At 41.6% G+C, this 288,358-nt stretch overlaps 3 protein-coding genes, 1 long non-coding RNA gene and 1 other non-coding gene across 9 annotated transcripts; 1 reads left to right on the forward strand and 4 right to left on the reverse strand.

Annotated features, from left to right (window-relative positions):
* Positions 1-60,968: 60,968 nt before the first annotated feature.
* Positions 60,969-115,737, reverse strand: LOC143002473 (uncharacterized). Its single transcript, XM_076152590.1, has 43 exons — positions 115,520-115,737; positions 83,813-83,976; positions 83,431-83,716; positions 83,049-83,212; positions 80,375-80,660; positions 79,989-80,156; positions 79,229-79,392; positions 78,847-79,132; positions 78,461-78,628; positions 77,701-77,864; positions 77,319-77,604; positions 76,933-77,100; positions 76,173-76,336; positions 75,791-76,076; positions 75,405-75,572; positions 74,645-74,808; positions 74,263-74,548; positions 73,877-74,044; positions 73,117-73,280; positions 72,735-73,020; positions 72,349-72,516; positions 71,589-71,752; positions 71,207-71,492; positions 70,821-70,988; positions 70,061-70,224; positions 69,679-69,964; positions 69,293-69,460; positions 68,533-68,696; positions 68,151-68,436; positions 67,769-67,932; positions 67,344-67,386; positions 67,005-67,168; positions 66,623-66,908; positions 66,237-66,404; positions 65,477-65,640; positions 65,095-65,380; positions 64,709-64,876; positions 63,949-64,112; positions 63,567-63,852; positions 63,181-63,348; positions 62,421-62,584; positions 62,039-62,324; positions 60,969-61,820 (listed from the first exon to the last, which is right to left on the reverse strand). The coding sequence occupies exons 1-43, from the start codon at positions 115,735-115,737 to the stop codon at positions 61,631-61,633; spliced, it is 8,763 nt and encodes a 2,920-aa protein (XP_076008705.1). The 3' UTR covers positions 60,969-61,630.
* Positions 80,692-82,444, reverse strand: LOC143002570 (fucolectin-like; the record flags this gene model as incomplete). The annotated part of the gene is made up of 4 exons (XM_076152733.1): positions 80,692-80,726; positions 81,521-81,684; positions 81,903-82,188; positions 82,285-82,444. Coding segments are annotated over 4 exons (645 nt in total), but the record flags the coding sequence as incomplete, so codon positions are not given.
* Positions 115,738-142,988: 27,251 nt separating the features above from the next.
* Positions 142,989-238,137, reverse strand: LOC143002456 (uncharacterized). Of its 5 annotated transcripts, XR_012963796.1 has the most exons (7): positions 238,032-238,137; positions 236,151-236,508; positions 192,475-192,613; positions 185,336-185,415; positions 166,298-166,361; positions 147,674-147,821; positions 142,989-144,923 (listed from the first exon to the last, which is right to left on the reverse strand). It is a non-coding gene; the product is annotated as an uncharacterized LOC143002456 (long non-coding RNA). The 5 variants fall into 5 exon arrangements; XR_012963795.1 differs by having other exon boundaries at positions 142,989-147,821; XR_012963798.1 differs by lacking the exon at positions 238,032-238,137 and adding an exon at positions 237,471-237,864 and having other exon boundaries at positions 142,989-147,821.
* Positions 238,138-242,682: 4,545 nt separating this feature from the next.
* On the reverse strand, positions 242,683-247,260 carry sox4b (SRY-box transcription factor 4b). Its single transcript, XM_076152705.1, has one exon. The coding sequence runs from the start codon at positions 246,578-246,580 to the stop codon at positions 245,327-245,329; it is 1,254 nt and encodes a 417-aa protein (XP_076008820.1). The 5' UTR covers positions 246,581-247,260; the 3' UTR covers positions 242,683-245,326.
* Positions 247,261-284,964: 37,704 nt separating this feature from the next.
* trnay-gua (transfer RNA tyrosine (anticodon GUA)) lies at positions 284,965-285,052 on the forward strand. Its single transcript is given in 2 exon segments — positions 284,965-285,001; positions 285,017-285,052. It is a non-coding gene; the product is annotated as a tRNA-Tyr (tRNA).
* Positions 285,053-288,358: the final 3,306 nt, after the last annotated feature.

The raw sequence follows: 288,358 nt of genomic DNA on the forward strand, positions 1-288,358 counted from the left end.
AATCAGTGTCTACATACACAACTGCACTGTACATTGAAGAAAAAGTGTTTTTGATAAATTCCAATATGGCTTCAGCAAGTAACACCCAACAAAAATCACCCTCCATTAATTCGCAAATGACATCCTTTGCTCTGTGCTGCCTCTGCTTATCATCAGTGCTGTGTTTGATACCGTCGTGCATGACATTTTCTCTGGATACCCTCAAAAAATATGGATGGGATTATCTGGAATTGCTCAAAGTGTCGTTTAATCATATTTGTCCACTGTAAAGTTCTGTTATCTGCATCAGCTTGTGTAACATTTGGTGTACCCCAGGGGTCAGTTGTTGGTCCTGGTGAACTTTTCTGCACATGTTCTGCCTTTGGGTCAAACTACTTATTGCTTTTATATCTCTTATCATTGTTAAGTGTAGAAAACAGTCAAACCCAATTCAAATGATATCCACCATGAAATTCATGTGCTCTTATTTGAACTGCCTGTTTTGTCTATGTAACAGAAAGTCCTGGCATTATGTTTGATCACTATTAAAAGTTTGAACTTCCCTTGAAAGTATTGGTCCAGCATCTTTGAACTGAACATTGCACACCGCCATACATAGTGGGACTGGTGGAGACCGGCTGTCAATCATTAATTCTATCTACATAAATATTGATCTGGCTTTACTCAATACTAAAGACCAAGAAGGAATATGAGCAGCTATTGCTTTGTCTCTGCATTCTTGCGATTTCATTTAGATGATAATTTCACAGGGATAAATTCTTTGGCTAATGGTGAGGCTGTCCTCTAGGGTTTAGTTTGATTCTGTTGGATTCCTATCATAGCCCGACGAAATGCTGTTATTTCAAAGTCCACATGAGTAAAGAGCTCACCTTTCCTGATTGTCTACTTTGAGCAGATTTTGTTCCGTGTTAAAAATGGACATTACCAATCACCAACGGTAACGAAATCAACCCACATTCCCCTCAATGATTTCATCTCCTGCACAATTTGTACAACCGTGCTCCAGGAACTTGAATGTTCTATTTGAATCAATTGCAGTTCAAAATGTCATAGCCATACATAATCATAAGATCGACCCAGAAGTCATGGTTAAGGAACCAACTGCATTGAAACCTATGAATCTCCATTTTGGAGTAAGTTACTGTTTGCATTTGTCAGACCTTAATGGTGATGTTATGCAGGTCATTGGCATTTGCTGCCCCACGGAATGAATTCATGAATATAACTGCTCATCCTGAAAGGGCCTCATGTGTACAGCCACGCACACACACACACGCGCACACACATTCAGTAGTACATTTGGCATTATTCTGTAAGCATAATGATAATCTATGCAGTTCTCTGTCACCTGTCAGTGTAATTGAGATTTGCTTGCGAATGGCCACCCATACTGTCTGTCTGACTTAGTCCCAAGGGTAAAATAGCGACTATGGATCCTGCAACATACACTCATTCAAACGGATGGCTACTTAGTAACAGAGGTATACAGGAATCTAATATACATGGGTACACAAATGTTTTTCCTGGCCTCATACGGACTGTGGCTGCACCAAAGGTACAATAAATCCCTTGGTTGGTTTAAGATTAAAACATGCATGCATGCATACAAACATACAGCAACTACAATGTATATTTTAATTTGATATACATATCATACAGTATCCATATACCTATGCATGTACAGAGAGACAATAATGACTACTACTCTAGTAACGCCACACAGTGACACAAATATTCATTGACATAGTGTATGCAAATGCACAAAAACACTCATTCTACTTTTCATACCCACAGATTCAGTACATATAAACAGCCAGCTTCCATGGCAACAAGCGGACCTCAGTGCTTGCAATCACAAATGATCAAATTCTAACAAATGATGTAATTCCCTATGGAGTACAGTGCCACCACACAGACAGCAGTTGATTATCTTTACGCTGATTTGTAATGTCTAATGTTTACCAACTGAGGTGTCATTAAATATGCTTAAAGTATTATTCATTCACCTCTTAGTATGTAACTGAAAGAAGTAGTCTCTTGTCCTGTACTGTGTTTTTTTAACTTTCTTCCTTTCTGTTTTCCCCATATTTCTCTTCTCTTCTCTCCAGTATCCAGATACCTATCTCTCTGCTTACTCCCTCTCTCATTTCTTCTCTCTCCCTTCTCTAATTTACCTCAATGACTGATCCCCCACCTGCCTAAGATAATAAGATACTTCCTTCTGGCCTGTGAGACTCATTCCTACTAGCATCCATCACTTCCTAAGTCACATTACTGCCCTTTACAAGCACCAGGATGTTTTTCTCCTTAATTGTAGCCCTATACATACCTCACCCCCTAGTAGTAATAAATGGGCTTGTCCTCCATTATGGCCATTAGAGAACCCACACTGAGAGTAGCATGCCGCCCACAGTGAGGAGGGCTTGTTTGGCGTCAGGTGTTGTAGCCAAGGAGGGGAAGAATGCCCCCCGTCCTGGAAATGCATGGTAGGGCATTCAATACTTGCCGTAGCAACTTCCTGTAGCTGTCTGTTTATCTCTGTCTCTCTCCTGATGTTAACACATCTATGTAGCTACACCAGGTTTGGGAGAAGCTCTGCAAGAGATAAGACAGAGGAGAGTCTGAATCCTCAGCCAGTGAGCAACATCAAGCAGACAAGGCAGGCAGGCTCAAAGAAACTGACTTTACCTACTATGGCCAGAAGATGGCAGTATGTTCCCACCATTTTGTTAAAAGAGATGTTTACTCGGTAGTCATAGAAATGGAGAATGCTTCACAAAAACACTCACAAATTGCACTCAAAGTAGTGCTGAATGAAAAGGTGGAAGCTGAATGACTGACTGTCAAACAGCCTGTGCTTTTTACTAATATGGCATTTATGTACTGTAGGCGCTTTGATAATGCTCACTGACACATTTAGAAATGCCAAAACAATTAGGTAATTACAGAAAAAAACAAATGCTTGATTTTACATGCTGATGTTACATTAAGGACTGTGGAAACACAGTATAGGTTGTCTATATAACATACATTATGTACTGAGTAAGCATTATGTCAACATGAAGTCACATGTTCTTAGTCACATGAACATGAATGAATCTCCTCCTGGATGACTGCAATGATCCATGAGTACTGTCATTTGATGTGGGCTACAATACTAGTAATGCCATTCTCCCCTTTGAAGAGCAGACGTGCAGAATAGGAGATAATATCTCAGGACATCATGTAGCACTTACTCTTTATTGTCATATGAACTCCTTGGATCCAGGTTTGAGGCTTTAATCAACTGTAATTTTCTCTAATAGATATATGTATCATGTCAATGGGCTTCAGGAGCCTCACATCTCTTGAGCAATTTTAAAACTTTGGTGGTGATCGTGACCCTCCTCTTCTGTGTTTTCTTTAATAACCCCAAAAACAGGTAAGAACTTTGAATTGCATCGAATTTAACACCAGAGTTCAACGGGTATCAGAACTAAAACTAGCCAATAGCAACCGTCCTGTTTACGAGCACAGATGTAATTTGATTCATTTTAACAAAACGCTAAATTCACTGACTAATACTAAGATGTGTCCTTGTCCCCTTTTCCTTGAACAACACCCCCACTTTCTTTATAGATTGATTTCATGTGTTACACTGAGACATTTCATCTCTTTTTCAGCAGTCTGCTGTCATGTCTGTCGCTATATGCGCCTGATACCAACAGGCCAATTTACAGATGGTGACACAAGAACCGTACAAGGAAATCATTACGGACAGATTCATAAATATCGGCAGCTCTGTTTCTTTTAATGGTCAGGAGTCAGAAGTTTAAGGTATGGAAGTCCTGAAGCTAAAAGACTCAAGGATAGATCAATGTCAGTCGTCAGGGGGAATGAAAGCCAGTCTGGTGGAAAAAGGGGAAAGAAGGAAGGAGCTTGAGGCACTGAAAAGTCATATCATAGAGTCGTCAGGGTGGGCTGTGGTGGTTTCAAATCATGAATTCTTTAATGTACTAAGTCCAAATGGTCCCCTGTGCCCCCGCAGTGCCTTGCCTGGCAGTCTGAAAATAATTGAGGACTTGAGCTAGTGAACGAGGGGGGTGAGGAAAAAGAGGGAGTAAGGATGCGGGACAGGGAGAGGAGGAGAGGGGAGAATGAGAGAATGAATAAATGACAGAAAGAGAGAGATGGAGACCGGTCCCTACAAAAATTACCTTACCCTTCCACTTCCACGGCTCTCCTGTGACTCACGGGGGCCGTCATTTGTTCAGTCCTCCCGCCTCCGTCTCGCTCACATTGATGATAAAGCTCTGGTGGAGGGTGGATGGTAATCTAGTGGCATTTCAGGAAATGGACCTCAGAGGAATACTTCTTTCATCTGGAGTCATTAATCGTAACGTCCAATCACCTTGCTCGTAGATCAATAGCACAGACCTGTGCAAAAAATGAAGACATGAAAAGTGATGCTGAAGTGAGGTATATGTTCCCCTTCAGCAAGTTTACAGCGGGCCGGGTCAGTGAGTTTTTGCTGGCCTAGTAATAAGCGTGGCCTCTCAGATGACCGTCAATGAACCGATGTAAGGTGTTGTTTACTCAGGCTGGGAATAAGGACCCAGAATTGCTTGTGGGTCTACTTCTTACTTATCGGACTAAATTGGAGGATTCCTTTTAATGTATACTGTATGTGGTTCACTCAGGCAAATCTGTCTGGGATGAGAGCACATGGGGCATTACCTGCAGTTCATTTGTTAAATAATTCACTGTTACATAGCGGCTGCAGTAGAGTAGAGTTGTAAATCATGGTAAAACAGCACTTTAGGCAACAATTCACGATCAGCATTCTAACCTTGATAATTCCCTTTCCTGGTTTCTCAGTTCAGTGCGTACTGGCCACTAACTCTCCTAGCTGGTTGGGTCTTCATTAGAAGTCCTCATTCAGTAGTAAGAAGGGGATATGAGTTTTCAGCCAGCCCATTAAAGGCCAAATGTCACCAATTTAACTGCGTGCAAGGCTCATAAAAGAAGTCATGCATACTATTGATGTTCAGTACCTCTCCATTCTTAATAAGGAGCTTCCTGCACAGAACTCTAGAATGTACAATGGATATCTCCAAGTTTAAATAGAAGGATAATGAGCATGCCCATTCCGTTACATTTGTGTGTCTGTGTGTGATTGATAAGATATGATTTTAGCGCTTGTTTTCCCAGATATTACTTCATATTTAAAATGTGTTACTCTCAACTCTCTTTACGAGACAGGACCCACGTAAATGTTTGTTTATCGCACCGCACATTAGTCTGTTGGTTTACATCCCCTCGTTTCTACCGATTCAATTCCTCTCAATATTGTTATGAGCTACAACTTTTACATACTTTACACACAAAGTCGTTCATTCCGCCTAGAGAGCTCCTGGTGTAATCATCTTCCGTAATGGTGTTGCGTATACTGCAACATTGTCAACCCAAATATACTTACCCGGTGTGGTCAGCATAGGGAGGGGGACAAATCACCCACATCAGCAGACCTCTAAACATGCCCACAAGGGGGGGGGGAGGGAGAAAGGGATTGGGTTATTCCAAAGATGAATGTGCCTCGCAGCTTTTGGGCACACAACACAAGCCCAGCGAAAGGGAACATCGGCATCATTTGATGAGGCATTCCAAATGTCTCCGGGGAACTGAATTGCCAAGGGCTAAATGACAAATATATGTTGTTGGTGGTGGAGAGTGATTCTGCTGGCTGCCCTAAGGTGCTCTGTGGCTGCCAGCACTATTCCATTTGTCCTTGAAGATGTTGGCTGAATATGTTGTCATCTTCTGGGCCTTTCTTTTGCGTCCAGTCCGTCTGTATGGAGTGCTCCCCGCGAAATCTCTCCTCTCTTGGTCTTTAATTTGTGACTCGCACTTCTTTAACTCTGTCCGAGGCCATCGCTCTGTCCCCGTATCCCCTCTCCGCTCTGTCCCTCGCTTTCTCTTCAGCTCCTCTTTCAAATTGGGTTTCTTTCTGCTCTTTCTCCTCGGTATTTGTCTCAGAAGGTAGAGGAAGCCTGGTTACTGCTCTTGCGCACCAGTGATTCATTGAGTTGACCTGCATTTGAATATGCAATGCTAGACTAAAGAATAACTTTTATACACGTAGTTCTGCTACAGGCCATTAGTTCTTTAATTTTGTCAAACCATTTCTCAGAAGGAATCAAGATCTGCTTGTGTTGTAATGCAGTTTTATAACAGAATCTCCTACATTGAGATATACTGTATGTGTCAAAAAGGCCACAATGTCAATTCAGCAGAAAATAAGTAATGAATTCTATAAAACTTGTCCTACATATCCAGTGAAATGACATCATTTTTATGGCTCCATTTGAGCATAAATTAATACACATAAAACACAATTTTCATAAACTGCACTTTCTGTATTATCCAAGACATTGTTCTCCTTTCAAAGTTTTCTTCGTTTCTTAAAAGGCTCATACTTACAAAACGCATGGAAATGAATCATTTCTATGTGAGGAGGCTTATCTTTGCCTTTCTTTTTTTTTTTCTTCTACCTATCCGACTGAATTATTGATATAAGTCTCTGAGAATTCCTCCCCGGCGCGCAAGGTGGATTATCTGCATATGCCTAAAGACAAAACAACATTGTAAAAACCTCCATCAGAGGCAGAGAGATGGAGTTTGAATATTTACAGTCAGTTAATGACATTTCCATTCTGCGGGCTTGTCAGAAATAACAAAGCCCTGCATTTACCCTCGGCATCTGCTTAAGTCTCTTTTCCTCCTCCCCGTGCCCCAAGTGGCTCAGAAATCCTACTTTATAGCAGAGAGGTGTCAGAATTTTAAACAGGCCGCGTCTTTATCCCCTGCTTCCCCGAGCTGTTTCCCTTTAATTCCTGGAAGACTAGGCCGCGGTCGCCTTTTAACCCTCACCTGCTCCTCTGCTAGAATAATGTTGGCTTCTCTCTTTCTATTCTGCGGAGGTAGGGGGGCGGCGGTTGCAGGGGGAGAAATAGGGAGGGTGGGTGTTGTGTGTGTGTGTGTGTGTGTGTGGGGGGGGGGTATTGGTGGAGAGAGGAAGAGGAGAGGTATGAGGGCGAAAGGAGAGTGTTCCAGACAGAACAGAGAGATAGGGTTAAGATGGGCAGGAAAGGCTGGGAGGTGTGTGCGCGTGCGTGTGTGTGTGTGTGTGTGTGTGTGTGTGTGTGTGTGAGTCTGTGGGAGACAGCACATACACACAAAAAAAGGAAAGAAAAACAGAAAATACTGTTGGAGGCAGAGACAGGAGGCATGGACAGACAGGGAAGGCGAGAGTTATATTATTCTCTGGTGGGACGCTGACTAGCCATTTATCAAGCCTCACTCTGAAAAGAAAAGAAGGCGGGAGACGGACGATGGAGGGTTTTTTTCCCATCTCTTGTCAGACAAACCTGATGACAAAGCACTATCCACATACCAGGTAATTTCACCATTGTGAAATTGGAACAACTTTAGACAAAGCAAAACACGGGGCGACGATTGGCCTACATTTAGGGGAAATAAATGTGTTCCTTTGTCCTGCACGCTCAGTTGTAGTGAGTGATATGAATGTGGATGAAGTCCCGTTTCATTCTCTTTTTCCGTCTCCTTTCAAAAGCTTCTTTTTTTTTTTTGCTCTTTTACATTTCTTACATAATCTGCGCTCTAATCTCAATGTGACGTGTTAGGCAAGACAAATCATCACAGTCACATTTTATAAAATAGACATTTTTAAAAATTAGCTTTGTCTAGAAATCTGCCCAGACAAGAAAAAAGGAATAAACTGGCTGCAGTTTCCAAATGAATTGTCTATAAATGATATTCTGCTGTATGAGTAATTGCCTGCAATTCACTCCCCTTTGAGTCAATCTCATGTGTGAAGTCAACGCTGTTAATTAGACCTGTTTTTATGCTCAGGGAACCAGCTGAGCCTGCCTCTTTCTTTTTCTCTCCCTCTCTCTCCAGCATTTGTACTTAATTACTGAGGGACTGCTGTCTGCACCAGCGAGGCATAACAAAGAGATGTAATGCCATTAGCAAGCACAGAAAAAAGGAAAGAAATTTAATCATTTCTCTTATTCTCAGAGTAGAGCGGTTAAGATAGACTATCAGAACGAGCTGTGATATCCGAGTGTTTTCCTGTGTCTCATATTCAGACTTGTCATCGTTATAAGAGTTAATCTGCCTGATATATGTATGAAATGTTTAAGTTATTACAGGCACTAAGACGGCTACAGAGCCCCGTGCATTTTCTGTTGTAATAATGTTGAAGCATTGTGGTGATGGAGATAAAATGTGAATAACCAATGTAGACATATGTAATAAGGTTGATTTTAAAGAAAGGAATAATTACTAATGCAGGCCTGCTATGGTTTTGCCTATAAGAAACCTGAAATGGCAGTTGATTTCATTTCTAGCGCTGCTGAGATATTGTACCGTCAGATCGTAAGTATGGTACTGTGCTACTCTAACCGAAAGGAATGTTTTAATCCTAATGATGTAAATTATATTTGCAAAGTGGAGAGATTGACATAAGGCGCACAATGACACCTACTGAGGGCTGAAAATTGGATTCACACCACAGTGGTTGGTTCCATTTGTTGTTCAAAGAGCAGCAAGCGACAGAGGGGGGATCTTGAGCGGCATGATAAAGCCCCCCCCCCCGTCCCCCCCGTCTACACACACACACGCGCTCGCTCGCTCGCTCGCACACACACATGCACATGCACACGCTCAGAGGAAGTTTTACAGGTTTTGACACCTCTGATTGTATCTGACACCACAGAAGTCCACAGGACGTGTAACGTGGAAATTATCCATTGATTACAGGCCCCTGTCTCAGGCTTTTATATGTAGTGAATTGAATCAGCCATGGCTTTGCTAAGCTCTGCAATACCTGAGGTTATGAAAGAGTTCATAATTTAATGCAGCCATAACAGCTAGAACAGCAAAAGCAAAGGCAATCATGTAGCGGGAGCTCATATATTTGGCTCACTCAGTTCCCAGAGGTCCATGGCAATAGCTTGATTTTGTTGATTACAGTAATTGCATTGATTTCCAAAAGATCATACTTTTCTTTATTACATCTAGATTGCTTTGATGTGATTTAATATACTGAAGAACAAAGATTGGACAGGGCATATGTCATTATTACACATTACACAACATCTTTGATCTACACTGCAGTCCACCTCTTATCATTTTGTCCTTTTTCGCGTTTGACTTAATTAAAAAGCTAAAAACCAAAAACACCCTCCAGGTGTCCCCTCTCCATGACTCTCCTTTAATTTGTGATAGTAATTATTTCCCAGTAAGACCACTCTGTGGTTGTATGTAATATCTGATGCTTGCAGTACATAGACATAACCAATCAATACTCAGAAGGTGTGTGTGTGTGTGTGTGTGTGTGTGTGTGTGTGTGTGTGTGTGTGTGTGTGTGTGTGTGTGTGTGTGTGTGTGTGTGTGTGTGTGTGTGTGTGTGTGTGTGTGTGTGTGTGTGTGTGTGTGTGTGTGTGTGTGTGTGTGTGTGTGTAAATGGTCACAGCTCAGCATGTTGTTTAACTAACCACACTGTTTTTTCAGAGTCGCTTTGTCTATGGGTCAGCAAAGCATAATACTGAATGAGCTGAGATTACTGCTTCTTTATCGGAGCGGTTCACCTTCTTTCTTATCATTTTTGGTATGTGGAAAAAAACTAATTCACTCATCTAAGCAGAGTATGCAAGTATGAATCCAATCTCCTTGGTAAGGACGGTACTTTTTTGTGACTGAGAGGCAGCAGGCAGGTGGTGAGGATATTCACAAGGCCCCAGCTGAGCACTTTGTGTTGGAGGTTGTCCAGTGTGAGAGGGTCACCTCTATGTAAATGAGTTTTTAGGAGGGGAAGGGTCTGACGGTCTGTTGTGTGCAGCTACAAAGTGAACACAGGGGTTAGCAGAATGGCGTCTTGGTTTTAGCCTACTAGAGAACTCTTCAGTGAGGGTCTTTACATTTGTAATGAGAGACTTCAGTGCTTACATGAGCAGTGAAAAAGAAGAAACCTGGATATAAGTGGGAGCTCGTCCTGTCTGATTTGAACCCAAGAGATGCTTTGTTATTGCACTTAAAGACTGGTCCTAAAGAACATACAACCATTAGTGAGGTCCTTATAATTTTTGTCATAACACATATAATCCCTAATAGAATTAACTGTTCAATGTGAAATTGCACAGAATTTGAGAGATTTTGGGTGAATTCCATCAAAAACCTTCTTGAATAAGTGAAGTGTTAAAGTCTGTCTTGTGATTTTGTTGTATGTTGGATATAGAAACCGTATGTGTGAGAGTGTCGGCGGGCTGTGCACACGCCTTGAAACACCTTCAAAACATGCGACAAGTTTATCATTCCAAGGTACTATACAAAGAACAAAAAAAATATTGGACGCTGTGTACGCAGAGTCTGATATACTTCTTCTGTGCAGTCAAGCATCGTGAACAGGAATGTCATTGCCAGAGAATGGAAGCAACTTTCACTTTCCTTGCTTTTTGATCAAACAATTCACTCCCAAAACAGTATTCTAAACGGCGTGATAGATGAGTGAGTCGTAGGAATCTTAACATCATAATGAGCGATGAACCCTAGTTTGGTTCATTTACTCATCACAGTATTTGTCTTGTCTGCCTTTACAATTATATGAAATGCATTTAAACCGACATTCTTTTCATTTATATGTATGTCAAGCTCTGTTGTGAATCACTTTATTTGATCTAAATAACAATATATTGTCCTGAAATTGTTACATTTTTTAATGCCGTTTTTCCAGTACGATTATTTGTCTGCACTGAGTTGGAAAGCATAATCATGAGGAAGATGTGTTGAGTGATCTGCATCACCTCATCCATTTGAAGAGTATCCAGTTTGGTGTCCTCATGGTAGCATCTCTGCTTTTTTTCTGATGAAGAAGTAGTTCTATTGCTTTTCTGCCTTCGCGTCCCTCCAGCATGCTCTCCACTAGTACTCAGGCCAGCATGAAGCCACTGAGCTGGAGGTGTGAGGCTGTTGTTCTTTAAAGGAAAAAGATGGATGGGGGCTTTGGGTGACTTGTTACTAAAGAGGACATTTAAGTATTTCTGGGACTTGTTTCCAAGTAACAGTAATATGGAGCAAAAGATTGACAGGACACCAACTGCAGTGATGTGGTCATTGTATAGGGCCATCAAGGTGAGGAGAGAGTCGAGCCTAAAGGCATTCTTCTTGATTTACTGGTCGACCTACGATATAGTCCAACCCCTAGCTCAGCTCAGACAGAGCTCAGGGAGGAGCTCGGGAAAGCCTCTTCCACTTCTCGTTTAAAGGAGCCAGCTGAACTGGCTGAGCATTTGATCAGTGTGACTCCTGAATGCCTCCCTGTGGAGGTATTCCAACCTGGAGGACACCTCCTGGCAGACCCAGAACATGCTTCACTAGGGAACCCCTCAGTATTCATTATGCAGTTTTGGAGGTTGTAACATGGAAACAACTTGATCTGCTTAGCCCTGCTTCCACCATGAGCTAGATCTAGCACAGCATCCAATTCAAATGGAAGGTCAATTTACAATGTGTCTTAAATATAAGTCAGATTTGGTGCAATTGATGAGTCAGAAAACATCAATAACCTTGATCTTTGTTCAAAAAAATGGTATGGAACTTTGCTGGTGGGCCTATGTTGTGTACATTTAGGAAGGAATAGATATAATATGAAAAGAAAGTCCTGTCACATTGGAATTTGTTTGTGTACAAACAAATTGTAGTGTAGATAGTGAAATGGGAGACAGTGGGATGCATTGCACGTTTACCTGCCTGAAAAATGGGCACATGGACACGCATTCTCATTCATGCATGCATGTAGAGAAACACATGCATTCCAATACTATATACTGCACTACATTTTAATTGTGTTTAAGTGTTAGCCTTTAATCTACTACCACTCCCTAGTTACACTCTGGTCTTAGATATTGTCCAATATTGGTGGGCCAGCTGCTGCATTGTTTTATCACAATGGCATAAATTAAAACGCCTCATTTTTCATGTAAAAGATATTAGTAAGGGTGACCTTTCACTCTAGACCTCTAAGAGGCATTCTGATTATCTAGATTGCACAATAATTACAGTATGAATAAATGACTCGGTGAGAGTATTAAATCATAGCAGTGTAATATCTCAGCGTTAATGCAACTATTATTACCATGTTCCCATTATCACTTGTGGTCCTTTGTAACTGATGCTGTATGGTCCTTGATCTTATGGTTGAGCAGCGACACTTTGTCTCAAAAATGCCAACAAGCATAGCAAGAGTAACTTAACCAAATGACAAAACGTTACAATCAAACACGACACCTTCACCATGAGATTCCATGTGTAGAATCACAAAAATGAAAATGATTGTTATAATTAAAAATACAGGTGAATACCCACCCATTTTTTAATAAACAAACATGATTGTTCTTTTATATCAATAACCTTCCACAGGATACCCGTGTTTAATTTGCCACCACATTTGAGCAGTATAGGCCAGTGGGAAGCATTGTTTTTTTTTATTGTATTGTTTAATCTTCTTGAACTACAGTATGGAGTTTGTTGTGAATTCTCACTTGGAAGGCTAAAATGTGTTTTTATTTAATTTTTATATAGAATTGATGCACAAAACCTGCATTTGTACCTTCCCTTTCAAGATAGAACTGTCACTTCCTCTGTTGAGTGGCTTCAGAAAGGCCTGACTGCTAGCCCTTTCAATGTGGGTGGTCAGTTTTTCTTTCTGTCAGCTGTGCCTAGGTCATAGCTTGGCTGGTATAATGCCTCTGGCTGTAACTTCACTTTCAAGCTTCAAAATGAGCGTGATTGTGCAAATTGATTCCTTTTTTTTGCGGTGTTATGGCTGAGAGAACTCCATGTCGAAGTTTAAATGCTCTGCTGCTGTTGGCTGTTGTTGTTGATGCCTGGGCAGCTTTTGTTGGATTGTTTGATTCTAAGCGCTGTTGTGACATATTACCTTCAACACTCAGTATGTGTAAAAAAAGGTGGTTCTTTACAACAGAACTATGGCAGGTATAAGTTTGAAACTTCTGCCGCGTGTACGTAGCATTGTTCTGCTCATGCTTCGTTTCCATGCAACACTGGGTTAATTGCATTATTGATTCGATTGTCTGGTTTAAGATGGTGCTGTCCCACCTGGTGGTGGTGCTGATTGAACAGAAAGAAGCCAGACTGGGACACAAAATCAAACAGTTTATCTTACTTATCTGTATTTTACGCGCTGCATGTATATGAGACAGTCCAGCCAAGTCTTATTCATTTTTTAGCATTATTATTGATTACAGTAGTTGGTTTATTACAGATACGGTGTAATATGTTGCTGTGTGCAGTATTTTGTAGCTGTATCAGTTCAAAAACCATGCATGTGTGCTCCAGGTGGAATTAACATGGATGGAATTTAAAAAAAAGTTTGTAGTGGAGCAATGTGCCAATCAAACAGAGTTAAGACCTTTGGACAGCAGTTCTTTTGTCCATACATACTGCTACCCTACGTCTGCAAAGTCCACATTACTCATACGGTACATAACAAGGTCGACTTTTAGCTGTAGACTTCTCTTTATCCTAAATGTACAGTAAATTACTCAGTCAATTGCACTTTGTTATGTAATAGCAAAAGCTAGAGTATATGCTGTATTTACAGGAAACAACTTACTTCCTTGAAACAGTGGTTCTGTTTTGTACAGCAATGCCGTAAGTACTGGCAAAACTGTATATTTATAGACTTTAGAAAACAACAATAACTAGCCAAGAAATTGCTTGACATGTGTAATTTTGTAGTATAGAGATAAGGAAAACACATTACACAACCACAGCTATGTATAGACAATTTCCTCATAGGTTTATTAAAATTGAAACTTCCAACATCCGCTGTTTTCACTGGAGTTGTCTATGGCCCTGTAAAGAGTGCGTGTGCCATAGAGTGACGGTAAAAGCCATCCTTAGGAGGGTATCTTAAGGTCATCACCATCCCTCGCAGCTCACTGGAGCCATAAGTTGATAAATTCAGAGGGGCATTTGCCCTTCAAGCCGCACAATTTGCTAGCGGCCCTGCCTCTGTTAGGCCTGCCCTAATCTAATGCCAACTGTCTGCCTGTGAAGAAAAATGGAAAAATTGTTTGTGAAAAATGAGCGTCAAACCCTTTCCTCCCCCTGGCCCCTAATCAGAAATACGGTCAGCAGCAGCATTTATTGGGCCTGGGAGAATTTCTTATGTTTGGCCCTCTAAGGACAAGTAAATGCAGGCAATTATAGATGAAGTGATTTAACATGCCAGCGTTCCTTTTCTACATAAGTGGCTCATTGTAAAGAGCAGGCTAAGGGTCCAGAGCACACTAAGCACCCTATACGACTGCCACTGTTTGCTGCTCTCGCTGTTTGACTGTCGCCATATAGCATCAATTTTCAAGAATGTCTTTGACCGTAATGCAACAAAGGACAATTTTATACTCTGCTGTGGTCCTTGGATGTAGACTACGGAAATGGCTGGGAGAGAAATTTGACATATAAAAAGCTTCGGCTTTAGTTAAAGGAAACACTTTGCAGCTGGTCACATTCACATGACATACTGTTTGTCCTCATCTGTGAGCATTACTGTATTGTGAATCTATAATTCAACAGAGGGGCTTTAGAGTGCATTCCTCTGCCAAGGCTGAACAATCCAAGACAGAATAGTGTGATTTAAATCATTCGTTTATGGTTAATTTGTAGTAGAGAGGAGGCCCACCCCTGAATGACAGAAATGATTAGAACAATATTAGGACTAAATGTCTTGTTTGTTTTTAAGAAACAGGAGTTAAAATGTATTTCATTTAAATTTCAAAACTACATTTTTTTGTAATCCTGCTAAAACAAACAAAACAACTGAGTACTTTTCCTTTGCACAGATGAGTGAATATTGACTGTGATGTTCTGTGTGATGTTGTTTGAGACGTCTCACAGCATGCCTGTAGCAGGTTGAAGCCTTGCCTCTTGTCAGCTTTGGACATGCTTCAAGCAAACACCCATGCATCGCACGCACGCACGCACGCACGCACGCGCACGCGCACACGCACACGCACACACACACACTCCCATAATCTAACACCCCCATAAGCGCCTCTTCTGCATGCCTCTGCCATAACTAACTGGATTAGTCAGCCACAATCGATTTGGCACATGCTATCAAAACCAAACAGCCAATCTCCTTTCTCCCCCGTCCATCTCAGCACCCTGCTCTTCCGTCTCTTCTCCCCACCCCTCATCTCCCCCTGTCTTTTGCTCCATGCCTGCTTTCCTTTACTTTCCTCACTCCATCTGTCCGTCCCTGGGCTCCCCCCCCCCCCCCTTCTCTTGCAAACACTCTTGCTCCACTCCCCCGTCTCTCCCCATCTCCCCTCCTCTCCTCTCCTCTCCTCTCCCTCTGCACTTTGCTCCATCCCTCCCTCTTTTGTCCCAACACAAACTATGAATCCAAACAGCTACGCTCCTGTTCTTTCTTGAACCCCCTCGCTTCTTTCCTTCCTGAAGCCTTGCGGTCAAACCTCCCTCCTCCGCTCTTCCCACATGCATATTTGCTGATTCTCCTTGTTTTTTTCTCTTTCTTTCTTTCTTCTCCTCCCACCCCGCCCCTCTCCCCCTCACTGCTCCATCACACCTGTCCTCTCACCTCCTTTTCTGTCCTGTCCTTCATCATGACTCCTCATCCCATCCTCCATCCCTCCCATGCCGATGCACTGTTCCTCTCCTCCTTGCCACATATTCATCCATCCTTTCTTTCACTTCACCAGCCAAATCGCTCTCTAACAGATGCCACACTCATTCAGTTGGTCTCCCAAGTGTATGTGTGTGTGTGTGTTTTTGAATCAGTGTCTGTTGTGTCTGTGTCTGCGTAATTATGCATGCGTGTGTGTGTGTGTGTGTGTAAGTATGTGTGTGTGTGTGAGAGAGAGAGGAAGCACGTGTGGGCATGTGTATGTGTGTGTCTCAGTGGACGAGGCCTGGCCAAGGCTAATTGCTACCTCCTACCTGGTGGTGACAGGCCTAATCAAGGATGATGAGCTCACTGTTGGGCTCTCTCTCCCTTACTCTCTTTCTCACTCTCTCTCTCTCTCTCTCTCCCTCCCTCTTCTCTCTCTTTCTCTTGCCCCTCTTTTGGCAGAAAAATAGATAGACAGCCTCCAGTCCCCCATTATGGGTTGTTTTTGGAGAGGAGAAGAGGATGGGAGGATGATGGCAAAAGGGAAGGAGAGCGGGAGGGAGAAAGGACACGGCTTTTCATTTCTGCTCTCTCCTCTTAAGGGGACGGCATGGGAGCAAAAATTGGCCAGAGTGCTTGAGGGGTTGAGGCACACAGGTTGCAGCACAATAGGCCTATTTACCTCCTCTCAAATCGTGAAGAGGCCAAAAATGATTGGTTGAATGAATAAATGAATGAATAAATTTAGTTTCAGCGGTTTCTTTTTTTTCGGGGGGGGGGGGGGGCAGTGTTAGGTAATGGGAAGAACGCAGGTGATTGGTGTGTGTGTGTGTGTGTGTGTGTGTGTGTGTGTGTGTGTGTGTGTGTGTGTGTGTGTGTGTGTGTGTGTGTGTGTGTGTGTGTGTGTGTGTGTGTGTGTGGAAAAACCCTCAAAATTAGATTTGTTTTACATTTGGGCTATTTATAAGAGTATCAACCGCAAATAAATAATGAATATTGGATCACAAAAAAACAAGAGCGAGAGAGAGAGAGGGGGCGGGGGGGAAGAGAGAGACTTAACAGATATTTCAGGATGAAGAGGACGAGAGAGAGTGTGTGTGATTGGCTTGAGTGCGGCTATCAAACAACTGCCTCTTGTGGTCTAGAACTGCTTGAGCCTTGAATTAAAATAATGGCATTTGGCTTCAGCAACACCATAGCAGGTGTGTGTGTGTGTATGTGTGCGTGTGTGTGCGTGCATGCATGCATGCGTGTGAAACTCATTTGCAAAGTGGCAAATAATGAACATGTGTGGATAATGTGACGGCCAAATATAACCCAACAAATAACACAAATCTCTCTCTCTCTGTCACGCACACAGGCAGTTCTTCTCACTCAGGCAGGTTTCCATGTACCACCGTGTATCCACAGAAGGCAGGTCAGAGGTCAAAAGCAGAACAGCAGCACTGGTTCTGATAGGGTTATACAGTCTGAAGGGTTGAATTTGGCTCCTCAATTTTAAAGGAGAAAGAAAACCCATTTATTTCATAATTTAATTCTGGCTGATGTAAACTTCTTGAACAGTCCATCACACATCAAATTCCATTTCCCTTCTTTACACACGTTTTGAGAGTAAGATATTTAGACCTTTAAAATGATAGCCATCAAAGTCTGTAGACCATAAAGTAGCAGAGGCCTCCTGGCGCAAAAGAGTTTCATCAAGATGGATTTGGCTGGAAGCTCTTCATCCTGGAATATCTGCTGTGTGTGTGATGCTTTCTCTCTCTCTCTGTCTGTCTCTCTCACTCTCTCTCTTTCGCTTTGCTGCCTGCTGCTTATCTGTTGATCTCCCCTCATATGGTGCTTTTTCGTCTTCCGTCTCCTGCTCTCTCTCTCTCTCTCTCTTTCTCTCTCTCTCTCTCTCTCTCTCTCTCTCTTTCTCTTTCTCTCTTTCTCTCTCTCACCCTCTCTCTTTCTCTCTCTCACCCTCTCCCTGTCTCAGACCACCTTCAATTTCTTACATATCTCTCTCTCATAAATGACTTGCTTCCTGGCGCTTGTCAAGTGTGGGCAGGATTCACATGGATGGCTATCTTTAAGCATAGGCCACCGCTGCCTATAGATGTATTATCTGGCCTCTTTGAATCAAATGTAATGGGAGATTGAATAGATCTCTGCAGGGTTATTTGGTGGAAATCTTTAATTTATATTCCCCGACTCTACCCAATAGAAGAGTATTACCGATTCTGGCTTTTTAGGTGGAGTGTGAGAAAGAATGAATGTCTGAACTCACAGAGGAATTTACATGCGTGTCCTATTGAGATTTGTGATAGCTATGACCCAGGTGGTACTGTAAAGCAGAGCTGCATCTGTTTGTCTGCTCACAAAAATTGGATTTTTAAGCCTTTATTGTTCATCCCAGCTATCACACTTCTGCTAGACGCATGCCAGATTTTGACTTTTCGTTTACGGTAAAGGTCAATGGACTTAATTCTGAGCTCATTTTTTTGTTTGTGGAATATTTATGTTTTTGGGCTATATTCTGCCAAATATTGTTAGACTAATGTTCAGCAGAAATGTAGAATAAAAAATGGATTGTGCATAACATTGTATGCCATTAATTATTGCCCCTTTGTTGTTCTTCTCTAATCTTCATTTCTGTATGTTAATAGTATGATTAATGTCCCTCCACTGGCACTTCATCATTTCTAACCCTAGGAACACAAAGAAGTAATGTTTATGACCTAATCAAATATATGACTGTGGTTGTAATAAAAATTCATAATTTCCCCAGTGCATGATATTAGAGACATACATTTTGAATTATAAGTTGTATATGGGTATGAATTAGGTGGCCATGTTTCTGAAGCTGGGGACTCAACTTACTATACAAAGATCAGTATGGAGGATATATTAGGCTATAATATGGAAATACATGTCAGTATATAGTCAAAATATATGAACTTTTAAAATCAGGGCTACACTTTTTATTTCATTTATTGATTTATATCATTTTATTTATCGGTATAATTACCATAATTAAAGCTGTGAATAACTTAAACTATATCATAGTTAAATGTTCTGCACACTAATCATTCATCTAAACGCACCTTGTTTTGATTGTTTAATTGTTTCACGCATTGAGACATTAAAGTGATGTTCCCTGTTCATATTTCATCTGTTTCTATGGCAGGTCAGGCAGGCATTGGTACTCCTTGGTACGAGCAGCCTAGAAAGACCTATATGTGAATAAGTTGTGACAATCACACTTTGTGAAAACGGTGTAGGAACACCAGCGAGTTTTGTTCCGGAGAAATAAAAGGTCAAGAGTTGGTTAGTTAGTTTTGTTAGTCCTCCCTAGGGACCAGGCTAGAGGCGAACAGCTGGGCAGAGGAAGTGATGGAGATACAATACTGCAGCTGTCCAACCTCTGGCACATCTGAAGGGCTTTCACCACCATCCATCTTACCTTGTCCCACTGCACCGATCTGTCAACAAACATCAATTACACAGAGTGTCTCTGCAGCTCTTTACCAAATAGTAAAGCACCCCTCCATTTGATGCATTCACACAACATCAATGTCATTGGAATCAGCACTGCTACAGGAGGCAGGGAGAGACAAGAGAGGGACAAGATCAATGACTGATTATGCAAAGACTGAGCACCATTGACAGGAGAGACGAGTGTGAGAGCAGAGGAGCAAAGAAAATCTGTGCTTTGTTGAGCAGCAATACTAAATGACTTTTAATGCAATACTCATTATGCTCGACCCAAAGCCTACGAGGCGAGAACAAAGTGTGTTTGATGTTCTCATGAGAATGGAACCGTGAAATAAATCTGCTTGCCACAGGTTACAGACATGATCCTGGCTGAAGTACAGCTCTTGTGACCCTCATCGTGGTTAGGTGGCCTGCATCCGTCTGCTGCAGCCTTTCTTATCCAACTCTTCTAGAAAATTCCACACCAATTCATGCAATAGTTATTTATTTGTTAGTTATTTATTACGGTATTTCAAGACCCAAAGGTGCAGGGGCTAGAGGAAAAGTCTGTGTCTAACTGTAGACATTTTGTATTCATGCTTCGAGAGTGATGAGTTTCTACCAAATGTGATGCCAACGCATCCAATAGGTTTTGTTGGATGGTCTGAATGTGCTGTGCAATAATAGAAATTCCACAATACTGAAACTGTTTATTGCTGTACCATTAAAGGACAAAAGACCATGTGCAGACATATTGCTTTTGCAAACGTCCAACACTCTTCCAACAGCACTGCAGTTTCACCAAACCTAAAACCTGCAGCTGTGCTCTGTCTCTGTGTGAACCAACCCCTAAATAGCAAACATCTCATTCAAGTCAGGCATGGTGTGTTTTCGTCTGCAAAACGGAGAGATTTTATGAATTTAGTCTCGGACGTCTAAAAATACCTTGAGTGTGTCTTGTTGTTTTTTACCTCATGAGTTTGCTGCCATTTCAGAATGACTTGTTCAAGGACCCAGCTGACCACCCTCTTGGGTTCCTGTCCTTGGGGGTTAAATGCGACAATTCTTCTTCCTTATCCAGAATTCCATCAGCTGTTCATCCAAAGGGTGTCGGATTCGCAGTAGATTTGTATGCCATGAAAAAGGTTGGCGAGAACGTCCAATTAAATCATAAAGATGGCCGTGTAACAGTATGTACACATCAGTTGTTGCATCAGTTGTTACACGTCTACAGAGGAGATTGCAAGGGCACATTTAGTATGTTTTGGCCTTTAGAGGTGCTTTTGATTGTCCATGATAGTTGATTTACCGGCGTAATCTCTACACCTTTCAACACAAATGCAAAGTCAATATTGGATGCGGGTATGTCCTTGTCTGTTTCCATGGTCAAGGGATCTTTCCATTACTGTAAATCAGCAGACATAAGGGAAACCTATACAGTGGCATTTCACAGCAATCCTCCCACTGGACACAAATCTACTTCTCCATGGATGAAGGTGCTTTTTCATGCACAGAAACACAGTCATGGGGGTATTAGAGGAATAGTAGCAGAAAAGGTAAATTGGTCCACCTAAGAATTTAAAGTGCACTCTATTCCCATGCATTTTGCTGAGCTATTCTTGACATGTGTAAAGTTGATAGGTGAAGACATTGACCGCAATGAAACAGGCCTTCATAGGAGTACCGGGCCTCCTCAAATATTGCATTATGGAACACTCCAGCGATAATAAAACTTTCCCTTTTGCTCTCACAGCAATAACAGAATCTAAACTGCGCCACACAAGAAACACCACAGCAATGTCAGGTCCATCAAACCTAATTGATTCTACTATGTCTTCATTTCCAAGGGAAAACATGTTTGGTCTGTGAGAATGATAGAGGGCTTGATTTATGAAGCACAGAGCGGGATGTGGGTGTTGCAGGTTTTAGAGAATTTCATCTTGGATAAGCCCCCGCTCAGTGGAGATAAAAGCAGAAAAAAAGGAGAGGTTTGTTCTTAAATGGATTATGACTGTGTGGCTTGTGTCTCACAAGTGTGTGTTCGTGTGTGTGTGTATGTGTGTCACTGAAGCTGTCTTTTATATGCAGCGCTCAAAAGAGTAGTGCAAGGTAAAATATGTTTGCAGGGCTATCTAAAAGAGACATCAATGATTTAGAGAGCTGAATGCCAAGCCGTCACCAACACACTGACTTCTCTGCATGGATAAGTGCACGTGTGTTATTGCTGTTTTTCAAGGAATTTATTTACCGCAGTGAAAGTCAACATTGAATGAATAAATATATTTTTATGAAAATATGCCAAAATACAAGTGCAAATCAACTCAAAAAGGGTTGACGTTAGAGAAATAGCAACTTGCTTCTTGTTTTGTAAAGGTGAAATATTGTAAACAACACTGTATGTACAAAACACATGTGGCAGTTCCAGATGTACCCACTTAGTATCCACAATAACTGAAGTGGTTTTTCAGATGTGTTTATTCATATATAGTTACGAGAAAGAGAGAAAGATTCTATGACTTATGCGAATAATTAGCAGATATTTAATTAATTATGATTAGTATAAAGAAAGCAGTAAGTTCTATGTATTCTCAAAGGGAAAAGCAAATAAAAGTGTTTTTATATAAAGTAAGTTCTGCTTAAGACATTTGCCAGGAAAGACATGGCAGGTACCAATGAAACCAAAGAAGTGGCTATAGTTCATGCAGGATCATGGAGTCTAACCAAGAACTTCTTACGCTATCACACAATAAGTACTGCAACCATCCCCCTACCACCTCCCACATGTGGTACACTGCCTCTGGCTGTGCTTTGTATGATGAAGACCAATAAAGCCTAAAGTACAAACATCAATATGCCATAGGAATCCCACACCTGCTTTCAAGTCTTCTTCTCCTGTCCTTTCCACTGGTCTCAGCCAGCGTGTGTAGTGTCCGGCTGGGGGATGTGATAACTTAGCCTAATCCAGGCCAAACCAGCTTAGTTCCCCTGTGTCACAGTAAAGCTTCACAATCTTCCGCTTTATGGTTTAAAAAAAAAAAATAGCAAAAGAAAATCTGAATGTTCATGTGGCTTCCACCAGCGTAGCGGAGCATTACCTAAGACTGAAGACTCTCTCTCATTCCCTCTCTAAGGCTTTCTCTCTTTCTCATTCTTTTTTTCTTTCTCTTTCTTTCCCTTACCATCATAAGATATATGCCATGCAACTGTTTAGTTAGTTTCTCGCTCTCCCTCTCTCTCCCTCTCTCTCTCTGGTAGCTGACATTAAACATGGCATAAAGCTTAACCAACTCTTTGCCAGCAGCCTTGTGAATCCTCTCTGGCCATCAAATAATAGTAAAATGATTTTCTCAGCATTGGATTCAGTCGTGTCAAAAAGCCAATGAAATGAACCTTGGTGACACCAAATCCCTCCCTGCCAGAAAATTGGAACTAAACTTATGTAATATTAACAGAAGCTTTTATATCACATCTCCACATCCCCGGCCCTCTTCTTTTTGTTCACTTTGCAGCCTTATGCTTTGTAGCAAGAGAAGATATGTTCCTTTATTGATGGGGTTTGAATCTTTATCCTCTTTTAAACTCTCTCTGTCGACCCTGCCACCATATACTGGTGCAGACGTGGGGCTCTGAAGTGAAGCCTTTTCATTCAGAGTACAAGATGTCTTGAGTAATCGCATCAAAATCAGCTGCATAATGGTAAATATTGATCGTGCCACTGCTTTACACCCTAGAACCGCTTAGCACATGCTTGCATACAAGGAAATCATCATCCAGTAATGTAAATATTATGCATATTATGGTTACTACAGTAAATTTCCATAAACACAGCAGAGCTCTCAAAACATACTACAGGTCATTGTGTCAGTATCCAAGTTAAGTTTCTCCCACACACTTTCCCATGGTATAAAAATCCTTATCCCACTTCTTCCAGCTATTCTACATTTAGGCTAGGAGATGAGTAGAAAGCTCAAATAGAGTGAATACCTCCACTAAGCATCCGCACAAATCGGTTGATTTTACGACCAAATTCACAACCAATGTGGCAACAGTTTGATACTGAGTTGTAGTTGTCCATGGGAAAAAGGTGTTAAGCCCTGGAGTAAATGTTTCTATCAATACGTCCCAAATGTCACTCTGATCATCAGCCTTGCCTGTGAGCCTTACATACAAAGAAGTATTTTAGAGGTGTTGCAGTTGTAGAGGCGTTAGGTTTGGTTTTGGCTGAAGGTGTTTTCACATTTTAGAAGTGGTGAAAGCCTGAGGGCGGCGATTATGGGAGTATAGTTGATGCTGATCTTGTCCGCCTTGTATGGCTCACAGAGTTGTATAATTGATTATCTCAAATAAATGCTGTTGGTATGCAAAAACCCAAACATGACAGCTTCAAAAATACTATAGCCCTTGCTCTCATCCTTATGCATCAGGCTGATAACTTATCAGTAGTGCATGTTCTTATCCTGACCATTCGCCACAAATGTCCTTTCTACAATTGAAATCTAAAGCGTTTGTTATTGGACACTATGTTCATTAGTTTCTACAGTGATTGAATTATCTGGGATGACATCGTTTTTCAATAATTATCCTATTAGCATGTAAACCACCGCCATCATTTAGCCATCACTGTAGAAACAAGGAGACTAGGGCCGTGCAGCAATGGTAGATTATGACGATCATGGTCAACTCATACCCATTACAATCAATTAGTGCTCAGCATAAAAAAATATCTCATTAACTGTTGGCGCCACCTCCACACCCCCAAATTATTTCCCTCCGGTGTGGAGAAGTACCAATGCAAAGAAGGCTGTTTCGTCTTTAATCATAACATATAGAATTTTTCAGATTTGTTGATAGTCATGATTTTTGTATCCCATCTCTCCCCTCTCTAGTGCAGAGAACACAGTGAAATGGCCGTCTGCTCTTTGGGGACTTGGTCTCCTAAAGCCTTGTCCATGAGTCGGATCAAACACATAGACATGGTGTTTTTTTTTCTCTCTGTCCTTGCACTTTTGTGATCCTGTGTAAATCAAGACCCCATTTCCCTGCTGTAACTCCCTCCCAGCCTGATCATAACCCAAATGCCAATTATTTTCTTATTACTATAAAGTCTCATCATGGAACCTTTACACATTGCCACACACCTAATGAGTATGAGTCATCTGGTATTGGTTTAGTGAAGATTGCACATAATTAGATATCTGAGAGGCTAATTTCTTTGAGGTTGCAGGTCGGCTCTTTGTTGGCCGGAATGGTTGTTTTTCTAAAGTGGCACCATGACAATTAACAGACTTCTAGCTACACATTGAAACTTCTGTTCCTCACCACATGATGACAAAGTTACAATGCTACATACATCAGTTTTTAGTAAGTCACTATCACATTGCTATAGTTTTCCCTGAGTAGCTCATCTTACAGTTTGCCATTTTAATAAACCCTCATGAGGGTTCATGCAAATGTGTTATGCTCCGAGGTACAACTAGTTCGTATCCTAATCTCCCGATGATTGTGAGGGATGTGTGGCGACGTGCATTACTAATTTCACAGCCAAGGCGTTTACTTTGCCCAGGGTGGAAGAAATCAATAGAGGAGCTGATATCTTTTTGGGCGCAAGCCAAGCAAGTCTCTACACCCTATCCGAGTCTTTGTAACTCTTCTTCACATCCACAAGTAGCAATACCAGCATGCCAGGGAAAGGGAATGGGGAAATGAGATGCAGCGCTTAAAGATGTGGCAAGAAGTAAACCGAACATCATTTTTGGAATACATAATACTATGAGAAAAAAAATACAAGTATATTTATAGATTATTGTGAAGTTTTCAGCAAGGTTAATGTTGGGGAGGTTACACATAGGAAGAAATGGCTTATGGTGCTCATATTTTAAGGAAAGAAAACATAATAAATCCATTTGAAATATCCTCCGATTGCAGCATCGGTCTTCAAACATCATGATTGGCAATTATTAGGCGTAGAAAAAACGATTGGGCAACGTGGGTGAGGGTTCCCAGTACGCCGGTCCACAAACTGAAATGAGAAACACCTTTAACTTCTTGTCCCAGTTGTTTGACTTTTGATCGTCCTTCATGTTTCACTGCGTTTAATAGTTTGTCCTCTTTCGTCTCCATGGCCTCAGTACCTTGTCTGGACTGTGAGTTCTACAAGAAGTCAATTTCCTTCCTGCTCCTATCAGTTTGTGAACAGGCAAACACGCAACAGATGTTCTTGCCAACAACGTCTACCAACAGCTTGTATTAGGAATTCAAAGGGGAAGGGATTATGAAAATACTGATGGCAGGACCACTTGGTTTGTGTAGAACAGAGATTACCAATACTCCAAACACCTTTAGACATTAATAAAACAGACTGTTAACTTAAATGGGTAATTTGTTGCTTATTAATGCCTGGTGTTTTCATTGCGCAAAGCATATTGTGCGGACAAACTGAAGGTGTGATGAAACCTAATTTCCTGGGTGAAATTTATTACATTTATTTGAACCCGGATTGCTTCTAGAGAGAGCGCACAGTCAGCTTGTTTACATGCACAGCAAAACTTTGATTCTATCTAAATACGTTAATTTTTTTCATACATCATTCAAGCGGCATAATCCGAGGAGAAATCATTTCAATTCCATCTATGATGAGGACTTACTCCATATTTTTGCCTTTGGTGTGCGTGTACACATACTGAATTACGCAATTCTGCTGGTAAGAGCTCAGGCGGATTTAAGTATTTTGGCAAACAAGCCAGAAATGACTCCTTCTTATCGATAGAAATGAGTTGAGATTATGTCATGACTACATCTTGAGGAAGTTCAAGGGCTGGTGGCCAACATTTGTACCAAACGACACAGACAAATATGTTAAATGTGAATTTTCACATAGGTGTATGTATTGGCTCCGATGGTGAAAACAGCACAAGCTCCCATGCACCAGAACTGCAAAACAAATTCTGAAAAGCCTGATCACACATACAAAATGTCTGTAAGCAGCCAACAGCAAAGACGAGAGGTGAGCGGGGGTATATGTGGAGTCATCCAGGGGCCAGCTGAGGAGATTGTCTGTGGGGTTGGAGGATTATGGATTCTAGTGTTCTGCCTCCCACAGTCCAACTGGGTTTGCTCTGCCATGGCTAGATTAAGACGCTAAGTCTGAATTCATTATATTTCCTTTATCGTTCTCCTTTAGAGCACCTTAAATGATACCTTGTTGCATGTGTGTGTGTCAGTAGCATGCAAGTGCCCACACGTATTGTATAAGCACACATTCTGACACCTTTAGCAGAGACATTAGTATGTACACACACACATATATGCACACATTCACATAACCGCTAAGCAGCTTAAGAAGAGGTATATTGATCGAAGAGGAATCCTTTAGCACACACAGCTACCTTTTCCACAACAGATGCGCACTGTCCAACACGTGCACAGGCTGCATTTCACGGATAAACAAACACACACATACACAAGCCAATATCCACATGTGGGATGTAAACCCACCTGTGATTTTGTTAACAAGGTGCATAGAAAAGTATACAACATGACACTTTGACTAAGGTTCTCAGATGTATCATCATTAAAAGTTTCAGACAACCGAGAGTTAACAAGTCATCCAAACAGGAAACTCTTTGAAACTTAACTGTGCCTCCAAATAACAACTATGCTAATCAGTGTGTACAAAATCACTGTGTGGAAATAACTGTTGAATCCTATTACAAAATAAGTTTACAATTTCAAACTGTTATACCTGCTGTCCAATGTTGGTGAGTGGAATAAACGATGAGTACAGCAGGAGTCAGGATCCAAATGATCACTTTAGGAGGAGCAAATTTGAAGACTGAAAGCCATTAGTGATTTAAGAATGCTCCATCAACTAATGTTAAATAGAATAAAAGGTTCTAGTCCAAAATGTGTATTCTGTGGGAGAAGCCGTAGCTCGGGAGGGCAACGTGCAGTCAGTTATGTCTTTTGAAATGTCAGTCTAAGACAACAGCTTCATCTGCGAGCAGATACGGAATATAATTATGGGTGAGCACATTTGCTCTGAAGTCTTTTCTCCTGTCATAATGTATTCAGAATCAATTTAAAATAAAGTGAAACAGAAAAAGAACACTGCTAGCAATTCTCATGCAATTCTCAAGAGCCTCACCATTCAAGATACTGCCCAGGATGTTTGAGCACCGCTTCAAATTAGCAAATCTCCACAGTGTAGGCCACACTTCAAGCAAGCGAGGACGCTCATAAAACATAGTCCTAATTGCTCTGTCACATCAGATACGGTGTCCCCAATGTACTTTATTGTCCCCTATTAAACGCTAATAACGCTGCAAGAAGTTTGCAATAATGTATCTCTCATTAGGGCCAAAACAGGCCACAGTGAGAAAAGAGAGACGAGCAATTAACTTAAATACACCTCCCCTATAGAATTTAGGCCCATGCCAAATGGCCTTAATAAGAGAAAAGTACAGGAGAAAGATGCCACTTTGAAAAAAAGTACTTTGTCTATTAATGGCTCAGACTGATTTGCATAATTTAGCATTCCCTCCCCATTAGCAAGCATTATTTTCCCAGTTTTTCTTTACACCCTTGGGTTTTGGTCAGGGCATGGACTATTAATCTAAGAAAACTTTGACATCAATTTACCGCACCGTCTCAACAATGGGGTGCTTAGTTTGGCAGAAGAAACTGTTCTTAGTTTGGTTTCACTAAGTAGTATTCCTGATGCCTGCTCTGTTCATTGTGCATGTGACCCTAAAATGGTACAGCACAGAAATACAGTATGGTTGAACCAAATCAATCTCCCAACCAAAAAGACCTCCAACTGTTCTAAAAACCATTTCACAACAAAATTTTGACTTTTTGCTTCATCTGTGATCAACTCTCTGAAACTACATGGGTAAATATTCACACTTTGTGTGTTTGTTGCATCACATTCAAAAGGTGCGGTTGGGAGGGAACTGGTCTTCATCACATAATCTTTGTAGAGTCTTTAAGGAATCTAAAATAATCTACAAATTAGCACCACACTAGAAACTTGTCAGTGAATGTCTTGTCAAACAAAGTGCATCTTGTGTTTAGTAAGATTGGCAGCTGAAACGTAATTATCTCAAATCAAGCCTCTCTAGTTTTTAAATAAAACTGCAACTTGTGTTAATCCAAATGACTGGTAAATAACAATGCAGGAAAAAAACCTGCAAATAAGAACATGTTTCCTGCTGATAGGTATTATACACCAATCTTTACCCCCACTGAGAAAAGATAATTTTCTTCTCTTCTCTTCTCTTTTCTTTTCTTTTCTTTTCTTTTCTTTTCTTTTCTTCTCTTCATATAATTGTCTCTGCAATCACTTACCTCAGTAACCACAGGAAGAATGATTGTAGGATCTTAATAGACAGATAATTAAATAATGTCTTCTGTATTACTCACTTGCCATGACATCATGGTGGCACAGACAATGGACTGACTTCATAAGTTTGGATGGATGTTATGACATTGGCAGTCTGAAGGGGGCAGGCAAGGCCTTTCAAACTAAAAGAACCATGTCAGCGCTCTCATGTTGGAGAGGAATGCTCTTATGCAGTCCAGTCTGTTCTCTTCTGACTTAACAAATAAATATGTAATTATAATTAACAAAGTAAACATTCCCCATCAACACCATTTTCCATCATCCAGTCCTGTCCAATCATTTATCTGAAGTTGTTAAACTCAATTTATGTTGGGCATGCAAACACAAACTGATTAAATGAAACAAGACTTACATTGACCCAGTATTTGCTATGTTCACTACGTTTTTCCTCAAACCATAGTAGTTGTTCACTTAATAACTCCATAAGTGAGTCAGAGTGTGAATCCATTTAGAGAGTTGCTATTCACTGAATAATTATTTTTTTCAACCCTTTTTTTAAGGAAAATAAATCAATCACCAATACTTCATTAGTCATGTAATCTTCGGCTCCCAATTTCTCGGTGTGGCATTGTCAGTCAACACATACATACATCGAAAGGTATTTTATTAGCCTTTCATTGTATCTCTATCTCATTCATTTTCATAGTGTGACTCAGTGTCTGTGTCTAGCCATTGGTGTGTCATTCAACACACATATGACCTCACTAATCCCATGTGTAATGCCCTATCTTTATTCTGCCTCTTAATTCGTCTCTTTCTCCACCTATTCATCCACAATGTTCCTTCCACTGCCATCAGAAACATGCATTTTTATTATTCTTCGTTGTAATTATTGATCTGTCAGATTCAATTCATATAATGGACCATATTAACCAATCAAATGTCAAAGACTGTGAAGAAATGTCATGTGATTGCCATCAGCGGCCAATGGGCACCTGTGGTGGAATAATTGTGATGATTACACTCTGGTTGATCTGCTGAGACCTATTAATCGTGGGTGGGTGGGTGGGTGGGGTGTGTGTGTGTGTGTGTGTGTGTGTGTGTGTGTGTGTGGGTGTGTGGGTGGGTGGGTGGGTAGTTATAATAAAAGCAGTATAACAATAAAACCACCATTATTTCTGTATCTTATAGGCAAAGAGCTTTTTTGCATGTCTGTGCATTGAGGGTGTTGACATGACTGTGTGTGTGTTGTACCTGTCTGTGTGTAGGCACGGCTTCCTTGTCCTTGTGTGAGTGTGTGTGCCTCACAGTGGTGTGTACAGAGCACCAACTGAGCTGAAGAGCCTTAGTCTTAATTAAAGTTATAGATAGAACAGAACACACAGGGAGCGACCCACATGACACTACAGTGTGTACTGGATGGTATAGGTAAGATCTTATTTTCTTACCTGCAAATGCCACACAACAAGTACAGGTTTTGTACAATAAAAAGAATCATAGAAAATCAGTCTTTGAAGGTTTCGATTACATTTACTGGGAAATGGGCGTATCCCAGCAATCTGCATAAAATACTACATAATGACAAAGTGCTTACAAACTTTATCAACTTTTAGCAGGAGCACCATTTGGCAGCAATTGCAGCTATTCATCTTTCTCGGTGTGCCTCTACCAGCCTTGCACACACACTTAGGCACATGCTGTCAGACTGTAGGTGTCCAGTTCCAGTGTTGTTTCCAGCAGATCGTCTCAAATTGCTGTGAGATTGTTGGGAAGCGTTGGTGAATAGTGATCTGCATGCTTCTTCGCAGTTCAACCCTTATTGAAAATGTGTTACCGGGTCATTGACTGCCATTCATGCTCGTTGTCAAGTGGCTGTAGTGGTGTCGAAGTCTTGCTTTCAATCACTGTTACTTGGAAGGTTGAATCTTCATCCCACACTGTTGTAAGCAGGTCTGTTTTTGCACCTTTTTCCGTGTTTTGCTCAAGGTAAGGAGCACTTCTCAGGAAATGTAACAGGTGCCATTTAGAATGAGGTCTTGGGTTTTGTCTATTCCCTCATGCTCAGAGAAATCTTGGAAAGTAGAAACTCCAGGCAGGCTCTCAAATGGCTTTCATTGGCATCGCTTGTCACTCCACAACAAAGACCCTGATTGATGGAGCCCTATAGATTTCTGCTGCTTGCCGTGGCAGGTTCTTCACGCACACCACACAAAAACGCCTACATGCTGTCAAAGTGGTCATAAAGCAATTCCTTGACCTCCCTGACCAAGGCATGGTTACTGAGTTTGACTGGCCCATCAGCCACACGAGCAATTTAATTGCTGGACAGGTGTGCACAAATCATTTCCACTTGTGGAGTGAGTCCAATTGAGCTGAATGTCTTAGGTTGAGGATATACTGATATTAGGATTGACACATAAATGAGGTGAAATGCAAAACACAAACATGTAAATAACATCAATTAATATCCAAAACTAAGTAATCTAGAACATGCTTTTTCTATATTGATGGAATGATCCAATTTCCCAGCAAAATATCTTTTAATGAAACGCAATGAATCAGTATCATTCATATTCATGCCTTTGGACTGCAAACCATTCTCATCAAAGTTACAGCTTAGGGCAGTTTGCTTTGAAATGCATTATGTAAGAATCAGCGAACACGGTCATATTGCTTGGGGTACATTATCTTTCCTACTGTACTTAAGATCCATATACTGTGCCAGGGTTGGCAAAACTGCATGGTAGGGTTGAGCAGAGGAGAGAGGATGAGAAGAGAAGAGGTCGAGAAGAGTGCAAAGAGAAGGCAGAGCAGGTGGTGAGCTCCTAGGGAGCAGTGGGCAAGTGAGAAGCTGGGCTGAGAAGAATGGAAGAAAGGCGAAAGTGTGTGTGAGTGTGTGCATGCATGTGTATGTGTGCGTAGATGAGAATATGTACGAGCATCAAAAGCAGTAAGTGCATGCATAAGTGCACCAGAACCAAAGCATTTTGAAATTCCTATGTCTGTGTCTTCCGGCACTAAATCGGTTGGGGGTTCAGACCAGATTCATGCTGGGTCTCGCAACCTCACACTACTGCTCAGCATTCATTCATTCCCTCACTCTCCACTCAAATCCTCTCTCCTCTCCTCTCCTCTCCTCTCCTCTCCTCTCCTCCCCATTTTTACCACCTGTCTCTCTTTCTCTCTCTCTCTCGTCTACTTTTCCTTCATTTCTTTTGGTCTCTCTCTCTCTCTCTCTCTCTCTTCTCTCTCTCTCTCTCTCTCTCTCTCTCTCTCTCTCTCTCTCTCTCTCTCTCTCTCTCTCTCTCTCACACACACACACTGTTTTCACCACATCCTTTCTTTTCATGTGTGGATGGTGAATACTCATGAATTTATGGATTTCTGCATGGGGGGCTCTCTTCCGAGGGAGACCAAGAATGATTTCACAGCCTGCTGTGTGGAATATGGGCTTGTGGAGGAGCAGGGTGGGAGCTGAGAGCACCAGACAACTGTTTTGTTCTGGTCCATTCTCTGCTACAGAGGGAGTGGTCCACATGAAATAGAGCATAAAGTGGCCTGTGAGGTGTGAGCAAAATACAAATCACTTTGTTTTTTTGTTGTGGCTTTTCTCTAAAGATATTAGTCGGTGTGTGATTTGGTCTCATGTGCATGGGTGGTGAAGAAATGTGTAACGTATGGTTTTCATAAAATCCAGTTTGTTATAAGATTCAGATTAGACAAATTCAGATTAGAGCTGAGAAATCAAATCGTATTGATCATAGAATTTCATAGAAAATCTGCAAAAATAAATTGGTTTCACTTGACATCACAAGTCAATGTGATGTCTTGGTCAGGTGCCATTGAGTCAGGATACCTGTACCGTCTAAATCATGAAAATGATTATGCAAGTACCTATCTAAAATTTTGACGTTGAAGAAGGTGCATGTGAGACTAAACTGAGCATTAGTAAGGCTCATTATTGTTTTTCAGTGAAGTAGATCCATAATCATTCCCCTTGGATTGCATGGTCACAGGTACAGTATACTGTGGACAAGCATATGCAAGCAAGTCTGTCATCTGCCATTGGTCAGATGCTATCTTCCCTAGATGGACAACAACCATACCTGCATTTAGCTTTTTTTGTACTAAGTAACATAAACAGGTTTCTCCATTGACCAAACATATCTTAAAGACAGATAACACAAAGTTACAAGAGAAGAAGCATTTAGTAACAAAGGAGTCTATCCTGGGATGCTAACCAGCTACTCTGGTACCTTTGGTTTTAATCCGCAACCTTTGCTGGAGACTTAGTCAATAGCAAGTTGATTGTGTGTTTGTCGGGAGTAGCTAACAAGCAGTTGAGGCATCTCTTGCGTTGCTTGAAGCACAGTGTGAATGCAAGAGAGGGACTCTGTTGTAGTTAGTTGTGATCTTTTGGTGCATAAGTGAATATCCATGTACATTTATGCATTCGCATATGGTGGATGATGTAAAAATTGAAGGGATGGAATTTGAGAGACATGTTCAAGAGTGATAGTAGTAAAGAAAGGATGAAAATGTGAAACAGCCTCAGAGTTGGCGCTTTTCTGGCCATTGGCTCAAATATGGCTTCACCCAGCTCCAACACACCGCAGAGAGGCTCAGATGTGTAATCCTGGGGGCCTGCCACATCACCGTCAAGCTTTTTTTCTGCCACTGCCCCAGGACTCCCACACCTGGACCTGCCAGAGTCCAGCACAATGACACAAGTCCCAGATAGTTCACAACTGGAGATAAATACATTTAACTAAACACCCAGAATCTGAATCAAAGCAATGTTTGAGGGGATATAATTTGCACTCTATATGCAATTATATGTATATTCTTAATTATTCTTTGTCTTATTACAGACGCTGGCCCCCGTTTTTCCAAGGAGGTGTTTTCCAGATAGACAGATTATTACACGGACGTTTTCACAAAATAATTGAAACAAATTGACTATGTGTTTTCTTCTGGCAATCTAATGAATAGAGAAACAGGGTAGAAAAGGCCTGCAGCAAAGTCCCTTATTATTTTATTCATGTAGTGGTGTAAAGATGGATACCAATGTAGCCACATACTTGCATTCTAGAAACAATTACAATAATGCCTATTATTTTTTTGGAGGTAAAGCTATAACTCTGATGTTTTATGTGATTGTCCCTCAAAATCTAATGACATTAACAGCATGGAAGAGCAAGTCATTTGATTTGTTCAATTCTCCAAGCAATAGGGAGTGAAAGTGTCTGTCGCAGACATACTGAGAGACACACAGAGACAATACAATATACGTAGAAGAAGGAGAGGAAGGAAGTGTAGACTACCAGATCAAAGAACAAAGTATAACACACTACTTTCACTGGACAAATCAATCAAGTTCACCTATTCTATGAAACAAAAAACAGAAACCTATGTGTCTCAACTAGGTAATGGTATTTTATACAATGAACTCGTCCTCTGAGCAGACATGCTGTGGTATGGTATTACTAATCCAACACATTTCGTTAAAGGTATACACAATGTTTTCAGCGTCACTTGTTAAAGACTTGGTGTACTTGCACTTCCTTATTCCTTTTGTGTTTAGGCATTGTGTGAAGGTAGCTGTGGGTGTGTTTACCCTCCACCCCTCAGGTTATTTGCAATTCTGTTTTTCTGTGTCACACGAACAAGTACACGCGCACACACACACATAGACAAATTGACTTGTGAATCTTGAACAGCTGATGCATAGTGGAGCCAGTTATAGAGACAGCCGTAGACAAATGCTTTCTTCTTCTTCTTTCCTCACTGTAACACAGGTGACATATTATTCCCAGGCCATATGTTCTTAGTGGGGGTCTGAGAGAGGGTGCTCGGGGTATTTATTTTTTATTTTTTTTACAATATAGCCTCCATCCATATCTTGTTGCACTGGGGTTGCCTAATAGAAATACAGTGAAAGTGAAAACATGCCAACAACATGAAACCACAAAATACATCATACAGCCAGGACTCCCATCTTCCCAGTATGCTCAGTTGTCTTGTCTGTTGGACTTGGGCAGCATTGTATAATAAAACCATTATTGTTGAGTTGACATATAGCCCTACACTGCGTCCATGAATCCTACGTGCCAACAGAACCACAAGGATGTCAATTTGAGTGTCAGATTAGGACGAAGTCAGGATAAAACACAGACTCAGCAATAATACAGAACTGGAGAGATGAGGTTAAGGGTTGAGGGTGTATTGGCTAACACAATACACACATGCACATGGCACTGGAGATATATTTCACTACCCACACACAGACACATACACCCACACACACACCCCCCCACACACACACACTGTCACAAGATTCCACACTCTCAGAATATATCAAATTATAGTTGCTTAACTTCATTATTTTGAAAAGGTAACTGTAGATTGGGGGTAATTTTAAAATGGCAGCGCAGAAAGCAACCGCAAATGGCTGAATCTTTACTTGCCATCTTATCCCAAGGAGAAAGGAAACAATTGCTGCTTCAAAATCTGATTTTCCACAACGCAATGTGTAAAATTGTTCATTAACTCAGTCCAACTTAAGTCTGTGAATGCTAAACAAGGAAGAAGTGGAATCAGTGGCATTTAATCATACTATATGATGTCATCGGTTATTCATTGTGACCAATTATCCAGGTGACTGGTGGACATTATGCTGTGAATTACTGCAGCATTAGAGCATCTTATGATTACAGGTTAAGCAGGAAAGAAGATACACAGAATGACTGATTTCTTTGCTAAGGGAGAGGAAGTGGAGAGGTGAGGGATGTTGAATAGGTTACAAGGAGTGGTAAGGACAAATAACTGATTCACAATCTTTTAAATATATGTTATTAGTATTTCTTTAGTGCCAGATAAATGAGTGAGGCAGATGGTGAGAATAAGGGCACGAAAACAAACCAAAAAAGCTGTGAAAAACGCTCAGTTATGCGGTGTGATATCCATGGTTGGAGAGATGAGAGGCATGAGTACTTTATGCACTTCACCTTACTGCATTACTGTTAAAATAGTAAAGTCTTTGCTTGAGTGCTTTGCGTTGGAACTGCGTCAAGCGTTGCCTTCTTTGCAGTCTTTATTCAGCCAAGCATAACCATGTATCTGTCTCACTACTGAATACTCTCCTTCTTGTCTTTCATTTGTTTGTCCTTTGCTCTTGTGTCCACCCTCTCTGATCATGTGGTCATCCAAGGTTTTCACAAGTATTATCTGAGGTTCCATTTTCCTACATCTGACTCTGACTCAAAGCTTGCAAATTGACCATAACCTTGATGCAGTCCAGGCCACAGTCGTATCACACAGTGACCATAACAACGATTCCAGTAACCCCCTTCCAGACCAGATGTCTGAGAGCAACTTGCTTAAAACACTTTACAAGATTAACGCATGTCGATTATGTTTGGAAGGTAAGGTTATTTCGTCAAAGCTTTGTAATTTGATAGTCAATTACAGTGAAAGGAGCCAGATGATGGTAAAAGTGTGTCACAGCCAATTGCATCATAACATGACACAGAACAGCAGAGTCAAATGCACAGTGACAGTTCCTGAGTCTCTGTGTTGGCAATTCCATTTATTGGCTATCAGGATAAAAAGTCAAGGAAATATTAAATTGATCTATACTTTATTTACCTTCAAATACAGAAACAAAAAAGTTAGAATACAATGTATATTCCCAGCACGAGGGACATTAACCAATTATTGAATAGCTTTTATAAGAGCACACGCCCACTAAAGGGCTAGCTTACATGCACATTGATTTGATAAACAAGGAACATTCTTCCAAAATACGAACAGATTTTCATCTCTAAATAGCCCATTATGTCTGTAGTGGATACAAACTGAACAAAGTCGGCATTTTTATACTGATACAGTAGCTGACGTACTGTGTGTAAACAGGAACTCTGCCCATGCTAGTCAGTTTGTCAGATCTTTTCTTAAAGAATGTCAAAAAGTGACTGAAACAGGGGATGGATCAGTTACAGCTGAATAAACTCCTCCCAGATAAACTTTTCTTATGTAACATTTCACTCTTGTTTGATAGACACAAATCCCTGTGAAGGATAAATTATACATATACTCCTTCTCGAAGTTTCCTTTCTTAACATAATCCCACATTTCTATCTGTCAGACACAGACGGAAGCTTTCCTTTAATATTGAATATGGAAAATGAAGTAGATCCCGACCTTTTGAAACAGCTATATTTCAAACATTTTACATGCCCTTTAATATACTTGTCAACCAGTGATTTTTCTTCTTCAAAGTATAGTTTATTGCTTATATTAGAATCTGAATGAATCTAATTTAATAATAACATTTTTTATTTGATAAAGCGCCTCTCTTCGACTCAATTTAACAACCCTAAAACAGAAAATGAACTACAATAATAACATGGTTGATATGACAACAGCAGTTCAAAACTCCGGTGTTAGTTTACAACCATTACATCATCCAGTACACAAAGCTTACAAATCCACCATGACCCACATTTTACACCCAGCAAGATATTTGATATTATGTTGAAATAAATCATCTCAACTTCATTATTTATGCTTATTTTAACAGCCAGTGTAAATACAGTGGGTGGCCAGTTTATTGGATTTACCTGTACAATCACAAAATCAAACCCTTGCTATGAATCCACCTTTGTGAAGTGGATAACGTTGCTTTTTTTCTTGTCCTTTTGTCAGAGCTGTTGATGCAAATCAGCAGTAATTGTTGTTTCTGATGTTTTGTCCAACCTCATCAGGGTTGACAGGATATTGGAAACAGCTTTCAATACAATGCAGTCATATGGCTGTAACGATTGCTATTGAGACGCAATGTCAACAAAAACTTCACATTATCTGCTTCCCAAAGGTAGGATTTATAGCGAGGATGTTAGATTGGATTGTACTGCATTGTACAGGTTTATCTAATAAAGTAATTTGAGCTCTTAAGGTGGGAGACACAATTTATCTTGAGGAATAAAGGGCTTTCTGCATGGAATTTACGTGGCGGATGATTTATGTGCTGAATTTGTAAATGAAAGCTTCAAGGATATTATCTTTTATGGAGCCACATCAATTTAACCATTTTATTTACAGATGCTTACTTCTCAATATGTCAGATGAGCCTGATTAGAGGAATGCTGCAGAAATCTAATAAACTGACTTAACATGGAAAAAAACATGTGAGAGACAGGCACACACACATACACCAGTGTGAGGGGGATTTGAGGATTTGCTCATAGACTCGATGCACCTCATCATGACCTTATTGGTAAATAGGCCTTTCCAGGACCCTGAGCAAACTCAATAAAACTAGCCTCCAACTCCAAACCCAGACCTCTCTGCGAGATCCCCCGAGGAGTGCTGAGACGGCAGAGAGGATGAGAGAGAGAGAGCGAGAGAGAGAGAGCGAGAGAGAGAGGGCAAGAGACGGAGACAGAGACAGAGACCGAGATAAATGGAGAGGCAGATGGGGGAGAAGAAGATATTGAAATAGAAAGAGACAGAGAGGGAGAGAATGGGACAGGAAAGGGAGAGATCAAAGACAAACCGTGAAACAGCTGAGACAGGGAGAGAAACATTGAGCGAGCGAGAGGGAACCCAGTGGTAGAAAAGTAATTCAGCGCTGCAGGGAGAAGTTGTGTTCCGTTTCTGCTCTTGGCTCCACCAGCTGTAATGAGCCTCAGATTACAGCTAGGCCCCGACCCTGACATGTGCAAAAGGCATTACTGCGCTGGCTGGCAAAGCTGGAGCCTGCACTCCCAGAATCAGCTCATCATTAAAACATATTGCCCACAGCCAGAATAATTGAAAATCGGAATATGTAGTGATTTTCAGAAAGGGAGAGAGAGGGAGAGACAGAGACATAGAGTTTGTCAGAGAGAGAGAGAGATGGTTTAGACTGTTAAAATGGTACGTTTTGACTATTGACACTTTTTGGCTATTTAAATTACTTTTCTATCACTTGAAAATGGAAGCATTGATACTGTGTAATAGCCGACAGGACCTGGGAAGGAGAGATGACTCGTCGATGTCTTATAGAGAGACAATGTAATTGCTGATGATTTATTTACAGACTTTGGGCAATGTGTAAGACTTTGTAAATTTCTTTCATCAAAACAAGTATGTGTCATCAGAGAAAATGAATCACATAAGAAGACTCCATATGAGGTCATATACATATATATACACTGTATGTTACCCTCTTAGTCTTTGCTAAGAGTGCTAGAGATGAAGATTAACGGCCTCATCTGGTTTGAACCTGTGTTACATAGTCCACTTACATATATAGTGCACTTACAGTACATTTGCAGTAAAGATTTTGTTGCAGAAAAACTCCAAATTCATCTGACAGACACAAAGCCCTGACATACCATTAAGTTTGAGTGTTAACTACCATGCAGCTCATTGTGTTTGTCTTCTGTTTTGGTCCTCACCAACATCTGACAGTGTTGTTAGACAAGTGCCGCGGTGCCGAGGGTTTACAGGTGCATCTCAATAAATCAGAATATCATAGTCTTCCCCATAATTGTGTAGCCGACTGAACCAGACTGAGAGACAATTCAAAGGCTCAGGAAACCTTTGCAGGTGTTTTGAGTTAATTAGCTGATTAGAGTGTGACACTGTGAGTCTACAATATTGAACTTTGTCACAATTTTCAAATTTTCTGAGATCCAGAATTTGGGGATTTCATGAGCTGTAAGTCATAATATCATCAAAATCACAACAAAAATAGGCTTGAAATGTTTCATTGTGTGTGTAATGAATCTATAATATATGAGTTTGACTTTTTGAATTGAATTACTGCAATAGAATAACTTTTCCATGATATTCTAATTTATTGAGATGCACCTGTATATCTGAGGCAATTGTGTATTTGTTTGTCATATAACCAAAGAGTTAATGAGAAACATTTGGTTCAACTACTACTGTGTTGCTTTGCAAATTGAGCTGATTAAGCTTTCTGCACTTGATCAGGCTCAACTGACATAGCTTTCGTTGCACACCATTTTTTCTCAACCCTATCATATATTTTCCTCCGTTCCTGACTGAAAGTTGACCCTCTATAGGGGGCCATCAAGTCCTCTATAGCCTCTTGCAAAAGTTACTCCCAGGGAAAGTGAGTTGCAGAGGCCCCCAGAGGCCCGACTGAATCAGGTGTAAGAATCCAGTGTACTAAAAAGCTTATCTAACCTGCAATGAATCAATTATTTTATCCGGTTCAATATACATAAATTAAATTTTTGCTCATATCCAAGAATCTAGCAAAACGTGTTTACACTGTTGTACCGACATGCATCACACAAAAGGACTAAAGTAAATCAGAAAGCTTTGGAGCCGCTCATTGACATCGAACCTGTGTACATCTGTAGTCGATTGTATGAGTGCGTCAGCAAGCACACATTCCCTACCCAACTGGAATTCAGGCTCAATCATTTGGCCCTCCTATTTCACTGTGCAATGAACCACCAATGTTATGCCATCACACCACACTTCACCACCAGCAAGGATTTTCTCTCGCATACACAGAGAGCAGAATTCTCAAAAATGTGAAATGGAGCTAATGCACTGGGGAAATATAACACAATTTCAACAAGCACTGTAGCAAGACATTTGTGGAGCAGATAGAATACCAAAAATACAGTCCTCTTTTTCCCCTGCATGTAGAAATCACTTCATGCAAGTCAAATGATATAGTATGTTCATACTTTCTTATAAGGTGGTGAGAGTTTGCCGGTTAAATGAAGGGTGAATACATCCTGGATATGGTCTCCCCCTCTCCTCTACAACTATTCCTCTTCTCCACCCAAATTCCTCCCGTCCTCCATTTATCATTCCATCCATTCCCACTGTCTTGTGCCACTTCAGTGAACATCAGGATACTTCCACTTGTTTTGGCTGTATTCCTCAAATATCCTGCAAATTCACTTTAGTAGACAAAATTGAATGTGGGATTACTATCCTGTTGTGCGGTTTCATTTTGAAACCGGAATTGTACCAGTCTAGTGTTCCCGAGTGATGGATAACACACTGCATCAAAAGACAGCTCAGAGGATACAGCTGTTTGTCTCATTTCTTGGAAAGAAAGTGCATCCTTGCCAATTATGTTTTGTTTCCAAACATCATCTGCATCCACTATGCTATCCTGTCCAGCATGCACTAATTACTATAATGATATTCTGTGTACAACCCATTGCATAGCCTTATGTTACACACAGAAATAGCTGCATACATAACTGCCCTTTGTTTTTAGTTGAAATAAAGTACAGGTGCAGCAACTGAACACTCCAAGCATTCCAGCGTAAACTCGTATCAGAATCCATGATGGTCTGTGCCACACAGTTTTCATTCTTTTACATTCTCCAGTCTTGGTCACTGGCTAGGAATGTATTTTACATGCAGTCAAATAATCAATATAATTACACTTCTTCATGTTTATTGAAGCTAGGCAGCACCTTGTTAACGTCTTTAACTGGGTGCCTCATTAGACAGGATGCATTTTCATTTTTGTATATTTTCCATAAATTTAAGAGTTATTACAACACAACAGACCCACAGACAGACTTTTATATTGTGTAACAACATTTTTTCAAGGCTAAATCCAAAACAAAATCTAAATGTATTGATTGTTTTGATATCATTTCATTGTGTAGTGGAACAGGCACACATAAGGACACAGATCAGGGAAAGGTGTTGGTAGGGAGGGTTATGCATCCACATTTTTTTAAGAAAGCATATTGTAGCCATGGGAACAGCAGCGGCATTTTTGTTTCTATGCTAATGTTGTGGGAATGTAGCTTTGATGTGTGTTGGAGTACAGAGGAGTGTATCCAAGTGAGAAACATTACCTGTCTTGTTGATCCCATCAACTGCATGCATCAGTACATATAATACATGTAATATACAAAATACATTGGTTGATCTTCTACTGTATTCGCTCAGTGTTTCACCGAACCTGTGATGTGTCCATGTAGCTGAAAATGATATGCAAAGACTAAAGAAACATTGGTGTGTAGATCACATTTGTGTAATGCAAGCCATATGTTAGACCTTTGTAGTGAGTGTATCAAATTTGAATCGTACAGATGCCAGATTAATAAATGAAACTATGTCATTAGTCAGGGATAATGAGAGCAGAAGTGCTTGGAGTTATATGAAATATTCAGATGTGCAGATTTGAACACTGATGTTAGCCGCTCTGTAATCCATTATGATTTCTTTCACTGAGCTAATTTCGTTGAATATCATTTGCGTATGGTTATGAGATTTGGTTGCTGGTTATTACTGCCTGTTGTAAATATGAAAAGCTTATTGATTCTCACTGGAATCGTTAAACTATCATTAAGAAATGGAGTATGACACAGTCTGTAAAAGGCGCAGTTAAAGTGATACTTATAAGCAAGTTGTTTACTCGCTGCATAAACATAAATAAGATTCTCTGTAATGTAAGACAGGAAATATTTGATAGAAGAGCTCACCAGCAGCCATGCCACAAGTCAGAAAACCAAGGGAATCGTCTTTGTGATTTGTTGTAATAGAAATGGGGAAAAAAAATCTTGCCAGAGGACACACACACTCTCCCTCGCACACACACACACACACACACACTCACACACACACACACACACACACACACACACAGAGAGATACATGCATTTCCCCTCTGCTCTCATGCCTGTTAAGATCCTATCTCTCTTGTGAGAGCGGGTGAGAGCCCTTTAGCCATACTCAGAGGGCTCATTTCCATTTTGTCTCCTGGCAAATGGGCGCACACACCAACACGCGCATAACATACGTACATAGTGTACATACCGCCGCACACACTCACACACACACACGCTGGCATTGGGATTCTACAGGCACCTGTAGATTGTAATGAGACAGAGTTCTTTTGACCTTGGAAGCACCAAAAGTGAAGCTCGTCAACTTCCAGGAAATGCCTGCCGGAGAGACAAGTGTGTGTTGTGTGTGGGTTGTTGTGTTTGTGTGTGTGTGTGTGTCCTGAAGTAATAGCCAAGGCTTCATCCCAGTGTTCTGTGTGTTTGTCTGAGACCCGAGCTGTATACTACATCGACCGAACACCTGCTGCTGCAGTAACTAGGATGTCAGTGTGGAGAGGAGAGCTTCATAAATATATATTAGAATCAGAGCAGATATTAAAGCAGGGAATAACCCAGGGAATGATCTCACTAGGTCAGTCTTATCTGGCTTCATCTCTCCTCCTTCCTCATCTGTCTCTCCATCATGCTTCCCTCTCCCCTCTCCCCTGTCTGTCTGTCTGTCTGTCTGTCTGTCTGTCTGTCTGTCTGTCTGTCTGTCTGTCTGTCTGTCTGTCTGTCTGTCTGTCTGTCTGTCTGTCTGTCTGTCTGTGTCTTCTCGCTTTTGAAAATTCACTTCTCTAAAGCATTGATGATAACAAGGATTGTGGCAGGGAATTAATTTGTGCACTTGTGCAACTTTGATAATGCAGTGATTCCACATAGCAAAGGTAGATAGAGGGTGTAAATGAAAAAGGATGACATGGGCAGTAGAACAAATACTATATGAATAAAAAGGAACAACGAGTGCACGGACAGTTGCCAGGATTTGATTCAAGGTCCAGATGGGCTTAAATCTATAATTTATATCTCATCCTATGTTATTGAGCACATAATGAACAGACTGGTTTGGGAGAGGTGGCTGGTGTTGCTCTGTCCTTGACGACAAAATAGATTGAATAACACAAAAATTGAAAAGCAAAAATGAATGATCAACCAATGACATTTTATTTCTGTAGCAGCTTTCACACAATGTGCAGATAGTTAGTTAACAGAATTATTTATCAGCAAAAATAAAGATGCAGTAAGTCTAAAAGATGAGAGTTTACAGTCTGGATAAAGATTAAAGCCATTGAGACCATTGGGACTGTTGCACAGGCAAAATGATAAAAGTAGGTAAACAAAAACAATTTTACGTTTAATATGCTAAAATGGTTCACATCAGTAATTAAATAAAATGAATGATGAAAGATAATGATGGTCATTGATGAATACAGTAATTCAACAGTAATATAAATACCAATAAAGGAAAATTACATAAAACAATGTAGTTAAATTCAAAGAAGTGATGTGAAAGAAGTGAAAATACAACTACATACAAACAACATAATATGAGATAGAAAGTACTAAAAGATTAAAGACTAAAAAGTTATTTTTTTCATTTTACAGTTAAAAGCTAATTTTACATTCTAAAGATTGCTCCTTAGCTTACATGGGGAAAGCCGTTCTGACATGTAGCTAGGTGCAAGGCCATGCAGTGCTTTGAAGTAAGCGGGCAAGAAATTCCAGGTCTCCGAGTGAAATTAACAACTTGTAAGTTATTGAAACTCGGCCTTCTAAATTTCCATGCTGGGGTGAAAAGTCTGTGTCTGATGGTTGTTATGGAATGTTCATTAGCCCTATCTATGTAGCCATGTCTCACTATAGAGCTACCAAAAATGAGGACATACAGGCTGCTCACAGGAGTGTTACAGTAATCCAACTCCTGCTTGATCTGGTTTAAAGTTAGCCCAGTGTAAAACAGAGAGCACCGACACAAACACACATATGCAGACATTCAGTACACACACACACACACACACACACACACACACACATTGAGAGCCCTTGTTGCAGTAAAAGGACAAAACAGTTGTCAAAATCGTAGCGACACTGACACTGTCATTGTAACAGCAAATGTAAGGTTTTTAAAAAGGCCATAAAATGCCATTCAGCCTGTTTTAGGAAAGAATTGTAAAGATTTTATTGTTTTGAAATTGAACAACTAAACTCTTCTCTCAGTGATGCTGCTTCATGGACTTTAATAGGCCCTCATCCCTGTGCTGACTTACGCTACCCTGAAATTACAGTGTATTGCCACAAAAGCCAGAAAATATGTATTCCAGTGAAAGACATCCTGTTTTAAATGTAGGTCTTCCAATCTCTGACATTTTATGGTGCGCTTCACACCTCTCAACATTAATCTCTCTAATTTGATTTGTGGCAGGTTTTATTCGAGAGCGCATCCCTTTTCCCTAACTTATTCATTCAAGTCTTAAAATCCCTCTTTGCTGAGCTGTGGCGGGATATTGTCAAATCAAGGTGGTGTGAAGAGAAGTATATAAGCGTGAAATACTCTGTGGTTGAACCTAACAGACCTCTATGCACCATGGCTTAGTTAACATTGCAGTGGTAAAAACACATTTTTTAGAAAATAAGCTCCTTCCTCCCTGTGGTTTCTGCTTTTGATTTTTTTTTTTTATGATTTTAAAGTTTTAGCAAAAAGCCAAACAACTGCCTTGTCTCTGAACTTTAAAAACATGATTGAGCTCATTACTGTCAAGTGGAAGTACTTTGTAGCTTTCCATCAAATCATACAGCCATTTCAGGTAAAATGTTCATGTTTCCTCTTATATTGAATATCTGGTTTACAGCATGGCACATATCCACAAATAACCCTAATCTATTATGAATTTTTCAAACCCTATTACGTAAACTCTAAATAACTAAGACATATGAAATATTACACAGAATGCACCTGAAGTATACACAGAAATACCACAGTGCACATTCTGAATGCCCCATAAATTAACATGCTGATATTAGAGAGTACCTGAATGGATCAGTAGTCCAATGTACCTCATCTATAGGACAATATATGGACTTGCAAAGCCCCTCATATGGCTCACCTAAAGGGGGAATTCATCTTGTCTGACAGAAAATGGAGCTCAACGACATAAAATCCTATCAGACTCCACCATTCGCCAGTAATTAGAAAAAAACAATGAAACAGGCAAATGTGACTATTGAGGGCAGAAAACTGGATGGGAGTGATTGTAGTCATTTTGGTATTAGCCAAGTCTTTTGCAAATAGAGTGGTTTGTGTGTTTGTGTGAGTGTGTGTGTGTGTGTGTGTGTGACTAAAGCTCTGCCTGTTCTCTTGATGCTAGCAGTTTTAGAATTCAACTTCATAAACACTAGGTCAGTAATCGTTCAATTAAATTATTCATTCATTAAGTTTTTTTTTTGGGGGGGGGGGGATTGTTTGAATATTGTTTTTTTATAAATGAAAAAAATGTCTTGGATTTTTATTAATTATAATTAATGACTATTAATAGAGTCCATATTAGTAGATTTTCTTCCCATTTCTTGGAAATCAGAAATTTTCCCTGTTTAATTGAAAACCAAATTCATTTGAAAGCGCTGTTACAAAAATGCGTTTTGACTCCAAAGGGATTAGCTGCAAATTAGATATTAACAGCGTGCACTACTGATAATTTTTCATTAAATTATATTCATCAAGAACAGAGAATATGACTTAGACTTTGAGTCACTAACACAAAGCACCGTCATAAAACATAGAACGCATTCCTGGAACCCATCACCCTGCAGCTGTGGAAGTCTCCATCTCCGCCATCACGCATTCTCAGCTTGAAGGGGGAAAGGTCAAATTCAGCAAAGCGAGCATGAGCTAAAGAGGATTTTTCAACCTTATGGCAAAATGTCTCAATTTTCCAAAGCCGGACCTTGAACTTGCAAGGTGACAAACAGTTTCTAGCCTCAGCCCATCACCTTAATTCAGCTGCTAGTGGTTAAAATCACCAATTTATCAGTTGTCTGTGTTATCAGAATGAACTTGCTTGTGGCAGTTGTGGAAAATTGAAGACCTGCACAGGATTGGGTGGTCAGTAGATTGCTTGAGGTGAATAATTCCTTCAGAAGGCTCTTCTGGGGGCCATCAGCAATATCGGATTTGAAGACGTGAGAACTACAGCCAACAGCGTCTTTCTACTGTCAATATGCATATGATTGGTGTCTTGCCCGATCAGATACTTAAGGATACAGAGCGATTTGACAACATAATCCACTGGATGCTTTTTTTTTCTTCTTAACAGCTTTTGCCAATCATCTGAAGTCCATCGGAGGAAATCACAGTGATGTACCAGGCGCGCTCGTTTTCCTAATCTATCACATCGCATCGTCTTTGTCAAGGAGAAAAGCAAGCTGGGTAGAGACAGAATGAGAAAAAAAAATCACAACATCATAATATTTCAGCCAAAACTCATTGTGACATCAACACCTACTGACCTCCAGCACAATCTCCTACGTTCCCCGTGACATATATGAAACTATTTTTTTCACTCTGCAGTTTGAGGACGAGTCAAAGTCAAACCTATAGCTCATTCCATGTGTGAGTGTCTCGATTCATTTTCTCTTGACTTCCAATTTAGAGAGGTAAAAAAAAAAAAAAAAGTAAACCCCATGGCAGTGACCTCTGCTGTAGGGCCGTGAATAATGGGCACTATTAGTTGCAAGGTAGTGTACCGAGCGAAAGCAGTCATTCTAGCCACAGGGCTGTGCAATTTAGACTGGGGAGAGAATGGGACGTTTTGCAAAATGTTTTGCATACGTAAAAAGCGTGTGTGTGTGTGTGTGTGTGGAAACTATTACATAGGTAAAACATGTGTCTCACTCGTTTCCCCTCCCTTTTCTTCATCCCACTCCAGTATGATTTATTCCATTAACACAACTTGTTATTCTAAGGGCGATAACGTCTATCTTTTATGCTAATTGCTGTGTAGTTCTGGTTTAATTATTATATGTGAGGGAAGTCCTACATGATGCATGAGTAACATACTGTAGCTATGAATGAAATATACATTGTTTGTTCATAGTTGAGATGTTTATGGTTACAAAAATGTAAATGCCAATTCATCATTTTGTTGGAGTATAAATGCCTATGGAATTGTAAGATCTCGGGCTTAAAGTCTAGAACAACAACAATCTATCTAATTGTAGATTAAAATAAAGAAAGCAAAGGCTGGAAAAGAATCAGTGGAGCTTCAAAGACTAAATAATTTCAGTTGAATGGGTCCTAGGATAATGATCTGTTTAGCTAGTCTGTGAGATTGTCTGCCAAAGGCATGAGGGGGAAATTACTCACCCATCTCCAACAGAGAAATGTTTGTTTCCCAGCCCTGCCCTCAAATTATTTCAATCAAAACACAAATTAACTGCAATTAACAGAGTGCTAAAGCGCTCCAAACCAACTGATATGGAATCATTAGGAGGCACCTCAACCACATCTCCTTTCACTCTTGCTCTCTTTCAGTGTCTGTTTCTCTCTTCATCAGTGGGCTCTCACTCAGGGTAAACTTCACACTTCATTAATTAATTCATCACCTAATAGCTGAGTATTGATTTTCAGTAATGGCTTTACAAATCTGTCGGACACCTAGCTTCAGGGATAATTAAAAAGAATGCGTATTTGCAATAAATCATCTTTAAAAGGGGTAAAAGTGGCCTCTTTCTTCAGGTCAGCAGGGACGTAGGCTACAGTATCAACAAACAGGCTGTAAAGTCCCCCGGTCATTAAGGACACCAAAGGACAGCTTTTACGATTGTTTTTTTTCTTTTTTTTCTTTTTGTAGTGGCATCAACCAAAGTGACCTTAATGAATGTCATGAGAAGGAACTGAATCATAGAAGAGAATCTTAAAAGTGATGTATCGTTAGAAGGTTATTGATTAAGTCAGAGCAAAATACAAGAGACTAAAGGCCATAGAAGCGCACATATTTCAAGGAGAAGATGATGGCCAATTTCCCCGATATTTATGAGCAGCATTTCTTCAGTGTTAGTTCCTCTCTGCTGGTTCTGATAAGTCCTTTGTTTTGAGGGGAAGATTCTCACCTTAAAATGCCTGCCGATGTTAAGGACGGTAGAAGACAGCTACTAGGAGAGAGAGATGGGAGAGAGGACATGACAGTATCCAAACCACAACCCCAGTAATCTGTACATCTCATTACTACAAAGCCACAATCTTCCAAGAACTTTTCATTCAAAACTTGATACCAAACCTATGTAGGATCTCCATACAGAAACCTATTGATTTTCTCGATATAGAAACAATGGTCAATACCTTTGTCAAACTGATGCATCATGTTTTTTTATAGAAAATCAATACTGCTAAACGCCATTTGCAAAGTGGTGTTACTGGTTCGCGATCCCCAGTGGTTTCTGAATGATCTGCTGATGGGTTCCAAAGCTGAGAAACCAACCGGTGATTAAAGCATCTTAAGTGGCTATTTATCCAGCCTTGGCGAAATAAAATAACTTAAATGAAGGATTTGTCGTGAATGATTTGTGATGAAGTGAATTTGGTATTCCTGCGATGAGCAACGATGTCAGCAAATGGCCAGGGTAAAAAACAAGACTTAGCCTCCTTTCAGAGGGCGAGAACAAATGGAACAACTGCAGGAAAGGAAAACTCGTCTATGGAATCCATTGTAACACTAAAATCTCAATGACTTGCGCTCTGGCAAGGTGAATTTGTCATTGAGATCATGTAAATGTATTCAGCCAACACCTTATATCACAGTAATTACAGGCTACCTCCACTGGGGCTAGGCCTGTGATTTAAGACAGGGGACTCTGTTTTATAACACTCTTTAAATTTCTTCTTCTCGCTTCCTCTGCCACCCCCACCCCCCCACCTCCCCTCCCTGTTGGATCTCCACTCCTCGCTCTCTATCTCCCTTTATCACGACTTTCTTGCTCTCTCTTTTCCTCTCGCACGCATGCAGCAAGGGAGAGCATAAATCTGACAAGTGTGCCAGCCTGGGCCCTGGACGCTATAATTACATCAAATGAAAGAATTAGTGTCCCTTCTCATCGTCATGCAAGGCTTGCAAGTCCTCCTCAGTTTCTCTGCTGTACCTCTGCTTTACACCTCAATACTATCTTTCGCTTTGCCGCTCTGTCACACACACACACCCATAAACATGCACACGTGTACATGCATATTCACAATGCTGCAGGTGACCTTAATCAAGATCAAGATACACTTCATACTGTACCTGTAACACAGACATTGTACACATTTTTAGCATACACCCAGAATTGTCCTTATTAATGTGTGAGGACATGCAGAGATAAATTAATTGTGTGTCCAGTCTTATTATTATATGTGCTGTTCCATGTAAAAGTAGAATAAGATCTAAATGCAATCATTGTAAGTTCTGTTCTAGCTTGTTAAGGTGACTTTTAATGTTGTTTGTACACCTCTTGTGCTTATTGGCGCTCCTTCACAGCAGTGAAACAGATGGCATATGCCCTATGCAGGGCCATAGGTACTGCTACAGCCGCCAAGGTCACGTCCTTTGTATTTATTCGTTGGAATTTAGAGGGTTTTAGTGACCTAGGATATAGTTTACAGTTGGAAGTTAGATTAAGCATTGCATATATAAAAAGTCTCAAGTAATAATCTGTTTTAATCACTGGCTTGTTAGTTGATACCCGATAAAAGCATATAAGGTAAAACCCATTAACAATACACATTCATAAAAGCTATATGTGCAGTTGCATGTTTGTCGTCCGTGGAACCTATTTCACTGGAAAGTTGCTTTTTGTTGTCATGTATTCACACACTTGATGCAGATGGTTCCAAGCTTGTTGTTAAAGTACAGTTGAAAGGCTGGTTGCGACTGAAGACGGAAGATAGGAATATGCAAATGTATACTATCGTCTTTATAGTTGACATCAGCACTTCAAAAACACTTGTTTTGAGTCTGCACTGAAATGAATCAGCTCAGGTCAGTTTCAGTGTCTGTGTTCCAAACAGCTCTTTCATAGACTGATTACTTTGTACTCCAGACAGCTCAATAACAGCCTTCAAAAATAAAGATTCAAAACAAACAGTAATATTCCACTAACTCACTGTTCTGTCTTCCAATTGCTTAATGTGACTGGTCTCTTTGTCTCTGGTTTGTTGTTGCAGCTTTTTGGGAGTTCTGTGTGAAGCTCAACAACAGCCTTTAATCCGGACGAGCTCAGGTAAGCACATTTAAAGTTGTTGTCCTTGAAACAGCTCCTGTGTCCTAATTACTCAGCTCAGGAAGATGCGGTCAATGTCCTCAGCCTTAAGTCACTGTTTGCGAGTGATTTGTATGTAGAAAAATATGAAAAGAAAGCGTATGTATATAGAACACGCAAAATTGAAGCTGCTCCTGTGATAAATTGTCCCTGTCAAAACAACTCTAAATCCTTTGTGTTATTTGAAATGCCCAACCAAAGCTGAACCCTATACAGTGCAGATTCCATGACAAGCGATTCGTCCACATGGCCTCGAATCCTCCAGTTCCTCGTGCTTGAATTGCGCCAATCACCGACCCACTATGCAGACTCAGCGGCAGATGTGCAATCCCGCACCTGTGACAGTAATGAAAGGCTCCCTCCCTTCTCTTTCCCTCTCACCTGCCTTTCCTGTCAATTACCGCTGCACGGATAGATGGAAAAATGCACGTCTCAGCAGTTTGACTGCTCCTCTTCTTGAGCATTTTCCAAGGTTTTGATTGCAAAATCACATGAAAAGCTTGTAGCACTGGCATTCATGGATGTTTCCCCGTGGGATGTGAGGGCATACAAATGGCTTCCTTTAAGTCCTAACTGAACATAACAAGACCCTGGGGTCAAAAAAATAAAGGAGTTTGACGAGACTTCAGGAAATGATGAAAATGCATTACTTTGAAAATACTATGAGTAAGAAATGGAATCTCACTGGTAAAATATTTTCAGATAAAATCCATTTATTTTATACATGTGTGTCTGATCCCTTCAAAAGAACAGAGAAGGAATAAACTAAAGCTGGATATGCTTTTCTTGTATCACTATCACTTGAATAATAATGGGAAAGTAGCTGAGACTGCAGACAATCAGCATTAGTTGTGTTTGTTTGATTAAAAAAAGTCACAAAAGGTTGGCAAAGTATGGATTGCAGACACTGGAGTAGCCATAGGTAGTGCATAGTATAAATACCATTTGCTGGCACTGTGGATAAATCAGGATTGTGTTTACTATCCAATAGAAAATATTATTGAAGGACTTGTACACCCCTGTTATAGTTTATTCCTGTATGACTTAATTGCTTGCGTACAATACATTTCCTGTTTTGCTTTCTGTGGACGAGTGTGCAGAAGGCTAACTTGAATTGATTGCTTTGTCAATTACTTAGCTATTGTTTTGTGTGCGTAGAACAAAGTCACCATTTGCATTAAATTGCAGGTCTACATATTTAAACCTTTGACATTGACATTGATTCCACAGAAAACAGGTTGGAGCTCTGCCCATAACACAGTTGTTTCTTCTGTACTTGACAGACAATTACAGCTTTATGAATAGACCTGTGTGGATAGTATCTATCAACATACCCCCCCCACCTGCTCTCCATCACTGCACCCCACCCCTCATCACCCCTGCCACCACCCATGGCTTTCGCTTATGGACTAGCTTGCCATGCACTTCCCTTTTTTGTCCAAATAACATTTTCAGTTAAGGACCTTATTTACACATGTAGCACTGTGGCTGTCAGGGGTCATAAATATAAAGAAGCCCAACCGATTTATTTTATCCTTGTGCTCTATCCCTCCTAACAAAGCAATCAGAACTTGCAGTGGTAAGTAAGACTCCTTGCCTGGAGTCCATATTTGTGTGTGTCGCTGTCACACTATGTGCTATTTTTTTTTTTGGCTTAGATTCTTGCTAAATTCAGTGTTTGCCTTCAGGTGAAACATGCATGCATATCGGGGGGCTGAGTGGACAAGCTACATGCATGAGTTCCCAGCATTTTCAATGAATACAGGTTAAATACAAACACACTGCATGTTTCCAATGCACACGTGTAATATTTTTGATTGTTGGATGCACATAACTACAACTTTCATCTTCTGGATCAGACACCTCATCTATCAGTCGCAGTGGGGCGTCCCATTAACTCTTTGATTATTCAAATACAGATTCCCACCTGGTACAGTCTTTGTCTTTCATGGTAGAAGGGGTCAGTGAACAGGTGCTGGGCAGAAATGAACTTGGATGTAAATGTGAGTATTGGCTCTGGTTTGTCTCACCGAGGGGATGACTGATGACTGTTTTTCTGCCTGACTGCCACAGTGGGTTAAGACAAGGGGCTTTATGATGCATGGACATCCTTCGTTACTAATTAACCTTCATACCACACTAATTAATTAGATTCTAGCAAGGTCAAGTTTTCTAAATGGGACAATTAAGCACCTTCTTTATACAGTATTACGCAGCGCCTAACAAAGCCTCAGGATTGGATGGAGGTGTCCACTTAATGGATCACTTTACATTGTGCTCAGAATAAGGATCTGAAATGTTCATTCATCTTTACGTGTGGTAAATTGTTTTGAACTTTTCACTTACCAACTTGAGTAATATAGTCACAATCCTGCAAAAGTTGTGTTCAGGAGCGCAAATGCCTCTTTCGCTGATAATGTGCTTTATCCATAAAATATAAATAAACCTGTCAGAGAAAAAAATCTGGATTGCAGAACAGTCAGCATGTTAGCATCTGTGGATTGTATGCAGTAATGCAGATGACAGAGAATTCATTCCAAATGAATGTATCAGATATCACAGGTGAAACCTTGATTTGAATATTTTTGTTTGTGGTTTCCTTCGGCATAGAAGCCACTTAAGAAATACCTCACAAAGTCTTTATTTTGAACAAGGTGAAATCCTTTTATTGTGAATGTGTTGAAGATGTCCAATGAACAAATAATGAAAAGAAAGATGTGTTTTGAGAAACACTTCTGTATAGCTGCGAAATATTCAAATGAAGGCAGGAAATAATGTCTGGAGTTGAGCATGTTGCAGGCCTGAGAATGTTTTAACAACACATTAGAGATTTCACTAATGGTAGTGGTAGCTGCAAAGAACTAGACATTAACACACATTTTATTTTCCTCAAAAAGCCCAACAGTTCTATTACAAAAAGACACTGAGAATGAAAACAACATGAAAATCAAGAAATTAAGCATGCATGAGTACACACACCCACAATCACTACCAGAGGTAATGGACCAGTTGGACAAGACAGCTTGCTTATGTTCAGAAAAACTCGTCAAGTAACTACCGAAATGACAGAAGCAGGCGCAAGTACACACGCTGCGCGCACACACCCACGTGCACATGTGTGGAAATACTAGTGTACAGTGTGTGTGTGTGTGTGTAGCTCCTAACCATATGCATACACGTACACAAACGTGCACGCACAGATACAGACAGTGGTGTAAGGTATCATTTAAAAGACTTTTCCCCCTGTAGACTTCAGCCCATATCTGACTAACAGCGTGGAACCAGCCAAATGTGGCTGCCAACTGTTCCCTATCCTCGGGCTATCCTTGGAGTTGGCCTGAGTACAACACACTGTGTCTGTGTTTGCATTTGTGTGTCTGTGTGTGCGTGTGTGTATTTTAAGGAGGCTGAAGAGAGAGCACTCTTTGCAAGATAGAAATAAATTGTACATCAAATTCTGTGTACTATGTTATACAGCTGACTTGAGCATAATGTGTGTGTGTGAGTGAGAGAGAAATGACATGACTGATCTCTCTCATAGAGGATTTCCTCTGTTTTTACATCTATTCCAGGTATTGCATGCGTACTGTGGGAATGTGTGTTTTTAAATGCAGGATACAGTGGTGATGCAACCGGTTTCTTAAGAATAATTGTATCTTTAGTACCATATACTCACCTGTAAATGTATTATTATCAATTTGGTTGCTTGAGTTAGAATTTTCAGCCATGGATGTTATTTGTAGGCTATTAACACAAGACTGTTATATTATATAAACTATAAAACCCATCATTTAAAATTCTGAACTCTAATGATTCATACACTTTTCACATGTACACACACTGTCATTGTTAAGAATAAGAGCCCAGTTATGTGATTTTCAGGGGTCTATAAATTGTACAGCCATGCATACATGGATTTAAGTGCATATGTGGACATGTCTTGTGTGTGCAGTTGAGTCCAACTGTGCATTTGACAGAGATTAATAAGAGGTAACCCCATGTTAGGAAACCGTGGGGCCCTAGACCCTATATTTTCCTAAACCCTACATAAATAAAGCCACAGGGTGCCATTTGGCTTTTAAAGACAAAAGGTTCTTTACATATTGTTGGCACAGCATACAGTTAGGATGGGTACAGAGACGGTGGGACGGAAGTAAAACCAGAATAAAAGAGAGAAGAGAAAAGAAAAGAAACAGAACCTACAGACGGAAGTAAAAAGTGATCTTCCCATTTCACTGGGGTCACTTTGACAAGCAAATTCAGCCAGATGGTGTAGTATTAATTTTTATTTATTTCTGGGGAGTGATGCAGTTAGACGGGATGTCTGGTGAGAATATGCCTGTGATGTGCCCTGGGACAAATGTAATGCTGTAAAAAGTACAAGGTTAAAGAGCCTATTACACCTTCTTCTTAGATCACACTTGGCATGAAATCAGCACTGCGGGTCATAACACGATGCCCTTCTCAGTGCATTTTAAACAGAACCACAATACAATATCATCCACCTTCAGCCATCATCCTTGCCTTTTACTTGATGCATACACACACAGTGACTGAATACATTCAATGATAAAACTGGAAAGAAGATGTGCGCCTAGTTGAGCCAATTTAGCTTTGATAGTTTGCTCTTTAATCAACCACAGTGCAGAATTTTGTATAACACTGAGGTTATTCGCAAAGCTCTGTATGAATGTACCCATAATGACACTGAAACTTGTGTCCATAAGTATATGTGGGTGTGGGTGTGTGTGTGTTGGAACAAGAGAAAAGAATAGATAATAAGGGAACAACTTTGTATTATATTCATTCACCCACAAGGGAGCCCAAGGAACACAATACTAAGGCGCACAGAGACAAAATGCCACATCTCCAGGTGTAATTTATTAAGGGAGTGATGGTAGATAATATGGATGCCCTGGCTCACATAGGAAACAATGTGTTATCCAATTACTATTACACACAGGTACCATAGCAAAGGGATGAGATTAATGATACACCTGTTTGGTCTATATGGAGTACACGTTAAAAGCCAATGGCTTGCATGTATTAGGTCTTATTAAGAAGGCAGAGATGGAGAGAGAACGGATCGTGCAGAGAGAAAGTAAGGGAGCGAATTAGTGGACATAAGAGAGAAAGGGAGACAATGAAAAAGATTGAAGGGAGAAAGATGAGCAAGAAAAAAGGATGAGTGGATAGGCAGCAGGAGGAAGACGGATTAAAGACATAAAAAGGGTAAGGGAGAGATACAATGATTAGACAATAGAATATACCCAAGTGCTTCCAGAAAGCACACTAAATTAATCAGATATATGTACATGGATGCCACAATGTGTATATTATTATCACTGAGACCATTGTCTTGGCTTTACTATAAATTAATGTCCATTACGGAGCAGGGTTCACACTGTAGACAATACAGGATAATGTCCAGGGGAGGCATTTATCTACTGTAATGACAAGAAAGCATTACCACTATTGTCATTAACATACACACAGACACAGAGGGGGAGAGAGGGAGGGGGGGGGGGTAGAGAAAGAAGAAAAGAAAGTTTCCTTTATTATCTTGCCGTATCTGTTGATGTAACACAAATGCCTCAAGGCCGAACAAGCCGAGACACAATTTTATCCTGATAACCATTTATTTGACAAACAAAACAAGGGTTTTTCAAGATTTAGGAAATTATCCCCGCATCTATCAAGATACACATAAACATTTGTATATTTTCACATTTTCACTGTTATACAAACCTAAATCTTTTCAAAAACACACCTGTTCAATGTTCCCAACTGTTAAGGAATGACTGATAGGAAGGAATGATGGCGATCCAGCCACTTTGACAACCTGCTATCATTATGGTATCAAATGACCCCTTGGGCTATATTACCACCACCCAGTGTCACCAATTACTAAACAAAGATAAGTTGTTATATCAGAAATGTGCATTTATACAGTCTGTTGTCAAATGTTAATGTTGCTCAGAGGTCATTTGGGCACACTTTGAGTCTGTACCAGGGCATTTGATGGACTGAAATAGAGCAAATTGCACACTGAATGAATGAGGTAGAGGTGTTGAAGCCAGACAAGTCAGTTATTGTTAGTCTTAAAACAGGAATAATAATTACAGTATACTTTGGGGCAGAGATTGCTGGTGTCATTTTTCAAGCTGAAGCCTGTGTTCTTGCGAGATACAAAATATAGAATATCAACTCAGTGCATTTGTAAAATACACAACTTACTGTAAACCTTCGTCTGTGCAAACACAAATACAGTATCTCAAAATGTACGCAGAGGCTGTGATCCATCCATCCATCCATCCATCCATCCATCCATCCATCCATCCATCCATCCCATTTAGAAGGAGCAATTTAGATATGCAATTTACCTGACCTGCATGTCTGAAGACTGTTGAGAAGACACAATGAGAATCTGGCTGAGAACTCCGGACCTTTTGGTTGTACTATAATACAAAATATAAGCATTAAACATTTAAAATAAACTACTTAGGTCAGTTAGTTGAGGCACTTAGGACTGAGTTATTAAAGTTATTAAATACCCTATATGGACAAAGGTATTGTGCCACCTACAAATTACTTTTACGACCCCATTCTGTGGACGTTAATTATGAAGTGGAAGTGTTTTGGAACCATATCAACTCAGCCACAAAGTTTGTTTTGAGGTTGGCCTAGACCCTTTAGTTCCAAATCTTAATGCTTCAGCTTACCAAGACATTTTGTACAATTCTATGCTTCCAACTTTGTGGGAACAGTTTGGGGAAGGCCCTTTTCTGTTCTAGCATGACTGTGTCCCAGTGCACAAAGCAAGGTTCAGGTCTCTGATCTCAACCCTATCAAACACCTTTGGGATGAACTAGAGCAGAGACTGGGAGCCAGGCCCTCTCATCCAACATCAGTGACTGCCCTCACAAAGGCTCTTCTGGATGAATGGGCAAATATTCCCACAGACACACTCCTTCCTAGAAGAGTGGAAGCTGTTATAGACCAACTCCACAGTAATGCCCATGGATTTAGAATGGGATGTCATAAAAGCTCCTGCAGGGTTAGGGTCAAGACTACAACAATGTACTTGTTTCAAATATATGCTATTTTCAATACATTTTATTGTTATTTGCATGCACAAAGACACAAATGTGAAGAAAATTTAGCTTGTCAGCTCTTTGTACATACAATGAGTAGAACATCTACATTAAAGCAACACCATTATAAAACTAGTTTGCATTTCTACAAATTAAGTGAACTGTATTTCACTTTGGATTTACTCCATGAAGTCCAGGGTTCTGCTGTCAAAGGATGAGCGAAATGGAGTGTCAGACTGCTCTCTGGCCTCCCTTGTGGACCTGAAATGACACATTTACAGTCAGTTTAATCGTCAGAGGAGTGCACTTGCTATTACACTCTGCACAGCCCCATAGGGACAGTCAGAGTGAAAAGAATGGATAATTTGCTGATATGGACATATTCTTTCTCCGCCTCGCTCTCTCTCGCCCTCTCTCGCCCTCCCTTGCCCTCTCTCGCTCTCTCTCTTTTTTCTCTCTCTGTCTCGTGTGCGTGTGCACAGGTATGTAAGAGTGCAGTCAGACAAGGAAGTGTGTATGTTGTGTGTGTCACATAAGCAGCTGAGAGAAGAGAGAGGAGGAGAATAAGTGACTGTTATAAATGAAGATGAACATTCCAGAGCCTCTGCTCTCCCCTGTTATTCTCAAAATTTCTCCCCCCTACTGCCAAATAGGTATTGATTTCCATGCATATTTATAATCTGCTCTGAACCAGTGGGTCTCCAGTGTTTTCAGAGGTGATAGGCCTGCTCTGTGGAGCAGAATCAACAATATTGAACACACACAGAATCTCTAATCCCTTGTCTGAGCCCTGATGATATAAAGAATTAATATCCAACTCTAGTTTGAACATTGTGTACCTTGGTAGCAGTATGGTATGGTTAAGGTTTGGTCAATAATACTTGATTTATTCTGTTTGATTGTGTGTGCTGTATAACCTTACCAAGTACGAAGACATGTTACCAGCCCTTTGACAATGGTGTGACCCCCACTTCCCTCCAAAGATGGCAGGATATTTTATTGAACAACATTAAATAATTCTGGAATTCATTTTAATTTCCACTACTTAAACACTCCTTCTGTTCATTAATTTCTCTTCTATCTGACATTGCTAGCAAATATGACTTCATTGTTTCTTCTCTATCAATACGCTCCTGTTACTGCAGCACCTGAGCTTTCACCCTGTGATTTGCGATTAGCAGCTATTCTTGGGGAAAACGTGTGTGTACGCATGGGTCAGAGTCTGCATTGGTGCACATGTAAAGCTCGTTTTTATAAATACCAAGGTTTGTGAGGAAAATGAATGCCACTTTCAAGCCCCATATTGTGCATATGCAACAGTTTTAAATGAAGCCCCTTGCGAATGATTGATATTGATTCATAACACTAAAAGTAGGCTGTGTTCAATAGAATGCATTGCAGACCAAATGGCAGAGTTCACAATCAAACAGGTTGGATTAACTTTTTTCATGGCAGAAGATGCGTGCGTGCGTGCGTGCGTGCGTGCGTGCGTGCGTGCGTGCGTGCGTGCGTGCGTGCGTGCGTGCGTGCGTGCGTGCGTGCGTGCGTGCGTGAAGCAACCATGCTGGAAGTACTGCTGCCTGAGAAACTGATGGATGATGTGTCATATCTGATGGTGGAAATGCCCAGAGAATAGCTTTGAAATGTGGATGTCCTGCAATGGTACATGGTAACCACAATGGTAAAATTGGTGACTGCAAGGGAAGGACAGAGAGAAGAAATTGGGGAGTTGAAGGTGAGTTAAAGACAGATAAAGCGAAAGAAAAATAAGAGGTTGGCTTAGAGAATTAGAAAGATGAGAAGTAGAAAAATGTGAACAACAAAGGGCTGGAAGTCATGTGACTGTAATGACTAATGCAAATACCCATAGACTCAGAGTAGCAGAGAATTGCGAGTGTGTCTGTGATTGTATGCCTGCATGCTGTTAAATTGTGTACTTATGTGCATCATGGTGCAAGCCAGGATTTGTGCATGTTTGCAAATGCATGTGAGCATGGAGACCAGGGTAGCAGATTTGTGTGTGGGTTTGTTTGTATGTGCGACTATGAGTAAAGGTGAATGACAAATCATGTTGTAATCTTTATCTCCTAAAAATAAGTCTATATAACATAAATCATCCTTGGTCAGAACCAAAACACTTTCCAATTTATGATGTCATTGTGTAAATGGAGATGATGACAATTGGGAAGAGAATTTTGCTAATGTCAAGAAGGCAAATGAAAGCGGTGACATTGGAGAGGTTACATAAAGCCATTGATTGAATCTAACAATGATCAATTGACTTTTCGACACACCCCTTTTTCTTGTTATGACTGTTTCTCTTGGTGATAGTTGATATTACTGCCCCCTATGATTGAAGGATGTTGATGAAGGTATTGCATCTTGTGACCATGCAGTGTAAATTCTGCAGGACAGGCAACAACAATGATCCGCATGAAAGTAGGATATTGCGTGGCAGCCAACATGTCTACATGTATGCATAGCTAATGTCAAATATAACCCAGGCCTAAGAGAAACCCTCTATCTCTCTCTAGCTCTTGCGCTCCGTGTCTGATAGGATATACCACCTCAAATTCTGACCCAATTACCTAAGGGGGTCACACTAACCTTAAGTAGTCAATGGTCACTGTCAATGATGGTATGCCACAGAAGCTGTCCATTCACAGATCAAAATGCAGGCATAAACATACCAAGATAGATGGGGAAAACATATGCACAAGCACGCAGACTTAGAGATGCATAATAACAATACACAGACATCCACATTAAATATTGAATCATGGTGTCAGTCATCCACGCAAAAACATGCGCACCCACAGACACATAGACGGAAGATCTATCTTCTTGGTAGGGTCCAGTCTTCCATACAGTGATTAAATGCTTGCTCGAGCACAAATTACTAATGGTTACAGGGGAGATTTCCCCTGGTGACTCATCCCCTCACTCAATGCATCAAAAGCGAGACAAATGATGGAAGAGTACATCAGCCAAATACTATGTGACCTGGACCAAATACTTAACAAATGAAGCCCTGAGATGGACACGCCACCTTTTCCTTTACAGGTGCGCGTAGGTCCATACTAGTAGATATCAATGTGGTATCCATTGTATTGCAATAGTCCATGTTATAACCTTTTCTTATGAAGGGAATGTAATATTTATTTTTATCTCAAGTAGAAAAAATGCTGTTCAACTGTAGCAATGATCGACAAAAATGTATTGCTGAAAATTCTTCAACATATCCCTCTAAATTCACAAATGCCCATAGACTCAAAGTAGCAGAGAATTGTATCCATTACCATGTCTCATTGCTAAAGGTTTTCAGAAATGGGAATGAAATTATGTTATTAGCCTGATGGATCTAAATAGGGTTTAAATCACACAGAGTTCAGTAAAGATATGTTAGGAATGGGAATATTCCCATTGATTTATTTTCAAACAGGAAAACAGAAACAATCATTTGTGGTACATACAGGATGACTTATAATGTAGGCTCTAAAAAACAATTATTACAAGAAATGCAATAATTGCACATGACAATTGTGGATAGAAATACGATGTCATTATCAGGAAATGTCAAAACGTGTTCATAAAATGTTGCATTTAACTGTAGTACAAGAGTAACAGTAAAATGAAAAAGCATGAAATCTCTGTATTTTATGAAACAATGTCGACTTTTAGTCATGCAAGAGGATGCTCACCTGTCCAGTAGGTACTGGCATGCACATTTTGACCTAGTGTGCAGACCACAAATGAGGAGATGTTTTGGTAAACAAACGTAAAAGGCAGAAAAATAAAGAATTTTCCTTGTTCAAAGGAAATCTTCAAGATAAGAAAATAAAGTGACCGTCAACCAAGAAGCAAGAAGAATAAACCTGAGCTACTCCTCCACCTGATGCAATCAACAAAAACAAGGAAAAAATCGGAAAATTATGCAGATTAGCTTTTGTTTAGTCAATATTAGATAAGTTTAAAACTTGGTTAAATCAAAACTCTGTAGCTATTAATTAATTTTGCAAGGATATATTGAAGGTATTGTTTGACAACCACTGTTATCAGGCCCTACTATTGCCTTTGTTAAATGTCAATTGGGAGATGAAACAACTGAAAGCTAAACACTATCAATTTAATCACATTCACAGTCACATTGACAGTTATCATCATCGTCATCTGTCAGTGTTCCATAGACTTCAACCTCACACAGAGTCAGGTATTGTTTCTTTCCAGGAATCACAATGTTAACATAACGGCCCACCATCCCGGTACATTTGAAGGTTCTGGTGCCACCAGCTGGGATAGACGAGATGACAGTGCATCTGAGGAAAAAGAGAGAATAATTGTGTTAACAGAACTTTCACAGACAGTAACTTAACAACGTCAATATACTAATCACTGTGAGATGTTTCTAATGGTAACTGAGGAGATAATTGTGTTTTTCAGTTTCAGAATCAATGTAATATCAAGAAGGGTACTGGCTTGTCATAAACATACCCAGGATCAAAATGTGAAAACAAATAAGATGAGGAGAAGCTACCTGGGATTAGCATTGCCATTATCACTGAGAGAATTTCCAATGTGGATCTCAGCTCCATTGAGCCGTTGAGAACAGCAGTCTCTTCTGTTGGTGATAGTGACATAATTGACTTTGTACGTCTTCCTGAGATCAACTCTCCACCATGGCTTGTAATCCTTATTTGTGTGGGTACAGGACTTCTGTCTCCAGTTGCTAGCACGGTTGCCGTCAATGGCTCTTGTAGGGAAGGCATATCCACCATACACTGAGGACTGAGCTACTTTTCCACCTCTTGCGATGTTGGGTCCTAAGCAAAGTTGTGAAATGGGTATTGACGATCATAGGAACATAACAGAACTATCAACTGTGTCAGCTGTAATACATTTTACACAAGTAAACTCACCTGTAGGTTTGATTTCACCAGAAAGTTCACCAAAGACTTCAACCTCACACAGAGTCAGGTATTGTTTCTTTCTAGGAATCACAATGTTAACATAACGGCCCACCATCCCGGTACATTTGAAGGTTCTGGTGCCACCAGCTGGGATAGACGAGATGACAGTGCATCTGAGGAAAAAGAGAGAATAATTGTGTTAACAGAACTTTCACAGACAGTTACTTAACAACGTCAATATACTAATCACTGTGAGATGTTTCTAATGGTAACTGAGGAGATAATTGTCTTTTTCAGTTTCAGAATCAATGTAATATCAAGAAGGGTACTGGCTTGTCATAAACATACCCAGGATCAAAATGTTAAAACAAATAAGATGAGGAGAAGCTACCTGGGATTAGCATTGCCATTATCACTGAGAGAATTTCCAATGTGGATCTCAGCTCCATTGAGCCGTTGAGAACAGCAGTCTCTTCTGTTGGTGATAGTGACATAATTGACTTTGTACGTCCCCCTGAGATCAACTCTCCACCATGGCTTGTAATCCTTATTTGTGTGGGTACAGGACTTCTGTCTCCAGTTGCTAGCACGGTTGCCGTCAATGGCTCTTGTAGGGAAGGCATATCCACCATACACTGAGGACTGAGCTACTTTTCCACCTCTTGCGATGTTGGGTCCTAAGCAAAGTTGTGAAATGGGTATTGACGATCATAGGAAAATAACAGAACTATCAACTGTGTCAGCTGTAATACATTTTACACAAGTAAACTCACCTGTAGGTTTGATTTCACCAGAAAGTTCACCAAAGACTTCAACCTCACACAGAGTCAGGTATTGTTTCTTTCTAGGAATCACAATGTTAACATAACGGCCCACCATCCCGGTACATTTGAAGGTTCTGGTGCCACCAGCTGGGATAGACGAGATGACAGTGCATCTGAGGAAAAAGAGAGAATAATTGTGTTAACAGAACTTTCACAGACAGTTACTTAACAACGTCAATATGCTAATCACTGTGAGATGTTTCTAATGATAACTGAGGAGATAATTGTGTTTTTCAGTTTCAGAATCAATGTAATATCAAGAAGGGTACTGGCTTGTCATAAACATACCCATGATCAAAATGTGAAAACGAATAAGATGAGGAGAAGCTACCTGGGATTAGCATTGCCATTATCACTGAGAGAATTTCCAATGTGAATCTCAGCTCCATTGAGCCGTTGAGAACAGCAGTCTCTTCTGTTGGTGATAGTGACATAATTGACTTTGTACGTCCCCCTGAGATCAACTCTCCACCATGGCTTGTAATCCTTATTTGTGTGGGTACAGGACTTCTGTCTCCAGTTGCTAGCACGGTTGCCGTCAATGGCTCTTGTAGGGAAGGCATATCCACCATACACTGAGGACTGAGCTACTTTTCCACCTCTTGCGATGTTGGGTCCTAAGCAAAGTTGTGAAATGGGTATTGACGATCATAGGAAAATAACAGAACTATCAACTGTGTCAGCTGTAATACATTTTACACAAGTAAACTCACCTGTAGGTTTGATTTCACCAGAAAGTTCACCAAAGACTTCAACCTCACACAGAGTCAGGTATTGTTTCTTTCTAGGAATCACAATGTTAACATAACGGCCCACCATCCCGGTACATTTGAAGGTTCTGGTGCCACCAGCTGGGATAGACGAGATGACAGTGCATCTGAGGAAAAAGAGAGAATAATTGTGTTAACAGAACTTTCACAGACAGTTACTTAACAACGTCAATATACTAATCACTGTGAGATGTTTCTAATGGTAACTGAGGAGATAAATGTGTTCTTCAGTTTCAGAATCACTGTAATATCAAGAAGGGTACTGGCTTGTCATAAACATACCCAGGATCAAAATGTGAAAACGAATAAGATGAGGAGAAGCTACCTGGGATTAGCATTGCCATTATCACTGAGAGAATTTCCAATGTGGATCTCAGCTCCATTGAGCCGTTGAGAACAGCAGTCTCTTCTGTTGGTGATAGTGACATAATTGACTTTGTACGTCCCCCTGAGATCAACTCTCCACCATGGCTTGTAATCCTTATTTGTGTGGGTACAGGACTTCTGTCTCCAGTTGCTAGCACGGTTGCCGTCAATGGCTCTTGTAGGGAAGGCATATCCACCATACACTGAGGACTGAGCTACTTTTCCACCTCTTGCGATGTTGGGTCCTAAGCAAAGTTGTGAAATGGGTATTGACGATCATAGGAAAATAACAGAACTATCAACTGTGTCAGCTGTAATACATTTTACACAAGTAAACTCACCTGTAGGTTTGATTTCACCAGAAAGTTCACCAAAGACTTCAACCTCACACAGAGTCAGGTATTGTTTCTTTCTAGGAATCACAATGTTAACATAACGGCCCACCATCCCGGTACATTTGAAGGTTCTGGTGCCACCAGCTGGGATAGACGAGATGACAGTGCATCTGAGGAAAAAGAGAGAATAATTGTGTTAACAGAACTTTCACAGACAGTTACTTAACAACGTCAATATGCTAATCACTGTGAGATGTTTCTAATGATAACTGAGGAGATAATTGTGTTTTTCAGTTTCAGAATCAATGTAATATCAAGAAGGGTACTGGCTTGTCATAAACATACCCATGATCAAAATGTGAAAACGAATAAGATGAGGAGAAGCTACCTGGGATTAGCATTGCCATTATCACTGAGAGAATTTCCAATGTGAATCTCAGCTCCATTGAGCCGTTGAGAACAGCAGTCTCTTCTGTTGGTGATAGTGACATAATTGACTTTGTACGTCCCCCTGAGATCAACTCTCCACCATGGCTTGTAATCCTTATTTGTGTGGGTACAGGACTTCTGTCTCCAGTTGCTAGCACGGTTGCCGTCAATGGCTCTTGTAGGGAAGGCATATCCACCATACACTGAGGACTGAGCTACTTTTCCACCTCTTGCGATGTTGGGTCCTAAGCAAAGTTGTGAAATGGGTATTGACGATCATAGGAAAATAACAGAACTATCAACTGTGTCAGCTGTAATACATTTTACACAAGTAAACTCACCTGTAGGTTTGATTTCACCAGAAAGTTCACCAAAGACTTCAACCTCACACAGAGTCAGGTATTGTTTCTTTCTAGGAATCACAATGTTAACATAACGGCCCACCATCCCGGTACATTTGAAGGTTCTGGTGCCACCAGCTGGGATAGACGAGATGACAGTGCATCTGAGGAAAAAGAGAGAATAATTGTGTTAACAGAACTTTCACAGACAGTTACTTAACAACGTCAATATACTAATCACTGTGAGATGTTTCTAATGGTAACTGAGGAGATAAATGTGTTCTTCAGTTTCAGAATCACTGTAATATCAAGAAGGGTACTGGCTTGTCATAAACATACCCAGGATCAAAATGTGAAAACGAATAAGATGAGGAGAAGCTACCTGGGATTAGCATTGCCATTATCACTGAGAGAATTTCCAATGTGGATCTCAGCTCCATTGAGCCGTTGAGAACAGCAGTCTCTTCTGTTGGTGATAGTGACATAATTGACTTTGTACGTCCCCCTGAGATCAACTCTCCACCATGGCTTGTAATCCTTATTTGTGTGGGTACAGGACTTCTGTCTCCAGTTGCTAGCACGGTTGCCGTCAATGGCTCTTGTAGGGAAGGCATATCCACCATACACTGAGGACTGAGCTACTTTTCCACCTCTTGCGATGTTGGGTCCTAAGCAAAGTTGTGAAATGGGTATTGACGATCATAGGAAAATAACAGAACTATCAACTGTGTCAGCTGTAATACATTTTACACAAGTAAACTCACCTGTAGGTTTGATTTCACCAGAAAGTTCACCAAAGACTTCAACCTCACACAGAGTCAGGTATTGTTTCTTTCTAGGAATCACAATGTTAACATAACGGCCCACCATCCCGGTACATTTGAAGGTTCTGGTGCCACCAGCTGGGATAGACGAGATGACAGTGCATCTGAGGAAAAAGAGAGAATAATTGTGTTAACAGAACTTTCACAGACAGTTACTTAACAACGTCAATATACTAATCACTGTGAGATGTTTCTAATGGTAACTGAGGAGATAATTGTCTTTTTCAGTTTCAGAATCAATGTAATATCAAGAAGGGTACTGGCTTGTCATAAACATACCCAGGATCAAAATGTGAAAACGAATAAGATGAGGAGAAGCTACCTGGGATTAGCATTGCCATTATCACTGAGAGAATTTCCAATGTGGATCTCAGCTCCATTGAGCCGTTGAGAACAGCAGTCTCTTCTGTTGGTGATAGTGACATAATTGACTTTGTACGTCCCCCTGAGATCAACTCTCCACCATGGCTTGTAATCCTTATTTGTGTGGGTACAGGACTTCTGTCTCCAGTTGCTAGCACGGTTGCCGTCAATGGCTCTTGTAGGGAAGGCATATCCACCGTACACTGAGGACTGAGCTACTTTTCCACCTCTTGCGATGTTGGGTCCTAAGCAAAGTTGTGAAATGGGTATTGAGGATCATAGGAAAATAACAGAACTATCAACTGTGTCAGCTGTAATACATTTTACACAAGTAAACTCACCTGTAGGTTTGATTTCACCAGAAAGTTCACCAAAGACTTCAACCTCACACAGAGTCAGGTATTGTTTCTTTCTAGGAATCACAATGTTAACATAACGGCCCACCATCCCGGTACATTTGAAGGTTCTGGTGCCACCAGCTGGGATAGACGAGATGACAGTGCATCTGAGGAAAAAGAGAGAATAATTGTGTTAACAGAACTTTCACAGACAGTAATTCAACAACATCAATATACTAATCAGTGTGAGATGTTTCTAATGGTAACTGAGGAGATAATTGTGTTCTTCAGTTTCAGAATCACTGTAATATCAAGAAGGGTACTGGCTTGTCATAAACATACCCAGGATCAAAACGTGAAAACGAATAAGATGAGGAGAAGCTACCTGGGATTAGCATTGCCATTATCACTGAGAGAATTTCCAATGTGGATCTCAGCTCCATTGAGCCGTTGAGAACAGCAGTCTCTTCTGTTGGTGATAGTGACATAATTGACTTTGTACGTCCCCCTGAGATCAACTCTCCACCATGGCTTGTAATCCTTATTTGTGTGGGTACAGGACTTCTGTCTCCAGTTGCTAGCACGGTTGCCGTCAATGGCTCTTGTAGGGAAGGCATATCCACCATACACTGAGGACTGAGCTACTTTTCCACCTCTTGCGATGTTGGGTCCTAAGCAAAGTTGTGAAATGGGTATTGACGATCATAGGAAAATAACAGAACTATCAACTGTGTCAGCTGTAATACATTTTACACAAGTAAACTCACCTGTAGGTTTGATTTCACCAGAAAGTTCACCAAAGACTTCAACCTCACACAGAGTCAGGTATTGTTTCTTTCTAGGAATCACAATGTTAACATAACGGCCCACCATCCCGGTACATTTGAAGGTTCTGGTGCCACCAGCTGGGATAGACGAGATGACAGTGCATCTGAGGAAAAAGAGAGAATAATTGTGTTAACAGAACTTTCACAGACAGTTACTTAACAACGTCAATATACTAATCACTGTGAGATGTTTCTAATGGTAACTGAGGAGATAAATGTGTTCTTCAGTTTCAGAATCACTGTAATATCAAGAAGGGTACTGGCTTGTCATAAACATACCCAGGATCAAAATGTGAAAACGAATAAGATGAGGAGAAGCTACCTGGGATTAGCATTGCCATTATCACTGAGAGAATTTCCAATGTGGATCTCAGCTCCATTGAGCCGTTGAGAACAGCAGTCTCTTCTGTTGGTGATAGTGACATAATTGACTTTGTACGTCCCCCTGAGATCAACTCTCCACCATGGCTTGTAATCCTTATTTGTGTGGGTACAGGACTTCTGTCTCCAGTTGCTAGCACGGTTGCCGTCAATGGCTCTTGTAGGGAAGGCATATCCACCATACACTGAGGACTGAGCTACTTTTCCACCTCTTGCGATGTTGGGTCCTAAGCAAAGTTGTGAAATGGGTATTGACGATCATAGGAAAATAACAGAACTATCAACTGTGTCAGCTGTAATACATTTTACACAAGTAAACTCACCTGTAGGTTTGATTTCACCAGAAAGTTCACCAAAGACTTCAACCTCACACAGAGTCAGGTATTGTTTCTTTCTAGGAATCACAATGTTAACATAACGGCCCACCATCCCGGTACATTTGAAGGTTCTGGTGCCACCAGCTGGGATAGACGAGATGACAGTGCATCTGAGGAAAAAGAGAGAATAATTGTGTTAACAGAACTTTCACAGACAGTTACTTAACAACGTCAATATACTAATCACTGTGAGATGTTTCTAATGGTAACTGAGGAGATAATTGTGTTTTTCAGTTTCAGAATCGATGTAATATCAAGAAGGGTACTGGCTTGTCATAAACATACCCAGGATCAAAATGTTAAAACAAATAAGATGAGGAGAAGCTACCTGGGATTAGCATTGCCATTATCACTGAGAGAATTTCCAATGTGGATCTCAGCTCCATTGAGCCGTTGAGAACAGCAGTCTCTTCTGTTGGTGATAGTGACATAATTGACTTTGTACGTCCCCCTGAGATCAACTCTCCACCATGGCTTGTAATCCTTATTTGTGTGGGTACAGGACTTCTGTCTCCAGTTGCTAGCACGGTTGCCGTCAATGGCTCTTGTAGGGAAGGCATATCCACCATACACTGAGGACTGAGCTACTTTTCCACCTCTTGCGATGTTGGGTCCTAAGCAAAGTTGTGAAATGGGTATTGACGATCATAGGAAAATAACAGAACTATCAACTGTGTCAGCTGTAATACATTTTACACAAGTAAACTCACCTGTAGGTTTGATTTCACCAGAAAGTTCACCAAAGACTTCAACCTCACACAGAGTCAGGTATTGTTTCTTTCTAGGAATCACAATGTTAACATAACGGCCCACCATCCCGGTACATTTGAAGGTTCTGGTGCCACCAGCTGGGATAGACGAGATGACAGTGCATCTGAGGAAAAAGAGAGAATAATTGTGTTAACAGAACTTTCACAGACAGTTACTTAACAACGTCAATATACTAATCACTGTGAGATGTTTCTAATGGTAACTGAGGAGATAATTGTGTTTTTCAGTTTCAGAATCAATGTAATATCAAGAAGGGTACTGGCTTGTCATAAACATACCCAGGATCAAAATGTGAAAACGAATAAGATGAGGAGAAGCTACCTGGGATTAGCATTGCCATTATCACTGAGAGAATTTCCAATGTGGATCTCAGCTCCATTGAGCCGTTGAGAACAGCAGTCTCTTCTGTTGGTGATAGTGACATAATTGACTTTGTACGTCCCCCTGAGATCAACTCTCCACCATGGCTTGTAATCCTTATTTGTGTGGGTACAGGACTTCTGTCTCCAGTTGCTAGCACGGTTGCCGTCAATGGCTCTTGTAGGGAAGGCATATCCACCATACACTGAGGACTGAGCTACTTTTCCACCTCTTGCGATGTTGGGTCCTAAGCAAAGTTGTGAAATGGGTATTGAGGATCATAGGAAAATAACAGAACTATCAACTGTGTCAGCTGTAATACATTTTACACAAGTAAACTCACCTGTAGGTTTGATTTCACCAGAAAGTTCACCAAAGACTTCAACCTCACACAGAGTCAGGTATTGTTTCTTTCTAGGAATCACAATGTTAACATAACGGCCCACCATCCCGGTACATTTGAAGGTTCTGGTGCCACCAGCTGGGATAGACGAGATGACAGTGCATCTGAGGAAAAAGAGAGAATAATTGTGTTAACAGAACTTTCACAGACAGTTACTTAACAATGTCAATATGCTAATCACTGTGAGATGTTTCTAATGGTAACTGAGGAGATAATTGTGTTTTTCAGTTTCAGAATCAATGTAATATCAAGAAGGGTACTGGCTTGTCATAAACATACCCAGGATCAAAATGTGAAAACAAATAAGATGAGGAGAAGCTACCTGGGATTAGCATTGCCATTATCACTGAGAGAATTTCCAATGTGGATCTCAGCTCCATTGAGCCGTTGAGAACAGCAGTCTCTTCTGTTGGTGATAGTGACATAATTGACTTTGTACGTCCCCCTGAGATCAACTCTCCACCATGGCTTGTAATCCTTATTTGTGTGGGTACAGGACTTCTGTCTCCAGTTGCTAGCACGGTTGCCGTCAATGGCTCTTGTAGGGAAGGCATATCCACCATACACTGAGGACTGAGCTACTTTTCCACCTCTTGCGATGTTGGGTCCTAAGCAAAGTTGTGAAATGGGTATTGACGATCATAGGAAAATAACAGAACTATCAACTGTGTCAGCTGTAATACATTTTACACAAGTAAACTCACCTGTAGGTTTGATTTCACCAGAAAGTTCACCAAAGACTTCAACCTCACACAGAGTCAGGTATTGTTTCTTTCTAGGAATCACAATGTTAACATAACGGCCCACCATCCCGGTACATTTGAAGGTTCTGGTGCCACCAGCTGGGATAGACGAGATGACAGTGCATCTGAGGAAAAAGAGAGAATAATTGTGTTAACAGAACTTTCACAGACAGTTACTTAACAACGTCAATATGCTAATCACTGTGAGATGTTTCTAATGGTAACTGAGGAGATAATTGTGTTTTTCAGTTTCAGAATCAATGTAATATCAAGAAGGGTACTGGCTTGTCATAAACATACCCAGGATCAAAATGTGAAAACGAATAAGATGAGGAGAAGCTACCTGGGATTAGCATTGCCATTATCACTGAGAGAATTTCCAATGTGGATCTCAGCTCCATTGAGCCGTTGAGAACAGCAGTCTCTTCTGTTGGTGATAGTGACATAATTGACTTTGTACGTCCCCCTGAGATCAACTCTCCACCATGGCTTGTAATCCTTATTTGTGTGGGTACAGGACTTCTGTCTCCAGTTGCTAGCACGGTTGCCGTCAATGGCTCTTGTAGGGAAGGCATATCCACCATACACTGAGGACTGAGCTACTTTTCCACCTCTTGCGATGTTGGGTCCTAAGCAAAGTTGTGAAATGGGTATTGACGATCATAGGAAAATAACAGAACTATCAACTGTGTCAGCTGTAATACATTTTACACAAGTAAACTCACCTGTAGGTTTGATTTCACCAGAAAGTTCACCAAAGACTTCAACCTCACACAGAGTCAGGTATTGTTTCTTTCTAGGAATCACAATGTTAACATAACGGCCCACCATCCCGGTACATTTGAAGGTTCTGGTGCCACCAGCTGGGATAGACGAGATGACAGTGCATCTGAGGAAAAAGAGAGAATAATTGTGTTAACAGAACTTTCACAGACAGTTACTTAACAATGTCAATATGCTAATCACTGTGAGATGTTTCTAATGGTAACTGAGGAGATAATTGTGTTTTTCAGTTTCAGAATCAATGTAATATCAAGAAGGGTACTGGCTTGTCATAAACATACCCAGGATCAAAATGTGAAAACAAATAAGATGAGGAGAAGCTACCTGGGATTAGCATTGCCATTATCACTGAGAGAATTTCCAATGTGGATCTCAGCTCCATTGAGCCGTTGAGAACAGCAGTCTCTTCTGTTGGTGATAGTGACATAATTGACTTTGTACGTCCCCCTGAGATCAACTCTCCACCATGGCTTGTAATCCTTATTTGTGTGGGTACAGGACTTCTGTCTCCAGTTGCTAGCACGGTTGCCGTCAATGGCTCTTGTAGGGAAGGCATATCCACCATACACTGAGGACTGAGCTACTTTTCCACCTCTTGCGATGTTGGGTCCTAAGCAAAGTTGTGAAATGGGTATTGACGATCATAGGAAAATAACAGAACTATCAACTGTGTCAGCTGTAATACATTTTACACAAGTAAACTCACCTGTAGGTTTGATTTCACCAGAAAGTTCACCAAAGACTTCAACCTCACACAGAGTCAGGTATTGTTTCTTTCTAGGAATCACAATGTTAACATAACGGCCCACCATCCCGGTACATTTGAAGGTTCTGGTGCCACCAGCTGGGATAGACGAGATGACAGTGCATCTGAGGAAAAAGAGAGAATAATTGTGTTAACAGAACTTTCACAGACAGTTACTTAACAACGTCAATATACTAATCACTGTGAGATGTTTCTAATGGTAACTGAGGAGATAATTGTGTTTTTCAGTTTCAGAATCAATGTAATATCAAGAAGGGTACTGGCTTGTCATAAACATACCCAGGATCAAAATGTGAAAACGAATAAGATGAGGAGAAGCTACCTGGGATTAGCATTGCCATTATCACTGAGAGAATTTCCAATGTGGATCTCAGCTCCATTGAGCCGTTGAGAACAGCAGTCTCTTCTGTTGGTGATAGTGACATAATTGACTTTGTACGTCCCCCTGAGATCAACTCTCCACCATGGCTTGTAATCCTTATTTGTGTGGGTACAGGACTTCTGTCTCCAGTTGCTAGCACGGTTGCCGTCAATGGCTCTTGTAGGGAAGGCATATCCACCATACACTGAGGACTGAGCTACTTTTCCACCTCTTGCGATGTTGGGTCCTAAGCAAAGTTGTGAAATGGGTATTGACGATCATAGGAAAATAACAGAACTATCAACTGTGTCAGCTGTAATACATTTTACACAAGTAAACTCACCTGTAGGTTTGATTTCACCAGAAAGTTCACCAAAGACTTCAACCTCACACAGAGTCAGGTATTGTTTCTTTCTAGGAATCACAATGTTAACATAACGGCCCACCATCCCGGTACATTTGAAGGTTCTGGTGCCACCAGCTGGGATAGACGAGATGACAGTGCATCTGAGGAAAAAGAGAGAATAATTGTGTTAACAGAACTTTCACAGACAGTTACTTAACAATGTCAATATGCTAATCACTGTGAGATGTTTCTAATGGTAACTGAGGAGATAATTGTGTTTTTCAGTTTCAGAATCAATGTAATATCAAGAAGGGTACTGGCTTGTCATAAACATACCCAGGATCAAAATGTGAAAACAAATAAGATGAGGAGAAGCTACCTGGGATTAGCATTGCCATTATCACTGAGAGAATTTCCAATGTGGATCTCAGCTCCATTGAGCCGTTGAGAACAGCAGTCTCTTCTGTTGGTGATAGTGACATAATTGACTTTGTACGTCCCCCTGAGATCAACTCTCCACCATGGCTTGTAATCCTTATTTGTGTGGGTACAGGACTTCTGTCTCCAGTTGCTAGCACGGTTGCCGTCAATGGCTCTTGTAGGGAAGGCATATCCACCATACACTGAGGACTGAGCTACTTTTCCACCTCTTGCGATGTTGGGTCCTAAGCAAAGTTGTGAAATGGGTATTGACGATCATAGGAAAATAACAGAACTATCAACTGTGTCAGCTGTAATACATTTTACACAAGTAAACTCACCTGTAGGTTTGATTTCACCAGAAAGTTCACCAAAGACTTCAACCTCACACAGAGTCAGGTATTGTTTCTTTCTAGGAATCACAATGTTAACATAACGGCCCACCATCCCGGTACATTTGAAGGTTCTGGTGCCACCAGCTGGGATAGACGAGATGACAGTGCATCTGAGGAAAAAGAGAGAATAATTGTGTTAACAGAACTTTCACAGACAGTTACTTAACAACGTCAATATACTAATCACTGTGAGATGTTTCTAATGGTAACTGAGGAGATAATTGTGTTTTTCAGTTTCAGAATCAATGTAATATCAAGAAGGGTACTGGCTTGTCATAAACATACCCAGGATCAAAATGTGAAAACGAATAAGATGAGGAGAAGCTACCTGGGATTAGCATTGCCATTATCACTGAGAGAATTTCCAATGTGGATCTCAGCTCCATTGAGCCGTTGAGAACAGCAGTCTCTTCTGTTGGTGATAGTGACATAATTGACTTTGTACGTCCCCCTGAGATCAACTCTCCACCATGGCTTGTAATCCTTATTTGTGTGGGTACAGGACTTCTGTCTCCAGTTGCTAGCACGGTTGCCGTCAATGGCTCTTGTAGGGAAGGCATATCCACCATACACTGAGGACTGAGCTACTTTTCCACCTCTTGCGATGTTGGGTCCTAAGCAAAGTTGTGAAATGGGTATTGACGATCATAGGAAAATAACAGAACTATCAACTGTGTCAGCTGTAATACATTTTACACAAGTAAACTCACCTGTAGGTTTGATTTCACCAGAAAGTTCACCAAAGACTTCAACCTCACACAGAGTCAGGTATTGTTTCTTTCTAGGAATCACAATGTTAACATAACGGCCCACCATCCCGGTACATTTGAAGGTTCTGGTGCCACCAGCTGGGATAGACGAGATGACAGTGCATCTGAGGAAAAAGAGAGAATAATTGTGTTAACAGAACTTTCACAGACAGTTACTTAACAACGTCAATATACTAATCACTGTGAGATGTTTCTAATGGTAACTGAGGAGATAATTGTGTTTTTCAGTTTCAGAATCAATGTAATATCAAGAAGGGTACTGGCTTGTCATAAACATACCCAGGATCAAAATGTGAAAACAAATAAGATGAGGAGAAGCTACCTGGGATTAGCATTGCCATTATCACTGAGAGAATTTCCAATGTGGATCTCAGCTCCATTGAGCCGTTGAGAACAGCAGTCTCTTCTGTTGGTGATAGTGACATAATTGACTTTGTACGTCCCCCTGAGATCAACTCTCCACCATGGCTTGTAATCCTTATTTGTGTGGGTACAGGACTTCTGTCTCCAGTTGCTAGCACGGTTGCCGTCAATGGCTCTTGTAGGGAAGGCATATCCACCATACACTGAGGACTGAGCTACTTTTCCACCTCTTGCGATGTTGGGTCCTAAGCAAAGTTGTGAAATGGGTATTGACGATCATAGGAAAATAACAGAACTATCAACTGTGTCAGCTGTAATACATTTTACACAAGTAAACTCACCTGTAGGTTTGATTTCACCAGAAAGTTCACCAAAGACTTCAACCTCACACAGAGTCAGGTATTGTTTCTTTCTAGGAATCACAATGTTAACATAACGGCCCACCATCCCGGTACATTTGAAGGTTCTGGTGCCACCAGCTGGGATAGACGAGATGACAGTGCATCTGAGGAAAAAGAGAGAATAATTGTGTTAACAGAACTTTCACAGACAGTTACTTAACAACGTCAATATACTAATCACTGTGAGATGTTTCTAATGGTAACTGAGGAGATAATTGTCTTTTTCAGTTTCAGAATCAATGTAATATCAAGAAGGGTACTGGCTTGTCATAAACATACCCAGGATCAAAATGTTAAAACAAATAAGATGAGGAGAAGCTACCTGGGATTAGCATTGCCATTATCACTGAGAGAATTTCCAATGTGGATCTCAGCTCCATTGAGCCGTTGAGAACAGCAGTCTCTTCTGTTGGTGATAGTGACATAATTGACTTTGTACGTCCCCCTGAGATCAACTCTCCACCATGGCTTGTAATCCTTATTTGTGTGGGTACAGGACTTCTGTCTCCAGTTGCTAGCACGGTTGCCGTCAATGGCTCTTGTAGGGAAGGCATATCCACCATACACTGAGGACTGAGCTACTTTTCCACCTCTTGCGATGTTGGGTCCTAAGCAAAGTTGTGAAATGGGTATTGACGATCATAGGAAAATAACAGAACTATCAACTGTGTCAGCTGTAATACATTTTACACAAGTAAACTCACCTGTAGGTTTGATTTCACCAGAAAGTTCACCAAAGACTTCAACCTCACACAGAGTCAGGTATTGTTTCTTTCTAGGAATCACAATGTTAACATAACGGCCCACCATCCCGGTACATTTGAAGGTTCTGGTGCCACCAGCTGGGATAGACGAGATGACAGTGCATCTGAGGAAAAAGAGAGAATAATTGTGTTAACAGAACTTTCACAGACAGTTACTTAACAACGTCAATATACTAATCACTGTGAGATGTTTCTAATGGTAACTGAGGAGATAATTGTGTTTTTCAGTTTCAGAATCAATGTAATATCAAGAAGGGTACTGGCTTGTCATAAACATACCCAGGATCAAAATGTGAAAACGAATAAGATGAGGAGAAGCTACCTGGGATTAGCATTGCCATTATCACTGAGAGAATTTCCAATGTGGATCTCAGCTCCATTGAGCCGTTGAGAACAGCAGTCTCTTCTGTTGGTGATAGTGACATAATTGACTTTGTACGTCCCCCTGAGATCAACTCTCCACCATGGCTTGTAATCCTTATTTGTGTGGGTACAGGACTTCTGTCTCCAGTTGCTAGCACGGTTGCCGTCAATGGCTCTTGTAGGGAAGGCATATCCACCATACACTGAGGACTGAGCTACTTTTCCACCTCTTGCGATGTTGGGTCCTAAGCAAAGTTGTGAAATGGGTATTGACGATCATAGGAAAATAACAGAACTATCAACTGTGTCAGCTGTAATACATTTTACACAAGTAAACTCACCTGTAGGTTTGATTTCACCAGAAAGTTCACCAAAGACTTCAACCTCACACAGAGTCAGGTATTGTTTCTTTCTAGGAATCACAATGTTAACATAACGGCCCACCATCCCGGTACATTTGAAGGTTCTGGTGCCACCAGCTGGGATAGACGAGATGACAGTGCATCTGAGGAAAAAGAGAGAATAATTGTGTTAACAGAACTTTCACAGACAGTAACTTAACAACGTCAATATACTAATCACTGTGAAATGTTTCTAATGGTAACTGAGGAGATAATTGTGTTTTTCAGTTTCAGAATCAATGTAATATCAAGAAGGGTACTGGCTTGTCATAAACATACCCAGGATCAAAATGTGAAAACGAATAAGATGAGGAGAAGCTACCTGGGATTAGCATTGCCATTATCACTGAGAGAATTTCCAATGTGGATCTCAGCTCCATTGAGCCGTTGAGAACAGCAGTCTCTTCTGTTGGTGATAGTGACATAATTGACTTTGTACGTCCCCCTGAGATCAACTCTCCACCATGGCTTGTAATCCTTATTTGTGTGGGTACAGGACTTCTGTCTCCAGTTGCTAGCACGGTTGCCGTCAATGGCTCTTGTAGGGAAGGCATATCCACCATACACTGAGGACTGAGCTACTTTTCCACCTCTTGCGATGTTGGGTCCTAAGCAAAGTTGTGAAATGGGTATTGACGATCATAGGAAAATAACAGAACTATCAACTGTGTCAGCTGTAATACATTTTACACAAGTAAACTCACCTGTAGGTTTGATTTCACCAGAAAGTTCACCAAAGACTTCAACCTCACACAGAGTCAGGTATTGTTTCTTTCTAGGAATCACAATGTTAACATAACGGCCCACCATCCCGGTACATTTGAAGGTTCTGGTGCCACCAGCTGGGATAGACGAGATGACAGTGCATCTGAGGAAAAAGAGAGAATAATTGTGTTAACAGAACTTTCACAGACAGTTACTTAACAACGTCAATATGCTAATCACTGTGAGATGTTTCTAATGGTAACTGAGGAGATAATTGTGTTTTTCAGTTTCAGAATCAATGTAATATCAAGAAGGGTACTGGCTTGTCATAAACATACCCAGGATCAAAATGTGAAAACGAATAAAATGAGGAGAAGCTACCTGGGATTAGCATTGCCATTATCACTGAGAGAATTTCCAATGTGGATCTCAGCTCCATTGAGCCGTTGAGAACAGCAGTCTCTTCTGTTGGTGATAGTGACATAATTGACTTTGTACGTCCCCCTGAGATCAACTCTCCACCATGGCTTGTAATCCTTATTTGTGTGGGTACAGGACTTCTGTCTCCAGTTGCTAGCACGGTTGCCGTCAATGGCTCTTGTAGGGAAGGCATATCCACCATACACTGAGGACTGAGCTACTTTTCCACCTCTTGCGATGTTGGGTCCTAAGCAAAGTTGTGAAATGGGTATTGACGATCATAGGAAAATAACAGAACTATCAACTGTGTCAGCTGTAATACATTTTACACAAGTAAACTCACCTGTAGGTTTGATTTCACCAGAAAGTTCACCAAAGACTTCAACCTCACACAGAGTCAGGTATTGTTTCTTTCTAGGAATCACAATGTTAACATAACGGCCCACCATCCCGGTACATTTGAAGGTTCTGGTGCCACCAGCTGGGATAGACGAGATGACAGTGCATCTGAGGAAAAAGAGAGAATAATTGTGTTAACAGAACTTTCACAGACAGTAACTTAACAACGTCAATATACTAATCACTGTGAGATGTTTCTAATGGTAACTGAGGAGATAATTGTGTTTTTCAGTTTCAGAATCAATGTAATATCAAGAAGGGTACTGGCTTGTCATAAACATACCCAGGATCAAAATGTTAAAACAAATAAGATGAGGAGAAGCTACCTGGGATTAGCATTGCCATTATCACTGAGAGAATTTCCAATGTGGATCTCAGCTCCATTGAGCCGTTGAGAACAGCAGTCTCTTCTGTTGGTGATAGTGACATAATTGACTTTGTACGTCCCCCTGAGATCAACTCTCCACCATGGCTTGTAATCCTTATTTGTGTGGGTACAGGACTTCTGTCTCCAGTTGCTAGCACGGTTGCCGTCAATGGCTCTTGTAGGGAAGGCATATCCACCATACACTGAGGACTGAGCTACTTTTCCACCTCTTGCGATGTTGGGTCCTAAGCAAAGTTGTGAAATGGGTATTGACGATCATAGGAAAATAACAGAACTATCAACTGTGTCAGCTGTAATACATTTTACACAAGTAAACTCACCTGTAGGTTTGATTTCACCAGAAAGTTCACCAAAGACTTCAACCTCACACAGAGTCAGGTATTGTTTCTTTCTAGGAATCACAATGTTAACATAACGGCCCACCATCCCGGTACATTTGAAGGTTCTGGTGCCACCAGCTGGGATAGACGAGATGACAGTGCATCTGAGGAAAAAGAGAGAATAATTGTGTTAACAGAACTTTCACAGACAGTAACTTAACAACGTCAATATACTAATCACTGTGAGATGTTTCTAATGGTAACTGAGGAGATAATTGTGTTTTTCAGTTTCAGAATCAATGTAATATCAAGAAGGGTACTGGCTTGTCATAAACATACCCAGGATCAAAATGTGAAAACGAATAAGATGAGGAGAAGCTACCTGGGATTAGCATTGCCATTATCACTGAGAGAATTTCCAATGTGGATCTCAGCTCCATTGAGCCGTTGAGAACAGCAGTCTCTTCTGTTGGTGATAGTGACATAATTGACTTTGTACGTCCCCCTGAGATCAACTCTCCACCATGGCTTGTAATCCTTATTTGTGTGGGTACAGGACTTCTGTCTCCAGTTGCTAGCACGGTTGCCGTCAATGGCTCTTGTAGGGAAGGCATATCCACCATACACTGAGGACTGAGCTACTTTTCCACCTCTTGCGATGTTGGGTCCTAAGCAAAGTTGTGAAATGGGTATTGACGATCATAGGAAAATAACAGAACTATCAACTGTGTCAGCTGTAATACATTTTACACAAGTAAACTCACCTGTAGGTTTGATTTCACCAGAAAGTTCACCAAAGACTTCAACCTCACACAGAGTCAGGTATTGTTTCTTTCTAGGAATCACAATGTTAACATAACGGCCCACCATCCCGGTACATTTGAAGGTTCTGGTGCCACCAGCTGGGATAGACGAGATGACAGTGCATCTGAGGAAAAAGAGAGAATAATTGTGTTAACAGAACTTTCACAGACAGTTACTTAACAACGTCAATATACTAATCACTGTGAGATGTTTCTAATGGTAACTGAGGAGATGATTGTGTTTTTCAGTTTCAGAATCAATGTAATATCAAGAAGGGTACTGGCTTGTCATAAACATACCCAGGATCAAAATGTGAAAACGAATAAGATGAGGAGAAGCTACCTGGGATTAGCATTGCCATTATCACTGAGAGAATTTCCAATGTGGATCTCAGCTCCATTGAGCCGTTGAGAACAGCAGTCTCTTCTGTTGGTGATAGTGACATAATTGACTTTGTACGTCTTCCTGAGATCAACTCTCCACCATGGCTTGTAATCCTTATTTGTGTGGGTACAGGACTTCTGTCTCCAGTTGCTAGCACGGTTGCCGTCAATGGCTCTTGTAGGGAAGGCATATCCACCATACACTGAGGACTGAGCTACTTTTCCACCTCTTGCGATGTTGGGTCCTAAGCAAAGTTGTGAAATGGGTATTGACGATCATAGGAACATAACAGAACTATCAACTGTGTCAGCTGTAATACATTTTACACAAGTAAACTCACCTGTAGGTTTGATTTCACCAGAAAGTTCACCAAAGACTTCAACCTCACACAGAGTCAGGTATTGTTTCTTTCTAGGAATCACAATGTTAACATAACGGCCCACCATCCCGGTACATTTGAAGGTTCTGGTGCCACCAGCTGGGATAGACGAGATGACAGTGCATCTGAGGAAAAAGAGAGAATAATTGTGTTAACAGAACTTTCACAGACAGTTACTTAACAACGTCAATATACTAATCACTGTGAGATGTTTCTAATGGTAACTGAGGAGATAATTGTCTTTTTCAGTTTCAGAATCAATGTAATATCAAGAAGGGTACTGGCTTGTCATAAACATACCCAGGATCAAAATGTTAAAACAAATAAGATGAGGAGAAGCTACCTGGGATTAGCATTGCCATTATCACTGAGAGAATTTCCAATGTGGATCTCAGCTCCATTGAGCCGTTGAGAACAGCAGTCTCTTCTGTTGGTGATAGTGACATAATTGACTTTGTACGTCCCCCTGAGATCAACTCTCCACCATGGCTTGTAATCCTTATTTGTGTGGGTACAGGACTTCTGTCTCCAGTTGCTAGCACGGTTGCCGTCAATGGCTCTTGTAGGGAAGGCATATCCACCATACACTGAGGACTGAGCTACTTTTCCACCTCTTGCGATGTTGGGTCCTAAGCAAAGTTGTGAAATGGGTATTGACGATCATAGGAAAATAACAGAACTATCAACTGTGTCAGCTGTAATACATTTTACACAAGTAAACTCACCTGTAGGTTTGATTTCACCAGAAAGTTCACCAAAGACTTCAACCTCACACAGAGTCAGGTATTGTTTCTTTCTAGGAATCACAATGTTAACATAACGGCCCACCATCCCGGTACATTTGAAGGTTCTGGTGCCACCAGCTGGGATAGACGAGATGACAGTGCATCTGAGGAAAAAGAGAGAATAATTGTGTTAACAGAACTTTCACAGACAGTAACTTAACAACGTCAATATACTAATCACTGTGAGATGTTTCTAATGGTAACTGAGGAGATAATTGTGTTTTTCAGTTTCAGAATCAATGTAATATCAAGAAGGGTACTGGCTTGTCATAAACATACCCAGGATCAAAATGTGAAAACGAATAAGATGAGGAGAAGCTACCTGGGATTAGCATTGCCATTATCACTGAGAGAATTTCCAATGTGGATCTCAGCTCCATTGAGCCGTTGAGAACAGCAGTCTCTTCTGTTGGTGATAGTGACATAATTGACTTTGTACGTCCCCCTGAGATCAACTCTCCACCATGGCTTGTAATCCTTATTTGTGTGGGTACAGGACTTCTGTCTCCAGTTGCTAGCACGGTTGCCGTCAATGGCTCTTGTAGGGAAGGCATATCCACCATACACTGAGGACTGAGCTACTTTTCCACCTCTTGCGATGTTGGGTCCTAAGCAAAGTTGTGAAATGGGTATTGACGATCATAGGAAAATAACAGAACTATCAACTGTGTCAGCTGTAATACATTTTACACAAGTAAACTCACCTGTAGGTTTGATTTCACCAGAAAGTTCACCAAAGACTTCAACCTCACACAGAGTCAGGTATTGTTTCTTTCTAGGAATCACAATGTTAACATAACGGCCCACCATCCCGGTACATTTGAAGGTTCTGGTGCCACCAGCTGGGATAGACGAGATGACAGTGCATCTGAGGAAAAAGAGAGAATAATTGTGTTAACAGAACTTTCACAGACAGTAACTTAACAACGTCAATATACTAATCACTGTGAGATGTTTCTAATGGTAACTGAGGAGATTATTGTGTTTTTCAGTTTCAGAATCAATGTAATATCAAGAAGGGTACTGGCTTGTCATAAACATACCCAGGATCAAAATGTGAAAACGAATAAGATGAGGAGAAGCTACCTGGGATTAGCATTGCCATTATCACTGAGAGAATTTCCAATGTGGATCTCAGCTCCATTGAGCCGTTGAGAACAGCAGTCTCTTCTGTTGGTGATAGTGACATAATTGACTTTGTACGTCCCCCTGAGATCAACTCTCCACCATGGCTTGTAATCCTTATTTGTGTGGGTACAGGACTTCTGTCTCCAGTTGCTAGCACGGTTGCCGTCAATGGCTCTTGTAGGGAAGGCATATCCACCATACACTGAGGACTGAGCTACTTTTCCACCTCTTGCGATGTTGGGTCCTAAGCAAAGTTGTGAAATGGGTATTGACGATCATAGGAAAATAACAGAACTATCAACTGTGTCAGCTGTAATACATTTTACACAAGTAAACTCACCTGTAGGTTTGATTTCACCAGAAAGTTCACCAAAGACTTCAACCTCACACAGAGTCAGGTATTGTTTCTTTCTAGGAATCACAATGTTAACATAACGGCCCACCATCCCGGTACATTTGAAGGTTCTGGTGCCACCAGCTGGGATAGACGAGATGACAGTGCATCTGAGGAAAAAGAGAGAATAATTGTGTTAACAGAACTTTCACAGACAGTAACTTAACAACGTCAATATACTAATCACTGTGAAATGTTTCTAATGGTAACTGAGGAGATAATTGTGTTTTTCAGTTTCAGAATCAATGTAATATCAAGAAGGGTACTGGCTTGTCATAAACATACCCAGGATCAAAATGTGAAAACAAATAAGATGAGGAGAAGCTACCTGGGATTAGCATTGCCATTATCACTGAGAGAATTTCCAATGTGGATCTCAGCTCCATTGAGCCGTTGAGAACAGCAGTCTCTTCTGTTGGTGATAGTGACATAATTGACTTTGTACGTCTTCCTGAGATCAACTCTCCACCATGGCTTGTAATCCTTATTTGTGTGGGTACAGGACTTCTGTCTCCAGTTGCTAGCACGGTTGCCGTCAATGGCTCTTGTAGGGAAGGCATATCCACCATACACTGAGGACTGAGCTACTTTTCCACCTCTTGCGATGTTGGGTCCTAAGCAAAGTTGTGAAATGGGTATTGACGATCATAGGAAAATAACAGAACTATCAACTGTGTCAGCTGTAATACATTTTACACAAGTAAACTCACCTGTAGGTTTGATTTCACCAGAAAGTTCACCAAAGACTTCAACCTCACACAGAGTCAGGTATTGTTTCTTTCTAGGAATCACAATGTTAACATAACGGCCCACCATCCCGGTACATTTGAAGGTTCTGGTGCCACCAGCTGGGATAGACGAGATGACAGTGCATCTGAGGAAAAAGAGAGAATAATTGTGTTAACAGAACTTTCACAGACAGTTACTTAACAATGTCAATATACTAATCACTGTGAGATGTTTCTAATGGTAACTGAGGAGATAATTGTGTTTTTCAGTTTCAGAATCAATGTAATATCAAGAAGGGTACTGGCTTGTCATAAACATACCTAGGATCAAAAATGCGAAAACAAATAAGATGAGGAGAAGCTACCTGGGATTAGCATTGCCATTATCACAGAGAGAATTTCCAATGTGGATCTCAGCTCCATTGAGCCGTTGAGAACAGCAGTCTCTTCTGTTGGTGATAGTGACATAATTGACTTTGTACGTCCCCCTGAGATCAACTCTCCACCATGGCTTGTAATCCTTATTTGTGTGGGTACAGGACTTCTGTCTCCAGTTGCTAGCACGGTTGCCGTCAATGGCTCTTGTAGGGAAGGCATATCCACCATACACTGAGGACTGAGCTACTTTTCCACCTCTTGCGATGTTGGGTCCTAAGCAAAGTTGTGAAATTTAAAATGATGCAATATTCACATTTTTATAATCCATCTTATAATCACTTTCCTATTCTGTTGAGGGATATTGATTCATTTTTTAAAAACAATTCAAAATCTTACCTCTGCAACTTATCTGCCCTGTAACCGCCAGTAAAGCCAAGATTGCATATGCAGTCATCATCTTGTCGAAAATTCTATTCAGTTAAATGGGACATTCGTTTTAAGAGCTGCTATCACTAAAGCAAATGGTACACCACAGAAGTAACCAAAGCCCTCAATGTTAGAATGATGGCAGGATGACTTACCTGTAGGCTTGTCAGTAGCTTGTCTGCTGGTGGCAGGACGACTTACCTGTAGGCTTGTCAGTAGCTTGTGTGCTTCCCAGTAGCTTTTCTGCTTTATTTTCTCTGCTTTAACCGTCTGACACAGCCCATCTGTAAGTGGATCACAAATATTGTTTCAAAGTTCTGTTTAACCGGTTATCTCATAACCAAAGGCAGCACCTGATGAAAGTATTCATCGCTTTTTTTTAACAGAGAGGACAAATATGGAGAGAAAAGAAGTGAACTAAAACCTTAAAGAGAACCAGGCTGTGTAATCTTCATGTTAATTAAGACAAATGATATTGTACAGATTAGTAGTAACAGCATTCAAGCGATTTTCACTTAAATTGCGGGTATGTGGTGTTGGTTGTTTGTATGGCTTGCTCGTTCCAGCTCTATTATGGAGCTCTGTGTTTGGTACAATTTGAACTAGTCAAGCACTGCATTCTCTAGTCAATTATTTTCCTAATGATGGCCGTTGAACTTGATAAGGAACTGGTCATCCAGGCAACAAAATAACAATAGTAACTTTTCACGTATCCTTGCTACTTTGTATCACTATGCCAGGAGTACCAGTATTCCTAACTTGCTGTTGACGAGCTCAGCTCCATTTAGCCGTTGAGCACAGCACTCTCCTCGGTTCAGACATTATGGAGAGCATAAGATGGTTGGAAAAGCAGAACATCCTTCTCTTACTTCCCTGTCTTATCTTTTCCTTCTCTCATTAATATGCCCACTGTGTGCGTTACTGCATGTCTGTGTGCACAGGTCATAAGCTATGTGCCCACTATGAAGGGGACATGAAGTAGGTCATGCCTGCATTTCTAATGATGCCACAGTCAGCTAACCTGACTGTCAAATACTGTATGTACTGTATGTGTGAATATCTGACACTAATAAAATGGTGTGTAATGTGGTGATTGTACACACGATCTAGTCAAAAGCTTACCTGATGTTTGGGAACATTTATATTATACAGAAATTATCTTATAGTACTGGCAGTGATGGTAATGTAATTACATTTTTTGGATCTACATAAATGTAACACTCATGGATGGGAAAAGCTTCAGGGAAGCATAATTGTGGTTTAGAAACCTTAAATCTATGTAAGATGTAAATAACACAAGGGGCACGTTGAGAGAGAACATTAAAAGAATGGCTGTTAGTGATGACATGTTAACTTTTTTCTTATGTTAGAAGTGTCCAGTGTGAGGTACAGAAACGAGTATTCCCTCTTCAACTGGACAGTCTCAGTTAAGAAATAGCTACAATCTTAAGGAGTCCTGCAGAAACATCAAATCTATAAAGGCATCACAGATGTGACATTCACAATTTTCTCGGATTTCTGGTCCTTGTTCTCTCTTTTGTGGTAGTCTTTCTCTGATGACTTTCTTTATGCCCTGGAGGAGACAAAATTGGGATAAGAGACATTCAACTCGGACAAGCGGCGGTAGCAGGAAAGGAAGGATGGACAAAAAGGAGCAAGGAAGCAAAGTAGGAATGAAGGAGATAAGGATAAAATCAAAAGAGAAACTATGTGAAAGAACGGACGCTCCACTGTGGCTCTCCAGGGAAGCAATCTCTGCTTAATCATTTGCTCTTTGAGGTCCTTTTTAAGGACTTCTTAGCGTTAGATTGTCCATTCTCTTAGAGTAATTGTTCCAGACTACTTTCCCCGAGAGATGCTCCTAACATGGGGCGTTGAGCATGTTGAGGTGGAAGGAGGTAGTCGATCAAGCAATCAAATAATATCAAATATCTTCTCAGTTTTCTCTTTCCTCTAGCATTTTGTCTGACAAGGACAATTCAAAGCAGATAGAACTAAATAACTTATCTGTCCTTACTTTCTTTGCTATTACTTACATTATTACATTATTAATTCATGAATAAGTCATCTTTATGTTCCTTGTACTCAGACCTAAGACAAGAGAAGATAAGATAAAAGTTTATTGTCCCGAGGGAAATTATCTGTGCAACAGTTACAGTACAGCGGAGAATGAAAAGAAGAATCACCTCTAGTGCAAAAAAATGTGCAAGAATGCATGCAAGATAACAAAGTACACACAATAGGGGAACAAAATACATAACAAAGGACAACAAAGCACATAAGGAGTACAAAGGGTACAAAGTACAAAATGTGCATCTGGCCTTGGAGGTAAGAGTATTTACAATATACACAACTTGTACAGCATACTAGGGGGGAAGGGCTGGTCGCAGATGGGCCAAAGACTTAGTCCCTATGTCCCCGCTGTCCATCCCTTGACCCACAGGAAGGAAGGATTTCCTGTGGGTCATTGCTATTCATCAACGCTACCTCATCCTCTCTAACATTATTGGTTAAGGAGTAGCCACTGCATAATTTAAGACCCAGTTATGCAAGTGTGGAAGCAAATGGAGAGCATAAATGAGCATAAATGATTCTTAACAATGCTGCATCCTTCAAAAAAGTGAGTCTGATCAACAAACATTCAGTAACTTATGACTTTAAGGAATTTAGATCAATCAATACAGCTGATTTTAGGATATTCTGAGAAATATTCAACTCATATAAAGACAAGATTTCTACAGAGATTAAAAGGTGAATATGTAATAAGTATATCATTTGACTGATTCTCAGTGAGACTTCCTATAGGCGACACTACAATAGCAGGACAAGGTAAAGAATCGGCAGACTTCAAGTTACTTGACAATCTGGCAGGGAACAGATGACTGACATGGTGTAAATACTGTGTAGTATACTAGGCCTAATGACCAGATAGGGAACTGATGTACGAAAGGAAATGTGGGAAAACAGGCAGGAAGTGGGTGGCACAGGACTGCGACAGATGCTGGTGTGGAGAGGAATGACAGGTAATCTAAAATACACAAAGTGGTGAGAACAGAACTAATAGACTGGAGATGAAGGTAATACTGGGTGTGAGGATGATGAGTGTGATATGCTGCATGAATGCATGACACTTCCCATATTTTGCATATTGATATCCGCCATTTACTCTGTAAGACTTGAAACCTGACTGAACTGAAGTGATGGAACTCTGTAAATAGGGACAAATGCTATTTGACTCATTTGCACTTAAAAAACAGCTGTAAATTCTTTGTTAATTTGCCCTTTGACGTATGCTGATGATTCTGCCAAAAATATTCTGCCAGCTCATACTTTCAAGCAGTTGCAAAATGAATCTTTCTCCACAGACACAAAATATTACAAATATAACCTTAGTTTGGGTTTTTTTCAGGACACTATCGTGCTGTTGTATTTGGACAATTAATTAACACAGTCAAGCAACAGCATTTGTGAGCAAAACCAGAATATATAATTGTATCATACCATCTGTATATCAGTCCGCACTCATTTACCCAACACCCACCAACCCCCACCAAAGCCTTATTTCACTCTTCGTCCTCTCGCTCCTTGTTTCTGTGGTTGCTATTCCACAGATCCAAGTCTAGTGGCTGTAAAGCAACTAGTCACCCAAACTATCAGCAGAAATCATTCTCAAATCTTCCTTTGTTGTTATTTAGTTTTTTACAGTCTCCCTGAGCAGCCACATGGTGTGTGTGTGTGTGTGTGTGTGTGTGCGCGTGCGGGCGCAGTTATCTTGTGGTGCTGTTCTGTGGTAATGTTAACTAGATTAGTGCATTTTCAAAAAATATTCAAAAAGTGTTGTTTTTCATGAAATGAACTAATCAAGTCCGACTATACGTGATAAGCATGTGCACCCACTACTTGTGCCAGAAAAAGAGAAGAGAAACATCAATTGCACATGATGGCGGTGTTATAACAGTAAGTTAAATTGAGTTAATACATTTGGAACCGGACTTTGTAGAGCCAAAAGTTTGCTGGTTGGTTGGTGGGGGTTGTACTTGGAACTAATAGTAGAAGGTTTTACATGGCATTGGCAGATATATGAGCTTCTAATTTGTAATTTGTCAAAATAAATGTGCGCATCATGATCTCTTGGAGCAATGCTGTCAGCAACAGCTGGAAGTACAAGTTCACTGCTAAATGTAATAGACTGGGCTGGGGGGCTGGAAGCTTGTTTGATTTACTTCAAGGGTTAGTTCAGTTAAGTCAACAATATGCAAAGCTTCAGGTGATGTACTTTTACTGCCGTATAGATACAGCAGAATCCCATAATTCAATGTTTTCTGAAGTATGTAGCAGTGCAACCACATGACAAGGAAAAGTTGTCAGAGATAGCACATCTCTGGTAAAGTGTTCAATTATCAATGTACCCTTCCATACCTGTAAGTCCCATGTGGTCCAACTCCTCCATACTGGTGCATGGTTTAAATTCCAAAACTCACTTTTAATGTATTTTTTATTTGACATTCATGTAGTTCACAATCGCATAGCCATCCAATTAGCTGCACAATCAAACTGGAGACGGCTTAAAGGTGCTGCAATTACAGTATGCACTTTCCCAAAAAGGACACCTTGATGTTATGAGCTAGTACTGCAAAACTGTACGTCAACACCTTGATCGACATACACCTTTATATCGAATGAAGAAATAGACTTTCACTTACACACGTGTAAAATACGGGAAATGGTGCTTCATACTTGTCAACTATCCTGTTTCTTGGCGACAACAAGGAGACTTTGAAGTCATTGTATTACATATCTAAGCTAGTCCAGCACTGTGTACTCCAGATGTACAACCAAGTGCCTTGGTTAAGTAATTAAGCCAACACATGTTTTGCACTGGAAACCTGAGCAGATGAGGAAGTCCAAGAAGACACAAGGAGAACATGCAAACTCCATGCAGAAAGGACCAGAGAGGACCTTGTTAGAACGTGGCAGCAGCCCACTGGGGCCTACTCATTTAAAGCCTATAAATGTATATGACTCCCAATGTCTCTCCTCTTCTCCACCCCTCCTCCTCCTCCTCCTCCTCCCTCTTCATCATCTCCATTTGTCTGTCACTCCAGTTCATTTGCCTCTGGTCTCTTCATTCTCTGCACCTGCCCCTGTGTCTGCACTCCTTCCTTCATCCACCCTTTGTCAGTCCCTTCATGCAGCCTTCCTTCTTTTGCTTACACCCATTCCTCTCTTCCTCCATCTCTCAGCTCACAGGAGGGTCAAGTGCCTGGGCTTTTGTCTCAAAACATGTGGTGGGAATTAATTGGCTCCAGCGTTTGGCTCTTTCCACCCGACTGCCTCTGTGTGGCTGTCACCTGGCGCGCCCCTCTTCGTTCTGTCCGTTCCCTCCCTCTCCCGTTTTCGCTCAGGCTTACTCCAGGAAATGTTCCTTGTGTCTTTTTCTACCATTCGTTCCCTTTTCCCCCCTCTCTGCCTTCTCTGCCTTGGCCCCCTTGTAAGATCAAGCCCTCTGCTGCAGCTGAAGGACTCTTGTGTTGTGTCTAATGAGAGAGGATAATGTGTGCTGTTGGACTTGATGGATATATAAGAGGAGAAAGAGATGGAGAGACTCGAGGATGAGCAGAAAGAGGATGAGAAAAGAAGGTTAACATCAGTATAATAGAAATATGGACGAAGAGAAGGCTATAAGTATTTTTAGGTAAAATTAATTGATTTAACTGAATATATTAATGGAAATTAATATACAGTATGTTCTCTATCTTTCTATTTGCAACATTTCTCTTTCAATCTGGCTTTTCAGCATCCTTACACCCTTCTTTTGTCATTATAATGTCCCAACTGTCACATTTCCAAAAGGAAAGGAGAGAACAGTTTTATTGGAAGCTGAAGATTGACTAAGAATCATCTCATCATCTCATCTCGTCCCTTTTCCTTATCATTCATTTTTTCTTTTTTTGTCCACCACCCATCAATTCATCCTTCCACTCTCATACAGCTACACATCCCCACACTTGCTCACACACAAAAAAACTGCTAATTTAATCTCGCTCCCTCCCTTTTCTCTTACCCCAATTACCACATCCCCCTCCCACATACCCCGTCTAAGAAAGGGGGGATAAATCAGGCTGCATATTAATTGTATTTGAAGGGGGGGGACCATGTGCCTGGCGTGCTTCTTGTTTCCATGACAACTGGCTCAGGCTGCATAAAGATTTCAGGGGCAAATGGGGATGAGAGGGTGGGGGTCACCCCAAAAGAGGATAAGCATAATTACAGTGAGCCAGCCAGCTCAGTCAGGGAATAGTGAGGTCTGTCAGCAAGTGCCCAAGCCAGCAATATACTGAATACACTCCACTGGAGTTTTGTTTTTCACAGAATTAGAATATTGCACCATTTTTGTTATTAGTTTATGTTTCATATATGCAGGGAATGTCAACAGTCATCAGGTGTACTGCTGGTACACATGTACTGTGCTTTGACCTATTGGCTGGAGTGGACGGTGTTCTATTGGGGTTAGATACATTTTCAGGATTGGTATCTACAATCAGCTACATGAATCAATAACTGATGATCTGGGTTTTTATCAGTGCAATCTGTTCAGAAGCACAATTGAGCTAAAAGAGCTAGAAATCTTTTTCCTCTTGACTTGGCACGCAGTGTAGTGAAATACATTTTCAGCTGATTAAGCACAGCATATGGCCTGCTGTGAGCACTCACCCAAGGTAGGAAAGGGTGTTCATGTATGTGCATGTATTTTTTTAACACTATATGCATAATAAACAATGATAATTGATTTGTAGACGTACTGTATTTCTGCTGGGATGGACACTGTTTGTGCCATCTGTTAAGAATTTCTTTGCGTGAGAGAAAGTCATGCTCACAAGCTCATTCAGGCGTTCTTTACACAGACTTTGTCAAAAACAACTCACTAAATTCAGATGCATGGTTAACATCAAGCTTTCTCCTGGCCTGAGAAATTCTGTGTGCATCAGTGCTCTGTGAAACGCAAGGCTGCACAGTTTTCCTGGAACTCACTGGAAATAGCAGAAAGTGTTTCAACAGTGGTGGTCAACCTGTGCGGTGACTTCTACCATCAGTAACGTTGATATGGGAGGAAAAAAGCTATGAAAAATGACTGAAAACACACACACACACACACACACACACACACACACACCATTCCAGAGGCTGGATGTATTATGCATGAATTTTCTTTAATTGCAGGGATCCTATTTGCATAACCTCTCCCTCTTTGATAGAATATGCTCATCTATGTTGCAGCCCTCTGACCTTGGCTTTGGGCAGGTTACTCTTTTTTCTTTTGTGTATGCTTTGTGTGTGTGTGTGTGTGTGTGTGTGTGTGTGCTGTGCAAGAGTGTATGTGTTTGTGTGTGTGTGTGCGGTTACATGATGAGCATGTGCAGTTAGATACAGCCAGCATACACTGTCCACTTGTTTGGACAGTGTTGTTTTTAATTTGTCTTTAAGGTCTCAAAGATCTGCGTTATATTTATATATATGATATAAGATTATCTGCTATACATAATAATAAACTATCATAAATAAAGCATAAACGCTATTTTGTCCCGCCACTGTGTGTAGCTATTTTTGTTTCTGACTGATACACACCAAATGCACTTTTTTGACATAAATTGAGTGAGGTGACAGGAGATACATGCACTCTTATGGAAAGCTTATGTGAAATTATCTTACCTTGAAACTGTTCTCTGCCATTGACACAACGTAAACACTCTGCTCTCCCAAGTGTTTCCACAGGTGATTCATATTGTACTTCGGCACCGCCAGGAACTATTTGAGTATACATAGCAAATAGTTCCAGTACTATATGATACACCTACGGAGACACCTATGGAGACAAGCCCAGGAGCTATACCTGGAAGCAGGTTTCTCAGGTGTACTTGTCAACTAGTGACTTGAATTGTGCAAATGTGAGTACAATCTTTAGAATTATCACCACCACCAGCCCTTTATTTAGGTGAGTTAATTGGAAATTCGTCGTCGGTCACAGCTCCAAATTATTCCCCATGAGGAATTTTGATGGAATGCTTTCAGGTATAGCTCCTAGGATTATCCATTTTACTGGCATCTTTGAGTTTAAAAAGCAACGGTGGAAGCAATAAGTACATACAAATATACACTAATTGTATTATATGATTTCATTCAGACCTCCTTAAATCTTTCCGAGACCTGTCCAGATCATCTGGGCCTCCAGGTCAGAGCTTCTGTCTCACACCCTAATTCAAAACAAGGTTTGATGGATGGACGAGCAGACAGATGGGTGGGGGATCGATGGACCGATAAACGAATTGGCAGAGAGATGGACGGATGAACAAATGGATGGTGGGATAAGTGGATGGGTGAATGGATGGAGAGATGGGCATTTTTACACACGGCTGTCTGTCTGCATTCCTGTCATGTCCAAGGCTGATTTTTTTCGCACTGCTTGAATGTGTCTGTGTGCATGCGGGTGTACATGCTCATGTGGGCAATACATTTGTTTGTATGTGTTTTTCAGCAGCCAGGATGTCTTTGACTGATTTTCTTCCGATATTTATTTAGATCACATTTCAACCTGGACCTTTCTCACATGTCTACATGCAGCAACACTCCCATTGCAAACACATCTGCAAATATTTATGTGGAACTGCAGTTTTGGGTGGAAAAGAGAAGCTGAAAGCTACATTTGCACACGTGGGTGTGTGTATGTGAAAGAGAGAGTTCATGTGGTTAGCACACCTGTAAGAGCACCCACAAAAAATGGCTTTTCCAGAATTCGGGCTGGGAAATGATCACTTTGTGTTTGTGCATGTGGATAGTGTGTGTCTGTAGTCTGTAGTAGTATGTATCTGTTTGGCTGAAATTGAATGAGAATGGGACAAATCATCACCAGACTTCCCTGCATGTGTGTACTTGTGTACTTGTTTAGATGCATACATACAGTAGCTACCATAATATCTACATGTAAATGGCAATCAAAGCCTTCCCTGGAGCTTTAAACCATATAAACCACAGATGGCATACTTTGAGAATTACCCCACAATCTATCGTATAATTCATTTATGTTCATTATGTGCCAGGATAGGTGACAACGTCCCCATACTAATTGAAAGCTATAACAATCTGTAAATTGCATGACCCATTTATTTTTATCTACATTATTATTATGAATCATGTATATGTTTTAAAAGTTTGGTGGGTTCCTGTTTGCATGTTTTATTGATCTCGTAAATCCACTTTGTGTCTGTCACCGCTGTTTCTCCCTCTCAGGGCTTTCCGCTGTAAATAGCAATAACCTCACTGAAGGAAAGCACTGGGAATGAGTCATTAATTATGGGACAATGGTTTGGCAAGGGGCCACCGAGTGTAATCTATGAATTAGGACTTGGCCAACAGTTGCTATCTGCATAATAGTGGGGGACTAAATTGCGATTCTAGCGATCTATTGAGAAACAGTGATGGGGCAACGCTAATGCATCTAAGTCAAAGGAAACTAGGCACACATGTATAATAAATTATCCCTCATCTATGCAATCACTTGAAGAAATGATTGCTCTCCTCTCTCATTAGCGTTTCCTCTCTATTTCCCTCCTGTGCCTGTGTTTCTCCTCTTTCCCCTGCTTTACTTCATTCTCTCTCTGTTCTTATTTTCGACTCTATGTGACTAAAAGGAACAAATGCGTGTCATTATCCCAGTGCACTCCTTTGTCTAGCTCCACCTTCCTGTACCTGACTCTTCCTCTGTGCCATTTGAGTGAATTTCTGCTCCTGTGCATTTATCGAGGCAATGACAGGTTATGCATGGTAATGACGTCAATTACTGAGAGCTTTTTTTTTTTCTTTGAATGTCCCAGAAAAACTGAAATGCTACAGTGATTTTTTAATGAATGAGCGAAAAGTAGCTTTCAAGAGTATGAATAGGGGGTTTTGTGTTACTTAAAAAGGAAGAAAGAAAGAAAAAAAGCTTGGAGAAAAGAATGAAACATTTCTGTTACATGCTTAATTTTCATCAAGAGATTTTTCAAAGATATCAAGGGGCTCTGCAGAGGCCTTTAGCCACCATACTAATCTCACCCCTTTACTTTTTATTACACTTTATGAATACATACTTACTGTTTCACTCATGCCAAGGGCTCTGGTAAATATTACTATATATATATATATAGTCACTTCTGCTTCTAAATAATATTGAAAACGATGCCATGAAGAATGTGTGTTTTACAGCCAGAGACCTGTCACATTGTGCATGTCCTGCCCTCGTGGAGACATTTGACATTGAAAGTCAGTGCAAAACAAACAAAGGCTAAGGGCCGGAGATAAAGATACAGAAGAAGGGATGGAGATAAATTCACAGAGGAAACGTACGTGTTCACTGTGTCCTTAATCTCTCTTCAGATGGACCATCTGCAAACCTGTCAATGTAGCTGTAATTAAAGGTTACGACAGCCGAGGCCACCCGGCAGGGGGTCCGCCTGCCTTGACCCGCGATGAACGTCAAACGTACCTCTTCACCCACCACTGTCCCTCCGCTGTGCCACTAATCTGGCTTGACATTCACTGGGAAACATTGCAGAAAAGGGGCTTTTCTTAGGAAACTATGTGCCAACAGTGTTTCTGTCCAATGACCCACGCTGTAAGAAGTACAAGCTGAGAGAAGAAATGCTTTAAGCACCAATCAGCATCAATACTGATACAGCATCAATAAACCTCAGAAAAGCATTCAATTATTTGCTAAATAACCAATTCTTGTTTGTTTTTATCATCCTGCCTATGTGTGAAGTGTTCAACCAAATCTGGCTAACACCCAGTTACCCAGATGTAATGGTGAGTGAAGAGGGACTTGTGTTTCTCCGATATACTGTACAACCGAGGCCTAGAAAATGAAGAAGAAAGCTGGAGATCTGTTTATTTGTCTGTACACACACACACACACACACACACACACACACACACACACAAACCTGTGTAACATTTATAAGCTATCTGTGGTCTGCCTAGCTGAGAAAAATGCCAACCCTCACCCCCTGCTGATCTGCCTAAACAGTGTCACCCTGTGTGTGTGTGTGTGTGTGTGTGTGTGTGTGTTTATCTATTGAAACTACTGTAAGTTCACTTCTTTTCTTACCTCTGTAAACCATTGTTATATATTGGGTATAGATTTAAATTGCCCATCGTTCACGGTTTGTGGTAATCTTCCCTGTACAGAAGTGAAAACTGCATTCATCCCTTATAGTTACACTGTAAATGACATTTGGTTGGAAAGTTTGTAGTTGTCAAGAGAAGAAGTAGGAGAGGTATGTAGAAGAAGAGGAGGTAAGTAAGAAAAGGTATTTTGCTCATTTACTTCAACACAAAAACAGAGTCGGCCAGGTAAATTATACTTCACTGTCAATGTGCTTTTTGATTAAATGTTTCCCATTAGTTGAAGGTTTTTTTTTGTGTACACACGGATGGGTGTGGTGGAAAAGAAAATGTCAGTTTCATATTTATTCTATTTAAGCTACAGGCGATGAGAAAGGCAGTGTCCGCTCCAGGCTCTCTTAAAAGACTGGGAACAAGTACATGTATCATTGCTGATCTTGGGACAAGTCTAACCCCACATGCAGACAAGTGCACGCACACGTGCACACACACTCCCACGGAATGCCTGGCCTCGCAGGTGTTTGTCTTGCTAACTAATGACTTCTCATTATTCTTTAAGAAGGCAATTCACCATTCACATTGTGACAATAGTGATCATTGGGAAACTGGTAATGTTTTTTATCCAAACATTCTACCCCAGCTCTCATGTTGTGAATTAATTTTGTATTCATTCACGATTCCGATTGCTTCATCAGAAAACCACCTTGTTTCCTCTACTTAATCCTGTTAGAGGAAAACAAAAGTAAAGTTTGTAGTTGTCAAGAGAAGAAGTAGCAGAGGTATGTAAGAAGAAGAGGAGGTAAGTAGGAAGGAAGGAATAAGAGGTGTTTTGCTCATTTACTTCAACACAAAACCACAGTCGGCCAGGTAAATAATACTTCACTGTCAATGTGCTTTTTGATTAAATGTTGCCCATAAGTTGAAGGTTTTGTGTACACACGGATGGGTGTGGTGGAAAAGAAAATGTCAGTTTCATATTTATTCTATTTAAGCTACAGGCGATGAGAGAGGCAGTGTCCGCTCCAGGCTCTCTTATTAGACTGGGAACAACTACATGTATCATTGCTGATCTTGGGACAAGTCCAACCCCACTTGCACACACACGTGAACACCCAGTGCACGCACACGTGCACACACACTTCCACGGAATGCCTGGCCTCGCAGGTGTTGCTAACTAATGACTTCTCATTATTCTTTTAGAAGGCAATTCACCATTCACATTGTGACAATAGTGATCATTTGGAAACTGGGAATTTTTTTTATCCAAACATTCTACCCCAGCTCTCATGTTGTGTATCCATTTTGTATTCATTCATGATTCTGATTCCTTCATCAGAAAACCACCTTGTTTCCTCTGCTTAATCCTGTTAAAGGAAAACAAAAGTAAACGGAATCCTTTTCTAATGAGATAGCTGATCAATAGAAATTTGATTCATTTCATGATGATTTCATTGTGAGACTTTCTTCATATATTTGTAAATGTAGTTCAACATTATGCACGAGAGTATGAATTGGAATGATATCTAAGGGAACATGTTGGAGAAATGTGTCAGAGTAAGTCAGGATAACATTTTACTAAATGAGACTAAATGTGGGCAAAACACTCATTAGCATTAGTAAATTGCAGACTCCTGTCCATGCATGAACTGTGTTGTACCTTGGGATTTAACCTCAGCTTATTGCTATGAACTAAATAGGCACAAGGAAATCAATATCTGGTGACAGCTAGTCAATCTCAGACTCAATGCTGAAACTCCAGTCTGTTTGAAAGGACAGATACACATTCAATCTCCACCAGGAAGCCACATGGCTCTAGACCGACAAAGCTCAATGTAAATTGGACCAAGTAGGAATAAATCGCCTGACAGCATCACTAAATAACTTTAAGTCCAGCTGTCTCTTGGTGGAAATGGGTTTACATTGACTAGAAGTGAGAATATTTACATGAGGGTGAGCCTCTGCCGGTTTTACATGCCTGCACTACAAATGAATAGAAATCCTGACACATCGAAAAAAAACTGGCTGAAGCGCCAAGGTTTTAAAAGAAGCCCCTCAGCACTGGAGGGGGAGTGTTGTCACAGAGGAAAAAAGCAATTTCGGTCTTTCACGGTGCTTGGATAAATCAGATGATGCATTTCCATGTGCATGCAGGGCTTGATTTATCAGGCAATATCAATGGTGTTGCAAAAAATCCCCTATTAGGCTTAGACAGCTTAGGTGTTTGTTATCCTTTGGTCTGCTGCCTCGAGAAAGTAGCTCCCTCTTTAGGCTGTTTGATTAGATTCATATAACGTAACTTTTTCCGGCTTCTCTTCAACTGTTTTTGTGCTCATGTTTAATGACGACTGGGGAAAAACAAGATTTATCATTAGCAAAGGCCTCATCGTGTTCTTCCCTGTTGGACCAAATAAATTTTTCTACGACTCTTGATGCCAAACTTGATTCTGTATTATGATAGTGTATCTATGTGAACAAACAATGTCACTTGTCAGCACAAAATATCTGTTAGGTACAATATATCAAAGGAACATAATCCCTCTCACCACATTATTCCTTTGTGTGAAATCATGCCCATCGCATCAGTATAATTCAGTGTAATGATGTAGCGCAACAGCTCCCTCTCCTTCATGAGTGATGGTGAACTTCAGCATATTACACAATTTAAGGGGGAAAAAAATCATATACAAATATACACCTACTTGACCTAAATGATGTTCTTGGATGTTTTTCATTGTGTTGGGTTGGTCTTGTGTTCTCCAACCAGGTCAGGAACAGGAGCTTTGTTGCCATGTGACACAAGTGGCTTTGAGTGACCCAGAACTGTCTTTAGTTCCTGACAGCACAATGCATGCAGTCCAGCTATTACGTCCACCACGTCCACCATCCATGTAGGTTTGTCCTTTTGTTTGTTTGGTTTGCTTGATAGCAGGATTACTCAAAAAGTTATGAACCGGTTTTCATGAAACTAGGTGAGCAGGCTTGACTTGATGCAACACCAATTTTGTTGTTGATTCAAATCTGGAAAAAAAATTCCATGTCTGGTTTGCCCCCAAAGGGGAAGATGCAACACATGTTCTCATTGATTAATGCCTCCTGTTCTTGGAATCACTACTTATCTAATTGATTTCTATAGTAATGAGTTAAATAGCTGCTGTGTAGTTTGTAGTCGGTGTAGTTTCAGGTGTCACTGGCATATGCCTCACAATGACTCTACTGTCGCTAAGGGACACCCTAACATTCACGACCAGAAACAGTGGCAGGATCTAACCTTGGCCCACAGTGCTAAAACACATTATACACATCACTTACTATATGTGGACTCAGTCGTCAGTCAAGTCTTTTCCCAGTAGGACCTCTAGTTGAAACATCTGTGACCTTGAGAGAACAGTCTTGAGAACATTCGGCTTCAATCCTTGCCTCGTACCGCTGTTTTGACAAGTGCAGCCGAATCAGATATGTCGGTCGGCCTCCATTTTCTCGCTCTCTTGTGGCTGTGGCGGGTCATAGGGTGTGTGCATGAGAGAGACAGACTGGATGAAACAGAGACGGAGATGTGTTGGGGAAAATATATCATTGTGTTGGCATTATGCTGATGGGTGACATTCATTTTCGGTTACATGTGTGTGCATGCGAGCACTTTGGGCCATTTGTCTCAGTGTCTCATTGAGAAGACATGTGTTGGGGGCCATAGGTTCACAAGTGATGATGGTTGCATGACAATAGACAGCTAGGGGCCTCAGACCTAAGGATACAATGACCGCTGACACATCTGCCTTCAAGTGTGTGTGTGTGTGTGTGTCTCTAAGAGAAAGAGAGATCAGCATTTTTTTTTACTGTATGTGGAAAGAAAGAAAGAATGAAAGACAGACAGACAGAAAGAAAGAGAGTGAGAAAGAAAGAATGAAAGAAAAGGAGAGGTTAGTTGTTCTGACAGATCACAAGAGCCTTGGTGCAGGGGCCAGTTGTCCTCTGTGTATGATTGGCTGGGGGGTAGGTGATGTCAACCCCTGACAGGTAATTTGGTCTGAGCCCAGCTCCCTGGAGCACACATACACACACATACACACACACACACACACACACACACACACACACACACACACACACACACACACACACACACACACACACACACACACACACACACACACACACTGTCTGAAACCTGGCCCAAATCCCCCAAACAGCTGCTCTATATTTGGGTGTGTTCTTCAAAAGGATATTATGGAGAAACATTACACTGTGTGCGTCAGTGTCAAAGGTTTATATGTCAGGACATGAGGACCAAATCTGAAATGAATCACACCTAAAAGACAAAAATTCAGTTGTACACATCACCCACATCAGCTGAAAAACATAGCTTGTATGTATTCTACTTGAACGTATTGAATGAAATGGTCGCGAATATATACATTGTGCATTGGCAGATACAGGCAGGATGTGTGCGTTTGTGGCCGGGGGAAGTGAAAATTACACCCAATAGACTACATACAGTATTTCTCCGTCGTTAGCTTAGTTACAAAGCTCTGTAAGTGCACCATTGACCTGTGATCCCTTCCATGCTGTACTGATTGATTATTGAACTTCATGGTGGTCCAATGAATTATCAGGGCAATTGCTTCAAATTTACATGGCTAAATCGAACAATTAAGCCCAAACAGAAGTGGAGCGGGGCTGTTTGCTCCCTAAGAGATTTGCAGCGGCGAGGGGATGAGTTTGGTATTTTCGGTGATGTTGAAACGTCTACTGGTCAGTTAAACTCACTGATTATGGACTTTATCACTGCTCTACCGTTCACATTTGGATGCAATTTGAAATGAATTATAATGAATTGAATAATAATTTGAAACAGGCTAATATTTCTGTCACTAAGATTGTGTTAGAAATGTGAGTGTTGGTGTGTTACATGGCACACAGCGAAAAGAAATAAAAGCATTGAAAATGTAATTGGAGGCTGCTGAGTTCCAATTTTTGGGCTTTCATTCAGGCAGAAGCTGCACTTATACTCCGGTGAAAAAAACATGTCCATCAGTCTTCTGCTCAGTGTTTGCCTGTGTGTTTTGAGTGCTTCTACACAATTTAGTTAAAAATGTATTTCCTGACCCTTGGCCCACATTTAACACAAGTGGAAGCTGGCATAATAAGCTGCACTAAGGAAATGATTTTTACAGCTCAACTAAAGAAATCATTAGTGCTGCATATTTTTTCAAAAGAAAACATTCAAGGTTTGTGTTACTCACAAGCTTACTTTTAGGACATAGGGGGCTTCTGCACAACACCGCTGAGATAAAGGCCACCGAGTGAAAGGCCAGCCCCCCCACCACCACCACCTCACGGCAGTTTCACATCTCTACCTCACACCAGACCCCCGTCTATCCCCTGGTGTGTTCTGGATGTGAAAACATGTCAACATACTGGTTGGCTCGGTCAGTGCTTCTGTGGCCTCACTGGACTCACTAACTGCCTACTTTATGTCTGTCTGTCTGCTACTTGGATAAATTTGGCCTGGCTTGACTATGGCCTGTCTGTCTGCTGCCCAATTATCTTTTCCAAGCCAAGACCCCTGAACTCTCTTCTTCTAGCACAGACACTTAGATCCCATGTGTGCTTTGGTTGTGTCACCAAAGGTTGGCCTGGTCAGCGCTGCCTCTCTCAGGCTGGGGATATCTACCTGCTTTTGGGCTTTGCTCCTCAAGAGATCAATGCAAAGACATGGGACACCTGATATTGTATGATAATCTATTTTTATATAGCCGATGTAGCTGTCAACATATCATGACAACAATACAAACTGTTAAAATACCACTGTATGCAGGTTAGGCCCAGTCAAATGAATTAACTTCACGTTTCCTTTTGTCTGACAGTATTTCACTAATGTGGTGGGGGGGGGGGATCTATTTAAAATCTTTCTAACATCCCCTTTTAATTAGAACTGTTGATTGAATTGATTTCATACATGGTTTTGCATGTGTGTTTGGTGCGAGTGTGTTGTTATGGCCCTTGTGAGCTGTGGTGAACCACAACTTCTTTGGCATTTCTGTCTTTGCCAGCTTGTCTTCTTCTTCCCAATTATCTTCTCCAGGCCAAGACCCTCAGACCCTCTGGAGGGGAGAGATGGAGGAGTGGTCCTGGGGAGGGTCATGGTCTTTTCAGGATGTACTCGTGATAGCAAAATAAATGTGTACCCACATACTCAGAGGAATACACACACACACACATACACACACACTCACTCACAGAGAGAGAGAAGCACATATTACTTTACAGTCCACAAACGGTTTTCAGCCTCCTGAACATCCTTCAGCAAAGTCAGGTCTGCTTGTGGAGTGCCTGTGGAGAGCCATAAGTTCACACACGTACATTTACATATAAGCAAGAATATGTGGACATGGTACCTTATTTTAGGTATACATACACTGATTTGCACACTAATGAGTTCAGAATGAGTTCAGTACCAAAAGCCCTTGGGCCTAAAAGGATGTCAGGGGAGTTAAGCAGAGGTGAAGAGTTAGAGGTGTGTGTGTGTGTGTACATACAGGATGTGCTTGCTATATCATTTTGTGCGTGTAGTGAAATGCAGGCAATTTTACGTTAAAATCTCATTCATGTTTATTAATGCAATATAAAAACAATGTAGATAATGTAGGTAGAACTGTGCTTAGAATGAACTACATCCTGTGCACAAACCAATGGTGCAGTGATAACACTAACACGAGAGGATTAGTGGATGCATTATACAAACTACTGACCCATCCAATTGACTGATCACTGAGCAAAAGCAATGAGCAGGACGTTCATACCAGAGGCAGGGCTAATAATTAGACCTCAGGGCCAAAGGGCCAATGACAGGATCATTTGTGACTCAGCTAAATGTGTAACATGGGCCTGAAGCCTTACATGCTGTGGGTGATCTTCAGGGTACAAACATGGAAGCTGTTGATTTGAATATTATCTGTGCAGTACTGAAAGATAATATTAGAAGAGAGTTGACAGAAAATTTTAAAAGTTGGAGTGTGCGGACTTCAAGAACGTGGAAGTGTGCTTGAACACTGTTTTCACTGTATTATTTTTGAATACACGTGTAAAAATTGCCTTACATTGTAAACAAGCTGCGCCATGGCCGACTTCTGTGTGACTGGGAATAAATGCACCCGCATACACAATCTGCCTGGTTGTGTCTCATACAACAAGCATTAATGTTTGATAGTTTTGCAACAGTAACCTAAATGTCACCAATTGACAATAACACAATGAAAGACAGCTCTTAAAATGACCCAGTGCTGAATGAGATTTAGATACCATAAGTCTCAAAATGTGCATCCAGCTTCACTAAAACAGAGTTCACCAAGATATGTAGGATGTGGAGCGTTCACATTAAACCGTACATCGTTGTTGAGATCAAAGGCGAGAATTTAGTTCTTGGTTCGTGCAGGTTTACAGTGTCAATGAAAGGGAAAAAGAATATATACAGTATATACAGTATAAGGCTACATATGCATATAACATTTATATATGACTTTGCTTAAGGCTGACGAATAAGCATCTATCCAGTAATATTTTATGTATGATTGTAAGATTATTATTATTTATATTTTTTTACATTTCAGCAATTGTTGGGAGACATTTCATGGCAGCGCTGTCATTACAAAGAGAAGACAAGCATTATACATTACCTCATTATTCAATCCACCCCCAACTCTCACTCTCTCCCTCTTCATCTGTCTTTCTCTGTCTGTTACCCTCCCTCCACTCCTCCACACACATCCCCTATCCTCCAATTCCCTTGGTGGCAGCTCTAACTGAAAAGCTTCAAGGGAGGCAAGAGAGAAACAGAGATGGCAAGAGAGGGAGAGGGAGTGATAGAGAGAGGCAGCTGTATACAAAAATGATCTTGGCACCAGAGTAGATTTTTTTTCTTTGCAATGTTTCCTATTTTCACTTTCTTTACCCACACCCCCACACCCCTTCCTCCGCCACTTCCTCGCCGCTCCCTTTGTCTGCCTTGCTTTTTAGTCTGCGGCGCTCCAGGCAGATCAAAATTCAACTCACTGATGTGTGACTAACGTTAGGACACACAATACGCAGCCACAAAACTCTTTGATCATAATTCCATTTAACAGTGAAAATGTACTAGGCAAAGAAAGAATGCAACAGAAGGGGGGGAGGAGGAGAAAGAAGGGAAATGATTGTGCTGGTTACTCTGTCTTCAGTGCGCCATCAAGCTTGAGACGGTCGGGTAGATGTCAGGAGAATGAAAGACATGCACTGTACATAATTAAGAATTAGTTAGTCCAAATATGCTCACAGTAAAGATTGATGTCTTTTCCGTCTCATCTACATCATTCTCCATATATCTAAATAATACAGTGGTTTAAAACCAAATGCATCTACTTGACAGCTTACCCTCATGCTGAATAAGTGGCATTTATTTTGTTTTGAGTCGTTGTCAAAATCACAGCCACAATTAATGGCCAATGATGGGATTATTGTAGATTTGGAATATTGAACTGGCTTGCTGCTTAGAGAGGTTTAATGGAAATAAGGCTAATAGACAGAAAGTCTCCTAGCCCAGAGAAAATGAAGTATAAGTTGCTCTTCAATGTCCTGTTCTTAGTCCCATAGTCTGAGTTTGCTGTGGGCGCACTGGTGCAATGGATGGTTTCTGTCACCCTTGGTGGCAGGACTGTAGCGTCCATATTTATCCTCTCACAGGCCATGCACGCAGCACTACCCTCTGCAGATGTGGATGATAGATTTACTGTGCACTTCAGATAGAAGGCCACTGTGTGAAAGAAGCGGCCCGGGTCTATGAGGAATTGCATTATTTCTGAGTACCTTTACCTACCTACCGATAGTTCTACGGTTAAAATCTCTGATAACTTGCCTCCCTATCATCCTGGCCAGTGCCAAGCAGACCAGACGAACGAGGGATGAATGTAGTCAAGTAAATAACGTGTTTTTTTTTCATAGTTGAAGACCTTTGTGTTAAGTCTCCATTCCCTGTCAAAAGAGGATTACCCCCTTGTTCCCTGTCCCTAGTTTATGGCTCTTGCACAACAAATCTTGATGAGCACTGCTCCAGTCTATGCACAGGTCTCTGCAGCCTGTCGAGCCCCCTGTACCCTCGCGATGGTTGATATACTGCATGCCACTACTTCCCACTGCTGTGCTGCCCATCCTCAACATGATGTGATGATTCTGGAGAGACTGAGGAAATCAGTGTCATAAATCCTGCGTGTCCTCCATGGTGAGGCTAAGGGGCCACATCTTTGTCCTCTTCCAGCTGTTTGTCTTAATCAAACAACAGAGTAGACAGATGTGTCCATAAAGTTTCTCCAACGGGGGAACATCCAGTGACGGGTCATCCTATGAGCACCGTTGAAGCGGGAATGTCTCCCCAGCAGCCTGGATAAGTGAGATGCAGTACTATCAAAAGTAAGACCGCTACACTCTGGTACATTTAATGAGGCCTAAGATCTAAGAACCGAACTTTAAATCACTGATTTTTCCCATGGAGGTCCTGTTAAGCATTGTCATATTCACACTATGCTTCAGGGATATTTAATTTAAGTGTGAGTAGTCAAAACGTACCTACACCGAGTACAACTGCATGGAACTTTGAGGTCAGCTCAGTGAAATTAGGAGCTGTAGCGATTCTCATTGTCTTGCATTTGATTCTATGTGACATTGTTCTTCAATGACATGAATGAGTGAAGGTTATCTCACAGGAGTTCTCAGATGTGTCTTTGCATGTGTGTGAGTGTGTGAGGCTGTCAGCCGCTCTCTCAGTCGGTGGTCTGCTGCACATTGTGAATTTCTAGAAAGCTGCCACTTCTGTCAGTGATCACAACCAGCAAGGTGACAAGGAAGGAAAATAACATCTTAGTAAAGAATAAATACACATGATACCTTCACCACCAGCTTGTTCAAAGAGTGTCTTGAAACTATAAAAGTGGCACATTGGAGCAACACTGCTGCAAGCCTTAATAGATTTCAGAGGCATTGGGTTTAAGTAAATATTGAATTTATTATTGAGATGATCTGCAGTTCACTAATAAACATACTGCATATGTAAGGAAAGTTTATTGGCCCTCCTGCTGTGAGGAGAGTTACAGCCGTATGCTATGGTAAAAACAGGCCGTTTTTCAAGTGTATTTAAGAGACTTTTCTGTGTATTTATGGTAGAAAATCGAAGAAGAAGTAGTGGCAGAGAGAGCATGGGGGCTCACAAGAGGGAGGTTATTCTATGTACAGAGAGGAAATCATCACCAGAAACCTGCAGAGAACTGTCCTGATATTTGATATTTAACATGATAGGAAAATCATCATAAATACAAATTAAAATCATCCCTAGTATGCCCCAGGAGTGTGTTAAGCCAATTACTATTACCCATGATCTCTGAAATAGGATCAGAATAGATCATGTTGTCAGCTGGTAGAGTCAGTATGTATACACTCATAAAAACAAAACTGGAATTTCCATTCACTCGTGTAATTCATTAGCAGTCATCAGTGTATTTTTACTAATTCATCATAGATTCTGCCAAAATGCATCGGGCGGGTGGGTGGGGGGGGGGGGTTATATTTGTACACAAATCTGTCAGAAATACAGCAATAAAATGAACTTGCCATCCCAAAAGCTACTACTAAATAATTTGCTTGCTTCCAAAGGACAATTTTACTTTCACAAATGGGAAAATATGTTCAGAAATACAGCAAAAGTTGGAAAATGCTAAGCAGTGATGTTTTCTGTCTAGTTTGTACAAAATGGACTAAAACATGCAAGTGCACTGGGTATTCTTGAAATAACACGAGTCCCTCAGAGTTACATATATGCTTATACTCAGTGGATCTCCTGCTGCGAGGATTGTGCTGAACCTTGCATTGGGTTCCGCTATTGCACCTGATAAATAGCTCACATTATGGTAAACATGTGTAGCATTAACTCAGTGAGATGACACAGATTTGATTAGATGGAAACTATGCCCACTGTGCTATACAAGCAGTTATAACCCTTTTTTATTTACACTTTTACTCTGCCTGCAATTTTTCTTGAGTTATCCTGTTGAGTCTCAGCAGCTGAAACTGTGTAAATGTTTTTGAATGCTCATATTTATTTCACTTCAATTGTCTGATTTTCACTACATTTCTTTCCCCATTGCCATTGTGCTGTGCTACTTAGCATGTTTTATAAGTGTCCCATTTATTGTCCCATTTAATCTTGCTTTTCTGGTTAGTGTGACAATTATTTTGTAATTGTATCATATCATTTAATATTTAAGATTCTCTTTTTATTGCTTTTTTTCCAACACTGTCACAATCAATTATAGATCGCTCAGCGTAATCTAGGAGAAGCAGTGAACTAATTCAAATCTAAGATCACTAAAATGAACTTGCTCTGTGAGAAATAGCCCAGATGTACTCCTGTGTCCAATATCAGGTCCCAACACGTTCATGACACCATGCTACACAATCTCTGTGACAGATTCTCATACCTGAGTGTGCGGTTAGAAGACCTGACATTGTTCCTCCCACATGGTGCAGGGCAGCAATGACAGGTTAAGTAGCCATGGAGGATTAAATTATATGAAGCACATCCCCGGTGGATAGAGGTCTGTCTTTGTATTACCCAATCTGGAGACTAAGGGATGAAGACAATTCATCATGTCACTCCGTGTGTCTGTGTAAGTGACAGACTACTGTGTGTGTGTGTGTGTGTGTGTGTGTGTGTGTGTGGTAGAAAGGGGATAATTCCACTGTTGGACAGGGCTTGAAACAGGGTGAGGTAATTAAAATTATACATAATTTTATGTTTCACTGTTTTAAAAACTCCCCCAGGTTGCGCACCATTCTCTCATTTTAGTCGAGCTTTACAACTTGCATGTTTGTTGCAACAGTCCAACTAAGAACCCTCCACAATAAATCACCCGTATGTTCCTCAAAGGGGCTTTCATACACAGTGAATAATTTTCGATGCTAAAATCACCAGCATGCTTCTTTATGGCAGCTTTGAACAGGTACGCCAGCTGCAAAGGCATTGTCAGAGATGAATAGAGGGGTATTCAAAACCATGACATAAACATGAATCTCATTCACAAACGTGCTCTTCTCAAACAATTCACTTACTCAATCAAAGTACCACCACATGTTCCAGTTACATTCCAAAGCCTTCCACTGGTGGGCCACACTGTTTGCATACAGTCTTAAATAGAAACCTCAACAAATTCCCACTTTCGTTACTGGTAACAACCATCATCTGCTCCAGTGATGTTTTTTGTTTTGTTTTTAGAAAAAATAGTGAGTGGTTACAATCGACTCATGAGATTCAGCACTTTATGAAGAATTAACCACACCTAATCGACTGTTGTTTGGTTTTATTTTTGGACAGGGGCTGATGGGGCAGCTGAGCTGTGCTGAGGTTCATGCTGATCAGTCTCCAACATCTACTTCTATTTTTATGACTACTAATCTATTGCTACTAAGATTTTTGTTGAGAGATTTTTGTTGAGAGATTTATGAGCGATGAGGCAGATGGAGCATTTACTATCACTCACGCTGCTTTTTGTCTCTCTTTAACTGGTTGGATGATGTCACTAAGTCATTCTATTAATTTAAGTCAACTGGATGTCATTGATCTTGCTTTAGTGTTACTTGTAAAATTACATCCTCACTGTATTATGATGTAGTGAACAGTAATCTGCATTGGCAAATAGTGAACTCGATGTCGGTCCACCAGAGCACCCTTTTGATGCCCAGAATGACAAATGGGACACCCCTGTTTGTCATTCTGGACATCAAAAGGGTGCTCCAGTGCTGAATCCATCTAAAACCCATAACTCTTGGTAGTGGTACACATTGATAGTGCTGGATGGGATGCAGCTGATGTGAAGTAGAGGTATTGTGTAACAAGCATATACCTTTGTACCCGTTTACTCAATGGAGGATATAGAGCATAGATGAGATCATGTGAGCAGCATGCCAACAGTAATACAAGGAAAACTGCAAGCATTCACTAAAGTGCCCAAAATAAATAATAATATTCTTATTCTGTTTTTCTCATACATTAAGTCTCATTTGCATGTTGCCTGTTGTGTAGCTCACCTATACTTGACCTTTCCATACTGACCTTTAATACGTTAATTGAATTAAAATGTCTAATCACTGTACACATTGTCAGGGAGCAGGAATCATGAAACCTTATTTAGAACCTGAGGATGACTAGATTATGTAGCCGGGGGCATTTGCGACTTATTGGAGCACAAATTAGTCATAGAGGGAGGCAAATTACATCTGAAATGACCATGCATATTCAAATTAGGGCTGCATTTGGGCACATATGTACACACACAAGCCCACAGACAAATGTACACATATACACACACACATGCACACGCGCACACACACGCTAAGAGAGAATTGGTTGGTGAGTATAGCTGCAGGATGTTTAATATGTATTCTTAATTTAGTGTTCTTACTTCAGGCTAAGATGTAACCCACTGTAAAATGATTATGTTAAAATTACATTGTTAGGGACAAATGGGCACATTTTAAATATTAACGTGCAATAATTTACCCAGCAGTATATACTGTATATGGAATTAAACATAAAATGCACATGAAAGAGATAAAGCAGCCCAGTAATGGGCAATAGAATATTCAATAATGCATTATTGTACAATAAACACAGATTCATGACTTTAATAATTGGTTAAGTGACACTGAATACATATTCAAAAACAGCCTTAGACAAACCCTCAAATGGCGAAATTGCCCTCACTGTGTCATATGACTACTTAAACTGCTTTGTTTTAGTTCTTATATCACAATACACACATACATCTCTGTGGTGAAAGAACAATGCATTTAATGTAGTTGGAGGTGGATGTTAAGTAGGACTGCTGCAGACAGGAAGACAGTGTAGACACCCAGCTATTTACTATGATCAGCCTGTTAGATAACATTTGTCATATTGACAATGACAGTAAAGTCTATCAAACAGCTGCTGAGCGTCACACCATGTATATATTTTCATGCACATATTAACATCGTAAGGCCGGTAGTGTAGCGTGAATTTCCGTTTCGTTTTGCAGTGGCTGATTCAAATAAACAACGGGGAGAACATATCTGTCATCTTTGCTGTAGTGTGCTGACCTGTTTTACTGTTACAGGCCTAGTTTATTGTTTTTTCTTCAGGTTGACCTACCAGAGACGCCTTAAGTCAATACGCACAGGGTGATTTATGACTTTTGTATGAGGTCTTGGTAGCATATTTGGGTTACTCTATATTTATATCTTGTGACTCATCCTCACACCTACATGGCTCGGCAGATAAGCTGCTTTTAACTCTCCTCTCCATTGCAAAAGTGTCAGTGCACCATGGCAGAGAGTGTGTTGCCTCTAAATGGAAGAGGATCTGTCGTGATATGCTACATCTTCTTACACACAAACTAATTATCTATGACTCAGGGCGTTCAAATTCTCGTGAGGTGACCACACAATTACCAAGAGTGAACACCATTGCCAAATAAAAACACAGCGCACCTTGTTCTGCTGAATCATTGATTTGTTTAAACTCCTTGTACTTAAATAAAGCTGGTTAAATTACTGAGAGAGTCACTAAGCCTTTATTTAAACACATCATAGACTTGTTTCAATTAGGCAAATATGAAGTCACAAATATATGTGCTGGGGTTGTCATTTTCACTGTTGTAAACATTGGTGTACAAGGCAGGTGACTGGAGGACAGGTTGGTGTTACACTCAAACAGAACCACCCTGAGAAATAAGATTGCAAAATGTTGTTTGCAGCTTCAAGACAATTCAGCAAGATATGATGATTTGGAAGAAATATTGCAGAGCACAGTTACAATGATTTGACCTGCACTTTTGTGTGAGTGTGTGTGTGCGGGTGTGTAGCAAAGAACTGTCAACACAGTCTTCCTTTCTAATGGCAATTGAAGATTATGTGGCAGCAGGCAGAGGCCCTCCTGTACTGCTGTGTGTTATGATGTGTACTGATACAAAGACAGGCTCATTTAAGAAGAGGTCACTGTGCCTTTACCTCACACTTTCACATCATATACACATTCTTTTGTTATTGTGTGGTAGAACTTAAATGTAATATTGAGGATTAAATGAGGGTCATGCCTCTTTGCTGAAAATGTGTCATTTGCATCATGTACAGAATTGAATTTTAATACTAATGATATTTTTAATCCGGTCTATTTGTCTGTCTTCTTGAATTATATATGATACAGTAAATGTTGGTGTGTTTTTCTTTTGTTTTGGCCGGAGTGCAATGTTGCAACGATCCGCACTACGATTTCAGCAAAGTGCAGAGAAAGAGACTTGGCAAGAAAGATGGATGATTCTGACATAAAAATGTAGTGGACACTCCAGCAGCATACATTGTTCACTGACCTGCAGAGCCCCAAAATGTAAGGCCACAGATGAATCTGGCTCTGTTGCTATGGAGACAAGATGAAGCATTTCTGGTGGTAGAGCGCAAATATGTCTGATGTCTGTCAAAACAATGAATCTGTGAGCAGCATCCTACCTGGTGTTTTAACATTAGAAACAAGTTATAACAGTGTTACATGTGTTTTTAATACATCAAGAGAAAAAGTGGGAGGGACAATGAGGTTTGAAAAGTATTTAGGGTGATAATCTATCCATTTGAAATATGTAATTAAATGCTCTATTTAACAATGTTAAAGGACGCTGAAAAACTCAGGAATTCTCAGGAAATCAACAAAAATCCCTTCTCCAGTCATTTACACAGTTTGTTACCATTACTTGGATTGGATTCATCACATATTCAAGGACATTTGACAGTTCGTTAAAGAAGCATGTGTGTGTACCAAAAATGGTGATTCATAAATAAAACAGCAATATGAGAAATAAAGGTCGGTGCTCTTATTCAGGTCATCAAGTGCTTGAACATTGAACTCTCAACATTTCCAGAGTGTGTGTTTTCGGAGCAATGGACCTTTGTGCCGATGATGCTGTCGAATACAAGAGTGTTGTTTATGTTTGGTCGAGGGTGTAGTAAGGGACGTAATGTTATTCTCCTCTGCATGTGGGTCACTTCAGGAGTGTGATCTGTTCAGACTGGTATCACAAGAAGGCCACATTCACCAGCCTAACAAAAACAATCTGATAGATAAAGATATACAGAAACATTTAAATTGAGCACGAATGCAGCATAATGTAGCGTAAAGCACCTGTTCATACACACACACACACACGCACACGTCTGAGTGATGCCAGTTGCTCTGACCCATTTGGCTGCAGCAGTAAGATGTAGCTGACAGTTTGGGAGAGAGGCCAGGCCTTCAGAAACATGAACAAACCCTTACCCTTACACCACTGACAGCAGAGGACTTAGACAGGCATGAGAGATGTGTTGGCATCAGACTCCATTTCAGCAGACGGTAGAGATCAAGAGTGAAGAACTAAATTAAATACAACTTAAGAGGTGCCATGTTGACTTAACAGTAGTTTTGATGCTCACACCCATAAGACAACAACTTTATGCCACCAGCACTACAGGCACACGTTCACACAACGTGACTACACAATCTGCCCTACACAGAAGGTGGTGCTGTTGCTGCTCCTTCATAAAGGTGGTAATTGATTATTAAAGTTTGTTGCTAGATTCACCAGGGGGATATGCATGAATTTCAAATCTCATACAGTGCTGTCACCTTAAGGAGAGTCTGTGGTTGCAATCGTAGTGTATTATAAGACAGGTTTCTCTGTTCTCCTTTGTTATGCCCCTGGCACAAGGGAGTCACAAACTTTCCCTTGCAAAACATAATCGATCACAAAAGAAATTAATAAAGTGAAAACATGGTAGTGGCTGGAAGCATGTAGCTGCTGCTGCTGGGGAGAGAGAGAGAGAGAGAGACCCTCTAACAGTTGCTGGCGGCTGGAGTTGTTCTGTATTATCTGCAACACACCTCAGCTTTCAAAGGAATTAACCCATAACGTCTCTGTGTGTGCATAGTATTATGTCCCGTATTCTAGTTTATCCAGAAACAAGCAGGTCAGGCACAGAAGACTCCAAAACTGGCCAAATGTGGGGATGTGAGCATGAATGTGTTTGTCTGCCCATCATCTGTCCCTCTGGTGTTTGTCTGTCTGCTACCCAGTGCATGCTGGGATATCGTCTTGAGCCTTCTGTGACCCTGAATAGGAATAAGTGTGTATGGAAAAGTTATGAATGAATCATGCCATCATTGAATAAAGGATATGTTGGCATTAAAATTGAAGCAGGTGTTCAGCAGCTCTACATAAATCAGGTTCAGGCCCTTGGCTTTGGTTTAGAATTGGACTTTACATATTTGACTTTCCGAAGCTGAGGAATAGCACATGAATTTATTTTATATTTTATGTCATGAGCCTCAAAAGGAGCTGTACTGTACATATGATTTTCATTTGTCTTGTACAAATGAATGATGTGTGGACTGGACTGCCCACTGCAGTTGAGTGGGTGTTTGAATATGACTGGATCAGTGTTTCACTTTCAAAAATACACGGATGGTTTGTCATAGAAGTCCTGCTTTACTAAGATATATAGTTTAACTATTAGTTAAATGCTTTGTGCTATAACGTTCAGGAAATGTGTTACGCCGAGAATGTATGTGTGAACATGTGTGTGTGTGTGTGTGTTTTCCTTTAGTATCAACATCAGGAGGAGCCCCGAGCGCTTCCTGACGTCTCTTGGCTTCCTCTCCTGGCTCTCCATCTCTCCGTTTCCTGTCTTTTTTCCCCCTCTGTATTTTTCCATTATTTGTTTCTCTTCCTTTCTCTCCGTTTGAAGAAAAACTTTTTGTTACTCTTTAAATGACTTGAGGGTGTCATATAAGTATGCATGCTACATAAATAAACATGCACAACTTTGCCCTGGAGGATTCCACTGTCCCAAGGCATCCAGGCTGTATTTCTCTAAACTATCCCAAAACAAATCTGTTGTTGGAGTTTGGTATTCTAAAGCAAACACACCAACAACAGACATTACCATTAAATAATGTTGGATTTATATATTCTGATGATACATTTATTTATTTATTTTTCACTGTTGTGTAGATAAAAAATGTGTTTGCTTGTTTTCTACCTTTTTTGTAGTTTACCTATTCATGTCATTGTTGAGCAGTAGGGATGAGGAGTTTATATTTTGAGTCCTCTTTCTCTCTATCCTGCACTTTTCACTCTTCCTTAACCTTTTTCTCTCCCACTCACTCATTCCGTCCCATCTCCATCCTCCACTCTCATCTTCCTCCATCTACCTCTTCTTCCTATGTCCTTTTCTCTTTCACTCTCTCTGTCATTTGTTCGGTGCCAGTTCCTGGTGGTTGGTGGTTCCCTCTCTCCAGATGGCCCACTCTGATCATTTATTGGTGACAGGAGAACAGAGGAAGGCCTTCCCAGCTGCTGCTGGCTGGCACCCTGCTCTGCTTACACACACACACACACACACACACACACACACACACACACACACACACACACACACACACACACACACACACACACACACACACTTATAAAAACACATTGGAACAATGTCGACCACGTGGCCATACTGTAGGTAAGACTACACTCACTCTGACAGAGAGAAATCTGCCCTTTGTCTCCCTTTTGCGGTGTCATTTCTGTATTTGCTCTCCTCTACTGTCAACCATGAGTCTGTGCTGCAGTTTGGCACGCCCTCCCTCCCCCTCCAGCCCTCTCTCTCCCTGCCTCCAACTCTCCTTTCACCTCCTGCTGTGGTGTTACTGACTCTGTCACACAAGAACAGACAGAAGGAGAGACAGAGGGTGGGAGGGGGAGAAAATGTGAGAGATTGAGAGTGGAGTGCAAGATTTTACGAGTTTACAAATGTTGCAGCAATTAATGTGCTGCAACTCATAAGAAAGCTCTACTTTAACACTGTGGTGTCTAAAGTCATTTTTGCAGTTTCACTTTTGGTTGAATTTGGCTTTCATTTGCCTTCTAAAATGCTGAATTGCAAAAGAATGAACTATATAAATCCTTTGGAAACAGAAATGATCTCACCTAGGCTTCAATGACTAACAAAATGACTATTCTACAATTCCATATATAATATCACAGTGTGTGCACGTGATCAAAGGTCAGAATCGCAATGTACATGTTTTTTGTTTGATGTTTGCTATTATAGCCATTGGATGAGAAAGTGTTCTCTTCTCCTGTCACACTCCATGCAGCTCATTGGGCTCATTAAAATACTGTAATTGTGTGATCTTATTCTACACCTTCTACCAACTCCATGTAGCTGCTTGTATCAAGAAGCACCGTCTGTCCCACACACATCATCATGGGGATATAAGGATAATAATACATACATTGGAGATTTCCGCATCATCTTGTGTTCTTCCATTCTTCCCTTTTTGGTGGATTTCTATCTTTTATGACCAATGTGCATCATCGGCATTAATTCTCACTATGTGGAATAGCGCATAACGTCGCAACCATCAATATCAACAAATGCTAGATTGCCCTTATAAGCATAAGTGATAAATGTATCAAAGCAGCACTACGTCAAATAAAATGCTTCAGTGATAACAACTAACATTAGAGGCACAGCTCATGTTTCTTACTAGTGGAGTTGAAAAGGCCAATTCACCGTCTGTCTCACTGCAATCCAGTGACTTTACTGTTGCGTTAATCCTAAACAGGCCTTTTCCGCAGGGCTCCGGCCTCTCACCCTTGGTTATGTCCCTCGCGGCAGGCTCTGTCTGGAGTCCCACCAAGGGCAGGCCGAGCAGCGCGCGCCTTGTACGGTAGGCCGGTGGAAATGACCCCTGGCTCCCGGCTCTTTCGCGTAGGGTCCCGCATTGTGCAGCCCGAGGCCCTTTCATCATCCGTCTGTAGAGAGGAAAAGAAAGGGTTCCATGTCTTGTCCAAGTGTTTCTCGACAGCCATCAAGCTTTTTTGTTATGCCGTACAGCAGTTTGTCAAATTCTATATAAATGTGTGTTTATATGAAGATAATATTTTCAACACGATTTTACATCTGCGCTGGTACACACAATATGCAGACCTCATCCTAACCTTGCTCTGAAGTTGTAGTGGACTGAATCCCCACGTGTTACCTTTAAGGCCCTGACCTTTGCCCTCCTGTATTCTATCAAGGGAACCTAAGCTTATTGTTTTCTGCTGAGATAGACAGATGTGTGCAAGACCTTTTTGTTACTGTCTACGAGGAATTAAATTGTTGTTGAGTACAAGTGCAGCATGTACGATTGTGAAGCAAATGCAGCAGCATTCCAAAACTCCATGTATATTTTATGTTTATTTCTTATCGTCTTTCTTTTTCTTTACCCAGTTGTCCATTCCTTTGTTTGCTCCCCCGAAAGTGTAGAAAGTCTGGAGCTTTTCAGATAGAACACAATCCAATTCTCTGTGGTGATGCAGTTTCCCCAGCATGGTTATTTGAGTTTTAAGTTGTGTGAAGGACATATGGCATGCACGTATGTTTCTGCTGTCCAGGGCCAGAGAGACTCGTCTGCAATCCTCTTAGATCAAAAACTTGTTGAGAAAACTTACTGACATGATATCCTTGAAGGAAGAACATGGAGACAGAAGGAAGGTGAACAGTATTTTTATATGTGTCCAGGTTTTGTTTCACAAAGCCCAACATAAACACATGTGTCCTTCCTGTGACTGTGTCATAAATAGCCTGAACCGAGCATGCTGCGACTTTGAAGTCACACATGGGAGACTGCTGTGATATACAGCTGGCCTCAGCTAGGGTACCCCAAGAGATGCATGAAAACACACACATACACATATGAATACATTCCATCATACATCACACACATACACACAACCGCAACCTCTCTATTACCCCAGAGGTGCTGTTAGTGCTAACACACAGTGTTACACACCAGGAGGGTCATCCTGTCTTTTGAGCCCAGAGAGACGGAGAACAAATAAGTGTGTGCGCATCTGGGGGTGTGTGTGTGTGTGTGTGTGTGTGTGTGTGTGTGTGTGTGTGTGTGTGTGTGTGTGTGTGTGTGTGTGTGTGTGTGTGTGTGCGCGCATCTGGGGGTGTGTGTGTGTGTGTGTGTGTGTGTGTGTGTGTGTGTGTGTGTGTGTGTGTGTGTGTGTGTGTGTGTGTGTGTGTGTGTGTGTGTGTGTGTGTGTGTGTGAGAAAGAGAGAGAGAATGACTCACTCATCAGAAAAAATAATAATGAACTGAATATAGCCATCCTGTGTTTAAACTGCTTTTTATATATTGAGCGTTACATATTCAATAGTTACAGATTATGTATGCAATCAGTGAGGATTGTTTGAAAATCCAATATGAGCATCAATAAATATTCACAATTTAATTTACATTAGAAAGTTACATCAATACATTTTAAATTGATTCAATGATGACTTGTTGTACTTTTCCAATAACTTATTGCAGTTGAGATAAAACATCTGATATTTGAGAGTTGATTCTTAAGAAAGCATTAAAAAAAATAATCTGTTATTCTTGTATTCTCATTCTGGCCATGCAAATGCACCTCTAGGTGGCAGTGTCATCATGTGAGAAAATGAACAGGCCTAATCACTGTGTTGCAGCAGAATCTATAGCACATATAAGCATGTACTTTCAATCTAAATGTACGGTGTGTATTGTAAATCTCAATGCTGTTCTTCATAAAGCCTTTGTCAAAGGACTTTACAGGGAAAAGGTCAACCTACATCTAACTGGAAGGCATCACACAGTTCTTTGAAACGATATGTAACAAATCAAACATAAGATACTTTCACAAAGACATGAGGGTTAATTATATTGAAAAGAAAATGACAATACACTCCTCCAATCCAACAGAATGTAAACCTCTTACAGCTTGTTTTGTAATTTAGGCCTGATAGGTTCAAAAATAGGTCTTTCATCTGAGATCTCACTATTCAAGAATAAATATTTGCAGTGAATGATAGATTAACTTCAGATGACACCATGTAGGTGCAGTAGTATAGAAAGACAGAGTTGCTTGTCTTTGATTACCTTTCATTCCCATAGTTGAAGTCTCAGGAAACATCTGCAAGCCTGCGGAGGAGGTTACAGGGGTGGAGGACAGGATGGCTACCACACTGTGTTTGTAGTACATATATATGTGCATGTGTGTGTGTGCGTGCATATTAGTGACTGAGGACAGGTTGACAGCCACAGAACCCTGCTGTGGTTTAATCCCTTCACAGGTCACAAAGGGTCACATGGAAGGGCATGTGTGTGTGTGTTTGTGTTTCGTGTGTACATGAAAGGGAGGTCTGTGTGTGTATGCATGCAACCAATCATACATGCACATACAGTAGACACACACAGATTACAGGTATTTCCATCTACCAACTATAAGGCCGGGGTGGACCAAGCAGCACAGAGGCCCCTCTGTATGTCCAAAGCCAACTGTACATTCCTTTCTGTCCCATTGGGCCCTCTATTGCACACAGCACCACATCTGGATAACTGAAACACTCCCAAAGCAGGCGTACCTGTGTTGTGTCTGTGCGTGCGTGAGAGACAGTGTGTGTGTGTGTGTGTGTGGACAGAGATCCCTCCAGTCATGCATATCAACATGTGGTTTACAGTTAGTTTTTCATATTGAGGTTTTCATTGAAATTTCAGTGACCTGGTCAGGCGGGAACACGGGCCTCTTTCACGTTTGGTCACACCCTGTCTATTTAATGTCATTCATTTTCTGTCTCAAAATATTTTCCCTTTCCTTTTTCCTCTTTTGTGACAATTTCTGTTTGTCTGTTTGTGTTTTTCTCAAGAAAGAAATAATGCTGGTTGAGTCTGAGACATAGACAACAGAGCGAGTTCTAGCAGAGCTCCAGTTTCTGACCCCGCCGCTGTGTCTCGCTGAGATTTGCAGGCTTGGAGCTGAATTGTAAGGAGATCTGCTGCAGCCCTTATGACTTTGGACATGAGGTTATGAAACACTGCTGTAGAGTGATTAAGATCAGTATGCTGGGACTGTTTTTGTTCAAGACAAGCAGAAGTGCAGTTTGGCCAGAGGTTTCTTCAGTGTTTTCATTTAGAAAGCCAACCGAGTGATTTAGCTGCCCTCTAGGACGAAGGTTTCAGGAATATATTCCAACCTTGGCATTCAAATTTGCCACTATTTTCAAACACAAACAGATCAAATGTGGTCCTGATGATTGTTTTTAAGAATGTAAGGTTATTTTCAAACGATCATGAGTTTACAGTGATTAGAATTTAATGGAAATGCTGAAAGGAACAATGTTGAGAGTTTTCCGTGAAATCTGTTGGATTTCCAAATTTATTTAAATCAATACAAATTCAAGTTTAAACACATGATGTGGTACTGGAAAGCTGTTTCATTGGTTTTGAAAGAGAAATAGAGCTTGGCATCATCTGCATAAGAGCACAATTACATATTGGCTTGTAGTGATATATAACACCCGGGGGCACTTTATAAACTGAGAACCAAAGCAGATCTAAGACTGATCCCTGGGGAACACCGCAGAAGAGGGGTCAGCACAGGAAACCCTTCCTCATATTAAGGGGTAATATCTAGCAGTAGAGAGGAACCAGTCTACAGCACAGCTTACTGTGTCAGCAGCAGTGGTCAGACCAAGAAATGTGTGTGTGTGTGTGAAAGCATGAAAGCCAGATTAGAATTTGAAAAGACACTTTCGTTATTGATAACATTTATTAGATGGACATTAAATTCAGAAGACAAACAGATTTACTTTGTAGATGAAGATAAAATGAACAGTTTTCTCAGTCACTTTAATGCAACCCTCTTGGACCCCAGTGACCATTAGATAAACCACATTTAATACACTTCTTGGCCAAATGTACTTGACGTATTGTACATTGAAGCATTAAGATGACAAGATCCTGTCCTGATTTACACACCAATATGAAAATAGACACACAGACACGTTCAGAAACATAGCCTGCATTTTTTTAAATCCCCCTCAGTTGCCTCTAAGCTGCTGAATAAAGAACAGCAGCAGGAGATATTTTATCTTAAGCCTAGTCTAGCCTGTTTTTTTTTGTAATCTATTACCTATACAGTACTTACACAATGGCCTCACAGCAGTACAGAGATCAGAAATATATAGTTTGCCAATGTTCTTAATGAGAGAGAGACAGAGAGAGAGCGAGTGTGTGTGAGAGAGAGAGAGGTCTTTTCTCTGTAGTTTACCATTTCAATGCAGATTTAAAGCTCAGCTGCCAGGCTGCCAGATGGAAGATCGCTGTGTCTAAGTAGCTCCATGCAATGATTAAGAAACTTGGGTGAAGTTGTTTTCCTTAATTTAAGTTAGATATAGCCATAATTATTTCCAGTCATTTTTTGAATAAAAATGATGGAATGCCACACATTACTTGTAGATTCTTTATAGTAAATTAACCCCAGCATGCTTTGTTTCTCATACATAGCCCATACAATTGAGGCCTAAGTTTTGTTAGTGGAAGTAAACCGATACAAGTATAAGACATACCTCAACGTGCCACACACTAGGGTTGATTTGTCACGTATTTGTGCGCGATAGCAACAATCCGGCTACCAATTTGCTGTGTTACATGTAACGTTTAATGGATTCAAAGGACCGTATCCAACAGATGCTGCTGCTGAAATTAGCCCCGTTCTGTTTTCCATATGTAGAAAACCTAATAGGAAACATAGGGTTTGGCTTTAAGTGCTCAGACTTGAATGATGGTAATGTTAATCTGTGTCTAAAGTATCGCTGGCTTTCATGATAAAATGGACAAAAACACCTAAGAAATGATCTTGTTATAAAGGTGTAAGGTTCAGCCTTCTTTACTTTTGGCAGTGAGTATTATAGTTTCATTAGAGCAGCAGGGAACTAATGAGTCACTGAGTGAGTATACATATTAGAATAGGTGCAATTAACTTAACTTTAGGAAATTAACTTAATTAAGTGAATTTTCCGTTGAAACCACTGATTTATATTTGTGCAAGTGAAATGTTTTTCCTAGAAATGCGGTTTCTTTATGCTATGGAGCTAAATTACTCTCACTGTTTCCAGTTTTGTAATTAATATGAGGTTTCATTTCAAGTGTTAACGTTTGCACTCATATAAGTTCAATACAGACTTGAGTCATTACCACAGACGAATACAAATAAGAAACGTAACCCTCGCCCACTTAAACCTGTAGTCCGGCTAAGCACAAAAGCTTTCATAAGATTCATCTGTGAGTATTTAACACTGTGACAAAGCAGCAGGTCTAATGAGACAGTAAAACCGATTGGGCTTGGAGCACATGGTGGATTTCAGTGCCTACTGGTTGTCTGGGAGGTCCTTGTTAAAGATGTTTCTCAAGGATCATGAGGGGTATTTTGGTGATATTATGCAGGCCTGCCACATCACATTACTGTGGAAAGGTACTTTAAGAACACCCCATTAGTCTGACAAAATAAAATGCACACCATATACTATATAGCTCAGCATTGTGTCAGTTCAATCTCTCACATGCTTTGTTACATGACTTGTCTTCCCCTGCTTTTCTCTACTTTTCCCTTCATTCTCCCCTGGATAATATATAATACAGAACAAACCATCTGAATAATATTTAAGAAAAGATGATACCAATATGCCAAAGACACATCAGCTCATTATATTCAGGAAACCTTATGAATTCACCATTTCCACCCACAGGGTTGAGTGACTTTACACAGAGGAGCAGGGAATATGACTTCTGTGCCTGCCTGAGCATGCTTGGTGATTTCATGCTCTGACTTAATGTTACAACTTCAAAGTTTGTGTTTCATAATCTCAATAGAAAATCATCAGAAGCATAGGGGTTTCCTTTTGGCTGCTTTGATTTGCTGTATTGTCTCACAACCAGACACGTTTCCTCACTTCGCTTTGTGCCAGCCAGGCTGAAGCCAAGCAGGAATAAATGTTGCAATAATACAATAAAATGCCTTCTGTGTGTCTTCTTTATCAAAGTGTAACTAAGGAGATGGTGGTGCTGCCGCTGTGTGTGTGGGTGGGCGGGCGTGCTGTACTCGGGTTTCTCAGAGGATCCTCAGCTGCACAAAGAATTAGATCCAATCTCCTTATTTGGCAATTGCAACTGTTTCAAGCGATCAATCGCTCAATCAATGTAATGATCAGATCCTCCTCTGCATGGATCCACCTAGGCTCACATGGCTGGAAATAAATCTAAGCATGTCCATCATTACACCATTCACTCTGTTTACTACATGTGGTCAACAGGGGGAGCTGTTCCATACGAGATCGACCCCAGACTGTGAGAGCAGTTAACCAAGCATGACCCAGTGTGAGGTCTCCACTGCAGCCTGCTAATGTGAGTTCAAAGTCTGGGATCTCTTGCAAGACAGGTGGCTCATGTGACGGCTTATGTGTTCCATTCCATGTCAGCGATTTAAGACTTTTCCATACGTTTGTTTACAGTTGCAGTTTAGAATAGCATGGAGGGTTTAGGATGTGGATTTCTTGCATGCATGCATCACACGACACACTTTTTTTGCACCGTGTGGCACTCAAAACCCAAAGGTCAAGAGGGAGGGGAGAGAGAGAGGCAACAGAGACATTATGTAGAAAAGTGAGAACTGTCACATTGGTCTGTCTGAATACTAGTTGGCTCTTGAAATAGGGATGTATGAGTTTTATAGCTTTGCAAAAAAAATCATGATTGGTAATTTACATAACAGAATGGAGGCAAATACTTACTTACTTACAATATTTGCCAATGTTTCTGTATTGAGCATAAACAGAGCAAAGGACATTGTGACCTGATTTTGCTTTGCCGTAAAGTTTGTTATAACATATTTCTAGTTGTACACATAAACTCAAACCGCTTTGTAGTTGCAGTTCGTCATCAGCCACATCACACACAGAAACATGATGATTCGCCTGAGGAGGGGTTTTTCTGGAGCAATATTGAACTGAGGGAACTGAGTGAAAGCTGTTGCTAGACACACTGAGAAAAGATGCAATTAAGCTCAAACTTCAAACTGCGGCTTCTAAGTTCAGATTGTTTAAGAACCATGATGCGTTAGTCATGGTGATTCACAGTAGAGAATGTTTTGAAATCCTCATTACATCCTGATAAGACCCCATACATTGAGTGCTCTGTGAAAAACTTTCTCTGCAGTGCCTCCTACTGGTGGATTCTAAAAATGTAAAAAAAAGAATACATGTACCCAATATGGCAATCATGCCCCTGGTGGGAGGAAGGGCTGAGGGAAAATAGTGCTGAGCTGCCATGATGAAGAAAAACGAGATCTACGAGAAGCTTTCTTATACCAACGTAACTTTCATTTAAACGACAGTTATCACATTATAATGGTCCGTTATCTCATTTCCACGTGAAAAGGTTCTCATGTGGTTTAGTTGATTCACTTTTAACGGGTTAGATGACGTTGATTGTTTTTACATCACGGCAGATCTGCGCTGCTGTAGAATGAGGGGGAGGAGGATGAGGAGGAGGGAGTCGATCATAGTTTCTTCATAATTCCACCCATACCTTAATCTTACAGAATTCCGCTCTCATGTGTTTTGTTTGTCTTTACAGCAAACCCTGATTGTTTGAGATGACTACATGATGTGCTGACATTGGTTGAACACACACACAAGTTTCCATTCACACAGAGAGAGAGAGATAAATAAATAAGTTCATCTAAATCTTTTTAAATTTATACAAGCAAATAATTGCTCTATCCAATTAGCCACATCTGAATTATTTTCACAGATGTTTGTGTTTGGACTTTGTCCAGTTTGTCTCCACTCACAAAGCCACATGGGAAAAGTCAGAATGTGTGTCTTGTGTGTGTTAGTGTGTTTGCCTTGTGAGAATCAACTCCTCATCTCTCATGTTTCTGCATAATTGTGTTTCCTCTGTCTGTAAACACTTTTTCAGCAAAAGTCTTTGAGCAACAAAGGCTTTGAAGGCCATTGGTTTTAGGTACATCTGCCTTCAAAGTCTCTCTCTCTCTCTCTCTCTCTCTCTCTCTCTCTCTCTCTCTCTCTCTCCCCCCCCCACGCCCCCCCACTCTCTCCTTCTGCCGGTGTCTGTCTCTCTGGTCCTAAACCTACACACGTGTAGCATGAAGAAGAAAAAAAAAATCGCATCCCCATTGTTCAAGGCCGTGTGAAGTTGTGTGTATGTGTGTGTGTTTATGTGTTTTTAAGTTACAGCTTTGGGCTTAGTTTGAACCAAAATCCTACAAAGAAGTTTTAAATCTGACTTGGCTCCTCTGTTCAGCTGTGGTAGGTGCTATCACACACATACACACTCACACACACACAATACTCCAAGCTGCAGTGGGAACACTATCAAAGAGAAAAATGCCTAGAAGGCACAGCAGCCTGAAGCCCCAAATTGATTTACAGGGTGAGAGAAAGAAAGAGAAGCAGAGGGAGAAAGAGGAAACAAGTTAGTTAGCGTGTAGGAAACAGAGAGATAGATTTGGTGATAAATGCTGCTATGCCCAGCAAAACTGATAGCTTGTTAAAACAATTTTGAATTGTATTTTGTCTTCGTCGGGATTTTAAGGATTCAGATATTAAAACCTCCTGGTGCCGTTTCCCTCTTCATGCTTCAATTGTGTTTATTTCAGCCTTGAATACCAAAACCTAATTTCACAGCTAAGCTTTGCTTATTACTGTCTTATCAGTCAACATCTCTATTGATTTATAGAAATCCCAACAAAACACCACACAGACCCACAATTACTGCTTATTTTAGGAGGGAACACATCATTTGTTAGAGTTGTGCACTTTGTTTCCTTGCCAATGGTCTTTGTTTCTTGAACCGTAGGTTGGACCTTAAATGAGGATTACTACTTATCTTGCTATGCATCACTACAATGATTGTTATACAACCAACAGCAGTGATGTCAGATCCCATAGGCTGATTTTCCTTCACGTCCAAACCACATTCTGACTTTAAGAGACACCTGCCCTCACTGTCTATTGCAGGTCTAATTGCAATTTGGCACTCAACCTCTGTCCAGTACAGCGGGGGAGGAGGGTGGGGGGGGGTTGCTATGATGACCACACAAGGCTATCCCATGGAACAGAGAGACAAGTGTGTGAGGTTGACCCCAGTATCTACTGTATAGGCGGATCAGAGGCAATTATACATTGGTTAAGACTATGGTCATAGCTGTATCAACAGTGGATGTTGACTTCCTGTATGGTGTGGATGTGTATTCCAGCCTGTGGTGTCTTGTGTTTTCGGCGCCCACTGTGAACCATACGCTGTGTCAGCTGGGAACAATTATGTAATAAACCTTAATGAGAGTACACCTTCATAGTACATAAATGTGTTTTGCAGGAGACCAGGGAAACTCCAAAACATAGAACGCACAGCCCGAGTCCCAATGTAATGTCTATAGAGTCAACTGAAACATAGCTATACCACAGCTGGTGGGTCTGGGCACCACGTGCTCCATCCGCCCTCATGGCAAGTCGGTCTGCAGCAGAGAGATCGGCCGATTGCTGATGCTGCCTTTTATAGTGGAATCTGCTGGAGTTGAGGAGTCTTATCCTGACTCACAAATCAACAAGCAAAGTTGATTGGCGTGACCGAGTCTGTAGAGTCCTGTTGTTGGACAAAAGCTGGTGTGCAAAAGAATAGCGGGAACAATAATAAACATGTCTATTTCAGTTCATATTGGCTTAAAATATTCACCACGAATCTTGCTGCAACAATTCCTAAGTGTAAATAATGTTAGTGCGGTTATTCACGTCCGGGCCTCCAGCTCTTAAGTGGACACACAGAGAAACTATCACTCGCCTGCAAACTCAATCACTGCCTCTTTCACTGGTTTGTTTTCCCTTGCTATCATACTCCAGAGATTTCAGCAGACAGCCAGGATAGATTCACGTATTCTAACTCTCTTTCGCACTCTCTCACGCACACACGAGTGCTCTGCCACACACTGTCTCTCTCACAAACCCAAACAATCCAAAAAAGAGAATGAGGGAAGCCTTTCATGAAATTGAAAAACAATGACTTGATTTCAAAGGTCACCATGGGGGTAGCTACTCAGATATTACAGTAATATGTGTGTGTCGAGTGTGTTCTTCCGTCTGTGTCTGTGCCTGATTCCACTCTTCTGTGGTAGAGATCACAGAAGGAGTGAATGGAGTGGTTTGATTACATTTATTTGGCGTTCTGTGTAAAACCCAATGCAAAGTTCAGAGAAGTCTGTGAAGGTTCTCAGTCATCCAGGTCATGGTATCCAAGGAAAGTAAACCTTAGACAACTGGACTAAAGCTTGAAGACGTTTCAACTCTCATCATAATCGTTCATACTCCTGATTACTCATAATCAGGGTAGTGATCTGTGGCCAGGTGTGGATAATGGCTGAAGTCGTTGGGATTCTCCTCTCTGCTGTTCATTAGCCGCTGAATGGACAGCGTTGTAGGAGGGTGATGGTGTCTTAGACCTCTTCATCTGTATAGAGATGGTTTCTCTATCTTTACATAGATAGCCTCTTTTACTCCTCTTTCAAACCATCTATCTTCTCTGTCCAGGATGTGTTCATTTTTGTCCTCAAAGGAGTGTCCCTTGTCTTCAAGTGTAGGTGGACTGCTGAGTCTTGTCCTGAAGAAGTGACCCTCCTGTGTTGAGCCATGCCACGCACTCCTCACTGTATTGGACAGCATACAGCAGGTTGCTTCTCTTGTGTTTGGGTGTGGATTCTTCTGGGTGGACCAGTTCATCTCTAAGCGTGTTTGAAAGCTATAGGTATACAGTGTTTGTTAAAAATCCTCCTGAGAGTGAAAGTTCTAGAGAACATCTATCATCATCGTCGACTTCATCATAGACGTGTGGTGCCTTCTCTTATGCATGCCCCTGGTTGTGATTTAATGGCGAGTGTGCGAGTGTGAAGGGCTGCCTTTATACACCAAAGAGGTGACTAAATGTCAATGGAAACAGCATAGCATCACTGTGACATGAATAGCATGAAGGCTGGATGGCAGAAAATAGGAGCAGTGAAAGCCATCACTCAGCTGCACCCTCTGCAATGAATTTTAAACGGCAACTTTGACAGGGAGACAAAAACGTATGACAAGTGAGTGCCAGAGCCAAAGGAAGACTAAAGTGAACCTCAGCCAGGTATTAGGAGAGACCTTGAGCGTACGATTGAGCTGAGGAATGATGCTGAGCTGGCTGACCTTCCAATGGACAACTTAAGGATAGGTGGCGATACTTTGAAAGGTGTTTGGTTTGAAAGCGAAGTGTAGTAGTCGCTGTTGTTTATATTATGTTGTGTTTATGTAAAAAAAGAAAAACAAGGTTGATAAGACACTTTTTTCTGTTAGATTGCTGTTTTAGTTTTCAAAAGAATTGACAAAAATGGAGACAAACACTGTATTTTACAATGTTAAAGAAACAGATCACATCCTGTATCTGGATCAAACATACAAAAATAAGCAGGGTGACAATATAACCTCCATGGCAGAGTTAATAATGTTCTGTGGGTATGACTCATGTGGGATCTGTGTGTGTGTGTTAAAAAAACAACAGTTTACAATTTGACTCTGAGTGCAAACTGTTTTTTTTTTGTCCCTCGCTATGTTGATTTTTGGAAAATGATGTGACAATGATCACGGAAGTTTTGCATACTAAACAACCAATAGCTCAAATAAGTAATGATTGCATTATAAGCAGATTTTTCAAGCATTTTAAGCCTTTCATTCTGTATTCTGTGTAGTGCTCTCAAAACACAATCTGGGTTTAAAGTACCACTGAAGCAGCTTGATGTGGCAAGCTAATGACATCAAAATGCAGATTGGAAGCTTTGGCGCTGGCACAAAAACACCTCTCACTTCTCTGACAACTGTATGCAGTATGACACACACACACACACACACACACACACACACACACACACACACACACACACACACACACACACACAGACACATACGTACACGCATTCACCCAGACACACACCCACCACCCACAAATCTGGCAGCGCCCACGCTTCTCCCAACAGCTCCATACACATACGCACACCGATGCATGTAAGCACACATGCAAACCAACCCCCCCCCCACCCACACACACACACACACACACAGACACACACACTTCTGCTCGGAGAGTTTGCACAGTTAAATCAAACTGATTTGCTACCATTGTGAGAGGAAATTACCATAACAAGGATGGGATCAAATGAGGTAGTTACAGCTTGAATCATAAATTGCAGACTGAGCGAACCTGCGGCTGCAAATGGATTGTAATTCACATCAGTATTCATGAAAAGAGAAAAGTAAGCATTAGAATGGGTTGTGGTGGGTTTTTTTTTATTGTCCATATCCTGTAAAAATCTTGTATCTCCAATTTTTTATTCAACTTTTTGCTGTCTTCATATCCACCGCTGACAGTTTCTTCAAAATTCAGCTTGATGAAGTTTTATAGCTCTTGGAAAAAGCACAAAAACTTAATAGGCGGTGTAAAATATGAAGTGTGCAGATGTTAGTGGGTAAATTACTCACTTTTGCTCAATTCCTAAACACACTGTAGCTGACTCAGTAAAGATACAAGGTTTTGCAGACCGTTCTGGTATTTCATGGATCAACTCAGCTCATTTTTTAATCTCGACAGGGACGAGGCCATATTACCAGAAGTAAAACATGCGTGTAAAAGATGAAGATTATCCATTTCCATACCAATATGCATGCATATGAAGTGTGTGTGTGAGACTAAAGCCTGAAGGGGTCACTGTATGAAAAACACTGAGCTTATGATCAGTGACATTTCCTTTCTCATTATATGATCACATACAGTCATTCAGCCGGTGCATGAAGGCAGTAATGTTATACAGGCCACGATACTCTAAGTATTAATATTAAGTTCTGTAGTTTCAAAGATATCAACACAGATATTGCAATCCATATGAAATCCTGCTGCTGGCCTTGAGTGGATGAAGATGATTCTCTATGTGCTACACTTTGCCGTCTTTGAGTCGCAAGAAGACTCAAGACTTAAGTGAAGCACCAATGATTTAACCTCTTCATTAGAATATAAAGTCAATGAATAAATAGATTCCTTCTGCATTAGTCAGATATAGATGACTTCCACTAGAGCAAAGCCTCACTGTGAGTATCATCATCTGTTTAATTGTTGCATGAATAATAATTACGTATTAATTATAACTCAGCATGGATTCTTTAGGGCCTGTACTCAAGTAGTAGTGAGTTTATAGAACTGGGGAGGGTTAATGATTATCAACTCTCTCTCTCTTTTCACCTATTTTTCACCGACCTCCCACTTCTCTCTATGACACAGTGGTTAACACCTCCTTAATTAATAGTGTGGGAGTTGTCATGTATATGTTTGGTCAACCTGTGGTGTAAGCTGCAGTAACTCATATGTAATCTTAATTCCAATGGGGAACATAACACTAAACTTCTTTCCATTGCTTTCATCAAGTGAATTGAAGGTTTTGTTTCTTCATACCTTTCCTGAATCATTGATGTTATTTGATTACAATATTTTGACTCTGGCCTGCCCCCTTGAGGACTGAGTATTTAACCCTCCAGACTAAATAATAGGAAATATGTGAGCAACATGTTCACAAAGTTACATAACATATTTCTGGCCAATAACCACATGAGGATTTGTTATCTGTTTACTAACTTAAAAGTTTTATTGTCCCTTTCCAGCATTCGTCTGCATTTCTAGCTCGCAACAAACGAGCATTGTTCCCTTGGCATTACCTGACAAGAAGATGTATCAGGTATTCAAACTGAAAAATTATAAGACATTAACATCAACATTCTGAAAGACGTCTCATTCACTATGTCGCATTTTGCAATTAATGGAATTGTTATGGATTTGAACAGATTGGTGGGTGGTGAGTGGTCATTATCACAGTCAATCACTCAAGTGTTGTCGTCTCTGTACTTGTATTCTGATAGATTTCAGACCAAAGCAGGAACTTAGTAAGAGTCTCATGACAGCCACATGACATGTTATCATCATTGAGACCGCTGAAAGCTTGTTTCATGCTTGTTTTAATTAATCATCAATCATCATCAATGTTGATAAGTAAATATTAATGAGATACGTCACGAATCGCAATCGTGCTTTAGAATATTTTCTCTCTAGGAATGATAAATAAACAGACACTAAAGAACTCCTGCTCACATGGGAAGAAAAAAGCTAACGTTGATAACTTGCATAATGAGTGCCTCAATATCAAAAGGTTAATGCCATATTCCACTGTGACATTTCACTTGCTAAATATTCACCATCTTGGATTTGAGGAGCTTAACCTTCTATATGAGTGTGAGCTTATTGAAAAATGCATTCCAGCTCCCAGTTATGACTGATATGACTTAGAATCCTAATATTAGCTCATAAAAAATGGAACCCAAAACAGAAACTTTGGTCTTAATCAAAAAATCCTTCGTTACTTATTCTGCTCCATGGCTGACAGTGACGTTTTCCTCCGAAAGTAATTAAGCTTGAGCCTGTAAGGATAAAAACTAAGCTTGTTAATAAGTTGGAGAAGTAATGAAAAAATAAAGAAAAGAAAAAACACACAAGTACTATCTTCTTTTATTGCTTTAGAAATGATATTGGATCTAATAACCCAGCGATGTGAGACCACATAGCAGGCTATCATTATACCACAAAGCACCTGCCAACTGAATGTAAGAAGAGCGGAGGGGGAGAGAAGAATTAGGAGGTGGAGCGCAAAGAGAAGAGAAGAGAGGAAGTGTCAGGAGGAGAGCAGAGAGGTCACAGGATGTCAGAAACGAGGAGCAAACAGGGAAAACGACGGTTTACAAACTGTGAGCAGCGAGAATTCAAGGGAGGCGAATGAGAGTTCGAGATAAGAAAGGGAATGAAAGGAGTTTTAAAAACACATGTGAAGAGACAAAATACAATTGATGATCCACAACACTGACTTTGTTGTTCATCCCATCAAAAACATATTCCACTCTGCCCTACTCATGAAACAAAAACACATTTTTGTTAATCGGCAATTGATAAGTTGGATGAAATGTATTGTTTGATCAAAGTGATGTGGTGTGTAAGTTGCTGAATGTGCAATATGCATCCACCTTCTTTCACTTTCCCCATACATTCTTGCTTCTTGTATGTCTGGAGGATTAAACACTATATCCACTAGGGGGCACTGTAAAGGCTGAAACAAACAGCGTAAACAAAATCGCAACAATCAAAGTGAGCATCGTACTTGGTTGGTCGGTGACAGTATTGACACCTGAGGTGTTAGACGCCATGTCACATCTCCTTCATAGCGCTCTGACATTTTTCCCTGGAAGTTTGTTTTAATTTTAGGGACCGAACGTGTAAGCACTTTGTCTGACATCATTGTCATATTGAACAATAACCACATTCCTCATAGCAACCCTGCATGGTGCTGTGAGCGTTTGCTTTCCTCTACATTAGGGAATAACCCAGCTTCCCCTTGAATACTAATGTTTCATCACAACTAATTTCACAGCAACGTCTCAATGAGAAAATCCCAGGCAGAAATTTCTCCATTTGTTTGGATTCAGACCACCCACTTGATGTTTCACTTTGAACACAGTCACGGCGAGCACAGGAACCGATACAATTATTCGATCCAGTAGTTCATGACCTCCGTTTGCTGTAAGAAATCTGGGTTCACGCAGTTCAATCAAATGACAATCCTCGCTTCAAATAAACACGACCAAGGCCTCCTGCAGAAAGCACTTGAAAAAAAATAAATCCATCACCAGCCTCTTCGTCATCATCAGCGTTTCCGCCGCCATGACTGTCGTGTGATTCACACGCTTTCAGGCTTATGCACCCTCACACATTTGTGCGTTTCACACAAAAACACCCAGTGACAGACACATGTGCACGGGGGGAAGGGCACACCTGTTTTGAAACTGCATGCGCTTCTTTTGGTACAAGAAAGGGAAAAGGCAACAAGGGGAGGGGGGAGAGGGGTGGGCGGTGTTGCAGGGGAACAATCTCTTCAACTGCTCCGAGTCTTTACAGTGAGTCACGGTGAAGTCAGCTGGAGAGAGATGGAATATCCGACCGAGCATGGATCGTGGTAATTGCCTCTGTCTCTGTGCATGGGATAGAAAGAAAGAAAAAGAAAAATTGTGTGTGTGTGCTTGTGTGTGTGCGTATATGTGAATGTGTGTGTTGCCAACGCCACCTCCAGGCTGAACTGATGAGCTCATTATTTTTGCTCCCAGAACCCCCCTCCAGTCTCTGGAAACAGCAACACACAGTGGTGCTCCCTCTGTGTGTATGTGTATATCTGCTTGTGTGTGTGTGTGTAGGAATATGGCCTTTCCCTTGGAGTTCTGCTTCTATTTATCGTAAAAGCGAGAACGACAAAAAAGACAGACAGAGTAAGAGAAACGGGGCAAGGAAGAGAGAGAGAGAGACAGATAGACAGAGAGTGAGAGAGAGAGAGAGAGAGAGAGTGAAAGCTCTGATCATGTCAGCAGTAGTGAGAGAGGTGAAATAATTTGAGCAATGAGCTCTGTGCATGAGAGAGACTCACACCGGCGAGTGTGTGAGTAAAATATGAGTCACAGAATAGTAACACAGAGAAACTCATCTACATTCCACTTCTCAGACTCCTAAATGTAAGCTCTTCAGACTGAACCATCAATCTGAAGGCCTAGAGACTGAGAAGGAGCCGGCAACAGAAGGTGATAAGGTGATAAAAGTAGCGAGCAACCCTGGTGATTAAACATCATTTTAGTGGTCTGTACCAAAGATTCTTATTTTAACTTCATTGATCTCTTTTGTGTTTTCAGCACAAATACATTTTTACTCCCTATCAACATCATCATTACTTTGACTCAGCTTTATAGACACACTTTTGACTTCTGCCTTACTCTTTTACTTTGACAGTGTGACACATGTTGAGCCCCTGACACGTGTTCATCCATGGATGACCCTTATCTTTCATCAGTCAAGTAAGAATTCACTAAACACTGTTCATCCCAGTGTCGCACACACTATCAGAAAAAAATCGAAATGTAAGAAGAAAGTGTGAAATCTGGTCATTTGGGGGGACTTAGATGAGAGATTCATGCTCAATGACTTATTGATGAGGTGAGATTTGAGGACCTTAACCACTCAAGGGGGGGATTTGAAAGATCAGGATGAAATCACAAACTCTCACAGGGATCACATCTCTATCCTTTTAATAATTATTGCCAGTAATAAAAGGTAGGAATTCCCTTTTTAAGAGTTTGGAGCAGACAGGCATCATATGGCAAAATCAAGTTACTAGCACCCCCCCTCTCTCTCTGTCCCTCTGTCCCTCTCTCTCTCTCTCTCTCTCTCTCTTTCTCTCTTTCTCTTTCTCTCTCTTTCTCTTTCTCTCTCTCTCTCTCTCTCTCTATCTCTCTCTCTCTCTCTCTCTCTGTCTGACACACACAATCTTGACCACATGAAGGATAGCAGTGTGTGTGTGCGGATATGCATTTGTGTGTCAAACAGCTGGTCTGTGGGAGCATCAATGAGTGTGGCAATCATCTGGACTACAGATAATTAAGGAGGCAAATTCAGCACTCATCAACCATTTCTGTCTTTTTTTTCTTTCTCTCTTTCTTTAATTGCTCGCCTGCCATTGGTTATATATTATTTATTTTTACAATATGTGGCTTTTTAATGTATTTTCAGATTGTAATATATTTGTGTTTTGCATTGTTCCCTGTAGCTCAGGTCAGCTGAGCTTGTGTTGTCATTTTCTGTTTCAGTTGCCATACTGTGACAGCACATGTATGATTAACAGCATGATAAACCCAACTGTGTTAAAATGTAATTAATACCAGCAGTCATCTCTCATACCAGAAATCACACAGAGTCCTGAGCGGGGCGGACGTGTGCTTCATCATATAAAATGAATATTCTCCGTAATCGTATTTAGAAAGAACCCATTTGCATCTGAGCATCTGTCCTGTCCTTCAAAATGTCATCTATCCAACTTTAAATCAAATCTACTTGGAAGACAAAATGCAGCATTAGTGTTTATATTTTTCATGTTGCTTTATGATGCATGACACCGCGTGCGTGTTCAGAGAACTTTTGATTGTGTTTTGGTAAATTAGTTGGTTTTCAGATATGCAAGAAGTGTTCTGCTAGTTTGTGTACATTTTGAAACAGAGATTAACTCCTGAGCAAAGCTGCATGCTTGTATAGAGGAATTCAGATTAAGCCACCACAGTGTCAGTAAACATATACTACAGGCAATGAAAGATGATAGACGCAGGTCTGTGATTCTGCTTAGAAGTAAATGTGCAGTATGTTAAGGTGTTCAGTTACATAACTTTTTCATTACAGAGGCAAAACGTGTTAGACTTGTCAGACATTCAGTTCATGAATGTTATCATTCATCGTCTACAGTCTGGTTCACATGGCTGTTCTGTGGGCTCGGTGATTACATCAGTACTGTCTGCTGGGCTGGTACAAAGGGAAACAGAGAAGGATGGCACATTGGGCTCATACGTTATTGGGATAGCGATAGTTGTTTCATGAATGAAACATGCGTCTGTTTATGGCTCCTCCCACCCAAGCACGCAATGCAGAGTTTATTTCCAAACCAACAACATGAACATACTGTAGCTACATGGTTGAAGGTAAATGATCATATGACCTCTGTGACATCAATCACTGAAGTTCATTTAGTGGAAAAAACAAAGTTTACACAACATCGCAACTACGCACTGCACCACCACAGTGCCATGGTCATATCTGATAATCTGGTGGAAAGTTTGATTATGACAAATTAAGTAAAACATGCCACAGTGAATGTATCATAGTCTCCTTCCATGTGCTTTAATGATGGTTTGGTGACACTGTCCAGCCCTTGTTTCCCTCTAACACAACATTAGACCTCTCTTTACGTGTCTGGCCTCGTCAGCAGCTGGAACTGCAAGCCTCATTTAGCAGATTCAGATCAGCTTTGCTGCTAGTTTAACTGCTGCAAAGTACAGGAAAATAAAGAAAGATATCATCGTAACCCAAAACAAACCAAAAATGTATTCGTTTGGTGGCTATTATTACATTGTGGAAAGTTTTAAAACAAAGCCAAACTTCTTAAAAACCGATGAATTTGGTATTGTTAATAGGTCAGGAGTTGCTTTTAACGCTTTCTTTATGTGGAGATAAGAGAGAGAGAGAGAGAGTGAAAGAGATGCATTCAGTGAAGTCCCATCTATAGATTTCAGTTTGCATTACAGAAAGGCTTTCCACTGACAACCAGGCCGGTGAGAGCAAAGGAGAAAGGACAGAATTACCAGGTCTGTTACAGCTGTGTGAGAACGAGAGAAAGAGGAGTTGGAGAGGCCGAGACAAAGATCAGCTGCATTGTGGGAAAGTGGAGTTGAGCTGGCTGTGTGTCCAGCCGATTCTAAACTGACACGAGTGGAGACGGTAAATAAAGATCTGCTTCCCATGACAGCACAGGTTGGCTCTGCTTCACTGCAACCTCAGGCAGCTCACTGGCTTCCAGTCGGTGCAGCCGGGCGCAGAATGCTGATTTTATGACTTAGAGGATAAAATTCCTCCAGTGCAAAGTAATGAATGCAGGGAATAAATCCACCAAGTAAATACATTTCACAAAAACAAACTTCAATATTTTCACCGGTGAATATACATATTTATTTTTTCCTTATTACTGAATTATTGATAAAACGATAATTGTGCTGCCTAGAAGAAAAGAGGGAAGAAAGATTTTGTGATACATTCAACAGGCAAAGCTACTTTAAATGTCTCCATACACTACAGCTGTGCTAAAACACAAACACAGAACACATGTTGACCAGAGCCTAATTTATTCTGTTCCCACGTTCTGTGCAGATAGTAAAGTTTTTGGTGCAGCGTGTTCTGTAAACACACGGTCAGCACATTGTCAACAAATAGGAAAACAAAAAACCAGAAAGTTGTGCACTGCTAATTTGGGGCTAAAACTATGAGAAGTGAATATGAAAAGAGGATGAATAATCCATTGGAGCACAGCAACTGAAATGCAGCATTGCAAGGGAGGTTTTTATGCTGCATAGGGAAACAGTTGAAAGGCAAAAAAGTTGAGAAGGACGGTGAAGGAAAAAGGTGAAAGAAGGAGACAGTGAGGCAGCTTTAACTTGGGGCATTACCACTCATATTCTGCTGTTATTCATTTTCAGTTCTAGCTTGAGTAATGATGTTTTGAAGAGAGGGGAGGAGAGGAGAGGAGAAGTGAGGACAGGCGCAGTCCTCACATCACCGAAAGCAGCAGAAGTACAAAAACTGCATCTTCATCTTAGACTGTGTGTTTTGAGTGAGTGTGTGTGTGTGTGTGTGTGCGCGTGGGCCCGTGCGTGTGTGAGCATGTGACTCCATGGCGAATCAGCAGCAGTGATTCAAGTTCACGCGTAAGTTTACTGGGTCAGAACAGATGTGAGGAGAAGGAGGGAGCTCATGAGATAGAGGAAGGGAGGAGAAGCAGGGAGTGAACGTGTGGGGTTCAGCCTCGGTATCGGCGAGTACCAGTCACAAATTTTCACTCTACTCTTCCTCTCTCACAGCCTTTATCGCTCGTCTTGATATATCTGTCAATCCTGTTATCCCTCCCTACTTTATCCCCTCTTTATCCTGTACTATATATGAGTTTATACAACATAATAGGGATCGACGCGGCTTTAAAAACAGACAAATCTAATGGAATTTTCTCTTGATTCCCCCATCTTTTTGTTCTTGCATCATCCGTTTTCATCCCTGTCTTTGGACTCTCAGCTCTGTCCCTTCTTGTCTCCACTTCTTCAATGTCTGCTGCTGTTTAAAACATGCGGCAGCCTGACAGTCACTATCTGAGATGTGGGGATGGTGGAGGGGGGGAAAAGATCCAAGGATCCATGGAACGTGTGGAAGCACAGTTTGAAGGAATGCATTTGTAGGAATAAATCGCAGGAGCTGGAGATGCTGGTGTATTAAACGTGGCTGGTTTGAAAATGTAATTAACAATATATTCCTGATGAAAAGTGTGTGTGTGCGTGTGCGTGTGTGTGGAACAGGCAGTGGAAGATTCAGAAGAGCAAACTAAGAATGAAAAGAAAACACATTAAGATCGAGCTTAAGAGCTTTAGATGGAGAGCAGGAGCGAGTGAGCAACAGACATGGGGGGAGGGGGAAGGGGAGGGGTAATAAGGAGAGGCAAGAAACAGATAAGAATGAAATGTGAAATTGAGGCTTGATTAGGATGAAAATGAGAAGACACAAATGAGACAGAGGAAGAGAATTGATATGCGGTTCATTGACAGTATGTCGGCTGCCACACACGTCCCTTCATAAACGATTTAACCACGTTTCCTACATAACATAGCCTTAACTTATTCTGCACCATATGCTTGTCCCATTTATTTATGGTTTGAAACGCAAGCAGTGCTTTGGCTATAATTTAAGTATAATTTGTTCATGCTGTTTCATATGCCTGTGTCTTATTGCTACCCATATGGCCAAGCAGCATGACATTCAGTTTACATATGCCTCTATTTCCAACATCTCCATCAGATAACATTCAGCACAATCACACTCGATATTGGACCAGCTATTCCGCCTCTCATAGCACAATGTTTTCCTGATTACCATCAGAGGCAATATGGGGCACTGCAATTCACTTGCAAATGCAGCGTGTATAAGACTGCATTATGCTTTTATTGGGGCCTGAAAATATTTCTAATATAGGGACACACACAGGGGGGAGGAAGGCGCTGTGGTGGGTGCAAGCTTCAATAATACGATTTTGTATTCGGCAGCAAAAGGAGACTCCCTCCTGTGCTACACTGGCCTGTCAAACAGGCTTTTATTATGAGAGACAGTCTGAGCCACACCAGGAAAAATTACAGTATTATTTGGGCTTCGGTTATTTCCCGGCTGCGTGCTTGTGTGTGTGTTTTGGGGGAGACGTGAAGGCAAGTGTGTGTTTGTGCTGAGTGTCTCACCTCAGGTCATTCCCAATTTACATTTGAAAGAAAATTGTGTTCCTCCAAAGGAAGTGATACACAGGCAAAATCTGAAATATTAGATGGAAAATAATGTTAACATCAGTCATGTTTGTAAAACATTTTTCTCATTATGTCTTTCTGTTTTGTATTTGCCTTACAATTCACAGGCAAACTCCCAGTTCATTCCTTCCTGAAGTCAAAATATCAACATTGAGACTCTCTCACTCATATAAAATAGCATCCATGTGTATAAAATCGGATTGCATCAACATCTCAGAAGGCTTTTATCTTATAAAGCTTTTATGTTACACATCGCCTGGCACTGGCATTGTGTATAGAATTGAAACCATAACCTTGGTCACTGTAAGAGCTTTAGAATTGTGATTTGGAGTCGAGAACCTGACAGGGAAGAAGGATTACATGAATCCTGGAAGAATAGATCACATATCCAGACTGACACGTGGATGAATCTGCAGGTTCTATCCTGGAGGATCTGTCCGCTCCTCCCTCTAAAAACCCTGCACCTCCCTGAAACGACAGAATGAGGAAGTTTACGTATCTGGGTGATTCTTCATTTATTAGCAATATTATACAATTCTGTAGGGTATTAAACATCTTAGGTTCATATCTGTGTCTATCTTTTAAGTCTTGTTTCATTTGGTAACCTATGATGATGTTATCAACGTCACCATATATTACCACCTTTTGAAGAATAGACTGGAAATGCTAGTTGTTCTTTTATATGAAAAAAGCTCCATATTCCTGTGTATACAAACCTATTTTGACCTTTCTGTACAATAAGTGACCCCTTGTAGATGAGGCCCCATGCATCTTCTTCAACTATGATAAGCCAATAAGTTTTTAAAATCTGTATCATAAGCTTGTTAGTAGTAAGGCTTGATCTTGAGTGTGTGAGAAAATTTGTATTCATCATATTAACTTTTCAAACTAGTCCCAGGCTTAATTCCAGTTGGCCTCCATCAAACAGGCATTTATTATGATTATAATATGTTCCCGCATGACTTAATTTGACATCAGTGTGGCAAATTTCAGAGAGCACGACTCAGTAGTTTTGTTTATTTGTTGGTAATCCTCAGTTATTTGTGTGCAGTCACCTGCTGTTTGGCAGACCTGCGTGCCTGGTGAGGTAATGTGATTCTGTGAATAACAATGTGAACCTCAGTCCCTCAACACACAACTAAACTTCACAGGGATAAGGAAACGCTGAGCACTTCTTCATTTTGTGTTATGTTTAGGCTAATGGAATGTTTTAATCCAGCACTGAGTATAGGACCAGAAGCAGTGTGTGTGTGTGTCTGACCTCCAATTTGGCCCTTACCTAACTGATAGAGCAGCGTGAAGGAAGGTTGCCTGTATTTGTTGCTTGTTTTAATACTTATAACACATCACAGAAACACAAAAAAAGCTCATTACCATGAGATTACAAGAAGAAACTTTCTCAAGAAGAAAGCGTAGTCATCAGGATGTATGCTGTGCCTGGCAGTGGCTTAACCAGGACCTGTCTGTTCCAACTGGTCAGGCTCAGGGGATCATTTCCTATGGCTATTTGGTCAGGAACAAATGATGAACTGTGTCTGGCATCTCCTGTGGAGAAGCTGGAGGGCTAAGTGTCAGCACCAAGCGCATAATCCTCAACTTTGCAACTTGTGTCTATCAATTGTTAAATACAATTGAAAATAATGACATTACATACATAAACAATAACATAACATTGTTGACATGACATTACATACATAAATAATAAAGTGTCTTTGGGTCAGGAAGAGTCTGATATTTCATCCTTTATGGAGCAAATTTGATCCAGTATCTAGGGCAGACTTGTTTGGGTCAGAGTACAGATGACTGAATAATGTGTGCTCACAGCGGTCACTGAACGAGCAAATCACTGCAGCCAATCCTCTGCCAAAAGCCTGAAGTAACGCCAAGACTGAGGACAAGCAGCTCGTCTCCAGTATAAATCATTTTCACATTCATACAAGTTCAGAAAAATTCCCTTGATGTGACTAAATCTCCATCTCTCATGTTCTGTTGGGCTGATTCATCCGAATCTCTATCAGGACAGTAAATCCTGGAACAAGTTCAGTACAAAATTTAATGAAATATGAAATATAAAGGAAAATATATTTGTTTTTCAATATCAAAGGTTTGGTTTAAACAGTTGGTGTGTGTTCTGACATAGAAATAGCAATATGCATGGCAGGGAATGTAGGTGAGAGAGAGAAGCTAAGGCATTAACTGCAGGGCATGAGCCAAATTCAGACTCGGTGTGACAAGAATTTGGTATGTGAACAGTTCATAAAAGCACGAGGACGCCATGTTGATCTGCAAGCCTTTAAATAAAGAGGTGTGAATAGCTGCACGTGTGTTGTGTACTTATAAACACAAGACCTTTGCTTAATTCGGAGCTTTTCGCTATGTTGACGAGGTATTGACATGGCGTGTTGCAAGGAATGACTTTGAATGACATGTGTGACCCACGCTGCTGCTTCACACGTGTGAGACTCGAATATCACTTGACAATCTACGGACATTTCTTCCAAATGTGCAAAGGTGATATAAAGGAAGTTCAGAAACACGCTTTTATGTCATACTTGGGTGAAAGTGACATATTTACTGCATTACTAGTGTGGTACCTTACTTAATATTATTCTAAATAGCCATTTATTTAACTTTGAGGTGAAACGATGCCTTAATGATAATAAAACAAACATTGTTTTCAACTAGGGCGATATTAATCCTGTACAGAACTGAAACGACCTGAGTTTCATAATTTCCAGGTCCTTTCAGCAGTTGAGTGCAGTTTCCTCTCATTCCCCTTTTCAACTTTCTGACTTCTTTTCTTCACAATGACTCGGTAGGACATTGGTGACGATCATAGTTTTCTTAGAATCTCTCGTTGAAGCTCTTCTGTTCGCCACCGTTACACAACCCGCCTGACGACTCAGTTATTAGCCAGGCCACGCTACTGTCAAGAGCTTAACTGATACAGCGCTGTGATGCATCATGCAGACCTGAAGCAGCCATTTCCAAACTCAAGTGGAATGCTAATGCTCTTGTTAGCTTCCTGTCTATGTAATTTGGAACCTGTTTGCTGACAAATTAGCTATAATAACTTCATACGGTGATGTTATTAGTAGCCCGAGATAGGAGCTAAAGCAGCTAAGGGTATCGGCTAACGCAGCAAGAGGAATTTAGAGAGAATGTTTTCATAGAAAGATGGTAACCTTTCGTTAGCAGCACTGAGGGCTGAAGAGAAGATGTAGATTCAGCTGAAATATGCCGATCACCAGGCTAAAACCGGCTCCGACATGTTATGTAGGATCTTATTGTCTCTCTTAGGTATTGCAGATATTGTCTAATTCAATTTTAGACAAAATATGTCATTCTGGGGGTGATTTAATGAATGGATGCCTTGCACACAACATGAGAAGAGAGAGGGCAGAGAGTTAATGTTGCGACCCAATGATTCTTGCGTTGTCTCTGCTGCCACGATGAAAAACCGAGCGAGTCTTCAGTTCCCATCTGGGAAAGATGAAGAACAGCCTGGAGGTGTCAGCAAAGGACCTGCAGCACCACCTGGATAAGGCTGAGAGATGTCGTTTGTCACTAACACATAACTCTCTCACCTCTGTGCCATCTTAATAAGAACTCGTTTTAGTACCGCACATCCTCAGCTTAACCAGTCAGCAGAAATGTGTGCAATGTCAGTGGCTCATTCAAAATGTTTTCATACATGTTCACTCAAGCTTTTAAGCATAATATTCAAACTAATCAGAGTTTGGTGTGCATGTGAAGTAGTTACTGCCTGAGGATTGACTAATCTACAGGTTCACAATATGGCTTTTCCTTTTTAGTGCCGCTATAATGTGTATTTTTTGGGACAACATCATATGCAGCATTTTTTCTCCATTTTATGTGACAATTCCGTTGTCATCGACTGGAATTTCCTTTTGGTGCTAATCTTGTCACATCAGATCAAAGGACAATATGGGGACAATATGAAAAAAGACAACCAAAGCTGTTTGGACACATTTTTCTCTTTAAAATTTTGAAAATTGAGTCACAGCAGCAGCACAAAGCTACAAAGGCTGACTGAGGGCTTGAACATGATTGCCTGACAGGTAAATTAACAAGATCTTGTATCTTGTATGCATGTATGTACGATATGTATGAAAAAAATTCAGTTTAACGGTGGAAAGAGTCACACTCCTCAATACTGTATCTGCAAAAACACAGAGGTAGTGACGAAAAGTGCCTTCAGGCTGCGCTGTAGGAGTGAACAACAGAGGCAGCAGCTGTTTCTTATGTGCATCAGTGCAGGTGCACACATACACACCTAAAAATATTGACGCTGATGTTCACACACCCACACACCCACACACGTGGTACAAGCACGCACGCACAAACACACACACATACAGCCCAATAGGTGGTCTGACAGAAGTGGTTTATTGTGTGTGAATGCTCCTTAAATTTCACTGTGTTGCATCAGCCAGCCCACTGTGCTTTTGTTAAATGAGTTTGCCCTTGTTTCTTTGAACAAATGAAAAAAACCAGGCACTGCAAACGACATTCAGTTTGCACGTTTAAAATGGAATATAGTCATGCAACATTTCTATATATGTTTTAGCTGCTTTGAGTCTGTGTTCAACCACTCGCTTCTTATAGTAAATGACAATCAAACGTGATATTGTAGCTGTGCAAATACAAATACATGGGTGGATTTTATTAAATGCTCCAATCCAAACAGGTTTTTTCATGTTTGCAAGCCTAAAATGTTTAATTCCTTCATTCAGTAAACACGTGTTTTAGGTTTTATAAACGGGCTCAGCAGCAACCTCCATTCATCAACTCTCCCCTTCCTCTCATCCTCTTCCAGCAGTCATTGGGCTGGAGGTGTCCACCCTTTGCTGCCCGCCACTCCATCCCGGACACGTCTAAACAGACACACGCATTCACACCCCAATTCGCAAATAAGGGCGAGTTTGAGTTTCCAGTTTGGCCCAACTTGCACGTGTTTGGAGGCGGGAGACAACCACAGCACCCAGAGAACCCAGAGAGAAGACACGAGAACACAGGACCTTCTCAGTGTGAGGTGAGTGAAATCCAGCAAGGCATTATCCGTGATCGTTGACATAAAAGTACATTATTACACACACAGCAAGTTACTTTACATAGTTACTCAACATCTCACTGACTTTATTTTGTTTTACTCTTTCATTCACAATTCATATTCATTCATGGGATAACAGTTCACCGCATCAATACAGTTTGAGTTTAACTTGACGTACAACATTTTTTCCGCACAAGGTTGATTATGCAAACATGCTGATGAGGCGTTTGAGCACTGTCAGTCTCTGACACTTGCATGATTTGTTTAACTAATTAAATGATTAATCAGTTCATTACTCATTCATTTATTTCTGCATTTATTTATTCATTTCATCAGCCATTCATTGATTCACAGAACATGATACAAATAGTTTAACAGCGTCATACATGATTGTTATTTTGCAGAATAAGTGAACATTTGATGGCAAATAATGGCATTTTTAGCCCCGCTGCCAAAATACAACAGATTTCATAATTTGTCCCTCCTTTGCCTTCAATTTCAAGAAATGCTGTCCATCTCTCTTCTCTGTTGACAAGAAGACAAACAGAAAAACATTTATTTATTCACTGACTGAATATTTGTAAAGGTGTTGAAGCGTAAATGAGGCCTGGTGATGTTTTGCATAAGTAAACACAAAGGAGAAACATGCATACATTACTACACATCTGTCAGCAATGATCTTTTATTCAGGTGTGTTAAAGGCAGCACATGATCTCATCCAGGGCACCTTAAAATAGTTCAGTCACCAGCCAAAATAACGTCAGTGGCTCAATATGCAGCAGGAGAGTTTGAAGGCAACCGGTTCTGAGGCAGCGTCTAGCAGTAAACTGCCATTTATTGACTGGGAATTGTTCACACCTTGGTCACATGGGAGTTATGTGACGGTCGTTAGAGTCACCTGGCAGTCATATCGCAGCCGCTTAATATCCTCCAATATTCATGATTTATGAACTTTATTGAGCAGGGATTGTGGGCTGCAGTGGCAAGGATTAATCTGCACCTGAAGTCTGGAGATACGCGACATGGTTTTTGTCTGAAGTCGCGTCAAATGAATCAGGAGTGGAACCTAACAAGCACATTTCTGTTGCCGTCTACTGTGCCTCAAAAACAATTACTGTGCTTGTAGCTACAGGATGTATCATATCAAAAACTTCTTGCTCTTGGGTCTAAGGTCTTAGCTATTTTTTTCAATCACACGAAGCAAAAAATCAGCAGCTTACTCTCTCACACACACACACATGCCCGTGCACTGCTGTCAGGCCTGGTTTCTTCTGCAAACTTACCGACTGTGTCTTTCATCACGTAAAGGAAACGTGTGCAGGGCGGAGTGACAGTTACAGATACACAGTTGCTGAATGAAGCCTAACCCTGCTGGTATTTTTAGCTTCTGAAAATTCATCTTTTTTTTTTCTCTTTTCAAACAGAATTTGTCTGTTTGGTATGTGTTGTGCTGTTGCCTTAGCATCTTGAGACAGACTTTCTTCTTTGCTGTTTGCTTCTAGTCTGTTCTTGTCACTTCTGCGCAGCTTTCATCAGCGTTTCTTTAATTCTATTCTGTTCAATTCTTCAGAGTAGAGGAGATTGCGCGTAACAGTGGTACGTACAGTTCTCAAATTCAGCCGCCGCCCCGCTCACAGATATTTTTAATTCTTGACAATTCGAGTAGAACCTCTCAGACACTGATAGTGAGACTTTCTGTGAATTTTCCCTTTGGATGTGTCACCTCTTTCTGTAATGATGTGCAGTGTTAGTTTTGTTTTTTTTCTGTCCTATTTTGTCTTGTTCCTTTTATTTTCATTTCCTTCCAACCTCGCTTTTCCTAATAAATTTTCCTCCATAATGGTTTTTCCCTTCGCTCTATTCTATTCTGTTCTCCTGTTATTTGTAGAGTGTTGAGTCTCAGGTGCAGTGAGTGACAGTTATTGGTCTGGTGTCAGTGGCTCCAGCTCAGGCGTTACCTCTCTTTAAGGCTGATCTCATTTCCTGCACACTTCCTCTGTGGTGTTAACGGCTGGCAGGCTCATACACATCCTGGCTGTTCTACATAGGAGGGAAAACAAAAAAAAAGGAACCATCATCGTCATGGCCGCCTCAAAATTAGAAGATAGCGCGTGTTTCTTTGGCACTTAACAATGTAATTGCTTTCTAAAGCGTTGGTGAGAGGCAGCGATACAGCCAATTAGAATACACCTTATGATGGCAGTTATTCTTTCTTAAATCTGTTTGTTTGCCGTCCTTGTTATTCCCTGATATGTACTGTCGGTGTCTGAGACCTGGTGCATCCACACAAACAGAAACATTGCATTACTTGTCAAAATAGAAGCTTTTATGAAGGGAAAAAGCATTTTGCAACTGCTGCACAGAAGAGAAAGTGGGGCACATCCTTTGCAACTTGGGTGTTGTGTATTTTGAGGTGAGTTATTTGTAGAGTGCTAAAATCAATGAGATGACTCAAATGGTTCGCTTCCGAAATTGAAAAACCTGGATAGAGATTTCCCTCTTAGTTTGTGATATTTACTGACTTTACTATGCCTATCCTAACATTTCAGCCTATGCTAATTTAGCCTGTATTATAATTTTTTTGTGTTTTGTTTTTCATCAAATACCGCAGAACACGGCGAGCCAGAGGGTGTGTGTGTGTGGAATATGTGGAGAAGAAGGCTGATATTCAAAGACTGAAAGTATATGAGGGGAATACATACAGGAAATTTTCATGAACGTCTGAACAAAACATATTCTTCTGTTACAAATTCAAAAATAGCACCGTCTCTCAAGAATCGTAAGTCCTGATATACTGTAGATGCTTCAGAAGAAATCCTGTGTTTTCTTGCCACACATTTGATGAAAACATTGGCAAAGCAGGTCATAATGTATTCTCTAACTTATAGTTTGTCCTAGTTTCAGTTAGTTGATCGTCAAGAGCAACAGTATATGACAGACTACTGATCACATTCTACCATTCACCCTCTTCTAACATTCTACCAAATCATAAATAAGTAAGAACAGTGGATAACAAGAAAGTCTACTTTAAAATCTAAAGTTTCATTCAAGATTTCATTGTACCAACTATTCACAATGCCTATTTCAGAATAGGTTTATATATATATATATATATTTGTGAGAGCTGTTCCTGTTCTGTATTAACCTGCAAGAGTTTAGTTTACTACAGTTTGCATGATTTGCACTGTAATAGTATCTTATATGGTAGTAGTGTCTTGTGTTTTGCTGGCTGGCAAGATGCGTGGTGTGTTACGGCAGATGGAAAGGAAGTGCGATAAACTGGCCGTGGCACATATCAGGCGCTCCTGTCTGACCACTGGGGGCCGGGTTAGTAACCACACGTAAAGCTGGAGCGAGGCTGATAGGGAGGCCTCACCTGACCCCGCTCACACACACCGGGTTCAGTCCTCAAAACAGCGTCTGAACTCTAACAAGATGTTCAGATAATCAGTGCATACGTGCGTTTGGACATGTACACTGCAAAAACTTGGACGGCACAGCTTTGAGATCAAACTTGACATCAAAATCACTCAAGAACCTAAAACTGTAATACTGATGATGTACGTTTCGACTTTGTGCATGCAAGATGTGCAAGCAGTGATGATAAACTGTATTAAACATAATATTTTTGATGTTTCAAAGCTAAAGAAGTCATAGAACTGGCTGAATTTGAGATGTAAATCATGAAGTTCTTTATCGTGTCAAGCCCTCAACCTAAATTCTAAAAAATGTTGCCGCGTACAAACATGCAGTATGATAAAATAATGAGATCTGAACTGTAAAACCCACAAAATAGAAAGTCCAATGTAATGAATGCAGTGAATGTAATGGAACCAGGTACTTAAAAGAATATTTTTAATTCATTCATAAGCTTGAAATAAAATTCCTATCCTCTTTTTACTGCATATCTGAAGTTCCAACCTTAATTACAGCAGCCTTATTTTCTTTATCTCCCGGTTTGTTTTGCTTTTTGCATCCCTTTCTGCGCTGCTGCTAGAGTCGTACTTGACAAGTTTCTTCCCTTGTTTTGACGTGTCTAGCGAGTAAACCATTAAAATCCCTTTATTCAAAAATATTTTTCCCTGTGTTTTTACAGAGCAGGGCAGAATTTATTAATAATCTATGTATCAAAGATAAAAGTGAAATGCTGTTGGTGAAGTGTCACACGAGAGCACTAAAGTCACAGAATATTCCTCCAAAGAGCTTTACATATTGTATGAGTACATGTCCTCAATGCTGCCTTTGTTCCCTTGTGAGCACAGTGTGATCATTGCATGTTAACGGATATGGTACACACACACATACACACACACACACACACACACACATACATGAAGACATTTCATCAGACATTCGAGCTGTCAAAAATATTAAACAACATGAATCATAACATGCATACATTGTTTACTAAATCTCAATCTACGCAAGATGAAACATGGAAAACAAGAAACATGAGTCTGTATGAATCAACAAAACAACAACAAACCTACTAAAAATTATGACCGCGGTGTTTCTTTATCAGGCGATAAACATGCAGCAGTAGTTATTACAGAGCTGCTTACATACTAACATACTACCTACATATTCATGAATTTGATCTCAACCAACCCACAAGCATGAGATCAATATCAGTACATGTATTGCAGAATGTATTGCAGAAACGCCCCAACAACACGGATGATTTCAGATCCTCAGGTTCTGATTTAGATTCCAGAGCTGCTCAGTGTTGCAAATATACATAAGCTGATCAAAAAAAATTCTGTCAATTATTAGAAACGGCAGAAACTGACTGTTTAATGTGCTTAAAGAAGGTAGATGATCCCCCCTTCTTCGTCCACTCTCTTTTCTGTTGGCCTCTGTGTCATCCAGGAGTTTTCATCTTCTTTGTCCTTGAACTTCACACTCCTTCCTCATCCAGCTTTCCTTTGTCAGTCTGCACTGGAGGGACAGAGAGAGAGAGATAGAGAAAAAAAAAGAGAGAGACGAATACATGTAAATATAAAGGAAATCAACAAATCCACCCACTGTTATCTGTCTGATGCAATTAAATACACAACAGTGAGGTCTAATTTACACCTGCAAACTCTTAACTGAAGCCTCTGCTAGTGGCTTCTACAGGCTTTACTACTCATTACACTGTGTGTGTCCAAATGTCCTGAGTAAGAACGTTTCTGAAAAAAAGCCCTCTTTTGTAACTGTTCCTGGAAAACCCAACATGTGATCTTTTGAGAAACCTTTACCATGAAACAATGTAGTGAACAGCTTGAGCGTCTGTGCTCAATGTAAAGGCCTCATAAATCTTCACTATGTGATACTATATCATTAAATGGGAACTGACATATAAATGATTAGTGGTCTGTATTATCCCCAGTGGATGATGTGTGCTTTGCCCAGTCAGGCTCTCTGTCTCCCAACATGACAATCTGGCCGACTTCACATCTGGATTACTGTTGCCAATCACAACATTAAACGGGGTAAAGCATTTATGCAATATCCAAAATGGAATGTCAAGAAGACTGAATGTCTGTATGATAACCAAATAATAAGTTACAGATGGAGAGGTACACCAGAGAGCAAACGAGGGGGATGGAACACTAGTGCTTTATTTGCAAGCTTAAATTCCAAATCTACTCTCTGAAGTCATTATCTCCAGAATTACACATGTTCAGGAAAACGGTTACATTACAGATTTGATGCTGTGTTAGTGGGTGCAAAGGGTGCAGCCACACCTGTGCGCCTTGGGCATATGGGATTAGGTAGCACCCCATCATCAAGACAGTAAAGGAAGTCTATAGCACTGGGAATGTTTATGTTGAAGGTTAATGCGTTGGAACAGGGAACAAAGGCTGCATCCTCTCTTAGCTTTACTGTAGGAAGTTTTCATTATAAAAAGCCTCAACAGCTAAAACGATGCATCACACTTGGCTGAAACACACGACCAGAGACACTTCCAGATAAGATCCCCTGACACAGCTGCATGTAGAAACATCACAATGTTGGTAAAAACTAAATACAAGAAACCTTTTTACTGTTAATATTATTTGAATCCATCTTGCTCCTCCTGTGTCTTTTAGAACAAGAATTCCTATCTAGTTGTGTGACCCTGTACCTGTGCAGATGACGAATGGTCTCTTCTAATCTCAGTTTAAATTCAAAAGATGAACCATGGTCACTGATAAAAACTCTAAAAGGAGAGGAGAGGAAGGGCAGTGAAGGAAACAGCGGCAACGGAAGAAGAGAAGGGAGAGAAAAGTCTCCAAACAATGTAATTATTCTACCATCCGGCCGCTCTCTCTCCATCACTGCCTTCATCTACTTTGTATTTACTTTTCTTCAAATTATTTTGCTGTCTCACTCTCTCTCTCTCTCTCTCTCTCTCTCTCTCTCTCTCTCTCTCTCTCTCTCTCGCCCTCTGTGAGCAGACAGGCAGAGACAGGAGCACTGTTGTTGTGCTCAGCCTGACACTATCAGCTCATAAATCCCTGTCAACAGCTTGTACGTCTCCTCTCCTCCCACCCGCCTTCACTGCACTGGTGAGGGAGTGGAGGAACCCGGTGACCTGTCGGCAAGCATTTGAATGGCACTAACACACACACACACACACACACTCACATGCACATTTAGATAAAAGACAGCACATAAAGCATGCAAACACACATATTGAGTATGTATTGATAGATACTCACAAGCCACTTTGCAAAATTGAAAAGTTGGGCCTCTGTTATTCCCCCTCCCTGTCTGTCTGTCTGTCTCTCCCTCCCCTTCTCTTTCTCTTCCTCCCTCTGTATCTTTCTTTCCCTGAGGCGATGTATGCCGGCAGACAGTCGTTCCTGTCGATCCTGACAAGTGCTTCCTGTGGTTGGGGGTAAACACCTGGGTAATGAGGCCACGCTGCTCCTAACAACACACCTAAAAGATCCACAGCCCTCACTCACTGCACGTGTATACACTGTAGACACACAATCAGGTCACACACACACGCAGATATTCTTGCATACACAAACACAAACAAGCGTACACACACACCGAACACACACACACACACAGTCATTTATTGGTGCAAAATGCTTAGCTGAGTCTGAGCCGACCCCCCCTGTCAGTAGTAAAGGCAGAAGGAAATGAACTTTTTGTCACTAAAAAGTTTATTCACCAAACTCGAAAACAAATCTCACTGCGAGCCGAGTCAGTAACACACTCGCACAGCTTGAGATATTGTGGGTTTTTCCGGTAACTAAAATGCTGAGTGACTCCAGTGCAAAGTTATGCTGTGTTGATGTGAGAGAGAGAGCAGGGAGAGCGAGAGAGAGGGGGAGAGAGAGAGAGACAGACAGACAGACAGACAGACAGACAGACCTGTCAGTCTGACTGACTGCAGCATCACTAAAGCTGGTGAGCATCGGAAACAAGATCCACACTGACCGAGCTGTTAACTCTTTACACAAGCCAGTTCAGACATGATGAGTCTCATAATGAACGAATGAGTGACAACATAATTTGAAGTTAACCTGTTGCGCTTCTTGTCTGACACGGCTCTCATGATAACCGACTGTGGTGACGTGTGTGACATGTGGAGGTGTGCAAACACTTCTGCTCTCAGTGTGTAGGGTTAATGCTTCATACTGGGGTACGACTCACACAGTACAGAGTGTCACTTATCCATTCATCCATACTGCATAACCTGGGCATGCTTGCAGGGGACTGAGTCTATCACAGCCTCCACCAAGGCACACAGACAAACAAACTCATTGTTCCGCTCTCACATTCACGCCTACAGGCAACTTGGAGTTTCCAATTCACTTCATCTGAATGTGTTTGGACTGCAGGAGGAAACTGGAGAAACGAACAAATACGCTTTGAGGTTATCATTGTTGTCTGGCAGGCAGAAGGTTATAGGTTTGTATTGCTTTTCAATATAAGATTGTGAGATTATTTTGAAAGGAACATAACCATCACATGGTTGACAGATATTCTTCTAGTTTTATTACGCCCCCACACCAAAAACATTCTGTCTCCTGTTCCAACAACATACATTTAACCTCAAGATGAATGAATTTAGATGAATGAGGTCATCATGTGGCAAGTACAACCCAGTTAGAGCTGGTGAGAGAACGTGAAGAAGGAAACGGAAACAAAATGTACATCTAATTATGCATAAATATACTTGAAAGTGTATTGACTTTTTTTCCCCCAACATACTGTTTTTAAGAATATTCAAAATAAACTCGAGAAAATCCAAAGCCATGCTATACCAAACACATCCTGGACCTATTTCTGTACTGCACTGACCTTGACACATGTGAGTGTGAGTTTGACAATTAACAGTCTTAACTTTTTATCATTATTTTTTAACACTATAATTTTTCAGGACAAGTCTGGTTTCTCTTAGAGGCAAAGTGGCAAACTACTCCAACAAGCACCAGCAGTACATTTTCACATCACTCTCCACATTGATTTTGTCTCACATCTTTCAGCTCCAGAGTTAGAAAATGTTCTGAAAATATAAAAGCCTGAAGAACGTTCAGTGTCAGAAGCACTTGAGTGATTCACACATGGATCATCTTATTGTGTTATTTCTGGACAGTGCAGTGAGAGTCTTGTGCATGCATTTCACGCGTGTCGTAAGACAAACCAGGGACGCCTGTAAATCATCAGCCCACCAGCCGAGCAAAGCCCTCCAGCACTTTTAGTCTTACAGAAGATCAAATGTCCAAAAGATGTCACATTATACACTGTGTTCTGTGTTTTTTATCTCTGGCACACGTGTATGCTGCACATGCATGTGGATGCATGCATATGGCTGCGTGTGTGGCTCTGGATGTGTCTGTGTGCATATGTGCGTGTGGCCCACACATGTCTTTGTGCGCAAAGGAAACGGCTGACAGTGAAAAATGTGGCCAATTCTAATTTTAATTGGCAATGAAAAAAGGCCTCAATATTTATGGGTTCTGTCCAGACGGGCAGGGCAGAAGGGTTTAAGCATGAAAGCATATTCCTTATCACAATTAAAAAGTGCTTTAACATGGCTGCAAACCTTTGAAGTTAGATTAGCAGTAATATTGGCGACATCAGCCCTGGCTTCAAACAATAGCAACTGAATAGGGGAAAAGAAATTATTGAACAGAGCCAAAGGTAATGCTTCTGTTTCGTTGTTCCCCTTTTACCCTTGAATTAGGCTCATGCTGACTCTTTTTTGATAGATTTTTCTATGTGTAATCATTGTTTTTTTCTTTCTTTTCAACACGAAATTACATTACATGTACATGAAAAAGTATGCTTGCAGTTCAATCCAGGGATTTGATTGAAGGAACGGAGGAAGAAAGAGACAGCACAGTGTGAGGTGATTTACATGCATCTGAGCCGCAGCTGAAGGCTTCCTGCTTGTACAACTGATGAACAACTGGAAGTACAGTGAGTAGAGTTCATAGAAGTGTCCTGATTGTAGGGGTCAGAGAACATACAGTTACTGTGTGTGGAGCAGGGATCTACACACATGGTCACACAGACACACCCACACTAACAAACAGACAAACAACCACTGGAATCGTCAGCTGAAATTCCCATCATTGCACAAAATTCCATTTAGCCGGTCCTTACATAAGGACATGCAACCCCATGGGAAGACACAGGACTGTAACTGAGAGCTCTGTAATTACAGAAAATGGAGAGAGGGAGCAAGAGAGAGAAAGAGAGAGAGAGGTGACTAGGGTGAGAAAAATCCTCCCCTGTTAACCAGAGAGAGAGAACAAGGAGGGCAAAACAGCTAGCAGCTGTTGAGGATTTACATGCTGTAAATTATTGATGTAATCAGCTGTAGGAGCGGAGACACAGGGAATGAAGGGGAGAAGGAGAAGGGAGGGAGACAATAGACACTGAGTTAGCCGACAGTCCTGTTTAAACCAGGTGATCTTTCCCTCTCACTCTCAGTCTGCCACACCTGTGAGACAATGACTGTGCGTTATGAATGTGTATTATTCTCCATATTACATGCACATCATCGGGTTTCTGCTTCCAGGTTATTAAAGATGACTAAACGCTCCGCACAGGATATTATATCTTTAAAAGCTTCTCCAAACAGGTTATCTGATTATGTTAAAAGCCTTAATATAATCAGATAAGCAGGTGGGAGAAGCTGAGATACAAACGACCCTAAAAGCCTTTGGGTCATTTGTATCTCAGCCTCTTAAATGTAATGTGATTCAGAGTGTAAGTATCTCTTTAAAGTAGATGCTCAGGTCTAAGGGTTTGTATGACACTGATCTTAAAAACTGAACCTGTTATCACTGATCACTGTTGTAGCAAACTGAGAAAAAGAATGATTCACTTACATTGTGTACTTTTTTTTAAAGCTTTTCCACACAGATGTGATGGCTAAAAGCACCTCAAAGTTGTGTTTCTTGTTCTGAGAAGACACTCTCTTACAGTAAATGAAGATAAAAAGCTGATATTGCTCCTCAAAGAAGGTAAAACAAGCATTTGTACTATTTTTATAATCCATTTCCCATCAGATTTGCCTTTCTGATTATTTTGCAACATACAAAATAATGAGCCCCCGAGTATACAGAGTTACTGTCTGATAAGAAGCTGTAGAGAGCACCAGCTTCCCCATCTCTTATCGATGACTCAGCAGAAATACAAATACAAGGACAGGAATACAGCAAACCCAAATGCCTCCTTTTCTACCGTCGGTACAGCAAATGGCTTTCACAAACATTGCTAAAGGCAATAATGGAAATATTAGTAAGTGGGACGAATTGTAAAGGAGCAACAGATGGAACAGCCTCTGACGCTCAATGACAGCATGCTACATGAACACGCTGGAACCAATTACTGTCTTTACTTATTATTTGTCTATAATCTGTAATTAACATCGTCAAGGAGGTTGTGTTTTTTTTGATTGCGTATGTCTTGTGTCTTTTACCACGATATCTAAGTTATCAATGTGTTTCAATGAACCTTGGAGGTCAGGCTGGACGTGGTTCTGGGAGGAGACCATTACATTTTGGTATCCGCCAGGCAGATGGTAGCGTTGCTCCGATCACTTGTATATTTTGGCTTATATCTTTTGGACCATAAGTCGTTCTTTTTTCCCTGGATTCCATGTGTGTATCCGCATCTACTGCTGCCCAACCTTCAGCTTTTCCGGCATTTGTTGCCCAACCCCACCTCGTCTGCTTTTCCAGCTTTTTCCTGGTTCCCCTCCTTCTTATATGCACTGGTTGATATTCTCTAGTTCATCTTCCGTTTTCCAGGATGTTCCATCACCATGGACCACCAGACGCTGCCAAACCCTTAACTTCTTATATTCTCTTCATGTTTGCTGCCCAACCCTCAGCTTTTCCAGCTGACTTGCTGATTTTCTCTGATTCATCCTTTTTCATCTAATTTTCACTCGCATCATATTGCCATCTTGGTTTTGTCCACCATCATGGCTTTCTAGCTTCTTGTTTGCTGCCCAACCCTTTTTAGCTTCTCCAACCTCATTATACTCATCTCATTTTCTTCTTTTGTACAATATACAATACAAATATATTGTATCTTCTTTCATAATATATATAATTGTATTTCTTTATATATACAGTAAAGCCTCATTTCAGGCTTAACTTGAGCAGTATAAGTAAAGTCTGAAACAGAGCCTTATGTCACCGAAGTTCAACCTCCACAGCCTCCTGACCCTGCTGACTGGCCCTCTGTATTATTAAATCTCCAATTGAAACACTGATTATAATCACTAAGAATAATAATGAGACAGAGTGTGAGAAGGACATGTGAAACAAGTTATGAGCAGGATTCAAATTCATGAGCTGTAAACCCTGTAAGGTTTTTTTTCCCTGAGTCATCTGATCCTTGCAGCATCTTAAAATAGGGCAGAAACATTTAGAGTGAGAACTCCCAAAGTCCTTCATCAGCAATAGCAGAATTTATGACAATACGATCCAGAAATCATCATAATGATTCTAAAAAACCACTACACAGAACAAATCTAATGCAATGTTACTGTAATTATAAATACGTGCTGGTTGTTTAGTCCCAGGCTGGCTCTTCAATTATGTCATCACTTGCCTTTCTGCCCCATCTCCCTTGACACCCCTCTATAAACTATGGTATACAGAACCACATAAAAATAACGACCTCGCTGCACTCCATGGACTGTTTTCGTGCTCTGCTTTTAACTTTGACACCCAGGAGGGTTTTTGAGAAGATGCTGATCCACAAATTCCCATGGGTTTGGCAGAATGGACCAGAGCCAGTGGAAATAGCAAACAAACATTGGAGCTGCTGTGCCTCATGTGAGCACAAACAACCTCGAAGCCCTCTTTCTCACACATCACATCTGTGTGTGTGTGTGTGTGTGTGTGTGTGTGTGTGTTCGAGCATGTGCTTCGTTGTTCATGAAGGAGAGTGAGAGAAAGTGGAAAAAAAGTGAGAAAAACGGTGTGTGTGTGTGTGTGTTTGCAAGGCCTAGAAGGCGTTTCAAAGGCATTACAGCATGAGATTTATGAGGGCATTCACAGTTACTCTGGCAATAAAACAAAGATCTGGGCTCCTGTCAAAAGTTCATATTAGGTCTTATTGTGGCGAGGACGTGTAGGAGGAAATCAGGGACAGAGACAGAGAGGAAACGAAAGACGAGAGGTGAGACCAGGGTAGACGGGAGAGAAAAGAGAGGCATGAAGGTAAAGAGCATAATGAAGATGAGGGGAGAGGAAGTTTCATCCAAGGTCAGAGGTGAGAAAGGCTAGGACACGGCATTCAACCGGCAACCCGGGAGAAGCAGTCAGCAGCGCTCCCCTCCTCTGCTGCCTCTCCGCCCATGGTTTTAGTGGCCTAGCTCACACCACATTATGGGCCCCTGGGTTCTTTATAATGGCTGGGTGTGTTCTGATCCTGCAGTACAGTCAGCGGCAGTTAAATCCCGTTCCTAATTAGTGGTGGGAAGCAGATTGCCAGTAATGAAAAGGGGAATAAGCAGATCGAGTTGAAAGACAATTAAACACCACAGAGGCAGAACAATATTTTCAAACAATATTTCCCGTAGTGGGATGTTATCACGGTGCCATAGAACCTGAACATGACTGTGCAGATTTTAACCCAAAAATCTCGTCCTCTCTCTCTCTGTTACCATACAGTCTAATGTTGACCAGCAAACCAGACTCACAACTGACTGTTACTTTATATGTTGGCAATTAAAACTTTACTCTGTGTCAGCCAAGGGACAATTTAAAAAGAAAACACTGGAGGAGAACCTTCAAATGTTCTGCTTGTACAGCGTCTGATCTCTTTCCATGCTGGTACATACACTGTAACTGTTGCAAATCAATCCCTCCTCATCTTCACATGTTGAGGTTTTGTCAACAATAGACTTTGTGTGTATTGCTATGAGAAATACCCAGAGGAAAAAAGTTTTATATAGACCTTTATTTCCCTTTTATATTTTTAGCAATTGGGTTCTCATTGTTGTATTATTTTGAATTTGTAAGAAGTACAAAAAACCATTTCCTTTTTGTGAACTCGTTTGCTATTGTTGACGCCTTAATAATTTTTTACCCAACTCAGAATTAGTATTTTGCCAGAAAGTTTAATAAAATTCATGTGAAAATGTTTTTGATTTTTTATTCAATGTATCTTATTTCACATTGAAAACTACAATGAACTAACAGTTTTTTGTATAACAGAATGCAGTCAGTGGGAGAGGCAGCAAGGTGGGCAAGTCCCTCCTTAATCACATCAGGTAATACCTGTAGTGACTGGAGATAAAGTGTGTTCAACATACATTACATACTATATGTACTGAATGCAACCAGCAATGCTTTAATGTCACAAAAGAAAACCTCTTGAAAATATGTTCTGAAAAATAATTACATGCTAAGATGCATTCCACAGTATCAGATGGCATTCATATTCCAGTTCTTTATGTTTGTTCTTTGTTCAAAATTTGACGAGCATCACAACAGAATAGAATACACAAAACCTCAGACACACACACACACACACACACACACACCTATAGAAGTGAATGTAAAGGCAGCAGTGTTGATTGAATATGGTTACATTACACTGAGACATCGGTGGGTGCTTGGAATTTCACATAAAAGATTTCATGAACTGAGGATCAAACATCAACATCTGAATCATTTGACAGATATGATCTCTGAAATTATCATCAATACAACTGATATGAAAGATATCAACTGAAGTCCAACCTTCAAATAACAACTATTTTATTGAGATCCAAATTAAATCCTGAGGAGAAACACACGCGCGCACACACACACACACACACACACACACACACACACACACACACACACACACACACACACACACACACACACACACACACACACACACACACACACACACACACACACACACACATACTCCCATGTTCTTTGATGGCCCTTGCCAACTGTGGGAGTTCTCATTCTGTTGTCTTGCGTGCAGTTTCCAGGGTTATATCTGTAATCTTCAGAGACTTTTCTACCATGTGCACATTGAGGTTTTGAGCGATTCTTTTCATGTTAGGTGAGCAATAGCGTATTTTTTCCAAAGGCCTGAAACACATGGTGCTATACACCACATGCATAGACTTGTTACAGTGCGGTAGGGAAGCACAGGTGCAAGACAAAGTTCACCTCAATCTGAAATACAGTATTACTCATGTGAAATGGTGATACATAAATGTTCAGTTACAGCTCATTTCCATTTGATTCAGAAAACATAATCTCATCTATGGAAGAATAAATCAGGTAATTTAGGGGGGGAAAAAGTCAAAATCTTAACCCTCTTCACTATTCACCATTGTGTCTGCAGTGCTAAATTAATTAATGAATTATGTGTGTTGTAGGCGAGGAATAGGAAAGATCACTTTGCCAGTCATGCTAATAAGGAGTGGAATTAAAATGAAGTGTTATCTACCACTTATCAAAAATAGCATACTGAGAAGAGTGTGGGCCCAGGAAATTCTGTCAGATTAATAAATTAGGAAAAAAAGGAGGGAAATAAATGCATTAAATAGTACATGAGCGGTATCAGATACACTGGAAGTTATAGAAGAATATGAGTTTCCTGGGTGTAATGACCACTTGTTGACAAGTTTAAGGACAAACATGATTCTATGGCTTCATTAGAAACGGCCAAAGAAAGGAGATGTTGCTGCATTTAGGAGTTATGGGAATATTAAGAGAATGATATTTGGGCGGACCAACGAAAATCCGGATAATCCTGTATTTCTTTCTCATTGGTGCCACTGCGATCGTTTAAGAATGTATTTCAAGAAAAACGGCAGTATTGTCACAGCACTGGTGTGTGTTTTGCTCAGTAAATGTGTTGGGGAAAGGGGGGGGTGGGTGTAGTTCATTGCCAGAAGCAGACGGCTAAGAGATACTGAGATACTGTACCTGGCACATGCTGTACTGAGTCTCACGTAACACTCATGTCATAACATCTAAGCTTGTGGAGCAATGAGTTTCAAAGATGAATGGAAGAGCGGTGTGGCCATCTGTCATCATTTTACACATCAACCACCTCCAACCAAACGTCTGGAGGTGGTGGAGTGTTTCTACTGAACTAAGTCATCCTCTAACTTAGAAACAATCGGAGCGAGGGAGAGTGAGTAAACTCTCTGTCCCCTTCTTTTCTCAGCTCCCTCTCTCTGTCTCTCTTATCGTCTTCTTTCTCACCCTCCTCTCTCTTTTTTTTTTTCCGCATTTTTTCTCAGCGCTATGTTAGAAGTCAAATCTGCTGACTCGTAGCGGGGCAGTGATGTCAACTCGCTGGAATGCATCTCAGTCTCTGGAGGGCTAGAGGGGTGAGTTTGGGTTTTGACTGACAGGTGGTGAGTCAGGCTACTGAGTGTGGAATGTGTGCAGGACGCAGGGGAGGAGGTGAGAGAGAGAGAGAGAGAGAGAGACAGAGAGAGAGAGAGACTGGTTGATAACTGAGAAACAGTTAAGGACAGTAAGAGCAAACAGCGGGAAATAATGACTGATTCACTGAGCCTACTGAGCAATTAGAGAGAGATTAATTGGTTGGTTGTCACTCCATTGGACTGTTATTAGGGAAAGGTGCTCCTCTCAGAAACCATTTAAATGTGAACTAATTGCTGTAATTGTTCTGAAGATGACACAACTCCTGCAGTATTACTGAACACGTCGCATCTGTGGGTGAACAATCAGCTGAAATGAATGCTGCAAGGGAAAGAAAGCAGGGCGAAGGCAAAAGGCACAAACAACAGGGCTAAATAGATGAAGGAAGGTTGTGTGTGTGTGTGTCTGTCTATCTGTCTGTTTGTCTGTCTGTCTGTCTGTCTGCCTGCCTGCCTGCCTGCCTGCCTGCCTGCCTGCCTGCCTGCCTGCCTGCCTGCCTGCCTGCCTGCCTGCCTGCCTGCCTGCCTGTCTGTCTGTCTGTGTGTTTATGAGTTATGGAAACTTATATTGACTATGTGTTTTGGTGTTTCATCAGGATGTCCTCTCTCTCTCTCTCTCTCTCTCTCTCTCTCTCTCCCCCTCCCCGTCTCCCCCTCTCCCCCCCCCTGTGTTTTGAGGTGACCTTGTCTGATCAGTATTTGTAACCAGTAAATCTTTTATAGGAGGCGCAAATGATCCATCCAAAGCAGGAACTCACTCCTGATCGTCGAATATACTCACAGCTGAAACTCATTATAAATTTGCAATCTTACTAACTCAAATACACTTTACATGTTGATACTACAGTTAATATTAAAGTGTCAAGTAAATATTTGATCATTCTACAACTATCAATGATTTACTTACTACACTATTAACTTAAATCCTGTCCATGTCCATGTATTATTAACACCTCAAATAGATTTTAAGCCTGCTTGGTTTCTGAGGTACAACAAAGTGGAAAAACTGCATGAAGGGGTTAAATTAAAGGATGAGTTGTGCTCCAAAAATATAAATTCTTAATTAAGAGAATATTTCAACTTAAAACACTTAATGAAAAGTGCTATTATTTGCCAAGAAATTGCTCCAAAAATTATAGATTAGAGTTGTTTTAAATCTCTGCAGTCATCTGGTCAACCACCAGAGGGCGCTTCAAGTACCATCAGTGGTATGTGCACCACAGTTTGAGAACCATAGACCAAATCATAAGTATTGATAGATGTTGTTATATTATCTACAGCACTGATTATGACTTTAATTACATAAATGCTCATTTTGTAATTAAGATTAATTATGTTTGCGAGACCTGAACGAGGCTTTGGAGCAGGTACACAAATACACAAGTGGAATACGACTTTGACTGTGAAATGTCATATTCAGACAGGATTACCAAATTGAATTTTCAGCATAAATGTCATACATGTAAATACCACATCCCCTGTTCCATCCTGCCCTTTCTGGAAGTATTCAAAATTATTGCATATACTACAAACTCTATGTCTGAATAAATTATATTCACAATTTATAAGGTAAGACATCACTGCCTAGAAAGAAAGAAAGAATATGAACCCGGTATTACTGCTTAAACAGCCTACGATTTCCGATAACACTTGTGCTCTCCCACAACAAAACTGCGCAGAAAAGAATCTAAAAAGTTCAAACATGTATTTGTATCTGAACATGTCTCCTGTTGAGTACTGTACATTCTCCAACATGATGAATTCCACCCCGCAGCTGGAAAGCATTACAGCAGTACAGTTGAGCGTATCTTTCCCTCGGCGTACAGGAAATGGCCTATTTCTCCCGAGCGGAGGCCTTCCCAGCGCGGGAAGTGGCAAACCACATGAAGCCGGCGCGCTCCACTCTTGTTTACGCACAGTAATTTGCACAGGTGAGAGAGGACTGGGGCCTCTGGGACGGATACAGCAAAGCCTTGTTTAGTCCCAACCACCGGGGAAGGGAAGCCGTGTGAGAGAGTCGTGAATTCACTTCATTCACAGCCTGCTGACTGAAGACGTGTTTCAAAGTCTTAAATCACGTATGTAACACAAATACTCTTACAAAGTTGACTTAGGAGTTACTTTAAGATATGAGTATTACTGTGATACTAGCAGGAGGAGAGAGTCAACAACCGAAGTGGAATCTGGGCATCCACACACACACATTCACACACACACAGACACACACAGCAGTTAAAGGTCTTAGAGCCTAACATTGACTTCTCAACCACCAACATGAGGGATTCTGGATCTTTGAACTTCCTAAACAGTTTGTGATCCCGTTGTGCCTTCTGCCTTCCAAGTCCAAATCTGAATTTAAGCAAGAAAGCCAAACACACTGGGCGACCATTGCCTCTAAATTGCTCGGTGGACACTCTTGCCCTTTAGTTTAATCAGAGGATGAAGACGTCCCTTTATGGTTTGTCCCCCTTTGTGTTTTTTAATCTGGGCAAAGAGACGACTGGTGCCTGTTGAAGCTCCGAGCCCTGTAATCACGTCGGCTGATCCCAGATCTCTGAGTCTGCAGCTCAGCATCAGTGGAGACACCAGCTCGCTGCGTGTGGGAGATAAGTGTGGGTGTTTGTGTGTCACTGGAAGACATGGAAGGTGTGGCACAGCGCCCCCTACGGTTGAATCTAACGCAAGTACAGCAAGTTGAAGGTCAATTTCACTGCATCTTCATCCACTCATCTCTCTCTTTTTCTCCTGTCTTCTTATTTTTCTTCCCTCTCTTTTCGCTCCCTCTCCACTTTTATCTGTCCCCTTTCCTTTCTATCCTTCGCCAAGGTTACCAGAGCCATTTTCTCCCGTTTTTTATCTTCCTCCTTACTGCCGAGCATCCATCCATCCATCCTTCTATGGCTTTGCCCCTCTTATGGGCTTATTTGGGCTTGTTTACAACCGCCCGCTTCCTCTCTTATCCTCCAGTCATTCATTCATCCGTCTTCATCACCGATCATCCATCACTGATACAGCCATTCCTCCTTCTTTATCATCCATCCATACTCGAGGCTGTTGATGTCTGCTCGACTCTGCCGTGCTGTTTACCGACCGTCCTTGCTTTTTTGGAAAACTCTCCTTCAACTCTCGAGTCTGCACTATTTATTATCGCTTCTTTCATCTGTTTTTCCGTCCATCTGTCCGTTCTGAGCAGAGTTTTTAAAGATCGCCTTCTAAAAATCCCATCACTCCATCTCTCTGTCCGTCCCTCCATCCAGCTTTCTCACCTTTGCTGCAGGTTAGGCCACAATCTCTTTCATCATCCGTCTCTCCCCCCCTCCCTCTCTGTCTGCGGAGAAGTTATTTGAAGTTGTTTGGGTTTGCTTATCGAACATTTCTCCCCTTTGCGTCCCTCCTCCCTCGCTCGTCCACATCTCCCTCCGTTCCCTCCCTCTCTGACCCCTGTGTTAGAAAGGTAGCTTCATTTGCAGCTCTGTGCATCTCTGATCGCTGAAAAACTTTGTGGCTGATGCTTGTTTCTCTCCTCAGATGAAAGGCTGCGAATAAAACCAAACATCTGACCACAACAAACCAGACCAGTCAGTCAACACCACCCCACAGGATGGGACTGTGTGTGTGTGTGTGTGAGCAGCATGAAGCTTGAATTTCCACACTCACAAACCTTCTCAGAAATCCCTGTCACACTTCAGAATTTATTTTTTGATTTATTTATGCAGCATTCCCCTTTAAAATCCCGCTCACATCCGTCCGCCCGACTGACCGAGCGGTCTGTGTTCCTTTTCAAAGCGTAGAATTTCATAGACCTTGAGCAAAAAGAGGAACGGGTGAGAGAGAAAGAGAGGGAGAGGGGGAAAAAACGAGCTAAGGTAATAACCTGATTTCGCCTCAGTTGGTTTTGATTTAGGAAAGGAAGAGTGTGTCAGAAACACAGCGGGCACTCTCCTGACTTGATTCCATGCCAGGTTTTTGAAGAGAGGGGAGCGAAAGAGGGATGGAGACGCACAAAGAAAAGAGAGAGACGAACTGAACAAAGAGAGATAGAGATGGCGAATCACGCCCCATGCCAATAAAGTGAACTGAATTGATGCAACACAAAGAGACAAAGATGCCATTGAGAAAATGAGTGCACAGGAGAGAGAGAGAGAGAGAGAGAGAGAGAGAGGGGAAGGGAGTGGGAGGGTATTAACAATGAATGAATTTTTAATAGCCCTGAGATCAGCCGTTGCAGGGGCTCAAACAGAAATTAATACCTTGCTTCAATATTTTTCAACTGCTCTTTTTTTTGTAGAAATGTAGCCATGTTTATTCTGGCTGGATGATCAGTCAGCAAACACCACACCAGAAAGCAAGCGAGAGAGAGAGAGAGAGAGAGAGAGAGAGAGAGAGAGACCCTGACAGCAAGACAGGCAGAGACAGAGAGGCTTATGGGTAAATACAGTGCTGCATGCCACTCACACCACACGCACGCACAAACACACACACACACACACACACACACACACACAAACACACACACACACACACACACACACACGCCCAGTTGATTACCCCAGGTGTCTGGTATTCACACATGAGGAGCATTTGAATTTTAAACTCCTCCAAAAACATATGTCAGCCCTTCGCCCATCTGTCTGTCACCCAGCGATGCCCTGACAATACCACCAGCACAATTAATGTAAAGCCAGGAGGATGTGCCAATTTACTCCCAATTTCCTGCTTACAACATCAGACTTCTCTTTCAAATGTGTGTGTGTGTGTGTGTGTGTGTGTGTGTGTGTGTGTGTGTTTTTTAGCATATTATACGAGGCGTGCCATTTTCTGTGCCAAAAGCATCTCCATATCAACAAGACCCGCCCCCCTCCCACCCCCCCTCTACCCCCCAAACCTCCTAATTTGCGGATTTTGAAGCGCATCCCAATTTAGTGCTTAAAACATTTGAATTTTAGCAGCTGTATTCAAATGTACATCTGAGCACGGAAAAAGGAAATGGTTCATTTTACGGGCTCATATTAAACATTTTTTTCTTCTTTCCTGTTAAGTGATTCCATCTTACTTTCTAGAAAGACGTCCTGCTCGTGTTTTTTGTTATTTCAGGGGGGGGGGGGGGGGGGAGTTGAATATCTTCATATGTTTGAGCTTTTTCTTTTACTTTGCTGGAGTTGAGGAAACAAAGTGACATGATTAAATGAATGTTGTCCTTGTACAAAGCACACTGAGTGTATACGGTTCAGCTATATAAAGTATGTACTCTGTATGCTCTGACATGAGTGCTACAGTAACACACATCTTACTGATTAAAATGAAAGGAAGTGATTCAACTGTGATTTTGCTGCTTTATAATTTCAGTCCCTCATACATTTCTATGTAATATCCATCTGGGAATCCGCAATGTTAAGTGTCAACCTTGTGCTTAGTCGTCCTTCATGCTGTGTATTCTATGTAAAGTGGGGGGAGAATTTCACTATCACTGTCTATCTGCCATAGCCTCAGAAATCGAGAATTATCTCATATAGTAATTACATCTGCTAGTGTACTCAGATCTTTCAAAGGGCCGACGGTAATTGGTTTTCCTGAGGCTGGTAGCCATCAACTCACAAAAACAAGCCTGATTCTCATAAATAGTAACCATGAAACAAAGATGAAGTCAGTTGGGTGTCAGGGGGAAAAAAGTTATTAACTAAAGTCTATACTTGCAATAATTGACTTTGTCTTTCATTCCCAGTATTTGTTAACGTTAGACAACACTAACACTGGTGGGAGTTGTTATTTACAGTAAAGATGTGCCTCTGGCAGCAGTAACCCAGCAGCTGTCCTGTTCACAGTTAAACTCCCCTGGAAAGCCAATTCTCTTGGACAACGAGGCAATGTGGAAAAAATATAATAATAATAACACAACAGTGCACTGTTGTTTTATTCCCACATGCTTTACAAAAGTCATTTAAGGCAAAGAAACGTCCCTGAACGTTCCCATTGCCAAGGCTTACATTGTGACTCCTACGGGCGAACATGAGCCAGTGTGTGGAATTCAGCAGTGATTCTCTACATAACAAAATGATGTTAAAGTCGAGACAAAGGCAGAATGAAACAGGCGTGGTAATTGAACAGACTGAAGAGGAATTCAAATTGCAATAAACAGTATTTGGACAAAATGCAGTGATCACAATGGTTAATTGTATTTCTTAACACTGTTCTAAACTTAATTTAGATGCAAGGGATCGGGAGAAATTGGTTTCAAAACATAAAATTGTCTGACTCGTAATCTATCATCCCTTACTGACTTTGCACAATATGTAGTCACTCAATTAAATTGACATTTTTCCCGCTTTACTCCGCCTCTAAACATCTCGCTCACATGCGAAGGCAGATGCAATCAGCTGTGGGTCAAAGAAAGAAAAGAACATAAAAACACAAAGCACGAACGCTCCATAGAGATGAAGCAAAGAGGGAGAGTGACAGAAATAAAATAAAAAGAATAGAGACATGGAAGAATGTTATTCTGCATGTGTCCCTCTTTTCATCTTTGTTTGTGTTCAAAACCATGGTTTTATTGTTGCCTTTAGGAATGGTAAACAGCTGTCCCTTCCATTCTCTCCCTCTATCCACCCATTCATCAAGCTTTCCTCACTCCGCTGCAAAATATATGTGTGCCAGTACATCCCGTCTGTCTGTGGGCCTCCCTCCCTTTGTCTGCCCCTCTCTCCCTCTCTCCCCCTGGATCTCTCTCTCTCGCTTTCTCTCTCCTCTCTCTCTCTCTCTCTCTCTCTCTCTCTCTCTCTCTCTCTCTCTCTCTCTCTCTCTCTCTCTCTCTCTCTCTCTCTCTCTCTCTCTCTGCCCTGTTTAGATCGCAGACACCAGAGAATGTGAGTCTTGTGTTGGTTTTTCTGTTTGTGTGTACACGCATGATGGATGGATGGATGGAATTTTTGTTGCTGTGTATTGTGAGTATTGTGGCCTGTCTGCGTGAGAGGTAACAATGCTGTAGTCGTCGTAGTAACAGTCGTGGTAGTAGTGAAAGTACTATTTACTGACATTGTGGCTATAATAGTTGCGCTGCCGGTCGTAAGGCTTCACAGTTAAGTAAAGAGTGACAGAGCCTTTGAGGGAGAAGGTCCATTTAAGAAACAGTAGGCTGAATACTGCAACACACACACACACACACACACACAAATGCACAAATGCTGACTTGTGGCATTGTAACACATTTAACAGTATTAAAAGGAAAGTGTGGTATTTTCCTGCACAGATTCTTATTGTCCAGGGCATTTACAATGACTGAAATTAAAAGTCCCATTAATCCGACAGTGTAATCCCTCCATTGCCTGGAACAGTCTATTCAGCCTGAGTCTGGATTAAGAAACACTGAGACCCTGTGTTGGTGGTCACTGGTGTATAACACCTCATAAAGATAATGTGCCGTATGCACTGTGTGTGTGTGTGTCCCTACTGTGCTGGTGGTCAGTGTAATAGTACAAAAAGTATGGGTGTGTGTTCGTCGGGGGTAATGTGTGTACATGTGGATAATGTGCTTCTTTCCTCCCTTTGTGATTACCTGGTGAAGGGGAAAATCCCTAGGAGGTGGTCCCTCTCACAATGTGGACGGCAGAGAAGGGGGCCTGTAACAGAGGAAAGGGGGAATTAATCAAATCAGCCCCAGTGATACTGTGGTTGGGATGGAGGGGAGATTTGGAATGGACGTAGTTTAATGAACGTGATTACACAGTAGTTTGAATTTAATACACCAGAATGCATATTGGAGAAACGCACTTTAAGGATCAAGTGGTCTCATTTGCTTTGCATTTGCACTGGCTGGCATAAATGATCAAGTCCAGCCTCACACGCGCTCACACGTCTCAAATATGCCAGGTGAATATGTGTACAATAATAAAACACATGGGATCATACATACATACATACATACAATTGTCATAAAATGTGGCGTATATGTATGAGCATGTGTCCAGGCTGGATATAAATATGCTGTAAATCTTCTCCTCTGCCTGCAAAGACACTCTGGACAAGCCAATTCTTGCATAATTATTTCTACATTTTGTTTACTTCACTTTCAGAAAAGAAACCCTTTTATGTTTATGTTTATATTAATGTTACCCTTTTATGTTAAAAGAAGGTCTTCAGTGTAAATGTTGCCGCTGAGATCCATTCAAAGAGAATCACTGTTTAAAGAGATATGGGAATAAACAAGAACATAGATTGTCAATGTAAATGTATGATGCAACTGAGGAAGTTGGCAATCGCACAGCCCAACAAAACGGCAACTGATGCTTTCATTAAGCAATCAAACTGTTAAAGAAGTCTTTGGAGGATGTAACTATGTCCGTCTTTTGTATATTCCTCTCTTTTAACTATAAAAGATGAGATGTGATGAATGAATTCAGTTTACAGGTCACGTTCCAGTCGTCACCGTCCCTCCTCACCCTCCCTCCGGCAACTCCCATAGCACGCCCTGTGTCTTTTATTTGTATTTTGTATTTGTAACTATAAAGTGTTAATTTCAGCCCCTGCAGTGAAAGAGAGCAAACGCACCTCTTGACCTCAGCGCATCTCATTCCCTGAGATCATTCTTTAAACGCAAATTGAAATAGCGGGCAGAAAACGCAGATGGCGAATGAAAAACTGAGGCGGTAATAATAATAAACATTTATATCCCTCTGCTGCTGTATGGGAAAATCTATATCGCACAGCCTTGATACAATCATGAAAAGATACTGGTCAGAGATGCACGGCTGCACACTCTCATTGGAGCTTGGAATGAATGTATTCATCACGCACTGTGGTTGCATCCTAAATGGGAGCGATCTTACGAGGTGGTCCCAAACATAAAAACACTTTATCTTCATTTGACGCTGTGATGCATGGTGGTTTGTCTGTGTATATGTGTGTGTGTATAAAGAGGTGTACAGTACATATGTATATATCCATGGGTGACTTTTAGAGGCATTGAAATAAGGCCTACTAGTCTGCAGAGGCAAACGAATATGCATCACTGGATGACAGCGTCAGCATGGGTGTGTTTACAAGGCGGGGTAATCGAAGTGCGGTCCTGTATTTGAAATGGGTTTTATAATTTAACACAGGGACACTGACCTTTACAGCATCTCATGTCAGTACTCAATGCTGCAAAATTACTACTTAAAGTTCTAAAAAGCCCTTTAAAACCATTTTCCGCACCGCCAACGACAAAAACTACTTTCCCTTGACTCTTCACATCGCCTCTTAAATTTCACAAAAGCTTTTATACAGTAGCTTTCACATTCCTTTAACAATACTAACTTAATACAATGAAGTAGTGATAGGAAAACTTGGAGCTTCTCATTTGAAAATGTTACATTTTGTGCTCATGAAACTCCCTCCTGCCCGTTGGCTGATCCGTGGCTGCGATGCTCAGGCGGTGGTACCAAGGTCTTTTCTCCGCAGGCCTGCTGGAATGCAGCCACGGCCCACCAAGCCGAATTATTTGTTAAATCTTGTTGCAGTAATACAGGATAGATGTAACATGGGTAGGCACGCACAAAGTGTCAGGTACGGTGCCGGACTAAAATCTCCTAATCCCCCGACTCTTTGCTATTCATCATTATTTCACAGGGCAGCCATCCCAAATACATAAGGCCCCGACCCTGCCAAGCTCCAACTCTGGGTTTGATGCTCCTCCAATATCCAACAGCCTATGATTATTTCATTCCTTTTTTAACATAACACATCAATTATTCAGCCTCTGGTAGACCAGATTTGATTTTGATTTCACAAAAATAGCCGCGTGCAGTGTGTGTGTGTGTGTGTGTGTGTGTGTGTGTGTGTGTCCACCCATCATAAGGCAGACTAGAGTATAAACTCTTCTGCAAAGATAATACCTCATGCTTTAGATGAGTGATGGATGATGAAGAGGTGGAGTAGAAGGGGAAAAATGCAAGTACTCTGGAATAAATGATGACCACATTAGCATGGGATGGCAAATGCTCCTTTCACTCTGGGATAAATTGCCTCCCATCCTCAAGGCAAACTGTCCACACAACAAGTGTAGCCGTGACTGTGAATGTTGTGCGTGCATGTGTACACTAAAAACTTTGAGTATAAATCAATGCCATGACATCTTTAAAGTTATAGCTTACTCGTGAAAAATTTTCATTGAAATTAATTAGCTCAGGCCTCTCATTAATTTATACCTTTACAAAAAAAACACAATTTCTTCATCCTTTGGCCTGGTTTCCTCTCTCACTCCTTTTCCCGCTCTGTGTCTGCCTCGCACGCCCCCGATTCCTCTCTTCCCCTCACACCCCCGTCTCTGCTAATGAGCACAGTTAAATCTTTGCCAAAACACAAACGGCGAGAGAAGAAGCGAAAGGTAAGAGTGCTTACTGGAAACTCTGTTTGTTAAAGGATTCATCATGTGAGCTGTTTTCAATAAATAATAAATGCAAACGCTGACTTTTGTCTGCAGACGAGACTTGAATATGAATAATGTATTGTTATTCCTGGATAGGGAAATATAGGGACATGGTGGTAGTGTGTAGCATGTGTGTGTGTGTATGTGTGTTGCAGATCTCGATTTCTGAGCCTTACAAGCAAGCACTTATGTGGACGCACAAGTCGGTGTGATTACAACTCCTCAGACGTTGTGTTACAACCACAGTACCAAACGATAAGCTCCTGGGAAACTCTTTCCCTACTCCCAACTTTGAGTTCTTCATAAAAGATCACAAACTGATCTTTTGAATGATTTTTTTTTTATCTTGTTCATATCAAGTGTGTTGACTTGCTGGATAACGATGAACGATGAAGCACTGCGTGTTCGCGTGTACACAAGCTTGTCCTGGAGCTTGTAAGAGATGTGTGAGATGGTCCTGCCAGCACGTTTGAGTATTTTTCCATTTGATCTCCACTCTCTGCTTTGCCTTTTTCTGTTTTTTTTTTTCATACAATGTAATCATTACGACAACAAAGGCAACCGCGTTCCCGCTAGATGGTAGAAAGGTTCCACTTGCAATGCTAAAATGTGTGCGTGCGTGTCTGCCTGTGTGTGTGTGTGTGGTTGTGTATTGTCACTGGGGAAACTGGCGGAAAAACCTTGATTGAAAATCGTGGAAAAAGGCATAATTACAAAGAGGAAGAAGGCACCCATCCACCCGCGACAGCAATCATCAGTGATCTCTGCTGTCATTTCAGTCCGCAGTAAATAATTCATCAAAAGAAACAAAGGGAAAACAAATATGCAAATAAACCCCCGAAAAAAGGCCGGTAACACCGGCCTAACGCCACATGGGAAGAAAAGTACTGGATTATTATCATGGCAGGTTGTGACTGTGATGAATTTGAATTCCTCTTGTTTCATCTACCTTGACAGGACTGAAGTCACACACACACACACACACTCACGCACACACAAAAAAAACCTGGAGGGATTTGAGGGTTTGATTGAGGAGGGATGGGAGGGAGGGAGGGAGGGATTAAGGACAAGGGGAATGGAAGGATTGAGGGAGGGGGTAAGAGGGCGGGGGGGAGGAGGAGGCAGAGGGGCATTCGACATTGGAGGGAAGAAGAAAGAGATTTGGGAGGGTAAGGGAGGAAAAGGAGGGAGGGAAGCTTTTGAGGGTGTATTCGACAGTGGTGTGAAAGGTAGCCATCAAGGGCTTTGATGAAAAGTGCAGGCCTTCTAAAGCTTAGGAGTGACAGCATATGATTTGGTCAAAGCATGAAGCGTTTCAAAGGTAGACATCCGCGCTCCCCATCATCCTTTGCAGGCTGAGCGCAACTTTTGGGCCCAAAATTGGGCGCTCGGTTTGACAGATTGGCTGTGCGCGGTGTTGTCGTGTGATTTACGGGACAGCGGGCCTGCTTGAAGTGTGCGACTCTGAAAACCAGAGGGGATTATGTGTAATGTCTCAACAAACTCGACTAAATCAGCAGCTGCGCTCACGGCCCATGTGTCACCTAGGAGATGTCATTAAACGTACATGTTGTTTGCTTCACATTGAACGTTGGCTGAGTTAATCGATTTACAATTGCATAATCTAGGTCCGTTATCTGCAGTAGATTTAGATTTCATCACGGTGTTCACATGACATTTGAACAAATCACTGTATATGCATGTACGTATATATCTCCTTTTTAAATCGCTTCACCGAAAACTGCGTTGATTGATATCCGGACACTAAGGGTACAGTAAAAGTTGAGAAAAAGTGACATTATTGTGATAACTCTCACATTAGATCTTTGCCTCATAGATTGCTCGACTTGCTTCGTCAGTGTCAGTGAACTTTGTCCGATAGTCGCTTCGTTACGCTCAATTTGACGGCTACAGTTTGAGCAGCAAGTGAGGAAAGTAAACAACATAAGGTGAGGTATAGAACATATATCCTATATACTGTATACAGTATTTCGTTGTCACTGTAGAACCGCATTTGTGTGTGTTTCCTGGACTGGGGCGACACTTTGACACTTGACCGCTGCTGTGCAGAGGGGCCACGTGGGTTTTGTCTGAGTGGTGCTTGAGGCTCATTAACAGTTTGGCTCTGTAACAGCCCAAGCAGAAATATGGACAGCGTTTCCGAGAGGCATCCAGCAGTTGTTAAAATTGAGGGTTGAGGTTTAGAGTCCCAGGTCAGCAGTAACAAGCAACCAGCCTGTCAGATGATACTGGTGTCTCATTTGCACACACACACACACACACACACACACACACACACACACACACACACACACACACACACGCACACAAATACATTATGTTTGAAACCGCATGAAATTCAACGCCTACGCACACAGACATGCACAGACAAACACACTCATGATACTGCCCTTTACATGTAAAAGCATGCAAGTGCACGGAAATTGCACATGCGTGGCTCTGAGGCTCTTGTCTGATAATAATGGTGTCTGGTTCTCTCTCTCTCTGTTCCACACACTCACACACAGACACACACACGTAGACTGATAATAGTGTCTAATTTAGGCCCTCATATCTGCAGAGTTCTCCAGAGGACTAGACCTCATCAGGAATATATTGGTGACCTACATACAGCACACACGCACACACACGCACTCACACACACACAACTGTACATGGTTACATTGGAGCACAGATCTACAGTACATGTCCATATGCAGCAGTCATGGAAACCCAGAAAGACAGGCACTGGAACATGCATGTACACTCTTGGTATGGCCATGACAACCCCCCCTCCCCCTTCCCCCTCCCACACACACACCCCACCCACAACACAAACACGCCGTACATATGTATACACAGGAACAGACGAGCCGTTCCTGTATTTTCAAAGGTCAAAAGTATCCTTCTAAAGCCTTCACAAGTAATAAGCTGAAAGGAAATGCTCATTCATAATTCATATTGAAAATAATGAAATGGTGCCACGCAGAAAAGATACAGATATAATATTCAGCTGGTGAAATATTAACGTAGAGGGGTCAGAAACATTTTTTTTCTCAGCCCGGCACATTATGGATAGTATTTGTGGAGTACAAGGCTTCGTCACGTGAAGTTGCGTCGACTTGCAAATCAAAGAAAACCAACAACGAATATCGAAACCAGCCTTCAAATCTGTCATTCCAAATTGTCACTCCTATGATTTTGAAAGACATAAACTGAAAAACAACAACCAAACAAAATACACCATCCGCCAAAGACTCGCCAGTCAGCTTCCTCTCTGCGTGCATGCTGGGATACCTGAAGTGATCCGTGTTTGAAGGTTCCGCTGAGGGACGGCGATATGATAGTGCGCCGTGTTTCTGCACAGACGGGAATCTGGCCTGTATTATGCAAAGTGTTAGGCCAAGACGGACCTGGAGTCATCATGTATCATTCATCGTCTGTCTGTCTGCCTCACACGCTGCTAAATGTCCAACTGAGCAGGAGCTAGATAGACGAGACGGATGAGAAGGCCTGACTCATGCGCGCTCTTAATCAATTATTGGTGGCACCTAGAAAGTGATCACTCACAGTTATACTGAGCAATTAAGAGACATAGAGTGAGGCGTGGGAGTGAGATGGCACAAGAGTGTTCTGTTTGATTGCGGCGTATGGGTCTTATTATGTCTTTAGAGACCCCCACGTCTCGCACTGAGTCAAACTGTACTCCGTCCCAGGTTGAAGACAGTTTAATGGCCTCCGCTGTGAGATATCTGCCAAAGGGTGGAGACACGCACAGACGTTTACGGGCCAATGTCTGTTCAGCACCGTGGTTATAAAAAGAGAACTTGACTCATGCACAGAAGTGGCGTCTACAATTGAAGGAGTCAGAGCTGAGGCTGGACCACAACTGATGCAGAAATAGGCGTTTGGAGCAGCCTGGAAACACATTAACTATTTTCACGTTTATGGCCGGCGAGGGACTCGGCGGGGAAGAGGACCTGACTCATATGCAGCGCTGTCTTTACTTAGACTCGCAGCTTTTGGAGCTGTTGTTAGACCACAACTGATGAAGTGCTCATTCAGTGCAATCATAATTAGAGCGCTCTTCCATTGAAAGTATCTCCGCAGTAACTGCAAACAGCGATGGGTTTCACGTCTGCTAATAATTACGAAGGGTAAAGAAAACATGTTGCCTTTAGAGGATTATCTGCTGTTAGTCACTAAAACACATCCAGCTTCCTTCACAAATGTTTCATAAAACTTCTACGTGGCCAAGTTTGTAAACTCTTTAGCCTTTAGCCTTTTTTAGGTCTGTTTAGTGTAACAACAACCCAACAAATCTCTAAATGTGAAGAGATTAAGCTAAATCAGGTAAAAAAACACCTATAATAGGATAAATGTTCAGTCTTTTACTCATTAGATGTTAAATAGAGATGTGAATGGTGCAGCCTATTGGTTTAGAAGATAGATTGGAAGTTACGACAGCGCTTCATTCCCTCGTCTCCTCGCAACAATGAGGTGAACGCAACCTGAGAGATTCCGCTGCCAAACACTCCCGGACGCCTACATATACTTAACCTTATTTGCATTCTAATGCATTGCGTGCCTTCAGGTGTGTGTTGTTGCACATTCTGCTACATTTGTGCGAGATCCACACCAGTCTGTTGAAGCCGTGGAGGAGAGAAGCACCTAATTCGTTCTGTATGGTATGAAAACGTCAATGAGATCAGTTGTATCTAATCGATGAGGATGTGGCGCTGTAGCTGTGTGTGTGTGTGTGTGTGTGGTCATTGCACTTTAGCTGCTAAAGCACTTTGGACGTCACACTGGAGCCATGAGACATAAACCAGTGGTAGCTCCTATTCAGAGACATGTTTTATTTTGTACATTATAACATTATTTCCTCAATCTTTTATGTCCTTAGACTTTTCTCCTCTTGTATGACTTGTATGTACATCATCCTATTTCAAGATCCCAAGATTCAAAGATCCTGATAGTTTTCAACCTTGCTTCTCACACGGAATTTGTCTAGAAAGCAGTCCAAGCCTCTGATTGTGTAATTAGCTGCTGGGTTACTAAATCAGACGCTAATTACAAGCAGATTGCGAGCTCAAATTAAATGAAATTTGTGCTGCGATGTGCTGTGCGTTGTGAATATGGTCTGCAGAGCCCAGAGACTTTTCTTGTAGCCTATTTCACACATAGAGTTGATGAATATCTCTTTAAAATGTCTACATAATGGTTAAATTGACATCAGGGGGCTACAAGCCGTCCACATGGAGGAAAAGAATAACATCCATGTAAGCATATGTAGGATAAACATGGCTCAACCTTAGTTTTACTTTGTGTTTTTGACAAATTAATTGGACCTTAAAGCTTGAACAGGAAACTTATTCTTTCTATTTTTGAGTCCAATTCAGGGCGACCTCGTCCATGCAAGCGCCGCACTTAAGTCTCTGAACATGATGACCTCAGCCTACCTACACTATACAAGGCCATCATGTAGCAGCAGCACCGTCTAATGGGTTCCATAAATGCATTCCATTTACAGGGTTACATAAGACAATGTTAAATTTAGTTTATGTTTTATGTTCTCTCTTCATGCTTTATTACTATTTCTCCTCTGGTTCTGCTTTGCCAAGGCAAAAGGAACGGGGAAAAAAACAAGCATTGAAATTGTGAAAAACTGAAACCTTGAGAGACGAGGCTGAGATGGAGATGAGGCTGACATATTGATGTGTCTCAGTTGGGTCCTACTTTCATGACTTGAGACAGGCGGAGGACACCAGGCATATTTGAAGAGACAGAGAACGTATGAGGGACTGACAGGGAGACACCAAATAAAGGAGGGAGCGTTAACAGGCGGCGTTTTGCAATCACATATTCAGTGTGTGCGTGTGCGCTGTAATGTAGACCTGAATGAAACATTCATGAGCAAAACCGTCCTTTCACACACACACACACAACCCATTGGGATAGTGCACAAATGACCCATATGTTGGGTGGGCGCCTTTCTGAAACTGTGCTTGTTTTAAATAGATGCAGTTTGAACGGTTTCATGTGTGGGGACAGATATCAAACCTAGAGACGCAGAGATGTGGGAGGGCCGGAAAGGGAACAACCGTTTATTGGCATGGACGGATAGGATGGTAACTGAGGTAATATTCCAACCTTAAATAGAAACGTGGGGTGAGTGTAGGTGGGGGGGTGAAGGGAGGGATGAGGAGACGGACGGGGTGGGAAGAAGAAAGGGAGGGGATGAGGGAGACGAGCAGGGATTAGGCAATAAAAAGACAGATGAGATCAAAATACAGCTCTGACATGCTCAGGCAGGGTATGCTTTCTGTGAGCCTGGGAGCAGCTGAGCTAACCTCACACACACACACACACTCATACACACACAAACAGGCGCGAGCTGTGATGTGGTTAACAATGGCTTCGTCTCTGACAGGGTGTATATATGAGATGTTTAGAGAGGGGGGCTGCACTGTAGGAAGTTGTGCCAGATCCCTCCCTCCCCCCCGACACCACACCCCCTCCATCACAGGCGAAGGGGGGACTCGGTTGGGTCCGGGGCTTCTGTTGTGGTTTCTTTCATTCTCTCTCTTTCTCTCTCTCTCTTTTTCTGTCTCCAGCTCTCCCTCCGTCTCTGCCCATGCTGTCTGTTCGTCTGTCCGTCTGTTTCTCAGCCCCGGCTCTCTGCTTCTCCCCCCCCCTCAGCTCTTTTCTCTGCATTTTCTCCTCTCTGCATCATTTCTCTCCCGCTCCGTAAGTAAGCCGCCCATCTCTCACTTCCTTGCTGGCAACAATCACCCATAAATAAGACCCGCTATGATATAATGACATGATATCTGCATATAATCATTCAAATAGGCGCCGTAAATGTCTCTCGCTCTGCAATCTAATCTCAGTTAGGAGGGAGGGGGGACATACCAAGGGCTTTGAAAGCAATTGTGCCTCTGAATCTAAAGCAAAGGTAATAGTACACCTGCATTATTATACGCACAACAATGAACCGGCAGTACATACATTAGCTCAACAAGCCTTTAGGATGCTTGAAAGAAAAGAGTTTCAGCACAAAGTCAGATCTGTTCCCCCCCCAGAACAGGCGAAGCAACCTGATCGTTCTGGCATGTGCGGGCCTATAACATCTAACTGATGTAACGCGAATCCACCAGGAGTTTAGATTATGACTGTAATAAGTAGAAGAGCCTCCTGCCAGATGAACCGCAGCGCTCTGTGATCAGGAGTTGGTGGGCTTCGCTGAGGTTCGGAGGCTTCTGTTGTGGTTTCTTTGTAGTTTCGACGCTGTTTTTTCCCCCCTTCAGGATTATCACGCTGCAGCGTCTCTCCGTCACTCAACATGTCTCGCTCGCCCTCAATCCAATATCCTGTGTAAGCGGGAATATGTGAAAAAAAGCAGTCTTGGTCTTACACTGTAATTGTTCTTCTAGTCTTCCCTGTCACTCTTTTTCTCTTTCTTATTGGTTTTTATTGGTCTGCCATGAATTCAGGGGTTTTACCTTATTCCATGAGTTACTTTGAACTTTCCTTATGTCACCCGGCGCAGAATGACTCAAGACTCCAGAGGCTGGAGTAATCCTATACACACGTGTATGCACGCCCACACATGCCTCCTACACCCTCACACACGCCAGAACAGAGACAGAGGTCTGGATGCACTTAAATACACACACACACACACACATATGCAAGCTGACAATCAGATTTGTTTTCTTATACACACAGATACACATTTATGCAGTCCACCCCCACACTCTCTAACCTCCCCTCCTTCCCCTTTTTCTGAAACCTCAAACACCCACACGCTGTCTCTTGATTCAATTAAGCCACAGTCAAATCTGGATTTTGACATGTGCCCTATGGAGGGGAGTGAGTGTGTGTGTGTGTTTGTGTGTGTGTGTGTGTGTGTGTGCGTTTGCGTGTGCGTGTGAGTGAGTATGGATTTGCTTGCGTGTGTATCAGAAAACTTCCAAGACATCCGCTGCCATGGCCCTTCCTGCTCATTGTGGTAATGGATGAGTGACCCTTGACCCCTAATACATTGTGTGTCACCCTTCCTCATCCTCACCCACTCCTCTCTTTTTTTCTTCTTCCTTTCTTCAGCTTTTCTGTGTGTGTGCGCGCGTGCGTGCATGCATGTTCTTTCTCTCCCTTCCTGTCCTGTCTGTCTCTCTGTCTCACTCTCAGTCTCTCTTCCCTAATGAGACAGAGACCCTGCTCCCCTATAGGGAGAGAGGTCATCGCCCCTGACACACACACACACACACACACACACACACACCCACACACAAATGCACACACTCCCACACTAACACACACACATGCAGATGGGACACATGCAGACATCCATGCAGATAAAACGACAAACCCCCCACCACCACACACACACACACTGACCCAGAAATCCCGTCTCTATTATGCAGAACATCAGTTAGCTGATGGTGGAGCTGATTATGCAGCTACCCTCCGCTATCCCACAACTCCCAGGTGGATATCTGCCTTTAAAACCTCATCCCAAATGTCTTTTTAGCATATCAATAGAGAATTATATATTCCTAAACAGTAGGACTTGCATGCACAGAGCCTTTCAAAAACTTTCTCATCTCATCATGTCATAGTAGGAGCCAATTTAATAAAAAAAAGAGTCTGATTTTGACAAACATTTTACCGCCTCACAGACACAATCAAAAAGTCATATTTAGCTGTGAAGAAGAGATTCTCCATCATTATTAGTTTCTGCATCCATCCAGCGTAAACGACTCAGACTACATCAGCATGTGCAGGTATATTATTCATTAGTCTAAACGTTTCCATTAGTTTTAAGTTTTAATGAAAGAAACACAACAGGTTTGGAGCAACTTTGTTAACTAGCGATTTCATTTATTATACAATAAAAACACAGCCACCCAAATCAGATCTGCTGCTCTATACCAACACTGAAGCTCACACCAGGAACGACAGCAGGTAATTAGCGTTGCTGCAAACAAGATAAAATAACTGTCATAGCTGACCACTCAAACACCCAAACTGTCAGTTCCAAAAGTCTGCAGTGAGAAAAATCCAGGTACAGGCCGTGAAACTGTTGCCAATGACTGTAATGGTGCCAGTGAGGTTTGGCTTTGAAGTAGGTATTAGACAATTTTGGCAATTTGGTTTGATTACGTTTTGGATCTCAGATCAGTTTCATGCAGTGAAGTTTGGCACGACAAAATCATTATGAAGGGAGACCAGTCAGATAGGTTGAGTGAACCCTCTGTCTTTGGAGGGAACACAGGATCATGGGTATTGTAGTGCATAGCCACATTTTAGCTGTTAAAGTAACAAAGTTGAACAGCTCAGTCAGAGGCTTTACAAAATCCTACTGCATTCACATATTGAGAACCACTTGGACTACTGTAAATAAGACACATGTAACTTTGTCAGTCTCCTTTAAGATTGTGGTGTTGTTGTCGGTCATCACATGCCTTGTGAGTTAACCAGCTTGCCAATACGTCTAACATGTTATTCCATTAAAGACAAGATTGACCAGATGTAAGCATTGTAGTGTGTTTGCAAAGTCTTCATTCTGAAGAGAAGGAGAGACAGCTGCACAGAAACGAAGTTGAGATCACTTCACAAATACCTGGGCTTTGACCGGGTCCCTGGGGTGCAGCTTTCATAGATTGGTGCGGTGCAGGGGTGACGAGCGGTGACCCTAACGAAGATTGCTTGCTAAGCAAATAAACAAAGTAATCTGCCTGTTTGTATGTGTGTGTGTGCATGTGTGTGTGTCCGTGCATGTCTCTATGTATGTGAGCTTGCATGCACTTGTGTCTGAACATGTCTGTGTGTATGTGTGTGTGTGTGTATTTGCCTACTAGCTCATGAGACGCTAAGAACGTGGTCCCTCCTGCACATTCATTGATAATGCCATGCATTGCCATTCTGCATGTTTTAGCTTGGTAATTGAAAGGCCATCTGTGGTCTACTGGGGAGGTTTAGTAAAGGGTAAACTACAAGGCTCATTATTTTGGGAGAACGAAGTCCTCGGAGGCCAAAACAAATTAGTTTGTGTCCAGCTTAACCTTCAAAAAACTCAATTAGGTGAGGTGCATGCATATACTGTATGCATGCATGTTCTGTAGTGCAGGTTTGCATACATGGTCTCAGACAGCAGTAATAAACCAAAGTCAGGATGACCTGTAGTTCTGTGTCGACACAACCGGGTACCACTTTGTCACACAAAAACTGTTGTCTTAGCCAAAACTTTGCCCAACAGCACAAACAAAGAAAATTGATTACACGTAGTGAGTGTGTGCGGGTTTGCCTGCTCTTGTACGTCTGCTAGGTCCATAAACATGGAAGCAGACATGACCTGTATGTCTCAGCAGTTTCCTGTGTAAGCAGAGCTCCGTGTGTTTGTGTGTGTGTGTGTATGTGTGTGTGTGTGTATATGTGTGTGTGTATGTGGGTCCATCCTTCTCCTGTCACTCTTCAGGCCTGCAGAGCAATTCTTTTCCCCTAGTAGCGTGTTTCAATGCCCGTGCACCCACGTGTGCACGCGCATGTCTGTCTTTACATATATGTGTGTTTCCATCTGTGTCCTGTCACCAGCAGTCCTCTCTGCACCATTAGGACCTGTTAAGATCAAGGGTCATTTCTCCAGAGGTCAAAGTTCACCCTTATAAAGGTGAAAAGTCACATGGGTGGGGTTTGGTGCGAGGTGACATTGAACAAGCTCACAGCTGCACCTTTGACAACTAACACCTAAAATTCAATATAAAGATATAAATCTGTGGTCTCCTATAGGTTAAGGTAAAGAAGCCAAAGACTGCTCGATGCTGACTTCTTATTAAACTCTAGCTCTTAAAGAAGCATTATACTATAGAGTGCTAAGGTAAGAATGGCAATACAGATCTAAGCAAGAGAGCTGGAGATCTGCTTAAGTAATGACCCATCTAAAAGTGTCAGAGGGGAGCACGTCCAAGTCCGTCCTGGAATTAAGGAGATGGGGCTCTTTGTTTACAGACACAGGCAGTTAAAATCCACACACACACGTACACACACACATGCACGCACACAGTCTAAACAAATATCTCACCCAAGCACCAAGTCAACCCATTCACCCAGCCCAGCAGTTAAAAACAAAGTTTTTCCCTGAGGCTACACTCAGGCCCAACCATAATTGAGTCTGTTCTTTCAAGTGATTTTATTGAATTCCACTTTACTGGTGTATTTTTATTGTTTTTATTTTTTTTTCATACAGCTGCATTCTCTTTTATTTTGCATTTTAACGCTTGGTAACTTGGGGATGGTGGTGAAATACTGTAAATGCCTTTATATGCCAACGCACTTGAGAGGATCTTTACAGCCATCACTGCAGGGAAATGAACAACGGCATCACGAGATATAGAAACGGTGACCACAAGGCTCAGAACTAAAGGAATTAATCACATCCAAGTCAACATCATGGCACAGAAAGTTAATGTAGCATATTGTGCTTTGCTGTAAACAAAAAAAAGGAAGAAAACACACAAATACATCTCTGCTTTTTCTGGACGCACAACCCATGCAAACAGTGCATACACTGTTGCTGGTTGCATAGGCACAGACACACAACCGCACAAAGCCCAGACGGGCGTAATGAGGTCTAATATTAGGCCGAGTAGATCTTATCACAAAGGCACAAAGTAACGTTATCCAGCAGGGAAGGAGCCCAGAGCCACTTGGCGGCTTTCATGCTCTTTCACTCTACTGGCAGCAAAGAAACCTTGGTTGCCACAGCGATATGTTCATGGCCATCTGAGGTCATTTTATTGAACTGTGCATAATCAATATGCAATAATGTTATTGGCAACAATAATCAAAAAGCTTTCAATAATAGTTTACACAGGTCCCACACTGACAAGAGGTCGTACCCTCCTTTCCTGTCTCCCACGTCTCTCTCTCTCTCCCTGTCTCTCTCTCTCTCTTTCTTTCTCGCTCTCTTTCTTTCTCTCTCTCTGGCTCACATTTGACCAAACACACAGCATCAGGCTTAATTTATGGCAGATGGGTTTTAATCCAGCAACCTTGCGACCTTTCTTGTCTGAAGGAATGGAAATGAATGAGAGCCAGGTTCCTCTCCACTACAAGTAGAAGTATAAAGTACTTAAATAAACCAACTGCACTTAGTTACCTTCCACCTCTGACAGGCTCTGACTTAGGTGTGTGTGTGTGTGTGTGTTTGCCCTGTGCAGGTCTGACACACGTTTGTTCATGTTTGCACACATCACTTGAAAGCTCAGTTGTGTTTTTCTACCGTGACCACGTTAACAGAAAACCCTAAACCCCCGTATTTACTCTCAACCCACACAAACACAAACCCCTTAAACCCCAGGGTGGGTGTGTGTGTGTGTGTGTCTGTGTGTGCATGTGCGGGTGGAGAGACAGGCAGGCAGACAGACAGAATGCTGTGTGTGTGTGTGTGTGTGTGTGTGTGTGTGGATTGCCCACTCCACAGTTGAACAGGATGAGAGGTCAAAGGAGAGGGTCAAAGGTTGAAGCCTGACTAAATAATTACCAGATACTCTTTCCGTCTACACACACACACACACACACACACACACACACACACACACACACACACACACACATCTACACACAGCTCTGCTACTATATGGGTTGTTATTTTTGAAATGTCTGGACAGTCTCTTCCTCTCTGACCCCCTTAGCTCTACACACACCTTCACCTATACACACAAACGCACACTTGAACATGCCCCCCTCTCTATCTGACACACACACACACACACACACACACACACACACACACACACACACACAAAGCCTTAGCAGGAGAGCTTGTCCCACTGACAGGCTATCAGTCAGGAAACAGAGGGGAGAGAGAGAGAGAGGGAGAAGGAGGGAGGGGTAGATAGATTTAGCTTGTCACTCACAATAGGTCAAAGGTTGCACAGAAAAACCCACTGACACATAGTATGCACACGCATGCATGGGTGCAAATGCACGCACGCACGAACAAGCGCGCGCACACACACACACACACATACACACACAATCGGCGTTCATCAAAACAAGGTCAAAAGTGGAGGGCAGACAGCTGGGCAGGTTTACAGAGGGAGAGAGAGAGCAGACAGCTGGCTGGTTTTACTAGCGTCTGCCCTTTAAATAGAGACTGGAAGAAAGTTTAAAGAGGGCACAAGTGAATGTTTACAGCAGGGCAAGGAGGCAACTGCTCTTATTTCTATTGTTCTGACTAGAGTTAATATCAGGTACATTTAATAATTAACGGGCAAATTGGGAGGGAATCTTTGGATCAGCAAAAAGGAAATGTGTAGAAGACATCAAGAGTGAAATAGAATCACATGGAATCATCACTAATGGCAAAAAGCTGACATGATGTGTTTTGACAAGAACTAGCACTTTCATAATTTGCCACAAGCCTTCACTAACCGCTCTATATCTGGCATTAATGTTAAACTGGGTTTAGTTCCAGATCTGAATTTTTCCACCTCCTCTACGGGCACTTTGTCTGTCTGTTAGCAGGATATCTTAAAAAAGTTCAAAAGAATTCCATGCAGCTTTGCTGGTCAGGTTGGACACGATCCAGGGTAGAATCCATTCAGTGTTGGTGCTGGTTGGCCTGATGGTGGCACTGTAAGTGCTTTATTTTAAGTTTTGCAATGTAAATCATAGGATCCAAATTATTATCCAAAATAGCAAATAGCAGATATTTGTAGTGATAGGCTGGCCTTTTTGTTATCATGGGGATCACTGATTGTAGGTGTAAAACTATAGCAGGAAAACCCAAAACAAAGCAGTGTTGTTGATTTCATGTTACCTTCTAATCACCCAGCACAGTCTAGACCGGGACAGACCAATTACCTTCTGTCTCTGGAGTTAAACTCTACGTCCCTTTCAAGTCCACACCCTGATAATTAGAACCATAATAAGGAGACGCGGGTTAACAGGACTCTGGGCAGACGCCCAAGTACTGATGGGAACGCGTGTACACCTACAGTACATTACAGCACGGAAGGATTTACACACACATAGACTCACTCACACACACCTTTAACCTAGACTGACTCTGGCTGTACGGTCTGCTGGTCAGGTATCTGCACCTGCAAGCTCGGGCCAAGACAAATTAGACCTTTATTGTCTGTGACTGAGAGAGAGAAGGGGAGAGAGAGAGAGAGAGAGAGAGAGAGAGAGAGAGAGAGAGAGAGAGAGAGAGAGAGAGAGAGAGAGAGAGAGAGAGAGAGAGAGAGAGAGAGAGAGAGAGAGAGAGAGAGAGAGAGAGAGAGAGAGAGAGAGAGAGAGAGAGAGAAATGTTTGCCACTTCACTTTTCTTTCCCAAGTTGGATTATACTTCATGGTGTCCACTTTCACCTTCGGGCACCCAACATGGAAAAGCAGGAACAATGTGACTGTTTGGCACAAAACAAGAGGCCAGGCCAGACTGAACAACATGGGTGGTCAAGGTAGAGTAGCCAGTTGGGGTGAAAAGTAGGAGCGGAGGAATAGGAGAATGGAATGGAGCATGTGGTCATCACAGTGGGAAGCCCAGTGGTCATTTCACCCATGGACACACACACATTGATAGAAATACTGCTTAAATGATGGATGCATGACTTGGCAAACACGGAGACAAACAATGAGACAGACCAGAGGACAGACGACCAGATACGGATGCGTACACCCCCCACCCTCCACTGACACGCACACACACATACAGGGCAACCTGACCAGACAGACAGACAGAGCCTGTCTGCTTTGCCTGTGGGGATGAACAAGTATGAAATGGAATACAATCTGATTTGTCTCATTAATGTTGTGCAGTCTATGATCGAGTGTCAAACTCCTGCTTTTCCTGTAATCATCATCATACATTATCAAGAAGGGAGTGATCCAATCTGCCAACCTGCTGCTGACCTGTATGTGTTTACCGTTCCGGGAAAAGTAACTAATGTTTTTCATGAAACATAAAAAAAAAAAAGAACCAAGGTTGCATCTATTAATTTCTCATTTGTGAATATTTCATTTGCAAGATCTGTTTTTAAAAAAAAACTGTAATAAGGTTGTCACGGACACGGCAAAGAATATGAAGAATTATAACCATGATGTCATTTTAATCTCAGATTGAGCCAGGTCAGGTTGGCTTTTTCATTCCTCTATCCACCCACTCCCAGAAAATTTATGACCATTTCCTCCCACTTGAACCAATCCCACTCCGGCTCACTCCTGCAGAAAGTCAGACCACGTCCACCCACAACTCTGAAACTCTGTGTGGCCTGAAGGGAAAGTAAAACACATGTGGCCCTTATGGAGTTCTTGATGTAAAGAAATGTATATAGTTTTCCAGCCGTTTAATAATAATAAATTTGACTCGACTGTATATGTCTATGGGTTTATTCATACCCTTGCAGCTGCTTTTCAACTGCAGGAACTTTTCCAGGAAACTTTTTGAGGTACTTTACCTGCATTTCAGCTGCAGGAAGCCGGGTCTAAATTTAGTCCCTGGGCCATAGTTCCTGACCCAACCCCTTACAAAAATTGGTCAGAACATAAACGTCCAGACTGCATTCATTCACAACAAGGAGCCACTCAGTTTGCTGGCATCAATATTTGGACCAGGATGCAAAATTTTCTTTAAATGTAATTGACTTTTACACTTTTGCAGCTGCATTCACCTCTAAAAAAAACAAGAGAGAGGGAGAGAGAAAGTGAGAGAGCAAGCGAGCGGCAAAGAGTGACAGAAACAAATCTGAAACTGAATCCGAACTTTATTTGCTTTGGATATTTGAGCGGGTTGCTAAAGCAGGGAAACAAATAAAACAGGCAAATAAAACACTCTGCAGATCCTCACTACTGTATACAAATGACTTGACTTTGTCAGATGTCTTGATGTCAGTTTCCCTTTGCACCTGTGCACATCTGTTTCCAAACTCCCACTGCAGCAGCACAGTCATTCACCCGTAAATCAGAAGGAAGAACATCAGGAACCTACTGAATGTAAAAGCATGAATCAAACCACAGTCACTTTCCAAGCTGTTATCAGTGTAATTGGTTAGTGTGTTTCAGATCACAAGAAGAGTGTGTGTACATGCAAACGGTGTGCTTGTATGTATACAATCGCAGCATTCAAATGGTAGTTTTTTTACATACAATCTAAGGATGTATTCTTCTGTAAAGTCTTACGTTTGCATGTTGCAGGTGTGGCTGAATCCCCATTCTGGTCCACACACGCATTCTACATGTTTACTGCAGCGATGCTCCACCTAAAGAGAGATGATTTGATTACAAACTGCAATTCTAATCCAAGATAGATACAAATCATGTAGATTCGCACCGTGGCTATGTTATTAGTTCATCTGATTCAGACTTTAATAGGGCATTATTTTGTTGTATGATGTGGTGTGACAATCCAATCTGATGGCAGTAAGAAAAAAACACCTTGGGAGTGGAAAGCTTGCATGCAAACTCCTCTCCTGCTAAATCAGGCGAGGGGAAACAAGCGCGTTGCACAATGGCTCTGTTGTATTATTAGCCCCACAGAGGAAGCTTCAATTGTCGGATCAAAATCTAAAAAAAAAGTTAAGTAAGTCTGGGAAAATATCGGCTTCCCGTCCATGGCTGCAGGGTTGAGTTAGTGTTTGCCTCTTCATCTGTCTGTCTGCTGCACTCACATTCAGACTGTGCTCTCTCTCTCTCTCTCTCTCTCTCTCTTTTTTCTTTTCTTTCTCCTCTCTCTCTCTATGTGTGTGTCCTTTCCTCTCTCTGCCTCTTCAGAGTTATTTGGCTGGCTTGTTGCTTACTCAGATCAGACAGGGAAAGCTAAGTGAGCTCAGACAAACACACACGTACCTGCACACGCACACACACACACACACACACACACACACACACACACACACAAATCAGCAATCAAAATTAGCCGACACCGAGGCACTAAACATCACTGTTATAATATCAGCTGCACCCCTACTTGATTCTCATCTGGTACACCAGAGATTACCACTATAATTTATGCCTACATGAATAAATCCTTTAAATATGTGAGTGTGTGTGAGAGAGAGAGACAGAGACAGAGAAAGCTTAGATGAGGAAGTTGAAAGACATCCTTGCATGATTGTGCATATTCATGGCTGTGTCCCACATTTTTGGAAGGATTTATCCCAGCGGATACTGTATTTTCAACTTTAATGGTCAAATTCTGGCTCCTGAAAGTGTCTCAAATTTCCATGGTCAGTGGGAGCAACAACAAGAGGGGGAGAGAGAGAGAGAGAAGAGAGAGAGAGAGAGAGAGAGAGAGAGAGAGAGAGAGAGAGAGAGAGAGAGAGAGAGAGAGAGAGAGAGAGAGAGAGAGAGAGAGAGAGAGAGAGAGAGAGGAGAGAGAGAGAGAGAGAGAGAGAGAGATCTTCCAACTCAGCCAGTCTGTATTTCCCCAAGGCAGTGCACACTGTCTATCTGACCTCAGTTCAACTCAACTCAACAGTTAACACTTCAGTTCACTCACTGCTGATGAGGTGGAGATGAGAGAGAGAGAGAGAGAGAGAGAGCAAGAGAGAGGGAGGGAGAGTTTGAAGGCACTGCCAATTAGGAGTGTAAAATCACTTCATACTTACTTGCAGAAAACAAATTAAAAAGTCATATCTGCCCTTTCAGATATATTTCCTTATCAGCCACTGAAAAGTTGGAACATTTTACTGAAATGTAGGAAAATGTTCACTCTAGAGCTACACGACTCAGTGGAGACAGCTTTCAGATCTTTGAATCTGTGTTGCATTTACTTTAGGGTTCTGGTTGGTTTTGTACAGAAAAATTAATCCAAGCGAACCTAAATACAGCAACAAAAGCCACGTGAGAACCAAACATGCTCATTGGTCAGTATTATTTGGGAGAAAATGTCTGAGAGGGATGAAATCAAAACAGGAAGAGCGGCACCGTGCTGGGAAGGTTAAATAAGAGAAAAACAACATAACTGGGATACTTTCCATGTTGTAGTCATTTCATCTGAATTTAAATGCATTTCAGCATGGAATGAAAACCGTGTACTGCTTTATGTTATGGGCCCGGATCTGGTGCAGACCTAAATAACAGTGTTGTGTTCATGTATGACCAAAGGGAAAGAACTTAGGCGAAAGAAAATGAAAAACACACAAAGTGAAAACACTCAAAACACTTTCTTTACTGATGATCTCCTGATGTATGTGGTATTGTTTAGCATTTTCCATGTTGTTGCTGTATTCTTCTTGTGTTGTGACAATACATAGATTGACTTCATGGTTGACCTGCCTGTGATAGACGTATCTTCCGTACATATGAGGGAGCGAGAAACAGATGCTGAAAGGCAAACACGGGACTGAAAAGAGCTGTGATGAGAACCGGGAATAGAGACGGGGAGGTAAGATTGATTTTAGGGCAATGAGAAAGGGATGCAGAAAAGGAGGGAAGATATGAAACAAATGGAAGTTCAGGTGAGAAGAGGAGAAGAAGAAAAGGAAGAGAGGTAAAGACATGAGGCAGGAGATTGGCTGAGCGTCAGTATAAAAGACACAGGGAGGAGGATGATAGAGTTGGTGCTCCGGAGCAAAGGTAGAGAAGGCGAGTGATGAGTTTGGAGGAAGAGTTCACCAGAGGCCTTGGATCCAATCAAAACTCTGTTTTGTGATTATGTTTTTCATTTTACCTAAAATAATATTTCGATAGTCACTTGCTCATAGTTGAACACCAATCTTGTTCTTTGAATGGGTTCTCACTTTGTGCAAAACACTTGTGTGTGGCCCCAACAAGCTGTGCAAGGTCGCTGCAGCTGTAACTTGTGGAACCGAGCAGTTTAGGATTAGTTCACCTGGTTTCACTCTGACAAGCCATGAAGTATTATGTGACCTATTGCAGATACAGTTTACAGCTGGGTCGTCCGATTGGGGAATTTCACACCAGAGAAGTATCAAAGCGTCTCTCTCTAATCTATTAGCAGATTATTAAAGCCACATTTACATCAGCATTAACCTGCATACAGATAGATCCAGATAAGGGAAAACACAGTTATTAGGTGCAGGTTATTCAAACTAGTTAACCCTGAACTATCCAGAATAAAGCTGCTTGACATCTGGAACATGGAGTGTGACAGCTCAGGCAAAAAAGAAAATATTTTCATCACATTTTATGAGGTAAGTGTGAAAGGACCCTGTGGGATTGACATATGACGAACACAAACATCCAACAGGGTAATGAATCTATAACCATACTGAGCTATCAAGCATATTAAAAGCAAAAGCAGCTTTAATGTGAAACCAAAATATAATCAAATTGTTATCAAAACTTTGTATTAACTTGTTGATATAAATACCAAGGATGTTTTGACAGACGGTATATTGTTGATTTTCTCCTTCCATATTTTAACGCACATAACACAGAAGTTGTGAGAAGTATTGGAAGAAGGCATCATAAATATATGATAGCTGACAGATTAGAACGGAAATTCAAGCCTGGTCGAAACAAATTCTCTTATGAAATGAAATATTGAGTAAGATCAATATGGAGAGTTTGAGCCATGCAAAAGCAGACTGACAGAATCAGATCGAGGGAGTCTTGCAAAGTGTGTGAGGTCTCAGCGGTAGCAAAGTTTACAAGGACTGAGCGAGAAGCACATGTGAAAACAAACTCTCCGCACGCACACAAGCCCACTTAATTACACGCACATACACAAGGGCTTCTCACACACACGCACAAGGCCACATGAAATTCATGCAGGAAATTTTCTTAAAAGCAAGTACAGAAACCCGCATATGTATACAATTACTAACAGACAAACTTACTTTTAAGACACACAAACACAAAATGACGCACATACAGTATCTAAGTGCTTGTTTCCTGCACACATGTCTGCATAAGTGCATATTTTCACCGACACACACTGATGCACATCTGATGTTTCTCAAAAACAACTGGTGGATACACTTGAAGCCTCACAAATCTACAAAAGAATATGTCCAGTTCTTCCCAAACTCATACATATTTGCATTAAAGTTTACCACACACACATACACACACACACGTGCGCTCCGCCTGCCTGCCTCCCACATGTCAGTGTTTGTGACGCAGAGGAAAAGTCATTAGCCCCACACTTCCTCTCCGAACAGCAGAGAAAGAGAAGACAGTCTTACACACACAGGAAATACGGGGGTGACTGCCTGTGTATGTACAGACACACACACACACACGCGCGTACACATGCATGCACACACATGCATATGTCTACCAGTCTGAAGCTCTGCCCTCAGGGTTGGTGACCTAAGTCTTGTAATTGGTTGCCTTTGATTGCCTTCATTGAGTGGAGTACAGCTATAATTACAGCCAATTAAAACACACAGCTAAGGGTTTTGTTGCTCAGCAGACCCAAGTTGCATGATAGTGTGTGTTCATCTTTGGTCCAGAGCCAGGGATGCTCTCTCCCCCCCTAATTTACAGATTAAGACTCTACTTAATACTATGACACTAAGTCTAAGCAGGACAACTTTGCATAATCTACAGTGTATCGGCGGTGCCACAGGATCAGAATGCTACCATGGTTTTGATTGGCTGATTGAACTCCGAAACCAGTAGAAATACTTTTTTAATTCTGACCAGCTGACTAATTGCGAATTATGGAGCAGTTCTGACATCAGCGTGTTGGCACTGGGTTTTTCTGCCCCTCTTTTGACCAATCAGAATGAAGAACACAGGCGTCATAAATCATAAAAGTGACAGGAGAGCTTTGTTGGCCACGTTCCTGACAGACCACATTAATGACTATAAGCCCTCATGGTGTATTGCAGCTGTAATAATGACATTTGTGTAATGTAAGAGGGCTCTCCTTCCTGCATCACACCACTTTTGTTTTTGGAAAGAAGTGACCCTCACACATACACACACACACTGCCAGTTTGGCCCCAGCTGTAGCTCTGTGCATACCAGTTTCATTTCTCTCTGCACAAACATACACACACAGCTAGAGCTTCTGCTTTTTAATGGAACGTATTGTTCTACTTGCTTCAATAATGACTTGTCACATTAGCGTGCACGTGTGTGTGGGTGTGTGGTGTGTTGCAGGAGCTGTCATTTTTGATAACGTCCAGACAAGCAGCAACGGTGCGTGGGTGCATATTTATCTGCATCTTTTCAAAATAACATCAACAGTCTGTGGTGTGTGTGTATGCTTGTGTGTGTGAGAGTGTGTGTTTGCCCAAGTTGGCCCGTAGTCAAAAGTCAAATAAATAAATAACTTAGTGCAGCAATTTGTGAGTAATGAGTGACAGGCAGATGATGAGGACAGAGAGAAGAGAAAAATGGAAGTTCATGACAAAAACAACAAGAGAGAGGGGTGGGGGGGGGGGGGGGGAGAGAGAGAGAGAGAGAGAGAGGGGAAGAGAGAAACAGAGAGAAGAGAGCGAGGAAGAGAGAGAGAGAGAATCCTGGGGTTTGAACATCTGCTGAAGCGCTCTGAAACTCAATCACTTCATGGATGAAGGTTCATGGAAGTCCTACCTGTCTGTAGTCAATCATATCAACACACACACATACACACACACATGCACATATAGATAACACAGACAGGTGAAGGACAACTTCCAGTCTTCCATAGGGAACCATCCCCTCACTCACACACACACACACACATGCGCGCACACACCAGTGGATTAATTTGGACACGTCGACTCATCTCTGCCTACCTCTGCCATGAACATCTGTCACCTCAGCAGGATCCAAGCTACTAATAAACATGCAAACGCATGCTCACACACGCTCACACACGCGCACACACACACACGCACACACACACACGCACACTCTCTCTCTCTCTCTCTCTCTCTCTCTCTCTCTCTCTCTCTCTCTCTCTCTCTCTCTCTCTCTCTCTCTCTCTCTCTCTCTCTCTCTCTCTCTCTCTCTCTCTCCCTCTCTCTCGCTCTCTCTCTCGCTGAAATAGATGGCTAAATTTGGCCTGAGCCCTGTGTGTTTCTGGTTCAGTATTTTATCACTGTCTGTCTCCTCCACACACACACACACACACACACCTGCACCCGCACCCCTGTGCAGCCAGAATGAGACGTCCTTGTCTCTGCTTTGTTTATTTGCTTGTTGTTATGGGGTTTTTTTCTTCTTTTTTTTTTTACTTTCCAGCTCAGGGAGAAAGAGTCGTCCATGTTCATACAGTAAAGTTGTAATTCATTCTGCCTGTCATGCAAAAACAGACAAACCTCACAGTGGCAGATAGGAGACACCTGTTTCCCGTAACATTCCCCAGGGCTCCACTTTCTTCACTGATAGCTGCAAACAGGCCTAAGGTTGTATTTATTGGCGTGTCAAAGGGAGGAAGGCCTGTGCTGCCATGTTCACCTGTGAATGTTTCACACGGGCCTGGAAATCCCCTGACACACGCTGAAGCCCTGCAAGTCTTACCAGATGTAATCATTACCTTAAAGCTGTGGCAGAAAGAACGTTTCTTAGGGGTGCTGTGCTGTGCTGTATGATTTTTAAGATGGAATTTGGGGGAAATAGTCGTGGGGAGAGATATGCACGATTGTGTGTCTATTTTGCACCGTGTGGTTTTGTATTGGTTTGAGTAAATTGGTCCACATAGAATGGAATTTTGAGACCATCTTACATCCTTTGCGTGACGTTTTTCCATTTCAAACAGCATAGAGGGGGGGGAGAGATCAATACAAAGAATAAAATCATAGCATTTTTTTTCTTTTTTCTATCACAGAAGCTGTTTAGGGTTGCGGGGTAACCGTGTTACACACTCCAGCAGGAAATGAGCTGCAGCCTTAAACAGATTAACCCAAAATGCAGCACCCTAACAGTTCTCCACATGAAATCCAAATGGCTTCTACTCGGTACATGTATGTGGGGGAGGATCCACACAAGTAACATAGTTGGATCATGTACTTGTTGAAAATGCAGGAAAGTTTGCTGTCCGCTCTCTCTGCACTGCTTGTCACCCTTTGGCTTACTTTCACTTTTCACACTGTGTATCTTGTAAAGAAAAGGTCTCCTACTGAAACAACCCACACACAGCATTCTGTAACCTGCCAGGTCAAAAATAATATAATAAATGTTGTCAATAAAGGTCAATATAACTCCTCCGAACCAATTCTTCATATATTTATTCACATTTATTTTCTTTCTATGTAATCTGCTCATATCGCACTCTCAAAAAGTGCCTCCACTTTTAATTAAAGCACTGCTTTCCATGCCCAAACTACTTCTTTAAACATTGCAATATTACACATATGAAATTGTGAAAGTTATTAATGTATATTGCAGATTAAATAACCGCAGTGGCTTTGCTTTACCTGCACAATCCTATTCCCTGTACGTTCCCATTGTCGCCTGGTTTGGGGCCGCTGAGAATTCTTCCACTGTTTAATTAAACCGTCTGTCTTGGAGAGAATTAAGGTCGTGATCTCCCAGACCTCACGCCTCCCTCGCTCCCTGAGAAGAAAAGAGAGGAGAAAAGAGTCTTAATGAAGAAATAAAAGGATGAAATGACTTAATGAACTGCTTAACGAGGCCCACGGCTGTTTAATAAGGGCTTATTAAAGCTTAATTAGAGCAATAATCCAGCTTGTTTGGAGTCAAAAACCTGAAGAGATACAATGTTGACGAGTGGCTGATTGTGTTTTTATGGCAGCTGGATAAACAAGGAAGCATTATCGCTTCACAGGAAGATGACATGACTGCTTGACTGTGCATGTGTGAGTGTGTGTGTGCGCGTGACAAATCAGACTGTCTGTGGCTGCATAATGGAGCTGTTTGCCTCTAGATGAGCATTAAGTCTGACCTTCCAATCACATGCTGAAAACGTTGTCAAACCGCGTATCATTATTGCTTTCCCTACATGAGAGAAGCCAAATTAGCCCAAAATAGAAACTCTGTTATTACACAGAAACTCAAAGCGTCATTCAACGACTGCGTGACTCTAAAACGTCACTGTAGGTTCCTGCCTCGGGATCTGATAGCAGGAAGTCGCTGCTTGTGCAGACTTTGGCAAAATGCGTCACATGGTTTGTATCACTCCAATGATTCAAGCTGGCAGACTGCGTTCCCCATTGATTCAAAGACAATAAACAATGTTTCCGCCACAGACACCAGCATTACTCACTGCAGTCAGAGGGTAAGCTGCATTGTGCCTAAGGGGACATGTAAAGAGAGGGTAACATACACAGAATACTTCAGATTTCTATTATTCAGGCTGTGATGCCATCACCCCGTAGAGGATTGAGTCAGTCATAAACCCACAGCACACACACACACACACATACATCGCACTGCTCATGGAACTTGGATGTTGCTCTCTGCATTGTCTCAGAGTGATTCATTTTATTTCAGTGACTCGGATGTTTAATGCCCACAGGTTCCTGCACTGGGAGAACAATATCCAGTGGTCCCAGCACTGAAAGTAGTTAGTCATCCTGTTTCCTGGTCACGGGAGAACCCAGCAGATCACACAGCCACACATATTGTTTCCTGAGGCATATGTAAATGACTGAGTCAGTAAATGTGGTCACCCTATAAGAGCCTGAGTAAGACAGAGTGACGGTACACACAGCACTGCTGTGGGACTGCCAAGTGTCAAGAAAACACCCATGAGACAGATTTCTCTCTGCACATCTCATTTGATTGTAATAGCATTGATGGAGGGATGAGACGGTAGACAGTAGAGGAGGCCGCTGAATAGAGGCTAGGAAAGACATGAATGTGGCCAAATGCATCAGTAAAATGCATACAGGGGATGTGTGGTCAGATCCATGAAAGCAGAAGTCAGGTGTGAATGCAGAGCAGCACACAGTGTGGACACATTCATGAGATACAGTGTTGACTCAGGATGACGGGAAGTGGGCTTATGGCAAAAATCACTTTACTTCAGATGAAATAAATGTTACAGAGACTGACAGATACTGTGGAAGCAGAGGACATGTATGCTCTGTCCACACACACACACAGTGATGCATATTGCCAGAGCTAGAAGCAAGATGACATCACCTAGCTGACAAGAGTGTGTGAGAATCCACACCACACCACTACTGTGTGTGTGCGTGCCTGTGTGTGAGTGTGTGTGCACACATTACTGTGTTTGTGACATCTTTATGCCATTTCTGTTGCTGCAGAATGACGACTGTGCACATGCGCGCACACAACCGCACACACTCCCTGTCCTTATGAAACCACTGACAGCTAACAAACACATGCGTTGCTTGCACTGTGGTCATCATTTCCCACCATCCTGCCACTTTCAGGGTGCTAATCCACCTGAGAGGAGACAGCTGTGGAAGTCAACCAGCAGCAGAGCATTTCAGTCTTTTGCCTTCAGCACTTTTGGTTTTAGTTTAATGCAGATGAATATTTCCCTCAAGCAATTACCAGGCTTTTACAAGGGTAACACATTTACTCTGTCAAATCAAAAACATTTGGAGGGTGAAGGAAGCTTGATCCTTTCCTAACTCTGAAAGTGTTCAGATGAAACCATGATGGCTCTTAGATTTAGAACGTTGAGCAGTTCAATATGGTTCTAATTCTCTCAAACGTCTTCAGCCGGGTGTCAGTTGCACGCTGCAGCCTGAGGGGAGTCTAAAGTCAGATTTCATCGAGTTACACGATTTCAGACATAACGCCGCAGATACACTTGGAACGCAGCACAGAAATGTGTGACAGCTTTCGATGAGCGAGATTTGATCCCTTGCGGTCACAGTTCATGAGCCGTGTCTCTGGCGAACACGCTGCTCAGTCAAATATTTCAATTCCCTTATTTCCACTACGCCAAACAGCTGACAATTTCTGCATAAACGCCAGCAATTCCCATTGTTATTGTGTTATCTCCCTCTTCCAGACATGTGTCAATTTGATGTAAGGAATTAGGGACGCCAGTTATTGTTCTAAGATGACGTCATCTTTCCGACAGGGCTTTTCCTCCTGAGATACAGACAGTAAACCAGCTGACAGTTCATGCAGAGATGCCAACACGGAGCTATTTCTCTGCTCTTCATCCCAGTCAGCTGTACACTCCAGAATTATAGGGAAAAAAGAATGATGTCAACTTTCCAACTGGGCTTTCAACCTCAAGAGTTATTATGCTGCAGCTCTGAGTGCCGGGAGACGTCGATGATGATGATGATGATGGTGGCAGTGGTCACGGTGGTGGTGATGATGATTATGATGATGTAACCCTCCCTAAAGTCTTTTCCTTTTTGGTTTAACTACACTTGGCAGGGACCGACCTCCAGACTTTGGCAGCACCGATGAGATTCCACATTTCATATTTTACCAAATGTAGAAGAAATGGCACTTAGAATTGGTTATAATGCAATAAATCGATGTTAAAACTCATTCCTACATGCTGCAATGTCATCATATAGACAAGCAATTAAGAGTTTAGAATGTTCTTTCCCTCAATTTGATATTCCTTGTACCAAAGTAAGGACACCACAGCAACTCCATGTCTTCACGGGTCGACTTGGTTCCAGGCCTCCAGTCTGGTTTTGGTCCTTACTCTTTCTGATGCATTGGACATTATAAACTGAATTCTCAAACTGCCTCTGGCTCTGAGCGAGTGCGTCGCATTAACTTCTAATAAAACTCAAGAACGGCCATTAGAACTTATCCGGTAGCGGCGCTTTGTTGAACAAAGCCGGCGCCCGGCTGCAGCGACTGCTGAGCCGGTCCGTCCTCTATCGTCCCACTCAGCACTAATGAGACACTCGTTCTCGTCGAAAGTAATTACCTCAGCAAACCCGGGTTTCTAATGTGAGGGAGTGATATCACCGTGAACTCCTGCTCCAGTGTTTTAAAAAACTGCAGCCATCATTGTTTCCATTGTTTTCAATCTTTCTTTAATTTTGACTTACTGCCAAACTGCCTGCTGCTCTCTAGTTCCAGCCCTCAGTGTTTAACTATAAATTATGTCACCCTGCCACTGGGCTTTGTGCTCATTTAGACTAAACTGATAACACATGCAGGCTGTTAAACATTTCTGCGCTAAACAGCTGACTCTTGCCACAGCTTTTAAAGGGATGACACACTGAAATTTATGAATTCTTTCACCCAAGACACATCTATACAGGCCAGAATAGCACATAGATCATATTATATATTATAGAATATATCATAAGCTGTGATATTGCAAAACAGAGTTGTGTTGTGTTCCAGAGTTCATAGCTCCTGCTGGAATTTAACAACACTTTTCAGCTTGATAGGTGTACTTATCACCCCCCCACACACATGCAGGCACACACACGCGCACGCACACAAACACACCGCCCTGTTTTGCTTCACTAAAACCTGCGGTGTGCTCTTATGATGCCAAAACCGAGACTCACATTTGAACATTTAGTGGGAACCATCTTTGTTTGTTTCCATTGGTTTCACTTGTTTTCAACATTCTCCCTCACTTCCTAAATTTTCCCAGTTACACCCTTGTGTGTTAAACTATATCGGTTTTACACAGGGCATTATGTCATCCTGCCTGTGGGGCTTTCCCACATTCATGGCTCAGCTGATAACACATGTGGTGGTGAACTGTTCAAACACAAGGGCGTGGAGCGGTTTTAAACTCCTAACCCATATCAACCTTCCCTGAGAGGCTGAGTCGGGAGGGGGGGTTGGCAGGGAAAACAGGGTCTCCCCCCCCACAGCGACTGCTTTAAAGCTCATCTAGATTGTGATTACCTTGGCTGAATACACCCACCCAGCCCATGTTGTTACAGGCAGGCTCCAGCTGCATTTCACTGCATGAAAAAGCCCCAAAATCATTTCATAGTCATTCACTTCACCTTGCTGATTCACAGAAGTACAAATGCCATCATTGTGTAAGCTCGGCGTGAAAGATCCTGCAGAACTGAAGAGCGTGAATGCTCAAACAGGGTGAAGCTGTTGAATTCCACATACTGTGTTATTTGAGACTCGCTTGACGTCATGTAGACTGCGGCGACACACTTCATCTCAACTGCTGCGCGTCAATCACTGCAGCAGGGCTGGGGAAACTCAGCTGCTTTTGCTTTTCTATGGGGCAGGGTGACTGAGGTCAGAGCCACGAAGGACATAGCGGGACGGTTTCAGGATATCTGCTGCCAGTGAAACCAAACATGGAGCTGTGTGATTAACTGTTTCATGGCAAAGTGGCACAGAAGAAGGATCATACAAGGATAATACTGTATTTATTGTCTTTGAATACAGTTATAGGTTGTGTGATGATGTCAGTGGCAGAAGATAATCTGATTTCAGTATCAGTCAAGTCCCTCTGGGACACACAGGCTGAACTCAGCTGATACGGCCCCTAAAGAGGAAGCTGGAGTTGTTTATGAAGGAAATTACATCATTGGGCTTGGACCAAATAATGACCTCATGCTGACTAGATAACAACTGAGAGGGGGGGGGGGGGGGGGGGGGGGGGGGGGGAGCTACTCTCAGTGACCTTGAGTATGATAAGCAGGTATAAAGGATAGATTAATAGTTTGCTTCGGAATTGTCTGACCAACTTATATGTGGGCATTTGGAAGAGGGAAAGTTGTACAGTTTGTATAACACCACTGGTTGTACACACCAAATCTCTCACAATATCCATCTGGTGTATAATTTATTTGGAATATAAATTATTACACAAGGACAGAGGGCCTTTAGCTGTTTGGTCAATAAACATTCCATTATCCCAACTGGTACAAATGCCAAAGGGTCATGAAGTGTGTATTACACACAGGCAACAGGCCTCTGAACTCACTGGTATTCTGAACAGAGCTAATGAACAATGGAACTATGAAAAGATATTCTGTGCACATTTCATATTATACATAAGAATCTCTAATGTGGTATTCCACAGTTTTGTGTTGAACATTTCATTCTCAGCGACCTTGACTCCTGGGGGATTTGGATAGACAAGATTTTCCAGTAAGTGAAATTATTAAAAGATAAGCAAAGCTATTTCTGCTTCCAAATTGTGCGTCTATTTTCCTTTTAATTTATTCTGTTTTTATTCTCAATCCTTGCTGTTTCAAGCCTGTTTATTCACACCAGGGAGGTTTGCTCTGCACTTTCCATAAATTGCGCTGTGACGGCCTCTAATTGTCTCAGGGATTGGGACAGCATGATTGAAAATAAAATCCTCAATGCAAAAAAGGGAAAAAAAAGACTGGAGGGGCTTTGGAGGGGCTGTTGGACCTCCCAAGTGTAAAAGTGGATTTGAGCCCAAAAAACAAAGCTCAGGGCCTGGGTAGGGATCTCAGAATATGCCCTGGATCATGGGGCCAAAGAGCCAGAACAAGCCTGGGGACAGTGGTGGAAAACTAATACTGATTTTGGCTAAAGAAAGATACACGTTCGTGAGGGAGACAGCTTGTGCTGCGTCAGGATAATGACAGTGTACACGGCGGAGAAATGATGGATTTTTCAGTGGTTTACTGTTTGCCAATAGTTTCTTTATAGTGCAGACAGCTGTTCTCTCTACATTTATCAAAGGGTGGTGGATCAGCATAATTAGAATGGCTCAAAGAAATAAAACATAATATAGTCAATTGTGTGCTAGAATAGAGTCAGTTGTGGCTGCTGAGGCCAATGTGCAAAGTCAGGGGAACTGACCTCTATGATGCCACAACAAGTGTCATCAAGAGTTTGAAAATGTAAGTCTCTTCTTTTGCACTAAGACATATAAGGCAGCCACCTACATATTCAGTAAATGCAGTCCATTTAACAACAGAACAAATCCCTTGTAATGTCATGGAGGTTGGTTTGCATGACAGCCACAAAAGCCTTTACATGCAGTTTTACATGCTGAATAGAGCTCGCCAAGGCCAGTGAAATGAAGATGATGTGTAAAATCAATGACATCACCTCTCACCTTTAGAAACGTGTTGTGTGCAATGAATACAACTGTGAGGTCAATGTCATCTACATCACAACATTGGTTCAACTTTAAATGCACAAAGCACTTTAAATGCAATGTGTGTAATGAAATGTATGACTTTTTTTTAAGGAAGTAAAGTCACAAAAATATCATCAAATTTCAATGAATTCTCACTGCCATAAGGCTTCACCAGCTCCTCCACTATTATCCTGCAGCACAATGCTTGGATAGGACAGGGTGTGTATACAAAAACCACCATAGTACAAAATATTGACATTTTTCAAGGTTGAGGCTGGAGAGTCCAACACGCAATGGACTGCTGGCAGAAAGCACACAGGACAAATGAGACAAAGACAGAACTCTTGCTGAACACAAACACACACACATATACTGCTGACACAAACAAGTACACGCTGAATCTTAATGCACATAACTCTCTTGTTTGCCAAGTCGGAAGGTGTGTATGTATGTGTGTGAACCATGGGTTGAGCTGTGGCATGTGTAACATAAGTAGTCGTCAATCTTGTCTCTTTGTAATGCATTACAAAATCATTTTTATCATCAATCCATCTGTATTTTAAACACTGTGTTATACGTGAGTGTGTTTAGTGTAAACAAATGACACTGCAGCATTTGTCAGGATTGTCAAGGTGTTCGCATTTATCATAAACCTCATTTCACGCATTATCAAGACATCAGTTCTTTAAATTGATTTGGTAAATGATATTTTATAAGAAGATGCATCACCTTGACAATCACAGAAATACAATTTAACCAAACATTTATCTCCATGGCTTATGTGATCTAATTCAAAGCAGATGGTGGACATTCATAACCAGATACCTTTGGATATTAGAGCTGTATGGTTCCATTAATGGCCACTCTGGGAACCTGCAGCAATCATTTACTTCTTATTGTTAATCTTAAACAAGAACAGTGGGTAGCTTACACCCAAAGTAAATAACTATGTATTTTTAATGATTTGTGGAACATCAGATGCCTGTAATGACAACCAGAAAGAGAAGCTAAACATAATTACAGCCTGTTGGTGATGTGAATTACATATTAGTCTTCATTCCATCCCATTTTCATAAATGCAACATTCAGAATAATCTGTTTCCCTGCTGTGTTTAGATGTGTGTGCTGGTTAATGTTTGCTGAAAGTAAAACAGACAAGAAAGTCATATGAATTAAACGGGTTGGTGTGCACATTCACAGGTAGATCAACAGAAATGCAACTTTGCCCTGCAATTTGCACAGATCACCAAAACACCAGGGGTTACTGGACTGTCAGTGACACGCCCCCAAGTGTGCCTCTCCTCCCACTGCAGGGACCAACCCCTTGGGCCTGATGCAAGGTGGTGTCAGGTTCCATTTTTGTCATAAGATGCAGTATGAACAGTAATCAGCAAAAAAAAAAGATAGATAATCATGTTTCGACAGTTAAGAAGGCCATTTTCAATTTCCGCTGTTCTTACAGGAAATCGAGAATTGTCAGAGTTAATCAAGCGTGTGATTCAATGCAGATGGGATTTCTGTCCTTTAAATGCAATAATTATCATTAATACCTAACCAGGCAGACACACTTCACTCCTCTGATAGACGTCTAATGTGACTGTCAAAGTGCAGTGAGAGATTGAAATGTTTCTTTTCTTGTAAATTCATCATCTACTAAATTAACCTTCGAAGCCGCGGCACCACTTCTTCATATTTTCTTTTTTTCAAAGCAGAAAACTATGATGTTAAATTTGCAATCTTACAATCGTTTAAACTTCCACAGCTCAGCCTGCGGGGCTCTCTGGTCCTTCGGTCCCGCCTACTAGCGCACATGCCAAAACACTGTCCTCTGCAGAATCTGTCGCACTAATAAGTCACAGCATCTCTTCATGCGACGAAGAGGAAATGCATAAAATGAAAATGCAAACGCTGGCAACACATCTTTAATGCTGCTATAAATCAAGGAGAACCATCAAAGGTGGAATAACGCCCCTGCATTCCCTTCGCTGGCACGCGCAGCTGCACATACAGTATAGACCGACACATAGGCGACGCGGAGAGACCGAAGAGTAACTACTATGCAGGTTCATGTTATTAGAGAAAGGAACCTGGTCAGATAAGCGGAAAAGTTCAAAAAGCCATATGGTGCTTGATGACAGAGGAGACCTCCCACTTGCATATGAAGGGTTTGAACAGAAAACTCCCTGTTAACACACACACACACACATTACCCCGACTTTCATTACGCCCTACTACCTTGAAAGTGACACTACCAGCTTTAGATAAGAGCTTTGATGAGTGTTTGTGGTCCTCGCTCACGTGGACGCAGGTTCTCAGACCACCATGGGAGCTGGAGCAAAGAAAAAAAAAAAAAACCCTGGTGGCTGTCAAAGCAGAGAGGAGCAGCAGGAGAGAGGTAGAAAGGGAGGTAGCAGAGCAGAGGACAGGTGGGGAAAGAGGGGAAAGAAGGAGGGAGGCTACATATTTCACCTCCATTCACCTGCTGACATGGCCTCTCAAAGAAACCTTTCATTAGACCTGCAGAACAGTCGGCTTAGTCTGTCCGATGCCGTCAATTTAGCCGTCACATTACACCGGCTCACTTTGTGCTCTTTCATCTGGGGAATTTTTCATCCCGTCGTTTTCATAAGGAGAATTGGCAAAAGAGGTGCGCATGCATAAAGCCTCAGACATGAATCTTCAAATGCCTGGGTAAGAGATTTGAGGCCTGCGTGGTTAACCTACATACACCTGAATCGACCCTTAGAGGGAAAGTGTTTGAGGAAGTAACACCGGCAATTCATCACCGAGGAAAGAGTGCGGCTGCATTGATTTTAGCGTTTATCACCCAAGCGCATTTTACTTTCATGCAATATAGTTAGACGCTGTGAGGAACCATCTTTCAAACACATCTGTAGGCAGTGGGCCCTTTAATTGCGGTCCAGGACATTAAATGGGTCATGACCTACATTTTAGTCAGGTTTTGGACTGAGAAAAGGGCTCAGGATCATTACACTTTTGACCAAAAAAATCTGGGGGATTTGGGTGGGACTGTGCTTGATTTGTCTTGACTAAGTCAAGCTTTGCTGCTGATATGTGTGATTCTCAATGGGTCCTTTCAGAATGCGATAATGTCATCTGCCACCACCCCCTTTAAATCATTAACTTTGGGGTAAGTTAGCCAAGCCGGCTTATGTTTTTCACATACCTGCACAGTCAGAGAGAGAGGTGGGGGGACGGGGACGGGATTCAAAGCTCTCACCTTAAAATAGAGCACATCAATAACATTCTGTTGTTGATGTAAGACTGGAAGGGATTGGCTGGTTTCACTTTCCACAGAAAAAAAAGTTCAAACTGCCCTCCTACCTCTTCCGCCTTCCTCAAACAGTTTCAGGCCACCCACAGATCATATAGACACTTGCTATATTTTCAACTGCGAGAGAGTGGTGTCAGCAAGTTCTCTATACCATCCCACTGACACTCTTTCTCACTCTCTGCCGACCTTCAGAGCTTTTGCTGCTTTTATAGTTTTATTTATGTTCAGCACATAGTCATTAATGAACACACACACACACACACACAAGCAGCCGTGCACAAACCAACCTTCAAGGTCAGCAACTACTAAAAATTATCATATCTGAGCTTGTCCTTGTTCTTCTTCTGCCATATAGACTCGGCACTGTTTCTTCATACCTGCCCACCTGTGACTGCTTTCCCCTCAGAATTCCTGGAGAGAGTGGGCATAACATAGAAAGAAAACATAGTAAAGGAGAAGAGGGACCACATACACACCCACTGTACACACACACATGCACGCACACAGACCCACTGTACTGTTTTTATTCTGACTGATCAGGGCTGACAGCGCAGAGATGCCATAAAACCTTTACACAGACATCAAAGCTTCTAAATTCAGAGGAACAGTGTTGTGTGTAGAAGCACAGCTGAAGTTGGAAAGCTCAGCAAATGTCGACAGTGAATGCATTTCCACTCCAACAGATAAAAGTATATGTTGAAAAACTGCTTACAAAGCACATTCATCCACCTTGGTCTACCTTGGCGGTGTGAACAAAGGGAACGCTGGCTGGAAGTCTACCAAGCCAGACAATGTTACTCATCGGCAAAGCTATGTGATAGTAAAAAAGACATAAAATGAATACTTCTTCTGAAACTAATTCTTGAAATACAACCTGAGGTTTGTGTCAGTATTGTATTGTAAATGTCAATCAGAAATATGTGACAGACGCGAATCAAGAAAATGCAGAAGCCGGAGAGTTTTGGCTGCCCTCTGCTGGGAGTGAAGAGAGCTACACCTGCTCAGTGTCTGCTCCACATAAAGCTCCAACACAGATTCAGAAAAATTAGCAAATCTTAAAACCTTGTAGAGATTCTGGCATTAAAGTTCATTGCGTCGTATACGAAACTGACATATGGATCATTTTGCGTACAGAAGTATCACCACCCTTTACTCTAGCTACATCTGACCTCTGACCTCACATTGGAGGGATATTCAATAAGAGGGTAATATCCCTATGAGGATCAATAATCTCTGACTGCTTGGATTGAAACATGAGGCTTCTTTGGGATGCCGGGTTATTGAGGTAATGTCTTTCCATTTTTCAGCAGTATATTTTTCTGTCATACACGCTGAAGCTTCTTGGCATTGTTGAGGATCAAACTGAGTCTCCCACAAAATGATTGACTGTTGACATTTATTAATGGTAAGCCAGACATCATCCGTTCTAAATTGGAATAATCACAATCTGGGGCCATAATGGGTCACAGACTGGCCACAAAACAACACATGGGGTGAAATTTATCCAAAAAGACAAAAACAGACATACGGGCAAACACACATACACACACACACACAAACAGACACAGTCTGGCCACCCAGGATGAGAAAGAGAGATGGAAACTTTAACTGTGTTTACAGCCCAATTCTGGATTATAGGGTAGACTGAGAGTGAGAGGGGTGGGGGGGGGGGGAGAGAGAGGGAGAGGGAAGGAGAGGGAGAGAGAGAGAGAGAGGGAGAGATGAGTTTGGGTTGCTCAGCTGTAAATAATTAAAATGCAGCCTTCCACTCCCCTCTCTCTCTCTCTCTCTACACCCCCCAGTCCCCCTCACTCACACACACATAAGCGAGCAGTAACCTCTCTTTTAATTTCTTCTCCTGATGTGTATTGGTTGTCGATTTCAGCTTAGTTTGTGAAGAATCAAACACAGCAGGGCCACTTTTTAAATGCAAGCTCCACGTCTGTGTGTGTGTGTGTGTGTGTGTGTGTGTGTGTGTGTGTGTGTGTGTGTGTGTGTGTGTGTCCGGTGTGTGTGTGTGTACAGAATATGTGTGCGTCAGCATGTGTGTATGTCAGCAGCTGTCAAACCTGCGACGAGAGGCATTCCATTCTACCTGAGATAACTTGGTCAACACACACAAGCGCACACACACAGCCACCACAGAGGTTTCTGACATTAAACGGTACAGTTTGCAAATCCTTTGATTTTACAGTCAACTGAGCAAATGCAACATTTAAAAGCATTCTTGACATGTAGCAACCTACATATGGCTACTTTGGCTACTTTCCGCACATCTGGGATTTTAAAAGTAAAGAAAACGTGTATGGCTACTTTGTGTTTGATTTACTGCTGAACAGAAAATATTATTCCTTAATGATTCCAGCCAAAAACAAAAACCCCCTGAATCCTCCCGCTGTTGCCTTTGAAAAGCCTCCGTATCCTCTCTGGCCCAAGTCTCCTGCGTAAAATTAGAGACTCTGCCTGCTCTCGGAGGTGGCTTGAGAGGATGAAAATGGTTACATTAATTACTCTGGGGGGAAATTTCCATTCACAGTTAGGGGCCGTGTCATTCTGTAAGCCTTACTCGGGCTCCTTGGTCGTGGGTGCGGGGTTTGCTGAGTGACACATTGTCGAATAGGAGGTCAGTAACCTTACTCCGCCAAATCAGTCCTGGCTGCAACAAAAATCATTTTTGAAAACATCTGAAAGCCACTGTGCTTAAACGTCAGCTGCAAACCATTTACCGTGGAGGCTGCAGACTAGCTGCCAAGTCTTAAACAGCATGTCTTATTGGCAGAGGCAACACACAGCTGAAAGCCGTACAGATGAAAGCCTTATAGAAGGCCTGGGGCTCATAAAAAAAACATTTATAGTGTGAACAAGGTTGTGCAGATTACTTTCCCAATGTAATCCATTACAGATAGAGAGTACCTGCTTAAAGGTGCAATCAGTGAGGCATTTCATTTGAACTTCTCACAAAGTCTTAGAAGACAAACACATTAAGGTTTGCAAAGCTATGGAACTGGTCTCAAAATGGAACCAGTAATAGACTTAATTGTAGCGTTTTTCCACATGACAAATGCTGACAACCTTTAATGAGCTTGTGGCACGGGACAAGGGAAGCAAAGGTGAAGGCGATGTTTTGCATTAAAAGCAGTTAATAAACATTTCATTTGTGGTTCATTCCAATTTAATCATGATTTTGTTTTCTGTATCTTCAGCTGCCGAACAGTAGATAAAAAACATGCAGGTTTCTCTCAAACCCGCAAATATGTGGGTATCAGTAAGCAAGTGATTATGAAAATGTTTTTCTGATATTTTATTACAGCTTTGAAGCAGCAGAGTGTGGGAGTCGCCTGCACTCATCACAGCCTCTCATCTATTTGCTGCTCTATTTCCTGATTTTTTTATTCAGGATAAGACCCAAATTAAAGAGCATTTTTGCATTTTTTTTTTCTATGTATGTTCTTGCTTAAGCAGTTATTTTGGAGGATATTTCATCTTGTTTTTAGGCAAACATCCAAGTCATCAAATCAACATAACATACCTGGCAATTAGTTACACAGACTCACACACACACACACCACTGTTGTTTCTTGTTTATCCTGCCAACAGCAATACAGGACCTGATCCAAGAATCTGCACTACGAGGGGTTAAAGGGCTCAGCATGTGTCACATGTTGAGTTCACTGGACAGCACACACACACACACACACACACACACAAATACACTTTTTTTGACATCAGGAGGAGAGAGTGTTATGATCTATAAAATCTTGAGCGTACTGTGCTCTCAGAATGGACTAGAGGGCGCTCAGAGAGTGCATACCTCCACCAAGGCTGAGTCACCATCTAATCAGGTCCAATCCAATTATGAAAATCTCACAGGTTATTGACTAAACCAGGATCCAGGGAAACAAATTCTATGATTTACAGTTAAAAATAACAACCCAAAAAAGTGTTGATTATAGCGCCAGCATCTGGCCGACTGGTACTGAAATGTAAAGTATTCCTCCCTGGATCATGTCCAACCGTTCCACCAAGTTTCATTGAAATCTGTCAATAGCTGACAGAAAAACCTCACCTCCTCTGCAGGCGGTCAGGTCTCCTTTGACTTCCCCTCTCTTCCTTTATATTCTCTTACAGATCTATTCCTGTTCACCTCTTTCCTCCTCCCTCCCTGTTATCTCCCTCTCCTTTGTCCCCCTTCTTTATTCTCTCTCCCTCTCTTTTCTCCACTCTGTTCTCCTGTGAAAGTGCATGGTGGTGGTGTGCTGCTTCCATGTAGCCTTTCACCCCTAGGTGGGGACATAGCGATAGCAAGAGAGACAGAGAAACCAAGGGAGGGAGGGAGGGGAGCAGGCAGGCTGGGAGAAGAGGGGATGAGGTGAGGAAGGACAAGTTGGGGAGTGAGAGAGAGAGAGAGAGATGACTCAGTGGTCTGGGTTGGCACCGGGCAGCCACCCGTGTCAAATCAATGACCTTCCAGAGACCTCACAAGTCAGCCCGGGCCAGATTTCTCCCCACCTCCTCCCTCCCTCTCTCCTTTTCTTCACTGTCCTCTCCATTGCCTGTCCTTTCTATTCGCCTCCATCTCTCCATCATCTCCTCCCCTCCTTTTTCTTCATTCATTCCCATTCATCTCTCCCGATCCATCTCTCCCGCTCCCTCCTTCCTGTGCTCTTACCATATATCTAACCTTTGCAATGTCAAGTCCTTACTTTTTCATTTAGGCCACACAATGGACCCCTTGCCCGTTTCACTCTTTGTCAGCCACAGCAGCCGTGATTACGATCTCAATCTCCTAAATGTCCTCATGCAGGAAATACTCAATTTCATTTATAACCCTTAATTTAGCTCTCAAGTCGCCATAACCTTTCATTTTGTCCACAACAAAAGGGCTGTTATGTGACAAGGATTTATAATGGACCTTATCGTTAAAAAAATAATGCTCATGCTTCACTTTGCTTTACTGGATTTCATGCAACGCGATAACAATTATGATTAAATATATTGTTCATAGCTGTGTAATTTCTGGTTACTTTAAAAGAACATAATGGGTGTGTAGATTTAAGTTTGGTGTTTGTGTGTGGGCTGAAGTAAGTCCAGACTGAAGCAGCTTCCAGCGGCTTTATCCACAGGTGCTGTATTGATTTGAAACACGTGTTTGGAAGTATTAACAATAATAAACAGAGACAAAAGTTTACTCCAAAAGTAAATTGAAATATATGACTTAAGAAGCTCTGGCGCAGATTTCATAAAATACAATGCAGATGGAAGAACTTTGAATCTGTGCACCTGCAGGTTGTTGTTGTATCAGGAAGGAGTAGGAATTGTCGTACTACTGCACAATTCCTGGACATTTGGGGACAAGACTTTGAGTCAGGATCTCAAGTTGTCATTCGCAGCTTTAAACCGATCACCAAAGACGGCACGTGTTGTTTGGGCCTCTTACCACAGTTTAGTCCACTTCCTATCAGAACTGTTAACAGGAAATGCGTGACGTCGTAGGCCCTGGCACACTGAACTGTATTTCAACGGTGCGCTTTCGCCAGTAAGTGGTTAAAATGTGAGCGAATGAATCACTTTAACGGCCGGTGACACCTCTCGCCACGTCTGGCCCGAAACAAAGCCCTCTCTCCGCTCGGCCCTTATCGGCGTGATGGCCAAGCCTTATCTCAGAAATGGGGCCCCCGTACTCACACGCAATCATCATATACATCAGTGGCACCGGGGTGGACAAATAAACACAACGCGCACATATCGCACACATTAATGACACTGGACTTGATGTTCTTTACTGCTGTCCATTTGTGGTGAAAGACACAACAGATTAAAAATGGGCGAGAGGGGGAGAAAGAGAGAGAGAGAGAGCCTTTTTTCTCCTGATGAAATAAAAAGGCTCGTGTTGCAGCTATCTGTCAAAGCTTGCAAAGGTTCACCGGTAGGTCAGACTACTGGGGGACTTTTTCACTGTGTTCTCGCTCAAATTACACGGTGGAAAGAGAGGGACAGGGAGGCGGGCGAGAGAGAGGGGAGAGACAGCTGCGGCGGGGACAGACGGAACAGAGCGACGGACGCATTCAGATGGTGAGACGGCGTTCGCAAAAGTTCCATATTCATCAGATGAGAGCACTTAGCGTCCACTTTTTGATGCTTGATAGGATTGTTGGTATGATTTGAGGTAATTAGAGAACAGCAGCAAATGGGAAATAATGTTATGAAGGGCTAATTGGTTCTTGGTGGCTTTTTATTTGGCAACAGTGTAATCAGTGTCAAACCACGACAGGACCCAGCGAAACGTCAAGCCCGAGAGGAGAAGGAGTGGAGTAGGAATGTGATGATAGACGTGGACAGACAAGCGTGTGTGAAGGAGGGAGACCAGGGGAGACAGAAGTTTGTGTGAGGGAGACAGAGACAGAGTGGAGAGAGCAGGATTTAGATGTAGAGAGGATGACAGGTCACTGAGCCCGTATCAAGATCAAGGCAATAACTAGCTGCACAATTCTGTCCTCTGTCTTTCTCTCTCTCCATTACATCTTTCCCACTCTCTGCTGTTTTCTCATCCCCTTCTCTCATCCCAATACTCTCTGCCCCCTTGTCCTCTTCAATGGATCTTTCTCTGTATCTCTCTCTCTCCCCCCCCACCCTCTCCCTCTCTCTCTCTCGCTCCCCCTGCCTCTCCTCCTGTTTCAAACGCACTCACACAAGCCACAGAATCCGTTCAATCACCAGCTGAAAATGACCGCAGGCGGTGAGACAGAAGAGAAAGGCATTGTGTGTGTGTGTGTGTCCGTGTGTGTCCGTGTGTGTGTGTGTGTGTGAGTGAACGAGAGAGGGAGGGGGGGGGGGGGGATGCAGAGGTAATGAGACAGAGAAAGAGAGAGAGATGAGGGGGGAGAGTTCCTACGTGAGAGACACGGAGTGAGCAAATAAGAATGGGAGACAGAGGGAGAAGGAGACGCCTTCATCCAATGAACGCCGGGGTTAAAAAGTCGAAGGCGTCATAAGCATCAAAGGCAGGCAGGCAGACTACAGAGGCCATTCTTCCTGCTGTCCTCTCTCTCCAAATACAAGGCTATAGTGTCGGGCTGGAATATGCTTCACTCCTATACACTGAAGTCTGTTCCCCTTATGTGCACTCGCCGCTGCCACAGAGAGCATTTCCATCACGGCGACATGAAATGAGAATTTGAAACATCCTCAGCATTTTCCTCTTTATATTGTCCCTATTGACTGAAATGGACTTTAGCAAGGCCGAGCCACTACAGCAGGAAGCATTCTCCCCTCCACTCCACTCCACTCCAGGAAAACCCAGCTATAAGTACATTAACTACCATGTTTAGCTTCTGTTCAAGGACATAGCTAAGAAGAAATGTCATTCTTATCTCTACGGAAAAAGATGTCTTGCCTTATATTACTGCACTTATGAGAGGCACTGTTGGGTCCAATAAGTAATAAAATACCTCTAATTAGATTTACTTGAGACTAAATAATGGGTTTTGGTCTAATGTGACATCTAACAGCAGTTTGAAAATGGCAAAGTAAGAGTAAGAACAAAGTATGTGTGATATCCAACCAGAGCTTGAAACCACTAAAACAGTTAAGAAAGAGCAGAAAGTGTCAACGTTTGTACCGATCACGTCCTAACGGCACATGTGACAAAGACCAAATGTCATAAAAAATCATCTAGGGGGAAATAAAAGATAAGTGTACCGGATCAGCATGAAAATGAATACATTCGCTCTGCGCTGTTACTCGGAGAAAATGAGTCGGGGCAGGGAAGTGGCACATTCAGGACGGCAGCCATAAACAAGTGGTAGCACAGGAGAGACGCTCGGCCAGATTACAATGACAGCACAACTGGGAAAAAGAGAGAAAGAAAGGGAGGGAGGAAACAAAATAGGAATGTGAATTTAGGCACAGAGTGATGAGTATGAGGACAACAGAGAGAACAGAGAGTGAATACAGATGCATGTCCCTCTACATATGACTGCACATCTGGATAATCTGCAAGCAAAAAGGTAAAAAAGCGGATGTCATTAACAATTAGTTACAGTTATGGCTGATGAGATAAGAAGACGTCCTATTTTTAACAAGCCAGTCAGAGTGCCATTAGTGTGCACAACACGCACACACACACACACACACACACAAGTATTGTGCAGATAATTTGTAAAAATTCCTTACATTTAGATCTTATCAGCGATCCTGAATGGTAGAACAAAACATAATATCTGAAAATGTATTAAGGAAATTAATAATAAGGAAAAGATGAATTAAATTAGAGCTGGAGATGTGGAAAGACTGGTGAGTTGGTGGAGTGATAGATTCCCACCTTGCATCCTGCACAACACCACTGTGAGTGTCTGCAGGTACAAAGCCAATAGACATGATTACATCCCTCCTGGTGGAGCCCGACGTCCACAGGTGAGGACGGTGAGGGAATGTATGTCCTCACCACTCCACGGTCAACACTGGACCAGTGTGAGAGCACGGGGACATCTCAACACAGAGAGAACAATGTAGGACATGAAGAGAGAAAAGTAAGAGTTACGGACAGTTCTTACACTTCTCTGTCTTTGAGAGAACAATTTGTCCTCATGAGGACAGGAAAACTCTTTCATTTTTGTCCCTCACACAATCACGTGCCTTGGAAAAAGTAAAGTCAGAAATGAAGCAGAGTGAGAGAATGTCCTGTGTGAGATTTGTTATTTTCAGTGAGATTTCTTCTGTTGTGTTTCTCCAATAGGCTGTTGAGTGCTGGAGCAGGGGGATAGTCACGCTAGAGCTGCTTTGTATGAATAACATTTCATGTGCAATAATCTGTGGCTTTCGAGTAAAACACACACACTCTCACACACGCACACACGAGGAACCTTGCCCACAATCACATTCTGTCTTTATCGCTCCTCTCGCACGTACACCCACACCCATCCACACACACATACACACAACCCTGACTATGTGAAGAGACTAGACCCGGAGACGGAGACACAGAGACAGACAGACAGACAGGTCAAAGAGGGAACAGCAGCAAATTAAAGAGCATGTGGGAACAACATATGAGCGCCGGGTTTGGGAACTGGGTGATAAACTCCAGAAAGTACTGCTTTGAGTAATGATATGTGGCTTCTGCTATAAACCAATTTCTGTTTTGCTACTTTGCTGCTTTGTGTTTCTTGCTTTTACTCTATTGCTCATGATCAGACATGTTTTGGTCTGTCAGATGTTATGTTAAACTGATAATTTTTAGCTGTCTAATTTATACTTAGTCAGTTTTTAAACACTATGCTTGAGTAACGCTCTGATTGACATCCTTCCTCTGCCCGACTGTCTCTCTCCCTCTCTTTCTCTGTAAAAGGAGTAGATAAATGTTGATAAAAGTCATAACTTGTGACGCGACGATACACACAATGAGACCGCTTCATTTAATTCCCAAACTCTTTTCGAAAATCAGCCTTAAAAGACTTCTTTAAACTAAGGTAGAGGCAAACGAGGACAGAGAAGGACTGAGCCGGAGATTGAAATGCATTGAAACAGCAGGAGACAAGAGACAAGATAGAGACGACAGGATGAAAGAGAGAGACGAGGAGAAGTATTCCAAGTGAGCTGGAATGGTGATTTGAGGCAGACGCGGTTGATATGTTGGCAGGACTACAAACAGATATCCAGTTTAATTCAGCTCACCTCTAATTGCCTGCCTGGCTGCCTCTCCTGTTTCACTGACGCTTGGATATATGCTAACCTGGACAACACATACACCTCAGGCGATGGATGTGCATTTGGTGTGTGTGTGTGTGTGTGTGTGTGTGTGTGTGTGTGTGTGTGTGTGTGTGTGTGTGTGTGTGTGTGTGTGTGTGCGTGCGTGCGTGCGTGTGTCTGTGTCTGTGTGTGTGTGTGTGTGTTCGTTCTCTCTGAGGTAACAAAACCCAGCTGTATACACCCAGGGGTTTTTCCTGAGCTGGTTACTCATCGCTCTGGGATAAAAGTGCGCACACACACACACACATAGACACACACAACTAATAATACATTCCACAGTGAGATCATAGTGCCGTTACAGCATGAGAAGCTAAAAACCCACTTCGACGAGGTCCAAAGTAACCGGTAAATATGACATGAGTGTCCATCACAGCAGTTTACTCACTGAAGTTGAGACTCAATGTAAAGTATGTGGACACGTATGCAGTATTCCCAAACCATGGACGCCTCGTGCTTTCCACTTTCCAGGAATTTGCTTCCGTTCAGCCATAAGCACATTAGTGTGGTTGGTGATGAGGTCTGGCTCTCACACACTTTCTTCCCCTTCCTCCTCCAGTGCTAAAGTAATGAACCCACTGACTGGAGAGGGTGTCCGCATACTTATGACGGTGCTCCTTTAAGACAAAGTGTAAGAATCAGCTATTCTTCTCAGCTCAAAGAAATGACATCAGAAAAGTTGAGGTGCCATATCCAATAATACTTCTCTCCTACAACCTGGTGAGAACTGGCAGCTTGTCAGTTGCTAAGTAGTAAAAAGACATTAATAATCATTTTCTACACGTAAATAAAAACTTCCTCACATTCGTTTAGCGTCAACTTATGTCTGACGGAACAATGAGATGTCTGACAATGGAGCAAATAATCTGTCAAGGCGTCACTTTCCTATCTAGAATGGGTTCAGCCGATGATGAAATGGGAATCATAATAACAATAAGATATAAATAAATGTTACAGAAGAGCTTAAACTTAATTAAGACCATGTGAGAGCTCTGCTGCATTCAACAGTATGTGTGAGTACATATACATACTGCATGTGTGTATGTGTGTGTGTGTGTGTGTGTGAGAGAGAGAGAGACAGAGAGAGCATATAGAACAATTATTTTCAAGCATTTTAATAATCATAGCTAAAGGTAATTACAGAGCTAAGTGGGAGACTTGACATCATGGGAGACATATCATAGACATTTAACACACACACACACACACACACAATTTGAACATAAGAACCTGTCAACCCAAGTGAACAAGTGTAAAAATATAGAAACAATGTGACAATTAACTGGCATTTAAGCTTTGAATTACGCAATTAAATTCTATACAGACAAGTAATGCGGGGTTGTCAGTTAATAGACTGATAAGAAAAGCATCAGTGGCTGACATTATTAATACGAAGAGAACAGAGACGCATAGAAATGGAAAAATGACATCTGATTCTGTAATATAATTAAATTCCCGGGAGATAAAACAATACTGGGAAGGGAGTGACTGTAATGGATTTATACGTACTCATATGGAAGGAACTGGAATCCAGCAAAGTAGAGACTGGGAGTGAAGAGATGAGAGGCTGACAGGAAAGAGGGATCAAAGCTGAGGAAGGAGGTAAAAGAAATGAAAAATGGCGGAAGTGAGGGGTAGGGAAATGAAGACGCACTAGATCTCATGAAGAGGCGGTTAAAAATCACTAAATGTTACCCCAACAGTGGTAAATAGTGAATGTTAATCCTGTTTTTTATTTTACGAGTGTTTAAAATGCTTTGGCCGGGAGTAAAGTAAGATCTTAGTCCAACTTTAATGGGATTGTGAAACACAGTCAAGTGATTTCTGCTTATAACCAAGAGCAGACATGTGCATCCTGTTTGTGTGTCATTACAGATCGCTGCAGCATCAGCTGAGACGTGCTGAGACCGCAGACACAAACATACACACACACACACACACACACACACACATGCACGGACGCTCTCAGTGCCTCTACCAGGGCCTCACACCTTGCCGGAGCCATCCTGATTCACAGGTTGTTCGTGCTGGCAGTCGTGTCAGGTCATACAGATGTGTTTTGACAAAGCTTGTTATACTAGTTTTTAAAACTGTTAACTGACGACGCTAAATCCCGGTCAACTGGTACAGCGCGTGTGTGAAACGAGACAAACTGCATAACATTTAGAGGGCGAGCGGCTGCGTGCGAGTCTGGGCTCGTCTGTAAGAATGTAGTTATGATGCAGGTTGATTTCAAGACACGTGCAGTATTTAAAGGGCGACACTGCTGAATATATATATATTCACCATATGTACACATACTGTAAGTTTATCTCTGCCAAAACTACAAGATCTCCTCAATAGGGAAACTTTTTGGCCACTAGAGGTGCCACAGAGCAACGCTTTGATGAGTGCTTCACTGTTTGCATCTGGGTGATGTGACACAGTTCTTCCCTGACTTCAGAGCGCATGATACACACCAACCACAAGCCCACAAGCTGAAGTAAACAACACAGGTTTCAAAACATAACCTTAAGAAGTCTTGCAAATGTATCCTATGGCAGGAAATGCATTCAGTATGTGTGGCAGGTCTCAGGTATACACATAACGCATTTTGTCGGGAAACAGATGTGAAGAAAATGAGACTGATACACATTATCTGCTGTAACTCCATAATGTAAGTACACAATTACACATTGTTGCCTCACTTCCTCTCTTTCTTCCTTCCTGTGATTTCAGTGTTTGTAATTGGTCGTGATGACAGACGAGACATTGTTTCCCTCGAGTCTCATAATAGACATACACACACGTGGAGATATTTACATGGCGCAGGAAAGAGAGGGGGGTGGGGCATGATTGGAGAGTTTGACACACACACACACGCGCCTACACTGTCTCATTATCTCTCTTTAAATGTATGATCTTACATCAACCCATCAACTGATCAGATGAGTGAAAACTGATTCATTGTCCTGTACAGTCCAGTCGTCAGTTGACTACTTTACACACAACAACGGTGATGTCATCTCTTCTCACAGGTGCAGCCATGAAAAGAAGGAACACACAGTTTCCTCACAGATGTTGGGTTATAACTAATATTATTGTTGTAATATCTAACGGCCATGCAGTCACAGGTGCACACATCAGGGATCTGTCCTGTTTTGTGTTCTTGAGCTCATTTGAGCTCATTTGTTCATTCACTGGGTCTCATTTGGTGACTCATGATGTCTCTTTGTCCCGTAAACGCTGAAAAGAAATGAGCAGGTAGAATAATAAAAAGACGAGACGAATGGAAAGACGAGACGAATGGATGTGCGGGCTTCCTTTTTTGTCCACTCTAATCCTTATGCAGTCTTTATCCATCTCCGTCAGTTTGATCTCATTTAAAGCTGATAAAAATATTCCAATCTTCCCACTTCCTGCCTCTGTCTGCCTTTCATTTTAACACCTTTCAAATCAATACAAATCCAACCAAATGTAAAAACAACCGCGCCATGAATGCATATTTCAACAATGTAATTTCCTTCTTATTTGCGCCACTCCAAAGCCGCTGCCGCCACAGGAATGACAGCCCTTGTTGGGATTCTGTCGCATCAAGCCAGCAGATTTGAATGCTAAACCCATTAGCCAAGCATCACTCACAGTCAGGGTTGGCGATGATAAATAACCCAACCAGAGAAATCTGATTAGGAAAGATGGAGGCAGGGGATCTGAGGGAATGAGCGCAGGCAAAGTCATCGTTATCAGGCCTCAGTCAGATTGGAAATCACACACCGCAAAAACATGAAATGTTCATCTGCAATGGGTCGTGGCGGGTGTTTTCCTAAAACATGGGTTGGGACCTAAAAATGAGTCTGAGACCCGTCTCTGGTGGGATGCAATTAAATGAAAGCTGAACTTTGGGTGTAGGCTGCTGAGCTTTGACACACACCGGCCTCCGAGCACCACACCACACGGGCTGCTGGGTGCTGGGTAATAGGTATAGTTGAACCTGGGTGCGTTTGTGGGTGGCAGCCTGGTATATGAGGCTGTGGTTTGGTGAATCATTCACATCTGACTGGAAGTCATCTATGTACAAGCTCAAACAGAGTAAGTGTTTGCATGCACACGTTTTCTCTCTTCATCTCATTCTGTATGATTGTTAAACTGGACGATTATGGTGGATTGTTCATGATGAAACAAAACAGATTTTGCTGATTGCTCTGCGGTGAAGAGGTGTCTGACCTCTGAGGAGCACATCAAGGGCACAACTCTGCTTTTCCAAAATGCACAGTGGGTTAAGATTTCATCAAGAATTCTGTCACGACACATACTCAGCATGTAAACAGACACTTAATCTTTTACATCAACTTACAAGAATGTTATTTGTGTACGCGGCGATCCATCATCCTTCTTTCACCCCGGGGTCCAAATTTAATAAACATGGAGAGTATTCACTCCACGTTTCCGTGAGCTGCGGATCATTTGTTCATTTTCATTCATTTGGTAGTGCTGGGAAGGGTGGATCTCTGAATGTGAATAGGTGTTTATCATGCCAGTACCTCCAAACACATCAAACTTTGTAGATTCCAGAAAACCATGTCCGTTTGCACCTTTTAGGCCACTAGAGGATGTGGCATAGTTTCTCCTAAGAAAATGTAAAGGAATTTAGTTAGTAATTATTAATGACATTATACTAAACCAATTAGCAGCAATAACACAAACAAGCAGTATCTCTGGTATTTTGGACCGCTGCTACCTCGAATGTTCGGTATAAATTGGAGTTGCTACTTATGATTAGTGTGATTTGTGATTTTTATTTGGTAAGTGAGAACATGGGAACATCAGCAGCAGCAAACCTGATGTAGACATTGTGCTGTTTTGTCTTTGACTGCTTTTCTTACTGGGATGAAAAGCCGTAAGGGTAAAGAGTAGAGAACATCAAGTTTCAGTGAAATAACAGAGAATGACATCAGAAGTGCTACGACTCCCTGCAAAGTCAAAATTTCACAAGCAATTGACAGTTTAGCAATACAACAACAGGAACAACACACCTCATAGAGAATATAAAATACAAGTGTCTATCTTTATCTTTCAGGATCAGTTTGCTTTCCATTTAATAGCAATACAGTATGAATCGACTTGGAACCTGTGTTTCAAAGTATCACATTTGTCTACAGCGCTGTAAAAAAAAGTACTTTCAGTTTGTCTTCGGTCTGTTTGTTAGACTGACATTCCTACTGTCACACTAAAAAGGTCAGCCTGGACTCATCTCCATGAGATAATCGATTCAAGCCCCTTAACCTGGTCACTTGGGTTCTGCTATATATGTTTCCATTCATTATAACAATCCTTAAGGTCAAACTGAATTAAATTATATAATTTACCACTAAAGTAGCCATTGCATTCACAAAAGAGTTATTCTGTGCAAACAGGAGAGCTGAAATCTTTAAATCTTTAGGTCATTATTGATGTTAAAATTCCGTAAAAGAAATCTGTGTTTAGAATGTTAAATGGCTCTAAAGCTGAACTTTCGGCTAGTAATTGAATATAAACATTAAACAAGATTGTTCCTTTTACATTTTGCCCTTCCTGTCATGTCTCAAATGACAGAAATGGGGCATTATAATGTACGAGCATCAAAGAGCAGGGACACGCGTCATGATTTATGTAAGTGCTTTGATTACATAACACCACTAACATCTTTCCTCTACAGCGCTACATGCAGAAGCAAATCACATCCACTCATCAGTCCTGGTTAATTATTAAGAGCAAATCCAATTTTCCCTCACCAATTTACTATCAGGCATATACTACAAGACCTACACCAATCTACTCATGGGTTGCATAAGCATTTCCATTTGACAAACAATTTCACATACAAGAATGCACGCATGCACACACACACACATGCACACAAACATCGATTGACCTTTCCCGCTGTGTGTTATTAATACATGCAGGTTGTATTAGGAAAGGTTAACGAGCTGTAAGGCCGGCGCCACTCACATGGAATACAAACAAGGACCCAGCCACCTTTACTTCACACAGGTGAAAGGGCACGATCACATGACTTATTCAAACCTATGAAATATTCACCTCTGCAAAAGAGATTATGGTTGCTTGTGCGCGGATACAATCGGTGTGACGGTTTAGGTTTGTGTTAATGAGTTGCATTGAGTGACATTGACCTCTGTGTTCAACATTCCCTCATTAGCGCGTTGCCATAGCGTATACGATCCAAGGCCATACTGTCCTCGGAAAGTATTCAAAATGTGTGGAGTCATAAAGCTAAATGTAGATCACACGTGCCTCTCTCTCTCTCTCTCTCTCTCTCTCTCTCTCTCTCTCTCTCTCTCTCTCCCCCCCTCTCTCTCTCTCTCCCTAACTGGGTCAGTGTGATGATGGTGTCAGTGTCTGGACTCAGCAGCGGCATATTTGCATCAGTCATCCCAACTAGACCGCGAAGAGAAGGATTTCCCGGCTCAGCTGTGCCACTGAGTCAGTGAAATATACGCTCGTAAAAAAAAAAAAAAAAAAAAAAGCCTCCCTACTGGACTGAGAGGAAGCATAAGGATAACGTGGATCCATTTAATGAACTGCACCCCGGGCGGTACGTGCTTGGCAATGTATACGCCGTACATTAGGCGGGCGGGAAAGCCATGCAGCGTCACCAGAGAGAGATGCATCACAGGATGAAGCTTTTCCAGAGATGTAGACGTCTTTTTTTCTTGTTATACACGTGTGTAAAAGGAAAGAAACTAACACAGAATATCGTATTTGCAAAAAAAAAAGATTTTATCTTTCTCATTACAGTCATTAAGGGGAGAACGCTTTAATCAAACGCATAATCAAATTTTCACAGCATGAAACGATGAGTGACAGGGAAGAGAAACAGGAGGATGGTGGTATGGGGGGGTGGTGTGATGTGTTCAGAGCTGCGAGCGGGATCCACACTTGTGATGTAAAGAGCGCTGGGTAATTCTGCTGAGACACCCAGACGGCTCCTCTGGTGCGCTTTAACGCGGGATGAAAACGCGGCGGTGCAAACCCAAAACTCAACCTCTAATTAGGCCGGCTCATCCCAAATTTAGAAGGCTTGTGGTGAACATTTGCATGATATAAGCCGCCCCGGGACATTCCCCTTCCCCCCCAAACCTGAGAATTTGGCTTGGATGGCAACTTTGGGGCTTAATTAATTTAACGGTCAGGCTTGTTGGGTCGCATCAAAATAGCTCGGGATATCATAACAAAATTCCGCTGAAGTTTAAAGGTGGGTAATTAGAGTCTGAGGGAGAGCCGAGTGTAATTCAGAGCCTTTTAAAATTCTGTATGTACTTTGTATGTGCGGCATGGGAATCTTCCTTTACTGTTTCCTCTCCTCTTCTTTTTTTTGGGTTTTCAGGGGGAGAGTTACAGGGAGGTCACACTATGTTGTCAAAATCGTTGTTGGGAATTCTGATTTGGAAGGAACCTGGCTGTTGCCGTGGTTACGCCCACTCTGCATTTCACAACAGCGCGTTCCTTTATGGCTATCATGTTGTCATTTCTGCCCGTTTCTGGGAGGCGTTGCGGCGTGACAAAGGATAGCAGCAAATGGACGTCAAAACAGAGAGAAAGAGAATCACTACTTTCATTTTGTCTTCACCAACTTTTAAAATTGATTTGTTTTCTATCTTTTGTTCCCCCTATAGACGTTGGGTCAGCTGAGGGTCAGCCAGCGAGGCCTTCATTGGAGGCTCACTCCCAGGTAAACCTTCATCTAGAAAAGACCCCTATTGCTTCTTTGAACTCTTCATCTCCCTCCTCTTCCTCCTCTTCCTCCTCCTCCTCCTACTCTCTGCCAAAAAAAAGTGCTTTGGTGATAAACCCACTTAAGTGAGTTCAAGAGTCTGTCAGCTAACCTCCCAACACAATTTGTGTAATGGGATAAGAGTTGGGGTGAATGTGTTTGTGTGTGTGTGTGTGTGTGTGTCTGCCCACGCACCTCTGTACCAGACAGATGAGTTAAAATGGCACACTGATATCATATCTCAACACACACCTTATCTATCTCCTTTCAAATGCGCCTGTTGAGTTGTTGGGTGCAACACATACACAAGTTAAGCTGCAGGGGATACACACACAAACACACACTTATATTTGATTATTTTGCATTATCAGGGCAGGTAGCCACGCACATCCACACATACACAAGCACACGCACTGAACATACAGTAAGTAACTGGATACACCGATCCTGCACAGTGGAACGTCAATATTCACTCATTCAGACGCAGAGCTCGGAACAATCAGAGGAACGGGGGATAGGGACTCCTGCAGTCAAACACACACACACACACACACACACACACACACACACACACACACACACACATTTGATCAGTGGTACCACTTGCTGTGCAAAAAAGGACAGTTCTTCTGCCAAGGCAACATGCTGTTGGCGAACAATGTGAGAGACTGTCATGAAGTCTTCTGCTCACTTAGCACTTCACACGCAGTCTGTCGTAGTTTTAGCTGCTCGCAGCAGAGGCGTGGAGTGTGTGTGTGTGTGTGTGTGTGTGTGTGTGTGTGTGTGCCTGAAACACAGCGTTAACCTGGATACATTCTTAAATAGAAGTTTTTAACAGAGCGTCCTTCAGAACTAATAAATGACACACAACATTCTAACTACACGTGTTTTAGACGGGCTGAGTCAATGGATGATGTGTTCTCTATGGCTTATGATGAAGTGTTGTAGTTTTTAGGTCAAGAATGTGAGAAAAGACATGCAACAGAGAGGGAGGAACACACACACAAACAGACATAATTCTTTCCATTCTCCTCTGGTTTCTCCTCTTTCTTGCTGACACAAACACACCCCTCACCCACTGTCACCCTCACACATAGACACACACACATCAAACATCTCCTCTACCAGTGTTCATGAAGAGACACGGAAGACACACACACAGGCACACATGCAAAACAGACAATCCGCCCCCTCTTGTTTGCTCTTTCTCCTTTGAAGATACACGCACATTAACACCTTATAACACACACACACACACACACACACACACACACACACACATACACACACACACACACACACAACTACAGTAACTCTTAAGTGTGTGTGTGTGTGTGTGTGTGTGTGTGTGTGTGTGTGTGTGTGTGTGTGTGTGTGTGTGTGTGTGTGTGCATGTGCGTGTGCGTGTGCATGCTCACCCCAATGAGACACACCCCCGCCCTCTCTCACACTCACCCAAGGCTCTACCCGCTTCCACATAGGAGTGCCGACTGACAAGGGCAGAATACTCACACACACACACACACACACACAAACACACACTGCAGGCACCAAACCAGCACCTCTCAGTACTCAGCGTTGCTCTGCCAAGGCCTCTCTCAGGTTCCTCCTCAGAGTTTCGGCCAAGCTTGACGGTATGTGTGTGTTCTATACACGGTTACCAACAGCACAACCTTACATTCAAACCTTTGCACCACATTCTTTTATCAGACGACTGATTTATCAGTTACATCTGCATGAATTATAGTGAAGGGCGGATCAGCGTTACTGCCAAAGTCCAATTATATTTTCATTATCCACAACAGAAAGGCAGAAAAATCCTGGAAATGAAGCACAGTTCAAAGTAACGGGAATCAAACTGCCTGCTGTCCTTTTTTACTGAGCGTGAACAAGGAGCTTGATCCCACACATCAATACACACACTGACACACACACACACATGCCACTGACTTGAAACAATTAAGACTGTGTCAAGTCATTTAAAGCCATTGTAATCAGCATGGTGACAGAGAGTCAAAGAGCCCAGTGGTCTTCATCATGGTTATCACATCGCCAATCCACTGCGGGGTTTGGGAATCTATCACTTTTAACTCTGCTGGTGACAGCTAGTGTCTGTGTGACTGTCTGTCTGTGTCTGTGTGTGTGTGTGTGTGTGTTCGCAACTCAGGATTAGCTGACTGATCAAACAATGGCAAATGAGTATATCACAATCACATGAAAGGAAGGAAGGAAGGAAGGAAGGAAGGAAGGAAGGGAGGAAGGAAGGAAGGAAGGAAGGAAGGAAGGAAGGAAGGAAGGAAGGAAGGAAAGAAAGAAAGAAAGAAAGAAAGAAAGAAAGAAAGAAAGAAAGAAAGAAAGAAAGAAAGAAAGAAAGTGTGAGGTCAAGAGTACGACGCCAGACAAACAGTGAGGAGGATAATTGGATGAATGCTGCAAAATTTAAAAAATGGGCCGAATGAGAGAAAAATTAAATGGGGACGAATGGAGGCCAGCAGAGAGATGTTGCGTTGTTCTGCATTGTTGTACTGGAACTGCATAAGGGAGGACAGATGCGATGTAATCAAGCATAACGCAAGATAAACACGATAATGTTGAACAGAAGCATTGAGGGCGACACATCAAAACGTCTTGCACTCGTAGTGGAGAAAAGGTTGAGAACGTGATACTTCAGCTTTCTTCTCTATTTCAACAGTTCCAAAAAAAAGTCAAAGTAAAGAAACAAAAGACAGCTTGGGCTCCGTACATTTCTGTGAAGTCAAAGTTGAATAAAGGGTAAATACATATGGAAACACATATATAAAAGCTGCTCGCTTCCCAGATGTGATTAATGAAGTGAAGAGCTCGGCCGACCCTCATGACCTGAACCGAGTCTGTATAGGAGAGGAGCTATAGGGCCCGAGGCTGTGTGCATATGTTTTCAGTGTGTGTGTGTGAGTGTGTGTGTGTGTGTGAGAAAGAGGTGTGTGTGCACGCATGTTATTGAGGGATAGCCTTTCTGGATTCATGTGTGTTTATGCATATGCACTCTTGTGTACGTGTGCATGTGTGTGTGTGTGTGTGTGTGTGTGTGTGTGTGTGTGTGTGCTTCCGTGCGTGCGTGCGTTCGGCGTGCGTGCGTGCGTGCGTGCGTGCGTGCGTGCGTGCGTGCGTGCGTGCGTGCGTGCGTGCGTGCGTGCTTGAAAGTGTGCATCAAGTGAGAGTGTGTGTGTGCACTGGAAGCAACATGCCCTGAGGCTGTGACAGACGGACTCTAAACCACGTTACCCACACACCCCACTGCCTGGCTTAATAGTGCATGAGATGAGAACATTTGGACTTCAAAATGCCCCCCCCACACACACCCCTCCTCCATGGGAAATTGAGTTTTATGGCCTATGTGGCCCCCCGCCCCCCGGCCTGAGACAATGGCTCCCACAACAGCAAAATCCAAGTCACTGACTCGAGATGTCCTGGCCGGAGTGACAGGGAGACCTCAAATTGACAGAAACACACGTGCTAACATACACACTAACAGATTGAAACAGAGTGAAATTGCAGACCCTTGCACACACTTGCACACACACACACACACACACACACACACGCACACATAGAGCCAAACACACACGTGCATGCACATAAATAGACATGTAAACAAACAGACACATGGAAATGCACTGCACACATGAACACCAAGGGACATAAACAAGTCGGCACACACGCTAATAAGGAATACACACATATATACACATGCACGTGTGCGACCTGCAATGCACGGGGTAACACTCCATCACACTCCTCCCTAAAGCACATAAAACACTCAATTATACCCTGTCAAAATTTCCTAGGGGGAAAGTATTAGAATGAGCATTTCTAAGAACAAATTTCTCAGTCAAATGTAATTATTCCATTACTTTGCAAGTCCAGTCTACAACTGGAACATCAGGTCATCAGAGTGGTGTGAGTTGCAACGTACCAATGTGTACAGGATGTATACACCCACACACATATACAAAGTATCACAGTATGCTTATGTACTGGCTGTCAATCATCCTCAAAGTTTCGGAAGAAACTTTCCCTTGTTGTGTTGTTGCTTAAGTTCACTGTTCTCACACTTCACATCAAAGACGGCACTGTGTGGGAGATTATAACTGCAGATATTTCCTGCAATTATAAGTATTGTATTGCTCTGTGTTGCTGTAACTGAAGGTAATATGGTTCCTCCATATAACAATTACTTGTTTAGCATTATAATTGCTATGGGAAATGACAGGTTAAGTATCCTTCCTGACTCTGGAATCCTGTTTTAATCTCACCCTGCCGTTGCTGGTGACCTGGGGAAGGAGCCACATAATTTAAAGCTCACATGCGATGTGATAAATTATCATCCTCAAAGTTAGTGAGATGTAATTCGAGACGTGACACCCTCTGAAAGATCAAACTCTCACAGAGATCAGATGAACGCAAGTGACTTTGCGAAACCGTGAGTCAGCCTGAGAGAAGGAAGAGGCACAGTTTTGGAAAAAGGAAGATAAGGGTCTGACAAACACACCAGCACGGGGCTAGAAACGGGGATGGTAAACAAACAGAAATAGAAGAATTAACACACTCAATCACATGTCTGCTGAAGTGCAGCAATGCATACCTGAGACAGAGACATACTGGAGTGAGAGGGAGGAAAGAGAGACAGAGAGGAAAATTCAGAGAAAAACAGAAACAGACAAGCAGGCAGCCAGAGTCGAAGAAAAACTGAGAAAGAGGGGAAAAAGATACACCCGCATTGACGGAGCGTTTCCAACCTGACAGACAAACGCTGCCTCAAGGAGACCTGAAGTGCAAACGCTGACAGACAGCAAAGTACGGCGGCGTGAGGCGGCTCGCACCACATTCCAAAGCTGTGGGGGAAAGCGTCAGAGTGGCGCGTCGTCCCATAGACAGAACGCAGAGTATGTTCATTTGGCGAGGTCGCTGACCGTGCGCCATCAAGTCTGACAAGCACCATGTTTTCATATTTATAGAGTTTCCACCATAATTTCACATGGTTCTTAAGATAGCAAAATGCACTAAGGGGGGGACTTCTAACTGTCTGACTTTCTTTATCCGTGCCTTTTTACGCAAAGTACTCATCTTCATCGCCAGGGAGTCCATTTCAGTTCCACTAACTCAAACAAACAAACTAAAAAGTCTGTTAACCAAATTGTTTCTTTATCTGACACCAATTGCCGCCTTTGCAACACGTAGTGAAATAAGACGCCGCAATTAAACAGTTGTGCGTTTGACCTCATGTAATTCCTGTCATTAAAGTGCTGTACAGAAACGAATCGGTTATTAATTCTATGTTATTAATTCTGCTATAATGCAAATACTTGTTTTTGACGTCAGGTAGTCCTTGTGACTGAAATATGACACAGCACGTCTGCTTTAATTACAATAATGAGCCTGAAGCTACAGACAAGGGTTTGGCATTCAGGAGAATCAATAAGAAATGAAGTAGATCTGATTTTCTCATGGCAGTGTGGTGTTACATGAATGTCAACATCCAAGCAAGAGCAGAGCCAGCCAGACAGACAGACACACAGACACACAAACACACAGACAGACACATACAAAGACTCCACATGTCGAGGACAATTTGTCTTTCAGCCACTCCAACTTTAGCTTGTGCTGAGGCTGCGACACAGGCTGTAATTTGCCAACAAGCCGACCTGTCAGCCAACCGGTTTACCAGCCAAGCACACTGCAAAAAATGATCACAGTGAACCATCAGCTATGTTTCAGGTTACAAAGTGAGTCAAAGTGAACTCTGAGGAGTTGCTGTGGTCCAGGGTGCATAATGGAAGAGCCTAGAAAACCCAGTGATGCCACTTCGTTGTGGCTTTTTCAGCAAATGAGGCGATGTGACAGCATATTTTAGATGCTCTGGGGCCGCCGACTCAGCATAAAATGAGAAAATACTCCATGTGCATCTAACTGACACCAGAGTAACTCTAGCATTGCTCTTTTCTTTTTCTTTTTTTACAAATATGTGCCTGAAGGTCTAAGATTTATGGAAGGCATCACTGCTGCCATTAGCACATTTGCATTCATGCCTGTAGCATCATTTTAGTCAGCGTGGAACTGAGTGAACTTGGGATGAACTGAGGAAGAAGGAAGAAGGGCTGAGTCAGAGTGTTACTGTCTCGTCTAGTGTGGCACCACGGCACCTCCATGGCTGTGTGTGATGGAACCAAATCAGACAGAAACATTAAGTTGGAGAGATAAGCAAGGAGGGATAGAAGGCAGAGAGGAGAAAAGGAAGTGTGTGTGTGTGTGTGTGCGTGTGTGTGTGCGTGCGCTTGTGCGTGCGCTTGTGCGTGTGTGTGCGTGTCCAACAGACTGAGACACCCACAAACAGACAGCAGGAAAGAGACACACACTGATACACAGTCAAACACACATGTGCTTCACACAAAGGCTGGAGGGGGATTTCTAACAGTAGCCTGACTGTTGCAGGCGTTAACATTTTGTAGAGGAAGTCTGAATTACATTTCAAAACAAGGCCAGTTAGTTCCTTTAAGCTGTTTGAGGTGCGATATGAGAGTACATTAGTCACATCAACAGACAACAGTGTTGTGTGTGACCATTGTTAAGTCCCTCTAGGCCAGTTAAGGTGTGTACTTTAAATTGGAAAGAGACCAAAATTCTCATTTTAATAAGTTAATGGGATCCATGAAAGTAGACAGTAGTTCTAATAGGCTTGTTCAATGGGAGAAGCCAAGTAGTTACACGAGTAAATCTAATAAGAACTGTTCCCTTTGGTTAAATGTAAATTATTTTAAAGTAAATGTCTGAAGCTGAAGAGACAGTTTGTGGCTCATTTGCAGACTGTTATCCAATCCGTGTGAGTGTGCTGCTGGTGTCTTACTGGGTCACTTGTAAATCTAGCCTCTGACAACAGCTAGCTGAAAGCTAACACTGCCTGTCCGTCAGACTGTCCGGGCTAACAGGCTAATGCATAATTGAAAGCGGGGGTGGGGGGGCATGACTCACGCTTACTCAGCTGTTTCCCAGATGAAGAAAAAGTCTCGACCTTGTGCGAGAGGAAATTTCTGTCAACCGTGATTCACCACTGCGTTGTTAGTCCTAATGAGAGCCGCGGCTTAATGTTAAGGTGTTGTGATCATGGCCAGAGGCTGTACACAGAACATTGTGTATGGGTGCGTGCGTGTGCGCGTGTGTGTGTGTGTGATAATTTCATTACTGCAAACTCTCTGCACTCACACATGCACATACAATACACAGAGTTTGAATGAGAATCTAATTGTATTCAGCAAGGACATTTACCAAGTACCATGAATTTGACCTTGTGAACTGCTGCTGGCAACATGGCACAGTACAGAATAGCTCTCGGCTGACACTTAGTAATTAGATGCATGATAATAAGCGCGGGGCATGACTTGGCCTTATTCAACCACATTCCCACCAGAAATTATGCATTGACCTCACATGAAAAGACCTGAAAGGGAATATGTCCACACTGACTGTCTGTTGGATCTTTTATATTGCCTGTTCAAGCTTTTAAATGAAAGATTCAATCTGTTTCCTTGACCTCCTATAAATGGGGCAAACACACTTTATTTGGGTTTGACTGCAGATTGAAACAATGATTGATGGAATTTGTCACGTCCTAAACTGTTAATACGTGATAATGTGAGTGATTCTAACACACTCTGATCTGTGTCTGCTTAAATCTAACAACAATTCCGTTTCCAGCATTGAGCTTCTACATTATTCAGAGCGCTGCACAACTTTCAAAGCGCACAGATTAAGCTTTAAACTGGACGGGGAAAATTGTGTCAATGCCGTGGTTCTTACGGGAAGGCTTTCATCGGCCCCCAAAAATAATCTGCATCCAGGAAACACACTGTTCTTCATTCACCATCAAATGTTAATGAGTGGCACAGCCTTGCGCAGAGATTCCCGGATATGAAGCACGTCTGAGGCAGATAACACACTGATGAATTGTAAATCCTCTTCCCGTATGCTATTACATCATCTTAGAGGATTATAATAGCATGGTATCAGTAAAATGGATGGATATATGCTTTCAACTCAGTACCTCCAAACTAGAATTAAGGTGTATTGTCTTCACACAAATATGAGATATCAAAAATCATGATCCAGCAGGCATGTTGAGTTGTTGCATACACACACAAAAAAGGAAAACATGTATTAAACCTACAGACATCTGATTTATCACATTTTATCATCATCACAAATAAATGATGCTGCAACAAAACAATATTTAGGTCTAGACAACTATCACTGCCATAACGTGTTCATCATACTGCACCCAAGCAACTCAGCATCAAAATAGGAGAGATATCATTTCAGCTATTCATTTCAAAATGCTTTCTGCTTAATATCTGATAAGCCAGGTAACAGTAATCTATCAGCTATATTTATACAAGGTTACAGTGCATAGCTGTAGCTCCATGAAAACAGCTCTAAGCCTTCCAATGGTCACATTACTTGGGTAATATACGAGCAGCACATTACAATATCACATTTAAACACCTGTTTAATATCACCTTTTATATCCAAGGTTTTCAATGAAAGCCGTTAGTTGTCGAACAGCATAGAAATCCACCATGCACAATTCCAGATCAGGATCCAGATACAGGAAATGATTCAGTTATTCCTATTTTGGACTTTCAACAGCTGCTGCTTAGGGCCTGATCCAGATATTGATCCAGCTCTGGCAGACTATAATACAGGCTCAGACTGGGGTCACATTAATGGAAATGCTGTACATTAATATTAAGGCTTCAAACATGCGACCGCCACTAATGTGTAGGGAAGACGAGATGCTTGATTCAGCATTATGATGCAATTTTTGACATGTTTTCAATAGTTATTGATTCAGGAGATGATTTCATGGTCTCAGCTCAGCTTGTTTTTTTTTTTAATCTCAAATCAAAAAAAAAATCACTGTGTTACTTTGTTTGTAATGCAGAGTTTGAAGAGATGAAGAATATGCCACTCTGGTGAAAGAAGGAGAGCAAATACATTTCTACAGCTGAGAGAAAATTGCTGTAGCAAGAATTTCAAAAACTGTACAAATAAATCTTTAAATATCTGACTTGTACAGCACAAGATTCCCTCCGGGTGTGAAGAAAGCAAAACCCAAATGAAAACATTCAGTGATTCACTAGACAGTCAGAAATGATCAAAAGAATGTTTCGACCCCAGTCCATTAATCAAGACTTGAGATAGTTCTTGATGTCTGGCAACTTCAGGTGAAAAATGAAAACCTGCACACTGTGCAGCCTCTCAAACACACGCTGGGGAAGGAGGGCAAGCAAAGTATCAAGCGTAAGCGCCTCTCGCTCACCGCTGGGGCCGTCCAAGAGACAGGTCAGTGCCATCAGCAACACCTCCTTTCAAAACAAAGTGGAATGCTGATGAAAGTGGTAGCGCATGACACCCCAGCATGAGATTCAGCCAGACACACCCCCGACTCGCTGCTGTATTGAGCCGAGTTGAGCTCCGGTGGAAAAGTAGGAAGTGCAGCAAAGTGCAGACCAGAGAAGAGCCACAGGCAGCTGCCGTCCCAGTCCTCCCACACTGGTTAGGAGGCCAAGGGGAGGCCGGCTAAAAGGACACTTGCTGACCCTGTGCATTATTGTAAAACTTTTCTTAAAACACCTCTATTTCTCATCTGCAGTCCTCAGTGCCAACAACTAGTAGCTTGTGCTCCTTTATACACCATTATGAGCAGGTTGGCTGTGCACAGAGGAGCGTATAATAGCATAACCTCATTGTTTACTCCAACCTCACCCCGAGACCGACTCATCACCAGCAGGAACTTCCTAGAATTAATAAGGCTCATCTTAAATGCCTCAGCACGGACACGCAAATTATTTTGCCAAGATGAGTGCTTAAGCTTTTAGTTCCCTGTTAGCCAAGTTTTTTTTTCCACTCGTGTAATGTTAAGAACATTTCCTGGCTCCTCTTTGACTCTTCAAATGTGACCTTTTAACTTGTGGAGCGGGAGAAAATGGTAAATTGGTAGAGATAGAGAGACGCAGAGCACAGGGGCTACTAGAATATCAGAGGAAAACGCTCCATCTTTTGAAACATGAAATTGTAATTAAAAACAAAATGAGATTAATATTATGGGAGTCGAGAGAGAGTGGGCAATATCATCAATTTTTAAAATTGTTTTTCCAGGATAACCTCTCGAAATCTCAAGAAAGCCAAAGTTGTGTATTATTAATGACTTTCCTAAGGTGAGTTTGATATATTTCGACTGTTTCACACCATCGGCTTGAATTCCTTTCACTCATCAAAGGTGTAATTTAACTGCAGTAAACTTTATTTTTACCGTAATGAACGGTAAATATCTGAAGTGTGTCTAATGTGTAACAAACACTGCTGTTTCGCGTTCACCACATGCACCCCTTCCCAGTTTTAGATCAATCAATAGATCAGTAGATGCGATATGTTGTGTATGGAGCTATAGTGTGACTCCTGTAACACGACACAGACACAGCTCCAGTTTAAACTTCATATAGAAACCAATTTGAAATAAACAAAAACCAAGTCCTACAATCGCAGTGTTATTCATTTTCAGTATGGGGGCCTGTGTTCAACCTTTAATGACACTTGGGCTTGTGTGTGTGTGTGTGTGTATGTGTGTGTGTGTGTGTTTATGTCCATGAAATCACAGCAATCTGTCTATCTAAACTGCTTCTTAATCTACTAACAACCAGACAATAACTGATTTGTCTGTGATAAAAAAATCCCATCTTTGCACGTATTTGCCTTCCAACGCCAGTCTGTCCTTCATACGTGTTTTGTGTGTGTTTTTTTCTGTGAGTGACTTTGTGTTCCCATGTGGATTTGCTTGATGCATGTCTGTCAGTGCGTGTGCATGTGTGTGTGTGTAGGAGATTTAGCTTTGATAAAACCCTGGTCTTTAGAGGGATTATCACTCTATCCCCAGACAGCAGCATGCTGTGCATTTATGGAGGTAATAAGTTGACCTGTAATAGACAGACACACAACTGGCTAAAGCTGTTATTGGAAATGGTGTCCCTATTACTATTCCGAGGACGAAGAAGAGGAGAAACCAATATCGTCTAGGGCAGCCACACACCCCACCCCACACACACACACATTGTGAGCCATCATGTGTGTTGATTTGGTGCTTATTGTTTGGTGTTTTCTGATTGATTTGTCACGCTATTAACTTCAGATGGGTGTCCTGTTTTCACCTAAAATCCCAGAGGACACTGGGACACCGATTCTAACACTGATTTCACACAATGTAGCAAAACAGAATCCATTTACATTTAAAACATATCAAAAAAATATCTTCATTGTATTCTATACTTATTGTTATGTCCCCATTCTTCCTCATAGAGCTAAATCAGCTAGAGTTCACTGTTTGAGCAGGACAATAATGTTTGAATTTTGATTTTGCATCCACCACCATTACTTATTGCACAATTCCGATTATTCAAATTGCGGCAGATGGAGTTCGAATTGTTTTAATATCAAATTAGTCAAATAAATCTGTGCTGCCAATCTTTCCCAATGCACATGTGTGTCGCTTGTGCGCTCACAGCTTCAAAGGTTACATGTCTGAAAATAAAAATTCATTTATCAGCCTTAGCCCAGGTTTTTTACTGGATGTTACCTCAGCGCATGTGTCCGCCCACATTTGCTACAGAATTGGGGTTGTTAATATATTTCTTGTGTACCATATGTCAATCTGGATTAAATACTATATTTACCAGAGGCAGTGTGGGGCCTGAAACATAAATCATCTCTAGAGTGCACCAGAACACCTAAAAACAAAGGTTGTGTCATTCCACATCCGTGCATCCGGCTCAGTAGACTCCATAGGAAGTTTTTGTGTTTTCCGCTGAGCAGTCTTTCACCCTGTCGCATCACATCCTGCATGGAACGGACGTTCAGTATAGGTCAAGCTTAAACATGTCTTAGCCAAGCCTTACTTGCCTGTAAGAAATAAGGAAGCATTAGGGGGGGATATGCTTTCTTTACACTTTTCCACAGTTAGGAAATGATAATGCCAATCTGTCATCCAGGGAGAATTCCTTGAAACTGAAGAGAGACAGATGTAAAGAACACTAAAGCTTTCTTTCTGTCTTCCTCTTGTTCTTTCCATCTGTCCCTTTCTTCTCCCTTTGTCTTACCTCTAATTCCATATCACTCTTTGCCTGTTTTGATTCCGCACTGTCTCCTTTCTTGCCCTGCCCATCATTTACTCTCATCTCTCTTTTCTCCCCTTCATCTCCCATATGTTCTCTCTCTATCCCCCCCCCCCCCCCCCCCTCCCCCATCAAACACTTGTGCCCTGCGCGTGCAGTCATAAAGAAATAATTTATTCCTGTCCCCCAGTGAGGGTTTGCATTAGCCTGCCGGCCGAACACGTTAACTTATCTCGCTGCTACAGGCGTTGGCGAGTGGTAACACTAAGCTCTGATAGTTTGCAACAGGATGACCACGGAGTGTCTGCAGCCGAGAGAATTAGGGCTGTCGTAACGATTAGTAATGGTGGATCTAATGTTTTACTGCACTGTAATTTACTGTACTGTTCATACAGTGTGGTGTCCTATATGCATCAATGATATGCACAAAGGGAAAAAGCAAAAAGCAAATCCAGTTCACGGGGGGGAAATTAAACCATTCCCCTACTTTCAATGACTCACTCATCTTTACCAATTTAATCTCTTTTTGCTTAAGCACAGGCCGTACATGACATACAAAATGTGTGTGAACAGCTGTTCCATTTTAAAGGTCTAACCTGAAATCTATTCCTCCATCTGTCTATGCTTCTATCAGAACATCAAATAATATTAAATAAAAGAAAATAAGGTGAAATACTAGGATGAATTTAATGAAACACTGTAACTAGATGCAATAGTGGGGCAATTGTGTTTTATCGCAGATGGCAAATAATGCAACAACACTGCAACAACACTGCATTCTGGTGTGATGAGGCAGAGAATATTACTAGTGTACACAAAAGTGAATTATAGTGATTCCTCCCGGCGACTGCAAAACGTAATGGCCACAAGCCACATGCAATGAGTGGTGAAACTCAACCTGATAGATTTCCTGAGGCTGACCACAGGATGTCTGAGGCAATTAGGTTTATGCTACTGATTGGTTATTCCAAGCCTAATGTTGCATTCTAGTCAATGCAATGTAATGTAATGCGCTTTACATAACATCAGACCACCTCACAGATATTCAAGTGTATTACAGTCATTTGGATTTAGAACTGTCCTGATCATAATATGGGGAAATGAAATCAGTGGAATCTGTGTGATTGGGCCAAAGGTAGACTGCATCGCACCAACATAGTAATATACTTGGGTGGATCTCATCAGATCTCGTTTGAAATGAAATGAAGTACCGGTACTTACAGTATATCAGCAACTGCAGATGGATCAGAATTTATGGTGACACAGATTTGATAGTGCATATGTTGCAGTGAAAGCGACTGTGTAAAGCCATCACCCATTTTAATGAGCATTCGGACTTAAAGGGATATTGAGACTTCAGATCTGGAGGCTGTCACAGATTGCTGTGCTATGCTGCCCCATGTAACTCAGTGGATTAGGTGTAAAATCTCAACTCCCACTGGGGCGAGCTGTATTAAAACTGAATGCTCTCATAAAGCATCCACCAAATGGCAAAATTTATGCAAACCGCTCTGTACTTGATAATAGCGTTGCAGATAAGCAATGTAATTAAGCTTTGCACACTGGTACATACAGTATTGTAGCAGAGACCATGCCTGCGTGATGCCTATTAAGATCCCAGTGCTGGGCCTGTCGCAATGATTAGCTACGCTCAACCTGATGTTTCTGTTTCACTTACAAGTCCATTAAGTCAGTACCGGACACCACATGCATACTTGCTACTGAGGAAGCCTGAATTCACACTCTCACAGATGCTAAAGCAAGACAGTTGTGTCTTAAAATATGTCTAAGAGACACAGAGCTACTGTATAATCTGTGACTCACAACTATTTAGACAGAGAATGACAGAGCTGCAGTCACATGCGTGGGCTGACTTTGAGCAGAGGAAAATGTTTAGAGATGACTATGTATCATTCCGAGAGGTTAGGGTTAGGGTTAAGGGTTAGAGAAGCGAACAGCAGCGAAAAGTGAAACCGGCAATATACTGACAAAACACTGTGACGTGTCTAAGGCGTTCTCATAGAGCTTCAAATGTTGTCCCTTTTAGAACAGTAGAATTCAAGCACAAATTAAGGTGAGGATCCATGTGTTTTTGCGGTGGATCAGGTGGTCAAGATGACGCGATCACATATACACACAAACTTTCTAATTTAACACTTGTGCGCCCATTTTTGCATCTTGTGCACTTTGTGGGTGCATGACTCAGACTGCCATCATCACACCACTGACCTATATCTGTCCCACCTGTATGTCACACCACCACCACCACCTGACCCATATTCTCACTGATCCGGCCATTATCAGGCCGCAGCATGAGCCACTTCAGCAAACAGCGGCAGTAGGAAGCGTATAAACACCATTTTTCCTGGGTCCTAAGCTCCATGAGTGCACATAAATTGTTGCTGCCCTCCACAAGACCACGTTCACTGATTAGAATAACTGTCTGTTACCCAGAGATTTTTTTTTCTGTGTAATGAAATGTTTTGAGTTGAATAGAGGTAATCAGAGCCAAGTAAACGTTCCTTACACATTTTGTTTATCACATAGAATGCAGTCCATCTTCATCAGGCGGACTCCTATTCCCTTATAATCTCAATAAAATCAAATGTTTCAAGGCGTTGTGTATTTTGCACAAACAGAAGAAATATCATCTCTGCTCATTCCTCATTGTCTTTGTCGCATATGCGTAAAGTGATAAACAAGCAGTTTCTGGGCAGACATGGTACATTAACATCGCAGCGCGTCGCCAACAGCAACATTTCTGTGTCTCTACAGCAAAGCACCGCATGCTGAAAATGTGATGCTGCAGGAACATGTGGGCTACCATGCACAAAGGAGCCGGAGGCGGAGCTTGGGTACTGACAAGGACCCCCACATGCTCTTATTGGCTCTCAATGACATCACTGATATGCGGCAGCGAAAGAGTGAAAGGAGAGGGTGAGTCAGTCTCTCTCTCTCACTCACTCACTCACTCACACACACACACACACAGCGTTAATAGGCTGTAAGTGTTTCTTCTAAATTCAACAGGCCTGTCCACATGCATTTCCACAAGCAGCAGCCACAATTCAAAATCCATCTTCTTCTGTTTGACTTTTCCTCTGTGCACTCCTTCCCCTTCAGTGAATTGATGGACTGGGTGAAATATCTTTCTGACGGTGGTCCACCATGCAAACACAATGACCTCAGATCAGATGGGAAGTCACACACTGAAACACTCTTCATTTCATATGACAAATCTATCCAACGCCTGCTGACGTTCATGTTTTCTCTTGTCCCCTGAAAGTTGTATTGTAGGTCATCGTACGCCGGAACGCAGCACATGCCAAAGAATTTCTTAATCGTGTTAGTAACGTTTAGTAGTTTATGTTGTCTTCGCTCAATACAAAAAGTCACGTCATTTTGAGTTTCAGACTTCTTCTGTCCTCTCCTTTCACACACAATGACCACAGATTTGATGGCACAGTCACACACTGTATGGTTGTAAATCATTAACATTGACAACATAGCTTCTCAAGGCTAATGTTATGTAGGCAAATCCTAACATGCGTAAACGATGAGATCGACCACAGAACGCATCAATTTCTGCCATCATTCAGTAATTCAGCACTTTATCAGCATATAACTGTGCATCACAAAGCACTGCAAAGTCTTAAAGGTCACTTTCGTATTAGTCATACTTCTGAACTGCATATATTGACTTTGTCTATGGGGAGCAGCAATTTATGGTGGACTTTATAATAAATTGTTGAGTGTGGTATAGAGTATGATTGGATGCAGGTCTCAAAGCTGCCACAACTCAGAGAGGAATCTGGATGAGAATGCTCCCTATAGGTTGGGGTTCTAGTGTTATTGCTTCCAAATGATTTCTGGCAAATATATCAAGCTTGCATTTCCTTTTCAGTCTATTCAGGCGCAAAAACATCAACTTTGAACACTCTGAAGTGCAAGTGTATATAGTCTATATAAGGATGTTTTTCTCAAATTAATGCAACCAGTGAGGAGGTGGACAACTTTCAACTGCTGGAAAGTGAATGTGTGTGTGCACTTGTGTGTGTGTATCCCAGTGACAACAAGAGACAATGCAAACAAGTGGTTGAACAAGTGCTACTATTTCAAAACGTCATTTCACCTACCATGTGAAGGACTTGGGTGGATCAAACACACATCCTGCCCTCCCAGTGACTCTGGGCTGGAAAGCGCCTTGTACCGAGACAGTCTGCAGTTTATATATTTATTTTATAATCCCCACAGAGTCTGCTGGAATTGTAGGTTTCCAAGTGTGTATAAAACGCATCCCGCCTGGCACCGTGGCTGTTGCTGGAGTTAAATCCTTGTCAGAGTCTTCACCTTCTCCAAAGTAAATCTGCAAGTCTTTTAATCCTCCTTTGGAAATGGAACTCCGAACACTGTCAATGTGCATCATTCCCATTTTTAATTTCCTTTCACACAGAAGAAAGTGCTCTGCTGGTTAAGCTGATGACAAAGTGGCACCTAAGGACATCCAGAGAAATAAAACAGAAGTTATTCAACTGCAAATCAACAGAACGAGTTTCTTCCTTGTTTTAAACAGGGATGTAATTAATCTAATGGACACAAAAAGTGCAGTTGATTAACAGATAGAACAGGAAGCAAATTCATTCCTCTGATACATTAACTTACTAACCAATTTAACTAGAGAAACAGGCGCAAATACTGTTCAAGTCTGCCGCATGAGGTCATCTAAGTAGAATAAAAAACTTCAATAAGTTTAAAAATAAACAAGTCAAAAATGAAATTCTTTAAATATATATAACAAATCTATTCCCACGCCTGCTGATGTTGTTCAGTCGTATGTGCAGCCTATATAAAAAGTTTTGGGGTAGGGCCACTGTACAATGGAATGCAGCTAATTCAAATAAGTTATTTTTCCCCATTTCATGTCATAAAAAAAATCATCCTACATAATATTTCTTGTGTGTTATTCACGCTATAACATTTAAAAAGTCAAGGTGCATTTCTTTATTATAAGTCAGGCATTGTTTTGGGGGATGCTTGCAGTGTATATTTAAGGAAAAGGCAAGGAAAAGTTTCTTAAACACTTAAGAGGTGTTATAAATATGTCTAAAATAATTCCAACATGGTGATTACCATTTCCCGCAAGCAAAAAAAGTTATTTCCTTGTGGATTTGCGCACCTTTCTGCTGCTTTTCTTTGTATGGAGTGAGAACAAAGGAGCCTTTACTGTAACAAAGAAGCTGCAGCGACTTATACCTGTTGCTCTGTTTCCTCTTAAACTATAACAAGTTTCTAAGTCATTTTCGCAGAAGAATCCGTTTTGCAGTCATGGCAGAACACAATGTTGTCTCCAAACATGATTAATTATCTGTGCAAACTTTGACTGCGCGTCACCGTTTTGTTTCATACAGACTTTACACCTGATTGCATTGTTCTAAATCCCCAGTGTTGCAACTTACCAACACCGCGATCCTCACTCTCATAAACATCTACTGCATGAGGAGAACACATTAACACAACTATTTATCAAACAATATGTATCACTTTGTTTTTTCCAGCGTGCGTAAAAATGTCCATTTGTCCGCCAACTTCTGACAGGCTGCTTTGTCCTGCGCGTCGCAACATCCCCACGACACCAAAATACGGCAGTAAACTCCATTTTAACTCCATTAAAGGCCACAGTGGATAAAGTCTAAGCATCATATCGTGTCATTTATGAAGCATTGAGGTGATGCGTGCCTGAGCATCTCCCCAAGTTCTCTCCTCAAAGCGCCCCGCGTCAGACAAAGGAAAAGGGGACCGCTCCTCTCGCTCTCTCGCTCTCTTCCTCTCTCTCTCCCTCTCCCTCTCTCTCTCTCTCTGTCTCTCAGTGTCTCTCACCCCCCGCTCTCCTGCTTTGTGCTCAAGTTTTGAGCGCTGACGCACCAACTACACCAGCAACTTTTAACTGGAAATAAATCCCGATTCATGGGCTCCGGGGGATGCAAGCAGCCCCAAACAGATAAGCGGACACAACTTACCTGCTGGAGGGGAGTCGCTTTTGCCTGGCGGCGCGTCGCGGGTAAAAAAAAAAAAAGTTTGCCAGGGCGCATGTAGCTTTGTGTTGTGAGTCCCCCTTTGTCTACACGTGTGATAGATGGATGGGGCTCCTTTTGGCCGCGCCTAGTTCATTTCTCTCTCCAAAGAGTCCCGCCCTCTCCAAGTCCAACTACTACACATGCAACAACACAGCCGGGCAGCGGCGCTTCATCATTGTTTGATATGTGAGTTTGTTATTTAGTTATCAATTAGGGTTTATTCATCGGATCTTGCTTTAGTTTTGTACTTCCGTCTATGTAAAGATCTATAATATTGATTTGTTTGTTTTGTTTATCCACTTGTTTATTCCCGCCTCTTTTGTTTACTCGTGGATTGTATTACCATCAGTTGGTGAACTCTTTGCCGATTTCTCTGCCCAATTCTTATTTTAAAAATGGAACACTCTTCTCGCTCTGTGTGTTTGTGTGTGTGTGTGTGTACCGACAGCTTGTGCAGGCTGACAGAAACTTTGGTGGATGCAGTGCCTGGAGTCTCACCATTGTGTCTGGACAGCAGCAGGGGAACAAAGACAGAGACAAAACAAAAGGACTTGTGTGTTGTTTGAATACAGAGTGTAGCATGAAATATAAATAAATACATCAGCAGAGCAGACAGTTGGAACAAAAACTTGAAAATGAAAATATCCTTTGTTGGGAAGAAGTTAAGAAAACTGCTCCAAGCTTAATTCCGGAATACAGTGTTGATATTTAAAATGATTATTAGGAAGATATTTATGTAATCCATATTCATGAACAAAGTTGGAATTTTTCTGACTTTGAAGTTTCAGCTTACACCTGCTGCTCTGTCCTAAACCCTGTTGAAGCTGTACCTGATGAATGTAAATGGCTGTGGCTTTCTTTGCAAAGTGTAACACTGCCAGTCATCCACACAGAGCAGATGGTGACACCATACTTTTAAGTATTCAGTCTGTCTTGTTTCTACACTTCAAATCGTTTTTATTAGAGACACTAAGTTTGAGATGAAGTCACACTAAGAAGCGAACAAGAGCAGCTGTGATTTTCACAGAAATATGGCAGCCCATTTCTAATACATGATATGATGTCGTCATATCCTCACCCAGAAGGAAAGATACTCAGTCAACATGACAGACTGACAAATGCCAATATATGAGCACCCACACACTCACTCACTCACACACACACACACACACACTCACTCACACACATGCACGTAAGCAAGGGAGACAAATGAGTATGGCAAAGGAAAGAAAACAGCTACACGGTCAAAAAAACAGTCTGGAAGGATTCGGCAACTCCATCTGTTGTGCTGTTCGTTCCCTCTAGCAGATGAGCAGGTAGTCTGCAGTCTAACCGTCCCAACAGTCACCATGCTTGACAGACAGATGGGGAGGCAAAGCGAGATAGACACAGACGAAGATGGGAAGGGCCACATTCACGGCACCAACGTGCTAAAGAGAGCAGACTCTGAGACAGGAAAGAAAGAAGGAAGCTGAAAAATGTTCATACCCCAAGAACGACATCATCCACTTCTTACAGGACACACAGTCATACCCCCCCCCCCCCCCTCTCCCCCTGCAGAGGTCTATCCCCCCCTGCAGTGGCTTTACTGGGCCAATGACTCCTGTAGTCAGCCCGCTCTGCTCTGCTGCCTTCATATCTCCCACTGAGAAGTCAGCTGAGCCAGGCATGAAACTGCACACTGAACAGGCTACGCACAGCTTAGACAGCTTAACACAGACACACAGCCACTGGAGCTGTTGGGAAAATGTGCATGATTACATACTGCAGATATTATCTCCTTACGTGATACATATTTATCATGAGAATGTTTGAAAGCTGAAATGAAGTCATATACACTGGCGATTACAGAATGTGTTCATGCGACATGTCAGTTGAAAAGACTGTTGATGTTCGGGTTAGAGTTTGTACTTACACACAACCAATTAAGCTATGATAAAAATGCATATATCTGCATATTGGTGTGCTGCCAAACAGGTTTCATTATAGCAGCTTTACAAAATCAGTTATGGACTAATGCACTGTTGCACACTCACTTTATTTCCTCTATAGATGTAAGAGTACATTCATATTTACAGCAGTCATTGGAATGCACATTAATACTGACTGCTGAAAGTTCTCAATAATACAGTGATAGGTACAGTCTAGTGACTGTTTTGTGTGTCACTCTTTGTGAGGTCCTGCCATCATTTTGTGTGCACCAGGGTTCAATGAAGCTAATTTTTGTGCATATTTCATGAGGTGAATAAAACAAATTACATTTTTCATGAAACACATGCTAAAAGCCTTGCTTCGCGTGTACTGATTACACACAGGCAATTACGCTAATTTAAAATGTAGGAGACTACTGATTAAAATGATACTGAAGAGGTTGTGTGTGACAGTTACACAAAATAAATGAAACTGCATATTGGAAATTGCTTGTCACAGTATATAGTACCTGCATACAAGTAATTAATCTTTTTAAAGGGAAACTCAAATCTGTTACAGCAATTTTGCATCCAATTACAACATTACAACATGCATTGGACAATGAACTGAAACGACCACTTATATATCATAATAGTCTCACATAGTCAATTACACTGAAAGCTGTGTTGCCTTTATAGTTATTATACCCAACTGGACGAGGTATTATTAAGTGTGTAGCACTGCATGCAGAGATGTTTCTTGCCTCCCCTGAGCTTGATGGAAGACAAGGAACAATTAAAAGAAACTTGTCAAAAGATACATTATAATGTATGAAGTAGATTTCATTTCACTGTGGGAATACCAGCTTCAGATGGTTTGATGTCACGTATGGAATTTCACGCACATGCACACACACAGACACACGCAGGCATGCACTTACATCGGCAGACATGCTTGTCAGCTATGCTGGAGGGCCCTTGGCTGACTGCTGCTAAACCAGCCCTTCCCCCACAACAAGGGTCTGTCTGGGAGAGGGGGAGGGGAGACCATGACTGTCTGCACACCAGACAGTCAGCATCCAGCACAAACAGCACAACAGGCTAGAATAGAGTAGATTTCAGTATTTAGCCCAACTTGAAGCCTAAAAGCGCTTTGGTTCAACACATTTTTAGGTATCTAAGGAACTGATTCTGTTGTACAGTAATTAGCCTTTATCACTGAGTCAGTTAACATAGCTCCAGTGTGTGCACAGCTTTTATTGAGAATATAAATAGTCAACATTTTATTTTTCAGTAGGGATGAATTTTGGCCAATGAGACAAATCCAAGTGGACAACATAATGGGTGCATACGAAACTAATTAGTAATGAAACAATGATGGCAGTCATGGGGTGTTGACATTACTGCCCACCTTCATCACCTTACTGTCTGAGTAATATGGCTTGCAGGTTGGAACTACATCCACAACGTATCAACGTGTTAATAATAGCCTCCTATGTATATAATGAATATTCATCTGATCTGGTGGGTGTCATTGCACACAGGTGCACACAGTGGCTCCCCTTGTTATCTCAGCTTTAAATGAGGGGTTACTGCACACCCATTGGACAGTGTGATAAAGGATTCAGGGGGAACATGTTATTTCTGAAGACATTGTTCTGTGTGTCATCTTTTTTAACCAAAAATGAAGGAGGGCACTATTTGTTTTGTTATTGCTATTGCATTGCTATTGCTTCATCATTGTAAGGGATTACATGAGCAGAAAAGGCAATTCATTATTATTTGTTTTGATTAGTTAAGGTGCAAATGTAATGTGCCTTTACCAAATCAAGTCTTCCTGGGGTACAGGGTAATGTACAGTACTTCAGTGTCAGAGTGGGTAATGAAGTTATCAATATTTACTTCTAGAGACAACAAACTAAGGCAATATTTGTGTGTGTGTGTGGTGGGGGGGGGGGGGGGGGGTTAATGCTTTAAACATGTAGTTTTAGATTCTTTGCTACAAATCCATATTTGTTGTGATTATTTTTAGCTACAAGAACATCAAACATGCAATCCACAGTTTGAAGATTCAGTCTTGTCTGGTGTAGATCCAAGAGATTGTGATTTCTGATGTAGGTCATGTCATAAAGCCATATTATTACCCTTATAGCTTAAGGGATGTTGTAGTGTCAGATCAATGCTCCTCTGTTAGGATTCATCATGAAAGCAGCAAGCAGTGCACTTACGCCCTATGGAGATTTAACATAGAATGATGATCAAATATGAGTCAGGGGTGGGTAGAATGAATTGTATTGATTAATATATCTGTCGCCATCTTTGCTAAACACCAGATATTCCCAATGGCTTTCTAGTGACAAAGCCCATTCGAGTATTTTACCTTCTTTTAATGATGCACTTGTTTTCATTTGGAGATGCAAAATGAGTGCTGCATAATTGGAATGAAGCACACTATGACTTGTACTCATAAAGCTCCAACTGGATGAATTGTGTGCTGCCATAAGTGTTGGAAATCTGGTAAGTTTCAGTTAAAACAGACCAGTTTTCTTATTGGCATCTTAGAACATTACAATGCTTATTTAGTGTTTGTTCCTTTGTAGCTGTGGTATTCCCCCTTTGCACACTATTGATGGTGTGTAGTGATGAAATGTGAAAAGAAGCAAGAGAAGAGTTGTCGAGTTTCAGTTCCAGCTGATATTTATTTCCTTCCTTGAAAAAAAAAAGTTCTGTACACAAGTTTATATCAACAATCTGACAGGCAGTGAATGGACACAATTTAGCTGGCATGAGTCCCCCCCCTCCCCCCTTTCTCTGAGCCTCAAAAAAAGGGTGGTTCCTTTTATGGCATGATTAGAGACAATAAAATGATAATTCTACACAGCATATTGCACAGAATGGATGAAAAATAAAGTTAATATATTTAAAAATGCTTTCATATATATATAAAAAAAAGAGTCCTGAACTGACCACTTTAAATGTAAGTAAGGATGTGTAAAAGATAGCAGTTCTAGACAGTGCCTGTCCTTGATAGCAACAACGTACATAAACACACAATCTTTTTGCTTTATGATACAGTCAAATATACAAAGATCGAGTTCACGTTTCATAATTTTTCCTCATTTTTTCATCTTTTTTTCTTAAAAACACAACAGCTAATAACCTGAATCTGAAATACAAATGCTATTCACCATGCCATAAAGATACTAAAACAATTATTAGCTAAGAGTTAGCCGACAAGTAGAAAAGATTATATATTCAAATACAATGAGAAACGCAGTACAAGTAGTTGTTGCGGAACTCAAGTCAGCAATTTGAATATGCTTGTTGTCATCCTTGTTGTTTGCTTGCTATATTGATAGCCTGTTCAATCCAGTGGTTGATTGGCAGATTTGACATCGATTAAAGAAAACACCAAGAAATAAGTCGAATTTAAAGCTACAATCTCCTCGTTTGTTGTCATCGGTAAGATATCTGACAGGAAATGCAAAAAGGAGTGGCTGCTCTGGATAATGACGCTGTAAGAAAGCACGTGTTGCACAGGAGTGGACTTTAAAAATGATGTGTTCCTGTGTCTTTAAGAAGCCTGCAGACTGGCATTGTAAACGTAAAAAGGAGGCTGATTCAGAGAGTGATGCTGCCTTTAAGTGCTGTAGGAAAAATCACCTTCCAGTATGACCTCACATACTTCACGCTGAGGCGAGTACATTATTTTTCTCATACCTGAATTTACAAGACGAGACGTACAGGGGGTACACAAGAAGTCTCGTCAGGAATTGCTGGTTTAAGTAATCAAACATTTGTAAATACAATATTTAAACATCAATTACAAGCCTGGAAATTAGCATATTTTCTCCTCTTTCCTCTGTCAATACATGACAAAGGTAGATCGGTGCTGCTTGATTTCTAAAATCAAACCATAGGCACCACAGTGTAACAGGGTCAATTTTGTTGGTTCTCCCAACAAAAGCGTCTGAATCTACGACAAAACTTCTAACGTACGACTTTACCATGAGCACTTTAAGGTAGCATGAAAACCAGCCAGCCGGGGTCTTAGAAATTAGGAAATCCAATACAGCTGTATCAGTAAGCTACACACACCGATTGTTGACTTCCCCTTTTACTATATAGATTTGTACAAAAATACACTGAGAAAATAATCAAACTGTTTCCTCTCTTAAGTGTCCAAAAGTGTGTACATTTAAATATAAAATGAAATCAAAAGTTGTGTTTTTAAAACTCTAGCCCTTCGCCTGAGAAGGAAACGTGATAGACACAGACACGTACTGACAGACAACTGTGTAAGAAAAGAAAACAGGACTAGATCATGTATACAAGAAATAAAAAACAATGATCAAGTCAAAAAATGCTTGGCCCGGTATATAAATACAACATCCCATATAAAATGGCATCTGGATACATGTACAAAACAAAGCTCAGAGGATGAAAAATCAGCGAGGATTTCTCTATAGCTAACATAAAAGAATTTTGGTCCTGAATCGTAGAGAATACGTGTATAAAGTTCAGCACAGATTTGAAGTTGCGTTTGAATCCTGAAGTTTGAAGAATAACAACAGCTGGTGATTATTTCAATGTCCTTTTTAAGAACCGAAGCGAGCGCCACCTACCCATTTAAATAACCCTAATACTAGTTTTTAAACTGCTCGACAGTCGCACAGAAAATCTCAGCACAAGATAGAACAAAGTAGGCTATCATGCTTACCATGTTTTTTTTGCTTTAGAGAAAATATTCGACTTTTAAAAAACATCAACCCACCTCGGTTTTCATTAAAAATCCCTCTGGGTGACACACCACAATAAAAATGTCGCACGACAGTCTCATTTCTGTACCTTTCTAGTGGTGAAGATCACTTGGCGATTGGTAAAAAGTTGTGAAATGTCCCTTTTTCTTTTTTCTTTTTTAAATCAGCAACAACATTGATTAAGTGAACGGCGGACCGCATGACGTGCAAATCAATCACAGTTAAGTTGTTTCAGTTCCAAACTGTCCTGGACTGAGCTGGAACCCAGTCAGACTCCTCTTCCTCTCACCCCTCCTCCCCGCTTGTTTGGATCGAGTCCCACAGTCCACGCATCCGCAGAAAAGTACAATAAGCAAGTTGTTTGCTTTAAAATTTCAGCCTTCCAGGGGCTCGCAGCTCTTTGTTTACATGGACGAGGAGGGAGGGGGGCAGTTATAGTGGGATTTGACTAGTCTGGTATTATTATAACACAAACTATTACGCCCACTGTACCAGGAACCCCTGTCTCTGTTCGTGGTCATATTTTGCTTGCAGATCAACATTATACCTGTTTTTCTTTTTGACTCGCTCAATAAGTGAAGACTAAGTTGGAGATGGTGGACTCCAGCCAGTCCCCTGAAATCATCTCGCTGACTTCTGGTGTGCAGTAGTCGGGGAACTCGAAGTGGGAGCCCCCGGAGCCTGATTCAAAGTTCAAATCCAAGTCCCTGTCCAGCACTGAGGAGCCAAAGCTCCCCAACGACATGCTATCGAAGCTGGGGCTCGGGTTAATGTCGAGCAAGTCGTCCTCGAACTCTTCATCTTCAGAGGACGAAGAGGAGGAGGAGGAGGAGTGGGACGAGGCGGAGGAGTGAGAGCCGGAGGGAGTAGGCGAAGAAGCCCTACGGCCGGTGTATGTGTGGCCGCCGTGGCGCTCCGTAGAACCGCCCAGTCTGCCGCTGCTGCCGGGGGACTCGCCGCCCTCCTCCCTCCCGCTGGCCGCGTCCTCGTACAGGCTGAGCGGGTCGCTGGAGTCCGCCGAGCTGCTCAGCGTCGGGCTGGCCGGGACCACAACAGAGGACGCCGGGCTCACGCTGATGCTGCCCCCGGTGCTCCCGAAGACGTACACCCGCTTGTTCTTCTTGCCGTCGGGGATCTGCTTAGCCGCCGAGGAGGCAGATTTGGACTTGTAGAGGGAGTTGTGGTGGTGCTCTGACTGGTGCTCAGAGGCAAACGGTGATGCTTTGGTGCTACTGCTGCTGCTCCCGAAGAGTGATTTGTGGGGTTTGCTGCTGCTGGGTGATTTGGATCCATTCTTCCTCGAAGATGAGGATGTTTTAGTGCTGGTGTTGTTCGAGCTGCCGCTGAGCTTCTCCCCCTTTTCCCCGTTGCTGCCAGACTTAGAGGTGCTTGACTTTACCTTCTTCCTCGGCCGGTACTTGTAGTCGGGATAGTCCGCCATGTGCTTGAGCCTGAGCCGCTCCGCCTCCCGAATGAAGGGGATCTTGTCGCTGTCTCTGAGCAGCTTCCATCGCTTCCCAAGCCTCTTGGAGATCTCAGCGTTGTGCATGTCCGGCGATTGCTCCATGATCTTCCTCCTCTCGATCTGCGACCACACCATAAATGCGTTCATGGGTCTCTTGATGTGGCCGCTGGGAGTTTTACACCACGCCGGGTTCTCTCCCAGCTTGTCCCCGGTGGTGGATGAAGCGGTGGAGCCCGGTGAAAGAGGCGAGGCGGCTGGGTCCAGGTCCATGCACGCCCCGGAGTCGGAGCTTGAATCCCCGGCGAAGAAGGAGAGCGCCTCGGCGGTGCTCTCCGTGTGGCTCATTTTCTGCACCATGCTTGCTCAGCTACAACACGGGCAGATAAGACAGAGGGAGAGCGGTGTACTTGCTCTGTCTCTCCCTCTCTCTCTCACTCTCCTCAGTTCACTTTAAAGCAAACTCAGCTCTTTTCTCTCTCTCTCTCTCTCTCTCTCTCTCTCTCTCTCGCTCTGCTTCACAGTTTTGAGTTGAGTTAACAAGGCGGCAAAAAAATATAAATTCACTCCTGAGATGTGTAGCAAACTCGATGATAATTCAGTCCAGTGTAGCCCCGTTGAAAAGGCTAGATGTACAAAAAAAAGTTAAATTTCCAGGTTCTGTGGGTATGATTACAGCACGGGCAGTGTAGCCAACTCTCCACTGTATATACCCTGTTATCAGTCTCTCTCTGTCCCTCTTCCTTCTGTGTTATAAAATCAATTCAGTCAGTGTAGTGACTGAACATAGTCGATGCAGCTGCAGAGCCTCAGACTGAGTGCCACACTTTGCGCTCTCTGGCACTTACAGAGGGCTCCCAAAGTAGAGTGTTGTACGGTGAGTGCTTCTCTCTGCATTAGCCCTGTCCCCTCTGTTAGAAACAAAAGCCATGCATGCTGGGACGAAGGAGGAAGGCAGAAGAAAAAAAAGGAGACCTAGAGCGAGTTACACTGTCCGCCTCACATCTGCAAAGCCTGCAGCCGAGTAGAGTTTCAAGCAGCCCTCCAGTCTCGGCCCCCCTTGCTTGCATTTATCCCTTCCCGAGATACAACGGCGATAAAAATCCACCAATGGGACGCTGTCGCTACCCTGCCTCAGTGCCAAAGCCACGCCCTCCTCCGCTCCCATTGGCTGAAAATGGAATCTAATAATAATCAACGCGTGCAATGAGGAGCCTCGTGTCTGACCTCATTCCAGAATACAACAAGAAACTTCATTTTTTTTAAAGAGACACTGGCTTATGTTATGGCCCCCCTTTTCTACTCGCTTTACCACCAGCCCATGTGTATACCATTAGATATGGGAAGTCTACTTTACCATATGGAGACTTTACGCTGAGTCCAGTTAGAGTACAGTTTGTACCGCGGACTTACCTGAGGTTTTTTACTGAATAAAAACAAAACGAAGTGTTCTTTATCCCACTGCTGCACACTGAACATGCCCGTCAGTCTGGGTATTGGTGTTGTGAATGGGGGTGTAGCTGTTAGAATGAACGGGAATAAACAGGAGTAAAAACACTTTATAGTAACAATAAGACAATATCAGACAAGGAAACATAACCCGATATATTAAATCGATACATAAAGGGGCGTAAAAAACAACTCCAATGTAATTATCTGTTTATGTAATTTATTATTGTTCTATTAATTATTGGTTATTTGCCTAAAGGTGATCACTGACCGAGGTTGCCTATCAACAACAACACGCTGAGCGAAACCACGTTCAACAGTTGAGCCTCTCTCTCTCTCTCTCTCTCTCTCTCTTTCTTTCTCTCTTTCTCGCTCTCTCTCCCTCTCTCACTGAGCGCTTCACAAACAGGGAAATGTCTCTTGGAAACATCACGCTCGTTTGGCTGGTATGAGAGGAGACGCCAAAGCCAAGCCGGACAAGGGCTGCTCTCTCTCTCTCTCTCTCTCTCTCTCTCTCTCTCTCTCTCTCCCCCCCCCCCCCCCCCCCCCCCCCCCCCTCTCTCGAGGCGGGGTTGGTCGCTCTTTTGTCACATAACACACGCCACACCAGACCTTCTCTCCGGCACAGAGGGAAGGGACGGCGCGGAGGCAGGCGGCTTGTGTGCGCGCAGCAACTGACAACTTGTGCAGTTTCTGTGTGTACAATAACAGAAACAAGACCGCAGGTGACAGATTAAAAAACGCACGGTGCTTTTACGCACACATTGGTTACTTTTACGCACAGACGAAATTATATCTCACACACAAAATACGATCAACCTGTACAAAACAGATAAGGGACATAATTAAACCAATAACCAGATCTCTATACCAGATCTATTTCCAAATGTGTTGTAATTTCCACAACAACTGAATTGCAATTCTACAACTGTAGCCACTACAAAAGTCAATACAGTTCTCTTTCTTTCTCCTCGATGGACGCCCACACTATTAATGAACATATAAATGAAGAGTCTTATTTCACTCGTTTCACTTTTCATAGTCATTGAGAAGTAATATCTGACTAAAACGCATCTCAGATAGATACGCGGCAGTAAAGGTTCTGGCTGAGGAGGCGTGTGGTAGTGCTACACTGCGGTGATGGAGTGTCACTAGATGGCGTCGTAGAGCCAGAAAGGACTGCGCTGGGTTGTGTTGTAGAGAATTTAGGGGGGGGGGATAACAAAGATGAGCCCGGCGCATCCTGAACAGTTACTAGGGGTGAATTACATAATGTCTCTGTGCGAAAGGGAGGCATCCAAGCAATGCTATTGTGGGGGGGCGAGAGAGAGAGAGAGAGAGAGAGAGAGAGAGAGAGAGAGAGAGAGAGAGAGAGAGAGAGAGAGAGAGAGAGAGAGACATATGTGACTGTTTGTCTGTATCTGTTGTCTTGCATACTTGTACTTATCCCAACTGTGAGTGAATGAGTTACTGTGTGAGAGAATGAGATACAACTATGCATGAATGTAATGTATGAATGCAGTGACTCCAAGGTTGAGCAGGCAGAAAAGATGAAAAAAAACAAAAGGGAAAGTTATCCATTCTGAGAAATTTGATGATGGTTTCAGCACAGAGAGCACATTTCTTTACACAGAAACGTCCTCAATAAAATGGAATGAACTTGAAGAATATATTAGAATTGGCCTGCGTGCGTGTGTGTGGGGGAGGGGTGTCAGGGCAAGAGAGAGAGAGAGCGAGATTGTCAGATGTTCTGGATCTAAATGAAAGAGAGTCAGAGGTGACTTGGATCACCACTGGGAAATTAGTATGAAAGTATAGTCACCAACGTTACTGGATGCATTTCACTGAATACAATTATATTCAATATGGCCTCATATCTGCAGTGCATCCAAGTAAAGCAATGGGTAATTGGGCTCCAATTTGTGTGTTCATTGAGCAGAACTGCAATGGAAATAAGAGTGGTAACTCATAAACTCTCACCATTCCTCAATGCCGCTTTAATAAGGAGCTGCACCAAAACGTTAGTTATGGCATACAAGACTGGGTACTAGAGGTGGCCACTGTATTTGTCTGCATGAAACAGCAATCATCCTTTATAACATATAACAATAGTAATGATACACTAAAGTTTAGTGAAATGCTATCCAAATATCAAACAAAACTTTAAATCCCAACAGGAATATCACAGTGATTCCAGAGTGGATATAAATACCTTATAATAAGGTCACCATGAACTCAGTAATGGCTCCTGCAGACACACTCTTGGTCCCCGCTGATCAAAATCACTCTTTAAGCTCCCCTTGTTGGCTACATTTTATGGCAATTGTCTAAACAGACCAACATTTTCATTATGTTTTTAGTGTCGTCTGTCTTATTCTCAGTGGACTGCCGCTTGCCAGTATCCACTCCCAATGAAGATAATGGTACAGGATACAGTATATGGGAATACAGGGAAATGTTGTGTTGCTTCAGTGGGCAGAGAACAGAAAATGTGGATTGTAACATGAATTTCAGTGTGGAGTCCTGGTCTGTGTCTGCTGCTGTCTCTTTTTAGACACAGTATGTCCCCTGCTTCTTCTGTTTCCTTATGTTCTCGAGCACACTCTTTGGAACTCACTTCACCTGGATTGACAGCTGGTAAGATTTTAAGTCAACAACCTTTTCAGGTTAGGCAGGTCCTTTCTTTATTCTTCAACTTCATTCTATTACATTCTACTGTATTCTGTGTAGCTAAACAAAACCTTTCACCGTTTTGGTGTCATAGTTTAAACTCAAATACAGTGTTTTTCTTACTCTCTCGCTCTCGCTCTCTCTCTCTCTCTCTCTCATTTGTATGCCACACACACAACCTGAAAGGATAAGTAGTGCATTCAAACTTTCCCCTCTCTTTCTTTCTCTCACTCTTTTACTACCATTGTTCTGGTGAGGTGCAGCTGCCACGCGAGTCAGAGTGGGTCGCGTGCCAGCCTTAATCTCAACAGGTGTTCTTTTGGGTGTCTCTCGCCCGCCCGCCCCCCTCCCCGTCTTCGTCTGTCCTCACTCTCTCTTTCTTTCTTACTCACTCACTCTCTCTCTCTCTCTCCACCCTAATAGCCTCCCTGTCCCTCCCTCTCTGTCCCCATACTCCCCCTGGTTCCTTCATACTTAACTTTGCCCTTCTTTCTTTTTCTTGCTCTCTCTATTTACTTTGTCTTGTTTCCCCTCTGGCATTCCCTCCTCTAGCTTTGCTCTCCCCCTCTCTTTCTGTCTCCAGTCTCTCGCCTTTCCTGTTCAGTTTAGGTTATTTTGTTTTACTGGCATGAATGTTAGATGAACAGTGCTGCCAAAGCGCCCCCTTCTCTCGTTCCTTTCTTTCTCCGTCTTCCTCTCAAGATAAATCTGATCTGAGGTCATCTGTTATTCAGAACACTGACACCATATGGTCAGCCTCCCACTCAGAGTGCAGCTACTCAGTTTCATGAAAACTTAAAATCTTCCCATATTAAATATTGATGGGCTGTGTGCTGACAAACCTTGCTTAGAGTTTAGCCTTCTGAAACTTTGAATCATAACCAATGGATTGAGTCATTGCAAAGAAGTTTATTATACAAGGGATTTAATCACATAAAGGCAGACAGTATCCTGTGATGTTATGAGATTATCAAACAAGCAGTTGTCTCCTGAGATGCTTGGATGGTGGAATTATTTAAAGCTTTCTTCTTGTTCATTAAAGAATGACTATTTTAGTACAGTATATAAGAATGGTCCTGTAAAGTTGAGATGTCATGGATGAGTTCGCCCCAGGTTCCTCTTTGTTGACATTGCAGACGACCCAGTAGTTATAAGAAAATTCTGTGTGTTTTACACCAACTAAACTACACACAATGGAGCTCTTTGATTTATTGTGTTTTCACTGTCATCAAAGTCAGTATTCACCCCAGTCTTTTACAACCCTATAACTGACAGATGGCTGGTTACTGTATATATGAAATGTATTTATTCAGTTATGTTTCTAAAGCTTTGTTTGAACAGGTGTTTTCGGGCACAGATACATACAAAAGATGCAGACACGAACACACGCACACACACACACACACGGACACACACGCTCACTTCCAGCAGTCAAAGTCTTATCTTATCCAGAAAGAGCAGCTGCAAAGTATGACCCTATCTTTGCTGTTAATGATTGGTGGTGTGTGTGTGTGTCTGTGTGTGTACTTATTTTGTCCCTGCAATCTCTCCTCCTTCTGGACTGACACAAGCTCATTATTAGTGGTCGAGCTTTGATTTGTGAAGTTCAGCAAGGTGAATTTGAACATCTGTCGCATTTCAAGGTTGTTTCTGTGTAGGAGAGCAAACACAGGCAGGGCTAAACTACCCCAGCAGTGATTTAGTGGAATACACACACATAAACACACACACACTAGATGACACAAGAAGCTTGTCAGAAACCAATAGATAAATGAGTAACTGTTTTTAATCAATACTTATATATTTGCTTTGTTGTGAGAAAAGATGAAACGTATAACAAGAAATTGTTGGAACTGATTCTTAACGTTGAGTAAAGATGTCACCGAAACACACTGAAAATTTGAACACCTGAAATTACAGCAATAACTGGACAGTATTCAAGTGGTTTGTTCATTTGTTTTTGTTTCATGAAGCACAATTTCATTTACAAAAAATACTTGTTGCCCGGCAACAGTTTCAAAGGCATATCTGTGGCTCTTATGTCCGTCAAGAAGCTGTTTCAAGGATCTGTATAATATATTAAATTCTACGAGCCAATAGTCGTGTTTACAGGCAGACAAATACTGATATGTATATTCAAGACTGACCCCTGTTCTCAAATTGAATTATGTATTTTATCTGGAAAGGTGACACAATGTTGTTGTATGCTTCTCTAATTATGTCATGCTGAATGTAATAGTTAAAAGTAGGTGTTCTTTCTTTGCTTAAAGGATGACATCTTACATTAAATGTTGCATGTTATTTGTACTTTTTTTTGTGGTCATCCATGAATTGAACAGCAACCTGGAACTGGCAGTTGGAAATGGAGTCTTATTTGTCATCACGTAATCATTTCTCAGTTGTTGCACTGTTGCCACAGTACAAAAGGGTGAGGTGCAACATCGAATTTAGTGACAGACAGCTGTCAGTGCTGTGGAGTGACCAATAACAAAGCTTTAAGAAAGTGATGATACAAGCAGAGGAGTCCTGGTGCATGAAAATGGATGAGGTCAAAGTGGAGAATGCCTTAATACAAAGCAGCTCTTGTACATGAATGTAGAAACCCACCAGCCAATCAGAAACAAGTATTTTCTGTGGCCACTTGCATGGAAGTAATGTTATAATCTGTATACTGAACAAATGGACCAGAAAAGTAACAATGCTTGCAGAAGTAATTGTATTTAAGCTTTTAATCCAAGTCAGCATGTATAGGTTATATGCATATGCATGTACACTGTATAATGCAAGTTCAGCCAAGCCCCTCTGCCTCCAGATGTGTGTTCAACATATTGTAAGGTCTATGTAAAGGCATTATGCAATACATGTGGAGGTTGGGGCAAGACATTATATACACCTACACAATAACTCATTATAGTGTAAGGTGTGATATTTCATTATATTGCACTACACTGACATTGTGAATATTTGAGTTTGCAATATAATGCAATACCCAACACATAAACTACAACCATAATTAGAGCTAGAATTGAACCAACAACTCTGATGCATTCTTAATAAAGTTGAAAATGATGAGCTTCAGACAGTTTTTTATTAAAATTGACAGTTCTTTATTATATGACATAAAACAATCATAATTATGTGGTCAACCATTATTTAATTCAGTCATACTGGCTGGAAAAGATTACTTTTAACCACGATTACTTCACATAATGTATGTATGATGTGTTCCCAGGTGCAGAGAGAACTGTAGACTTTTAGTAGCTTCCACTTGAGGACTTTTTCAATTTTCCATATTGCTGAACTCTTAATTGACAGATGTTTTTGTAATGCTGAAGTATTTTTCACTGACAAACTGAGGAGACTTCTATATGAAAGTGAAATGGGCTGCAGACAAAAGGAACCATATTCTAGTTGTCATTCTGAGAGCTACGCTGCTGCACAATTCATGGGCACATGCATATTAAAGTTCCTCTGACACGTGACACGTGTCACAGTGCAGTGACTGGCCACCGTAGAGACTGCTTCAATCTGCCATGCAAGGCTGTAGACTGAACGATGGCTGAAGTGAATGTGTGCTGTGCACATGTGTGTACCTGCAAATGTGTGTGTGTCCAATGAGAGGTGACCAGTTGTCACTGAACTCTGACAGAAACCAGGTATCAGAGAGGAATGGTGTCACCTTGTCACCTCCGACCTTCACTCCTGGGAGCCCAGGTGTGTGTGCATGTGGACGGTGGCATTTCTCTCTTGAGATCCACTCCCAGAACACACCCTTGGCAGACTTCATGGATGACACAGTGTCCCAGGAGTGATCCCCAGGTGATGAGGTGGCAACATGTGTGTGTGTGTGTGGTTCACATCTCTTGAGATTCACTACCAGAGCGTCTCTCTCTCTCCCCTCTCTCTCTCGCTTCCTCACACACACATATGGTTTTCACATAACAAAAGTTTCAAGGGTTTGGTTTTCCCAGTCAGTCAATAACATGGTCAGGAGGGAAAGAAAGAAAGAAAGAAAGAGTCAATTTACGTTTGAGTAAGATGGAGTACGCTCACGAACATCATTATTCATATTTTATGACTGTTAGTCATTTGTACACAGAATACATTAACAGTACAGAGTTTTTGTTTCTGCCTTTTTCCTATTTAGCCCAGTGCTATGATTATTTGACATCATTCCGAAATGAGCAGCTTTGTGAAAATCCTATTTATCTAGATGCCAGTGAAACTGAGCATTGTTGCTATTTTCACATTTCTATTTCACTTTCTGTAGCCAGGATGGATACGATTTCTATTCTCCATCTTCTGCCATATTAGAAACATATTGGATGTAATCTATCCTCCATCCAGCAAGTGACAACGTGCTTTCTCACCAATTACTGACTGCCATCTCCCTGTTCACACCTGGCAGACAGAGGATGTGGCTGACAACCTGTGTGTGTGTGTGTGTGTGTGTGTGTGTGTGTGTGTGTGCGTGTGTGTGTGTGTTAGTGTGTGTGTTTGTGTGTGTGAGAGATAGGCACGGAGACAGATTAAGTCAGAGAGAGAGAGGTTTTATAGAGGTTGTCACTTGTAGTTACCTATTCTGAGTCTTCATCAAGTGAATGATATCTGTTTGTCTCTGATGATGTCTGAGCTGCTGTATTTAACCCTCTAATCTTCAACCTTCTCTCGCTTTAAAACCTTTTTCTGTATTTCTAACCCAGCGACTGATATAATACCCTTTAACACAGCACATGTCAGCTGACATTGTAGTTCAGTTTATGCCCAATTTGTAAAATATGTGTTTTATGTTTCTGACTGCATTGCAGCCATTTTTTAATTAAATGGAGATGTGGGTGGGGCTTGTAAACTGGCACGGTCTATGCTCGTAACATGTTACATTAGCTACATGCTAATCTAAGGGCCATTCTATTTCTTTCTTTAAATATGATTTTTTTTTAAATCACATACAAAAAGACATAATAACCTAGACAAATGACTATAAATAATATATTATAATAATAAAATTGCTGTATGTATCATGGTGAGTACATTTATTAAAAAGGTTAACTTATTAGGCTACATTGTGTAGATGCATTACGATGGTGTATAAAATTAAACACATTTTCTTACTGGAGTCTAAATCGAAGAGAATGAGTCACTTTTTGAGAATGGCTTGAGAAGCTGCTGGGCTACAGCTGGAGACGGAATACTTTTCTTATGTACTTCAATCACGAAGAACAACAAAAATTGCTCCAATTTCAGTAGCAAAGACAGAAAAGACCTTTTCTGGAGAAAAGCTTTCTGGATGACGTGCGCTGCTCTTGGTTGTTCGTTTCCTTATTCACAGCTTTGACGCACTCAACCGACTGCTATATGTATATCACTTTATGACATACACATGTGATTAACACTCTTAGTCGATTGCGCAGACACGCACCTTCACTCGCATGAAGGGAACTGAAGGAAAGACGAGGCGGGAGGAAGAGGAAAGACTTGAAAGGGAAAACATACTTGTTACTAATATCACTGCTTCATCCTCCCACTGTGTTTGGACAGTTCGTAGACAAAGGCAAAACTATTTTCTGTTATTTCACCCCCATCCAACCCCGTCTGTACAGGATCATGTATATATATTAGCTTGGCTCATTGGCGAACAGGAATATAATGAAGCATCTGCCGACACAGAAAAACATCTGGTTCTGAGATGCAGCTGTGTCATACCAGGTAAGACCGTTTCTATGTGCTTAGAACTGTACAGTGTGTTAGAAACACCTGCTCCAGGTTAAAGCTGATATGTTATTAATTGATCCTTTTAACACTGTTCAGTCATGAACAGAAACAACGTAGATTGTTTGATTCTGCTTCATTCTTTAATGGTTTAGATGCGTATTTGTATAGCTGCTATGTGTGTGTGTGTGGTGTGTATTGTTTTTTGTGTCTGTGTGGTCTCTGGTGTGAGGGCTATCATGTCCACACCCACTTATACACCCACTCACCCTCCCACAAACACACACAGCTATTTGTTATGGTAAAAGACGGGGGGTGACAGTGATTGATGGTTGATTGATGGCCTGACTGCTGTTCTACAACACTGCAGCCAGCCAGCCAGCCAGCTACACACACACACACACACACACACACACACACAAACACTTTGCTGCCAGTCTGCCACCACAGAGTTAGCAACAGTCTGCGTTTTGCCTGCCTCACTTCTCCAAGCCAGTCGCTCTGCACTGCGGCAGACAGGGAAGCAGACACACACACACATTTTCACACACACTCTTCTCTGTTCCACTCCCAGAATTTTTTGGAAAGGAGCAGACGAGGAGCAAGCAAAAGCTAAACAGCACGCTGGGTTTCATATTTTCTCACGGAGAGCTGCTACAAAATTAAGCAAAAATCGCAGGGATTTTTGGACTTCCTGCATTGTGCAGAAAGTTATTGCAAAAAGATCTGGAGTACTGTCGTGACAAAAGGAATATGCACAACCCCACAAGTCAGCCGACGAAGAGGAGACAAAAAGTGGTCAAAAAGAACAGGAAATCTGGACCTATGTGGTGGATTTTGGAAGCCAAGGAACACATTGTGTTCCGAGAAGTCTTTTTTTGGATGACAGTGAAGGAACGATGCCAAAGGTTTCTCCATGATTTGTTTTTAAAGCGTGTGTCCTTACAGCATCTGACCCCACGGGCTCTGGCTATGCTCAGCCTCTACCTGTGTGCAACTGTTGATAAAGCAATGGAATGCACCCTCTCGTCCTCCAGGATATAGATGCAGCCGGGCCTTGTGATTCTGCAGATTCTGCTCTCCTCCACTTGCAGTGTAAAGGAAATCCGATACAGCAGGATCCAGCCAGGACAAGCTGTCCGGCACCCAGCACCTTCCCCAGAGAGAATCACAGCCTCGGTGGAGGAGCAGGAGAGTTTGAGAACGGTGGAATGAAGGAACGGCAAGCGAGAGAGGAGCTTCCAGACGGGGTGACCTACATTTACACTGTCTGGAGTCAAAGATGCTGAGTGAGAGGGAGAGAGAGAGAGAGAGAAAGGGGAACGGAAAGAGTCAGCAGAAGGAGAAAGAGAGGGAGGGAGATACAGAGAAAACAAGAGGATGAGGTGGCAGGAAAAGAGAAAAATGAAAAGGCAGAAGCAGAAGCAGACAGAAACAAAGAGATGAAGAGATCAGGGAAGACAGAGAGAGAAATCTGATCTTTTGGCGGCGATAATCCATTTTTTACTCTTTCCATCCTGCCTTTTCACTTCTTCTCCTTTTCCCACTGGCTCCCTTCTTTCCATATCCCCTTTCTCCTTCTCTCTGCTGCTCTGCTTTCTCTCCATCTCTTACCATTAATCAGCCATTGTCTGGAGTGTCTGGGGGACTGCAGCTGTCTGTGGCACGCTCTCAGTCTATGACAGGAAAAGCCGGCAAAGAAAGGATTATTCAGGACGCTCAATCACCTCTCCACTTTTGTGATTACTCATCCTCCTCTCGATCCCTCTTTCCTTTATCTCCTTTTGCATCCTCTCACCTCATACCCCCTCCTTCTCTCCCTCTTTCCCTCTCTCTGTCTCTCTCTCTCTCTCCATCGCATTCTTTCACCCTTTCTTCCCCCCACCCTCCCTGTCCTCCATTTATCTCTCCCCTCCTTATTCTCCTCCTATGTCAGCATTTATCTATCTCCGGGTAGCTCTAACAGTATTTTTATGGTAGATTACTTTGTCTAGCTGCATGCTGTTATCTAGCGTCACTGGAGGGGAAGAACAGCACCAGAGCAGCAGTAGCAGCTCTATCTATCCATCTGTCTGTCTGCACGGGCAGACTGGTGGGCTCGGCTGCATGTGTATACTGTATCTGATTGCGTTTGGGATTGAAAGCTGTCTGTCTCTTGCTAGCTTGCTGACTGGTTTTCACTTCATGTTTTGTGGCTGAATGTACAGCTGGTGCGATTCAAGCCTGTCTGCCGACCTGTGTTCACCCCCCCCATGTTGCTGTCTGGCTGCCGTGTCTGGCTGCAAGGTTTCAGGCTGGCTCTCATTGTCTCCCTGGCTGCCTGTCTATAAGGCCCGCCTGCGTATGTTTGCATACATACACCGAAGCTGAAATATCGAGAATGTTATCCTCCATTGTTGCCGTTTGTTTTTCCACAGTTTTCACCTCATTTTTCTCACCATTTCCTTCTCCCTCCCTCTTCATCCATCCCCTTCGCTCGCATGTCGGTCCTAAGGGATCAGCGTTAAGGACATGAGAGGGGATTGCAGTTGAAGGAGAGGAAATGACATGGGTAATAGAAGAGGACACGCAGGCACCTGTCAGTGGGAATCAAGGGTGGAGAGGGGGAGGAAATTAATTATTCATGACCCAGAATTACATCGCTTTCACCTTCTTGGTGATCTTCTAAGCTTGATCAGAATTCTTCATTTCTTTGAACTCTCCGAAAACGGGGGGAATCCCATTTTTTTCCGCAAGTGTATTTAAAAGAGGAGCTGTGAGCGCAGAAATGTTACTTTAAATTCATCATCAGTCACAATTCTTCTGTAAATTTAGTTTTTGTATTTCTTAGGGTTCTTCCTAGAAATTGATGGAAGGGCTTCTCATGTATTTTGTTGTACTTTAGAGCGTGATTGGAGTGATACCACAGTGAAACTGAGGAAAGCCGCAACGCTGTCATGTCAACTCCAAAACGCGTGTTTCTGACATGAGCGCCAAACGGTGCTTTCTCCAATCTCTTCACGCAGCAGTGAGCAAACATCCTATTACGCACACATGCACACACACAAGCGATCAATCCATTTGTTTTTACATATACACCATAAAACAAATATACTATAAGTGACACCAAGCATCTGAACTACTTGTCCAAAATATTGTGACAAATAGCATGTAAATGTATGTGGGTTGTCATAGGCTATAGTAAATTGTTATCAGATGGAAACTGTGGCCTGCACGAAGCAAGAAAACTGCTTCTACTCACTGGTGCACACACGCATGCAAAGGTCCACATGTGAGTATTTATAAAAGTACATTTAGAGGCTGATGGGAAATTATTAACATTATCTCTCAATGATTTTCCACAGCACAACACATCTCCATTAGAAATCTAGCGGGGCAGTAAGTTGTGTACCACCAGGGCCCAGCAGTCCTCCAATTCTAACTCTGTCTCTCAATGATGAAATTGAACAGGTTTTTGACTCGACCACGATTAATCCATTCATGACACAAAGCACACGGCTTACGTGCTGGACCAGGAAGTAATGTGGATTCTATGACATAAAACTCAGAAAAGGGTAAATGTGGTTGTTTCAGTGCCACCATCAGCTTGATCATGATGTAAGTGGTTCTTTCCTGGACCAGATCCAATCTTCCTTAACAGGTTACATGAAAACGGGTAACTTTGGTCCCAATCCTGTTTTGTAACTTAAATCAAATCAAGTAGGCCCCTAAGTTAAACATGAGCATAGGAATATGTCTAACATGTCCCCTGTTCCTGGTGTTTGAGGCCAGGACAGAACCCAATTTTGACAATAACATCACATATTTGTCCTAAAAACATGTGTTAATTCCTAAATGGAGCAATTTCCCCTTTTTGTCAGGCTTAGGGTGACCAATATCTCCACTAACTCCGCCTCTGTAACCTCTGCCTCTGCTGTAACCCTGACAGATACCAAAGCCTTGGTTGACAAGCTTGTTTAGGCCACTGTATCTCTTCTATATCAACATAATAAGGTTGACCTTTACATAAACATGCATCCAATGAAGCAGCAGCATCCCCCACTTCCACCGCAGCCTTCTTCCCACATCATATGACAGGTCCATTATTTGTAAATGGCAACTACACAGCATACCCTTTGCTTTAAGCCACTTACAGTGAATCACATCTACTTGTGAATGGTGTTTCCTGCCTTCATGTGTGTCAGTATTGTCCGTTATCGTATGCACTTATGTTGTTTCCTCCATTCTTCTCATTCTGGCCTTGTGTCCTATTGAGACCCGATACTGTAAATGTCTTCTAAGAAATCTGCATGATGTATTTATTTCAACATACGGTTCATATGGCAGAGCTTGTTGCCTTTGTTAGGAAAACCCGGGACTTTGTATTGATGACAAGTGCACTCTGCTTTATGCCTCTTAGAGAAAATGGCATCTATTTGTGGAACGGTGTTTGTGATGTGCTGATTTTAGTATCTTCACCTTTGAGACCTACATGCTTCTTCAACATTTCTTTTTTCTTTTTCTTTTTCTATATGACATTTTCTCAGTGAATGTCAGATGTAGCGTTTGCGATACAGCCCTTTCAAAAACATCCATGTAATTCCAAACAGCGTGGTTTTCAAAGCCTTTTTTATTTATGTTTTCATTTTCTGAGAAGGTGACATTTGGACATATGCAGTATAGTATTCATCTGGCTGCAGCACTATCTTGTGCATTTCAGTCTTTGAGGGAAGCATTCACATTCAAATAAGCCTTGAAATGTGCTCACGTAACAGCAGGTTAAAATTTCAAAAAAGCATTTCCGACATATTGCACCAATTTCCATGTTTTGACATCATTTGGGGTCCAATTTTGGAAACATTGCAGTATATTTAATGTGTAAAAAATGTTTCAACTTTTCTTCTCCCTCACTGCAGCACCACTCTGCACATTGTATATAAACAGGCCCATTTAGGTAATGTGTCTTTACGCCCCCCCCTCCCACCTCCACTATAGCCGGCTGCCTTCTGATTGTGTAGCTGCAGCAGCCCTGAGCTGGCAGCACACATAGGTTGTGAAACATGGACACTGGCCAAATGCCAGCTCGCTTTCCTGGCTCGCTATGCTGGATGTAAACATGCTTAAGAAGTATAGAATAAGTAATCAAATAGAAAACTTTCAGAGTAGTTCAGGACCTTTGTGTTTGGCTCACTGCATGCATTTCAATGGATGTGAACCTCAAGCAACTTTGACAACGTGCAACACACACCCCCAACCACACTGTATTATCAGAACAACAGAAAACAACAAAAGCATTCTTGTTTTCTGATGTTGCATCTCTCATGTGCAATGAGAACTCAAAGCATTTGTAGGAGGTATTGCCAATAATTTCATTCCAACCGCTAAAAACTATATTTATCTGGATTCTCCCATGTGGGTCTATGCATACCGCACATGCACAAATGTCTTAGTCGGTAGTTAGTATTAGCAGCAGAAGAAGTAGTTGATGATTAAACAATCAGTCCAAACGGATCTTAGCATCATTACTCTGTCATGGGTGCAGTTTAGTCTTGTTTCATGTGCGTTATTCATAATGTCACATTTGGTCTGAGATTAAAGGAGGAACCGTCATCCCGGAGAGTTAACATTACAACAATGATTTTCTTTGAATCAAATCTATACTGATTTGACTGTTGAACATTACACTAATAGCAGATCAATTTCCTTCCCTTTCACGAGTCACGTCTTTCATATTAAGCTGCATTTCCTCCCTGTGTTCTATACAGCTCTGTTCTCAGTAGGGGGTATAAGTGCTGTGTTAAATCCTCATCACATTCTTATCCCTTATCTCTCTCATCTTCTTGTAATATACCACATTTCCTGCTTAATTCACTCTTGCTTGGCGAGGAGATGTTTTATATGTGAAATGTTAGACAGTGACAAGAACTTCCACATAAGATCACAAGAATGACCTTTAAACACTTAAGCTTTTAAAAAATTGTTTATAGATGATCTCCCTCTCCACTGTCTTCTTCATCCTGGTCATTTAAATGAGTGAAGGAATGATGTCTGCTGTGTGAAATGATGGATCTGTCACATTAAAAGTCAGTTAGACTTAATCGTTAGTCGTCCTTGATTACCAGTCATACATCCAAATCAGGTAAGTGACCGTACACTCTAAATGAGGCAAACCAAGCATGTCCACTTATGATCTACTCTGTCATTTCATTTGATCAATTTTATTGTTTGATAAATTAGAGATATTTTGATATTTTGCTGTAATCAATAAAGAATGATGTGACAACATTAGTCTTGTCTGTGTTTTTATTACAAATGAAACCATTGTACACATTTAATATGCCAATAATGCTGATGTTGGTTTGAGTGAAATACTGCATTTTATTCATTCATTTGTATATGCTCCCTGTAATTGTGAAGGGCACGTTAAACCACAGCAGAACAGAATGTTTCCCTCTGTTTTTTCCTCTGTTGCTGCTTCTCTATTAGAGGAGATCAGCAGGTTTCAGATGACAGACAGGTTATACCAGCTTTAAACCACTGACTCAACTCAGTGACTTACGCACATTAAGTTGTGTCAACAGATACAGAGATAGACCCAAATGGGAAAACATGCACTGCGCACACACACATATTCATCAAGAATCGACTTTTTTTAGGCTTCACGCATGATGGACACATAACAGTTCAGTTGGTTCACCAAAGTTCAGTTCAACTGATCTAACTGAAGGAAAAGTGCAACCACAAGCACGACAAACAGTTTGCCTAAGGTGAAACATAAGTGGTTCTGAATCGAAGATAAACGGAACAAAAGGGGCCACAAACATATAATATTCTAATAAGACCAAGCAAATATGTATATAAATAAGTTATATATCATACCATATATATGAAATTATTAGTAAAATAACAATGTTTACTATGATAAAGGCACAATAGACATTCTCTTATCTCAAGGACCCATAAAAATGATTTAGCATAACTTGTTTTAGCTCTTTTTCTTCATATGAAGAAAAACTGTTATGAACAAACAAGTACAATAACACACACTGTAATCTCAGCTGTTATTGAGATGACAATTAGTACTTTGTTTTGTGGCTGCATTCTTAGATTTTACCTGACCTCAATAAAAGACAAATAGCACTATCGGATTCCATGTTTCCCAGACTGTACTTACATAATAGAGTACTTAGTTACTGCAATGTAAAACAGTGTATGATTGTTTGTGTATGTAAACATAGACCGTCTGAGTCTGGGTTCTCTTAAAGCTTGTTATTAACAGAATGAGTGTGAATAACGCTATACACTGACACGTTGTGTCCTGGGGCTGCTGGCAGAGAATCGGCCCGAAAACACTCGCACGTTCAGTGTAACACGACTTAATGATATGGAATCTGACTAAAAAACACACACAAAGTGGGAGTAGGAGAAAACAGTGTGATAAGCACACCTGCTGTATGCCTCAAACATATACACGTAGGCTGTTGACAGGTGAGATAGGATAGAAATACGCATGCTTGTGTGTACACTATAGTAAAGCACAAACACAAATTAAAATATAAATGTCCTCAAACAACACGGCCGTGCACACACAGCTGCCGGCAAGTTCACCAAGTGAAAAACTCTAAATTCATCTCAACACACACAAAACCTACAGTGTTCTGTCTCACATTCAGCAAGCTTTTACTTCTTAAACACACACGTGCAAAAAGAGCACATCAATACATACACATTGACTTTCATGGCTAAAGACACACACACAGAGACACAGACACAGACACACACACACAGACACACACACACAGACAAGTACACACCTCTCCCAGACAGTCCCATATGGACTCATTAGGGGCCAGTCTATCGCCACCTGTGCACTGCAAGGCCCAACGGACCGGCTTTGACACTGACAACGGACAGGAGCTGCATGGGGAATACACACTCTCTAACACACACACACACACACACACACACACACACACACACACACACACACACAGGTGCAGGATATCAGGCACACATAAGAACACACCGAGCCCAAGCACACGAGGCACATACATTCATACAGGGACAGCTTAGGGACACATACAATGTACAGCTCGAGACTACAGAAGACAATGGAGGGAGTGACTGTGACTAACTGGCCGACTTTATTCCTCCTTGTTTGAATGGTGTAAAGTGGGATTTCTGGGGTCAGAAGGCATCATGCAGTCTGTGAGGAGAACCCCAAAGAATGTATGTGCAAATATCTTCCTTTCCCTAGAATCATGAGTTGCGGATAAAGAGGACACATAAAGATTTCCAGATTCAGTCTCCTTTTTGAAACATGTATTATTCTTTAATGTACCAGAAAAATTAATCAAATTGTCTCTTCTCAGACAGATGTGCACACTGAGTGAAAACAAACCATCAGCACCACAAAGCTTGCTCCATTCTGATTGATCACCTGCATCAGACCTAAGCTGGAAACACCCACAGACTCCCAAACACAGATGTTGTCCAAACACCAACTAGTTTCTTCCGTGGGTGTGTGTAACCTGGTGTGTAGGCGAGTAAACAGCACATTGAGGTGAACCATACTAATCAAAAATGCAGCTTACGGCACAGGTTTTTGCTACAATATTCAACAAATACTAGTTATATCACATTATAGATGAGAAACTTTATCAAATACAATAGGTCCCCTCTATATGGATTTTTGTAACTAAACTGAAAAAGATATTTTGCGGCCAGCAGAGGCAGCAGGACACAGACCGATATGATCCCTTAAATTCAGTATGTTGTGGAATTTCTCCTATTAGTTAATTGAAATAGACAAAAGAAAAGCGGCGTGATTCATATCAGGATTAAACTCTTGTTAATTCTGTCCTCGAACCAGTGCTGTTTATGAGATGATGCTTTAGTGTATCACTGCCAAACCCGACAAATTGATGTTTTGTCAAAAATGACATGAATGTTTGCCAATGAAGCAGTTTATTTGATTCACTTAGTTAAATAAAGGTTTGCTATTACTGTAATTTGTGAGACTGATGAGGATCTTCCTTTTTTAATTTGCTTTATTCATATACAAATTACAGTAATAATGCAAGACAAAGAATATTTGAAATACATATAATTAAAATGCGCTCTCTCTTTCTGCCTGGGCCAGCTAATCAGTCTTAAAAAATCATAAGCATATAGAAATATGAGCGATATGGAAGGCAGGGAAAGGACAAACAGCAGAGACAGAAATATTTCTGCAACCACAAATAAATAAAGATGATAGAAAAGAAGTGTGAAAGCACAGAAAAAAAAAAGGAAAAACATAATCAAAGACAACTCTGTCATGTAGTTCCATTTCTTTAGTCCAGTGCTGTTCTTGTCATTAGAGGAGGCATAGTGGCCAGTCAGTTGTATCGGTGATCCCTCAGGATTTATCGCTCTGGGAAATCTCATGATTCCGACTATCATATATGTGAAACAAGTAGCTACAGTATATACTGTGTGTGTATATGTGTGTGTGTCTTTAAGCCATGCCTGTCATAGTCTCAGAGGCTTTCCATGGGGCATGATCGACCTGCTTGGAGGGTTGCAGTGTGTGCGGGTCTGTGTGTACTCTATCAGTTCTACACTTTTCAAAGAAGGTGGAAAGGTGCGCGTGTGTGTGTCTGCATGAATACCCCTGTCGGCACCCTATCTAGAGTCGAAAGGAATTCCCAGGGTGCCTCTTGATCTACCTACATTAAGGGGGGAGAGAGAGAAAGGTAGGGGAGGAGTTGGGTTGGGTGGGATTAATGTGTGTGTCAGAGGAGACAAGCACTTTCAGAAACAGATGGTCTTGTTATCAGTGTAGTTTGCCTACCAAGCTTATGACTAAACTGAGGTCAACTGGTCCAGTACAAAATTTGGACCGAGCAGTTTCTAAGTTTTAACCACATTAAAGACAGTATACATGTTGTACTTGTAGTGTATTAACTACATTAGTAACAGGAGCATTTTGACCTACAATTTCAATCCTCTTCTACACAATATGTAAATCATAATGTTTTAGATATATTTTTTAATTCAATTACATGTAAAAACAACCAAATTAGTAATGTACCTGTACGAAAAAACCAGAGTTGTCCCAATTAAAATTAAAATTTTGAACCTTACATTCTGAATCATTGTGTGTCATTTCTCAAATTTGAGTAGTATGAGACAAAAATAGCACCTATGTGTTAATATTTGTGTTAATATGCTTATAAAGATGCTCATAAAGACTAGAAACTAATCTACAGCAATGCTGTTGAAAGTCTCAATCTGATCCTAGCCAGCTGACTGTGAGGTCTACATGTCACATTGTAAAGATGGTGTTGAACAGAGACCATCAGATGGTGTCACTCACAACAGTGCTGCTGCTGGTTTCGCTCTCCCACCTGATTCATGCCCGCTGTGGCGACTGATTTCTCTCTCTTCTGCTGCACTTGATGGCGGCATATCTTGCCTGGTGCATTCTGTCTATCGCATATTTCAGTGATATGAGTCTGCTGGGGTCTGTTCTGTATCGCCCTGAGGGAGTTTATCGCATTCCCTGCTGATCTTCACTGAGCATAGCTTCACTGGGAGGAGAGCCTATTCCACCAAATACAAGGGAATAACAATTTAGACAATACATGATGGGATATCTTCTGACATGAGTCCCTCTGATAGAGCCATTTTCTATATGCACGCAAGATATAGGAAAGTGATTCTAACACTCAATTCCACACAGAACACGATGTGACAGAGTGAAAGGAAAAGGCGACTTTCTATGGAGTCATCCAGACTGGTTGTGTGCAAAAGCAAACTGACAGCACGACATCGCTCTTGTACCAAAATTCACTTGCAACTTCCCATTGTAGAGACAGTTGTAGTTCGAAAAAATTGTTTTGACACAGGCTTGCTCGACTTCTGTGTGGAACCGGTCTCAGGCTTGTGTAATGACGTTAAAAGTCTTTCTAAGGCATTACAGTGTATTCATTTATGCACCTTATCAGATTTAAACTGAATGTCATTCATCATATTGTTTGCATACGTTGTTGTAACTTTGACACACTCACATTCTTCTTCTTCATTCTAATTAGAGTTCATTCAGCTGAAACATTTAGCTTATATGTGGATGACATCACCAGCCTGTCAAAGTTTAACTTCCCACTGCTGTCAGCCACTAACAGCTGGTCAGGTTTCTAAATGTCCTTGTGTTTTCCACTGAAAGACACTTATGCCTTGTAATGGAATGGTAGTAGTTTACTTTGCAGAAAGGCAGAATGAGCTCAACTGACTGAGGCTTTTACATCAAGTACGCACTTATATCAATGATGTAATGTTTAACGTTAGCAGTTAATACTGTTTAAGTGTTTTTAGCATTGTGATCTTTTACATTTATCCATTTCCTGTCTGTTTAAGTACCACTTTGGGCAGACAAATGATTTTTTTACTGCATAACTCTAGGGATATTTCAATGTATAATTTGTGTGGCTATCTATACATTAGATGTGATGACAATAAACCTGTTGAAATTGGTTTCAGCCATTCCAAGTTCCCAGATCATTACTTTTATTTGAAAAACTACAGCAATGCACATCAAACACGGCTCCATAGATGACTGATGATAAGTTGTGAAGTCATTTTTCCTTCCTTTTATTCTTCATCCCCTAATTATGTCAAAGTTCTGTGTTTTCAGTTGTTATTTCCTGTTTTGTTTTGTAGTATTTTCTGTTGTGTATTTTGCCTTACCTCCTGTCCGATGGCTTCATCTTTGGCTCATCCTGCTTTGTTCCTGGTTATGCTCCTGTTTTGTTCCTGGCTGTGTTCCCTGTTTCTCGTCCGTGTTTCTCCCTGTTCCTCTGTGTTCCTTGTTGTATTGTAAGTCAGCCCTTTGCCCTCGTATTTCTCATTACTTTGTGTTGTGTTTGCTCCTGTGTTCCCCTCTTTCTTGTCTCCAGTTTTGTGTTTTGTGTCTGTTTGCTCTGCCGCTCAGTTAGAGTTGCTTTTAGTTTTCCTCAAGTTCCCCTCCCCTTCTCTCATGCTACTGTATTTGAGTTTCCCCATTATCCAGTAGCCATAGTCTCGTATTGTAGTTTCCCCCCTTTGTGTGCCATTTGCATGTATGCTTGTATTTGAGTTCAAGTGTTTTATGTTAGCCTAAGTGTGTGGTTATTAAAGTTATACTTTTATTGTGCCACCTTGCATTCTGGGTCCATCCTTGCACTCGATCTGACTCTGTTTTCTCTCTCGGGCCAGATTGTAACAAATTGTTGATATATGGTCACTTAACTACACAGACTTATGAAAGCCAATACAAAAGTGGTGAACGATTGTCTACTGCCCCACGAATCCAATCAGAACAGAGTATCCCTTCATCCATGTTGCTCACAGTGTGAGCATGGGGTTACTTAACACACCCTGACATGTTGTTAATGACCTGTCAAGGTCATGTTCTACTTTGAGCTGTTTCACTGTGTTTCCTCACTTCTCAGGGGGCACAGCATTCATACTTCATCACCGTGGGTCACAGCCACACTGCTCCCAGATGTACTGCACAGGGGCAGACTTTCCTACTCCTGTCAAGGTAAAACTTTAACCATTCACATATGCACACTTGTGTGTTCACTTACACACATATGCACCTAATAATAGCCTAACCTTTATGTTGGATCAGTTGCTGATGTCTGGGGATATTTCATCATTTTGAAGCAAGGTGAAAGATCTCATTCTCTCGTTTCCGACTTTTCTCCTCTTTTGCTGCTGTTCTGTGTTCCCCTCTTCCTTCCTCTACCCCTCTGCGCCCTCCACCTCCAAACTGGCCTTTATCTGTGAACTTTGCTTGACCCTCTCCCGCTAACCTGCCATGCTCTAGGGAAGCCAGCGTCAAAATGCAGCACTTTAATAGACTCTAGGAGTAAAGGGCTGAAGCAGCGCAGAGTAAAGGGAATAGAAGATGGCTGCTAGAAATTGGATTGTGGCTTCCCTGGCAGACATGTTCTTTCCCTTTACCTCGTTCCTGTCCCTCTGTGCACCCCCTGGAGTTTTTCAGTTTTTAATTGGTCATGCGTCTTTTGTCTCCATATTAGCATGGCTAATGCCAGCCTCTGTGAAGTGCTCTGAAAGGGATGCAATCTTTCATCAACCCATCTCAAGGTGAGCGAGACCCTCGTCTTTTCATAAAATGGGCACAAAGAAACATTTTTCACTTCCACACTTCTTAGTGCAAAAGATTTTTTTTTTTTATTCCAACAGACTTATTCAGTCATTCATCATTTCGGTTCCAATGGTGTTGATTTTTTTTTCTGCAGTCTTTCTCCTCTTTCTTCTTGCTCTTTCTATCACTGCCCTACTGCCACATTGTCTTACATTCCTTAAAGTAGAAGTATTACAGTTTTTGTCTGTGATGTTTCTTAATAAATTCTTTATACATCATCCATGTTGAAGACACCAATTGACACATATACATATAAGGTTCTTGACTTTGTAAGAACTCTGCTATCGCCAAATGTTGATTGGCTTGTTAAGTTGCACCTGTGCCAATGAAGTCCATTCAAGACACTCGGTTCACACCATTTGTATCTTCGCGCATCAAAATCAAATATGAGCCCAGTTGTATCACACTTCACTTACTGGTAGATTTTCCAAGTTTGTAACGACTCGAATTAAAAAACACAGCAGGCATCCACACAAAGTTCCATGTCGACCCTCCAAGGCAACGATGTGTGGAAAGTTACAAATTTCAGCTTTAAAGAAAAGCTTCTGATCTCCCCTCATCCGTACACCTCCTTCTCTTCATCCCCTGTTCCCTTTGAGCGGCTCCTTTCATTAGACCCCCACTGAGAGAGCGAGAAAGGAAGGGAGGATTGACACTTGAGGGAGAGACAGAAAGAAGAGATGGTGATGGAGGGTAAAGCCAGAGACCAGGAAGGGAAAGTACAAGACAGAGCCTCAATATCACACATTTTTCACATTTTTGAGAGACAGTCAAATTATGTAGTTTAAATTAAATGTGATGGGAAGGAAAGAGGACAAGCAGGAGAAAGGCAGTAAATAAAACGATAAGCAATGAAAGAAAGAGACAGACAGAGCCAAACCTGAGTTTCACACACACAAACTATATGTAACTGTATCAATCGCTGTAGATTGATATCATGTAAGTCTTCCAAAAAAAGATCAATAGTAAAAGTAATGTGTTAAATAAGGGATAAGGAAAATATTCTACTCTTAATTTCCCACCTCAAAACCGTGTATCATTCCAGGGAAATGCCTGTAAAGCTGTGTTGTGAAAAGGCCCAAGACGACTACGTTCCTGAATGTAGCTGCATGTGTGACTGCTGACAATCACAAGCTGTGCCTGGAAGTTTATTATGCTGTGATTTTACAGCACACAACAACACTTCATGTGCACTCAAGTTTCACAAGATTAGAAAAGTTGCCTTTTTCTATTGACTGATTATTTAGAAACAGGCCGTAGTCTGATGAGGAGAAGAAGAAGCAGGTGCTTTTCAATGACAACTTTAGTGTACACAGAAAAATGTTTGACGATGATTCAACCTTTTGGCTTTCAGGCCCATTTACCAGAAGAAAACTGATTTCAATCTCTTTCAGCGGTGTATCCATGTGAATACACTCGTGGAATCCTTTCAGCTGTGTAAAAAAGATACTAAGCTTTTCATTTTTTTTCATTACTCCCTCAGACTCGCACATTGTGTTGTGTTTGTTTCCCACTACTTGTGTATAACCCCTTACTTCATATATCCTTGAACTCACTGCCTCGCTTCAGTATTCAGTATTACTCTCAAAAACATAAGTTTGTAACTTGTCGTGGTTTTCCATCAGTATTTGTATTTGCCGAACATCTTTTTTGCTTTTTAGTTACTTTATCTCTCCCTCCAATGCTGCTCCCGCTTCAACACTATGCCTGCATTACATTAAAGAGGACAATGACTGGAAAACAACCACCTGCATTGTATCATGACTTCATTTGCACACACCCGCATACCTTGCATGGTAATAAGAACAACACAAGACACAAAAGTTGCTAGATTGCTCGTCAGTTATCTGAAACTAACAACACAAATAAAAAGCTACAAGCCACATTGACCTCCTTAACTTAGTTGCTTAATGTTACAGCCGTCCAGCAGCCAAACCTCCCTGTTATCCTGCTGTTTCCTCTAAATGCAAAGTGAACAGATCTACTTGCTTCATTTTATCCACGACTCGCTCAAGCACAATGAAGGGACACATTGATTTGACATGAGACGGCATTTATCCACAATGGAAATGTCTTGAGTTCATCTGCTACTGAAGCATTCTTGTCGTGAAATCTGCTCAGGAGTTGTTAACATCATCCCGCCTCCTCTTCCCGGCTCTGCTCGTTCTCATTCATGAAGTTATTTGAGCGGGAATTGCAACTTCCCGCAAATGGGGGAACCTGTCGCCAGAACATGGACAGTGACAGCTTAAAAGCATAAAAGTTATTAGTTTATTTTATGGATGGATGATGATCATGCATGGAGCATGGAGGAAGGATGGGCATAAATAACCTGCTGGGCTGCCAACTGAGATCTGATAAGGAGGGCGCATGTTGATGAAATGTGTACATGCAAATCTCAGTATATGATAACGTATCCAGACAATGACAACATATGGTAATGAGTTGGTTGGGGAACGCTGTCTTAAGAGACCAAACATGTCCAAAACCAAATACTATTGCAGTGCAATTTAAGAGTTTAAGTCTGTGCAGAGCCTCTTTGTGTTTACGTGTCTCTTTGTTTTTAACACAGAGAATTTTCACATTGTAAAGAAAACTTTTTTTGCAATGGTTGGCTAAATTAAACTGTTCTGCAGATTAAATTTGCCAGTACCAACATGTCCATACAGCGGTTTAGCTTACCATGCAAGTAAACAGTAGCGTTTTATATCAACCAAACCTATTTGCACTGTAAAAAGAAACAACATACTAAACATGATCATTAATATTTGACTGCCTTGCGGAAAACATTGCCACAAAACACTTCTAGCTCGGACTTAAGGGCTCGAGTTGCAGACTTGAAAGTTGCAGGTTTTTTTCTAGATAGATTTTTCTCTATGTTCACTTTCTGCCGCTTCGGAAACTCCTGGGGTGTAGAGATTTCCCAGCAGCGATGACCTCCAGTTTCAAATTGGGGCGAAAAAGGGGGCGTGGCTCTCAGCAGTGAGATTATGCTGCAAGGGATGGATCATTTTATTATTAAAAAAATATTGTCTATTGCGACATTATTTATCACAACAACCCTGGAGGAGAAAAGCTATTTACTGCGATAATAAAAACATGATAATAAATTTGTACTGCATGAAAACAGACTCCACAGATCACTGTATGATTCCAGCCGCTCATAAATCATCACTTTATGTGCATTTTTCAAGGGTTGAGTGTTTACATCATGGGCTTTGCCGCTGGACACGAGGGGGACAAAGTGTGGTCGAAGAGCTGGCGTGCTCTTGGAAACATTCACGCAAATACAATCTGGAATGCGTTGCACTGCCTAATTTGCAGCTGAAAAGCTTTTAATTGCGTGTATCAACAAGGTGCTTGTGTGCCTTGGTGTACGTGTGTACGTACACGCGTGTAATGTCCTGGTGCATTGCCAGCGACTCAGTCATTAGTATCCCGCCTACACACACACACACACACACACACACACACACACACACACACACACACAGCAAAGCCAATACCTAACATACATCCAAAAATTTACACACACACACGCACACCAACAGCAGCCATCTCGACACACACCCCTTTCACCCCCCCCTGCCACTGAACACACACATTCGTACTCCCACTTACACACATGCTTCAAATTCACACACACACACACACACACACACACACACACACACACACACACACACAAACACACACACACACACTCACCATCCCATTCAATTTCACACATGTCAGGGGAGACTCCCAACCAGGCAGTCATATTAAACCAGCTCATTATTTATGCAAGGGGAGAGATTGCCAGTCCCCGATTCGCCTCATAAAATGTTAATATATTCATCGGGAAATTGTAGTCTTTTAATCTGCCCCACCAGAAAAACACTTATCTGCCACTACAGCACCACGTTGTACAGTAGGTCTCTCTCTCTCTCTCTCTCTCTCTCTCTCTCTCTCTCTCTCTCTCACTCTCTCTCTCATTCTGTTTCTTTATCTACCTCTCACTCTGTGGTTTTTGTTTTCTCTCTCTTTTTCCACCTTCCTCTTCTCTGTCTCATTTTCTTGCTTTTAATCACCACGGTGTTTGCTGCTGCACCCCCCCTCCCCAGCCCCCCACCCCACGCCCCCCCGGTACGTTCAGGCACCATGCTGGACTTAAGACGCACTGACACATTTGCATTTAGCTGCGCAGTAAAAGCACACTTACAGTTGGACCCTGTGCTACCTCTGCTTCCTTTCAGCAATTGTGATTTTCGAGGTGATTTGGAAGAATGACTCACTCACAGCCTCAAGCGCCGTCTTTAACAGCATCAGCTTCGAAGCAAAAGAAAGAAATATGTTACTGTGTGGTCAGTCTACCATGGATTGATATCTCATTGAAATTTACAACAACAATTTACAAAATAAAAAAGAAAGGAAGAGACTTTTTTGTTTTGTCTTCACCTGCAATAATTCACGTTGTGTACAGTTACGATCGTGTGTTTGTCTGAATATTGACTTGTATTGACTTTAAGAAAACAATACAGTGCACTGTGTTCATTTTATATCTAAATATTGTGAAGCTATTGTTGAATTATCTTCCTCATTCTTCCATCTGTTTCATTCGCTGTTTCTGTCTCCACACGGCAGGCAGACAAAAATATCTCCACTCCTCCTGCTGTAAAAAAAACATTTCTATCACCTAAAATGAAGCAAGCTAGCTGAAAATTACCTCCCTAACGGTTGCTATGCAACGACAGCATCTGTGCAAAGCCCTGTCATTTCACAAGCCAAAATAATATCCCATAATACCCTCGAATAAACCCTCAATACATCCCAGTGTGTGTGTGTGTGTGTGTGTGTGTGTGTGTGTGTTTGTGCGTCTGTGCATGCGTGCGTTTGTGCGTGTGTGTCTGTGTGAGAGACCTAGAAAGAGAGGGAGTCCATCTGTCTGTCTTTGTGAATGCTATATGTGTGTGTCTACGTTTGTGCATTAAACATGCCTGGGGATATATTTGTGTGTGTGTGTGTGTGTGGTATGTCTGTGAATGTGTGCATGTGTGTGTCTGTGTGTCTGTGTGTGTGTGTGTGTGTGTGTGTGTGTGTGTGTGTGTGTGTGTGTGTGTGTTTGTGTGTGTGTCAGTAAACTAGTCCCCCACATTCTCTTGTGTTCTTGGCCAGTGTCAGACAGTGGATTACAGTGAGGCAGTCAGTCCAAATGGAACACAAATGGAATACAAGCGGAGACACAAGCAGGGCTGAGACACTTTAGATTATTACATCTGAAATACACTTGGAAATAGTTTATGAATGCGGCGAATCTGATACGATTAAAGAAACAAAGAGCGATGTTTCATACAATGACGCATGTCTCTTGAATGTCTCTGCAATCCAAGGTGAAGATTTGAGTACTGGACAAATTGTTCCATGTGATGTTTGGTGCAGCACACAAACTGACACAAACCATTCACTTTCTTTACATATGATAGAGTAGAATGTGATGTGACTGCTCCCGTTTGTGTCACCTCAGACAGATCTATCAACAGGAAATGTGACTATGCTATATACAGTACATGCTGCATGAGTGAAACTTGAAACTTTACCACAGCCTGTCAGTGCATGCAGTGCAACTCAGTCAACAGTTTGCACACAGCAGAAGAGACGTGGGCGAGAACATGCAAGCCTGCACGACAGCGCAGTGATCCAAGTGGACAAACACAGCCGGCATGCATAAATGCATGCATGCCGACATATCAGCATACATACAGTTTGTACAGTAAGTGTGACACCTGCTCATTTTTTCACAAACACATACAGTACACACACCTGCTGAAGAAAATTATACATAAAGTGCGACAAACGATAAACTGTAAGACTAAATCACTTTGCGCCTCACTTCCTCTCGCTCGATTAGAGGAAATCACGTTTTCCATTTGTTCCCATTCAGGCTTTGATCAGTTTTTGTTGTGTTCTTTCTCAGTTCCAGCTCCTGTTACTGGTAAAATCCTGTCAGAAATATCATCCAAACTTATAAATAAGAGAGAGGGAGTGTTAGAGACTACCGTGTTGAAATATGTTCATCCTCTGCAAGATGTGTTAAATGAGGCTGAATTGAAGTACTTTTACTTTGAAACATTGCAAACCCACTTTCAACAGCTCAAAATGTAATTAATTTAATGAGTTGTAAATGTAGCTGCAAAAACTCTCAGAAACTACTTGAGTTCTCCGGGTCAAGAACTTCAGCTGCAAACTTCATACTGAAAAAAAAGGGCAAAAAAAGTGCTTAATGTCAGTATTGAGAGAGAGCTTGCTCATTTATGATCAAATAACAGATGAAAATGTGTTGAATTCAAGAAAACAAGTGAACAATTCTGAATCCTAAGTGACTTTAAAACACCAATTAACATATTGAACATCATGAAATTTGCATTCAGCCATATTGATTCACGTTTGACTTAATTCAACAAACTTTCCTCTACCAGAAGCTTAATGATAGAGAGCATCTGAACTGCAACCTTATTTATATTGCAGTAAAAACCCATTTTCCAGCATGATGTCTCGCTGAGAGGAAAAGAACAGCGCAGAGGGAGAACAGCAACAACTACACAAATCAACACGTTGACTTTAGTGTCAACTGATCTGGGAGACGCTCGTATGTCACTGAGTACAAAGACACAGTGACACCAGTGTGGGCGGGTCATCAGTATCCGCGGGCCTGTAGCCTCGCTGAGATTTATCACAAAGTGTTGACTGTGGTGACAAATGGTCGCATGTGTGCCATTTGCAGGATGATTTCGGGCACAAGCGCTATTCAGTCCACAAAGTTTTGTCGCTGGGGGTCACGGCAGTTTAATAGTGAGTGAAATAAAACCATAAATGAAGGTCACACATCTAAAGTCCCCTGAGTTATTAGAAAAATTAACAGGGAAATGAAAGATAAGTATCCAATTCTCTTTTAGAGCATTGAACTTGAGCAAGGCATCTGCGTGTCCTTGCTAATGGTGCACATGCATGTACAATGTCTGCGTGTGTGAATAAGCTTACCATTCCTAAGCACAGTGTAAGAAATACAATACGCTTACAGTATTCAACTGAAAGGCACAATGTGGATGTGTTGATTCTGGCCATAACTTGTGATTTTGTTTTGTTGTTTTGCATTTTATTGTATTTTCTGTTTTATTATTGCACTCCATTCCTTTTATTGTATCCACAGTCTAAACATTCATTGGAAGCACGTGCCCCCTTTACACATAAATGCAGCCACTCAGGTCAAATTCTTTTAAGCCTGACATTCCCAAGGTTGTATGCTCTACAAAGCATTTAGCAATCAAAATGTTTTTACTGCATGAAAAGCATTTGCACAATGCAAGTGGTGAAGGCTGCAATCTGCTTCTTTCTTGCTCTACATGTCCTGCCTGAATCAAATGTACTCAAACACACGGTCAAGGTCATGACAGAGAAGTATGTAAACCTGATCCATCCTTCCTGTTGAAATAGATGAAGACATGTGAAGTCATACAACAACCTTTTATTCTGACAGGCAGTATATGAATTATGGATTATTAGACACTAGTACTGTATAGTCAAATAACAAATTCAGCTTTCACATGAAATATGATTTAGTATAGCACTGGGATGCTTTTGGTAAAGCTTCTATAATACCCTAAAAAGGTATAAGAACGTGTGTGCTGAAATGCACAACATGACCTTTACAGTAATATGCTTTTTCTGCTTCACAACAGCTATTTCATATTATGAGAAGTACATTGAAAGGACTGCTTTAATATAGCTACGTCAAAGCACAGACCAGAGTTCATCTTATTCAAAGAACAGAAGCATGGAAAAATAGAGGTGATAAATTAGGGAGAATGATTCTGAAGTACTTTTCTCATATTGTAACGCCACAAGAACATGTTCAACCTGAGTTTGTAAGTTTTCTAAGAAAGAATTTGAAGTTGTTGTCAGTCTTTATATGGTCTCCTACAGTAGAAGTTCACTCCAAAGAGAAGAATGTGTTTTAATTATATGAAACCAGCAGATGTAAGAAGAAAAGAGAGGGAGACACAAAGCACAGAGGCCAAGGATTGAGGAAGAGGCTAATAGAATGTGTGCAAGATTTAGATCAAAAAGAGAGCATCGATATGAAATCATTTATCACTAACATGGAGGAAAATCATAGTAAAACCTCTTTCAGTGCAAACAGTAAAAGGTTGGTAACCGCTTTCTGAATTTATTTATTTATTCATTCATGAATGAGGGGTAAATAGTTGCATGATGTAATTTTTTTCTTTAATGAGAAATAAAATCCTATGCTGTGTTTTCTAAATAATCTGTTTTAGCATCTGAATAAATTGCTCCAAAGAGGCTGACATCTTTGGAAATGTACCCTTATAATGAGAAAGCAGTGTAATTGAAAGCCTCTCGCCTCAGCCTTGCTTACAGTTCAGCAAATGACACCACGGACAAAACGACAAATATCAATGTGATCCTCAGGTCTGTGTGCAGCTTAGATCAAAATGAACTTTTAAAATACCACGAGAGAATTGAAAGCTCTCATGGATTTAAGTCCAACTTGCACTTTCAATACAAACTTCAGTCCAAACTATTTTTTTTCAGAGAAACAACATCGGCCCTGACAGCATAACAGCCTGACCTTCTGTACTTTCCAAATATCAAAAGACTCATTTCAACACCCATTCATTCACTTTCACACATTAATATAACACATTCCCTGGTACAATAGGCCAACATACAAACACACGCAGATGGCAGGCGCTGGGATCAATCCAATGTGTGTGTATGTGAGTGTGCATGTGTGTGTGTGTGTGTGTGACGGTGGCTGTAGGAGGTTGACAGGCAGTGTGTCTGTCTTTGTATGTCCAGTCCAATTCTGTCTAAACTTGCTTGCGACTGTTAGTTTAAAGGAAAGGGAGTAGGTTTGAATATGTGCGTCATTTAATTGTGTGTTTAAATAGGACAGCGCATGGAAACGTGTGTTTATGTGGCTACGTGTAAGAAACTGCGTGTGTGTGTGTTTGTAACGGCAGAGACAGATACAGAAACAGGCTCTGCTCAGTTACTCAGTAATTCTGGCACGATGATAAAGCTCTTCAGACCCTCAGAGTGAATAATATCCAACAGACTGGGGAGGCCTGCTTCGAAATCTCCAGCCAGCCCTCTCTGCTTTGATAAGATTGTGTTAGCCACCACCTCGCGCCGCCTCAGACTTCAAACGGTTACATATTGCCCTAGAAATTGTCACGGGGAGTGCGTCAGGCGGATAAATTCATTTCTGATCATACATCTAGCTCAATATATTTATAGCTCCGCCAGCCAGGCAGGAAGCAGGGATGAAGGATGGTAGGAGGGACGACTGGGGTGAAGAAGAGAGATGGAGGAAGATGGAGAGTGAGACGTATGAAGGGAAGAGGAGCGGGTTTCCTGATGAAAGCACTCCACTCACCTCCTCTCCTTTCCTGTTCCCTTTTTTAATCAGATCATCACTCCTTTCGACACTTGTCACCCTCCTGCTACATCTCCAGCCACATCCTATACACGCACTGGAACTATGACCCGGTTCACACTCTGCGATATGAATCAAGAGTGCAAATCAATGTGATATTTCATGTTTTCTGAGTTCATCTGAGGTTTGAGAGCCACATGCTGACATGTGCTAACCACCTGCACCTGCAAGCAATCAGCTAAGTAATAAAGAGCGATGATGTCTGGCTTGACCTCAGTTGTAACAAAAGCTTTTCACAGCTTCCCGCGTCCCATTGGCCTTAGAGTTGCTCACACTGCGTGACACATGTGCACTCCCTCCCTCACTCAAGTCCCTGATGTTGCACTTTTTCCTGCCAATCTCTGCTGGTTCAATCAGAGCTGCGAAAAGACAGAGAAAGACCCCAACGCGCTCTCATGGAGGATCAAATTTGTGTAAAAGTGTATCACTGTTTCAAACATCTGTTAAAAGCTGCATGATGTTTTTGTACTTTGCCAGAATTGTGGTAGATCTGTGATAAATCATCACTGTGGATGAAGTCCTGACGATATAAGCAGTAAATTACTCTTGCCAAATAATGAAGCATTACTAATCAAATCAGTGTGAGGCATGTAGGAAAGCATCATACCTACTCCAGCACCATGAGTGAAAAAAGTTGTTGTTGTTGTATTTGTTGTTTATGGACTTTACTGTATAGATGTGTTATAGTATTGCCACCAACCTTTCCCCATCACTCCCCTCAGTCCATTTTCCAAAAGCAGGCATGTGTTTCACTCTTCAATTTCACATCCCTGACTTGTCCTCAGTTTTGGCTCTAAGAACCTCTGAAGAAGAAAAACGATGTCATCTTCACCCCGCGAACATTTTTAACAAGGTCACTGCAACAGCAAGAGAGGAAACGACCTTCCTTTATCAGAGAAAAATGAGTGAGTGTCACAGCTGTGTGTGTGTGTGTGTGTGTGTGTGTGCGTGCGTGCGTGCGTGCGTGTGTGCGTGCGTGCGTGCGTGCGTGCGTGCGTGCGTGCGTGCGTGCGTGCGTGCGTGCGTGCGTGCGTGCGTGTGTGCGTGGGTGTGTGTGTGTGTGTGTATGTGTGTGTGTGTGCACGTGTAGGAGTGAGACACCTCATCAGATTGTCTCACCCAGCTTTGGTGTTTTCACAGCAGTGTAACTTCCTGCTTCTTAGTACTTTAATCATTGTCTTACCTTAACTTCCCTTTCTTGCGAGCACCTACGCCTACACAAACGCACAAGCCAGTGCCTTGTCCACACTCAGGTGACAGAATGTAACACATTTCTTACCCCTCGTCACGTCACTCTTGCACTAATCTAGACGGGCATTCCTCTGTGTCGTCTGCATTCTAGCCGTGACTAAAGAACATTTCTGAGCTGTTTGACTCTGAGTAGAGATCGCTGCCTTTTCTCTGTCTGTCTCTCTGTAGTGAATGGGTGATGACATTTTTCTGATCATTATTCTTCTTCACTTCTTGGCAGACTTCAGAGGTAATCAGCAATAGCTGAACTAAGTGTGTATGTAAGTGTGAGGAGGAAGATCGCCGAAGCAATGACTTTATCCTGAGTTAAAATCCAGCTGTTTGAGCTGCGTGCTGTTTTGAACATTACAGTGCAGATGAGGTTGTATTAAACTGGGACTCTGGGGCTGCATATGTGAAATGCAGATGTAGTCTGGATTCACCGACGAGCCAAAATATCTTGAGGAGGATGATTGTGTTAAGTTTATTTACACCGAGATTAAGATGCATTTATAAAAACTGGTTTGATCCATTCGGGAAAAATAGCATTAGCATTTCTTGGTGCGAATTCAGAGGCAGGGCCAGAGATCAATGAACTTTGGCCAAAACAGAGACATTATTATTGTTCTGAGGTTAAACCCATTTATGTAAATTCTTTCAAACCTTTTTAGAGCATAATATAGTAGCGTGTTTGCGTTGAATATTGTCTAAGTTGCCAAACAGAAGACATCCAGTAAAGACGAGCGGTTCTAAACTGCTATGAAAAGCTTGAATTCTGATTGGTCCTTTCCCTCAAAAACATGCTTACATCAACATGTAGCATTTCAGTTAACCTGTCTTTACATGCAGCTAGCCAACCAGGAATAGGAGAATATTTTAGGCACATTTTACACATGTCAAAATACCCCCAAATGAATCTACAAACATGCAAATCTATTAAATTCCCTTTAAAACATGAAAACATCACATTATTGGAAAACAGCATCTGTATTGAGAAAGTTATTGTTAATGTGTTGCCAAGTAGCTTCAAAACTGGCAACCTCTCTCACAATAAACTACTCACTCACTTCATTTGCGTGAACTTCAACTGAACTGTGATTAAGGCAATAGATTCTCTGTGATATAAGTCGTAGTATGCCAACAGACTGACTCGCCTAATACTGCAATTACGCAATATATCACATAAACTCTGCAATTACCGGACTGTGTTTGCAACTTGATCGCATTTTGGCCATTAATTGCAGTGAGGACAAATCTTGGGAGTGTTGGGGTGCTTGTAAAAGTAGCAACTGTCAGCTTGCGTGATGAGCTGCAGAATGAACAGCACTAATTTCATAGAATTGCACCAAGAAAAGGCAAAAAAAAGGAGGAAAGTCGAGACGTGAATGATTTGAATGAGCCGTGTCAGCAATCAGATACATTGCAGACACATAGTCATACAATCATCAATTAGTGTCGATCAAAATGCATGGCCCCATGGATCAGGTATCATCCCTGTCTCTACCAGGTCCACAGCAAAGAGAACATTAACAGTTAGAGGAAAGGAGCAGAAAGTGTGTGTCAGGGTGACAGCTACAGGACAGACTGTGACAGTTACGTCTGTGCATTACAGCTGCAAACTCTCACTTCCTCGGCAGCGATGGCACCTTGACCTTTTCAACGCTGGATGTTCTCACCGCCGCGCAGGTGACAGCAGAAGTCATGTGACGAGTCAGGCAAGAAACCCACATATCGGTCTAATGAACGCATTAATGAATGCTTTATTAAAGCCAGCTACTACTTCCCTGACAGCATGTGAAGAAGGAGACAATGAGCACATGCTGGGGAGAAAGTAATGCTTCTTCTAATTAACTCTTTTGACTTTGTTAGTGGAATTTGTGTGTAAAATTTAAAGGAAAATGTAGTTCAACTGTGCTATGATGGATAAAGTGGAATATTCCAAAATGTAACATTGTGCAGTGCATTCCAAGTGGGTTAAAATAAAGAATAACACATCAGATGAAATTCTAGAACAAAAGACAGATGGTTTAATCTGAAAATAAAACAATGATGCCCTCACCGCCTGTTTAAATCTACATCCAAATCCAGGAGATTTAAGTGTTTAACCTTCACATGGAGGATAAACAGGCCTGGGAAAACCAGTAGACGCAAAAATTTTTAAGACATTTCTTTTTTTTTATCTCTGGCGTGATTATATCCAGGTAACAACCTCACGTCTCGTCCCCCCCAAACCTCACAGGTCCAACGTTTGGGACAGGTCTACAGACAAACAGGGGAATAAACGAGTGGAGACCATGAACGAGCTAATATTTGAGCGAAAGAGAGGTGGACAGGGTGTAATATGAGGGTGGGGGGGCGAGGTGAGCAAGGGCGACCGAGGGAGGGCTGGAGGGAGGGGTGGGGGGGTCGGGGTCGGGGGGGACTGGAGAAGCTTGGCGAGGCTGCTAATCAGTCAGTGTCAGTGGGCGGGATGGGGGGTTGGGAAGGAGTTAATGAGTGGATGTGAAAGGTAACAGTGATGCGAGTGTGACAGAGGAAATGGCAAAAATGAGACACGTGTACAAGAGAGAGGGTGTGTGTGTGTGTGTGTGTGTGTGTGTGTGCGTGCATGTGTGTGTGTGTGTGTGTGTGTGTGTGTGTGTGTGTGTGTGTGTGTGTAGTTATAACTATACAGCGCTCTAATTTGCCTTCTTTGGCCTCTGATGGACAGAAATCGAAGGCTACAAAGTGCTTTAAGGTGAGACACGTTTGTATGTGGTTGTCTCACCTCCTCTCTCTCTTTCCTTCCTAACCTTGTCACCCTGGCACTTCCTTCTTCCTACCTCTTGCTTCTTTCCATTCATTCTTACTTTGACTTTCTTCCTTTCTCCTCTCTATCAATGTATATCCTTCTATTGCTTTTCTGTCCTTCCTTCCTATCCCCTATCACTTTCTTCTTTTTTTCCCTCTTTGCCTCCATGTTGTACTCCATGTTCGCTAACATTCCATTCCTCTTTCCTTCCCTCCTTTCATCCTTCCTTTGTGATAAATTATTTTCCATTGCTTTCATTCGTTTTCTTTCATTCCTGTCTTCCTAACTTACCTCATGTTATCCATTCCTTTTTCCCTTTTTCCCTTTTTCCCTTTTTTTCCCCTTTTCACTTTCCTCCTCTCATCCATCTTCCTTGCCATTAAGAGGGAAAGTGAAAATAAACACATCATTCATTCAATCTTCACTCAGATTCCCATATCCTACTTTTTTCCTTCCTTCCCTTCTAACTCTTCCTTCACCCCTTCCACTTGCCTTTCATCCTCCATCCTCCTCATTCATGTAAGAGATTGGATAAAAGCACTATCATGGATCTTATGGATATGAGATACAGCCTTTAATCATACAGATATTAAAGAGATTATCTACAGAAAGCAGTGTCTATCTGGGCTCATGGTATCTAACACTATCCTATTTAGCATGCTGATACTGCACAAAAGGATTTGATTAATATGGGAAGTGACATCCATGCACTAAACTCAGTGTTGGAACAGAGGAAATTAACATATTGCAGGCCCCCATAAATAAACTGGGTAGAGGAAAGAAGCAGGAGATAAGAGAAGAGAGGGTAAAGAAAAGAGAGGGAGAAAGAGCGAGACGGAGCCTGATAAAAGAAGATGGAGAGATGGATTGGGAATATACGCCTGAAGTGTTGTTGTAAGATGGTAAAAGTTTAAGACGTGACGTTTCTGCAAACCAATGCAATCCAGTGCAAATGAAGAATTCATGACTCATCATTTCATGGGTTTAAGCTTCTTCTTGAAAACACACCCACAGTTTGGTGACTTTGAAGGTTTTCCATTGAAGATTAGATAATGAAAAAGTATATGAAATCATTCAAAGGTTTTTCAGATTTACATGACAGAAAGAGCCAAAAATGGATTCCTTATAGAGTGAGCCAAACAAATGAAAAACAGCTGATTTGTCTTCGTTGTTTCCCTTTGATCTGAAATATTATGCTGCATCCAGTCAAAAACAAAAGATTGACACTGAAGAGAAGAGAAGAGAAGAGAAGAGAAGAGAAGAGAAGAGAAGAGAAGAGAAGAGAAGAGAAAGAAGAGAAGAGAAGAGAAGAGAAGAGAAGAGAAGAGAAGAGAAGAGAAGAGAAGAGAAGAGAAGAGAAGAGAAGAGAAGAGAAGAGAAGTCACCCACAATAAACCCTACATTATTAATAAGAGAATCATTATGGCTGCTTAACAATGCAGTGTCCATAAAAGCACCGACTCATTACTGGTTGAGTGCTGACTCCCATGAAAAGGACATTGTACGCTGTTAATCAGCCCACGGTGTGTATCACACCAGCGCAGAAACACACTTACTGCCCCTGGCCAGAGTGTAGCTGCATTCCATCCTCTGTGAGGACCAGCAGCCCTGCTCCATACTCGCAACATCTAATTATTGGTATGGCTCTGTTGTAACCATCTTTTGTAGTGCTTTCTTTTATGCAATAAACTAATTCCTCTTTGTCGTTGTCTTTCAGGATGAGCCTGGAGAAGTTCAGCCTGCCACTGCCTTCACTGCACCTTCATTCTCGTTGCCGTGGAGATGGCCATCCCTATGCAGGACAAGAGGAAGCTGGGGTGGATTGCAAACACCAAACTTACAGCAATGGATCCTGGTGCCATCTAGATACTGTGTTTGAAATGCTAGAGCTCTAACTCCTACCTTGGCCAAGATATGGGCCTTCTACAAAAATGACCAATTTGGCATTTGGTTCATGGTTACACTGACATCATTTTGAGATTTAGCCCAAAACTTAAATTTCCCCAAAACATACAGCAATGGACCCCAGTGCCATATAGATGCCTTGTTTGAAATTCTAGGGCTCTAGCTCTTTCATTGACCAAGATATGGTCAATCCTTAGGTTGCTGGTTCAGCTCTGGCTCTAAGGACACATTTTCAACAATGGAATAAATATCTAACATTCTCATACGCACAAAAATGAACAATTTGGTCTATGGTTACACTGTCATTTGTGGAAAACACGCCTTCGATAGCTCAGTTGGTAGAGCGGAGGACTGTAGTGGCACAAACCGGGCATCCTTAGGTCGCTGGTTCAAATCCGGCTCGAAGGACACATTTTCAACAATGGCCATCTGAATAAATAAAGTTCAGTCTCATACTCACAAAAATGAACAATTTGGTCCATGGTTACACTGTCAACCTGCGTGTGTGTGTGTGTGTGTGTATTATCAACAGAGATTTAACATTTTATTTATTTCAATGAAAAGGAGATGATTTACACGAGGCCTTAAGCCAGGATCAAGGGTGTCTCTGAGAGAAGAGCTTGTATATTATAATACTTTATGGAGTAAATGAGTAGAAATATGAGAAGAAAACAGAAAGAAAGTGGCAGCTTAATCACTCAGTCATCTCCCTCTCTCTCCGTCTCTCTCCCTCTCGCTCTTTCTCACCCTCTCTCCCTTTTTCTCTCTCTTATTCCCCTCTCCCTTTCTCTTTCTGTATGCCTTCCGAGATGCTTTAGTCACTATAATCCGCAGAGCGTTGCTTTAATCACATCTTCGTGGGTCTCCACTTTTTAATTAAGGCCCGTGTTTCAGCTCATTTCACTGCGCATATTTAGCGAGCCGGTGGGACGCCAAGGCATTCATCAGACAGATAGTCTGACAGAGCATCGGGCCGCTCCTGAGCACCGGTTTTATAGACGCTGATTGGGTTTTGAACAAAGGGCAGATGAAGGGGGACACACGCACGATCACAGACCCCCAAAAAGATCAAATCGTATATATATATACATGCTCGTGTTGAATAGATTGCTAAAGCTGTTTGTCGTCCTTGCCTATGCTTTTCTTTGACATGCTGACAGCGCCCCTACAGCTCACCTAAGGAAATGCAAGCCACTTAAAATTCATCTCCAAAATAAAGCAACGTGGTTTCATAATTGCTTGTTTTTAACCAGTAATTTTAAGCTGCATTTCTCAATATGTCAGTGTGGCATATGACCATTTTATTCACTCACACACACAAACACACACATACATACATTCAAACACACACAGAGCGAACAACACGCAGACATGCCTCAGCACACATCTGCACAAACATGCTCTCACACTCATTTTCCCTCCCTTGCATCCTGTATATCTGCAGTTCCATATTCCTCTCTTATTCTACTACTCACACCTCCCTTTTAGTCCCTCCATCTCTCGCTTTGTGTCACAGTGCTCATGTACACACATACACAGGCGCGCGCACACACAGACACACACGCACGTCTCCGCCCATGCCTCCATCAGTGATCATCACACAGTCTTCCATTAACTTCGCAGCGAGCGGTTTTCCATCTCCTTCAGATTGCTCTTGTTTGTCATCCTAAGCTCTGCCTTCAATCATGTTTGCCCACGCCTTTACAGCACATTGCCCATTTAATTGGATTGAGAACCCCATTTTGAATATGTAAGAGCAGGAGCTGCATAATAATCAGAAATATTCAAATGAAGGATAGTGCTGTTAATTGACATTTCGGCGTGTGTTGGAAAGGACAAAGTTGTCTTTTGTGGAGGGTTAACAATGATGTTGGCTTTGTAAGAGGTTTGTTACCGAGTGAAATCAAATGAAAAATCAGAATTTTCCCTTCATCTTAAATTGAATCTACGGCAGACTTTGAACAGCCCCGTCCTTTAGTACTGCAACTTCAATTTATAATCATTATTTTGTTTCTAAATTAAAACATCCTTTCACACACAAACACATACACACACACTCAAAAGGACATTTTCAACATCATGCGAGTGTACACAGCTTTCGACATGGTCTGATTACTTTTCAGGGCCACCTGCAACCTATTCTGTGTCATTATGTGCTGCTCTTAACACATTTAAACACATATCAATATTGTCAAATAAGAAGCGATCAAAGCTTATTTATCATCGTGAGCAAGGATGGTCACTGCAGAAAATGGCATGGAATAACAAAAAAAGGAATGTTTCAAATGTTAAATTGACTACGTAGGTGCAAATATGACTCACGTATGTAGACAGGTTATTAAAAAATGACTCGTCTATTTTTAGAGAGGACAAACCAGCTCTCCCCTGCTGTGACACAGCTGTGTTAATGAATGCATGGCTGAGTGTCCATTATTGAGTACCTTGGCATAGGCTGAGTATTGACAACTCTAACAAGGCCACATGGTGTTGTCGGGGTTAAGGTCACGGCTACGGTGTCAGAGTTCACTACTCTGTGACACCAGAGCAAGACTTGCTGAATAATGAAGGAGCACCGTCATCACCGTCATCACTGGAGGAGAACTAAACAGCTCCCAGCACACACGGCCCCAAGCCTAATGAGCTGCACAGAGGCAAAGACCTCCATTACTGAGACTGAGAGGGAAGATGGATGGATAGATAGATAGATAGATAGATAGATAGATAGATAGATAGATAGATAGATAGATAGATAGATAGATAGATAGATAAATGGAAACTCTTGAAGAAACAGAGGTCATATGTTCCATTTTACCATATTGTATATTTACGATATGCTATTCCAATGCATATACATACACATGAATACGCATCTCTGGGGTCCACTTTCTGTTCCTAGGGAGCTTTTCTTTATCCTTTGCATTGCATTTCTTCTGCATCTTTCCCAGTCCATAACTAAGCAATAATCAAATGTAAGCTTTGCCAGCATCTTGGGGAAAAATCTGAATGCTTCTCAGCAGCAGGGGAACCCATGTGGAGGCGCTGCAAGCAGGAACGCAACGCAAATAACATTCAAAGGATTAAGAGAAGGAAGAGATGGATTCCTGCAACTTTTTGTGGTACTTTTAAACAAACTCTGGAGAGCCAGGGTAGAAGCTTGAGGCTACTCGCATTTGTGGTTCATTTATAGCCACGATGAACTGTATACAGTGATGATCGTCTGTAAAATTGAATAAACCACAGAGTTTGTTTATCATGTGCACAGAGCACACACTGCATGCTGGAGAGAGATAGAGATGGATAATTCCTCGATCACACAAGATCTCCAAGTTCTACTATTTCACTGCAAATAGTACTTAAAATGTTTGGATTCCATCTTTCTCCAGAGTCTTTTGATATTGCTTATCAACTTATTGTTTGTGATGGTGGATGTACGTTTGCTTCAGCCTCAATCAGAGTCACGAGGCGCTAACGCTAAGATGTGGACGGAGCCTCATTGCTTGGATCCTTCGCGAGTGTTTAGCAACAGAGATCAAATAACTTTTAATGATAATTAGCGCTGCAGCTTGTAATGACACCACAGGCGGACACTTTGAGGGAGAGACGTATATGTGTACGTACACCTGCTGCTTATTGCTGTTGCAAGAACATTAAATACCCCGTTTGATATGTGTTCTTATCCTCTAAGCAGTGTGACAGTGTGAGAACCACATAAGA

This window comes from Genypterus blacodes, unplaced genomic scaffold, assembly GCF_046128005.1.
Source record: "Genypterus blacodes isolate CSIRO-AG114 ecotype Tasmania unplaced genomic scaffold, CSIRO-AGI_Gbla_v1 ptg000057l_1, whole genome shotgun sequence".
Lineage (NCBI taxonomy): Eukaryota > Metazoa > Chordata > Actinopteri > Ophidiiformes > Ophidiidae > Genypterus > Genypterus blacodes.

Coding starts and splice junctions, on each gene's coding strand:
- LOC143002473 (XM_076152590.1), bottom strand. CDS start 115,737: ATGGCTGTCGAGAAACACTTGGACAAGACATGGAACCCTTTCTTTTCC. Junction 69,965..70,060: donor TGGTGAAATCAAACCTACAG/GTGAGTTTACTT, acceptor AACTTTGCTTAG/GACCCAACATCGCAAGAGGT. Junction 65,641..66,236: donor GAAATCAAACCTACAGGTGA/GTTTACTTGTGT, acceptor CTTTTTCCTCAG/ATGCACTGTCATCTCGTCTA.
- sox4b (XM_076152705.1), bottom strand. CDS start 246,580: ATGGTGCAGAAAATGAGCCACACGGAGAGCACCGCCGAGGCGCTCTCC.